This window comes from Poecilia mexicana, unplaced genomic scaffold, assembly GCF_051168715.1.
Source record: "Poecilia mexicana isolate PSO_F unplaced genomic scaffold, ASM5116871v1 scaffold_8, whole genome shotgun sequence".
Classification (NCBI taxonomy): domain Eukaryota; kingdom Metazoa; phylum Chordata; class Actinopteri; order Cyprinodontiformes; family Poeciliidae; genus Poecilia; species Poecilia mexicana.
This window is the reverse complement of record NW_028263377.1, coordinates 19895735-20184092: the sequence shown is the minus strand read 5'-3', so window position 1 is coordinate 20184092 and position 288358 is coordinate 19895735. Positions and strand designations below refer to the sequence as shown.

The following is a 288358-nucleotide window of genomic DNA, read 5'->3' as shown; positions in this document are numbered from 1 at the left end:
GTAATACAAGAGATAAATGGAACTGGGAATGATTAATTCCACTGTTGATGACAATTAAATCAACAGGTTTTTTTTTTTTTGTTAACTGCATTAGAGTTGCATTAGAGTGCATCAGTACGAGTGATGTTGAACCTCTGATTTTGCTGTGAAATATAGCATAACAAATCAACTAAATTTAATTGTGATCATCAGGTTTTAACTTCCAATTGTCTTCTGCTTCTCAGACTGAAATGATCAGAATGTCAATTTATTCAAAACATTCGAGAGAAATGTTTCACTGATTCACTCTGCTTTTTAGATCACGATAATAATTCAGCATAGACATTTGGAGAGACAGGGTTTAACTGAAAAAAGATTAGTCATTGCTGGTAACGTCACTGTGGAGAAAGTATTTGCCCCTTTACAAATCTCTTCTGGTTTTGCTTTCTTTACCTTGCTTCATCTCTTCAAATACAGTTTAATACTAGATGGCAAAGATCAACTGGGGATATACTAAATAGCAGTCATTTAATAATTTCTTAAGGGAAAAAGACATCACTACCTCTTGGCATTTATAAAAATACATCCCTTAAACTAATAGATCATGATTGTGAATAAACTAATTAGCAGTTTTACACATTTAGTTTTTTTTAAAAGCTGAGTTCAGTTTCACTCTCCTCGGGTAAGCCTGATTTCTGCCAGATGGGCATAATCAAAAAATGACTTAAGTAGGACCCGTCTTAACTCAAAGTAGTCAAAGATCTTTAAAATCAAACTGAATTAGCTAAATTGACAAATGATCCAAAAAGTCTCAAAACCCAGAAAATCATCTAAAGCGTTGCAGACCTCAGTTACTTCTATTAAAATGACATATAGACATAGAAAGTTGTGTGCAAATTCCAGTATGCAAGAGACTAAAATAAAATGTATACATGCTAATAACATAATTACAAAGCAATACATTTTAAGCAAAATAAACTTTTCTGAATACTTGTTTTTCTAATATATAAATGCTCACATTAGGTATTGTGCCTGGTGTGTTGTTTTTTTTTTTGGTTAAAATATGTTTGTTCATGCAGTGAATTTACTGAAGAAAGAGTAGCGATACTTAATATCACTCAAGTGAGTATAAAGTATGGTGTAGAAAAATTACTTCTGAGAGATTTTTTTCCCCAAAAAAAGTTATTCAAATTAAGCAGAATAAATGTAACTAGTTACTACTCACCTCAGAAGCAGAGAGAAGTATGCCCCCCCCCTTCATTGGATTTCTTCTTTATTATTATCGAACCTCACATTACTGCAGTCTTTTAACGAAGGTTTGATGTCATTTCCGTGACCTCCTGGATGAGACGTTGATAAACTCTTGGAGTAATTCTTTTAGGTCAACCTCTCGGGTTCGTGACAGTTTGTTCCCTGTGACTCGCTGCGCTGTCACAGCTGGCCGGAGAAACCAAAAGTCTTACAGATGCCATTTAACCCTTTTCAAAACTGATGAATGGCATTTCTTTTTCACTATCATTTCTTGAATTTCTTTCAGTTGTGCATAATATGATTCTTCTTTTTTTTTTATTAGATCCTAGGGTCTGCCTAGTGATATTAAGCCAAAACAGGACATAATTAGAGTCAAGCCTTGTTTTTTTTATTGTTAATCCATGAATACTGTTTTTTTGTTTGCTTTTTACCTATCGCTTTTTTCTCCTAAATAATTTCTTGGACGGCTATGTTTTCTTGAGTAAAATATGTTGATGTAGTGCATCACTTGAGCACAATTTCGGAGCGCTCCACCCACCTCTGGTCAGTTTTATGTAGGCAAAATTTATTTACACTATAAACAGCAGGGGGCAGTAAGGCACCAATAATGGTTCCCATTTACTTCCATATCCACATCAGAGTAAATTAGCACTCCGCAAAAATTTCTTCTTACACACATCACTGTAATTAAAATCTCAAATCTTTTTATCCAATATTTTTTGCCCTCTCTGCCATTGTGTATGAATATACAAAAATCCACCTACGTAGTTGCTTAATATGAGTAACCTTTAAAGTAGTTAAAGAGCACAGCTGAAAAATATCGTGGTGACACTTACTGTCCAAATCCATTTGCATAATGGTAATTAAAAGGCACAGTTTGGAGGCAAGCAGCTCTTTAGCCATGCCCTTTGACCTGGAGCAGCTTGCAAGTGTCACAAAAGTCTAATTACCATCATCTGATGCCACTGATGTGGTTACGTGAGTCATCGTTTTGCAGGTATACTGTAATGAAGTGCAGCGCTGCGATTGTAGAGTGGATTCATTTTCATGCAAATTGTATTCTTCCGTTTTGCCATCACAGCATGCTTTATTATTGTATTCAGATATGCAGTTATGCACTAGAAAACCTGATCAGTTCCAGCGTCCTACTGCATTCATTTACATATTAATGATTGTCTCAAGCAAGCTTTTAAGTAAATGCAAATTTAGTTACTTTGTTGTACAATGCTGAGACATATAGTCAGAAGTCAAAGCATTTGGAATTGTTTTACCCTGCTGATCACATAAATCAGATTTAACGTCCTCTGTGATAAAGCGCACACATTACATGAATTTCAAATTAATAATCAGATGGTTGGATAACACCCACAGACATAAATGTTTTCTGCTTCAGTCTTTGTTTAATCTTTGTGAAATCGGGTTTTTATAATAATAAAATGAAATAGAATTTGACTTTCCATGAATGCAAAAAGAAGTTTCTGTTGAATCTGGAAATATTATGGTATTGGGTAATCAAACTGATAGCAAATGGATCAAACAGAAAGCTATTTTGTTTTAAAGACTCAACAGTATGTGAGAACAGAGCTTTCTTGCAGTTTTCAAATGTGGTTTTTTTCCTATGAAATGTCAGAGTAGAACTCCACAAGAAAGTTCTTGCAGAAGCAAAATTAAACCAAAGTTTTGTCTGCAGTTTTTGCCAAAATAAATTCTCTTTCCCATTGTTCTAAAGGTCACTCCGTGGGTGAAGAAAACATTTAAACTCTTGACAGCTTTTGCGGTGGAAAATTCTCGCCTCTGCTACCTCGATCCTGTCTCCGCAGATTATAGTCGATTTTTAAGTCTAGATGGAGTGTCTGAACACACCTGGTTCCTGTGACACAATACTCTTCATTCAGAGAGCTAAACAACTCCATTGTTGAATGTGAACATGATCTCCGTGGTTGTTGATATCGGGGCAGGGGGTTTTCAAGGCTTTCTGGCTAACAGCTGCAAGCATTTTCTGTGTGGAAAAGTATGCAGCCCTGCTTTCATCTAAAAAAATGCAGTGGAATATAATACTGAGGTGTTGACATTTGTGCCATTTGTAAAGGTCACTGATGAACAAAATGTGGAGATTCAAAGAAATAGTGTGACACACTAATGCACAAGTTCAACATAGAAGAGTTGCAAAATAACATAAAGCACAAACATGTGCTGAGTTTTAATAAACAAATGTGCTGTCCTCTCACACCGAGAAATACAACAAAGAGACGAGATGCACCGAAAAAGTACAAAAACATATTTTGCCAGTGTTGACACCGACATGTAGTTCTGCATGCCAACAAAAGTGTCATTTTATTTTATGTAAGTCTTACCCCATTTCATTTGAGAACGTTCTTTCGCTTAGGTTAGCTTTATTTTTTTCCATTTTTTACAAACAAAATGAATATTATTTTAACAGGACTAAACACATTCTATTGGATAGATCTGAGAGTAAAATACATTGCTATTCAGATCTACCCCATGTATTTAAAAGTCATTTAGGCTCAGGTGCTCAAGGAGAATTGATCAAAATGTGTAGACAAGAGTGAACGCATCAGTTGCTTTTTATATGTAAAGTGCCGTATAAGTCAGATGTCATTTATTGCTTAGAGAGGTTTCAGCATGCAGCCATGTATGTAACTGCTCTCTTAAGTTGTCGTTTACATGCCTAAGACCCCTTCTAAGATATGAATACGAGAACTGTTGTGAATCCTTTTAAGAGCCCACGACTGGACTTCTTTGGGGTCACTCAGAGTTGAGGGAGCCAGTATATTGCTCTGTGCTTCAGCATTAATAAGTGGCTATCCCACTCTAATAGCAGCCCTTGGTTCAGATCAAGCCTTGAGCATTACGGGCATGCAGAAGGCAGGCTAAGAGCCTCAAAGTCATTTTCAATCTTCAGCTTTCACAAGGAAATCATAAGGCTTATTGGCTGGATCTGTGTTGGATTTGTCTTTCATTATGTTGGCATACTCCTTGCAGAGATATGAGTTCACTGGGAGTCATGTGATCCAATCCAACATCTACAGGACAAATTCTGATAAAATGTGAAGGCTGATGTGCAAACTAAACTCCGAATATAAATTATTTTACCCAGTTGCTATGTTGTTTTGGTGGTGAATAAGTTTTTTTTTTTTTTTTTTTGAAAGTTGAGAAAATTAGACATACAAAAACTGGAAATTTGAACAAATTCTACACTAAATGGCAGCCATTTATTAAGTTTGTTGCTTCAATGTAGACACGTCTGCACACCCAGACTTGCTCTTTCTTTTTTTATTTCTTTTTGTTGGATGTGTACATATGCATGCATATGTTTGTGAATGTATATGTGTGTAAGTCTATATATGCATGTGTTTCTTCACTATTAATTTTCTTTCACTATGTCTTACTATTATAGGTGTTCTGCATGTGCTCTTTGTTCCTAAAAACGTGCATCTTAAAGTCAATGGAGTAAGCAATTTGTTTAAGCTCAACAATTTTGCACCCTGGAATATGTTGACACCTTTGTTCCATGTGCAAAAATATCATTAAAAATATGAATCAAAAGGGGAAAAAAAAAAGATTTGTTTTGATCAGAGCAGCTCGTTCTCCACGCTTGCTCTGTTTTACAGGCTAGTAGCAAATTACAGGAAATGTTTTCTTCCTGCCATCTTTCCAGGAAGATCAGATCTGCTAAATGCAATATTAATGGTTGGACTGAGCAGTAGATCTCGAGCTCCTCCAGAGTTAATATGAGCATGTTGGCTGCATCTCTGATTAATACTCTTTTTGGCAGGCCTGTTAGATTGAGTGGAGCTCTTTGCCTCTCAGTTCCTTCCTTTTTCGCGTCGTAGAATGACCAATGAGATAATTAAAGTGTAAGATATTTTGTTACAACCTGACCCTCCTTTGAACTTCTTCGCAACTTTATCTGTGAGATGTCTGGTGTGTTCCCTGGATGTAATGAGGCTGTTTGTTTCCCAGTGTATTCAAACAGGCTTTCGCAGAACAGCGGTAATTATGCTGAAATACACACAGGTGGACTCTATTTATTAATTACGTGACTTCTGAAGGCACTAGATTTTATTTTTGATTATCCGACCAAACACTTTCCGGATGTCAACTCGTTCAGCGCTTTGGAAAATGTGTAATTTTGCAGGAAGTGCAATTATTTATTTATTTTTTTTTTTTTACATGGGAGCTGACAACTATGATCAGCTAAGCTGTAAATTGCTGTCTTTGCTGTTGGAGCAACTGGAGATGCAGGGCCTGGAAGTTGAAGAGGAAAAAGCTCAGAGCTCTAACGTGACTGCAATTTCCTAGTATGACCAGTTGCACTTCACGGCTCAGCAGGAACTCAGCAGGGTGGTTCAAAATAGGCCCATGGCGAGTTGGTCCTTGTGGAAAAGTTTGTAAGAAAGCAGGCGATTACAGCTGTGCGCATTCTTTTTCTATTTATATATAAAAACTATTGATTTAGATCAAAATTCTGTCTCCATGCATTTTAAGAAGCAGTATAGGATTCACTGCTAAGGCTGTATATACACTGTTGTGGCAAATTAATAAACTACAAAGCTCCGTGGAGGATTTTGGTTCGGTCGACCAGCTGGAGAGCAGACTGTGAATGTTGAGTGACTAATTTGCTAATTTATTAAAAATCAGATGCTCAGCTTGTTTACTAGTAGCACCACCAATGATACAAGACCAAAAGCGTACGACAGCTCACTCAACTTTCCCCATTCACCGCTACAAACTACAACTTGGAGCTTTTCGCAGGACAAAGATTCCTCCTAATTTTATATTAATTGAAAGCATCAATTATCTACAGCAAGTATTTCATTGTAAACTAAGGCTTAAAGTACAGTCAGTGTGCAATGCTGGAGCTTTTGTTGCTTAGACTCCCACAACAAAGTGTCATTTACTGTCATGCATGAAAACTTGAGCAGAAAACAACATTAATTACAGCCATAAAGCACTGAGAGCTGTAGACTCGGTAAGTATAGTGAAGCTCAGCGTGACAAGTATACTTGACATTCATTCAGATATCAAAGTGGAACAAACCAGACAGAGAAACACTGCCTGTTATTATTTCCCCCCCCATAATTCTAGCTGCTTTGCCATTGAACACATGAGCAGTGCTCAGTCATAATAAGGTAGGAACACGTGACAGAGTGAGAGCGTTGTACACATCATTATGCATTAAGCACACATGCCTAGGTAGTGGTCCAACAAGTGATGTTTGAATGTCATTTGTTTCAACTGACTGATTAAAAAACTGAAGTCTGACTGAATCAGGAAGTGAGGATGTGAGTAAAACAAGAAAAAACATTTGATTGCTTTATTGTTGGCACATTACAGATGTTGTCTGGAAACCCCCCCACGCCTCCCCACCCCCCCCCAAAAAAAAAAACAAAAAAAAAAAACTAAGTTAGTGCATGTTTTGACAATTACAGTCAGAAAGCAAACCGAAAATCACTTTTCCAAGAGCTCCTTCTTTTTCATCACATGCTCAGATGATTGAGAAATAGTTCAGCATTCACAAGCTATGGCTGGGTTTCTGCTTCAGCTTCCATTAATTACTTCTCGTTCTGCGACTGTGCTGCTGCGTGTAATTATCGCTGCTTCTCATTTTCCAAGAGCCGCATGAATCTTTCAAAGAGCACAAGGACATGGAGACACTGTTCTCTGATCAATAAGAAACAAGTGCAAGTCACATGTAAGAAGCTTCAGTACTGTGAAACATTATTTCCCTCCTAGCAGATGTCACCTGGTTTTCCTTTTTTTTTTTTTTCCCACCATGCTCAGGTTTGGATAAAATAGATTTTAATGTCAGACAAGGGTAGCCTTAATAAATACAAGATGCAGTCTTGAAGTAATGATTTCATTCATTAAGGGACAAGGCTCTACAAACCAATCTAGCCAGGAGTTAAAAAGTAATTGCCCACAGAACCTAATAACTATGTTGCACTTGACAGCAGTGATGGTCTTATAGTGTTTGAAATAACTGGAAATTAGTGTTTTTCATTGTTGTGGAGGATTTGTACTTTGCTCTGCTTTGTAGAATTGCTTAAAATCCACAAAATATAACACATTTTGAAAAAAGGACCGTCTTTTTAAGGATATTTTTTTCATTTTTTTGAGTCATTCTGAGGCAATGTTACGGCTACTCTTCTGGTCATTGTCTGGATTCATTATCCATGTGCGCTTGAGCTTGAGTTAACAAAACACACAGCCAGACATTATTCTTCTGGAGTTGTTGTTCATCATGGCTTCCTGAATGACCTGAAATGTGCCAGTTCTTGAAGCAGCACCAAACTATCACAATAGCACCACAATGTTTGACAGTAGGTGGGTAGATTAGACAAGAATGGGTATCACTTTATTTGAAGGGGGGTGAATAAGACTGACATGACACTTTCATAAGCATGACATGACACATGTCATGAACATGAATAAGCCTGAATATTCATGAATATTTATGACTGTTGTCATAAAGCGTCATTCAGTAAATTATGACACTTTTAATACAAAGTTGACATTATTCAAAATGTCTTTGTTACGACAACTTGACATTAACCAATAAATCATTACTGTTTAAACTTTACCTTTAATAACATAAAGTTACCTAATTTTTAAAGTGCAATCAATAATACTTTTATAACAAATTTGTATCAGTAATGCTTTCTTAGTTAATGTCAAGTTGTCATAACAAAGACATTTTGAATAATGTCAACTTTGTATTAAAAGTGTCATAATTTACCGAATGAAGCTTTATGACAACAGTCATAAATATTCATGAGGCTTATTCATGTTCATGACAGGTGTTATGTCATGTTTATGACAGTGTCATGTCAGTCTTATTCACCCCCCTTCAAATAAAGTGTTACCCAAGAATGTAAGTAAAAGCTTGTCACTATAGCACATCTAAAAGTCACTAAGTACTTCACCGCAAAACCAATGTGGCAGCAACAAAGCTAAAAATATATACAAAAAAATGTCTTTTGGGAAGGTTCACCACTATCCTGTGTTTTTTGTTGTTGTTGTTGTTGATAATGCATCTCACTGCAACTTTGAAATGATTTTCTAACCCTTTCCAGACTGAAAAATGTCAGCAACCTTGTTTTTCAGTTGTTGTTTTCTTTTTTTCCGTCCACTGGACTGAATGTCTCTGTGCAAAAATGATTTATTTTACCAAAAAACATCATTTATGTTAGCAAGTCAGACAAATTCTTCACAAATGAATAGCTCAACCGTCATGTTACAGGGTAATAATATTTGGTTTCCAGCTACTGTCTGTCCTTCACGTTTTAGGTCTCCAGTGAATTCATGGATTAGTTGAACCCAGGGTGTGACATCCTGAGGTAACACTTGACTAAGAGTGTGCAGTGAAATAGAAGATTTCTCTCTGCAGCGGGGAATTGGTTGGGTAGGTGTAAAATGGCAACAAAAAAAAAAACTCAGTGTTTTAAGGTCACTGGAGAAGAGATAAAAGGACAAGTAATGCATGAATAACAGACAAAGCACTTTTTTTAGTGCCAGGCCAATATGCCCCTTCAGCTAAATCCTACATTTTTCTGTTGATTGTTTAAATAAAATATTTCTTCCTAGCCTATACTTAAATACCAGCACCACTAGTTTAAAGTTTTCTATTCTGCAAAATAGCTGCTCTTCTAATGGACTATGCAAGCACACGCTGTGAAACTGAGTCATTTTAGTGTCTTTGAATTTGGTATGTTTGCTGATGTCAAGTTGTTCTGAAAATTTCAGAAAGTGCTCACTCAGCTTCTGGGAATTTTCTTACAATGTCCAAGACTGCAGAAAGGAAAGTACACAGCAAGCAGCAGTTGCGTGGACATTTTTTTTTTTTTGAGGGTTTTGAAAATGTTTTTTTTTTTAAAGCTAATAATAATAATAATAATAATAATAATAATAAAGTATTGAGGCTGCATTTGCTGCCAAGGATGAATCAACAAAGTATTAAGGAACAAAATACTTATTCAAATGGGATTTCTTTGCTTTTCTTAAAAATGTAAATTTGAAAAACACTTCTCATTGTCTTAATGTGTGTAGAACTTGGTGGTAAGAGATTAGATTTAATACAATTTGGAATAAGTCTGTAATAAAAGCATGTAACACGATGAATAATTTTCAGATTCACTGTGTACCGTCTCTGAATGCACAACAGTTTGGACCTAAAGCAGCAGAAGAACAAAACGACTAAATTCTCAATGTAGTTGTAACATTTAGATAAGAAGTCAATTTTATATATAAAAGCATGAAGGCATCCCGACTTCATGCTTCATATTATAAGAACAGCTCAGGTTTGTGGTGGTGTGTGTGTACATTTTATACCACACTTTGGACCCCATTTTACTCGTTAAGCATAATTTTTAAGTATATCTGCTGGTCACGTTCCTACTAAAATTGGCTACTTACTGTCATTGTTTTCCTAATAACCAGTGGAAATACAGAAACAGCTCCTCTAACCTGGCACTGTAATTTATTTGTTTTTTAGACGTTTTGTGTAAAATGGTGTTTCTAAATTAATTTGATGCGTGCTTGTTTTTTACTGATAAATTATGTCAGTCGTCCTGGACTGCTGCTGAATCCTTTGTTCAGTTTGCCATCACTGTGCTGTTGTGTTGTGGCGGCGTGTGTGTGTGCGTGCATGCGTGCATATATGTGTGTGTGTGTGTGTGTGTGTGGGGGTGTGTGTGTGTGTGTGTGTGTGTGTGTGACTTCAACATAATTACACTGATCTGTATCACATAAAAGGGAATTTTAAACACAAACTGAATAGCTGAACAGCTTACAGCAGATGAAAGCTGTTCATATTTACCTCATTTTAAAATATGAGGTCAAATGTCTCTGTTATCACCACGTTAAGCAGTGAACTAAAGTTTCAGTGATGCACAAATATGATTCCAGATGTTTCACTTTCAGACATAAAGAAGCAAACGGCACTCCAGCAAATACACAAACTAAGACAAATTTGCTGTGCTGGATGTTAAGTGGAGACATGTCATCATCTGCATTAGTTTCTATGACAACAAGAGGATAATCAAAAACAGTGTGTAGCCTAGACCTGGACTGACCCACGGCGGAGCAGCGATTCTCTTCTAATTTCCTTCTGCAATCAAATTTCAGTTCCCTGCTGCAACACTTCTGATGAGCCAAGTAACCAGTTGGCTCTGGATTTCTGTTCCCACTTGACACCTTTTATGTCCCCAGTTGAAAAGCTCAGTGCAAAGATGTTTAATCAGCCTCCAGTGTTTGAACTTTGCGGATGGTTTTCTCTGCAGTCTTTTAAAATGCATTTTGCATATTTCTTCAATGTTGACTTTCAGAGCTTTTCCATCAGTTGAGAATAATGGAAAAGCTCTGAAAGGAAGAGTAATCCAACCTTGACTGATGGTAAAGCTACTCTGCATAGCAGGCGAGTAGTTTCAATATTATAATTTAATAGTAAATTATGAAATCTTGTTTCTTTGTACTGAACATGTAGGCAAAATAGGGCAAACATAAAAATATTATTTTAAAAATACTGTAATTTTTTTTTTGAACTCTTGGAACAAAGGTGAAAAATTTTGTTTTTGTTATATCGATTGATTTTTTTTTTTTTTAAGGACAAATGAATAAGGGATATGTTTTATGCGAGCCTTAAAAAACATCCCTAGTTCAGCCTCAAATGTTGTGACTTCATCTAGCTTCCAATATGGGAAGATTCCTTCCTAATACCATTCTGTTTGTGATGAGTGGTGCTTCGGATCTGTATATATGTTGCGAGTGAATAACATTGCCAAGTTGGGTGTGAAAGTTTCACCCGATGTGTGTCGCAGATATTTCAGTAAACCTATCAGTCAAATAAATATTTTTTTTAATTTCCGTCGTCACCGTGTTAAATTTAACTGAGACACCTCAGTCTGTCACAAAACAGTTTTCTTAAGTGAAACTGAGTCACGTTTTCATCAGGAGGCCAAGCCAATCAATCCTTGGAGACAATGCAGACAGAAACCTTTTATTTCACTAGCCCCGCTCACTGTGAGTTCCCGCTAATGTAAACACTCGAGGGATCATGAGCCGAGGTAGGAAGCTAAGTTTAAGCCTTCACCTTTGATGCACCTCTCATTTCCTCTGAGGACATTGCTGTGATTGATCCTGAGACAGGGACCAATAAAGCGAGGTCCAATGAAAGCCTCCCATGTAAACCATGTTCTCACCGTCTAATTGATTTCACAGTAAGATGTCAGTCCTAAATGCTTGTTGTTGCTCTGCAGCAGAACACTAATTAATGAGTGTTTGCTTGAAATGACAGAGATGCCAGTGTGTCATTTTTTTTGGGGGGGGGGGTTTGTTGCCTCTCAAAGATAATGATTCCATCAGTATTTTTATCACACTTTTATAATAGGAGCAATTTGACTGCTTGTCAACACTTGAGCTGTTTTCCCACAGGCTACACATCCAAGGGTTTCAGTTTGCTCTGTTTATCGCCATGTTACAGGAACGCAGAAGAACGTAGGGCGTCATCTAAACAAAGCACTTCTTTAAACCACTTTTTTAAGCCTTCATGATAAAAGCATGGATGGCTTTCTGTTTGTTAATCTTTCTTTAATGTTAAAATAAGTAAGCAAATTAGTTTTGGCATGTAGCTGAGGTTAGAAACCTGCCTTAAATAACTTGGTGTGAGCAAACCGTAGCTGACAGACTGCTACTGAGACCCCCACAGCCTCGCAGCTCTGCAGAGACACTGAGTAACGAGCAGAAATATGTTTGATTCGGTGTCGCAAGCTGCTTTTTAATAATTCAAGCCTCAATGTAGGCAACTATTGAGAAATGTCACACAAATCAATCGTTCGTTGTTGTTTTTTCGTCGTCCTTTCGTGGTAATCCATCTGCTGTTACCATGGAAACATTCACACAAAACAACACCCAAAGGTATTTCTGAATCTTAATTTGTCTTTCGTCAGGGCAGAGCTCCATCATCGTCCTAACAAAACTGTTTGCTTTGGCTCAGGCTATTGTTCTCCCCCCTTCTTTATTGTATTTTGTAAATCGGGGACGGCCCTGCTTCATTAATAGGCAGTGAAACATGTTCTAAGTTGGAATCAGCGTGAGTCAGGGTCGACAACGTGCCAGCATCACTTGTGAATTTATACTCTTGAACATGTGTGCCGTGCAACAGTCAAACACAATTATTTACACACCCAGCTGAACATTTTCAGAATTGTTACATTACAACTGCGATTTGTGACAGGTCAACACAAAACAACCCGTAATTATTATGGTTATATCCTACTTTCAAATAGAAATAATAATGTAAAAAAGTATACGCAAATGTTTTCACCTGCCTTCCCCTAAATAAAAGCTTGTGTGATTAATTAGTCTCACTAAAATCGTGAAACATGTCTTTCTTGAGAAAGAGAATTCATTAAAGAATAAGACACTTATTCTCTTTATATGGAGAGGGTGTGATATTTTTGAAGCATTCACAAAAGAAGTTGTTTTGAAACCTCTGAACAATAGTGGGAATCTAAATTTATCATCGCTGTCTGTCTCACTTCCAATGTCAATTTCAGTTTTAGCTCAGAGTCCCTGTTTCAGTGCTGAGAGCACTTACACATAAACAATCTGTCCTGTTATTCTCCTAAGTAGAAAGAGACAAAGACATGCTGACAGTAGTCACTTCATTCAGTCTCATAATAATAATCTGCTTCCCATAATTTTCTATTTTTGTGTGTAAAACATTTTTCAAACTTGTGTCATTTGTCCTTCTCCTTCTCAATTAATCTTCTTATTATTTTTTTTAAATGCAGACAAATTAGTTTAAAAAAAGGAAACATAATCCAGAGCTTAAAATTGGAAACTGCAATATTTAAAAGCAGAACATATGTGACATATTGACAGTGCTGTGTCCTTTAAAAAAAAAAACAACGTGTTTTGTTTCAAGTCCAACAGGTATTCGGTCTGTGTGGATGTTGTTGTTTTGCCCGCAGGTTATTGATGGATGAATGCTGACAGTGATGCCATCAAACAGTCAGAGCGCGCGCTCTGAACAGGGGTGGGGTGAAATGTGTCAGGCTGGAGGTTCTGAGGCTACAAGTGAATGCTGTTTCATAAAAAAAAAAAATCCAGTGTCCAGAGTCAAGTCGCGCACCTGCCTGAGATCAATCAGCGCCTGTCCCTAATGAATTGACCATAAACATTCTCTGTCCGTACCGGAGCACGCTGAAGACCAGGACAATGCTTGGAGCTTGAGTGACTCGTGTGTGTTCTGCAGACAGCGGAATCAGTGCAGACGTAAATACGAAAGTGAGGTTCTCTTTAAAGGGCAAAGCTTTTACGCTTAGAAATGGACTTTGAGAGTGTGAAAACCTTTATCACAGCCAACAGGAAACAACTACAGCTGGTGCTGCGTGAGCAACTTGAAAGTTTGATGGATAGACTACTGGAGGAGAGAAAGAAGCAGGACGGATTATTACATCTGCATGCAATGACTTCAGATTAGAGCCACAGAGCAACATTCATTTAATCAAGATTTAATTAACAACAATAATTTGCTTATACAAAATATGTTAATTTTATTCCAGCTCCCTTCAGTAATGTATGGAGAGAGAAAAAAGTTATGAATAACTCAACTTATTCTTCTGAATGCATTAAGTGATGGAAAGCAAAAGATTGATAAATGCCAGTTGGTCTTTTATTCTGAAATCTTCAAATCTAATTCAATTTTTTTACTTTCTACAGTGATAAAGTGTACATGAAGCCTTCATAGTTATCAAGAAAAATTAAAAATATTTAATTGATTTTGTGGTGGTAATATTAACTTTTGCAGCAATCTTATTCCATTACAGTTTGCCTAAACATCAGAGAGGATAAAACATCTAACAACCCTCTAGTGAAGATTATAAGCGTGGTTCCAATGCTCTGGAGGACAGAAGGTTTTATCCATCTTCTCTTTTTTTCTACTTTTCCTTCACTTCCTTCTTTTTCTTCTCCTCTGCCTTTGGATTTAATTGGATCCTTTTCTTGCGAAGCCGAGCGAATGGACAAAAAGGCTCTTCTACACAGATATTTCAGTCTGTCCCTGCATATCTTTATGCTGGTCTCTATCTAGCACAAAGAGCTGAAAGAAAATTAATCTTTGATAGCAAGGCAATTGCAGTTATTAATGTGAAAAATGAGTTTGCTTCTTTGAATGATTTACTTTTGTATAAATCACACCACCCTTCAGTGTGAAGACAAGAAAAAAGAGGAGGTGGTGGACCATGAACATCAAGTGAAAAATGGACCTTACTAACCACTGATTTTGTTTCTGCTCTTCAAATTGTGCCTTTTTGTGAGATTTCGTTTTTTTTTTTTTTGTCTGACTGGCGTATTTACTCTAATTTGAAGCTTTCACAAGTCGTCCAAATGTGTGTTTAGCCATTGTTTAAGAACTTCATAAAGCCATGCATTCTGAAGGGGCGCGGAAAGCATCCTCCCTCCCTCAGAATCATGTATTTTCTAGGCACATAATTCAACATTACAGCACAATTAAGTAATCATGTTGCGTTCAGTTGTTATAGAAGTGCTGCATATATCAAAAATAACTTGAAGGATTCAACAAAATCAACAATAGGATATCTTTATCTGCAGAAGAGTACAGTTTTAAGAGGCCTAACCAGAGATTAGAGTTGCAGGAGACAGTTTCCAAGGAAAACTGTGCAAATATTATCTATTACAGATGCGGGATGCTGATAGCCTCTGACCAAGTGATTGAATGCTAAAATTGAATTACAAGGATCTTCAGCAAATTGAAAGTGTTTCACTTCTCCAGATAGTATTCTAATGTTATTTTCTCACTTTAACATAATAGTTTGTTTTCAAGTTGTTGTGTGCATGTTATTTTAAGATATATGTCATTTTGAAACAATTTATCATAATCTCTTCCCCAAGACCTGGCATGGGAGTGTAAATATTAAATTTCTCCTTGAAACTGCATCCCCTGGTCAATTATTGATGTAGAAAAACAATTAAAAGCCCATTGCAAAAGGAAGGACAAAGTATATTGCTCCTGATGTGAACCTTAGTCATTCGTCAATATCTCAGCAGAAAGAAATTCTGTTTTATTACTTGGTCTCTGTTGCATGATCGAAAGCAATTTCCAAAACAGGTGAAGGGGAAAAAAGTCACGCACAGTCAGAGCAGTGGACCCATGCAGAATTAAGATAAAGAAAAAGACCAGACTATGAACAAATGGAAAAAACATATAAGCACCAGACCTATTACATTTCAGAGCTCAACCATATAATTTAAATTTAAATTAAGTAACATCATCACCTGAGGAGAAAGATAACTGGTTCATGGCTGTTGGTGTGTAGTGTTAGATTAATCAGAGATGCCATTAAACGCCAACAATCACCTGCTTGTGTGTGGGGAAAATGTACTTGCAGTATGTTTTTGTGTTTATACATAGTTAATGAACTGACGCCTGCAGGCTGCATCCAGGGATACCTTGGAGGCATTGCCATCGTCTGCTGTAATGGATGATTCCTTAGTTCCTAAACCTTGTGCTGTATTTGGCTATTTAATGCTCTAAGCCGAATGGAGTAAACTACTTGAGTACAAATGGGAATATTACTTATGTTGGAAATAAAAAAATAATAATAATTATGCTGAAACCACACAAATTGATCTGTCCTATCCAAGATCAGAAAATGAGGATAACTGGTTGAAGAGGAAAATGTTGACATTCACCTCATTGGCAACTCACTCCGGTTATTCTGGGGGATTCTGAGGCATTTCTAGGTCAGAAGGGACATTTAGTCCAGCAAAATGAGGCTCTAGATCAGAACTTATGTACGGCTGGAACATACCTGGACCATATTAGTTGAGTTTTTCAGCTGAAAATGGAGACTCTACTGAAATATCTCCCTTGAATTAACAAAACCTCTCTATTTCTAAGTTGCTGTGCCCATCTGGTGTTGACATCCTAGTTGGTCACATTGTAAGTAGGCACTTTAAACCTGACTTAAAAAAAAAAAATTAAAAATGATTTGTTCAGTCTTAAAAAAAACAATGGTAATCCTGACAACAGTGCCTGTATTGCACATCTTAAATTGTCATTGCTTTTACATTTTGAATGGTTATTGTCATAACTACTGCACTTTATTGTCAATTTGTTTGTATTTAATTTATTTTAAATGATTTTGTTATATTTTTTTGTCATTGTATTCTGTTTTACTTGCCACTGTGGCATGCTGCTGCCTTTCTTGGCCAGTTCACTCTTGTGAAAGACATTTTGATCTCAGCGGGTTTTTATCTGGTTAAACGTAGATTTAATAGAAAACAAAAAATGTAACTTAATTTTCAGTTGAAAACGCAACACAACACTTTGATCCTGTGTACGTTTAGATTTTGCTTTGGCAATAAGTGATTTGACTGTGAAAAGCACTGAAACAGCTTGGGGGCAAGTAAAACACAGAGAGTGATTGTTAAACCACTGGGAGATTAACCGTCTGCTTACAGTCTCTGAAACCTCCTGTGGATGCTTTCAGTTATGTTACAGCATCATCTGCTTACATTTGGCACTGGAAATGTTTACAGCTTTCATGTAGGTCATTAATATACAAGCAGAACCTGGCAGTGTACACATTTTACAGTTTTGAAAGGTTGGTCTTCCTATAAATTCTAAGATATTCAAATATGAATTAAACATCAAATGATAGTTACATAAACCACTATTTTTGCTAATGGAAGTTTTGCAATCCGTCGCATTACTAGGTTTTCTCCTTGCCATTCCTGCACTCAAAATTCATTATTAAAATCCTTTTAATTCTTTTTCCTCTTCTACTTTTTATCCTGTTGTAACATTGAGGTGGTAGAGAAATGGAGTAGGTGGAAACATTTGTTCAGTGTATTGAAATATGAGCGGCTGGAGAAAGGGAAAGGTGCAAAGCATCGCAGGCCATCTGGAGGAGGGTCTGAAATCCTGACACAAGTATTCAATACTAACATTTAAATTTACATTTACATTGCATTAAATTACATTTATTTACATTAAATTACTACTATTTAAATATAGCAACTTTTGTGAGGAGAAGGTTCTCAAGCTGACTGCAAGAAGGAGATTATTTTTATGCCGAACCCTCTGACGTTTGGAGAAAGTCTTGTTTGGTCCAAAGGTTCCTGGTTTTACTCATCTTATGCTTTGCTCATTGCAAGGATGAATTCATGAAGCCATGAGAACAAATTGCCATTTGTTAGCATGAAATTGTCATGCGAGACATTACGCAGAGATTGTGCAGAACATAAAAATGGGCGTGGCAGAGTCCATCAATATGGTAGAGGTTGCTAAAGTATTTTAAAAGTTCTCCATGGATAGAACCTCATGCTGAAAACTCTTGGCTGTTGTGGCTGATGTTCCTCTTCAATGTCTGTGAAGAGCAGATCGTTATCCCCATAGAAGGGTCTTGGATGTTTGTTTGGCTGGTCTAGATATGTTTTGGGGATCTTGGGAAGCCTTATTACTGCATCCCTCAAGGCATTTTTTGAGGTCTTTTGGGACTATTTGATACTGGGGTTGTTTTCAATGAGTACTTTGTTCTTATATAAAAAAAAAACAACAACAAAAGAGAAATTGTCTCGAGTAACGTGAGTGATTCTCCAGTCTGTTCAGGTGAACAAAGAATTGAGCAAAACTCTCACTTAAGCATTTGACCAATCATCACTTGGTCACGGGAAACGAGTCACAATCGATAAACTAGATCCAGGATAGAAGCAGCTAAAACAAGCTTCCTCTACAGAATAGCCTGACTTGGCCAACAGAGGGAGAAACTCAGTCATCTAAGGGAAGCTCAGTGTACACTGTTTCTCTGCATCATGGTGAGGCAACATGGTTTGGACATGTGATAGAGACAACCTAGTAGAAGCCTCCTGTCAAAAATATGCAACATATCCCACTTGGAGGAGACCCTGGGGCAAATCCTGAACCCGCCGGAGGGACTATAAATAGCTTCTTCCAAACTTTGAACACCTTGGGATCCCTGGAATGAGCTGGAGAGTAATGCTGGGATGAAGAATGTCTGGGCTTTCCCTTCCAGACCTTACAGCCCAATCTCAGGTAAGCAAAAGATAATTAACGTTTGAATATTAATGTATTTTGCTCATAAGAAAACAAACATCTTGCAGTGAATAACTCCGTCTCCTTCTTACCAGGCTATGACTGTCGATGTAAATGGAGATGCAATAAGGTAACTGTTTGTTTAACAACCCAGGATCTGGGTCCTCACTCTTCAGAGGGTATCCTCAGTTATACTTGGCAACTGTTTATCAGATGACCTCCTGATTTACACAGTGACAGTGAGCCCGGCGGGCGTTAAAACCTCCCTCCATACCTCAGCTCTCTCCCATCCTTCTCTGCAGTGAAGTGTGAACATTAAAGTGAATGTGGAGGAGGAGTTCTTGTGAGGGGGGGGAGGCAGGCAGAGAAAGAGAGTAAGACAGCAGCGACCCAGGCAGACAGCGACGGATGCTGGTAGGGAAGAGACGTCTGTACAAAGGGAATCAGCATGATAACAGCATTGGTCCCCTGGGAGTGTTGTACCTAATCGGAGACGATTGGGAGGCTTTGGATACTGTCCAGCATCATCAGTCCGGTAGGTTTCCTCTGCAGCACCCATGCCTGCTCTGCATCCTGCTGTTGCTGGTTATGCATGTTAAAAATAAACCATTCTGGCAAACATTTAGTATCCCGATCTGTAGCATGTATTTGTTCATCACAAACATAGCTTATCTTGTCATATCTTAACTTTGACTCTCACAGTGTGGGTGTTTGAGTCTTGCTTCTTATTTAGGATGAATTATTTTGAGGCTCATATATTTCCACTGACTCTGTTTTTGGCTGTGGTGCACCCCCGTCAATCTCTTCATCTCTCTTTGGATTTCCTGTTTCCTTTACTCTTTTACTGATTCCTTCTCTTTAACTCCTGCTTACACCTCCAAATACATCACACAGAGCACAACCAAAGCCTATGAATTTTACTGCATGTCTAGTGTTGCATGCACCAGACCATGAAGCATCTGCTCATCTGTCCCCGTTTCCTCTGATCCCAGCGATCCCAAAACACGTCCGGCTCTGATTGAAGTCTTACCACCGGCATATTGCTGTAGACGAACATTTTATATCAGTGCAAATTGCGTAGCCTTAAGGACAAGAAAATGGTTTTAGCGCTGCCTAAATCTGGTACAGAGCTGTGAAGTAAATTCCTCTGCAGCAGCAGGCAGCAGGTGTTATCCCCTCCTTATAAATTTAATCGGGGCATTCCTGCATCTGTTTTTTCAATCTGTAGCTGGAAATAACTTGACATATAACGTTGTACTTTTCCATTACACTTATAACATTTTTTTAAAAAGGCAGATGATAAACATGTCCATCGTTTCCGAAGAGATTGGAAACAAAAAATTAACAATCTCTTTATTTAACAGGCAGCTGCGACTCAAGAATCTTTCACGTTGGTGTTTCCAGCCTGCCCTTGCCAAATCTTTGATAGGGAAGGACATTCTTTTGATTAGGGTGATGAGTAGTCTCTCATTAAAGCATTATCAAACCTAATCAAGCTGCTCATTTGCTGTAGAGAAAATTCCAGCTTCTTCCTCTTCATTGAACCTGCTGGGTCCCTGAATGAGGTCGGTAAGCAGCAGTGACATAGGCGTGGGTCGCTTCCTTTCTCTGATCTCATTAACGATACAAAATTGCAACCGTAACATAAATACCGCAGTGCCAATGAAAGAGAAAGAAAAAGACAGTAGTTAGTGTAGATTGAAACTTTCACATGCTTCAATTTTAGAGCACAATTGCACTCAAATGCTATTACAAAGAGCACAATTCCTAAATGAAGTGCATTGCGTTGAGAGTGACTTCATATTGATCTTCTGAAAATCAATGGCACTTTCAAAGAGCAAGTTGTTCCTATAAGTCTACTCACTAAAAAAAAAAAATTTCTTTGAAAAAGGGAGAGTTGATAAAAACACACTTGAAACAAATACACCCCAGCCTCTTTGTCCTGTCCGTCACATCCTCTGAGAGGCTGCAGCATCAAAGCCCGACGATCACCCCCAGAGCAAAAAATCTGCCACTCAAAGTTGTGATGCGGAACCAGCAATAAAAACAAATGTTGGTGCTGATAAATAGGCGTCTGTGGATTATGGGTTAATTGCAGATATTGCCTCATTTCACAAATGATCTAATTGCACAATTAGAGAAGATGATCATGCGTAATTGGAATTTTGCATATCCTCTTTGTCACCATACACCCATTACGTCCTTTAGCACCTGTAATTATAAACTGGATTTTAACGATTAACTGCCAAAAATGGTCTCGTTATAGTAAGGGAAATAATAAATAACAAACGCTGTTGTTTTTTAGCACCTTTCAGCACACACACACACACACAAAAAAAAAAAAAATCAAACACTCTCTTTGTTGGAATATAAGCGTGTTTAGACATATTTTTCTGTGTGTGTGACTATGATTCACCACCAAGTGGACCACTTTAGTTTCAATTTCGTACCGATGGCTGCTGTGCAATGTGAAATGAGAGTACCTGTGACATGAGAGCAGATTGACGTCATTGGAGACATTGCTTGCACGTCAGAGGGTTCAATATGACATTGTTTCAGGCCAGAATATGACAGAGAGGAGTGGGTCCCTTAGTGCTGATTGTTGGTAGGGATCAATGCTTCTATATAGCCATGGCATGAAGGGAAGCATCCCAATATCCACAGATGAGCTCCTGCTCTTTTTGTTTTCGCTGAGTAAATTTAAGCGGAGCACTCAGATAGCGGTGGGTTAGAGAAGCGATCCATTCAATTACAGTGGAGTGGAGCTGAGCTCGGGCACAGCGAGTCGCTTATTGGTCCAATTACCTCTTAAAGTCAACTGCAGCAGTGCATCAGATAATTATATAGCATCGAAACAGTAAAGATGCACCTGGCAGAAAACAAACCCCCCCAAAATAAACAAAACTATTATTTGATTAAACATAAATTTATCGCTAAATTTATTATTGCTAAATTTGAGCAACATTTGCATTTGCTTTGATCAGTTTTTGTCATTATTTGAAAACCTTTTTCCACTATTTTTCAATTAATTAACTAATCAAGAAGTCAAACCATCATATATATTTAGCAGGTTGCTTTTCAACATCTTTTTCAGCGTTAAATCATTTGCATCCTCCAGATTTTCTTCAACAGTTTCCCTGCATTTACCTCCATCCATCTCGCCATCAACTTACACCAGCATCTCTATGTAGTTTTTCTCCACAAATAACATTTTGCTAGTTACTGTTTGGTTGAACATCACTGTCCTTTATATAGGCTTATTTTTGTTGGTCTGTGCAAATTTGTGAACCGTTTCCAAAACTTTTGGAGAAAAACATTCAGCTGATTCGAGGCTTGTCATTTCCGTTGCAATTAACCCTGCATGAGACGACCTTTGTCGTCACGTCAGCACATTCACCGTGCTCAGAGGATTTGGCTCTTTTTCTAAATGTATTCATAGCCTTCATTTTAAGACGTGCACCATAAGTGTCTTTTCAGGCATGCTTAAATTATTGTTCTTCTTTCATTCTAGATTCACCAAAATGTCTGACTTTGAGGATTTCAGCTGGACAGGAGGACAGGCCAACGTTTCTGAAAGCTACCAGCTGAACCCCACCAGTGTGATCGTCTCTGTGGTTTTCTCCCTCATCTTTCTGCTTGGCACCATCGGCAACAGCCTGGTGCTCGCTGTGCTGCTGCGGAGCGGCCAGCTCGGATACAACACGACCAACCTGTTCATACTCAACCTGAGTGTGGCCGACTTCTTCTTCATAATCTTCTGCGTTCCCTTCCAAGCCACCATCTATTCTCTGGAGGGATGGGTGTTTGGCTCCTTCATGTGCAAAGTGGTCCACTTCTTCATCAACCTCACCATGTACGCCAGCAGCTTCACGCTGGCTGCTGTATCAGTTGACAGGTAAGTCGATTAATGTTTGGGATTAAATAGATTTATTCTGTTCTAACCTAACTCCTAATTAACTCTATTCCAATTTAGCTGTATTCTAATTCTAGCTCAGATTTTCAGTAAGGCGTTTGTTTCAAAGTCATTACAAACATTTCAAAGCAACATGTTCTCTGCAATCCCATCACGTTGAGCTAGTCTTCACTTCTTTTAACTATTTTGATTAGATTTAAAAATGTAATACCAATAAAAATCTTTAATACAGCATTTTGTTGATCGAACATCCTCATTAAGTTTTGTTTACCTTCTTATTTTACCTCTAGAGCAATGAATGTGTGGAGGCATGAGGAAAATCTTTTGTCGATTCTTTGTTCCACTGTTGGTTTTATTTTGGGTCTTAAATTAGAAATACACCCCACTCAAATGACTAATTCAAGCCCATCAAGCCTTAAGAAATTCCTCCCTTCCCTAAAGGCCGTGATTCATTATTGAGAACTAATACATCACACACGCACATGCATAAATTAATAACTATTCTCTCAGAATACTCTAAAGCTGTAGCTGTGCAACTCATGAATGCCTTCTTTCTTTTAACCTTTGAAATGAACAGTCTGTCTTTATTGAAATCTTAATCCTTAAGAACTGAAAGAGAAATAAATCTGCTCAAATATATTTTGCAGATGAATCCCAATATTGGTAATGCTCAGAAATTTATCGGGAATTGCATCGATTCCCAAGAAAAAAAAAAAGGAACGTGTTCAATACAGATTTGTTTTCTACTTACATTTTTTTTACAGATACGTGTATTTATGAGATGAATAAATACACCTTTGTCTTGATTTGATTTCATGCAACAAGTGTCTAAATACTGTGAGCAAGCCAGAAACCTAAATATTAATTGAAGTAAATAAGTTCTAATGCTGTACCACTGATATTTACTAACAATTTAAGGTAAGTTATGGTTAAAACACCATGTTTGATTTCACTTGTATTTTAAAATTTAGCATGACAAGGGCATTTTGAAGAAAATTGGAGCTTCATCATGATGACCTCAAGGTAGCATAGTCGAATTAGATGTACAAGGAGTGGAGTCATCAGCATAAAAACAAATAAGAAAAACAATTGGACCTAGTATAAAATCCTGAGGCACACAGATATGTAGTATCATAGCATCAGATTATAAATTGACTGTCTGCACTGATTTTGAATGACAAAAAATTTAACTCATTAATCATATCAGGTGACTATTTCAAAAACCAATGTTTGTAATCCAACTAATTCAGATGTCATGGTGAACGGAATCAAAGGCTTTTTTAGTCAGACCGACAATATTCCTTGTTATATGGCTTACTTGACATTTTAATTATTAGTTTTTGTGAAGAATCCAATTTCAAAGTTACCACCTTCACAATTCATAACAGAAAAATGATGTACTCTTCAAACAGCCACGATAAAAACAGTAAATATTTTTCCGTCTTCCACATTTTGGGGTTAATTTTTATTTATTTATTTATTTATTTATTTATTTATTTATTTATTTATTTATTTTTTTTTTTTTTTTGCCAGATGTCAAATACTGAATAATTTTCAGGATTTTAACTCCTCATATGCCAAAATTGAATGTGTCAAGGATAAAATATTGATTTTGATCTTAGCGAAGCAATTGATTACTTGACGACAAAAATTATAATGGACTCCTATGGAAACCACAATTTTTAAGCTAAAATATAATCATGCATTATGAGATGTGACATCTATTCGTGTGTAATTTTTCACCTATTTGGTTTTCTCACATTTGAATGTAAATGTTTATAGGTAAAAATATAAATTCAAGGTCTTCATTTTTATTTTACTTTATTTTATTTTATTTGTTTATTGCAACGAATAATTTAACAACATTGGCTAACCTCACAGAATGCATTTTTCCCATGTGAAGAAAGCAGGCTCTAGCCCCAAAAGGCACACATGAACAGAATTAATGAAAGACTCACATGACCTCACAAGACAATTAAGCCGTAATTGAATATCTTATGAGACAATCATGCAGCGTCCCTGGCTAAAAATGATTCCCCCACGCAGAGGAAGCAGTGAGTAATTATTACAGTTGTTGGGTAGCATAATCAGCTCTGTCAGTATGGACAGTCATTGAGGAGTTGCTCACTGCAGCAGAATCTCCACTCATACTGGCCGTGTTTACCCTTAAGAGGATTCACTCACTGTTTCCTCCTCTGAAAAAAAAAAAAAAAAAACTGAAGCTCTGAGTCAGGCTGTTAATAATACATTTCTTCTGTTTTTTTTTTTTTGTTGTTTTTTTTTTTTCCTACACTCTTTGTGGTATAAATACAGACCCACATACACAGAAAAAAAAATCTGAAAAGAAGGCCTTTGAGTGGAGAATCCTCACTGGGAATGAAATCAAAGTTCAAGAAGACAAATGCTTTACAGTATTTCCAGGTGAAGCATGGTGGTTTCCATAGATCATTCATGTTGAAAATGTATTTTGTGTTTTTGTATGTACATTTTAGGGTATGAAACACAAAGTGCACTAAATACTGTAATAAGTGTAATAAATATGTGTAACTTCTTGGTTGAGCCAAGTCAGTCAGTGTAACTGTTGTCTTTGTAGCACATCTGTGGAATTAAAGGATGCCCATTTTTCTTGCTACAACATTGTTTTAAATCCCAAATTTCAAATCAACATGATGAAAATGAACATTTCTTTCAAATTCCGCCTATGAATAAAGCCGGATGGCTGCAAACAGGGACTTTAGTTGTTCGAACCACTGAGGCTTCATTCAAGTAGGTTCAAAGTGTCTTCTTTCTGCCTTTCATGTCAAACATAAGTGCCTTTAGCAACCATTTCAGGGAAATATCAAAGAGCAGAGAAGATGTCCTTTCTGCCTCTGGAGAGGTGACTGAAGTGTTTCATAAATGGAAAAGGCTGACAGATGTATGTGCTGTTTTGCCTAAAATCACTGCAAGAGAAGCTGAAAGAAGCTGAAACATTGGGGACACCTGTCAGAGGACATTCAGCTCACGCAACTTTAAGCTACAAACACAAATATCTAATCAAAAAAAATAGGGCATGATAATGTGCTTCTTTTGTGAGTCATTTGTTTAGTTTTCAAAACTTTGACATTCAGATAAGGGATGCGAATGTCCTATGTCCAGCCAGTTCTCGCCTGCCAAAAGAAGGTGACATTTTAGACAGGCTGGGACCCAAGGCCGTTTAAGAATCATCCACAATCCGAACACGCATGCTTCAGGACTGTCCAAGAAAGCCTGATAAATAACACGCATATTGTAGAGGAAACAAGCAAGCTTCACACAGCAGTTTAAAACAGACCCTCACACAGTGCGCCAGCACTGATAACGGCTAAACCACTGCGAAATCCGTTGTAATGATGATATTATCACCGTGTGGTTTAATGGAAAGCAACAGCTGACTTCATTTTCTTCATTGTATCCAAATAGACATTAAAACATTTCAACAAATTGCACGTTTAGCGAACACCTGTCCTAAACACAGATCATGTTCTCTTGTTACTAGTGCATATTTCCTGTCAGTTTTTAGACAACATCAAATTCCTTAAAACAGAAAAGTGAAAGTGAAAGGCTATCTTATTAAATATTTCCCTGATTTTTAGCAATACGTTTTGTTTTCATACATATTGTATGTAAGTATATAGAACATAACACAATATCATACTTTTTTATTGTTTTTATACTTGTTTTTTATTGTTCATAAATGTTTTTGTCATTATCTTTTTGTCTACCTGTGCTTTTCCAGTCCAGACCCATCTCATCAAATCAAATTTAAGATCAGACTGTACAAAAGTAATAAAAAATCCTCTTTGTGAATGCTGCACCCAGTGTTACAAAGTTCCATTAATGTTTTTAGGTACAATAGAAAAGGCAAACTGTTTTTTTGTTCTGTTCAGCAAAAAGAAAAAAAAACTAGGTGACTCATGCTGAGTGTGTGTACCATTCATGCCTTCAGAAGGGCTTGCAGGGTAAATTTAAGTGGAAAGTTTTCCTGTAAGGACTTAAAATTACTTCGCTATCAGCGCCGGAGTTGAATATCCAAGCACTAAAAGCATTATTTCTAATACTGGAAATAAAAATGAATTTGCTTACCAGTTTATTTACTAATGTTATGTGGGATGAAATCGGACAACTTTCAGCAGTCTGCATTTCTTGCACTGCATATGTCTTAACCGTCAAAGAAAGTAATTCATTTCATTGGAAAATTAATTAATGGAATTAGTTAATTTTAATTCTTTCAGTTTGTGAATTAGACACAAACTGAAAGAATCAAAACAACAAGAAAAAGATCTAAGACTACTTTATGGTCATTAACAGGGAGTTTGACAAATACAAAGACCGTGCAGGGAGCTGCATCACCAATATCAAAAACTGACTCAAAAACCTTTAACCATGAACAATGAACATTGGTGTTGTCTTTGGTTACAACTCACAGGTATAATTATTCTCCCTTCACAAAGTCTTTTATTGTTTATCGAATTGTAATTTTAATTCCTGTATACAGAGCTTTGGAAATGTTTCCTGGACACAAATTTTTATCAAATTTCCTTTTGCTGTTTAGAGTTCTTTTGTGACCTCCTGAAGGTATCACCAATGCTACTTTGGAGTAATTTTAATAAGCCAGCAACTTCTGAGGAGGTTCAGGTTGTACGTGTCTGATATTTTGTGATAATAAATACTGGTAATTATTGGTAACATTTAGAATGACAGATGATTGTATTCACTTTACAATCACACCATGAAACATTAAGAACAGACTGAATTTGTTTGTCTTTATCTTTACAGATATCTGGCCATCCGCTACCCTCTGCGCTCCAGAGAGCTGAGAACCCCTTGTAATGCAATGGTCGCCATGGTGGTTATCTGGGGTCTCTCCTTGGTCTTTGCAGGCCCATATCTTAGCTACTATGACCTGATTGATTTTGCTAACAGCACTGTGTGTATCCCCGGCTGGGAGGAGCAGAACCGCAAGGTCCTAGACACCTGCACCTTCCTGTTTGGCTACGTCATTCCCGTGCTGGTTGTGAGCCTCTCGTACACCCGAACCATCAAGTACCTCTGGACGGCCGTCGACCCACTGGATGGTATGTCCGAATCTAAGAGAGCCAAGCGTAAAGTCACCAAGATGATCATCATTGTAACTGTGCTCTTCTGCATATGCTGGCTGCCGTACCACGTAGTGATACTGTGCTATCTATACGGAGACTTCCCTTTCAATCAGACCACTTATGCCTTCAGGCTACTCTCTCACTGCATGGCCTACGCCAACTCTTGCGTCAACCCCATTGTGTATGCTCTGGTGTCCAAACACTTCCGCAAAGGTTTCAAGAAAGTCTTCAGCTGCATCCTCATTAAGAACGGCAGAAACAAAGTCCATGTAGTCCACGTGGCCAACACGGGGCCTGGGTTCGAGGCGGGCTCCACGGAGGTATCGCACATGAACGAGGAGAACGTTCGACAGAATGAATGTGAAATGATGAACAGGCCCAGGCGAGTGGAGCCGAGGGAACCCACAGTGACGCTAAATTCCCCCTTTCAGCACCCGACTTGATGAACGATCAGATCGGTTTCAGAGCGAGATTGCCTTATGTGTACAACTGTGCAACTATATAGAAAAAGTCTACATTTTTTCATCGACTCCAAATTTTTAATTTGCGGGGTTAATTGGAGGCATATTAACTGGGAGCGAGTTAACTACTGAACACGAAAACGTTCTTCATTAATCCCATCTTTCTAATCCATGACTGCGTTAATCTTGGCATGTGGACATGATTTTAGAAAAGTTTTTTCCTGTCTCATTTATACTGCCAGCTCAACTCAACTCCACTACAACACCAACCAGCAGACATATTTCAGTTCAAGTACTTCCAGTTTTCTCATTCTTATTTTCCACTAGTTTCAGTAGAGCTACAAAGAAAGATTTTGTTTCATGTGCCAAGGTAATCTTTTTTCAAATGATTGGTTGCAATTAATGAAATTGAGGCTGCAAGGTTGTCGTGTCACTTACGAGGAGTTCTCTGTTGTTGTTCCTCCTGGCTGATGTGAACGCCATCACTTGTGACTCATTGATAAATCATCTTCTCAACCACTTTTTAACCACCATTTCCAAGTTTAGGTTTTCATTTGCTGGATTTTTCTCAATGTGATCAGGTTTTCAGGTGTAATCACTGGAGTCTAATCTGACCTTCCTGTCAGGTTTAAATCTGCCCATTGGATATCAAGGTGTAGTTTTTCGTTGAACAGGTTGTTTGTTTTGTAATTTTGCATGCAAATGCTGTTCTCTCGTGTCGAGATAATTGTTCATTTTAGCAAAATGTGTATTTAAGATAACTCTGCAGACAGTTGTGCAAAACAGTTAAGTATTTACAGTGCAGTTTAACACCTGCATATAGAAGTTCCTAAATATGTGTCAGAGCACAATGTTGTGTGCCAGATATAAGAATCGGGTTTGACGCGAGACATTTTGAGCTAAGATATAAAAAATAATAATAATTAATAAGTGCAAAGTTCGGGATTGATGACTTACAGAAATCTTTTAGAACTCTACAGTAATTGCACACATTTTCTTGCTTTTCTTGTATTTTGTATCCAGGGCATGTTTCTCTTTAGTGTAAAATATTATGCAGTTAAAAGAATGTGCTTGTCAATGAGTGCACGTATGTATGCACGTGTATTTTAAAGTGTATTCAATATTGTAAAGCTGTGAAATGATAAACACGCATTTGCAGATTTTTATTTTTATTTTTTTCCACAAAGTGCAGATAATTTTGAGTTCACCTTTGTTTTACTGTAAGGTTGCGTCCTACCTCAGAGCTGTAAAAAAAAAACCATTTTATTTCTGTTATGTTTCCAGACGTTTTAATGGCGAGAAAGAATGTACTGTCGACTGGATAGCTTAAATGACCAAATAAACCAGTTTCTGCTGTGAGGCTGCGTTGCAGAGCATATTTGGTTAAGAAGGAAAATCAGAAATATGAATGATTATTGCAACATTATTGCTATATTACAGCAGCTATCTCCAGTTATCTCAGTCTGATTCAATCAGTCAATCAAATTTATTTGTACAGTACATTTCAGCATCAAGGCAGTTGATTGTGATTCACACAAATATTTTTGATTTGTACAATCAGTGTTCTCTTTTCATATTGCATCCTTTAGTACTGTATTGGCTTATCTTTGCTTCTGTAGCAAAAATACAAATGAAATAGCAAAATAAATGCTTATTTAATAAAGACTGATAATGTTTGAAAGAGATGTTATGAACCTCAGTTAGTTAGTTAGTTAGTTAGTTAGTTAGTTAGTTAGTTAGTTAGTTAGTTAGTTAGTTAGTTAGTTAGTTAGTAGACCTTGAACTTAATTTGTGGTTAGATTTTAATTGCCATTTCTGTTTCAGTGTCATTCAGCAAACATTGAGTTACTGGGGGAAAAAACTGTTTTAAATGTAAATTATATCATTCTAATCTATTCAGTTGACTGAACACAACAAAGCTCAACCGCAGCACAGAACAAAGACGTGCCTTTTTCACTGTGTTTATGCTTAACCGCCATAAATAATATATACAGCATACAAATTATACGCACAAATGAGACAAATGCAGTTTCTGTCACTAAATTGTGTGACTGACCTTTAGTTGTCTTTTAACGACATGGTGGTGTATTGTGTTTAAATTCCTCCAAAGTTCTGTTAGTTTCACTCGCAGGATATTGTACCGATGATAGAAGTCAAACTGTGCAACATTATGGAAAAGGACAGTTTTGAGTGCATAATGATAATGTAGCAGTCATTGTATTTATTGTACTACAAAATCAATTGTTGCTACTGTTGAAAGAAAATGTCTTCCATGTCCGGTCAGGCTGTTGTGTACGTATTCATATGTTGCTTTTTGCGAGCAGAAAGACATGCAGCGAGTAAAACAAGCTCATCATCTCCAAATTAGGCAGTGCTTTTTCTTCCTGCAGCTTGAAAGTGACACACACTCCTGCAGTGAGGACTGGGACTTCATATCCCCCCTGCTGCAGCAGCTCACTTGGCTTCCTCATATCTGCAGAGACAGAAGTTGGCCTGCGTTAATTAGCATTATTGTAGATCCAGGCAAATATGCCAGTTAGATTCAAACTGCTTTAGAGCACGACACAGATGTGTTACAGAACAGTACATATTTAATCCTCACAGTGAAGTGTGCTCTCCAAGGTCTGAGACAAACCGTCTCCAAAGCTGCTTTCAGGTTGCAGGTGGATTCTCTTCTGCGTTTGCTGCTTCCTTCTGTTGTGAGAGCAGCTAACGTTGGGCGAGTTCTGCTGGTGAAGCCGTCTCACTGCCCACACATGAAGGATTCACTTTTGGCGGCTGGATTCGGCTGTGTAACAGGTGCGACTGAGGGGGTGTTTAGTGAAAATTTGTTGCAGGAGAGAGACCAGGGAGAAGTTTTTAGTCGATATTTGTTCCAGCGACAGCAAACCTCAAGACATAAATACTGTATGTTGGCTTTTAGGTCAATTTCCTTGCTCTCCTTATGATGTTGGTTGTTGCTACGCTTTTGGAAAAAGGAGATGACTAACTAGCACGAGAGCCAAAACAGAAGAAGTCCCTAGAGACTGCTGTTTCTATGTGAGGTGGTAGCAGAGCCTGGAGCATTGGGAGGGACGATGAGAAAACAAAGAGAAAATGAATCAATAGCCTCAGGAAAATTGAACATTAGACGCAGATGATGTCCACTGATATGATGGGAGTTTAGGACACAGAGTGGATTTCTGAAGGGATTTTAAAGGTTGTTATGATTAAAGTATAGATATAAAGCTGATAAAACACAAGGAAGACAAAATAAAGTTTGGGGTTTGATAGAAAACCAAAACAAACAGTACTAAAAGACACTCCTTTACTACTGCATTAGGCACTCCTTGTTAGTAGCAGGTCGGACAACCTTTTGTCTTCAGAACTGCCTGAATTCTCTGTGGCATGGACTCAAAATGTTGTCAGCATTCCCCAGATCAGAAAATTTGATTTTGCTTAGTGGGCAATAAATTAAGAACACTTGCCCCACAACGTTACACCACCACCCGATAGAACAAGTTAATAATAAACAACTGCAGATCATTTACATGAGCTGAAAAAATAAAAATGAGATTCTAAACAAGGACTTTATTCCCCAGCCATTTGCAGGCACAGTTCGATGCCCAACATGGATTGTTAAGCTTGCCAAGGTAAAAGAGCAAGTAGTTAAAACAATAACCAAATAAGAACAGCTGTTTGGTAATACTATACTTAAGGTTAATTAATAAACAGTAGAGTGGTTATGCTGCGACTTGTTTTCATGTTAAAGTTGAAAATATTGGGGAAAGGAGCAACCTGTGCCTGTGTTTTATGAAGTATTTAATTAAGTAACTGTCTCTATATGATTATATCACATTTTCCCAATACATTACAGAAAATGTCCATGCAATAATTGTAACTTTAAGGCTGTAAAATAATGAAATAAGTCATTATGTTTTATTAAAGTGAAATATCATATTTACTCAACAAAACAAAAACTAAAAAAAAAAGTAAAAATAAAAAGGAACTACACAATATTACACAGTTATGGTTTTTATTACTCCGTTGTTGCAATCCTCTATGTTATCAGAAAACTCATGCCCTTTTGGAAGGCTGAGGGAAGAAAAATCCAAAGCATGAAAAGACCAATCCATGCGGAGCCAGGGGTTGAGTGGGTGTTATTTATCACTGCTGTTAAAGTCAAATTTGCCAAAAGTGAAGAGATTAGCCCTGCCAGAAGGTTAGAGGTAATTCTAGAAAATCCATACCTACGTCACCGATGTCCTTGGCAGCATCTCCACTGGCTGTTTGGTTGCCCTGGAAACTCTACTGTTATTTATCTTGAAAATTGCTTTGGGGCATAATAATGCTGAATTTTGTCAACAGTTCCTAGCTCATCTTGTCTTCCAGTTTGGAAAAAATAAAGATATTGTGTCAGGCAGCATTACAGTAATTCAGGAAGGAGGAGGCAGAAACGTGTTTGTGTATTTTTGTTCAGTTCCAACCTCTCTCATTGATATGAATCACTCTATGTTTAAATGCAACAGATTTAAAGTGTCTAAGCCTCAATTCAGCAGTAATTATCTGACTTTATTAGACAAACCCCCCCCAAATAAATCAATAATAACCTTCCAGTGCGTTGCAGAGCAGGCATTTCTAAGAAGACAACTTTCACTCTTAGTCTAACTCCAATTAGAATTGCAGCTGTGTCATTTTGTTTTTGCCTCAGTTTGGTTCATTGTTTCCTTATGTTGACTCAAATTACACTGCTCAAAAAAATAAAGGGAACACTCAAATAACACATCCTAGATCTGAATGAATGAAATATTCTCATTGAATACTTTGTTCTGTACAAAGTTGAATGTGCTGACAACAAAATCACACAAAAATCATCAATGGAAACCAAATTTATTAACCAATGGAGGCCTGGATTTGGAGCCACACACAAAATTAAAGTGAAATGTTCCCTTTATTTTTTTTTAGCAGTATATATCAGTAGAGCTCAGAGGAAGAGGCGAGAGAAACAAATAGTGTCAAGAGGCAGGAGGTCATCAGGTTTCTCGGTGATTCAGTCTAGAGTGGCACAAACAAACAACAGGTTGCAGGATGGAGTCATGCTGAGATGTGAAAAGAAACAATAAAAACTGTGCAGCTTGGTGCTGCTTTGTAAAATTGGGATGTGTATGAAGATAGTTTTATTGGAGCTTGCCTTAACAATTGTGTCTGTTTTCTTGTGGTTATCAAGAGTTAAGCAGCTAATATAAGGAAGAGATGTTCTGAGTAAATATTTATTTATTCCTGACACACATTATTTATTCCTGACACAAATGGTGAGTCGTTTCAAAACAATTTTGCATTAGAAATCTGTTCTTTTTTTTTTTATTTCCCAATAGGGAAAACCATTTTCTGCTTACAGTCTGTTAGAACACTGATCCACCTGAATGTCATTTATGCGTAATGGGGCATGTTTCTTCAAACTGTTTCCGTTAATGGTTTGCTGTGTGTTGATTCAGGCAATCACATGTACCGTCACAGATGAAATTAGGGCATTACAGCGCCATCTGCAGTCTGTAGTAAAGCACTGCGGATTTGCTGAGCTTCACAGCACAAACGCTGCTGCGTAAACGCGACAGAATGTGGCAGCAACAGGTCAACAGAAAGAGTCCCTTAGAAAACTACTAAATTTACCTCAATGGTGAAAGCAAATAAAGCTTGACATATTCAAACTGGTACGTGTTACATATGCATAAATATTGTTACAATGTAGTCATTTTATATGAAAAATTATCCCAGTACAGCATAATTGCTTAATATATTTTGCACAATTTATATAATTATGATAGTATGTCTATGACAAACTACTGTTTAATAATTAAAAGGTAATAATTGATAAGTGGTAATAACACTGATTACTATAATCACTCCATTATTGCTTCTGTCTTACCAAGACAGTACTCCAGTATTCCCTTTTCATTATAAAGGCCTATTTTTCAAAATATTTTAACAGAAAATATCAAAATCTTGAAAATGTAAAATTTTGAGACTTTGCTATAGAAAACACCAGAGAACTCAACCTTTTTAAAAACCTTTTCCTATATGTTTTTAGCGGCATTTCATGACTTCCACTAACTGCTGGCTCGTGTCCCATTTAAAGGTGAAGTCTGACAAATCGCACAAAGCTGAAATAGTGGTTTATTGCATGAATTTATTATTCTGGTACCTTAAAATGGTCACCGTGCTAATTAGTGAACAAAACAAAACAAGAAAAAAAAAAAAAACAGGTCCAAGACTGTAAATGTGAAGGCTGAGCTGCTTACTGCCGACAGCTTAAATTCTACATATTTACATTTACATAAGTAGATAGAAAAAAGTGGATGCACATGAAAAAAAAATCTCTACAAAGGAGGAAATTGTGTCACGTTGGGCTGCAGACATCATTAGCATAGCAATAAAGGCACTCTGTAATTCAGTGTATACATTACATTGATTTAATAAGGAGAGGAGCTCGTACAGAACAGAAAAGATTCTTTGTTCCAAAGGGATGAAAAATAACTCGCCAACAAAACAGAGGATGTTGAAGCCACATAAATTAACAAGCTGGTAATTAATAGACACTAATAAACAACAAATATATTAAATTGATTTAAGTTATTAATCTAAAAAGCAGCATCTTTAAAAGCAAAGAAAAAGTGTGACATGCCGTGTTCCAATAAAACACATACAGCACTCTGCATTCATGGTCTACCAGTGTTCTTTCTTTCTATAAGAATCCACATCCTTAAAATGGCTCATTTCTCACTATGGATTCCAGTGCAATGTTGAGAAATTAAAAAAAAAAAAAACAAATGTGGTGGCCTTGAATCCCCATTTTGTCTTTGCAAACTTAGCTGACACCGAGCCATTAGTAGTAGTTTTTTGTGCCATTTCAGTGCAGAAAATATCCTCAGCATTGTCTTTACACGGCCAAGATGGCAGAGGCTACGTAAAATGACAGGAGACGTTTTACTCATCGAGTGGAAGGAAAACGGTAACTCTGCAAGCTTCATCAAGTATTTCTTCAGTCTTTTGCTGATATTCATAAGAAAATCTCAATCGTAAAAACAGGTTCGGTCTTCAGTGTGTTTTCTACTACAAAAAAGCAGCGACTGGGATATAAAGCGCTGCTGTAAAACGACGTTTAAATGGGTCATTCCGAAGGATATCTTTTTTTTTTTTTTTTCTTTGGTGCAAAATGTGTTTATCACATATAGATCATAATGCTCCTGCCAGGCACACAGAGAAGGCTTCCGGTTAGGAATCAGCCTGCATTTTCATTGATTTACAGACTATAGAGTTATTCAAGGTTTAAAGTTGCACTAAAAGAAATACTGCAACAACATATGTATGATGGAGTTCGTTCCTTAAGAAATCTTGGAAAAGAAACATAATGACAATTACTGACTGCAAATCAAATGCCAAAAAAAAAAATAAAAGAAAGAAAAACGACAACAAAAGTTTCAGGGATTTTCTTCTTATTACCTACCAGTAAAACAGCTCCTTTTTTAGTTTTACAGATAGCATTAGCATCAAAACGTTTAAGCATAAAATATCATTCAGTAGTAACTACATATTCAAAGATTCAAACAAAAAAAAATATTTAAAAGATTCACTGCTAGTTAAAAGACTGATGGTAGTTGTTGCTGTCAAGAGTCACTCAACCAATTATAATGTTTGGAGGGTAATTACTCTATCGGTTTGGAGAGCTTTTGTTTCTTACTTAAATAATTTGAAAGCATTTTGTCTCTACTGTGGTTGTGCTTGATATAAAAATGTCTTTGATGATCTGAAGGAAAGTGACCAAAAGGGAAAAATTAGAAGATATATGCAAAGGGGAAAATACGTTTTGTGATAATTTTGCATAGATTCACATTTGGATTCCAATTTTTCTTTTTTTTTTTTTTTTTAGAAATGATTGCATCACATTTCTTTTGTTAGTTTTAGCTGCTATTGGGCAAAACAAAATAAATAAATCTAGTCTTCTAAAAATTGTGTTAGCTACATTGCCAGTCAGCGTACACCAAACCAGGAACATCAGAAATATTTTACACAACTGCGTCAGTTCTTATACTCTTGTAATAAATAGCTTAATTTCATGCGAAATTACTCTCAGTGTTTGTTAAATATATTAAATGACATTAAACCTTCCAAACTGTGCCAAAAGATTCTGAGGAGTTTGTCTGTAAGATTAAGAAAACCTCAACTGAGAAAACGTGTTCACAACATGTGGATAAAGAAGCATCCTGTCAAAATAAAGTTCTGATAACATATAAAAGCACTTAGAAGATCACAAACATTCAAGTCAAAAAAAAAAAAAAAAAAACATCGGCTTTGAAAATGATTTTCTATCACCATTAACCCCGAGAATCATTTTCATAAAACTCAGCCATTTCATTTTAAATAGATGAAATACAATAATAATAGTAATAAAAAAAAAGTTATTACCCCTTTAACACAAACTGTACATATCTGGCATCTGGACATTTAAAAAATTGGAAGTGCTTCTACTTTAGGAAAGGCTTCCTCTGATATATCTTTATCAAAAATATGCAGCTTCAGGAGAGCTTTTGTTCTTCATCTGTCTAGAAAACTTTACAATGCTACATCGAACTCCAAAAAAATGTGAATGAGGTCTTCTCTTCAGCACCTCTTATCCATCCCTGCTGTCTCACTTTCCTCTGATCTCTGTTTCTCACTTCCCTTTTCACCTTCGGCTCCTGCTCTCCACTTCTACTTTGCCTCCTTTCCCCTTCGGCGTTCACATCAGTCAACCTTTTCAACTTTCCCGATGATCTTTTCCTCGAAGATGGGCAAGACGGCGTCGTCCTCGCGTATCTCTTCGAACACCACCCCACAGTCAAACTCATCGCTCACCTTCTTGAAATAATATCTAAAGAAAACGAAACAAAAAAAATAGCATTGATGTATTTTTTAACAAAATGAAATGTTGAGGTTCTTTAATAGTTACAAAGGCTGAACCCAATTCAAAGGAATCATTGGGTAGAATCTCATGCTTAAGACGAGCTAACATAACATAAACAGCCTTGAAAACGACTGAATTTCATTAATTTGTCTCTGATTAAAACATGCTTTATACAAAAAAACTTCTTCTGTTGACAAATTTTTAAAATAATTGGCCATTTGAAATCAATAAAAGATGCTATTTTACTCAGAGATGCATCCGACATTGTTTAAATCCCACCTGTAGTTTCCTTTCTTTGTAAGAAGTTCTTTGAACTGCCCCAATGTGACAACCCTCCCTCTGACAGACGTCCTGTACGGTATCAACTCCTCGCAAAAGTAGTAGGCCACAGTAATATTCTCACATGGTTGCTTTTTAGTGGCTCTATGTCTGAAAATGTAAAACAAAGAAAATACGTCAAAACACACGAAGCTTTCTTTCTCTCCAACACATTTCCAAAGGTGGGAGCTTAAAAGTATACAAGCAAAATATATAGAAAACAACTCTGCAACTTCATACCACACAAATGGCAGTTGAAGAAACCAAAAATTGTCATGACTACATAACACATAGAGGTTTTTTTTCTGAGAACAAGTCTGTGCTCTTTTGAGAGCAAAAGGACAAAACATGGGTTTAAAAGAGGAAAATCTGGAGATAAATTGTTTTTTTGTTTGTTTGTTTTTTTCCCATAAGAGCTACATGTCCTGTGGGCCCAGGATCTGTAGAGCCCAGTCAGGTGGGCCTTTTAGAGTTGAGAAGGAGAAGTTTGTCCATTTTGCTATGCAGGGAGCAGACATTAGCCAGGTGGATTGAAGTTAAAACTTTTTCCGTTCACCTTCTACTCGTTCACCTCATAAGGATAAAGTAAATGGACCTTAGCTGAGATGCTAATGGGAACAATGAAAGACGGATTGGGAAAAAAAAATGCATGAAGACGACTGTGATGCGACGGAGTTCCTCTCTAGTGAAAGTGACACAAGAAAGAAAGCAAAGAGCAGAATAAACACACGCAAAGCAGAGGACAGCACAGTATCCATCCACAGTGCTGCTTGCAATGACACCGATACATAAACACAGAATATGAGACAAAAACCAGATTAATTATAGTACTGCTACAGTGGCAGCTGTCAAAAGGATAAGAAGCTGAAATAACATTTATAACATTTAGTCGTGCTAAATGCAAAGTCTGTTATTGACTTTAGGCAGAAAAATCATGTTTGAAGAGGTTTATTAGTGAATCTGATGATGAACCTAATGAAGCATGAGGCCAACGTGTTGGTGTTTGTACGTCGCACCACAGTGAATCCATCTGTCTTCTGTTCATCCACAGATGGCAACATGCAAGTGGCAAGGCCAGAGATGCCCACTAATCAGTATCACCAACACAAATCAACCTCTATCAGGGATCAGGGCTCTATGCTGACATGATAGACAGGGTGAGATGGTTTATACCTCCCTGAAGAGCACGTCTGTCCTTTCTTTCTAAACATTTGAACAGACAGCCGCTAATCTGAAAACAACGATCAGCTAAATCACACCCTTTATCTTCCTAATATCCTGCTTAAGGTTATGTTGTTAAAACCTGAGAGGGTTTCTGTTCTTGCTGCTCTGACGTGAAGGCTTCAACCCTCTGGATCTGCCAAGTACTCTGCATTTCATCTTAGTCTAACACTTTCCCCACCATCTACTTTGTACCACTCTTAGATGGGCATCAGACAAAAACATGTTTTCCAGAAAACATCACAAACTGATTTGGTATGCATCCGTAATACTCTATCTAGCCTCTTTGATTTTGCTCAAACATGAACAACAAACATTTCCTCTGTAAACCCTTTTTGTAGCCGTTCCTTGAGGCTCAAAGTCTGGTCAAATATGTAAGAAAGTCTCTTCTGCTCTGTTGTTTTCTAACCATAAGTTGTTTGGGTGCCTGAATGTGCGTAATTATCCACTGAACACCTGAAACTGTCAAAGCAAGTGATAAACAGGGTTAAGGTTTGGGGCAGTGTATCGGACGTGAACTACGAGGAACCATCGGACATACTCGGGCTCGGAGAGCTCGCTGTCTGAAACGGCGGGCACCACGTTGAGCAGAGGGACCGGTGCAGGCCTGACTGCTGCGCGACCCCTTTGGATCACCTCCATCACATACCTGGAGGACCGAACAACCCCGATTTAGACACACAGCAGCCAAAACAAGTAAACAAAAGCAAAACTGTCTGGAAAAAGCCAGCAGTAGTGTCTGTTTTCTGTTCTGAGACTATATTGACTAACTGCACTGATAACTGCGGGAATAAGATTTTTTTTTTCTTTCTGGTTACCTCTGCTTAGGCTGCAGAGATCCAGACTTCAGCTTTTCCTCTTCAAGCCGTCGACAAACTTCCTCCAGTTGGATGAGGGGGCTGGGAGCCGGGTTAGGAGGCATGGTAGGGTCCTGGATGAATGGGTGAAACGGCTGCACGCTGCTGCGTCCTTGGCCGCCGAGGCATGGATGCATGGACCCTGTTCTGTCTGAGGAGCCGAGGCGAGATCCCTCGTGGTTCGCAGTCTTCTTGGATCCACTGACACTCCTGAACGTGAAGAATATGAGCGGTTAAAGCACTCATACTGAATTTAAATTGGACATGTTGAGAGGAAAAACAGAGCTTTCTTACTATGAGACATTTGTCACTTTTAAACCAATACAATGTGATTTCTGGCTTAAAGTAAGAAATCACTGACCCATACGGGCTTCTTTTTTGTTGAGCCATTTCTTTCTGTCCCTCCATCAGCCACAACAGGATCTTTTGTTTTTTCTCCACTTCCTCCACAGGCCGTGGCGCATCATAAGCTCTCGCCTCTTCGCCTCTCTTCAACGCCCTTTTACACTGCGAGCCAATTTTGCTGCTGCGTAACAGAAAAATGGAACCGATGAGTAGAAAACAAGGATCCTGTAGGTGTGAGTAAGGAATAAAACGATTGAAGTCGCAATACACCTGTGGCCTATGTGCTCCACGGGGTTAGACGTCATGCCGTCTGCATAGCTTCGAGATTTTGAGCCGTAATAGCTCGTCTCGAGGTTCCAGGCGGGGTTGCCGTGTGTTCGCGTGGCCCCTTCGGGGTCCACCGCAGTCGTGTGACTGTGAGGCACGTATTTGTGGTGGTACGCATGGCTCGTCTCTCCTTTCACACCGTGTCTGGCTGAATGTTTCCCCTGACCTGACTGTGCCACCCCTCCCACCCCCGAGAAACCATCTGGAGAGCGCGACTTGGGGGAGTGGCGCCCGGTTCCCGGAGACTCGCAGACGGGCGTCTTCATGACCCGCTGGACGTGGTCGTCCAGGATACTCTCTGGGTTTTCCTCGTGAGCGTCTTGGACAAAAGGGCTGCTGTATGTGATGTCAGCATAGCGGGGGTTGTAATTCAGTGAATAAGCACTAGGTGGGAATCTTTGACTGGGTAATGATGAGGGCGAGGACTCTTCATCTCCTTCTTCCTCCTTTAATTAAAAAATAATAATATAAAGAAATTGGTCAAAATAAAAAAAACATCTAAAAACAAATATAAATATCACTTTATAAATAGATTTCTGATATTCCACTTACCCCAACTGTACGTGTTGTTCCTATTTCAACCTGTAGGTGGCAGGTTTTGCCCGTACCACTAATAAATTTATTATTTTTCCCTCTGACTGCAGATGTGGGGAGACAAACCATGAGCACCGTCTATCAGTATGCACACAGCACTTCTGTGCTCCCTCTGTGTCATGACAACTGCAGCCGACTCAGCTTCAGCTCTGACTGACTGAGACAAAACTGTGCTCTGACAGAATCTGCTCAGGGGGGATTTACTGGGTGGGGTGCTACAGGCATTTATAATAGGGGCAGAGAAGATGGTGAAAAAGGAAAAGAGGATGTGCATGAATTAAAAAAAAATCTAACTAAATAAAACAGGAGATGGGGAGAAATTCTGAGACGTTTGGAAAAGGGTCCAGTTTTATTCTGAAAGTTAAAAGGACCTCTGATTACTATGTTGAATATTTGGATTTAATAAGGTCATGCATATGGAAATGGATTCCCTACAATAATTTAAATCCCAGGAATGTAGCTAGAACAGAAGGCAAACTCCACGGATGTTTTATTTTTGCTATATGGCCAACTTATAGGAGCTATGTCAGTTTTGGAAATTACTAAGATACAGATACAATAAGAACAACAGTTTAAAAAAAAAAAAGATTACAACAACTGGATTCGTTGCAAATCTGGAAAAGGGTTCGAGTTTATTTTGCTACCATGTGCAGTGAGGAAGATGGTAAGGAAGGTTAAAAAATATCCAAAATTTTCACTGGTTCTACAGTAAAGAGTGGCATTTAGGCTCACCAAGTCTCCATACCAACTATCTAAGCTGTTTACATACCGGCTGATAATTTCTGACACATGCAGGAAAAATATATTTCTGGTTTGGTAGCAATAACATAAACATGTCAAATTCGTCAAATTGCAGTTAGAGAAACTAAGAATGAGTTTCCGCATGCCCGTTGTTTGGTAGGGTGGAGGATCCCTACTATCAGATCCTGTCTTGAAATAAGCAGGACATTTAAGAAAAAAATGGCAGCCTCTATAACTGGGTCATCAAAAAGTCTCTAAGCAGAATAACGAACCTAAATATTATTCATATCCACAAAAATATCACTAAATCGGCTCTATTTCTATATTTATCAGTCATTGAAACTAAACTGGGTAAGCTGGAGAGAAGACCCAAAACTTCAGAATAGCTAGGAGAGATGTTGTAAAGAGCTCCATCAGCTCTCTTCCATTATGCAAGCTGTTGTCAAACGTTGGGATTATTCTATTATTTTAAAAATGCCAGAGATTTCCGGTATTAATCTTCAGCTCATCTGTTTTTCTGCAGAAGCTTAGATGGACATAAAGTATTTAACCAATTGAATGTCACTAATCTATTTCCCTTTTACAGGAACGTACGTAATAAATCTCCATCCAATAAAAATTTGAAGGAGGGATCTAGATACTTTCTTATGTAACAGCGAACTGGTTAAGAGTTATTTTAATTGCCAAAGAACTAGAACCAAAGCTTCTTTTTTTCTGACTCTAGGTAGCCACAATATGAATCATTTCATCTTTAGCTCCTGGTTTCAATAAAACAAACCCACAGCTTTTCCTTTCATAGGCCTCCACATAAATTACCCACCTAGAGAATTAATACTTGGCAGCGCATGTAGAGAGAAATATCAGTTCCGGTATCGGCAACCTTTTCATCGGCATTCCAAGTGGCATCAAACGGGCCTGGCTCACTGTTCCAGGGCTTACAAGTGGCCGGGTGTGCAGGTGCTCCGTCCGATTCATCCAGGGAGCCAGATTGCTGAGAGGCCAAGGACAGAATCCTCCACATGATTCATATCGCTTTTTACTCTTCACTCCAACGAACGGCCTCGTTTATTTCATTAAGGCCAGACGGATTTACGTCTCCTTTGTTTGTGAACATTAGAAGACCGTTGGCTGTATACGCATACACACGCACACACGCACACACACACACACACACACACACACACACACACACACACACACACACACACACACATCTCTGGCTGGCCCAGAAACAGGCTTCACTCGCCTTCTAATCATTTTTCTTTTCTCTATAGTGGGCTTATCAAATTATGTACTTACAATAATAAAGTAAGAAAAGTGCAAAAGTATACTGTTTGATATCGATATTCTCACTATCATGATGCAAATCTTTTGTCACTCTTGACTGCTTGAACACAGAGATTTTCCTGTCTGCTCTCTGTCAACATTCAAAGTAGATTTCATTGTATTATTTGGTTAATACTATATTAGTGAGAATGTTTTTAGGTTTGTATTCAGCTATTTTCATGATTTAAAAAAAAATGGTCAAATATTCAACAAAATGAAGAGAATTTTAATTACTTGATTGTGAATTATAACTGCACAATATATGGAAAATATCCCACTCATAATGGACTGTTTGGATGAAGTATTTGGTAGAATATGATATTTCATGTCCTACGCATTCATTTTTCTGCAGAGCTATAGTATATTTAAGTTGAACGGAGTGTATCGTCCTTCATTTCTTTAATGGCAGAAATGCTAGACATCATAGAGCGGTGGAGACATTGTGCAGCGACAAAGAACGAAAATGAGAATTAGTCATAATGACTAATGTTATTGCAATTTTCAGCGGATTTATCGGAATTAAATATGTTCCTGAAATTGTGCAGCTCTAGAGAGAAAGGTCACTGCAGTGAGCCTGCTTATGCGTTCAGAAACAGAAAGTGAGATGACCATACTAGTCGCACTCTTTTCAGCCGCTCCTCCAGTTTCTCCTCAGCCTCCCTCTCCCGCAGGACGCCCTCCAGCCTCTTGATCAGCTCTGCAGCGAACCTCTCCGGCTCCACGTGTATGTCCTTTGGAATCCGGTTTGTGCGCTGGGGGAAGAAACGTCAGGCCGTGAGCACACACTGCGGAATGTCTTCCCACCACCTTGTGTGTCCGTTAAGAACAGGTTTAGTACGGTCTGACATCCCGTCAGAGGTCAGGCTGAAGAAAAGAAGCAGGAAACAACGAAAGGGGCAGAACTGAAAGTGTCACTTCCAAGGGGGACTGTAAATTTTAATATGAATGAATCTGCAACGAGACTTTACCACCTTGAAATATTACTAAGTCGGATCAGATTTCTCCGCTTTGCTTTTCGGTTCTTGTTGTACAAATGTAATCTTTCTTTTTTTGTTGCAGTTTACATTTCAAAAGTGGCCAAATATTGTCAAAGAAAATTGAATTTCAGATATTAATCAAGTGTTTTGAGAAAAGTATTAGTTTAATACTGTGTGCATTTATTCAATCAGATTAGTGCAGCAGTTTGTCATTTAATTTTTTTGTTTTGTAACAAAGCTGGGAAATGTTTGGAAATGACCTTCCTTGGCCTCATATGTCAAAATAAACCTGACATATTAACTGGTTATGTAGGCTTTATATCTACCGTGATCTCTTAAAATGATTTCTTCTTTTGACAGCTGTTAACATGGGTTTATAGACCATCTTTCATTACAAAAGGACATTGAAAATGAGATATATTTGTTTAAGCAAGGTGATGTGAGCATCATGCGGCCCACTGCATAGTAAATTCACACTTAGGACAGTAGGGTGCCATGTGTGGCTTTTTAATTGGACTCTTTACTCCCAGGCCTAATTAGGGCCAGGGCTTTCCTACCAAGCGACAGCATAAAGCTGCAGAGGGAGGCATCGGGCTGTCACAGGGGAGGTTACATGTCTGCTAGGCTTCGGCGCGCACAGCTTAGGAAGGCATCAAGCTGCATTTAGACAGCCTTCTCTTTCACCATCAGCTATTCTTATACTCCATCACAGGCGCTGTAACACAGCTGAACTAAAATATGCACATTTCCAATGGCAGAGCAGAGGAGAAATAAGCAGAGACAGACAGTTACAAAGAGAGAGGTGTAGAGGCGGAGAGCGAGGTGGAAGGGAAATATCCCATGAATAACTCACTGGAAAATGAGGTAGTGGCACTCGCCCATTTGCTTTGGCACTCTCGTGCATCTCCCGGCGATGCTGTTTGCGGTATCGGTACGGCGGAACACCATTTCTGGAATGAACAACAAAGATATTTTCATAAATCATCCTCATGAATAAACAACAGAGGCAGCTTTGAAGCCGAACGCTTCACACAGCATTTTCCTTCTGAAACAAACACCCAAAAGTGCCTTTGTTATCCTGTGCAGCATGAGCGGGATTATTGCAGCATTATGGCCGTTCGTTCTGCATCACAAGTGGTCAGGCAGATCACAGCAGCATGTTTTACATGTATGAGTTTGCAGCAACCGTCAGCACGGTTTTCACAGCCTCCTGTGCTGAATGCTTAGGACCAATTAGCTGATCGGAGCTTTTAATCCATTTTGCTTCAAACATTTTTTTGGGGGGTGCCAGCTGTGCACACTTTGAAGGCTCCAGCTCAATTCCATGGAGTCACACTGCACCTAAAGGATTTTTTCACATCTTCATTTTAGCAACACTGTGACTCATAATCAGACACTGAAATCAAAGGTTGTTTTTTTTTTTTTTTTAAATTGATGCCAGATAAAGTTAGGGCTGTAGCTTGCAAGTGAAAGTTACGGAAAAGAAACATTTAATTAATACTTTATGTTAGACAAGTCTGTCCAGCCAACTAAACATGTAACTGTACTAATTTCGCTGTACATTCTGAGTTCAGTCCAGGAAACTATTTTATTGTTCAAACTGCTGAGTCAGACAGTGCTTAAGCCTGCCATGATATAGGAACTGGTAGAACTGTGTTTTCTTGTGTGGTGAGAAGATACATACACACTGCTGTCTGTGAGCGAAAGCGTCTCTGCGTCACTGGATATGCTCTGCTGCTCACTGTCATTGGCACTGGTGGCTGGGGCCAGAACATGACCAATGTTGACGTAGTAGGGGTTGATGGATTCTCGACACGCTCCAGGCCTGCAAATTTAAATGAGGAAAAACCAAAAATTCTGAAAAAAAATGACATTACACTAAATAAATCTCAATGATTGTTTTTTTTTAATGTGCTTAGTTAATTTCTTGCCCACGTTTGATAACTTAGTCATCTTAATGCTTTTTTTTTGCAAGCTTGAAAAATTTAAGTCCAGCAAGAATTTATAATGATTTATAAAACATATACATTAAATGGTCTTCTTAACATAATTCTAGTTGCTTTTTTTAACCAGATTTATTTTTCTAACCACAAGAATAGAAGCCACACAGCTAAAAAAAAAAAAAATACAGTCGACAGTAAAAGGTTGTGTGTGAAGAATCTCATCCATATTTCACATTGTGAAACTTTTGCTCAAATGTCTTGTCCGTTGTGGTTTGCAGGTTGCGCATCCCTTTTTCATTGTAACAGTCCCTGCACAGTAATTAATTGAGTTGAGTTTTTTTACTGTACTCTTACATGTTATTTTGTTTCTATTTTAGGCCTTTTGCTAATGAGCTTGAGATCATTATCCTGTCAATGTCCTGGTCTGAGCCAAACTTCAGCCTTCGATTCTCTCTTGGCTGTTATTTTTTTCTATTCAAGAAAGATATGCAGACGGTAAGACCTAACCTTAGCCTCAAGTATTTATTGATAAACTCTTTCACATTTTGTTATCATTATGTAATGTTTCACAAAAGTGAAATAAAATCTAAAATGTGAAGGACAGCTTTTCAAGTTAGTACACATCAACAAAAAGGTAGACACTTTTTTGGCACCGATCACCATCACCAACTCAGCTGAACAGACTTCTTAAAGGGCTGTGCGCACATGAATTATAAATGTTAGGCATCATTATTCCTTATTCAAATAGGAATTCCCCAAAGCATTTACCCCAAACCTTCTCCCTGCTTGGAATGCAGAAGCACCAAGAGTTCAAATGAAACCTCCGTGACAAACAGATTTCCATTAGCGCCAACATTTGACAGAATAATTTACAGAACTGGGCCGGTGAAGGTGCATGACACCTAAATAATGCAGTTGTAATTGCAGTAAATGTTGCGGCCTTTACATGTAGGAAAAATAATAACATTGTGAAAGAAAATTAAGAAAACTCAGCAATGGACTTGCTATGTAAGTATTTAGTAAAATAAAATAAAATAATAATAATAATAATAATAATAATAATAATAATAATTAATAATAATTTCCATACATACAAGTAAAAATCATACCAGGACAGGCTTTGAATATCGTCAGGTATCAAATATGTAGTGATCCCAACAATGAAATCCAGCTGATATGTCTTGGCACAAAATGGCTGAGTGTAATATTATAGGGTTTAATGTGTATGTGAATGCTTCAGGTCAGATGAGTTTTAAGGAGGTAGCTGAGATTCTCACGACATGATAACCTTTCGAAACAAATACTACAGTTTCACGGTGGCAGGCTGGTTACAGGAAAAGTTCTAACAAGCACACACAGCATGAGCTAACTACTGCTATTTCAAAATAAATTTTCTACAACTGCTATAATAAATATACCGCATTACGAGAGCGTTGTCTACAACAGTTTGCTGTTATTTTGATTTCTATATACAGTCTTAAGCAAAAACGTGGAGTAAACTGTTTTGCTATTTGGCCATTTGGTTTCACAAATTGATATGGATACTGTTGGGTTCTCTGCTCAGGTATCCAGCAGCTGCATGCTAACAAAGTACCTTCCCAACTAGTTTTAGAACAGCGCCACATCAATAAGGTCTATTTCAAACCTTTCAGTCTGCTTCACTATCTACTCAGAGAGGCCTGTGTAGCATAAATCCATTATCTGTACCCGCCTGCTAGATTTGTTGTTACTCTCTGTGAACGTCCATGCGCAGTCCACATTTTTGTGACTGCACTGGCTTTGTGCTGGCATTAACGGTAACAATTCAAGCGAGAGTGTGGCACCAAATACACAGAATCAGGAAAAAGACGAATCATATTAGAACTGGACGCAGCAACAACAATGCTTTTTTTTTTTTTAGAAAGACGGTGAGTAGTGACCTAATCCACACCGTTATCCTAGTGAGGATAATTTATCTTTTAGGGACAACAAGGATGCAAAACCTACATCGTTATTCTGTTAGGAGTCACTTTATTCTTTCTGCTCTGTTTTTACTTTGCCCTCCTCCTCTGAGTAGACATAGTATAAATCAAAGCCTCCTCACCTCCTTAGAGGCAGTATTGCAAGTTGTATATCTTTGAGTGAAACCTAGTTATTTAGCTGAGCTAAAAACTCAGAATTAGGGTCTGTACCTGTTCAGAAGGTTCAAGTGGTTTATGTTCAGATACACAGAGAGATATGTAAAGGGTTGGAATGGTGTGATGATTTCTAAAAAGGCTAATGTATTCTTCTTACAAGCTAGAGAAAAGTGTGGCAGTCTGAATTCAGCTGGCTGAACTGTAGGAGAGGTATAGCAGAGTTTCTAAGGTTAAGAAACCCATACCTTAACAATTGTATATCTGTCTCATGCCCACTAGTAAAACTAAATTTTCCCTCCATTTCAGTTAATTACAATGGTTTCACCCTTAAAAAAAAATTAATCTGAGACTCACATGAACGTTCGGACAGTGTAGAAGTTAATAATTTAAGCCATTATCATAACATTCAAAATTGTGCACTTGGAGTTGTTTATCTTTTCAGCAAATGAACTTGATTACAGAGAAAAAACATCTAGCACCATTCAATAAGTGCTGACAGAAAACAAAAAACCTGGAGGAAGTGCATTCCTTATATATAAATCTAACTACAAGGTTTGACCTCATTTTTTAATTTTGTCTGAAATACTTAATACATTTTTTAGAAATATTTGAAAACTGTACAGAAACATGGATGTGGAGCAAAACAACTAGTCAACACAGGATTTGTTGTTATTTTTTTGTCCACAAACGCTGTCAGAGACCATGGTGAGTATAAAGATGATCTTTTTGGTGAAGTAAAACCCTTTTAAAGCATTTTGTAAAATCTGAATATGTTATGGTACAGTTACGTAAGTTCAGATTATTTTCTCCCGTCTAAAGAAAACATCAAACCCTGATATAACATTAATGTTGCCAAGCTAATGAAAAAGCTAAACATAGAGTTTGCATTTAAAATTACTTCGGTAGAATTAATGACTGCCGTCCTTTCAGTAGATAAGAAATTTAATACAAATCAGACAGAAACACATTTTTTTTATTGCTATCCCAATGTCTGAATCACAAAAACAAGCACGTAGGCACATCTTTGAAATATCCCAACCACTAGAATCCGAACAAATTTCAACCGTTTTTATTTAATATAAACTCCTCCCAAACATTAACGCAAACGGCATTCCCTTTCAAGTCATTTCATTTCTTAACACTGATCTGAGAGACTTTTTAATGTCTTCTGTGGCCACTCTCTAAAGGGGATCTGACACAACTGCTGTACAATTTACGTTCACACAAAAAAAACCAACGGGTAGTGCTAAGAGGCTATTTAAAAATGAAGCGTGTCTTTTTGTAATTTGAGCCAAATGCTTGATTGCTGAAATAGTTATGTGACAATCAGCACAAGAACTACTTCACTCACACATTAATTCATGCTGTTTGTTGTTTGCCATTCAGATCTTTACATGCATGACTGAAATCTCTGTGATAGCTTTGCTGATTTCTTCTTCTTTTTTCCTTTTTTTAAGTCACTTTCATTTCTGCATTTCAGACTATTTTAAACACTGATTTCCATAAAAGTGCCCCAGGTTAGGATTTCAAAATTCTTTCTTGCATAAATAAGCATTTAGGGCTGAAACGATTCCTCGAATGATTCGAGTACCTCGATTACTAAAATTCCTCGAGGAAAATTTACCTGCCTCGAAGCTTCGTTAATTTATGTTTTATTAGTTAGCGCACCGTGTTCTGGCCGGGACTTCATTTGCGTTGCGCGGAGCTCTCACTTCCGCCTCTGAGTTGTTGACAAAAGCTAAGTCTCAGCGGCATAAAGTCCAATCTTCAAGATTGGCCCGTGGGGATTTTATTGATTGATGATAATGCCCGACTTTTTATCGTTTTGGGGAACCAATAAGCATCCTTAAAATGACTGGGGGAATGCCTGGAGTACGGCAGCATTTCTCCTCCGGGGCTGCTGGTTGAAAGCGAACGGCGGGAAGAGCGCTGAGGTGAGCGGATAGCCTGAACAGGGCGGGCGGCTGAGTAGCTGATGCTTACCGTGTAAATGTAGCTTTACCGACGAACCGCACAATAAATTTCATGTCCCGGTCTGAAGAAACGGGTGGCGGAGCGCATCGTACATGGCTGGTAGATGAGTTTCTGAGTGTGACCAGTGAAGGTGTCGTAAATATCCCGTATTGCTTCCCCCCGTGTTCGTCCCCCGGTCTAACGGTTCGTCAGTCCGCTGGTCTATTTCCTCCCCTCCACCCCATCTTACGTTCGTTCATTCGCCCTCTCCTCCCACTCCAGGCGGCATTTCCCGTATTTTCAAACCCAAAGCGTGACAGGTTAGGTGGCAAGGTGAGTTTAATTAATCTATTAAACTCACTGAAGATGAATACATAAACTAAAAGCTGGATTGTAGACATTTTTTATAAGCATATTTGTGAGCCTGCCTCTTTGTTATTAAATTCAATAGAATTTCAGATTTTTCTATAACTTTTCTTCTGGTTAACTTAGAAAGTGAGCTATTATTGTTACAGGTTAGTTTTCTAAACTACAAAAAGCAACTGTTAGGGATGCTCAAATATGAAAAATTGGACTGACATTGATATCTGATAGTAACACCGGTATTATGCCAGATTTACCAATATTTCATTTTAGAAATTTTTTTTATCCGATTACTCGATTAATCGTAAGAATAATCGATAGATTACTCGATTACTAAAATATTCGTTTACAACAGCCCTATAAGCATTTGCAATTTGCAGATATCAACACTAAAAAGTATAAGGCCGTAGTGGGGGAATGCGATGACATTCAGCGGGACCACAGTTTAGCTCAAAATTGTGACTGGAACATGCAGCCATGTGGTCCAGGGGATATCTAATTTCCGTTCATTTATTGTATTTCAACAGAGCAAATTGTAATTGGGATTTGTTCTGAGTCTGCTCCTGAGTGCAGCACTGTGCGCCATGTCGCTGTCACAGAGAGAGTTTTATCTGGAAGGTATCGTCTGTCTGTCAGCTGATGTGAGTTCCTGTCTCTCATCACAGCACTGGAGCTGTGGGAACGTCTCTGTAGTGTGCAACTGTGACGCAAGTTAAATTATTTTCTTGCAGAGTCGCATTGTAGAGAAATGGATAATAGCTGCCATCAAATTAGGATCCCCCTTGTAACAGCTGGGCTTTTCTACTTAACCACAGGATGCAATTGTTTTCAATGACTAGGTTTAAATTTTAATTTTTTTCTCTCTCTAGCAAAAAGACTTTCACTTGCAGAGACGTATTTCTGTTTGCAAGAGATTTTAACTGATTTTGGAGAAATGTATTTTTTCATGCAAAACAATTAGCGTCTCATCACGTTACATACAGAAAAGAACTTGGATGCTTGTCTATGTTGGGGCAAGCCTTCAGTGGTCTTCACTGCAATGCCCTCTCATAATATCTCAAAACATACACAGTGCTTTTAGCATTACAGACCATTAGGATGGGCCTCTGTCCAATTTAATTACCAGAAGACACTCATTTACATGAATAAATAAATTATGGAGTATAAATTACCACAACCAGCCAAGACAGGCTTGTGGTGTTGCATTATTCCTGCATGTCCTTCAGGGCATTTAAAGGTATTCTACTTTAAATTATAGACAACAGTGGCATCCCACAACAAAGCAATCAATAAGGGCTCAAAAAGATGCATCCTTCATTGAATCGTCACCTGGGCAATAAACTAAAAGCAAATTATGCAAAACATTTTCGTTATAGGTTAAAAAGCCACAAGGAATAGAAGCATAAGTCATCACAGAGGAAACAGCAAAGTGAACACATGTTCTTCATTCAAGCTGAGAACAGCAATGAACAGAGCAACGTCAACATAAGTGTAAGATTATTAAGAGATTACAAAAAACATTGGAGGAGATTGAGCTATCTAAACAAATCCCACTTTCAGGTGATCCTTTAGTTCCAGGAGCTACAACTATTATTTACAAATCGTGAACTCTCACGACAAATACGGGATTGAGAAACACTTGTGGAGCATTTCAAAGCAAACGCGATTAAGGAAGCAGCAGGAGACCATAAAGCGCCGAGGGAACATATGATCCTCAAGAGTTTATTTGATCTAAGAAATCCCAGCAGAATCGGATGCAGTCAGAAAATAAGTTAAAGATTTTTCCCGACGACTTTGCTTGTATTTAAACCGTGAAATAGACGTGAACAACCGGCATGAAGATCACAACACAGAGCTTAGTGCTCAGTGTGTGCTTTGCTCAAGCTAACGGTGCGAGTTGGTTGGTAGGTGCACTGCATCTTTTAGATGTGTGCCTGCTCCAATACTCCTCAGTCAAAAGGCTGAATGCCTTCCTCAGTTTGCGGTCAAGATATCCATGAGCCTCATTGTCTGACTTTGTGTGAAGAAACAGATATCTAAAAGTTGCAGGACACCAGGCCTTGAGGCCTTGATTTGAATAAAAGTGTCGGCACAGGAAAACCTATTATTATGTAGGTAGAGCAATTTCAAAATATTACAATTATTTCTAATCAAATACTACTCTTGAAGCATCTACTATCCACTTGCTTTGACAATGACTTTGTCTTGAAGTTGTTCTATAGTTGTTGCACTGCTTTTGAACGGAGTCATTCAATAGAAGCTAATAATAAGATTTTATATTGTTTATGTGGGCAGTATTTTGGGTTTACAGTAAAGAAAAAAAAGTCAAAACGCAAAAGATTCAAACTTCGTCTAAAATCTGTGAGAACACTGCAACTGGCTAACCGTTGAAAAAAGAAATATTTCCAATTGATGCCAACGTCACTTTTTAGTGAATCTGTATTCCACTTGATCATCTCCAGCTTAAAATGAAATACTTTGATCAAACCTGGACTTGACAGTTCCCTATTGAATAGATTCTCTTTAATACACAATTAAAGATTCATAAAACATTTTCTCTATTGATGAAAACCTGAAAAGAAGTCTTTTCGCATTAGAACAACTGTAGAAAGCATACAAACCAGAATGCATAGTCTAGACAAGCTGGAATTACATAATATTTAGCTGATTTCATGCAGTTTAAAAGAGAGTCTGTGGTTTGAGGGTTAACAGGAAAAATATTTCCTGTGAACTCAGTGTTGTGTGTTGTCTCATCTCTTGTGCTAAATTTGCTGCTATTCTCACAAATGGTTAAAACGGCGTATATACGTAATAGAGAGAGAAAGAAGAAGAGAGAGAGAGAATGCTCTGCAAGGTTTTTACAGATCTGCAGATTAGGTCTATAAAAAAGACTAGCTTTATAAAAATCAAATTGTCTGAGAAAAATAGACTATTTACTGTAAACTATAAAAAAAAACCTCTTATTTAAAAAAAAAAAATAGCCATGTGCTGAAAGGAAAAATAGACAAATAGGAGTCAAGGATTATCCAAAATACGAATGTAAATAAAATCAGTTTGAACGCCTTCCCATCAATACCTGGCCAGGTCTTGGAAAAAAAAGAAAAAGAAAACATAATTCCCAGAGTCCCCACACGCACAAAGAAAAATAATGATTTCATGTTTCAAACTCTAAACAGCAGCTATAGTAACCTATTCAACTTCCGACATATCCTCCCCTCTTGAGGTGGAGATGCTCCACTTCACACAACATCAACTCTGCTGTCTCTTGCGCTACACTCACATTGTGTTTTCATCTCCAACTTCATGCTGGTTTGGGGTTTCAGCTTTATTTCTAATTCAGCAGTTTGGAGGGGAAACAGTGCACAGTTTGAGCTGAGGCAAAGCTTTTTTTTTTCTTAAGATTGCCTGGGAAGATTTACCTGTACTCCTGGCTGTCCTGGAATTTTGCACTGCTGGCAGCTTGCTGCGGTACCGTCTCCATCAACAGCTTCTGAGTGAGCTGGCTGCTCGGGGTCAAGTCACGCTCGGTCTCCTCTGGCCCCTCATATTCATTTAGAGTTGGTAAATACCCTGACAGTCCCTTTTCATTCCCGGAAACAGAGCTCCGGTCGCTGCACAGCTTGGGGCTCTCTCCTCCTGTCCGTGTGTATTCCAAATATATGTCAGATTTAAGGAACAAAGGGTAAGTGTTTTCCTCCATCCTGCTCTGTATCTCGGTCTGAGCCTGGTCAAACATCGCAGGATCAATGTGAAGCCTCATCAAACAATCTCTGATGAAAGACTTGGTAGCCGGCTTGATTTGTCTGGAGACAATTCCATTGTTGTCCTGGATGTACTTTTTATAGATGGCTTTCGCCAGCTTTACTTTCTTCTCCTCGTTCCCCTCGCTGGCTTCCAGTTTCCGAAAGCCACTGCATGCAAACCAGAAGTCCAGCATGTCCGCGCAGTCCTCTTGCCTGAGAAATTTCCCAAACAGAAGGATGCCATCCTGGTCATCCAGGAGGGAATGAAGGGACTCTGCCCACTTTAAGTAGGGCGGCGTTGGAGAGGCACTGCCCTCTGGCTCGTAGCCCAGATCCAGGTCTGACCGCCTGGGCGTGGCCACAGACGCCTCGCTTTTGGCGCCCTCGTTCTTGGAGGAGAAGGTGAGGTTGCCGTGCTGGCGACCGTCACCGCACACCAGCTCTCCTTCCTCCCCGGGAACTGGAGGTCTGGGAGCATCCTCGGTGAAGCTGCCTCCCAGGTCTGAGATGAAGCCCCTTTGGTCGCTGATGCTCATAGTCCCAGCATCCATGAACCCTGCGGTGCCCACGCCGCACAACCGTTGGATCCAGTATTCTAGTTATGCTTCTCTGAAAAAGCTCCTGCAAGGAGGGAAAATGTATAATGAGAGGCAGCTCACATGACGGCGAAGGCAGATCATTGGTAGCGCACTCCCACAAAGCTTCGTTCTTAGACTAATGCTAAATCAGCAATTCATAAATTGAATTATCAGACATACATGCACTGTATTCTGAACATAGTGTATGAAAATACTTGGAAAGCAATATGACTCTCAATCAGTTTAATAATATGCCGGGCAAATAATTCACACTGTCCCAAGGTAGCATTAATATTTATAACCATTTTCCTTTCTGTCAGCAAAAAAAAAAAAAAAAAAAGTTCTCACCACTTGTTTTGTCTGTCCTGCTCTAACCAAGCTTCAGCCAAAAAGAAATTTGAAGAGAAACTGTCTTCAACTTTAATTTGCTTCCACCTCATTAGCGGAAGCAAATGAGGCCTCTGATTACACAATTTTCCTTCACAGGCCTCAGATAATGTTTGCAAAGTCATGTCCAGATTTTGGCCAGTCACCTTCTAAGTTGAACCTTGTGGCAAATGGAATCTTTGGATCTTGTACAAGTCCATTTCTCCTCAGCAAAGAAAGTGAAAGGAAAACTGTAGAGAAGCTTTCTAAGTGAATTACAAGTTTTATATATTGAAAACTTTACTATGCTTTACTGTGAAGAAGTATTTGGAGCTGTAAAGATTTAACTTTTTTTTTTTTTTTACAAACCTTTCAGATCACAACTTTTCAGACAAAGATAACCTGAGCACCAAACCAGACCACTACAAAACCTTCTTTTCTGAGCCAGAGGTGGAGTTGGTGGTGTTCTTTGGATCACTTTTCTGCTGCATAGCAAAGGGCTATTGAGCCTAAAGTGACAAACTGAAGGTTCGACATCCTTCTCCAAGATTTTCCAATGTATCATAATTCACGTTTCGTTACAGCGAAATAAATCTTAACTCTAAAGCAGAAAATAGCCCAAGATTTTCCCACATCAACCGCAGTCTGGCAGAATGACGTTCTTTTTCTGAAATGCTGTATTGGTTTTACAAAACCTGTAGCAATATACACCTTTCAAAAAGTTTGACTTTTGTCTGATCAGACCACAAAATATTTTCCTGAAAGTCTTGGGGGATATCAATGTCTCTTTTGTGAGGTCTTTAGTTTTGGCCTGGGAACTCTTACTGTTGAATCCCTCTTGGAGTAGTTTTGGTAAGTGAGCCACTCCTGGGAATAAATCTGTTAGTACTATAGGTTTATGGAACGCTGAGTCAAATTTAACTCAGCTTCCCGTAAAAAAGTGATAAATGCTGATTTAGCGGGATGAATGCTTTGTCCCATAGGACCAGGTTGGTTTGGATAGTATTCCCCTTAAGAAATGAAACCATAATTTGAAAACTCCATCTGGTATTTACCCCGATTATGTTTGTCTGATTTAAAATTTGTATCTGGATCTGAAACATTTAGGTATGATTAAGCTACAAAAACACCTAACAGAGGAATAGAAAAAAATAATAAGAAACTCAAGTCTAAACACTTCTGGCTTCTTATGTGGTTCAATAGATAAGATGGATTTTTTTTTTACTCAGCAGCATGAAGATAACTGATTTATATGCACCGGACAAATCACTACTTCCCGCACCTTTCCAAACCGAATTTAAAACACGATTAATACATCATCTGAGTTCTCTAAGGGGTTTATATTTTGAGCTAAATAATTAAACACCCTTAGTGTCTTTTACAGTTTGAAAAAGTGAGGAAGACTTTTGATAGGTTACTGTATTGATCCTCATTCCATGTTCTAATTTTAATTAATCCCTCTGCTATAGGTCTAACGGCAGAATCATCTGCAGAGCGCCGCACTCGAAATTATTTTAGCGAACACATTTTTCAAGGACATATTTTGCTCCTCATGTATTCATAGAGCATTTCTTGGCTGGAGCTTGAGCAGCTTATGACTAAGCTGCCGAGATATGGCTTCTGTATTTAATTTAAGGTTTAATGTAGCCACAGCTGACTGGATAAATTCACATATCCGTGCCAAAGCCAGTATTTATTTATTTTTTTGACAGTTTGCTGGCAGATCCAAATCCTAGTTTGTTTTTTTTTGTTTTTTTAAAAAAAAAAAAAAGAAAGAAAAAAAAACTTGACATTTAACCTTGTCTTCAGCTTACATTTCCTGTGTAAATTACTTTCCTATTTATAGCTCTGGGCACTTGTTGACTCAAATTGGACTGAAAATGATGATTATTTGGATTTTCATAAAAACGGCTGGCACCCACACGCTCTCACTGTGATTATATGAGAAGTATTTCTTTCTTGGTTGCCAGCACCCTTCCCTTTAGGGCACGCCCACTCTCTGTCTAATTCAATACGTACACAAATCATTTATCCTGATTGAACAAAAGACAAAACCGGCTGTTCTGTAATCAAACGCTGCCCGGTGCTGAAGTGTGAGCAGCACGTGCACCGTGCGTGCGGCCAGATGTGCGGAAATAATCAATCCCAATGTGCGGGGGGGAGGGGGGGAGCGGTGACAGCTGGAGGTAAATGGTGACGGATCCCATCACCTCTGATTGCACCCCCTCTACCTGTGAAGCTCAGGCATTAGGGTTTACAGTGGCTGCGATTGCAAATGCATGTGTGCATTTACACTGAATCAAGCCTAGGGCGATCACGGGGGAATTGTCATTTTGCTCTGCAACCGTATCTTGAGGTGAGCCTCTCATCACGTTCACGTCTTGGCCTCTCCTGAATGAGCAGGCACAGCAGCGGAGAGTGGGGGAGGGGAGCCAGAAACAAACTCCATACATACAGAGAGAGAGAGAGAGAGAGAGAGAGAGAGAGAGAGACCCAGGCCTTTCAGCAGCCCACCGACAAGTGCAACAACTTTGTCACACTATTAATATCTGCGCCGTGGCCGCCAAACTCAACGCGCTACACAAGCCGCCTGCAACTGTCCCCCCCTCTCCCCCCCGCACAGCGGGTATCCCACGCCGATTCCCGAACAGGTTTATATCACAAGCTGCAAAGCGATGGGTCTATTTCCACCGAGTACCGCAATTTCCAATTTCTAAGCGGAGGGACAGAGAGAAGAGACAAAAGTGACAGATACTTAACCGGTGGAGATCCTCCGGCCGCTTACGTGCGCATCGGGCAGCTGGAGCGACGCCAGTGTCCGCCCGCGGTGTCATGGTTAGGACGCGCAGGACTTTACCAACAACAAAGAGGACAGTCCGCTCTCCTCTCCGTGGCTGTCTCTCATGTCTGTGCGGAGCTGAGGCTGCACAGCAGAGCATGCACAGCGCCTCGCCTGTTCACTGCACAAACTGCCCCTGAAATGTTCAGCTACATGTGGCACACTTATTTCCCCGCTCTCTCTCTCTCTCTCTCTCTCTCTCTCTCTCTCTCTCTCTGGTTTTTAGTGTTAAAAACAAGCATTTCTAGATAAATAGCGAACACAATGAAAAGTGCAAGAAAAGCTATTTAAAAACTAATTTTCAACTATTATTCAAATAAGATTTACGCCTCAAGATGTTGGGAATCAATTTGCAAGTATTAAAATGCTACTTTTTTTTTGTCTTTTAAACACAAAAGTCACACCACAGAGCTTAGTTTTCGTTCAAACTCAAGTTTTCATAAAATGCAACAAAAATACACAGTCCTTGTCAGAGTTCCCTCATAACTTTCTGACTCTGAAGATTGTAATCTGCAATGGTACCTGCAGGTATGTTGGCAAAAGTCCGAAAAAGGTTGTATGTCAGAACAAATCAGCATTAAAAGAATTTTTAACAATCCCAAGCCCATGTCAGGATCAGGTCAGGATGGCTGAAACATTTTTTTAACCTGAACAGTTTGTGAACCTCAGCTATTAAACCTATAAAAGGTTATAACCACTTAACACAAAAATAGCTCAATAAGAAAAAGAGACATTCAACGTATGACAAATAACATTTTTTGTGATCAGAAGAAATGAATCTCAGGATGAGGGGATCAGCAATCTGTGGGAGGTCTGAGTGATAACTGGCATCACAACTTGTGTATGGACACAGTAATGCAATTTGAATTAGCTGAATAACCTCGTTTGATCTGAACCTGACTTGGATCACGTTGACTTTGTGATTATGTTTTATTGGAATAATGTGGATATGTCTGAGTTAAATTTGGATCTATTTTGATTCTATCACAGCCATCTGCCTTGTCAAGAGATGTTTGCTGTTAAAACTTGTGCTACAAATTAATAAAAAATTGAATATGTTCTTGATATGTCTTTGTGTGAAAATAATAAGAAGTGTCAGTGTTCAGTCTGTTTAACCTAAAATCTTTGTGTAACGTGTTGAAACGTTACATTAATGAGATGTAATGTGAATTCTTGCCTTTTTACCCCTGCAAATGAAGCACTAACATGAAAACATATTTTGTTTTTTTGTTTTTTTTGTTTTTTGTTTTTTTGCCAAACAAGTTGGACAGCAGTTTGTTTTAGAAGCATTCAGTGTGTTCATTCAAGCCACGACCTGCATCAGATAACTTCACCGATTGCGTCTTTCAAAGGTGCCTTGATCCCTTCAATCAGCTTCCTGTGGTGGCAATCTCCTTTCCTGTTATGTGCTGCAATCAAGCTCCCTTTGTCAAACTTTTTTCAACAAGGAAACGTGAATCTAGAGATTAAAAAAAGACTTATCTCATAGATAATTTGCTTTCATTTCAATTTGCAATGTGTGTTGGATCAATAATAGAGAAGGTCGCAGAAAAAAAAAAAAAGGTTTTCTAAATGACCATCTCAAATGCAGACACCCTACACTGTTATTAATGTATTATAAACATTGCGGCAAAGCAGAGCTGTTTCTTTTTTCCATCTCACATTTAAACATTTCCTATACATGTTGTGTTATAGTCTTAAAAACAACACTAAGTAGTGACAAATTTGAATCCACATTATGCCGTTTGAAATAGATATTTGCACACTTGAAAGAGAAAGACTCACATAACACTACAATAACTGGTTTACATGAGAACCGGCTTTAGAGGAAGGCACAATTTGAACGACGGATTAAGCGACAGTTCAGTTCAACAGTACGTTTCAAAAATATTGCCGGGCCTCTTAGATGCACTTGATCCTGTCATTACAGCGATGACTTTATAATACAAAGACCAGAAGAGCAAATGCAGGATTAGAGGGCCGTTTCTGTTCTTTGATATCAGGCAGGCACCAAGCAGTCAAATCGTTTTACTGAATCCAACATGAAAGGCTGATGAAACATCACAAAAACATGAAAACGTCTCAGATCACATTATTCAGTGGAACGACTTAAAAAGAGCAGCGTGAACAGGAGTCCACATTTCACACTCCATCTCATCACATCAACTGCAATGCCTGCTCACACCTGGAAACATGTTACAGTGCGAGCTGTGCACAGGATTTTAAATATTTATACGAGCAATAGGAGTCATGAAAAGTATCCTATTGTTACAGCTTCCTCCAGGCTAAACACACACACACATACACACACACACACGCCACCTTTTCACCTATTGCAACACAACAGCCATCTTGACTTGTACTAAACTGCATCATTTAAGAAAGGAGATAAGGCAAATAATCTCAAGAGTCAATCTGTGCAGCACCGAGTCAACTTCAAAGAACTTTATCTCAAAAGAAACAAAAGATAAATGTTTTACCTGTATGACTCAGTGTGGTTCTTTGTGTGTTTGCAGTTTGATTAAATGTTCCCACAATGACAATAGAGAAAATTCTGGTTTGAATGTAGTTCGGTGATGTTTTACCTTGAGTTTGATTGTCATCCTCATGCATCCTCCAGGTCTGAATCCTATCATTGTCGGTTCCATTGTAAGCTTATTTAGTGCATTATCCTGCAATAATAAGAAAGCCAGTCTAATTTCCCACAAATGGAACGAACTGACTGGAGCAGAATATTGCTGTGTGAGTCTATCTGTGCAGTCCAATTCTTCCTGAAAGATAAAAAAAAACAAAAGCTAAACTCAGTTTACACAAGCCAATGTTAAATGTTTCCACATTATTACCTCTTAATGTTTTACACAATAAAGGTGATAAAGTAGGTTGCTGCCCCCTGCTGATGTAAAGCTTCACTAACAGAGTTTCTTACGCGGATTCAATTCGTCACTGCATTTAGAGTAGATGTAAGTAATTGCAAAAAAAGAAAGTCATTTTCTGAGGATATCTGTGGAACTTCACACTTCTATAATTCCCAAGTTATTTTATGGTTGCCGGTTTTTTGTTTGTTTGTTTGTTTGTTTTTTGGGGGGGGGGTTTCTCATGCAAGGGAAAATGTTCATAGTTTATTACATTTGGTTACATTTTCAATGATAATTATGACATCTAATGAAAGCTACTAAACATATAACATTTGATTGGAGCACACCTGTAAGTACACATATCCATGACTTGTGTAACTTTACTCAATAATGCACACTTCTCATAATTATTTCTAAACATTTCAAACACCAGAAAACCAAGACCTATGGTATGGTGAAGAGCTCCCCTAAGTGTAATTAGCACCGAATTCACAGATTATTCCATCTCTTTTTTTTTCTTTTTCTTTTTTTTTGCTTGTTTGTAAATTGAATTCCTGAAACCACAAATCACTAACTTCCTCCATGCAGCAAATGACTGGGAACATGCAAACGATGCCAAATGGCCCCCGCTGAGATGGAAGGATGTACAGAAGAATGAAAGTGCTTGCAGCTGTCGGAAATGAGGATTAAAAAGTCATCTATTGGGAAGTGTGGAAATTGATTGGGATAAAATTGCACATCTTACAAAAGCAAAAGTTGCAAAAGAAATACATGCAAATGTTAATGGGGAGCCGACACACAGACAAAGTGAAAGCATCACAAAGGTCAAGAGGTCAAGTACAAAAAAAAACAAACATCTGTATAACCTCCTTGGTCACAAGCACTAACTCTGTAGAGCTTGTTAAAAAGTTATTAATTATTGAAAATGGATCACTGATCAGATATCCTCAAATTAAAGACTGGACTTTTCTATAACTTCAGAGTTAGAATATCCTGTTGCAGACAAAGATTACTTAGGAAAAAATGCATCACATGTCAAAAGCGACATTGAATTTCAAGAGAGATATATTAATTTAACATTCCTGCACTTAGTTATTCATGGAAGATTGAGTTCAAACCTTTACCATTACATAAATTACACAGCACTTGTTATCTGTTTTGTTATTATTAATTCAATTAGACACATAATTGCATAAAGCAGCAAAGATGCAATAAAGTCAAAACTTTACTTTACAGTACATCACAACATTGAGCAACAGTATTTTAAATAATTTTAGGACAACATTGAAAACATAGTTTCTATGCTCTGATGAACTGCAAAGAATAATTTTGGATTATGAAAATAAACAAGCAAAAACTAAATGAATAGAAGAAAACAGACACACAAACGAAAATAAAATCTCAAGGAGTTTCCAAGCAGGTTCTAGTTGTTCTGCTCCTTCTTCATGCAGTTTTGGTCATTTTCAGCACAAAAGTAGCAGTCATTTACTACATTTTGTGCCAATCATGCATGAATTTGTACCTGCCCTGGGGATGTCTTGCAGCTGATTTGAAAACCAATTAGAGTAGTTTTTAACCAACTCAATTCTAAAACCCGTGATGATACGCTTAATTATGTGTGTAACTGACAAACCATTATTTTTTGCATTTAAACAAATGATGTCTCAGAGAGTAAATATGGGCAAAAACGTGTGAAAACATAAACATTATACTTTAAATTGTGTGATGCAATCTTTGTTGCACCTTTATTTAAACACTACACATCTTCAAGGTGGGATTCTAGTGCCATATTCAGAATAAACACAGATCTGGGGCTGTTCATGTGTTGCAGGACAAGAATAATCTGCAACCATGAAGCACCAGGGGATATAATCTAGCTTGATACTGATATGGTGTTTTACATGTTTCTAAATCTGCTGAGAGAGTGATTCTGACTATTTTCATGAGGCAAATTTCTGTTACATTGTGAATGCAATCATCAGGCGTATTAAAACCATGACGTCATATGCAGTTGCATTTTTATAGGCAAGGTTTTCCCCAGTTGCTTCAAATTTAGGTACTTCAGATATTTTTGCCTTGATTCTGCTAGTACAGGTGAAAAGTCAACTACTAATCACAGAACAATCCCATTTTACTTTGGGTGTGTTCAACCCATTAGCTAAAGCCACAAATTAGTCTTCAGTCGGTCCTAGGCACACAAATAGAGCTTTTCAAGGACAGGTGAGAGAGCCCAAGTGATTACTAAAACTTACAAAATCAGGAAATTTAGTTAAACTGAAAACCAATTGTTTCAAATATACAATTTGATACCTTATCATCAGAACAAACCCTTTACTGTAACTTCCACTATTACTCAGGAGACTGTGCCCACAATTAATCTAACAGCCACATTCAATTAAAAAGGTGGATTTTGGTTTGGTCTGCTGTTATAATCTTCCTATTTACAAGAGTTGACTACCCAGAACTACAATCAGTGGAAATTTCCTGAAACTAATTTACAGCTTAAATAAATCATGATATTAGATCATTTTATAAAAATGTACCCCAATAATTCTTCAAATACACCTAACTACCGAAAACATGGCTATGAACTGGTTTGCTTATTACTATGAAATGGATGTAGGTTGGGATCTATCGACAACTTGTGGGAACAAAACAGTCCTTCCTAACTCACACAATAGAACACTGTAGTTAGGAACAATTCAGATTGTAGACTACATTAAAAAGTAATCTCTATTGACTGGAAATGAGGCCTTAAAGAATGTGGCCCATAGAAAGGTCATGGCATCGAACATAATTAGTGAAAGTCTCTGTTTCTCTTTCAGACATTTGACTGCAAGAGAAAGGCCTATTGATTCTTAAATTCAAAAACGTTATGTAATTTAAGTCTTCTGTTTATTAACTTAAGCATTTTGAGCATTGGTATTTTTAAAAACTCCTAAAAACTCCTGTTAATTCTTTTGAATGCTTCGTCCATCATTTGTACAAATCACTCGTTTGCTGACTAACAAACAATTTGTCTCCCTGGGTAGTAAAAAAAAAAAGTTTCCTTCCAAAATGTAAAGTGTTCCCACGCTCTCAAATATCTAACTATAGTCAAGGACTACCAGAAGACAACTTCATGTCTCCCAGTTCAGTCCATTCATGGCTCTTTTGTTCCACCTGTCACTGTGGATTTAGATTTCCTTGTAGGCTTTGGGTGAATTGAGCTTATCTCAGCTGAAGACTCATTGATGAACAAAAGCCCATTAAAACTGTTTAAGAAACGCTCTTTTTCTAAGCTTTCACAGCAGAGCTCTCATTTCTTTGAACCAGCTTTCTTCAAGATCATTAAGAGAAATTATGTCTTCTGCAAAGCACTTTTAACTGAAAATGGCAAAAGGTACAACTGCAAACACTAAAAGTAGCTGAACCAGTTACCAAAATGATTGAGAGATTAAGGTTTTATAAAACTATGTCACGCTTTTTGGACCACTTCAGGGTAGTTGGAGATTCTGAAAATGACCCAAATATTAATATCAATAGACTTTCAGAAAATGTATTCTGGAGTCCCGTCGCTGTCCTTTGTCCGGGCTGAATAGATCATGCCTAACAAGTCTCGGAGTGTGTTAGACACAGAGGATTTAGCAATTTGAAGACTTTGAGTTTGCTCATGCTGAATATCATGCTTGTTCTGGTGTACCTGCATTCACAAAAAGGGAAAATGCTTAATTAAAAGGCCTACATTTCTTATGGGTGCTATATGGTGGTTTATGCTAAGACGTACAACAAATGATGAATTGCTTGAAATCTGCCAGGTTTATATGATAAATTCAAATCTTCACATATAATTATTAGTTGTCTGTTTGCAAGATACATATTCACTGGTCAAATCAAATGAAGCAATTTGTTACAAGAGAAAGAATGCAATCTAACAGCAGAGCACTGACATAAAAAAGCGTTACCAGACACAATAGACCGATGCACTAAACAATGGAACGTTACGGTTTTCATCCCTGCAAAAGCAGTCATCATACCTGCTGATGTACCACACTGTGTTCTTCGTGGTTCTGATGAGCTGAACCACAGACAACTCCCACCACTTCTTTACTGATCGGATACAGTCCTTCGTAGTCTGCAGTGAAGACTGACGCCATCTTTAATCACAACAGAGTCCATCTGTCGATGGTTGTTCCCTTTCTATCCTCTCTGTCTCTGTTCCAGTCTCTCTGTTCCAGCCCTCCGTTTGTTGTGGGGGGTTCTAATTTTCCATCCAACATCAAACCAGCATATCGACGGGCTCATGGGCCGCCCAGCAGGGGGGCGGCTTGAACATGCTGGACTGGCTGTTGTCCTTTTCCAAGCAGCAGATTAAGCGACCACATTTATTTTTCACAGTATTTCTTGGGTACCCCCCAAAAAATTGAAAAAAATGAATAAAAATCTGCTTTTTGGCCCTTGACTTCAACAAGTCTGGGTTTAAAGAGACACAAAGGATTTTCCCTGTTTTCCCAGATTGTATATTTTCCTAAGATGTGACAGATTGGATTTTAAACTCTTTTTAATAGAAAACTTTGTCCCTCATAAATCGCAGTCATTTGAACTACTTTTTAAATGTTCAAGTCTGCTGTATAGAAAAATGTCTGCTTAAACAAAACTGAAATCGTGCTCTTTTTAAGAAAAAATAAATAAATTCAAACATAAGTCAGCCCAGTTGAAGCATTTACATATTCTCTTAGTTCTGTTTAGTTCCTCATGCAAACTAAAATGATTATGGTAATTATTTCCATCAACAAAATCCATTAAGTCATCAATAACAGGAGCCAGTTGCCTTGACCTTGCTCTTACGTTGTGTTGTTTTCCCAGTCTTGTTTCTATGGTCCACATTGAATGGGTCCATGTTTGTCACTGTAATCTTTCTCTTGTTCGTAAAGCTGCCCAAGACCATTGCTGAGGGACGGGCATCTTTACTTTAGATTACAGCTCAAGCTGTAGGACCCTTTTGGAGAAAACGAGGACCAGATGCTTGCCAGCACAATGAAGTCGTAGCTATGGCAACTGAATCAACAAGCATGAGGACAACAACGAATTTCAAGGCAAAAAAGAGAGAGTTGTCAGTTAGGCAGAGATGACACAAATTAGGTTAAATCTGAAGAACACAGAAACTGAATACATCGTAAAATTCCAGATTTTAAAAGCTTTATTTATCTACTCAGCGAAGTTGTGAAATTAGCCCCCTTAAATGGATTAACCCAAAAAGCAGGAGCGAGATGGGCATCAAGAAAAAAATTTGGAAAGAGGGGGAGAAATGATATTCTCTTTGTATTGCAGCTTCATCAGCTGCTCACCTTTCAGTTTGATTTCACACTTACACATCGAGTTGTGACCGGGGTCATAGGCAGAAAGCTGCTCCTTACAATGACAAGTTTTCTCTGCAAGCTGCACCACCACGGACCTGTGGTGCCAGGAGATGGCCATGCCTGATAGAACTGTGCTACATTTATGCATATTTTATTTCTAGCTCTCAAATTTTAACAAATATATATATAAAAAATAATAAATTCTGGAATCATTACTTTGATGAAAAAAAAAAACACTCTCTTGATGTTTTGCAAACTCTCACACCAGAATTCTGAGCAAACAAATCAATATACCCACTCAGTCATAAAATGTGTATTATTACTCTTTTATTATGCTGAGGGACACAACTGTTAAATTAGCCTAATCCAATACAATTTTCAGGGTAATGTAGTGGAAACCGTGTTTCTATTATCTCTCCTGTATTCAGAGGACATGATATTTTTTGACATCTAGTCACATAAAAACCAAAATCCTAAATATATGTTATTGGTTATTTTTGTGTGCACAAATTAGTGCATGACTGTGAAGTTGAAGCCAGAGAGAAGCAGAGTTTTGTAATTTTGGAATTATCTTCAGTCTTTCACAAACACAACAGTTACACCTTTTCAAACTCTTAAGTATAAGTAGACAAATTGTATTGTTTGGGTCACACTTTACGAGCTCCCAGTTTAGTCTTTGATAAAACACACAATCTGCTTTTAAAACCAGGCTTAAAACTTTCGTCTTTGATAAAGCTTATCGTTAAAATAGCGATGTTTGCCTTTTGTAATCAAAATCTGAGTGTTTCTATCAAGTAAGAAATACAAACTAATCTACAAAAAAAAAATGCTAGAAAAATACAGGCGTTTCTGTGTAAAAAAAACAAAAAAATCAATGTACTAAAACCAAAACAAATATTCTTACAGATCCTGGAGTACAAATTCCCATGCAGCAAACTCGGGAAGGAGGGTTTAACAACAACAAAATGATAAATAATTAAACACACTGCTACAGAAATACTTCTTATTCTCCGAGGGAGTGAGTTGCTCAATGTTTCTTGCATGAAGAATAATGCCCCAAATGCATGGGATTTCTGACAAGATTCCTTAGGTTACAGAACTCCATTGTCACGAACAAGAGTCACAATATAAAGGACACTGCAAAGGCCTCCAGCAATTTAAAACCAGTTTTTGTCAAGTATAAGGGTATGAAAAGCTGTAGCTTTTCATAATCTGGCCTTGGCATGGTTGTGTTTTACAACAAGACATAACAATTTGGGTAGTAGAACAACGTGTAACTTAAACGTTAACATAATCTCAAAATTATTAAGATGTTTTAAATCACTGTAGAATCAATTGAAATGACCTACAGCTGTTTTTGATTTTGGTGATACCATAACAATTTTCTACAAACAGGTTAAGATAAAAACTCCAATTCTCCATAGACAAAACAGGTCTCATTGATTTTTTTATTTTTTTTTTATTTTTTTCCATATTGCTTCTGGGATATCTGATACCACATACCCACCCACGCATACGCACACAAACTGCACAATAAAACATCCATCTCTGTTATTTTGCAAAAAAAAACAAGAGAATCAAAAAGCTTCCAAAAAAACAAACAAAAAAAACCAAGATGATTCGCCTGTTTTTTAAATATACATACAGATATATGAATGGGCATATTGCCAGAAATTTATCTGATTAATGCACTCTACCTGCAGTTAATGTGAACAGTCATATTTGAGTAGCTTCACTATTGTGCAATACGTTTTTTTCCCTTTCACTGAAGAGAGTTAAAATGAAAATTGACATAGATAAACCCTACTTCATGGTTCCTTCAAAAAATATATAGTTGGACATATTTTAAACTCTAAATACGCTACGTCAAAAATTCCCACAGTAGAAATAAAACTTTCTTTCTGCCTCACTTTCAAAAGAAGATATAAATACTCAACTTATTTGTTACAAGCTTCCGCAAACACCACCAATGAGCTCCAACCAAAATCTTTGACGGATGACGACAGCAGCCTCTTGTGGCCAAATCACAACATTATATTTATATTAACGCCTTTTGTCTGTAGCTCGTTCCCACCATACACATTAATATCACTGCAGTAGGCTAATGCTTTTGGAGTGTTACCGTCAAACAGTCTGCCTTTCGCAGTTTTATCTCTATAGAGTATGAAACCTAAGTTTACGCAACTTGACAATAACAGGAGGACTTTTTCTTCCAAAGCGGCAAAAGCGTGTCCGTACGGCGCAGGCGCGGTGGCCAAGTGGTAAGGCGTCGGTCTCGTAAACCGAAGATCGCGGGTTCGAACCCCGTCCGTGCCTTTTATCAATCTGGTTAAATCCATGTGTCCATAGTATTTGTTTGGTACATTTGGCAATTGTTCAAACTTCAGGAATACTCAGTATTAGTAGTATTACTGATACAATGTAGAAGCAACATTACATGCCAGATTTAGTATCATAAAAATCCTCTCATATCAGACTCAAGATACTAGTGCAGTTTCCTGGGTAACGCACCATGCTGCAGCCTCACTGATTCATATCTGATGCAGTTCTATCATATCCAATTTATTAAGGCAACTATTTTGTTGTGATCACAACAGCTACTTTGACAAGGGTTGCAGCATTTTGCAGAAGACTTATTTATATCCTAAACACATCACAGATAAATTTCTGCATAAACCACATGCATCGACTGTCTGTTTATTAAAATGCTACACACTTTGATTTTTCTCCAGCTATTGATCAGATGTCTTCTGAATGCATTCCTTCCTCACATCCACTATCTACAGTCAAGATGTACATATAGGTAGTATTGTGCAGTAATGGTAGTAGTCAGTATATTTTCTTTTTCCAGACATTTTATTGGCATTTGAGAAACTGCTGCTGGTAGTTCGGCCTGAATGTAAACATGTATGGAGAGCCATTTCAGCCAAAATTAAATGGCTCTCCATATACTTAATCTTAATTGTATATTTAAAATGTTCTTATTTTTGGTTTAGAAATCCCTGCTGATTTTCAAACTCAAACATCTGCTGTCTCTGAGATGCCAGTTAATAAGTCTTATACCTACCACTGAAAAAGCAAATAGAAAGAGTAGTTAAAATGGAACACATCACATGATGAGACACAAACTAGGAAAATGATTGATGTTATAATAGGGGAATTTAATATTTGTAATTAACCAAAGACAAGAAAACAAAAGGAACATCAAATAACTTTATTTTTCCACTTTACAACCCTTGACTTTCTTGTACAGCGAAGGTTCAAAACAACTGAACACGTGTTTGTAGGCTTTGACCCAGACATTCAACTTTCAGCTCTCAGCTGGATACATTACATTAACTGCATCTCTCATTTCGGTTGAAGCTTACGCACAGAGCACTGTTTGAACAAAGAAGCTGTGTTTTCTTCACTTTATAAGAACAGGGCTCTGAGTAACATCTGGGCGGATTTAGATTACATTCCATGTTCATGGAAAGAACATACAGAGGAGTAAAAGGTTCTGACTCAAGAGTGAGAACAGTCTTCTCTTTCAAAACTAAACGACTATAAAAACTATTTCAGACATTAAGTCAAATTCTTTCTCCGGTGTTTTAACCTGCAGTTTGTTTGTGGATTTGGCACCATCTAGTGTTAAAGATGTAGATTTCATGCACAACAAATTAGCTGATACTTTTTTTTGGGATGTTGGAAGGTCTCCAGTCCCCACTGTGGGGAAGGACTGCATGGGAGGAGGTTTTTGTGTTTCTTAAACGAACAAAGTAAACTGTGAAAACCCAACTTTCACCTGCATATGTTATAGCCCTGACAGGAAATTAGGTCACCTGACAGCTATTCGCTAAGTCACTGGAAAGCTATTGCTCAACAAACTGTGACTATGTTGTGATTTTGTTAAACCCTTAAAAGGAGCTGAGCACTAAACAGCGAACACTCCTTTAGGCAGTAACACATAACTGCTGATGATTATCTCTCTGCAGACTTAAAGGAGCTCAGACTGTTAGCTTAGAAAATTTCATCCTGCTTTTTTAGGCTCCATTGAAAGATATCAAGTCCAAAACTCTGACAGAGGGAACATGTCAGGAGTGGACGTCTAGGTTGCAGAGCCAGCTCTTGAACATATAAAAGTAGCTTTGTGGGAAGCGGTGACCTGAACTGTAACACTTGACCTTAAAGCCAACTGCTAAAGTTTAGTCTTTTGAGGAAGGGAAAGGCTTATTTCACCAGTGTTTGGTAGCAACTAGTTACATTTACTCAGTTACATTTACTTGAGTAACTTTTGAGTGCTTTTTATTTTTACTTGAGTAATTTTATTATGAAGTATCGTTACTCTTACTTGAGTAGATTGCTGGGTTATCTAACCACTGGATGAAAAACAAATATGTTTTAACCAGATATTCACCAGACACACACCTGCAGTTTTCATTAAAGTTTCATACGTTTTCTATTGAAAGAAACTGATTTGGAAAAATTTTCTTTTGCCTAATTTTGTTATTTTTTTCATACTTGCATGAATTATTGTCTTTTTCGTCCTTAAAATACCAACATTTCCAATTAGCTTTACATTTTGATTGTGATTTTTAAATGTTAAATGATTGATAATTTAATCAGTTACTCAGTACTTGAGTAGACTTTTTACCAAGTACTCTTTTACTCCTACTTGAGTAGTTTCTTGGACGACTAATTTTTACTTTTACTTGAGTAAAATTATTTTGAAGTAATGTTGAGTAAACTCTTGTACAAGTTTTGGGTACTCTGCCCACCTCTGCATTTCACATGTATAGAATTTTCTGCTTTAGTTAAACTCATCCACATACTTAACAAGTGCCTCCATGTCTCATAAAAATTATGATTCTGAAAATATAAAAATTTAGTCTTTTTTGGATGTATTTATTATAATATTTCACAAATAGGCACTCAACATAAAGATGCTTACACTGGGTCAGTAAATGTTGCATGTTGGGTGATCGTGGCCACATAGAAAATCCGGCCATAGTGCATATTTCTGGATGAAAGGTGCTTTTCTCAAACACTTGGCTGCCTCTCTGTCACACTTGCATAAAAACTTCTCACATTTGTCCTCTAAATCCTCTGAAATGAAAAAGATAAGAGATTTATGTCATTAAAACGATTTACAAACAAATTTGGGTCACAATTTCAGAGTTTTATTTATAAAAAAGGAAATAAAGTTGGAAACGACAAATAATTTTCTTTTCTTTTCCCAATAATGCAGTGCTTTGTTTGGTTTGTCACATAAAAAAAAAAAATCAACGCTTATTGATACTTTCACATGGCACGGGATTTCGATGAGACAAGTCAAAAATTCTGAATACTTAATATTAGCTATGTGCTGCCTGAACAGTTCTTCTGTTACCCTTTCATAAAACCACATACTGGAAATGTTTATGTTTCCTTCAATCCTCTGAAGGTGTGTTTGAACATATATACATACCGCACTCAGCTTCCCTGTCCTCACAAGTCCAATGATAATTGGCTGTTTTGGTGTAGCAGCCAAGACGTTCTGCGTCTCCGTAACAGCAGTCATGCTTGTGGCAACACCTACAGGCGCAACATATTGAATGCATTACTTTCAAGGCTGAGCTCCGTCTGGAGTGGACTGAGCAGCAGTACAGATGGGTGGCAAAGCGACACCACAGCTATTTTAAAAGCAGGCCAGGATCACCACTTTGTTTTTTCACTGCATTTACTTGGCAGTCAGACGGTTTTTAATGGGCGAGATGTCTAGTGGTGAAGATAGAAAACAAAGAGACAGTAATTAGGATTTGGGTGTGGAGTTTTAGACCTATTTTTAGGTCTGTGTTAAAGTCCCCAGGCTTGTGTTGTGAAAAAGGTCATCATTCATTTGTTCCTATCATCTGGCAGTACTTGTGGTTTAGAGGAGAAAGACGGATTCGGAAACTGGTCACACCTATTTTGGAAATCGAAGAGTCGAGCTCCGCCAAGGAGAGGAAATAATGTGTACATACCATGCCTGCGCTGAAGAGTGAAAACACAGTGATGCGTGCTGGATTATAAGCTTCGTAGCCTGTCATGCATGCGCAGACCTGTCTGATTGTTTGAATTTTGGTAAATGCCGTCGTCAGGTGCAGAAGCGTACTATTATGTGAAAAAGATTAGAGATAAGGAGTTGCCTCACCAGTCTGCTCTGTCACGGGGCCACCCTTCACCCCCCAGCCCACAGTAGCATCCATACATCATGTAAGCCAAAGCAGATCTCCCAGTGCTGCATTTGATGGCTCCTGCAAGTTCAAGTAACCCTCTTTTTGTCCGGTGGGAACTGTGTGCAGCCGCAGGAGCCACAGCCACTGCAAAAAGGAATAAACAACTGAAAAGGAGGAACAAACTTCTCTATCCCTGTGAATCAAGCCATGTAGTCCAGTCTGAGAGAAATAGCCTTTTTATGCGTATCTGACGAGTAAAATCTCAACATTTCTGATTCACACGTAGAATCAAAATTGCTTCACATAAAACTCTTTTGCTGACTTTAGATGTAAAATCATTCAATTTCTTTTTTGTTTATTCTTTGCCTGTTAATAAACATTTTAATCACTGCGTGCATCATTCTGTTGCTACTGTAATATCCACAGAGACTCTTCTCATTAGTATCTAGGACACGCAGGACAAACTTCACTCTTATGTCTCATAAACAGGAGGTTAGACCGGGATGGTGTAAAATCTAGAAAGATACCAAAACTCACCAGCTCTTCCTCTCTTCCACAAAATTACTTTCATTGCCAACACTCACTTTACAAAAAACCTCACAAGATCTAATGTAGCTTCATCTGTAGTCCTTAAATCACACTTCCAGCTGTCTTTTGCACAAGATGTGAAACTTCAAATGAAACAGCTTACCAGAGAACAGGAGAAGTATTTGGTAAACCGTCATCACTATGTGCAAGAGGCACCTGAACTCCGCTCAGCCAGGGATCCAGGGCTACCACCGTCTGAGTGCAGAGTGAAGGGGAAGGCTTTTTTTAGAGGCTGCTGGAATAATCTCGTGCGCATCATCATTGGACAGGGCCTAATCCAATGTTTGTGACACTAGGCTCCCCCTGCAGGAGAGGGATTGTTGTATAGTATTTGTATGTCTGCTTTAGGGGGAAAAAAATCAACATTTTAAAGCAAACCCATTGGAAATATTCTGTACTTGTATTTTTATGTTTTGTATACTGAAGTATGTTGTGGTTTGCCTTCTTTGAATTACTATCGAGGAAAATAAATCACACAGTCTACAAAACAGTCAATTAATTGTTAACCAAAAAGGCTTTGTTTTACTTCTGCTAAAACATTCCTTGTACAGAGCTAGCCTGTTAAAGTTTGACACAGGAACGATGTTTATTTTATTTTATTTTTTTTATTTATTTTATTTCGAACATGATAGAATTATAAAATCACACATGAACAAGGAATGCAAAAGACATATTTGTGTACCACAATAATCTTAAGTTGCTCCAAAAGTATGTCAGCAAATATATGGTTTTTACAGATTTTAAAAGTTGAACTGTTCAATATAGTAAAAATATTAGAAGGCAAACAACCTAATTGAATTCAAGTTAAGTCAAAGAGGTAGGTCGAAGAAGATATTACAAAAATAATTGCTTTGCCAAATGTTTGAAATCCTTTTCATAAGATATTTTACAGTGTTATTTCATCTAGAATTTCTAATTGAGACTGCATCAGTTTAATTTAATTTGCATGGTGTTTAATTGCAAAGAAAAAACAGCAAAACCTACAGTCATAAATCTCAAAACAAGAAAAGAAAACACACACAACACGGTCACAACATATTGATAATTATTCTTCATTTGTACACAATTTTTTAATCTGATTAATTTGTTACAAACAGACCGGGGACAGAATACAGGTAGAGGGTGAGAGTAGAACAACTGTGTTCATTTAGGGCAGGGGTGTCAAACTCAATTTCACCGAGGGCCACTTCAGCATATTGGCCCCCCTCAACGGGCTACATTGATGGTACAAATCAGGAGTGCATCCCTGCTAAAACACCCCAGACAAAAGGTTGACTTCCCTCATTCAGTTCAGAAGAGGCTTATAATGAGTCAATGGTCCAGGTGTGTTAGAGAAGGAACGCATCTAAAGCTGCAGATGGCAGCTCTGGAAAACTATACTTGGGCACCCCTAGCATAAATGTATAAAAATACAATGTTAAAAATAAATTAAACACCACCTCATATTGTTAAATAACTGATTTTATGTATTGAAGTTTTAAATATTGCATTTGAGTTTCCATGGCCTATAAAATGGGCTACATGTGGCCCGCGGGCCTTGAGTTTGACACATGTGCATTACGCCATAGAACTGCCAATTGGTAATTGAAGTAAAGCTTCGATTTCAAAGAAGCCTACATTGAAGTCGATTGGCAAATGAACCATCATGAAAGAGGAAGGCTCTTGTCTCACTGCACCCAAAGAGATGCATAACCTACAAAAACCACTTCTGTCTGGTTTTGAACCAGAGACCTATTGCCTATAAAGCAAACATGATAACCACTACACTACAGGAACTGAACTTCTCTGCTTTGTTTCAGTTTGAGGTTCCAAAGTTGATGATGTTAGATGCAACGCACGAAAATTTCAACTGAGGTTTGCACTCAGATGCCTGGATTCAGAGTACAAACCATGACACCACAGAATCATTGATGACCTTTAGTAAACACCTGTGATGAATAGAACAAACTAAATCTGTTTCTGTCTGGTTTCAAACCAGCAACCTTTTGAGTATGAAGCAAATGTGATAACCACTACACTACAGAAACTCATGCTCTCTGCAGTGTTCCTGGTAGATGATCCAAATTTTGTGAGAGACTAACGTCAACGATGGGCATGGAACAATGTCAAATACTTACAGATCCTCTCAGAGAGCACAGTAACTTGGTGAACAAACTGTCAAACTTATACTTGTGCCTAATTTCACATTACAATCCATAAACTAAGCCTGGGATCAAAAAATTGTATTGAAGATGTCATTAGCAGAGACAAATGGTTTTACAGAGACTTGGCTAAATGGCTAAAAAATAAAATCAACACTTACATATAAAAAATGGTTCAAAAATAAAATTAACACTTAAAAATACAAAATCTCTGGAAAATAAAATATTATGTATGTTGTTTTGAAAAACATTAGAATATAAGCACTTTTATCAAATCTTCAGTGGTAAGATCATGTAAGTTCTTCTTAAATCCATGGAAACTCAGCAATTTGTAAGGTAGGTGAGTTAGCTCAGCAGGTTAGAGCACCGTGCTGGTAATCCTGAGGTCATCGGTTCAAACCCCATATGGGGCAATTCATGTGTAAGGTCTTTCACACAATCAACACTTCAAAATAAATAAGGGTTCAAAAATAAAATCAACACTTTACAATAAATAAGGTTTCAAAAATAAAATCAACACCTCAAAATAAATAAGGGTTCAAAAATAAAATCAACACTTTACAATAAATAAGGTTTCAAAAATAAAATCAACACTTTACAATTAAAAATGGTTCAAAAATAAAATCAACACCTCAAAATAAATAAGGGTTCAAAAATAAAATCAACACTTTACAATAAATAAGGTTTCAAAAATAAAATCTATAATTAAAAATGGTTCAAAAATAAAACCAACACTTCAAAATGTATAATGGTAACTGTTTAAAATAAAAAATGCAAACCTTTTGTTGAAATGGCACGTTAAATTCAAGTCTCCATTACAGGCCAGAGAAAACTAAAGAGAATTCAGGGTTGTGTTAATCCATTTGAGGGCTCCTCTAGTGGATTAACAAAACGTTGCATTTATCTTGAGGAAATAAATGACGATGCAAAAGTTAGACTGTAACATGCGCAGTCCACTGCTCAACCACTGCGGAATTAGAAAGAAACCGCTGGAAGTAACTCATCCAGCGGATTTAACAAATGGAGCCTTCTTGGTGCTCGTTACCCAGGAGAGCGGCACTCTGGAGGAGCTGCAGACGTAACATCTGTCCGTTTCGGAGAAGCAAAACCAAGCAAAAAAAAAAAAAAAAATTTAAAAAATTAAAAAATAAATAAATAAATAAATAATAAAAAAATAAAAATCCTGGTAAAAGCTCACACCGGCCCGCGCAGGGTAAAACACTCACAGAGTTCAGTTGATCTGACTGGATCAGACAGATCCAACTGACTGATGAATTAGCGCAGATTTTTCTGCAGATGGGAACCAGGAGGAAGTTGTTCAGACCCCAGCGGGTGAATTGATGCTAATTTAAGTGAAGTCGCTTAATTTAATTTATTAAAAGTTATTGGGGCCTCAGTCAGTGGTTTTTGTCACTACGAGAAAAATGTAGATACATTTATCTGCTTAATCTGTGTGTGATGGGATCTGGATTCTCGGTGAATATTAACTAAACCGCATAAAATGCGGCTAAATAGCCGATGTTAATATGATTGTAATTTCACGGATAAAAATAGTACATGACCGATTTTTTTATGTTGTCGGTCAAGATAACAGATAAGAAAAAAAGTCTAGCGCGACCTGCCACCCTGACACCAACTCACACATCTTCATTCACAGTCTTACTTGTAAATCGATTTTTCTTTTCTTGGACGTTTTGATGTTAGCTTGTTGATGTCTCAGTTTTATTCGCTGGGAAAATCAATAAGCAGCTTGAGGTGACTCTGCTGCTCTCTAGTGGCGAGAAGCCTAATGTTTGGCTGGTAACAATTGGAATGCATTGTGGGAGATGTAGTTTGTAGTCAATTCGTGCTCAAAACCTATTTTAAGTCAATCATCGGCCTATAAAATGCTGGGGCTGGCCACATAAAATGACGTGGCGGGCCACATGTGGCCCGCGGGCCTTGAGTTTGACACATGTGATTTAGGGTCTGGTTTCATCATTGTGTATCATTTTAACTGAGCCACAGCACAGTAAAAATATTGTTGTAATAGCAGGATGATTACACTTATAAAGTAACCCAAACGGCAATAAGTTTGTATGAAAAGGGTGGTTCACTTTTATTATATCAATAATTTTATCAACGTGTCATTGTCTTATTCTGTTAATGTCAACTAGATGGTGTTACAAGAGGTTCCAGTATAACACATGAAACAAATAAAAGCAGAATAACTATGGTAATTCTGATCCAATTACATTTATTTTTCTGGTGTCATCCATATTTTTCTCTTCCAGAAGAACAAGTCATTGTGGGGAGCTCAGTGGTCATTCCCTCGATAAACAAACATCTCACTTACTGAGCAGTGCACTCCAACTGCTAAATTTATTCAGCAGTGAAAGCTAGAGAAGTGTTGTTTTTGTTTGTTCTTTTAGTCATATTTTATGTTCTTTAAAAAGCTTATAAAAAAAACCCTATGACAATTCTGCTTGTGATAAGAGAGTTAAAAAGCATTTTTCTTTTATCTTCATCTCCCCAGAGATGCTTACTGCTACATTAACGGTACACTTCATGTAGGATGAGTGTCTTCTGCTAGTAAGTCAAGAATTGCATTTTTCCTTGTAAATCTGGGGGTTTTCTTTGGAATTCTAATCTACTATTTTGAGGAAGTTATCGAAATACTTTTTTTGTTGTTGCTTTGTTTAAATAATTAAATGTGATCTTTCAGTCTGACTCATATCTGAAGAATTAAAAGTCTGCAGAATTTTATTCAGAGAAGTCATTTGACTCTCAGCTGTATGAGTCACTCAAAGGAAAGTGAACAAATGGACAATTAAAAATGCACTAAGAACAGATCTGAACCTTCCTGAGTTGTTAGTTTAGAGTAAAAAGTGTGAAATACAAAAAATAAAATACAAATAATTGCTGAAAATCTTTTTTTTCTCTCAAAATTGTCTAAGAATTACTGACAAATAATTAATTATATTATTTCAGAGGTAGATCCTAAACAGCCTACATTAACTTGGTAAGTGACATGTAGCATGAAAAAAGGCATAAACTGGAGTGACGGGGGAGGGGGTTAAAATGTATAAAGAATAACAAACTTCTAAAGATTACGTTCATGGTCCAGTGTTGTTTTTCCTGTCTCAAATGGTCATGTCTAATAATCACCAGTGGGGGCAACAACCTGAAAATGTCAATGGTTGCGCTCCTTCACATGATTAAAGAAGAAGAAGAAGCAAAGGGCGGCCTTCAGCGACATCTCCGGCTAAGTTCTTTTAGCTAAAACGAAGATTCCCTTTCCCTCTTGTTATATACAGACTGAAAGGTTGTTTGGAATAAAGACTCATTCATGTAAGTATCTAAAACAGACAGTATTCAGAACTGTCTGTGTTATATTCTCCATCTAAGCTTGGAGCTAGACATCTACAGCTCGCCATTGTTTGCGTTGAGGAACTAGTTTAACTTGGAAATACCAATGCTTTGTTTGGTTCAGACTTCCTCCTTTAAACTTATACAGTAATGTCTTCTTATTGATTAACGACTGTGTGTTTATGGTCTCTTGTAAGAAATTTTTTTTTTACTAAGTTTGAATTATTTTGTGACTGTAATAAACGGTAACATTTGCTAGCAGGAGGCAACGGTGGCTAACGAGAAGTATAGTCGACAGTGTCTAACCGCGGGTAACACACGTGCGCTAAAAGACATGCGTTCATTATCGGACAGCGGGCAACACTCGAGTTTTAGAACTAAAATTTTCTCTATAACCTTCCTGTATTCCGTGTGTAGACCTATTGTTTAACGACATAAACTTTAATCTGCTGAAATATAAGCTAGTTTTGAATTCGATACGTGATGCGGGACTGTACGAATAACACATCATCAACTCCTGAACCTACTGTGTATCCTGCTCCGGTTTGCTAGTAGATATATGAAACAAATCCCATGAAAGGTTGAAACACCGATTGAAATCATAATCGGTGTTAATGATTTACTGCTGGTAGAAATGGCACATTGGTTGTTTTGTTTAGTCTTACAGCTTAATTCCTGTTTTAAACCTCGGTTATACGCTGTGTAGCCATTCCAGAAAAACATATTGACCACCCCTAAAAAATTTATAAATGTACTAATAATGTGTATTTGAGTTTGACTTTATTCCCGTGAAGAGAAAACGGACGCAAACGCAGACTGCGCGGTTAAAACCTATCGAATCGTTGTCCGATAATAGACTGGTGTCTTTCAGATGCTAAAGTTTGAACATTTCCGGCAGGCCGGTGACCTAACTTGTGTCCACACCCTCAACTATGTAATTATAATTTGTATTGCTTATTTGAAAGACCGACCAAACTGTTTGTGCGCTTGTTTAAGCTCTCATGCTTAAAAATAACCCACTTAACTCATATTTCCGGAACTGTGTGTCGTCATTTTCAAACTCGGAAGTGAACCTAGGAAAAGGCATTCCAAGTAAAGCTTAGAGATTTTGACTCTTATTGGTCAGGGCTATAGGAACATGAACTGATGTAGGAAAACATGGGCAGAGAGAAGAATTACAATTTATTTAATGTGTGTATGTTGTTTAAAAAGCTATATCAAATTTTATAATTGCAGGTGCTGTTTGAGGAGAGGACACTAAACACGCAACTATGTCTGGAGCGTGTCGGGACAGAAGTCGTCGCTGGCAGGAAATTCAGAAAGGCCTTCAGTTCATTCAGTGAGTGTATTTTACACATCATCAGTTGTTTAATAGGGTACACAAAAAGAGAACAAAAACATTTTTTTTAATGATATTTAGTTTCCTAAATCAGTGCACCTCATAAGGTCGAGAAAAAGTAAAACCTCAACTTGTTTTAAGGCCTTTTTGGTTTAGCACCTCACATATGCATGTAGAAAGAATAATAACCTTTATTTAAAGGGGATCTGACCTACCACTTTCACTCAGCTTAAACTTTAAATCAAACTGCTTTCATTTCTTTTGGAAAATATAGTTCATAATGTGTTTATTTTTTCTACCTGGAAATTTGCATTTAATTTGCTACTTGCATTTAAATATTCTATCAAGTTTATTAATGGAACCTACTATGTCAGGGTTATACTAGGTTATTGGCCTCTCAAAGTCTGTAAGCACTGAATATTAATAAATATGATGTGGTAAAGAAGATTTGTTGTATACATTGCAACTAATTTGTTAAATGCAAATTCCCAGACAAAAAAAAACTACCAGTGAAGTATTGACACATCAGTGTGTTGATTTGATCTTGGGTGTCTGCTCCTGTGAGATGCCTACTGTTTGTTGTAATAAAATGCTGGGGTTTAGACCTTAGATATGAGTTGTCTATACATCCATCACAAGATAAATTTTTCTATTTTTTAAACCTCTACCTCTGAGAGAGAGAGAAGTGAGCAATGTCACTTCTCTTGCTGAAGAAATAGTGCAAAGATGGAAGTTGGAAACTAGCTTACAAGTAATATAATCTTGGCCAAAGCATTTTGTAAACATTTAATTAAGCTAGCAGAAATCTCAGCTTGTGAAAATTAATATTAATGTGTTGCATCACACCAATGTATTGTTCTCTGTCGGTATGTCAGACAGGCTTTTAAAGAGTAATTAATGGCTGTTTTGGTGGGTCTTTTTTTAAAGCAGAACATATATATTTATTTATTTTTTATGTATGATTGTAAATGAAATCAACTTTGAATAGAATAATAATTGGCTCTACTTGCCAGATTTATACAAACAAAAAGGAATAAGAATTTGGTTCCACTCTTGCTTTCAAAGTGCAGACATTTAAAAAAAATAGACATACATTTTGAAGGAAACAAAAAGGATTTTTTAGTTTTGTTTTATTTATTTATTTATTTTAGAAATGTGTATATACACAATGTTACAAAAACAAAATTAAGACAAGGTTGAATTAGTCCAATATGCATAGTGGTGATTCCCAGCAGAGTTGCTGGGCACTCTTAAGTGTTCATCAAAGAGAGCCTGAGGGAACAAACTGTTTCTGTGGCTGTTTGTTTATTCTGAAAGTGCTCTGTAGTGCCGACCCAAAGGAAAAAGTCTTAACTACTTGTGCCCAGGATGTGTGGGGTCAGCTGACATTTTCCTTACACCTAGATCTGTCTAACTCCTGGATGGAGTGAAGATCAGCCCCGACTATTCGCTCTGCTGACCTGGCTGCTCTTTGCAGCTTGTCCGTCTCCTGTTTTGTTGCTGAGCCAAACCACACAATGATAGACAAACTCAGAACAGGTTGAAAATTGGCTGTGTAGAACATGACCAGCAGCTCCTGTAGCTGCTCACACTTTAGATGTTTTTATTCCGTAAGCTGCAGTGGGATGTTAAGGTAATGTATATTTTGAAGCTTACCTGAAATGAGCATGGAAGGAAGTAAATGTTTCTGTGATTCTAGTCATACAGAATTCTGTTTTCCTTATTTTTGTGAGATCAGCTGCGAGGTGGCAGACATGGCCTTTGTTTTTGAATTTTTTGAAATCTGGGCTTGGCTTCAACATTGTGTAGACTAAAGCTTTGTGCAAACCTTGTTCTGCAGCTGTGCCACACAGAGTAATGTTACATTTCCACTTATCTGTCAGAGACATTTTCTTAAAACAAAAGTGATAACTGAAATTGAATTCAAGTCGTAGCTTTGTCAGGTTAGGAGATTGCAATTTCTTTTTTAACCAGGTGTTGTTGTAAATCTGATCACATTATTTATGGCATTTAGCATTTATGAACAACATAGATTTGTCACTTTGATTTTTAGTTGTTTACCATAGAGTAAAACACTGAAACAGTTTAAAGAAATACAATTTGTTTTAAGTTTAATGACGTAGTTTTGAGCATATAGATTAGTGAAATTTTATGTGGTAATAGACTGTCCAGACTTCTTGTCTTCGGTGAGTTTTCAAAGACAACAAACACACTGCAGATGGCAAAATAACTCGTATCAAAACAGAATTTCCATTGTAATGTTTAATACTACAGGAATTTAGTTTGTGCAATAGATCATGTGATCTTTTCAGGATAGCATGACTGACACATACTGATTCTTCACTATTTTGTGAGGGTTTTACATTTTTTAAGTGAACTGTCTTGAAAAGGGTGTTATAGAGTTCACTGTCTTCTTTTTTATAATGTGTAAGGCAACATCCTGAAGTTAATTATACTGAGACATTTTACATCCTAGGTGTTCAGTGTCATTTAGTGTGGATAAACAATCACTTTGTTCTTTCTTGGAGGCAAATTTGAACAGATTGTTGAAATTAGATTTTTGGGGGTATTCTTTTTTTAACCATATTTTTTCTGTTGATGTTGGCTTTTTTCCAGTCAGTTTGTGCATACATTGCGACCAGTGCAGTTAATGATGAACACAAACACCGGAACACTTTCCTGATAATTCATTTTTATGGATGTCACTGAGTCAATTTATGCTGAGGGTATCTTCAGGAAAACGTTCACCCCGGTGGACAGTAAACTTGTATCTTATCTTCCTGTTACAATTGAGTTTTCTTTTCCATTGTCGCCACATCTTTGCTCAGTATACAACATTTGAGCAAAGTTGAAGGTTTGATGTAATCAACTGTGTGTTGTCACCAGTTCAGGAGTGATTGCTACAAAGATGGTGACACACACTTCTTTCTTTTCTTTCCTTTCATAATTATACATTTCAGCCATTATTTACATCTGGATTGACATCGTCTGGCTCTTTCTGGTGCAGAATTTTGACTCATGTTTTGCGTGAATCGTGTTTGAAATGCGACATGACCATTCAGAATGTGGACCCTTTGGAAACAAACTTACCTGATTTAGTACCAAAAAGAATAGAATAGGGCAGTTCAGATACGTCTCTTTATCTTAACTGCATCATTTTATAACTAGGCATGTAATTGACTTTGAATGTGTCTATATTGACTATTTCAATATATTGGATATGTCTGTAAAGTTCTTGGTCATTGCATGTTGAGAGTTTAGCCTATATAAGCTAATAAACTTAGTCTGCAAAACATGGTCCTCCTTGTATTATGTTTCTGTACTACTTGATTGGGCTTCTTTATGGCTTTCTATTTGTGCTGCTAAACTTTAAAATATTTTTTCTCTTTAGTGGTAGTTGTTTTTGTGTCTGTTTTAATCTAATTGACTTATTGCAGGTGTGAAACTCATTCTGTTCTTTGCTTTGTAGATCAACTCTTCCGTTTCCTGGAACCCAAGAGCAGTATGAGGTAAGCTTTGGAAATTTGAATGTGGGCGCAGCATCTTTTTTCTTTTTTTTTTTTCTTTTTTTCCATGAGCTCATGTTGGGTAAGCTAAATTAAAGGCCAGTGTTTCAAATTGAGTAAAAGGAAAAGTTTTTTTGTCTTGTGCATGCAATAACACGTTGTTTTGTTATTGTCAGTGATTTTGTTTTCTTTTTAATTTCCAGGTGTTCATAAAGGAACTTGTGTGGAACCTCTTTGGAGAAGGAAATGATGTGTTTCAAGAAGGGGAGTGGACAAAATCAATTGAGATGTACACAGAAGCACTAAGTATAGCAGACTATGCGGACTCAGAAGACATCTGTGTTCCAACAAGTGTACTGGAGAAGCTGTATGCAAATCGAGCCGCTGCATATCTCAATATTGTTCCAGTAAGTTGGTGTCAGGTGGTTCTAATGCATCATAAGCTGTCTCACTTGAGATGAGCTGCAGGACTTCCAGTTCCTTCACTTTTTAATGGAAGATATATTGGCAAAGAACAAAAAAAAAAAAGCTTTCCAAGATATCATCAAAAGTGTTTTTCTGCATTGTCATTCAGTTGATAACTGGCTGAAGTTATTCACTGAAAACAGAACATTCTGGATATGACAAGAGAGCTGATCAAGTTTTTTTTATACTGCTTAGCAGACCTAATCACATGGTTATGGGTTAAAATTTGTACACATATTTCATGATTATTAATCGATCACAAAAAAGTCAAAAGTTTTATCACTTTTTAAACAGTAAAGCTATTTTTTGAGGCTTTTAAATGGGATCCATCAAAAAATATTTGAGAGAAAAAAAGAGTGACTTGCTATGTGAAGTATTTTGCTTCTTCTGGATTCAACAACATGTTTTTCATGTCAGGTAAAATATTTTACTGTTGTCAGAACAAGGCACACCCAAACCTAATTCAAACTAAAGGTAATTAGTGTGATCTTTTACACCATTTTTTTGTCATCACTCATAGGGACTGTATGACCAAGCCCTAGAAGACTGTGAAAAGGCTCTCCAGTTGAATGAGGGGAACTACAGAGCACTGTACAGAAAAGCAAAAGCCTTGAAAGAAATGGGGAGACATCAAGAGGCCTATGAGGCTGTTGCCAAATGTTCGCTTACAGTGCCTCAGGTACGGACAAATATTTGCACGGTGCAGATTACTAATGTACATCTGCAAGGAATCTACTTGTTGTTTTGTCTCTGTCTGAGGGGGAAAAAATCACCCTGACCCTTTGAGATGCAGAATACAGCAGTAACATGGGTACATACTGTTAATGCAACACTGACCTGATGAGGCTGGATGCAGTGAAATTGAGATGCACTGAGAAACAAGATGATGTTTGGAATGAGCTGGTTTTCTACTTGATTTGCCCTGATTAGTGATCCACTGATTGAGAACTTCAATCTCTTTCAACCAGTGAACACAGCTGAGTGCCTTCCCGTTGTGTTGACAACATTCTCCGGTGTTGCTGCTAAATGAAGCGGTCTCTAACTTGACTATTTTCAGGATCAGCAAGGTGTTTATAAGTGAAGATGGAGGAAGAACAGAGATGTAGGAAACTATTTGAAAGGAAACCAGACAGTTCTTTAGGTCATTCATGCTGCTAGAGAATCAGGAAAAAACTTGAATGGAGTCTAACAAAGTTGCTCGATCATATTTTTATAGCTTTCAGCCTCTGTCAGTCATTGAGCATGCTGGATTTGAAAAGGTTGGCAGCTTTATGAAAAATTAAGGTCAGGGTCTCCATTTTCTTGGAACTCTAGCAACTTGTCTCTTACAGGCGATGTGACTTTCTCTGCTCCAACTAAAAATACTTAATCACTTCTGGAAGGTAGACTTGAGTAATACTTTAAATGATGTTCTTGTTTTAAAGCTGTTAGAGATTTGTCTCAAATCGGTGTCGGCAGGTCCAAGCTTGACTTGGAACATATTCTATTCATACAAAATAAGGACTTCCTTATTTAAAATACAAAAGTGAAGCATCTGCTGGTTTTTGACATAAATGTATTTCCTGTGTTTAAAGCATAACAGTAATACACAAAGATTGTTTCACAGCTGCTGTTTTGTCTTCTCAGGATCCCAATGTCACACAGCTGACTCAGGACCTTGCCAAAATTTTGGGGTTGAAAATCCGCAAAGCTTATGTAAGAAGTAAGGTATGTATGAAAGTCAGCTTGACCACACATGATGTCATGAAGAGTTAGTATTTTCTGTCTGACTCATGGATTTTCAGGAGTAAGATCATTTAATAGGTATATAAATGTCCTTTCCAAACGGTGATCAAAATATATTAACCTCTTAAAAATTAACTTTTTACAGCCTGCCTTGAATGTTTTGCGTGGATCAAGTTATCAAGATGCATCATGTGACAAAGTATGCAACATCAGCTTCATGAGTTCATTTGAAGAAAACAGTTTCCCAAGCAATACATTAATCTATGAAATTTCTTCATTTTTAGTTTTCTCGTGGCTCAGATTCAGTTGAAGAAATAGAAATAGGTAAGTTTTACTATAAAAATGTTTTGATCTGAATGTGAGAAGGAGCTGAGTCAGATCTAATGCTGTCGTATTTTCTGTGTTAGAAGTGCCTCCATTTGCCCAAGATGGCAGTGTTTTGGCTTCAGGTCCAGCTCCGATCCAACCCCTGGCAGCAGTGCACGCCCCTCTGAATGATTCTGTGGTTGATGAACTTCCTCCTAGCAAAAGTATTTTATCTGTACCCCCATCTGAGCCGCCGGGCTTTGAGTCGGTCTCCCTGCCTGTATCTGCCCCCACATCAGTTCCTCTTTCCATGCACTCATTTGTGAACGGTTGCCGAACCAGCAAGCCTTGTCAGATTCTCGAGCCCGGTCAAGATTTTGACACTGACATAATTGGGGATGACCTGGATGACCTGCTGGACCAAGCTGGCCCTGAACCAGACATGGTTAGTGGGGGAATTTTAATATGAAGGGATATATGGGTCTAGATAGTTTCTTATTTCTTTCAGCTGAACTGTAACTTTTCTGTCATTCATCAGGGTATCCCCACCGTGAAAGGCCCTCTTCCCTTGCCTACCAGTATTTCCTCTGGCAGTTCTTTGTCAAATCCATTCCTGATTCCCTCTGATATAAGCCCTTACCTTCACAATAGTTCACAGCAGTGTACTGTAACTCTGCCTCCTCTCTATAACAAGTCAGGAAGTAGTACTTTGTTTGGTATGGACACTTTTCACTCCTTGCCCTCACCGCTGGACTCATTGGACAGTCTTAGTATATCAGACTATAAAACTGGTATGTTATTTTTTATTTCTTAAAAGGCAAGATGTCAATACAAAATAAATTTAATATCTTTCTTTTTGTTCTCCTCACTCAAATATTTTCAGATTTTGCCCACGGTCCCTTCATTCCAAAGGTAATTTCTCTGTTTAATCAGCAGCTTTTAAGAGTATAATTTTGGAGTAGTTTTTAAATTTCTTTTTAAATACAGCTCAGCAATAAAGATCAGCCCATGGGAATGCCACTAGGTATGCCTGAAGTGAAGGACCTTCCTGCTGCTGTGGATTTAGCAAAAAACCCCTTAGCTGAAACACATGAGTTCAAGCAAGCTTGCTCAATGTGTTACGTCAAAACAGGTGAGGGTTTGTTATGACAGTACAGGTGTCTCCTCCTAGAGTTTCTGTAAGCTGAGAGAGTGCGTTGTTTCGTTTGGTGTTAAGTTGTTTGTTTTTTCATGTGCATGCAGGACCTGGAGTGTTGGATTACACTCTTCACACTGAAGATCATAAATGCAAAAAAGATGTATTACTTGGCAGAATAAAGCACATACCTGACAAAACGTGGAAGCTCATTCGACCCAGACCAACAAAAACCCAATATGTAGGACCTTACTACATTTGCAAAGGTAACTTGCATGTACACTGTTCTTTTTCCCCTCGTGATTTTTCTTTTGATTTTTGAATAGCCTTTGTCAGTAATCTAATAAATGTTTATTCTATTTATTTTATTATAATACATCATTAAAACAAGTAGAGGAGCGACCATGGCACCTTTTTCTTCCTTGTGCACAGTTTGCTCTCTCTTAAGTCAAGCTTAGACTGAGAGGGAATACTAAAATGTGACCTTACCTGTTTCAGAGGTGGCTGTTGGAAAAGAGTGCCTATACCCAGGCCACTGCACATTTGCATACTGCCAGGAAGAGATTGATGTTTGGACTCTAGAGCGGAAAGGTTTTATCTCCAGGGAACTGCTTTTTGATCCTTTTGGGCCAAACTCAAACATCAGGCTAACTGTTCCCAAGATCTTACAGGAGCATCGTGGAATATTCATGTTTCTCTGTGGGGTTAGTGTTTTAATTTTTTTCACTGCGTTGACATTGGAGTAGGTTGATGTGTTTAGACATAAGGGCTGTCCTTTGTTTTTGTTGTTGATGAGGCAAATATTTTTTAAATTATATTGATTAAGGGAAAACTGACATGCTAATGGCCTTGATTAAATTTATTATGTCTTATATGCTTAGATTGTATTTTTCTCTGCTTTATTGGAAATATAAAAGCTGAGTATTTGCATCTGTAGATGTAAGACCAAGGTAAAAACCTGTGAAGCTCTATTAGTGATGCTGCTTTTGTGATGTCATAAATTGAATTGAAGGTGCTTAAAGCATAGGACAATAAGCAGGAAAACAGAAAGTACTTGGTCCTTTCCTTGAAGAAAGTATTCACATTTTATTAATAAGTGGTGTGTTGAATTATTTATACTCTTCACAGTAATGACTGTAAGCCAAATCCACTAGGGAGGTTGTGAACTGTCCACAGTTTTTAGTTGAAGGCCTCCTGAAAATATGCTTTTTAAATGTTGTCACAGTTGCAATGACTTTGGATCAAGAACGACATCAACTAAAATTCTCACCTGCCAAATTTAATTAAGAAAAAAGCGAAAATGCCTGCACTTAACCGGTCATAGAAATTGAGGGTGTCAGAGATCATGTGAGAGGTTGATCCATTAAGTGCTCTGTGGATTAATAAGATAATTTATTTCTAAATGAGTCAACATTTTATGTAAAAATATTCCATGTTAATGGTGGTGTTTTGGCTCCTTTATTTTGATTTAAAGTCCAAAAGAGTTTAACACTCGTCTTCCTTGCTGCCGGACTATTATGATGAAAATATGGCTCATTGATATGTTTAGAAATCGAGCATATAACATCATCTCAGCTGCGTTGGACTGCTGAGGGGCTTTGTTCTTGTGGACTCCATATTTGTACTTCTGCTTTTTGTTTAAACTACAAGTTTGCATCCAGGAGATTCTAACAATTAACAAAAATACCTCACTTATATCAGCAAAAATAGTAAAAGTGTCAGTCTATTTCTGTTATAGCAATAACAATAGATTTATTTCAGTTATTGTGACATATTGTTACTGTTCCAACTCTTAATAGGTGCAATATTTTTTTATATTATAAAATGACTAACAGTTTATAAATCTACAACAGCTTTCGATCTAAAAAAGTTAGTGTTGGCAAAGTAATTAGCCAAATGATCTGCTTTTTTAAACAGTGCTGCATAGCATGCAGTTCATATTTAATGACAGACATGCTAACTCGTAGCAAGCATGTCTTTAAAACAGTTCCAATATAAAAAGTGTAATGGACGGCAGCACTCTGGTAAGTTGTGACTTTTTTCTTTGGCAAAGGAATAATTTTTAAACTGCCAACTTCATGTCCTTTCGTTTCACTGAGGATAAAAGTTCAGGGGAATTCCCACAGTGTCATATGTAGCTGACTGTGTGTGTGGGGGAGGAGAAGCATTCACTCTCATGTAATTAGTTTAGTGGAAGAAAAATCACATGAATGAAACTGCAACATGCTTAAAGATCTATACAGAAATATACAAATATTACAAATAAACCAATGAAAAAAGACTGAGGTAGTACTTGACGTAAGCATTGGCAATACTTAATTGGTAGAAATTCTAAAGAATCTTCTTAACTAACCTGATACTACTTCCTCCTGATTTGTCTGTTTGGCTAAAATGAACCAGATATTGTGTTATGTGGGAAATGATGAAACTTCCTTAATGCATCCTCTTTGTCTTGCAGGTGTGCTTTGACCACAAACCCAGAATAATCAGCAAGACCAACAAAGATGACCCATCTCTTTGCTCTCATCCGGTGACAAAGCATGACTTTGAGACTCATAAGTGAGTCATTCAAAATTAGCAAAATTCTGTCTTAAAACCTCCTTTCAGAGAGATTCAGAGAAATTTCGAAATTGTGAAAAAATGATCCAATTACTAACTCTCTTTTTTTTTCTTCTCTTTTTTTGTCTCCTCTTAGGTGCCTGGTTCACATTTTGAGGGACAATACAGTTCGTTATTCTAAAATCAGACCTTTGAGTCCCCAGAGTCAGCTGGATCTTTGCCGGCATGAAGTGCGCTATGGCTGCGTAAGAGAAGACGACTGTTTCTACGCCCACAGCCTGATCGAACTCAAGGTCTGGATGATGCAACATGAACTTGGTAAGCAACGTGTCTTACTTTAGCATTTCGCAAGAGATGAATGTCAGTCCGAAATACCATCAATAATTTAAGAAGTCCTACAGTTCGATATGAAAATTTTAGAGTATCAATACCAGCTGACTTTGCATGAACTGCAAAGATCTGTAGAGGTCAGGTGGGCGTATTGGGAGTCAGATGAGATCAGAATTAAACCATATGGCTGAAAACGGACAGAACACAACATCTGAAGTGTGAAAAATGGCGTGAGCAGCATCATACAATCGCACTACTTGAACGTCCAACAGAAGACGGTTGATTCCATAGTCGGTAACTTTGCAGTGGTCCCTCATACTAAGCATGCATGTAGTGACGGTAAGGAGAAGAATGGCACTACAACAAGAACAACCGTTCAGCTGAACTTGTTTGTCTTAGCAGCCATCTTCTGTGGAGGAGTCTGTAGGGTTGTTAATGTTCATAATGTGAATTTTTTCAAGTGTATTGATATATTTGTAAGGTGTAATGCTACCAGAAGTCTGAGGCCTTTTGTGAAAATGCTGACAAAGATTTGATTTCTTGGAGGGAAAAAAAAAATGTTTTGTTAAAAAAATGTTTTCACTCACTTTTTTTAACTCTTCTTGCAGGTATCACTCATGAAAGTATTGTTCAAGATGCAAAGAAATTTTGGAATGCAACAGCTTCCTTGCAAGGAGCACAGGTGGAAAACACACTGCAAAACAATGTATCGACTCATTCTGTTTAACACGGATAAAAATAGCTGCAGTTGTCTAACAAAGTATCTCTGTCTTCAATCGTTGTCCCCAGTTTTCAAGTCCTCAGAGAAGATTTGGCCCTCCAAATCTGAAGATGATGTTTGTTTGTGGTCAGTGCTGGAGAAACGGCCAATTGAGTGAAGCTGACAAAAATAAGAAGTATTGCCAAGCAAAGGCGAGACATACGTAAGTATTTCAGTTTCTCTTGGATTGTTTCAAAATGAGCGAATATTAATTGGTCTCTTTCTGATTTTAGGTGGACAAAAGACAAGAGGGTTGTGCTCGTAAGTTCTCATGAAAGAAAAAAGTGGACAACAGTAAGACCACTTCCAACCAAAAAGCCCATCCCATCTCAGTTTGAGGTACACATCCTGCATTGTGCTATTTTGCTGTAGCCTACATGTGAAGAACACTTTCTTTTTGAGTTTCTGCCTACTGGTAACTAAATGTTTCATTTTAGATTTGCATGCATGTGACAGCGGGCAAGAAGTGTCAGTACATTGGCAATTGCACATTTGCTCACAGTGTAGAAGAAAGAGACCTTTGGACCTACATGAAGGAAAACAACAGTAAGTTTCCTGTGGAGGAGCTCGGCTTTCTCACTTTTTGGATTTCATTAGTACAATCGAATCGCCTTGCAATGCAGCGCACTCATTGTACGCCCATCCTCCAGTTCCAGATATGGATCAGCTTTATGAGCAGTGGCTGCAGTCTCAGAAGCCTGGCTGGGGGGAAGAAATGTCCAATAATTCTTTCAGGGAGAACGGCAAACAGATCCACATGCCGACAGACTATGCTGAGGAAGTGGTGAGTTGCAGAGCCAGCTGCCTCTGCACACAATTCATGTTTAAACTGCCAGTTGGCATGTTTGTTCTGGAAACATGAACTGTTCAACAGAGAAATGACAGCTTTCATTCCAGGAAGTAAACTACTAAGAAATAAGCATCCCTCTGATAGACTGTTGCATCTCGATACTGATTTGAAAATATTTTATACCTCAATTTGATTACAAATCTCTACCATTTTGTCAACTTCAGGGGAGTTTTTCATTGATAAGTTTATTTGTACAGCACACTTCAGCAACAAAGCGGGGCATTGTGCTTTATACTATAAAATAATAAAGTAACCAATTGTGAAACAAGCAATTAACATTACATTTTGTCAAATGCCATCAAAACCATTAAGCAAAGGCAACTTTGAACAGGTGAGTTTTTAACCTTAATTTAAGGTTCCTGCAGTTTTTTGGAAGTTTCTTCCAGATTTGTGATGTGTAGAATCTGAATGCTGTTTCTCCATGTTTGGTTCTGGGGATGCAGAGTATACCAGAAACAGAAGACCTGTAAGGTCGATATAACAAAAGATCTTTAATGTATTTGATGCTAAGCTATTCGCTGATTTATAAACTACCAGAAGTATTTCAAATTTCTCTGAACTACAGGGAGGCAGTGTAAGGACTTTAGGCTCTGTTGTCCTAGTTATTGTGAGTTCTAGTTTGGTTATTTGCCTGGTAATTAAAGAAAAAAATTAAAAGCTGATTTCTTTTTTGCAGGCCGGCAATCATTGTTGGTTGTGTGGTAAAAACTGCAACAGCGAGAAGCAGTGGCAGCAGCATATCACTTCAGAGAAACACAAAGAGAGAGTTTTCAACTCGGAGGACGATCAGAACTGCTGGCAGTACAGATTTCCCACAGGCACTTTCAAAGTTTGTGAGAGGTAAGATTATCAGATTAAACAGCTGGTCTATTCCTGGTGCCTTTGTCCTCCTTCTGCAGTTTTTGATGTTTGATGTTGTGTTTCAACAGATTTCTCAAAGGCACATGCACAGAGGATGACTTGTGTAAACTGGCTCATGGAGAGCAGGAGCTGAAAGAATGGATGGAGCGCAGGGAATTCCTTTTGATGAAACTTGCCAAAGCAAGAAAAGACCATCTTATAGCACCAAATGACAATGACTTTGGAAAATACAGTTTTCTCCTTAAAGACATTAAATAATGACATGCTGGAAATATTGACGCTCACTCGCAAACAAGGCAGTATTCAGTCATGAGTCGGGTCTTTTTTTAAAAGGCCTCTGCTGGGAGCAGGAAGTAGCCTGATCCCAGCATGATTTAACAGAAGGCGTTCAGGACCGTCTCTCTGATTGGTGGGTGGTTTTTCTCTGATCCAATCTACAGAGTGTTATCATTAATGGCAAATATTCAGTGTGCGACACCTGAAGCTTTGCTACACATTGTTCAGTAGAAACGCCTGAATATGGTGACAAAAATAGCATGTGTAAACCTTGATCAGAGACATGTTCCAATGCTTAGTTATCTTAAAAAAAATTCTTTTCACAAAACATTTGTATATGTTAATGACCTTTTCTGTTTAAGTATTAAACTACTTAAACTGAGTTGACATTCTTGTGTTTTAATGAGTCAACATAGGTCATTTTCACTTTTCATTTATCTGATAGTGTTACTGGTGTGATGGACACCTTACCAAATAAAGATAAAAAATTTTTTCAAAATCTGAAACTGTGTTTTATTAAGATTTAATATGCCATAGGTGAACAAGTCACTGCAACTCTGGTGCATGTAAAACAGATATTTACAAATTATGATACACAAGGGAAAAAAAACAACAAAAAAAAACGGGTTAAGACATTTCGTATGATGAGATGAACCTCAGTCACAAACATCATCTAGTCATACAAATGCACCTGCTCTATGCAGCTAGCAGTACTCATCAGCCGTCTGATATTCAGGTTAGCACCTGCTGCAGCTCCTCCACCTCCAGCTTCCACATCTGTCTGTGGAGCGCAGCGAACTCCGAGAGGTCTGCCATCTTCACAGCGCGGATTACTGGCTCCGGGGAAACGGCCTGGACGACGCCCATCACCATTACATATTTACCTGCAACAGCAGCGGGTGATCAATGTGGGCAAAGGTGAAAATGTACAGCAGCTGATTAAGCTTTCGGCTGGGACATTTAAGTATTCATTTCACGTCTTTTGGATCTACAGTTTTGCAATTTATGTTCAATGTGGAAAAGTAAATCAACTGGACTATTTGAAAACTGGAGGGGTTTCGAAACAGAAATAGTAATTTTTAGGTGGTGATTTATGTAAGTGGTTAAAAAAAAAAGCTGCACAATATATCAAGATGCAACATTGCAAATACAAGAGAGTGCTTACACAGAAACTGGCCATTTGAGAAAAGTAGCTGCTTTTGAGGGAAAAAAAAATATTTTGGTGGCTGCAATTCAAACTTATTGCATTTTTCTCAGAGTAAAATTAATTAACATTTATTCTAATAGTTTTGACAGAAATTCTGGCAATTCTAGGCTAAAATATGTTTTTCTTTCATACTGAATCTCAATAAATCCACTACATAAAGTGACTGCTGGCTAAATGTCAAAATTTAAAGTCACTGAATTCAACTTTACAAGTTTTAGATAAACTTTTATTTTATTCATCTTGGTTCATGTTTATGAAAATGCAGTGATGAGTTATTATGGTCAAAAGCAGCAGATTTATCCTAAACTTAGATCACTGTCTGGATAAATATCCTGATTTTCAACATTTTTTTTTCTACTAGATGCAAATAAATATTTTAGGTGTTGCATCAATGTGCATACTTGATCAAACAACTTCAGAGGTTACTTTGGATACAAATATTCAAGCACCAAGAAATGATGTGAGGATTCATCAAAGTACAGCCTAGATTTATAACTTTATCTCAGCCTGTGGTTCTGCTCAGGTGTTGAGGAAGCCCAGGTTGCTGTAACAGCGACCTTCAGCTTGTCAGCAGTGGTAAGACATTTTGCACCATGTCAACACTTTTTTTCTTCCACTCAACTTTCCATTAAAAAGCCCCTGCACAATACCACCCTCCAGTCATTTTCTCAAGCTATTTTGTGATTTACCTTTATTGCGAAAGGTGTCAATGACTGCCTAATTATCGTCTCCATGGCTACAAACTCAGTTCAGTGTAAAACTCGTTCAATTGTACTTTTTGTGTGCAATTCAAATTCCCTCAGGAACTGGAGTTTGGTGTTAGAAATAATAACCATATAAATATTTTTAAATTAGATTACTATAATTAGATTTTGAATGACACATGCACCCATATTACCTGGAAGCAAACACGGTTTCCCTTTGGGAATGTTATTGACGCCCTGGACGGCGAAAGTCCCCGTTTCGTCCATCAGCATCACGGTGGTCCCGTCCAACTGGACCTCCAGCACCGTGCCCTGCATCCACACTAGGGACACACGCAGAGTGCGACCCCTGCCCGCTCGGATCACGTATCCCTCCGCGCTGTCGGCTGCACCCCGGATCCCCGCCGCCCTCAGCTGACCTGACAGGACTTTAACCGGCGGGGAACGTTTCCCGTCCTTGCTGCTCTGCTCCAGTTTGGACATTACCGGGCGAATGAAGCCGACTCCAGATGGAGCAGCTCAGACTGGAAAGTTTGTCATTTAATTTCTCACGGCGCGCCAAATGTGTTACCCGGAAGATATAGATTTTCCTCGTGGGAACAGGTTCCGACCAGGATTATTTCAAATTAAAAGCATGTCATCTACGTCTGTGTCCATGCAATCTTGTTTGAAATTTGAAATGCTTTTAAATTACAGCTAAATACAAGTATCAATTTCACATTTTTGAAAGCGAGATTTCATCCTATGATTAGAGATGCACTTTGACAATACAACATAGGACCAAAAAATTTGTTTTATTAATACACAAAAGTTGTCCCCTAATGACTGCTACCTGGCCAACTGACCAGCAAACAGTCACTGACACTTTTTACAAGGAGAGCAAGCTTTTAAAGACTAATCTTCTTTCATGCATAGTAATGGAAAATTGAGTGGAAGGAAAATTTAAAATACATACACATGTAACAACAGCTGTCAAAGGATTGCAAGGCAAAGCTCATTGAAGACTGAGGAGATTCACAAGGCACAAACTGCAGCTGGAGTCAGTGCTTGACATATTACAGACATATACATGACCTAATTTACAGCTATTCTTTTTGTGAACACAAACAATAATCTTAACCCTTCTAACTGTGGTTTTGTAGGTGTAATTTTGTTTCCTCTTTTCTGTACAAAATTTGGTGAAGCGGAAGCGGTTCTCAGAAAACCTAAAACAAAAGCTCTGTAATTCAAGCACAAATTTGACAATTTTCTCCCCGCTTTTTGTTGTAATGTATAAGACTTTAATTTCAAGAAAGCAAATATGCAAAAAGCAAAACTACTAAGCCAAATTGGAAAACTCCATTTCGGATCTATATCAAACCTCAATCAGACCCTTATTTTTGTTTCAAAAAGCAGGCACAATTCAAAAGGAACCAAATGAGTCAAACAACTCAGGGTGCATTTATTTCATTAAATAAATTTTATTTATTTTTAAGAATAACTGAAGAAAAGTGTTAGCAATTTCTGTACATTTTTTTTAATTTTCCCTTGGATTTGCTGAAAACATTGATCAACAGGGCTGAGAAATTGTATGCTGCCGCATAGTGCACCTTTAACCTAAAAACAAGATAGTTAGTCCACAGGCATCCGTCAGTTTCCTTCAAAAAGCTTCCCAACTGTTCCTCAAGCCTCACTTTAGTCTCCAGTTTTTTTTTTTTTTAATATTTTTTATTGGCTCCTCCTCTCCATCCCAGTTCATCATTGTCAAAAAAAGAGGCACATTAGAAATACTGCCATTTTCCAAGGACTGTGTCTTTGATTGCATCGACAAACTGTGCAGGCACCCAGTAGACCCAATACTGAGAGGCTTCCGTTGGACCCAACTGAAAAGCCTGCAGAAGTGGAAGATAAACTGGTGAGGAATTTTGGGATTACAAGGAATATGACAGCTTACCCACATGACTGACATTTTTTTTTTTATGTTATGCCTCTTGTTTGTCTTCAGAGAGAAAACCTCAGTGTTACTGAATATAGTGACAAAGGACTGTATGATGGTTCTTATCATTGTGTCTTCAGATCTGTCACAATCCAGACTTCATCAAGCCCACAACCAGTACAAGGAAAAAACATCTTGTTTGCTTGTCTTTGGGCCTACCATCCCACCACTGAAACAATGTTTGTTAGTATACATTATGTGTTCTATCATAATATGAATCCATTTAACAGACCTGGATCGCAAATGGAAGACCATTTTGTAGAATTATTTTTTATATGATTGCTGGTTTGCTTTAGAATCCGGTCTTCCTGCATAACCCAACTGTGATTGAGCTTAAAGTTATAAACTGAAGGATTATTTCTGGGTTTTCTGGTACAGAGTAGACTTTATTGCTCCATCAATCACAGCATACTGTCCAGGACCAGAAGCAGCAAACCACCACATTTGCATTTTTTTTTTTTCTGAAATGCTGTAACAGAATGCACAACGTACAACATTTAATTCTCTCCCCTCTGAGCTCCTCAAAGCAGAGCTATGATTCTAGAATCGGATTCAATATTTCTGCTATCATGTATCCGGGTTGTGCTATTGATCAAATGCGATCTAAAACCTGAACCAGTTAAGACATTTATTCCGTCTGCTATTAAACTTAAAGTGTTCGGTAAGGTAGAGCTGATGATTAATACGTTTTATAAGTCATACATGCACAGATACCAGATATGTTCCAAGAAAAGTACTTCACGGCATAATGACCCTGGTCTGTGATTCATACAGCAAATCCAGTGGTGGATCATTTCCATATGTGCAAAGCTATGAGACACATATCTTTGACAGAGTTCTTTATAATGCCACACTACTAGTTTTATCTTAAAAGAGCCTTTCCTGAGAATATTCCTCCCAAAAACACTGAAAATTATGACTCAATCTCTGATGCACACAACTCCCTCAAAGCTTCCTTGGAAAAGCTACAACAGCTTTTCACATCCTCAAAATACTTTTTACTTAGAAAATACAGCTGAGCTCCATCCTTTTTCTGTAAGTAAATAAAGCAATCTTACCTTCTGAACTTTTCTGGATAGTATAGCCCAAACACACATCTGCTAGCTCTGAGTATTAGATTTTTCTTTTATTTTACTTTACAGCTAAATGATAAACCTGACATGCAGAGAGCAACAACAATAGTTACCATCATGTGATAGTCGTCATGGCCTTCGATGGGTTCGGACACTACATTTTTAATAGAGCCCATTGGAACTTTCTCTGTTCTCTCTGCAAGTGAGAAAGCATAAGCAGAACTGCATTAACATAGCCAGCATCTCTGCACCGCTGGGACCTCAGTCAGGAATCATAACGTCACCTTTTGTTCCGATCCACAGCTGATCTTGCTCCAGTTTGAATGTGAGTCTTACTTTTCCTCCGGATTTGTTAAACATTCCGGATAAAGGCACCGTTGGTAATCGTTCCTGTTGGTACGACAAAAGAGCTATTAATCCCTTGTAAGTTTACTTAAAAGACCAAACATATGTTGGACAGCTGTAGATAACTTGAATGAGCTCTAATCGTCACCCCTCACCTTTGCTCCTTTGATAGCTGGCATTATATCTTCTGGTTTACCTTTGTCCAGTACTTTCCTGTGTTGCTGAAGACACAATGCGGGTTTTTAAAAGAATCCATACAACTTCAATATTTAACAGTGCTGTTGAAAAATCTTACCTTTTGCCTGCATAAGGGCTCTTTCTTGTTTTCCTCGGCTTTAACTTCCTGCTGAACAACCTCTTTCGGTGTGTTAACAGCTAATACATCATTTATTGTAGATCCGACCACCATTATTTTTGCCCCGTTTGTAACCTTTATGTCACGTAGCGTCTTGTCCTCCGAAAGCAGTCCTTTGTACATCACTTTTTGCATTGCTGGTGGAAGACCTAAAAACAACGCGGGAACTCCTTCAGTTCTTAGCCGACAATATTTGTCAAGAAATGTAACATAAAAGTCATTTAAACAATTTCACACTCCTACCAGTGAGCGCATGGATCCTCTCTTTTAGCTTGGCTCCGGTACTGTCGACAGGAATTTTCAGGTCGTATTTGTTCTTGCTCCAGATAATCTTCAAGTCCACCGTCTCCTGCTTGTCGTCTGCGTCGTCGCCATTGCTAATACTAGAGTCCTGAGTTGTGGCATTTCCTGCATCTGTGAGAGATGTGGGTTCCGCGTCGGCCTTTTCCACATTTTCACCAAATGCCTCGGCTTCTGTTGGCTTTGCCTCAGTCTCAGTGTCCATTACGGCTCCGTCATCTCCTGCAAAAGCATCCGGTTTACATTTATTTACATAAAATGAAACAAGAATTCCTGGAATATATGTCAGTAGAACACTGTCTATTCCAGAGAAAATGTTTATGAATGTTATTTAAGAATAAAGAGTAAAACAAATATTTAGTTACTACAAGTAACTACAGACAAAACACTAAAGTCAGCATAGTGTCATGATCAAATGTGATTGATAAAACTGGGTAAGTTTTAATTTTAGATCAAAGTGTATGATACATTTCTAAATCAACAACAAATAAAATGCAGATGTTTAAGCCCATACCACTTACTGAGCGCTGAAAGGGAAACACCTCACAAGAGCTTTACTACTTTTGAGCATAGTCTACAAGAGCTTCAGCACTTTAAATGGTTGGTTATAAAACCAGATAGAAATTTAGAAACATCTTGTGGCAGACAACTCATTTTCATACATTAAAAAAAATTAGTTAAAACCATCCAAGTACATGGCAATGAGGTAAAACAACCAGGAGTTTTTCACAATACCACACGTTTGGCCAGTAATCATAATCCTAATAAACATATGTAGCATGTTATTCTGAAAGGGGAGCTGTAAGTCTATCAATTAAGAATATTTTAACTGATAATTAGAGCAAACACATTTGTTATCTTGTTTACTGAACTACTGATGTCCCGTGAAACACTGAATTCCAAGAGAAAATGTGATTCTGGGCCTCCTGAGTTTGCTGCTTTTGATCAAACAAAGCACTGAACTTTCTGCAGAAAAAACATCTGACTAGCTGGTTTACTTTTTGTTTTCCTAAAACCAAATTCTACATTTTTTATGCTATGCAAAAATGTTTCAAGATTACCTTGCATCCTTTATAGTAGCAGTGTGCATATATAGTCAGTGGGTCGTCATGATAATCTATTTGAGTACTGCTTGAGATTCCTCTGCTCATCTGAATATATAAGATATGAGGATGTTTTTTTAGATAACACATTGAAGGTTCCTAAGATATAGTTTCGCTTTTTTTCCCTCCTCAGCCGCATTCACTCTCGAGGTCTTTCTAGCTCTTTCTATCGCTCACATTTAATGAAAGTCACCACAGAGTTTTGTACGATGAACGAAATTTTTTTTGAAAACAAAATAAACAAACGGAAATTATGTAATTATGGCAGACAAAGCAACCAAAAAACCAAAAACTGAGGATTTTAGCCAAAGTAGTGACATTACCGTGAGCTATTGCATGAGATTCCAGTACTTTCGTTAACTATCTTTAATTGTCTTATTTATGTAATGATAATTTACGGTCAAGTGCTCACACTTGTTAATGCTTTCGACCTTAATAGCAGCTGTCGTCAAATATAGATAAATGTAACTGATGTTAGCTATCGTTAACGTTTGCTAGCAGTACCGCTGCTGAACATTTAGAGAAAAAACGTAGCAGAGAAACGCACATTTACATCACCGTCTAATAATAACAGCATGTTTCAAAGACTAAATTAGACATACGTGACATTTTATTACTACAACATAAACGTAAACTAAAATGTTTTGTGTATTTTTGCTAAATTTTCTCTATACCCACCATCCTGCGTCGCCATGATGATTGTGTACAATCTGTCGGTTTGTGGCAAAGAGGATACAGGAAGCAGGATGACTCCGATACCACTAAGTCTAAAATAAGTTAATTATGGCACGCCAATAAATTTATATGGATGGCAACAATGTGTTAATATAATTTAATTGTTCAAAATATATATATAAAAATATAGTTACGCAAACTTGACTTAGTTAAACCCTTTGTAGACAATTTATCATAAAACGGATATGATAGAAACGCGCATGCGCATTTGGAGAACATTTTACGTGGAAAATATGTATAACTATACAAATATATGTAACTTTGTTGTCAGTTTAATTGGGAAAATGAGAACCATCAAATAATCTTTGTTAAAAATAGATTTTTAAAGAAATAATTTAAAACTAAATGTAGACATGTACGTAGTAGTCACATCTGGAAAACGTGGATGTGAAGGCGGAAGTAAGTGGCAGTGCACACTCTTGTTATTTTGCGCATCTTTGCACTGTAGCGGCCCAGACAGACATCGAACGATGGAACTTTTAATCTTGTTTTTCGTCTTTGAAAATATCTTGGAATTCAAAATAAAATCAGATGTTTTTGCCAGCCGCTTGAAAATATAAAAATGCCATACAGCTATTTAAAAAAAAAAAAGACAATTATACTGGAATAATACTGGAATAATATCTCAATATCACTTCTTTGCTTTTGGATTCTCAAAACTGAAAGCTAAATAGATTCACAATACACAGAAGAGTATATTGTATAAATCTCAGATTACTTTGTAACACAATAATTGTTTTGTAATTGTTGAAGTTTTTATTCATATCTTTTGCAAATGTCCAGTCATTTTCATGAAGGTACGTTCCCCGTGGCCACCTCCGGACGGCAGCAAACACAAATCAGCCTAAATTACCACAAATTACTCGGACAGAAGAAGAGGCAGAACCCAGAGCAACTGTACCGACCGTCCTCATGACGACGAAAGAAAAAGTCTGAGTGAAAAGGAAAATGAGCGGAAAAAACTGCTTGTAATTAAAGTCACAAGTTGTCATGTGTACTCTGTATAATAGGAAGGAAGTGTTCTCGTGTACAGTGCTTCACTGTTGCTTTCTATTTGCATCTGATCAGTGGTGCTCTGGTTGCTGTTTGCGAATAAAACTGTAACTAAGCAGTTAGTAAACTTTGTAAAAATGGAGACACTCGGGTCCTCCAGGATTTAAGAGTTGTAGGTGGAATTGATCGACAGAGGACGTTAAAAGCACTGATACTTATAATGTATTAGGAGGGGAAAAAAGAAGACAGAATGGCAGACAGAAGGACTTACAACGTTGTGGTTTTGGGTGTAGGATTTCTGTTCATTTTCACCGCCTTCACCACCTGTGGGAACGTTGAAGTAAGTTCAAAAACTATCATCTGTCTACCATGGTGCTTCTAGTTTGCAGTGTGGATTCCTCAAACGCTAGTTTTGCAGATTGAAGATGTATTTTAATCAAAACAATGTCTCAAAAATGAAATCTTGTGTTACAAATCAACACGACCAACCTCGCAGCTATTATTTATGTACTTTTTTTTTTCAAGTTTATTTGATAGGGACAGACACACATTGACATAGACAAACTGAATAAAACAGCAGTCCCATGTTTGCATCATGGTGCAATAGCAACAGCTAATTCGCAGCACTTGTCCCTAGATGGGCTTTTAAAAAGTAACTCTAAAAATTGAAAATGTAAGGTAGCCATGCGTTTTATTAATGAAAGCATAAATAAGAAAATCGGTCTGCTGCTGTTTTTTGTAAAGTGAAGGAAATGGGAGTCAGAGGAGTTAGTCAGGCGCATCTCGTGTTTCTGATTTTCTTCAATGGTCAGTGAAATTATCGAACAGGATGAATGACCTGAGGCTAAATAGGCTCTGAACTCTTTTAACAACCCTAATTCAGTTTTTTCTTGGATTTTTTTTTTTCCTTTCAGCAGACTGTGGTGAAAAGTCTGAACAATTCATCTTTCAGCGGAAGTGGTTACCACAGGTAAAAGAAAGAAAAAATAAGTTTACTTCACCAAATTCAAAACGAATAAAGATGCTAACTGTATTTTCTTTACGTCTAGGGATCATCTACGGAGTTTTCTCCTTCTCCAATCTGCTTGCACCAACTGTTGTTACAGTTATTGGAGCGAAACTGACCATGTTTTTGAGTGGCCTACTTTACAGGTAAACTTGGCTGTGCAGAGAAAGAGAAATAAGGAGGACACAAATGTTTAAAACATGTGGCTCATGGCTGTGCTTTTGTTTAGTGGTTACATTGCAGTGTTCATCATGCCCTCTACTTGGTCATTTTACCTGACCTCAGTTCTCATCGGTGTAGGAGCGGCATGTAAGTTCCCATTTCATAAATTCTCTCCCTGTATTTTGGTTAGTTATAAATTTGTATTGGAAGGTTTGTTATTCCTGCTTCTTTGTGCAATGCACTGGTACACTTGGAGCAAATCAGACCCTCAGCATGATGCGACCACCTCCATGCCTGACATGGCTCAGTGTTCTCGTGTTTGAAAGACTCATCTAAACATAGTTTTTCTTATATTGACCAAACAGCTCAATTTTTGGCAGCAAATTTTAGTTGCGCTTGAAAGTGTCAGTTTAAAAACTTCACTTCGCCATGGACAGAGATGGCGGACTCTTCCAGTTTCTAATAAATGTGCCGCAGTCTTTTTGGCTTCCCGTCTGTTCTTAAGCATCTTAACCAATCTCCTTCCTTCAAGAGTGACAATTTGTTGCAGATGTTTCCGGCTCTGGCCCAGTTGGGTGTACAAAAAGGACAATAATATGAAACACACACAAAAGGGGTTCCGAAATGGACATATTGGTATTGAATATAGAAATAGAAAGGCTATGGCAGAACCTCAAATCTGTTGGAAAATTTGGAGACTGTGCTCAAGCGCAAGGTCCATCTCAAAATTACAGAAAGTATAGAAAAACTCTCAGTAGAAAAGTGGTCAAATATCCAGCCAGAACTGTCAGAAGCCTGTTGATGGCCACAAACAGTCTGTGGTCAAAATGAAACTATCTTCAAAACCTAAAATGAATCATTCCCAATAATGAGTTTATGTAAGCTTTTCACCGACCCTATATTTATAAAAAAATATAAAGACCTGAAGCAGCTGTACGTTTTGTATTTTTCTCTAAGCTTAATTGCTCTGACTGAGAAATCGTAGTGAAACAGCATACAGGGTATTAAGAATAGCTGAAGAAACTTAAAGCTTGTAAATAGTTCAGCATGCTTGCCTTGGGCTACCGCAGCCCATGGAAGCTCTGTTTGTCTGCGGTAAAAAAAATAAAATAAATAATAATAAAAAAAAAAGAATCAAAGTTGTGCTTAATCATGCGTACAGGGATTATTGCGCCTGGAATACGACGATGCTATAAACAGTGTATCCTGAATTAGAACTTAAATGGGTTAGAAACTGTATCTCCAAGTAACACAGAGCGTCTTGAGTTTACTCATAAATGTTGGTCAAAATACAGAGAAGACCGTCTATTTAAAGGAGTAACACACACAAAAAAAAATTAATTTGGAGCAGTTGTTTTTAAGTTTTCTTATTTAATGCTGCCTCAAAACACTGCAGTGAGTTGCATTTTTTTATTATTATTATTTTTTATGTTTTGGTCACTGAATATTTGAATGCATTACTTACTTACACACCAGCGTCATTTATCCCTTCTTGTCATCAAGTGAGTGGTGACTATCTTTTCCCTCCCTCTCTGGGTTGTGCAGTGCTCTGGACGGCGCAGGGAAACTTCCTGGTGGAAAACTCCGAAGCCTCCACCATCAACAGGAACACCGGGTTGTTCTGGGGTCTACTGCAGTGCAGGTAAGCTGCACGTTACACGCCAGGCCCAGTCAAAATGGGAATGCATGCATGCTGCAATTCTGGTCCATACTTTAAGGTTTGCTCAGAACACATATTATTTTGGAACTTGAATTATTGTACATGGAAGAATTAATGTGAGAGCAACTTTTGTTGTATTTGTGAATTTCATAGCAGTTTTTAATTAGTCCACATAGTATAATGTGTTCCTAAAATTGGAGGAACTTTTATTTTTCAATGTTTTCTTAATTCTTAATGCTAAGTCTTTACATTTATCCAGGACTCAGTTGTACTCAAGCTGCCAGAATTCCTGTCCAGAACCCCTTTATGTCTCGGCAGGATATGTTTCTTTGCTCTTCATTTACCATAATCAGATTTTAATAAAACACGTTGCTGCCGTTAGTCTCTTTCTCTGTCTCTCTCTCTCTCTCTCTCTGTTAAAACTAAACACATCAAAGCTCCTTAAAAGCGCAGCGAGCAAGATTTGGCCCTTTTCGTTCCTTGGATTTGGCCCATTTCTCATGCACGCTGGCTTGGACAGCTAATTTGTGTTTGCTCCAATTTGCAAATTGAATTAGTATTATAATTACATTGGCTGTCACCTGTGCCAAAGCTCCCAATAGGGCAATGCTAATCTGACTCTGCAGGGATGATCGCGGCCATAATAAACTTATGATTCAGTCGCTCACAGGCTGCAAACACAAACACAGAATGTCACTGTTAGCAGTCATGAATAACCTCTGCTTCTCCTCACCGGGGTTCTTGGAACGAGACCACATGTTATATGGATATTTAATCAAAGACAGAAATAGATGTAGATATTTAATGGAACTTTTTTTCTTTTTTTTTGGAAACCTCGCTTATTTATGTGAAAACCTCACCACGGGCAGAGACTCATTATTTCTAAAAATAAAATTAATATAGGTAACATTTTCTACCACTCAAAAATATTTTTTTTCAAATGGTTCACTTAACATCTTGCTCATAGTTTTTTTTTTTAAATTACACTAATCCACAAAGTGGAAAAACATCAATTAAAGGTCACAGCTTTTAAGCTCCAAAAAGCAGAAAAGAGGCTTGATGCCTACAGATTATGGGTTATGTTTAAAGGGTAAAATGCTTAAAACTTACACAGACCGGTTATAATTATCATGAAAGTTGATGAGATTTTTTTCCTCATTCTTAAATTGCCTGCATAATTATTAAGACATCCGTGAGAACAAGGAAGTCATATTATTCAGTCACGGCCTGCTGCCTGAAAAGCGCCTTAAAAATGAAAAAAAAAAAGGAAGAAAAATAAGTCACTTTTAAACAAGTAGAGTTCTGGAAAAATTAAGGAATCCCTGTAATTTCCATTTTTACTCACACAACTGGCAATATTTTTTTTTTTTTTTTTTTTTACATTTTGAGAAAATACACACTAAATGGTTAAGATTGCTAGAGAGAAACAACACAGCAGACCAAGAAGCACATCAAAGTATCAACATAAAGCACAAGTGACTTCAAGTTTTGAGTTCAAGTAACAGTTAATCAGTTGAGCAAAACAAGCCCAGACCTGGATGCCGCCGCTTCAACGTTTAAGAGGTGGTACAGAGCTAAAGCTGCGGATGCAGTGTTTCACTTCCTCCTAACAACATATCGTTTTTAAACTAGACAGCTCAGTTCTCATGGTTACAATTCATAAAACATTTCTAAAAGCTCCTTCAGGCATAACCACATGATATTAAATAGAGTTGAGATAGAGAACAACCTTCTTTTCCAGACAAATAGTTTTTTTTTTTTTTTTTTTTTTTACCTCTAGCAGGTCTAAATTGAACACTGTTGTTAGTCGTCTCTTTATGACAAACATGAAAATTAAGTGATAGACAAGAGTTCATTAAATGTTTAGGGTTTTTTTTTTTTTAACTCTAAGGAGATTCTTACCTCTTCTAAGCAAAGTAACAGCGGTTCTTAAATTCCTCTCATTTGTACATCCTGTCTAACTACTGACCGATGATTGAAGTGCAAGATTTTTTTTTTTTTATTCTGAAATATAATTCTGCAAATGTGCGTTGCTGAAATTTAATTAGGCTTTGTGTATTCCACAGTGTTTTCACAAGGGGTCCCCAGACGGAGGTCATGCATAATCTTAATCTCACTGTGGCACACAACAGCTCAAGGCCATAACAGAACTTCAGCATCTCTACGCCACAAAATTAATTCATAAATAAACAAGTACATACGTTTCACAAAGTCTTTCTAATATCCCCATTCCCACAAAAAAATAAATAAAAATAACTAATGTTTTAGCACAGATTTAGCTGGGAAGGAAACAGTGCTGGGTCTGCGGGTATAAAGGATCTGCCGCTGCCCAGGTCTCCCCCTTTCCTCCTTGGCAGAACTCCTGGTGTACATAAAATAAAATAAATATTCTAAACACCAAGTCGCAATCCATCCTAGAATATCTCTAATCTTTATTTCAGCTACAAAATACATGTATTTTCCTCAGACTTGCATGCTTTTCGCTCGCATGAGCATGGAGGAATAGTAGATTAATTTTTTTTTTGTTTTTTTTTTTAAATCAATGAACAGATGAAAATATTGGAAGAGAAAAGAAAACAACTCCACCTAGAACCATGCTCAAAATGACACACGGACAGACTCACTGCTGCTCAGTGGCAGTTTTTGCATGATAGCAGCTGATGTGTTACTTTATGGGACTTTTCGCAGAGACAACATTTGTTCTTTTTATGTAACGACAAGCAGAGGCTACATTTTACATTTCATTGTGGGGATTTCTGTGGGTGCCACGCTCCATAAACTTCACACAGAATGCTGACACTGGGATAACATGGCATATAGTGAATATACAGTGCACTGTATAATATATAAAGAGCAATTGTGGGCAGTGTGTACTTGTACAGCAGGCTTGATTTAAAAGCTCCCTACAGGGAAAGTGGGCGGCATATTTATGGACGGGTGAAAACAAACAGGCCAGCTGTGCTAATGATCAGAAAGACAATAGAAGCTTTTTTTTTTTTTTTTTCCATTCATTAATAGAGTCCCTTTCATTTGCAGCATGCTGTTTGGGAATCTTTACATTTACCTCGACTGGAACGGAAAATCAGAAATATCAGGTGAAGTCAGACTCGGCTAATTACCGTTTCGATTATAAAAGCAAAAGTGTTGCACGATGATGCAAGTAAATTATCATCGCACAGGATTATACGACTGGCTGGTAATTATAAATCTGTCTCAGCTCGACGGTCTTAAAATGTCTGTCGCCTTTTATTAAAGCCGTTTATTTTCATCTCAGACAGCAGCAGGAGGAATATTTTTCTGTTCCTGCTGGTCTCCTCCATCCTTGGCACGCTCAGCTTCCTGGTGTTGAGGACGAGTCATCATGAAGAGGAGCTGCAGTCTGAAGAGGAAGGGCAGTCGCTGCTCTCAGCGCGCGCAATGTAAAGGACCGTACTTTAGATAATTACACCTCTTTCCCCCTGGTCTTACAAAATCAACCAGAACGTACTGAGGTCGAATCAAAGAGGAAACAGTTGTGAATTTACTGGGGGTTTTTTCTCTCTCCTTGATAAAACCTTCCCAAAAATGATTTTTCCTCCAAATTGCCCGTCTTAGATTTTCCGAGTGTTTCTCAAGATGAACGTAATGGTACAGCTTTACGGAAATTTGGAACCAGATTTGTCCTTCAAAAAAAATGACACTGGAATTTTTTTTTTTTTTTTTTTTTTTTTAATTTTGACCGAGTCGAGCCCAGTGACGGCACTCGAGAAGAGTAGGCTGCAATCAGGCAGATCCTTACCGGCTAAGATGGAGAACTGTTGAGTGTGGCAAGAAAGGCCCTCAATGTGTGTGTTATTATTTTTTTTCAGGCGTGTTTTAATTTTCACGAATGTGGACGAGGACCTGAAAAGAAAGACAAGTGAAAGTCAGACGAGAAAAAGCTTTTCCAAATGGTCTCTTAAGAGCTCTCTTAAAGATGTAGTTCACTTCATGTTTCCTCTCTGGAGTAAATCCATGCATTTCTATGTGTGCAATTTATTTCTGTTGATCACTTTGAGCATTGCAGAAGTTTGACATCAATGTCTCTTCTGCTGTTTAGGTACAAGAACAGAGCAAACACCGCTCTGCAGGACACCAAAACGGAGTTCCGTAAGTTTTTATTTAGACTTTATTAAACAGGATCAGAAATGCAGTAAAAGTGACATGAGTTCAAATGAGAAAGTCCCTTACTCACAGTGCTCTCCACAAATATTTGAATCCCAGGTAAAAATGTTTTTTTTTTAAAAATCCAAAAATAAAAACATCTTTTCTTGCAAAGACATAATCTGACACTTAAGAAAACTGCTGCATTTCTCTTACAGCGAACTTAACATTTTTTTTTAAGTGCAGCAAAATAAACCTCCATCCAGTCTTCTCTGCAAAAGCTTAAGTTGTTTTAAACTGTTTATTCATATTTGACTGTGATGTCTCTTCTCTTTCTAAGAGAAATTGTCTTTTTATGAACCTCTGTCAGTATTTATACCCCAGGAAAACAGGAAGTTACGGCCGGGTTACTCACTAGAAAAACAAAAACAAAAAACAGTTTTGAGTTGTATAGTTATTGTTGGAAGTGCAAATGGTTGTGCTAAAGTGATTTCTTTCTTAACTTTACACTTTCTTTCTCGTTGAATATGAACTTAAATCAAAGGTTGGAAAGTATTTTACGGCCTACGCAATCATAAGACTGCTGACTTGACAGTTGTCCACACCATATTCATAAAACGTTTTTGATAGAGAAGTTGACTGTTCACAAAGTTCTGTGTGCCATTATATTAGTGGAAAGTTAAGTGAAAGGAAAATGTGGCAGAAAGTGATCAAAATACACAAAAATAACTGAAACATTTTGCTCTAGTTTTAATAAATCTGTCTAATTTATTAGGCATTATCACTTTATGTGGGTTTTATAATTGAGTTGATAAAATTTACATTTATTAAGATGCACTCAATAAATACACCAGCTGCTGCATTTAAGGTCACAGTGTATCTAATTGTATATAATTAAAGTTAATAAGGATTAAAAAAAAAGAATAATTCTGAGTGTGTTGTTAGCATATAAACCCAAACATTATTTCTTTTCTTATGTATTTCCTTGAGAATCAGAACACTAAGTTCTGTTTGAACAGAACTTTGTGTTCTGTTACAACACTAAGTACTTTATGAAATAAAAAAATAAGAAATCTTACATTTATTTAATTTTGGTGATCACTACAGTCTTTATCTTGAGCTCTGTGTTGCAAATGAGGCCCAAAATGACTGATGGCATCACAATGCTGTTTTTTTTTTTGTTTTTTTCACCCAATAGTTTTTCACAGCTGATATGAAACCATTAGAGATCTAACAGACCCCCCCTCCCCGGCTCCCGCCCATCTCCTCCCCACTCCTCCTCCCCCCACACCCCCCTAAAAAAAATTGACATTTTCCTTTTGTTTCCTGGTGATTTGTATTTGCGTCACATCTGACTGCTTCCATTCTGCAGCTAGCAGGCAGTTTTGTTTTTCTTCCAGTAAAACTTGCTTTCATGTGGATAAAAATCTCCCTGCTACGCGGCAGAGTACACAGACAGTGCCTTAGCGCGAGTTTATCTCAGATTATCTCTCTGTTTGTCAACTGGAAACTCTGCCGCAGTTGCTCCTGCTTTCAGTGCTGCCCCGGGTTGTTTGGATGATCTGATTGCTCTTTGTCTCGTGTGTATCTTGTGCACACGTAGACTTGTGTGCACCTGCCTCGAAAGATATCGGGTTTATCAAAGATGCATGCTGATTCATGTCAGAAAGGGCATCAAGGCATACATAAACAAACCTACTGGGATTTCTGCCCTAAAATCTAGATTTCTCTAGCAGCCTGAATGGAAGCCTCTCCTGGGTGCTTCCCTTTCTGCATTTAAATGTGGCTCTTTGGCTCATTTTTTCTTTTTCTTTTCACTCCCATCCTTTTCCAGCACAGAACTTTAATTCTAAGGAGAAAATTGGGCTTTAATGTCTGCATTTTAATCCACGCTTTGTGAAGCAGTAAACGAGGCATATTTGTAAAAAAAAAAAAAAAAAATGGCTTCATTAGCAATTCAAATGAGTGCATTGGATTCTATTTTTATTTATTTTTTCTACAGAAACCATCCTGCATCTATTGAAGACAAAAACCATAATGCTCCTGAGTCCCTGCATGGTCTACAGCGGTAGGGGAAAATGTCGAAAATCGTCCTGCCTCTTGTGAAATGCTCGAAGTTGGAGCTGAAAACACACCGTCCCGGTCTCTCCAGGGCTCGAGCTGTCTTTCTACAGCGGAGTGTACGGGACGTGCATCGGCGCGACTGCCCACTTTGGAGAAGCGGCCAAAGGCCTGATTGGGATCTCTGGGATCGTGGTGGGCATCGGAGAAATAGTAGATGGGTCAGCGCGCCGCTCAAAGAGATTTAAAAATCCCCACGAGAGGTTCTCGAAGTACTCTCTGTCCCCATCAGGTGGGGGGTTGTTTGGACTGCTGTGCAAGAACAGCCGCTTCAGACGAACCTCGGTGGTGTTCCTGGGGATGGTCGTCCATTTCATCGCTTCCTACCTGATTTTCCTCAACATCCCAGACGACGCGCCCGTTGTCGTCGAATCCACCACGAAGAAAAATCCATTTCTAAGCCCATCGTAGGTGGTTTCTCTCGTTATTTAACAGGAGGGAATTCGAGCTGCTGCACAGGCAGTTGTTATTCATGTCGTGTTATTAATAAGCATTGTGTTTTCTCCTTCAGTGCATCCATTGCCCTGCTGTGCTCCTTCCTGCTTGGACTCGGAGATAGTTGCTTCAACACGCAGCTCTACAGCATACTGGGCTATGTTTACGCCGAACAAAGCACACCTGCCTTCGCCATCTTTAAATTCATCCAGGTAATCCTCGATTGCCAATTCTCAGACGTTGTTAGCAGAGCCGAGCGGAGCTCAGTCAAAATGTTGTCCTGTCAAGTGTGAAATAAATTCAGCTGAAGCCTCATTAATAGGGATGGAAGGTGTCAGAAAGGCAAATCTTCACCTCGCCCCTCTTTTCTTTGCTCTAGGAAATTGTGATATTTTCTAAGCTTGCTTTTCAAATAGTGGAACATGTTTTTTCAAGGTATTATAATGAGCAAGTCTTTTAACTCTATGCTGGCATGCAGTGCTATGAAACAAAAAACAACTATTTGTCTTCATACAAATTTCTTTACTTTTTTTCTCTTTAGCAGTTTGCATTTGATAATTTTATTTCATAATGGAGAAAGCTGTCCAAACATCAAATGTGAAAACCACTGCTGATCAACTAAACCACAAAGTTCTTTACCACTTTTGTCCAATAAACACTCTGCTGTAACAACCAATTGTTTGAATTAGGGAACAATTACACTTTTACAATGAGTATAGATGAAATACTCATTTAAACAACTGCTTTTTGTGTTTACTCAGATTAGCAAAGATTAAAATTTTCTGGATGATTTTAAACATTTAATTATAATTTTTAAAACAACTAGACTGATTTCATCAAGCCAGTTATGCAAACATATGGGCCAATTACAGTCATATTAAAAAAAAAATTGATTATTGAAAAGTTCATTTATTTCAGGCCATTATTCTGTTAATTATGCAGATTTTCAATTAATGAAAACACATTTAAGATTAGAATATTACATCAGGACACACAAAAAAAGTATACAGTATTTTCAATACAGAGGTGGGCTTAGTAAAAAGTATATTTAATACAATCTTAAATGTTATTTTCAAAAGTTACATTTAACCTGACAAATGAGAGGATGCTACTTCATTCAAACTGACTGGTCCTTCTCGTCCAGTGGTTCCCAAACTTTACAACAATTTTGTCAGCCATCTAAAAACGGTATTAAATCTGAAAATAATGTGTCCACTTAAGTTGAAATTCTCAACGGTCATGTAATTTAAAAAGTGATGGACTCTCACCAACCCCGAGTCTAAAATTCAACATGGCTGCCTTTCACATGAAAGTTAGTATAAATAAAAAGTAAAGGAATCAACTGCTAGTTGTGGAGCATGTTAAGTCCAACATGGTTAAGTTGGGTTTGATGTCTTTGTCAGATCCATTTTCTAACTTCAGAGCAATGTAAAAGAATAAATAAATAAATAAATAAACATACATCACACCTAGCAAATTGTTGTCCACTTTGTCACAGTTAATTTGTACATATTTACTTTGTAATTAATGCCAAAAATTTCTTCTGAGTGCCACTAGAGGTAGCTCAAATACCACCCGTGTAACATGTTCCACAGTCGGACAAAACATGGCTACAGATGAGATGTTGCAACGCTTGCAGTTCTTTCTCCTCACGACCAACAATACAATTTATGTTTCCTGTTAAAGTCTGTGAGTGCAGCAGCGGCGTTCTTCTACAGCGGCTACCTTCTGCTGACGTGGCAGCTCCTGCTCCTGGTCATCCTCGGCTTTGCCGGGACCCTGTGCTTCTTCGTAGTCGAGCGGATGCAGGAGTACTCCGTGGATTCACAGGAATTTTGAAAAGCAGGATTCTGTGGTCAGAATCATTTGTGTCCTGGAAAACAGATGTAGTCCTGAAACTCAGTCTTGCATTTTAATTATTTTTTTTTTAAATAATGTATTAATTACCACAGCATATCAGCTCCCGTAATACATTAGAATGTTTTGACTCTTTTGGCTTTGTTTCCACTACATAGTTGAACCTCGTTCAGTGTTATGGATAAACTTTAATATCCACTTGTTTTATATTATGCTCTACATTATTTCTAGCTCAGGTCTGTCTTAATGAAAATGCTAATATTTCATGTATCTACACCTTTTTTATGAATATAAATGATACTAAATAATGCCTGACAATCACTACTTTATGTCATGTTTTGTACATTTTGCTTTACAGTGTAAATGTTTCTTCCTTTTGGTAAACCTTTGAATAATAAAAGTTTAACGCACGTTGGAATCCTGCATCTGTTGCTTGCACAAGAGGCTTGCTGAACAGTTACGCACACAAACTCCTATCTATGCATTTTAGCATGAAACCCGTCATAAATAGGGTTTGAATTAATAATATCAGAATAAATATTTAACATGCGTCAAATACAAATGTTAAAAACAATATAATTTATTAAAATATCTATGCATTTTGAATGTTGAGTATTTATTTTTAACTATATGTAGGTAGAATAAAATTCAAATATAAATATTAAATGTATACCTTTAGTTGGTACAAATTAACCTGAAGTATCTGAATGTATTGTTCCACATCAGAAAAATCATTAATTTTCATGTAATCTTTACCAAAAATCGCTTTTATTTAAATTACATATAAAATGAATGCATAATCAATATTCCAGAGTTATTCAAACACATCACAATATATTCTGGTGGGATGCTTAAGTTTGAATATTCCAATCATTGCAACAAGACAGTATTGCCTATATAAAGTGAGTTATGACAATTTTTTTGTGAATATATTAGTAAAACAAAAAAAAAATCTCGACATCAGACAGGCGATCTTATGTTTAGGGGTTCCATTCACTAGGATGTTAGCGCTCTGTTTTATTTGTTATTAACTGCTTCCTGTGGAAATAAAGGTACACATTTAATAAATAAGATTTATGCTTGAACATATCTATATTTACTGGTATTATTAAAAACATACATTTAAAACATTTGTAAAGACATTAAATAAATAATTTTATATGCTGTGCATTATTTTAAATGAATGCATTAAATTGGGATTTTTATAAAATAAATGTGATGACATTGACCAAAAAAATGTTTAGTACTTTTGTCGTGTTTATGGTTAAGTAATATTGTGCGTTAAAACTCAGATGACTTAATATTCAACAACACTGAAAACTGAGAAGATGTTCATCGAGTTTGACTTTGACAAACTTGCATAACCTTCTTAGCACTCTATAAACACATACCTTGCAATCTTTGGCTACAGCTCCTGTGGATTTTTTATTTTATTTTTTTTTGTGAATTGTGGTCTTTCAAATTAATCTTTAATTGACCACAACACGGACCTCCAGCTTGTAGCCAATCTCCCCCAGTTGAATCGCTTAATTTTAACCCCAATTTGTCAGATTTGTTTAAAAATCAATAACGCTATTAATCAAAAAGGAGCATGCATGGCTCAGTTCCAGTGAAAAGGTCAGGAGCCCACAGGTCTCACATTACTTTATAGGTAATTGAGTATTGATTAAATTATAATGAGAGAAAGCAGGTTAGTGAAAACTTAAGTCAATTGTGTCACTTACTGATATAACGAAGAACGGAAGGGTTAATGAAAGTTTACAGCATTTGGCCCCAGAATTGCATCCCGGCATGATCTGTGTTATTAGTTTAGTGGAGTAACCTTGTAAGGAGTGCGGCTCAGTTTGGATAAGTCTATTACCTCAGTACTGGCATGTTTAATGCACGAGTAGTTCTAAAAGTCTCAAGCACCGAATTCAGTATGTGTTGAGTCGAGTTGGAGACGTCGACCAAATAAAATATGAATCTTGTTTGTGTTTATTGAGCGTTTGTTTTAATTGAGCGTCCCCACAGCAACTTCAGCTCCACCCGACGAACGCCGGCCTTGATTTCCCGAAGCGCCACTTCAGCCTGCCGCACCTTTGGTTGGTAACTTGAACAAATGTGCACACCGGGGCTGATCCGCTTCATTCTGCCACATCCTCGCAGCCCTTAATAGGTGGATCTGATTGAAATGGACTTGCAGCATGCACGACTGGGGCCTTGAAAAGCGCAGCGTGCGCTCTGTGTTGTCAGTTATTGTGTTTTTAGATGCGAGAGAATGAGTTTTCGCTATTAGGGCTTTTATCCAGTGAGGCTGTTTTAATTTCGGAGTCTGTGTATGCCCAAGAGATTGGTTCATTTATTTCAATCATTTTCTTCTGTGACCTGCTTGATTGCCTCAGACTGCCGGTTTGTTCAGAGTTACAACTGTTCTGTACCTGTAGCTCGCTCGGTTATTAAATTTGAGGACTTGTCTCATTTTCCCAGAATTATGGAAATCGCACGTTGTCGGATATTTGGATGAATGAGGTGGAGTAGACAATTAAATAAGCTGATTTCCGAAGAGAATAATATCAAATCAGATGACTAATAACTGTAGGATTTCTGGTTAGTTTGTGCAGCATTTAGCTTTGCACACGGTAAATGTTGTCTCAGTCATCGGCGGCTAAATTGAGACTAATCATTCAGCGGTTTGTCTGATGTAGCGTTATAGGAAATTAGCCTCCGGTTGTGTAAAAACTCTTAACAGCAGCGAAATAGAGAGTAAACGTATTTTATTATGAAACAAAGTCATGACCACCAGAAGCTGACGGAGAAGCTGATTTCTAAAGATCGGACATAGTGCCAGTATTTGACAGGGATGAATAGCACGTCTCCAGGCCGTAAGACACATTCGAGGTACGGTGCCTTCACAAACTCAGGGAAGCGTTCAGCATCTGGACTCTCCACCTCCACCTGCACAGAAGAGTTCAGAAACTGGAAGTACCGAATCTTTTTTTTTATTTTTTTTGCTTCCTTGGCAGGTGCAACACATGTTTTCTCCACAGACTTGTCAATCGCACCTGACTGGTGTTGTGAAGAAGCTGGGATTGGTGAGGATAAAGCTTCTCTGTGTCCTCTGGGGAATACAGCCGTATGTATTTGTTTCCCACTACCTTTAGATATGCAAAAGGAAATCCCAAGAGGTTACTCTCTGATCAGGTGTCAGCTGTTTAGAAAGAGGATGGCTGTAGTCACCTGAGCCAGGAAGTTCTGCTGAGGATCTTGGTGAAGAGGAGACACCGTACCCTTGGGTCCAAACCACGCGTTTACAGTGATGTCATCTTCATCGTCTTCACCAAGACAGCAATAATCCGGGATGCGGATGTCTTCCTTTAGTTCTGGGATCTAGAATTGAAGGAAGACATTATGGGACATCTAAGGCAAAGAAAAAAATGAAACAGAACATACACTGATGACATTATTTTTCAGCAACTGAAACAAAATAATCATTGACGTTATTATAAATTAATTTTCATGGTTTTCAATGAGGCACTGATGAATGCATCAGCTGCTAACAATACAGCATGTGTGTAGCAGTGGTGTGAAAGAGATTTGTTTCGTTTTTTGCATTTTTGCAAGTTTCAGATCGTCAAATTAAAACTATTTTTGTTAATATGGCAAAATCTATCCAGCAAAATCTGGCTCTAAGCGAATAAGGGATTGTCCCTAACACTAATAACTAGTTGTGCCACGCTTGGCGGCAACGGCTGCCATCAAATGGTTGCAACAGCTGGGAATTAGCTTTTTTTTTCTTTTTTTTTTACATTGTTGTGGAAGAATTTTGGCACACTCTTCTTCTGCTGAATTGAACGCCGATTCATTTTTGAGTAGAACTAACCTGCTTAAGGTCACAGCATCTCAATCGGATTTAAGTCGAGACTTTGACTAGGTAGCTCCAAAATTGCAATTTCCTTTTCTGAGTCATTCGGGGTTTAACGTGCTTGTGCGCGTTGCATCGTTGTGCTGCTGTATAACCAAACCACTTGAGCTTAAGGCCACAACCAGATGGTTCAACGATTCCATCAATTACAACAGATCACTCGGGTCCTAAAGGAGAAAAGCGGCCCCAGACCGTCACTTCTTCTGCTTGTTTAATGGAGGTTGGTCTCCAACGTAATGGTGCATTACTGCCACCACCTGCTCAGAGCATAGGTTAGGTAGTAGATTGCAGTCTGAGACATGTTCTCTTAAAGCATGCACATACACATGCACACACACACACACACAAAACAGCATAAGGGTCTCAGACGACTTTTTAAAATGCTGTTGGTATAATTCCAAACGTAACAGGATGCAGATCTTTAAAAAAGTTGCCGTGATTTAGACATCACTTGGTTCCTGGACGAGTTGTTGATTTGCACATGGATTAATTTTAGCAGTCTGATCACGCTTGTGAAGATTCGCCACCATTTCTTGTTTTCGCCATTTGTTAACAACTACCACCAGTGTGGCTTGTTGCAGTACTAAAGCTTTAGAAATGGCTTTGCAAGCATTTCCAAACTGATGCCTTTGTTTCTCATCTATTCTTGGATATCTTGAAGTCAGGGCACGATGTGTTGTAGTCATGTCTGGGTGTGACGAGTGAATGTGAACCTATTATATTCCTAATAGATTTGATTAATTATATATAATTATACCACACCCTGGTTAATTTGGTACATCATTTAACAGGAGTGTTGTATTTAGATACTGTAGTTTACTTTTAAAAAAAGCAACTACTTAAAAATGCATTCTGTATTTTCTTGCACAACATTTCTCCAATATTACAATTGGTTTCACAATCTGAAACATGGAGGTGTGAAAAGAAGAAATCTGTCGGACAGCAAACACTTTTGTCACAGCACTGCATATGGATGGCAGTTGTCATGGCAATATCAATGTGTGCAAAACCACATTTGCGAGGGACTGTTGAAATAATAATGAAATAATCGGTAAGCTATAAGATTGTAGAAGCTGTGCAATAAAACTTTAATAATGCATTCAGAGTCCTGGACGCCCACAGTTGCTATAGACCCAGACACAGTGACCAAAATCAGAAAAATCAAGGAAAGTGGTCAGGATGCTTCAATGATGGGAAAACGAAGTAGTAGTAATAATATCCCAATGTCATGTTTTTCTAACATCATGCAGACCTACTTAGTTTTTGACTTTGGGATAGATTTTTATAGCTCTAAAAATAATAACTCCATGGGCAAAATTTGATGATTCCTAATTATGGACTTTTTTATCATAGTATCACAGAAGAATTTTCATGAAGCTCAATATTAAATAGTGTAAAAAAAAGAAACCATCCCAGAATGTTTAGGGTTTTTTTTTTTTTCCTGCACTTTCAAATATTTTCACAGAAACAACCAATTGTGAAAGATGCGGCGCTTCAGCTTCACTATCAAAAGATGTTCTAAAAATGTCTGAACATTATGAATGATATATGATCCCTTTGTAAAGCTCAATCTACACTGCTACACTGCACTACCTGGTATCAAGTTAGGTAAAAAAATATATATGGTATAGCATCAATAAATCTTTTTATTAATATCTCATTGTGAGAGTGTCTTTGAATTGTTGCTCCTGTGCCGCCAGAAAGTGAAAAACTGAAAAACTTGATTGTTGCTTCCTCGCTTCAAATTTCTTATCTACTTTGATCAAACAAGCAGGTTTGTCATAAATTTTTAAAAACAGGTAGCTGCTCATTCTTCTTTTAAGACGTGCCAAACAAACCAAAAATCAGGTCTTATCTGTATCAGTTCACATGCTGTGAAGAAGAGAACAAACACCTAGACGACAAATCAACCGTTTCAGGGCTCCAATTAGTATTTTCCCGGGGAAACAAACTGACGCCCTGCCAGTGATGGCTGTGGGTTTATTTTGCACAGTACTTGCAGTGTCTTGTAAGAGTATCCGTGACTACTTGAAAACTTCAATGTGTTTTATTGGGAATTTGATGGTAGACCGCCACAAAGTCGATTGCAATTTTGAAGCAGATTTAAAGAGGTGTACTTTTTAGCCCTTTTTTTTAGTACAAATACATGTGAGAAATGCGAGGGAAAAACTGTTCACAGGAAATTAGCAGAGCACTCGTCAAATCTGGTTTTAATGCCATAAAAGAAAGACATTATTGAAATAAACCCACAGGAGCTCTGCTTTAAACTTGCCACGAGATATTTAGGGAATGGCAGATGATGGGAAACAAATGTAGAATTTTGGTTTTTAACTCTGCACAGGAACCCGAAAACACTGTCCTTATGGTGAAACATGGTGATGGTAGCGTCATGCCATGGGGATGTTAGAGGCCCATTTGAGGCTGCTCTCTATCCCATCTGACTGAGCCGATTGGAACTATTTTGCAAACAATTGGAAAAAAAAAAAAGTCAAACGCACATGGCATTTATTCAGATTTCTTTGTAAAAGCCTTTGAGAACCAGACCACCTTTCTTCTTGCGCTTCGTAGCTGTGAGAGCAAACTTCAAGGTGCTCCATTGTAACGTTGCATAGTTCAGAATATCTTTGCAACACACTGCATAAAACAGATAACACCTAGAGGACAAGAAGGCAACTATGACAATTTAGCAACATGGCAGATAAAAAAAAATACAAGTACCTGATCAAAAAGCTGGTGTTGAGCGAGATAACCCACAGCTTTGTGATCACTCTCAGAGTCTTGAACCTGGGAAGCAAAAGACATGGACTAATAACGCTTATTACCCATAATTAAAATGATAATGTGGGCTTAAAACAAACAAACAAAACAACACACTCACTTCATTCAAAATGTATCTGTCGATGAACTCATTGACGGTAAGCAGTGTTTGTGACCAGTTCTCGTCTGTGTATCGGGAGCCCACCTCGACGGGAACCGTCCGGCAGCCGGCCACGGACCTCAGGTACTCGATGCTTCACAGGAGGGAGATAATGATTACTATCCTCAAAAAACACACACGGCCGTTGTGATTTGAGGAGCGCGCAACAACGTGGTAAAACAGGCCTTTTGGATGGGAATCAGACGACCACTTTGATTTTTTTTCCTATTAAAAATGAGCAGCAGAAAAGTGACGACCTGAAATGATTTAGAAGTAAAGAATCACAGATGTTTAGACGAATTAAGCAACCCGTGCTCAGTTTATTGTCAAAATTCTTACTTATTTAAGCTAAAACTCTCATTTTTACATATTCCAGGCTGAGTTTGTGTGATACGTGTTAGTTGTTCTTCTATCTGAGAGTACTCCAGCGTTCCCGTCCTCTCAGCCCATCAAGAGCTCTCAGCTCTTGTGGTAAGTATGTATCAGTCTGATTACTTTGCTGGACTGAATGCAACTGCAGGATAATGTTAATAATAATAAAAGCTTATTTTGACAGCCTAAGTTAAAATCCATCAGACAATAATTTAGGTGTACTTTCAAATGAAATCATCCGAAGATGAAAATGTACAGCGACGTACCATCAAGAGACACAATGTTAAGCTGAAAATGCGTAGATTCTGAGAAAACAAACCTCCAGGGATGTTGGTTGAGGGCTGGCCAGTGGTCAATTATCCCCTCTAAAATCACTGGTTTGAGGGGAAGGAGGTAGTTTGCATTGAAGCTTTCCAGTGAAGGACACTTAATTCTGGGAACTGACAACTCGTCTTTGATTAGACCAACATGTGGGCTTGCGATCTTCCTTTTCTGTTAATAACGGCAGAGGAAGAAAAAAAAAAGTAAAACAAGGTCAGTTTAAACTTCAGAGGATACTTACCGAAAAGGATTGAGTGTTTCAGACATTTCACTAAATAATTTGTTATATTCTCAGCTAGATTCAAGAGATGTGTTTTTAGTCATCTTGTTTTTTTTATTCATTTATTTTACCGTAATGAAAGTACATTTGGTGTCTTTGAATGCTGAAACAGCAAAGAAAAACATGTTTGAAATGGGATAATATACAGCTCTCTCCACATTCACTGGCACCTTGGTTAGACGTCTGTAAAAACAAAGAAAAGGCCGATTTTCTGTTAGGTGAACACGTTCTGTGTTTATTTGTTTTACCCATTTTTCAGTTTTCTGGACGTCCACCAATTACATAGTAATATTTAAAAAATAAAAATAAAAAAAAATAAAAAAAAACGTCCTGGTTATTACAAAGAGTTCCAGGTGCCACGTACTCTAACAGGGTTCCAACCTTTTGCAAGCAAAACGGGCCCACACCACCACAGACTGCCCCTATTAGTGAAGAGCGAATAATAAAATTATACAACATTCAGCGTTTGGAGTTGTTGCTGCAAAAGCGCTTCGTTTTAATCTCATCTGACAGAAAGCGCTCAGCTAACTCTGCTTTTATGTTTGCGATGCCAGTCCACACCAGGCTTTTTACTGGCATGGATGGCAAACGACCAGTTGGCATCAAGCTGGCATATTATGGTTGTTATGGAGACCAAAACTCAACTCTTTGCTTCAGTTCTCTAACTGTGAGTTTTAGAGATATTTTTTTTTTACTTTTATATCTCATTTAGCATCGTCCTTCCTCTGTATGCCTGACAGATAATCACTGGTCGTCATCCAGCTACGCTTCTCACAGTTCCAGTTATTTTACCCATTTAAGTTAAAATTTAAAATGATATAAGCAAGTGAAGATGAGAAAATTAACTTATTTTCTTTTCATGATCAACTATAGAATATACTATAAATAGAGTTTAATTGTTAATTAAAAGTTTCTGATGAATTTAAATATAAAGACATGCTTCAGTTGAATTTATTTTATAGGAATTATTAAGGTGGCAATGATTGTGGTGCAGTAAAATAATTATTTCTTCATGTGAGATTTTTTTTTTTCTTCCATTAAATCATTGGACCTGAATTAAAAATATTGATCTGAATGCATTTTTACTACAAAAGTATGTGATTGCAATAAAAATGTGACTTTACCTTCAGGCTTTTTCTCTACCAGGGTGATGATAAGTGTGGAGGCGGTTGTAACTGGACAAAGCTGAGTCCAGTTTTTTTTTTTTTCTTATATTTTAATACCTCTTAATACAAAAAGTTGATGACGGTTGTTTCAGCCTTAATATGTGGGCTGTTTGAGATGCCGAGGTGTACTTTAAAATATGTAATCAAGAGAAGAACTCAGACACCTCAGAGTCAAAACACAGTTGTCTGACCTTTCAGTATTAAAATGGAAGAAAAAAGGGAAGTGTGTGGAAAAGAAGACAACAAACCTTTGCCTCGATGTTTTCATGAGCATCTTCTTCTTTAGCCAATGTCCTTATTTCCCTTTGCAGAATTCGAACGATGACCTGAAGTATATTTTCCATGATGGCCGCGCCCATCAGCAAACCCATGTCACATGTCCTGATGGCCTGCAGGATCTCCTCCTCTGATGGACTTCGTCGACAGATCGCGGCCGCTTTGAACAGGCAGCCATACGAGTAAACCCGCCTCCACTCTTTGTCCACATGGCGCCATGTTCCCGTGTTAAGTCTCTCCCATGAATAGTCCAAAATGATCTGAGCAGTGAGAATTCGGCTGCTGGCGCTCGTCGCGTCGCCGTACAGCTGCTGGCGGGCCCGTTTCAGCATCTCCACCACGCTTAACGCCACTTTGTCGCTAAACTGCAGCGGAAACTGTTCTTCGGTAGGAGGCAGGATGGCTGAGATTTTTGACCACAAAGACGCCATGGACGAGACGAATGTTCTACGCTCTGGAAAGATGGAGGAAAACAGTAAAAGTGAAGCAATGACCCAAAAGAAATTCTAATCTAAACTAAAAGTTGCATCCACACACTGCACAGTCCATCTTGGAACACGCTGATGCATTTTTTTATTTTTTTTTTCCCTCAGACAAAAGCTGGAACATTATGTGTGTTTGGCAGGTTGTGGGCCCATCAGTGTAGCAATCTGCAAAAACCTGCCGCCACACACATACATCCTCACTGCTGCAGGGAAACAGACGTCGTACACATAATTTCCTAACTGGCAAACACAAAACACAGGTGAGGACAGCCCGAGCCAGGACCGCACGCGTGACACATGAACAATGACGACAGTTTTGCAGCGCGGAAATGCCAACGCTGCCTCTGTGCTGCTCCATCCATACTCGGACGCTCTCTGCTTCCTGGAGAAGCTGCCAACACATAAGCACCTCATTTATTTATTGATTTTTTTACGTGGAAACAGAACCGTGTGAACCCAGAAGCGGGCTAAACTCATCAAAATGAATAATTGTGTTTATTAAATCACATGTCTAAGGGATGATGTTGGCTTCCAGCAGCTCTCGGATCTTTACACAGTCACATGAACAGAGACACTAGAGCCAAATAATAATAAAACACAAAAATCAAGAAGCAAAAACTAAAAGGCTATTTATAATGTTTACAGTCTCCTCTGGAGATAAAATTGTTGCGGTTTCAGGTCACAGAATATTGAGCATGTGGACACCACACATGTTAACAAGTCACAAACCTAAGCTGTCTATTTAATGATATCAGTGGCAAGGAGAAGGGACTAATTGTGACCCTAAAACTTCTGGCCAGCATGAGAAAGTAACCTTGGAGAACTACTACCAACAGTTCATCATCTTTAGTCACTTTCAACTTATCAAGTCTGTTAGGTGCTAAAAGGCAACCTTTGGTGAAAACTTTTGTATTCTAAATGCTATTAACTTTCTTAATTCATCAAAAGGACTAAACCACAGTAATAAAATTAACTCCAGTTTTATTGTGTCTGCTTTTATTTAACTTAATTTCTATAATTTTTTTGCCAGCTTGTTTTTATTACATCTTTATTGTGTGTTTGTTTCTTTGAATCTTTTTAATCATTCTTTTTTTTTTTAAAAGAACCACCATTTCATTTCTGTTATTGAGTTTTAAAGCAAAAAAAAAAAAAAAAACATTTACATGAAGAGCACTGACACATTTTCTTTTATGTGATGTTGATGTTTGTGGAAAATGACTTAAAAAAACAGTTTCCAATGCCATAATGGAAAAAAATATATATATTACTGATGCTTGTGTCATTCTGTTGTGGAAATTCAATGCCTGATTTATTCCATGAAAAAAATAAAATAAAATAAGCTGCAAAAACTGAATTTCTTATGTCTATATGTCTAAAAATTTGTTTGTTCTGCACATTTTAAGTTAAATTATTAAGTGTCATTATCAAATTTCCACAGAGCCACTTGAGGTGCTGGAACTGCAGGTTGCAGGGTCCAGTCCAAGGGACCACCGTTTCCGGCTGTAAGCAGCACAGCAACACAACGCAGCCCTCCCTCTACCTGCTGCTATGCACTGCCAATCAGCTGGATGAAAGTAGGATTCAACACCTTTCCCTTGCTTAAAGGAAAGGCAAACGAGGCTGTGGGAAACAGTTCATGTTCCCAGGGAAAATCTGCAGATTTTCCCTGGGAATTAAGGGAGTCAATAATTGTTATACAGCTGTTTTGAAACTGCATTCTTATAACTGCAATAATTAGTATATTAGATTATTTTGCATCAACACTAAATAATCTAATACATTTTGATTTTAAAATTGTGAATAAGTACATGTTGTGATACTTTAGTCGTGGTATGTCTACTTTGTCTATCAAACACTGGGAAACGTATTTATTTTGTCTGTGCCAGTGATTTAAATAAAATAAAACATTAAGTTCATATTTTTTCAGTCTGTGTACATACACTATGTTTTGAGTTTGTGTTTAGATTTAAGACATCATATCTTGATGCATTATGACGATGTGGATTATTTTCATTTAAAACTAATCCTCTTCATTTACTGTCAAGTTCACAACTACTAATGTTACAAAAACACTAAAAATTTTCAGAAATAACCTCTAGGAATTCTGATAAATCTCTAAAACTTATGTCCTGAATAACTTTTTACAACTACAAAAGGGGGCAGGATTGTAAGTTTCACTGAAAGCAATGAAGGAGCAACAAAAACGTTTTTATTTTACCTTATTAAAGCACCATAAGCTTTCGTGATATAAGAAAACCTATTTAAAATCAACTAACCTTTGAAAAAGAGTTGACATTTAGCTTGAGTTAATATAAGGAGCGGTAAAAATGATAAAAGCTCGCGTAAGAATACGTCTTAAAGCAAACTTCTGCTTAATATTAAAAAAATAGTAATATTTCATTCGAATATAACTAACTAAGATCAATATTTACCTCTTATTGCCTCGTATACAGTGTAAATTCCATCATAACCTGGTCTGCGAAGCACAGCTCGGCTGCGGGTGACAGCAAAAACATTCCGACAGGGAACTTGAACACCAGGAAATATTGGTTCCGCGCTGCTGTTAAAGTTGGAAATGTCCACATTAGAAGTTATGAAGTCGGAAATTTTGTTATTAACATTACTGAGAGTGCTTAAAGTGATATTAAATGCCCTTCTTTAGGTTTAGAAAAAAGCTAATATTAATTAACTATCTGGTTTCGAGATCTACATGCTTAAATATGAAAGTAACAGATATAGAAGTGTGTTAAGCCAGACTGGCCCTGAGTAAAATTTCATTTTGCAATGTGATGAGAAGACTGCAGGAAACCTTCCTTCCATCAGGAAAAACCACAAACTGAATTCACACTCACACTTGTTTGGCATGTGTGGGCAGTTTCCTACTATCTATACACTCACCCACATCACACTCCCACACAGTTGCATTTGTCCACAACGTCTTAGCCTTCATGTAGCAGCACGGGAAATCTGTTCATCCCTCTCTACCGAGGTCTGTCTTTTCACTTTTGTCCACCAAGTGTAGCCGAGCTCAGTCAGCTGAAACTAGTCGCAGCTCTGGTGGTGACAGCACATCCTCATTAACATACATGTTGACACCGTTGCATCTGTCTCAACAGGTGGACAAGCCTGTCTCATAGCATAGCTGTATTGCACTGAGATAACTCCCGTCATGATAAATGATGGCAAAACTGTTAGACAAACATTTGCTTTCCTCTTCCTTCCAAACGAGACTCCAGCTGCTCATGATGTATTGTGCTAATATAGATATTCCTTGAAAGATTGCAGTTTTGTGTCTGCTCACGTGAAGCTGAAACAATAATCAGATTTGTCCTTTTGATATCTCACAGGTATTTTCTTTTTAATCTTTTGTATTCCTCCACCCTTTTTTCTTCCACCCACAGAGATGTGGCATGAACAAACAGGATAGGAAATCTTCATTGGGGGGAACTCTAGAATCTATAAACCCAGAGCACTATTATCAAATGTCAAACACTCTGTGAAATTTAAATAATCTCGGTGGAAATCGCTGAGCTACTCTTGTATGTAAGGCAGAGAGAAACAAGAGAGAATCGCACAGCCTTTCCAGGAATCTCTGGGGATTTTAAGACGCTTCAAGCATTTCTATTCACTTTCACTGTGTAAACAGTCAGAATCCTAGTGACTCAATGTACTGTTCGTTTGCTTTTATGGAGGTTAGACATCACTGTGATGAGCACAATGGCGGCTTGTTCACTGAGTTTTATTACAGTTTTGCTAATATCTTAGGCAACAAAATATCAAAAACAGCAACAGTTGCTATTCTACATGCAATAAAAAGGAATACAAAAATTTATTTAAGCTTTAAGAATCTAAATTAAAGTTATGCTGGTGCAGGTTCTCAGCCAGCCAAACTATGACAATCCTCAGTGCTTAAGCAGAGGGCAGCCAACTTGTTTCTTTAAGATATTTTGCTTCCCATACTTCCCCAGTTCTCATAATTGAATAGGAATTGTTAGAACTAGGATTACATTTAGGTTTTATCCTGGATTAAAATGGGATCCAAGAATTGTCATGCCTGTAGTGCAACTAAGAAAGGCTACTACAAAATGTGTTTGCCCTTGTATTATACACTGAAACACCAGGTCTGCGCTGGTCAAACATGCTCTCTTTATTACACTGTATGGGTGAAAACCTCACACCGTAATGCGAAAGCTGTGTATGTCCATATCTGCTTGTGTGAGCTGCTGAAGGGGGTCCCAGTAGGAGAAATGATGCATTATTCACACATGTTATACTGTGTGGTTGTAAGACAGTGTGGGGCCGAACTGAAGGTCACAAGTCTGACAACTCTGTCCCTCGCTGTGCTGTCAGGACCGACGTCATGCACAGAGGTCAGTAACCTTTCTCCCGGTTTATCTGGAGGCAGGTGAGGAATCATTGTTCCTCCCAAAACCCTAGTGGGAGGAAGACTGGTGTCTTTCAGAGGATATATTAGGATTTAATTTTGAATTATTGTGAGCAATTGCGTCTTTTAAGGTCATGAGAATTTTATAAAGTCGTTAAGAAAAAAAAAAAAAAAAAAAAAAAAGGCATTGAGGCAGACAACACACAGAAAAATAGCAGGATCCAAAGTCCAGAAACAAGATATCCAAAGCCCAAAGTAGACTTAAAGATAATTTAGTTTTGGCAAAAATGCATTTAGATGTTCCTTAACAGTGCTTTGAATTCCACCCATCATCCTCCACTTACCTGAGCACAGGCTTGCGTCCAAGAAAACCAACAAGGTTCATTCTGTGGAATCCAGGGGAGTTTCTTGACCAGAGGGTTAATATAGTCCCTACAAATGAGCTCTGGGTCTTTTTCCAATAGGCTGTGAATGAAAAACCTCCAACTGCAGGCACCCAGGAGGCATTCCTCATAAGACTCCCAAACCACTTCAATGGACTGCCTTCAGTGTGGATGAGCAGTGGCTCTTTTTAGACCTTTCATGCATAAATCATAATGCATTCACACAGGATTTCATTATTTCCAGGCATGAAAAATACACTTTGAAAATCTTGTTTTTAAACATGTACTTTTTATAGAGCTTTTCCACATGTCTGTCCAGATGAAAAAAATATGGTTTAATAAGACGGGCATATGTATGCTGACTTGACTTAGTAATACTATTCACAGTGAAATTTATAAAAAGGCATTAAAATGTTGATGTTACGCCAGCATGGCACCATATTTTTTTCAATTTTCTAAAGTTGTTCATTATGCTAAAAAAATAAATCCTCCTGGTTCCTCATCAGCCAGTGCTCTCCAAACTCTTTGTTTTTAGACTCATTAGACCCTCCGTGATGAATTGTGTTTTCTAGCACAGCTCTGGACAGAGGAAATGACAGTACAACCATAACTTATTCATACCCTCTCAATTTTTCACATATTGTTTTTACAGGTCTATTCTAAAACCAACTTGAGCATAGTGATCCAGAATATTGAAACACTGGAGGGAGAACATGTACAACTAAGGAACACAAATATATAGACAAATACCTTACACTAAGGTAATTTTTGATGTTTGCATCTTGTTGGGCTTTTCGTTGCTTGGTCTCTGGGTATTTTTGAGTTTTCAGTGTCTAACATCCTGTTTTCCTTTATCCTTTAGCTTTACCCTTCACTAAATCTTAAGCTACCTCAGCATCTATAGTAATTTCAGCATTTTCAACTACTTCCATCACCACTACGTCTTGTTTATCCTAACCTTTTTTTTTTCTGGGTATTTATAGCAGAGGTGTCCAAAGATAGTCCTTGAGGGCTGGTATTCTGCATGTGTTATGTCCCCCTGGTGGTATTTGCGACCTCCTCAGCATGTCAATGTTCTGCAAAGGTGTGCTAATGAGCTATTAGTTTAGAGAACTGAACATTCAGGATACCTTGCCCCTTGAGGACTGACTCTGGACACTCTTGCATCATGGGTAATGTCAAAATCCTCCTCCTCAGTTTGACTTAGATATTATCTCAGCATTTCCAAGAATAAATGGTAGAAGTACTGGTCAAAATGTACTTCTACCATTTTGACCAGTAATGCATGTTTAACTTTAACAAAAAAGATAATTCATTGCAGAACTGACTTTCCTCTTGTCTACTTTGCAGCCAACTACGAGCACGCACAAAATGTAATGGCCTGAAGTTACCAGCAGGAGCATATCATTTGGAAAACACAAAGGGGAACTTTACAATTCCCATAACAGGCCTTCTTTTCCTCTCTTGCAGAAAATTATTTCAGAAATTTCCTTTTCTTTCTTTCCCCATTTAAAAAAATGCCTGTTATTTATCTGAGGCTCAGTGGTAGAGAGGGTGTGACATACAATGAGGCCACAGTCCTTGATGCAGATGTCCCTGGGTTCAATTCCCAGCCTTGGGCGTTTACTGGATGTCTTCTTCAACTGTTAATGTAAAAGCCTGTGGTGTCACAAAGCCTTAGAAAAAAACGGTGTGTGAATCAGTGAATGAAGGTTGTGGTATAAAAGCAGCTTGTGTGGTCTGCATAGCTTGTAAAGTTCTCTAAAATTGCAGAACATTTTGCATTTAAATTTCTTTGAAGTGTGAGTTGTTGCCCGTTTTGTCTGTTGGTCTTGAAAAGGACATTTGACCTGTTCTGTACCTTGGCTCTCTCTCCCGATGACTGTTGGGATAGGCTTCAGCTGGAATAAAAATTAAAAACTTTTCTCACTTTTTCAATTTCAACAATCAGTTTTGTTGAGAGGTAAACAAACAGCTTTGAGACACAAGTCGAAGCATAACATTCAAAGCACTGTGCATGAGTCAAGCAGTTGATTAAGACTCAATACATTACTCAAAGTGCTATATATTTTTATTAAATTGTAAAATTATTAACGCAGTAATTCTCTGTAAAACAGTTTAACTTAATTTTACCTTGAAGTAAACCGCTTTCGTTTTATGTTTCTGCAAAAAAAAAAAAAAGGGTTCCGTTTTGCAGAAACACTCTGGGATCTCAGCGGTCTGACTTTGTGCAAGCGAGCAATTCATTTGGTGTTTGTCATAATTCCTTTAGAACCCGAGTTCGTCTCGGCAGTGCTGTAACTAAAATCCTCAGCAGCAGAAGCTCGGGGTTTGCCAGCAGTTAAACAGGGCAGCAGGCGCTGCACGCACTACGACTTTCAGCCGCCTCCTCCCGGGGGCCCGCGAGGGTACAACCACCGGGACACCGCGGGAGGGATGTAATCACTACCATTACGCTCCAGGTGCTGCTGAAATAAAAGATGGAAACAAGCCTCTGGTGGCGTTGCCATGGCTCAGAATCCAATTAAACACTGTTTAGCTTGACACAAACTGCCAGTCGTAGCCTGTTGACTCATGAAATTAATGTATTGTCATGGTGAAATGAAACTGTTGCCACAGAGAGTTCCACGTGACCTGAACCAGTAAGCACTCGAACCACTGGTGCTCTATGCTTGGATCATATAGATTTCATTGTGCGTTGTTCAGATTGAACAGTGTCGCATCTAAAATGGCTATTTTTATTGCAACGTTTAAGAGGTCACCGGTTTGTTTAGAGCTGCACATTAACAACCACGGTGTCACTCCGTCCAAATTCAGAGTCACATTTATCCCCGTGGCAATTTATGCATGCATAAAAGCAAGCAGCAGTTAAGGTTTTCCACATTCCTTGGGAACAAGGTAATGGGTATTTGGAAATGCCCCGGGAGAGGTAACAAATGAGAGGTGTAAAGTTAAATGTCCTGTGAAATCATCAGGAGATCTGAAACAAGCTGCTTTTACAGCCTGTGGGAGGTTTCCGCAGACAATTATCTCGAGCGCGCCGAGCCCCTCAGCTGAGTGTGACTACAGGTCAGCGTCGCAGGTCTGCTCACTTACACATGTGTCTGGTAAGGCAGGTCCAGGGAGGATGGAGACGTCCCCCGGGTCGCCCGCAGACACGCAGGCTCCCCGGCTTCCTCAGAGTGGTGTCGGCGAAACACTCCTCCTGTCCGGCCAGGTGCTCAGCTCCCGTGGCTTAATGTGGGACTTTAGAGTGCAAGCAGAGCGTCAAAACCACTTTGGATCAAATTAATGCAACCAGGTGTGGACCTGCAGTCGGGGCTCAGGTGACACCTGCTGCTTCCCTTTAATTAGAGCTCAAACAGCTGTTTCAGAATCAGAGGCTTCATGGGAGCACTTGATACTCGTCACATCTGATTATTGCTCTGACCTTTGGGTAATACTGATACATGAATCAATAGCCAACAGCGGGGGAAATAAATGGCTTCTCCTCATGTGGGAAGTAAAACAGTGCTAATGTTGACGAGCGTGTTTGCCGGCTTGAATCGTCCCGCGCTTCCATGTCTCCCTCGGTGTGTTTATGAGGGGAGTGTGGCACTTCTGGTGAAAACGATTTTCTTACAAATATGACTCACTTGCTAAGTAAGGTGAGGATAAAAGTGGAGGCAGTCTTCACCTCGTTATTCTAGCACTGTGAAGAATCTTCAGTGGGCTGCGAGCTCTGAGGGTAGTTTAGGTAGCTTTGATCTTTCTTGGATGCAGTAATAAGCATGGCGCAGATGAAGAGAGAGAGAGTATCATCCTGAAATATGATTTCCCTTTGGTTCTTTAACCGGGCTAAAAAGAGGTGGGTGGTCAGCTCCGAGGGCTCTGCGGGAAGCATGTAGCTCCTGACAAGGTGCACGTGTGAGCTCACACACGCAAGCATGGGAGCTGTACAAAGTGATGTTACTCCAAATGTCCTTCAACCCTGCGGTCTATTCAAACTGTGCCTGCAAGCCTGTAAATCTGAGGGCCATAAGGTGGAGGATCTGTTTAAGAAAATAAAGAGAGTATATAACCTTCCACATAAAGACTGTACAGGCTTTACATCCCTTTTCTTTAACATTTTAGTGATGCTGCTTTGGTAATAAACACCAGCACCTAACTCTCAGTCTCATTTCTTGATTTCTTTTTCCTCTCAATGTTGGTCCAGCATCTACCCACGGGTCAGCGTCATAAAAGAAAAGGTTCTTCTCCAGCAGAGAGCAGTGTTGAGGCAGCAAAAGTTCTCGCCCATCACTTCCCTTGCAATTTAGTATGCAAAAAGGAAACAGAGATAGTTGTCATGCTTTTCTTTGTTGAAAGACTCCAAAGGCTTTTCATGAGGTCAGATTTATAAATGACATCCTCGACATTACAGAGCAGGGCTGTGAAGGGGAGATTAAGACTTCAAAACCAAGTCAAGACGCAGGAATTAATTTCAGCTATGAGCGTAAAAAGCTCTAAAAGTTGTTTTTTTTCTCCTTGCTTTTTATAATAATAATAAAAAAAAATTAAATGTTATGAGTAAAATCCAGGAGTTAAAACAAAAGCCTTTTAACAGAAAACTCAAAACCAAACACTGAATATAATTGAAAACTTCATTGCATTGCATTGCAATTTTTTGTGACTGACCAATACAAAGTAGTACTTGAGTGTGAATCAGTTTTTCAACCAATAAACATCTGAAAAGTGTGTATTCAGCCCCTTTTATTTAGTTCCTAAGTACTTGTATTCCTAAGTATTCACCAGAATCTGCCTGTCTGTGCTGCTGTTATATGAAGGCCTCAGAAGGGAGTTAGAAAAATTAGCAAACAAACTAGACCATGGAATACAACAGACAGGTCAGGGATAAAGTTGAGGAGAATCATAAAGAAGGGTTGTCAATATGCCAAGTTCTGAACATCACAAAGAGCACTCTTTAGTCCATCGTTAAATTCAAAGTATGGCCCATGGTAACTCTGAAGGAGCTGCAGAGACACAGTTCTCAGCCAATCTGTCGACAGAACATCTATTAGTTGTACACTCCACCAATTTGGCTTCTGTAAAAGAACAGCAAGATTGTTGAACTGTTGAAAAAAAAGTCAGAAAACCCTCCACTGAAATCCATGTTGGGCGTACAGCAAATATGTCAAAGAAGGAGCTCCTGTTTGATCGAGATCGCGTTAATATTTGAGTTAGGCTTTGGGAGCCTTTCACTGCAAGCGAAACACAGTAGAAGACCAACACGCAGAACACGTCAACCCCACCATGAAAAATGGTGGTGGCAGTATCTTGATGTGGTTATGCTGTGGTTCAGCAGGATAGGAAAGCTTGTCAGATTTTATAGGAGGATGATGAAGCTGGACCCGAAACACACTAGAGGTACAATTGAATATCAGAAGGTCCTAGAGCCTAAAGAATCAGAAAAAGCTTGAGATATTTAGAAACGAGGAATAGACGTTTATTACAGTTTTGATATGTTTAAAGCAGGTAAAGATATTTATAAACCTGCAGCTGCAACTGCAAGAAACATAGTTCAAAAATAATAAATCTGGCAGCTGAATGCATCCACAGATATGGAAGCGTAAATGCTCATGCAACACATTCCAAATTGTTATTGCCTCACAATTTTGATACATTCATATGAATTTTCCTCCACTGTTGTACTCTTCTTTATGTCAGACTTTTTTTTTTTTGAAATGCCAGTGAAATATACTGCAGTTTGTGGATTTTATATGACAAACGCTGAAAAAATTCTGGTAATCTGAATACTGTTGCTAAAATCACTGTATTTGTCATGAACACCTTTGTAATAGGCGTGTGATCAATATCAATAAAGTACATCTGATAGAATGTTGATAATTTAAATTAAATTTAATCCATAATTGCACTGCATTCTGGGGGATGTAAGGAGAGGAAAAGCTTTAGTCGCTCAACCTCTCACGGGTTAAGCAAGGTCAAATGAAAGTGGGTGGCATCAACAAACTTACTCACTCTTTGGTTACCTAGCAACAATCTGATGAGTAACATGTGCAGTAGAAGTTTTGTTACCCCCAACAGACTCGGGGAAATTTCAGTCCTCGGAGGTCCTGGCACACTGGAAGCAGACTCAATGTCTGTCAGAAACGTTCCCCCAGAGGTACAATTTTACGGCCGTGCACTCGGTGATGCACGCAGGAAACTGTTGGACAGGAAACAGCAATTGCTTCAAACTGTTCTGTTAGCGACAGAATGTGGAAAGTCAGAGCAACCAGTCGCCAGGACATGTAGCGTGACTGCCTCTCTCACTGCAGCACTGACAGCTGAGCGATGGCTGCCCGGTGTAGAAGAAACGGCGCTAGGTGAACAACTAGCTCATCATCAAACTTGCTTGTGTCCATTTGGATAATGGCAATGGGAAATTAAGGAATTTGTTACGAGAAATGTGGGCAAATCTGTATGGTCAACTATGAAACCTAAACCATCCAAGGACTGTGCGCGGAGTCTGCAAGGTTCACAGCATGCAGACACGCCTCAGTATGTTCGAGCAGATTAATGTTTTGCCACCATGCCTCATAACTGCTTAGAAATACAAAACAACAGGAGTGATAGAGGGAAAAAAAATGAGTGCAACAGCTCATGAGGAAATTGCGGATGAAAAAAGATAAGTCACGTCATCAGTCTGGCAGTATTTAGGATATTTAAAACAAAAAACAAATACGTAATCATCAATTTCAACTGATACAATACGCTTCTATTGCCATAAGCCTTTCAGCTACATCGCCCACCTCTTATAAATACTTTTCAAGGCTTTTTGGAGAAGGAATGCAGCTATAGAAAACATCCTTTGCTCTTTTCTGAAGTTAACAGAAATACAATACCGAAACCACATACCAGAGCGCTCGCATGCCTTCTGGTTGTTTGTGAACAAATAAACGCTGTGGGTGTGTGACCTTGGCACACATTACCAACTTCAAACTGGGTCAGCAGTCACCTCTACCTGTGAAGAGGAGTCTGTTCTTCATTTGGGCACACGTCGAATGCATCCACAGATATGGAAGCGTAAATGCTCATACTTGTTTGCAGCCGAGGGAAGAAGATGGTTCATTTCCGTGGCACCTGTGACCCGCCGCTGTGTTTTTTGTTAAAAAACAACTGCCTCTGTAAATAAGTAGGAGGAGAGGAGCACGCCTTGTGGCAGATTCAGTGGCAGAGTTTTTTTGTTGTTGTTTTGTTTTGTTTTTGTCTCTGGTGGTGGTGTGAGGGAAGCTGCCAAAATGCCAGCACATGGTATTGATTTAGAAAACACGGGGTGCTGATTGATGATTATCTTTCTGGCTCTCTTGCTCAATCAAGCTTAGGTTCTGTGGGGTTTGTGTTATTGTTTTAAATAGTCATCTTCATGTAGCATCCTCCTCACAAAGCACAAATGCCCATTGTACCTCGGTGTAGCACAGACAAAGAAGAGCAAAACGGTTCAGTTCTGCAGGCACCTGCCTCTCTGATGAACAAATACGTAGACGGACACATCGCTGAACATGCCCTGGGGCTTTTATCACATCCAGCTGTCAAATGGGTGCTGATCCATCATCCAAGTTCTGTGTTCACATTTTGACGCTTTGACCTCTCTGAATAAATCTTTGATTTATCTGCTGAAGTCAGATGTCCAGAGCTTTGGTGCTGATTTTCAATTTTGTTTCCCCATCTGAAGTGCACCGTTTCTGTTTTCCTCTCAGAGTGTGCAGATGCCACCCTCATGTTTATTGTCTCACTGAGAAATGATGCAGCGTCCACAGACACAATGTGCCCAACATTTTCTGCTTCCTCCCCCCTCACGCCCCCCCCACCAGCCTCAATGAACCAACATATTTCCTATTACAAAATTGTCCTCTCCTTTTTTTTTTTAACTCCTCATCAAAAATAAATTATGATCTATTCCCAATTTCCTGCTACCTAAAAGACAACAATACTGCGTTGCCCGTAACCTTGGAAACTGCAGCTACATTTGAAATGACTACAGCACAATCCTTTTAACTGTTGACAACTTTCATGTTTTATGTTTGGTGAGAGGAAATGTGGTAAATGAACTTTGCACAGACTGGGGAAAAATGCATAGTGAATATTTAATAAATTGCTGAAAAGAGGCTCCTGCGTGGTCGCATTCTGACAATTTCTCAGTGAAAGGAAATCAATGAAATGTCTAAAACAACAGCAAGGACACATTATTGAATTGGCTAAAGGACTGCTGTCCTCTGTAAGCTTCTTATTTTGTGTTTGGTTCGGTTATTCTTAAACTTCTTACATTAATTCCAAGTGCTTTTAGACAGATTTTCCCAGCTTCCCTTGTGCAGACCAAAATGTTTGTCCCCATTTATCTGATTTTATTTCTCAGAACGTTTAGAAAGTTAACTAATTCAATGTCATCTTGACTTTATAAAAATTGCTTCTGTGCTAGCTTATTGGTAATCATTTCTTCATTAAAAGAGTTTTGTTTTATTAACACAACTGCAGCTAAGAAAAGACGGTTTAGTTGCTGTACACAGATCAATAGTGCACTCTGTGCACTAATCCATAAAAGAAGTTAAAATATGAGTGGGAAGATCCTTTGATTCTCTGTCTGGCCGCAGAAAACATATCCCGTTTCCATATTTTCTGCCGTTGAAAGACAGAGATGAATCATTTGCTTGTAGGATGTGAGAGATTTGGCAGCTCTCTGACTGCGGGCAAACTTGGCAAGCTTTATGTTTTAGATTGGATAGACTGGAAGCTCCAACTTCAGCCTCTCCCTTGATATGCCCCCTCTAATCTTGATGGTAATGCTAAGTAAAACATGGTGGATACTGGGAGTCAGGATGGTGATTTTTCAGCAGAGAGTGGCCTGTGAGAAGTTATGGTAATCATTTGAGCTCATCACTTCGACTCATCTTTTGGAACAGAAAGGAAACACGTAAACAACAAAATCTTTTCGCATGATAAACAAAAAAGTGATAAACCTCGGTAAGAAAAATAGACAAGCTTATTTTTCATATAGTTAAAGGCACTGAAGGGACAATAAACATTATTACACTTACACTACATGAAGGTTAATCTCACTGAACGATTCACACCGACACATTTAATATATAAAAATATAAACAAAAGCATGTATGTATCTATTGTCAGTTAATAAAATACATAGCATGAGCAACAGACTTTTAATTGCAAATCAAATGGATACATTATAATTATATGAGAATAATAAATTAAATTTAGATTAAGATTTTATCAAGTGCAAAGTTGCTTATGGGAAAGTTGGTTTAAGTATAACTTGACAAAATTGAATATTCATGAATTGTCCTAAGACACTCTCCTAAATAAAGCTTTGCAGTCCCTTCATATCTCATTTGTACTCTAGAATTTAAAATCAATTTTTTTTTAAAGTAAATCTTCAAAAAAACAACAAAAAACACTCCTTTGGAGGACTCGAATAAATCACCAGGGCTGGTTCGGTTCAGACATCTGAACAGGATGCCTCCTGGGTGCCTACCTTTAGAGATTTCCAGTCACATGGAGAAGAACTTGGGGCAAATTCAAAACTTTCTATAGGGACTGTACTGTATTTTCTTTTTGACATGGATTTTGCCTTCAAGTTCCCTCTCTATATGAGATACATAATTTTACATTGAAAAGGCATTTCTTTGCTTCCATCCTAGCGCTGTTTCATCTCTTACTTGATCTCAGATAACAGGACAGACAAATTCTGCAGACAAAAAAACAAGAAGCAAAAACACCGAAAAATTATTCTTCTGATATGCATTAACTTTCATCTGCAACAAATATACATTTTATTATTATAATGTACAATGGGTGTACAAAGAGAGGAACCACACAGCTGCTGTAACTGTGTTTAGCACCTTGAACATCACCTATTCAGCACATTTATCCCTCGGCTTGGCTGTTCTTGCTGTGTGCAATGACAGAGTTCATGGAGTCGTCGTTTTCTATTTCACCCAAGGTTTTGTTCCTTTTATTAAACATCTCTACACATATCCACTTCCTGTCAAACTATGAATGTCCAAATATTGACATATTTGGTAAGGTTGCAATACACTATTACCAAAATAGTAATTCATTTCTGTTTTCAAAAAAGTAGGTAAGGTCATGTTGAAACAGTTTTGATTTACATTTTTGTGTTGATGGTAATAATAATAATAATATAATAAGAAACAATCATAATAGACTTTATAAATCTCAGGAAACTTAATCAAGTGTAGTAAACATTCATTCATATTCTATAAATCACCATATATGTCACAATGAAGTTTGTCAAAACAAGGGTACCTTTTGAAAATAACAGCATTTACGTGTGTATTAAACACGCTTTTCATGAAGCTCACATTTCTACGTTACATTTTTTAAAAATGTTTTGTAATTGGTCTGATGCAGTTTTATAATCTAAAATGTGTCCGTAGCTGTCGGTGGAAAATCATAACTGACAAACATCTAAAAATATCAGTTTGTGCGTGAACCGAGTTACCGAAATGAACAATGCTTTCAGTAACATCCAAGATTATTAAAAGTGACCGTAAGTACAGCAGATTAATCTGCATTAAGCTATGGTTTCTCACTTTTAATATGATCACATTCTGTTTGTTTAGGTTTAGGCACGAAAGGAAATTCTTGCGATGTTGCTCACATTGTAGGAAGCTTCGCTTTCTAGGTTGCCAGGTAGATCAGTCCACCAGAGATTTCACATCTAGGCTGCCTATTCTCATGACTGCTGGAGGTCACCTATTTTTACAGTGTTCCTACAGGTCGTATTATCAGCTTCAACAGGCAGCTTATGGCGCTGTGTTCTAAAGGGGAGATTTGTCAAGGTCTGTTTGAGATGTTACAAATAAAACTCTATATTTAGTCTGTGTGCTGCTGCCTTAAATGCTAATTGTTGAACTTGAACACATAATTATTTGATAATATAAAATAATTAAATGGGAAAAGAGGGGAAAAAAAGCAAAGCAATGTTTTCTACTCAGTGCGTGAAAGAACTAATTACCTCAACGGGATCATAGGATGACACGCAGGCTGATAAAATAAAATTCCTTATTGAGTGAACATCTAATGCATTTTAAAAGCTCACTAAACATCATGTCTTACTTTTTAAGGTCATAATGGTAATCAAACTGGAAATAAGCCAGATAAGAATCCCTATGGAGGGTCATAAAGTTTTAGTGAAGAAGATGAAATACCTGAACATGGCGGTAACTCGTAATCTAGAAGTTGCAAAATGGCTCTTGAAAGTTTACAAAGTAATATCTTAAACTGTGAAGGGCATGTTCACTGGAGGGCCACATCAATCATTCAGTATTTACCATCTCACATAAATGGATCAAGTATTATCATGTAAACAAACTGAACATCAGGAGTTGATTTACAGCGCAAACTGTACATTCATCGAATTTCTTCTGGCAAGTAATTTTTTTTAAAAATCTCTCATCTTGAACTCTTTAAACACTTGGATTATTAGAACATCTGGAGGCAGTTCATATAAACATTTTCACCCACTCCTATATTGAATGCATTTTCAGTGTCACTCAATAGAAATATTTCTGCAACAGGAAGTTGCATGAATAATAATTTCTTAGGAAATAAGGCAATTATTAACAACGGTGAATAATATCTTTGCCGTTAAAAGAGTTATGTAAAATCAACTTTAAAAAAAAAATTATTTTACATTGTTTTTGATATATACTGCACTTTTATGACAACTGACGATAACTGATGAGGCATTTGTGCCTTACAAATGCCTCTTTGAACTTCTCTTTGAAGTTGTATCAACATCCTGTCAAACATTTTCCAGTTATGTATTATGAAACTTCAAGAAGTTTACATAAAGTCTTTGCGAGCAAAAATCTGTTAAAAATGTTGAGCTTTGACAATTGCTTTCAAAAAAACGCTCTTTCCAGGGGGCGGGGAGAATTATACAACACAACAAACAAACTAAAAAAGAGAGTAGAAGTTTGAATTTTTTGCTGATTTCCTCCAATCCACAAACATATTAAAATATTAACACACAATCCATCGATGTTTGGTTAAAGTACAAGTGCAAGTTACTTAATCCAAACCCATTTTGTATCCATTGTTAACAAGCTTCTGGCAGAGGTTTGACTGAACAACTCTTCTCTGCAGAATCGGTGGAGTTCACTTAAACTGGTTGGTTTCCTGACATGGACCTGACCTTTTAGCGCACACACAGTACCACAAATATTCAACACAATTAAGATCAGGACTTTGGAGAGGCAAGTTCAGCCTGGTTTGCTGTTTGTTCAGTCACAACGTAAAATTGTGCTTTGACCTTCAGAATCAAATTTTTATGTGTCAGACAAAAGGCAAATAGCTAAGATGTTTAGAAACCACACTGGTCAGAGTATATAATGAAACTGAAGCTGCTGGAACACCAGTGTCTCTGCAGGAAAATGAGTTTTACATACCCATTAATTAAGAAGGTACAGACCAAAAAACAAGCCCCTGCAGCAGCCCACAAGGAAAAGCCACATGCCATCTGGAGATAATGTTCATAGTCAATCAAGCAAAACAAAAATTCAGTAGTTTGGTCATATTTTTTTTTTCAGTTCAGAGTAAGGTTTGTAGACAGTTAAGCATGGTGGTAGTATTGCATAGGATCTATCTTTTTTTTTTTTTTTTAAATGTTCTAGCAGCTTGGGCAAAGTGCCTGGAATCACAAAGAAGTAGAACTACATATTCATTCTTCATAAGTGAAACTTTGAATGTCAGTTTTATGAATAAAAATGCCTTGTTGATGTCTGAGAAGAATGGATAGCCTGATTTGAGTCGGTAGACAGGCAGCAGTAGCTGCAATAACCACTCATTACAACCCAGGCATGCACTGCACCGTTTCTGAATGCACAACTTGTCGAACCCTGAAGCAAACGGGTTACTGCAGGAGAGGACCACACCGAATGCCACTCCTGTCAGCTAAGAACAGAAAACAGAGGCTACAGATCACACAGGCTTAACGAAATTAGACATCAACAGATGGGAAAACGTTGTCTGGTCCAATAAGTCTTAATTTCTGCTGCAGCCATCACATGGTAGCGTCAGAATCAGAACTTGGCTTAAAAACATTAAAGTATTATTTCCATCCTCATGAATCAATGATCCTTTGTTCCTCCAACCAACTGCAACCCCTCCCCCCACTTTCTTTTCAAACCTGGGGCCTCTTAGTTGCAACTAACCATTATTTGAATGCCACATTCTACCTGAGAAATGTTGCTGATCGTATCCATACGTGCACCCATGACGTCACAAAGCTCACATCATCTAAAACTGGTTTCTTAAACACGACTTTCCCTGTATGCAACTGGCCTCCACAGTCACCAGACCTCAATCCGACAGAGCTAATTTGAGATGTGGTGGAGCGGGAGATTCATATCATGATGATGCCATGACAATATGGACCAAAATGTCTTCTGGCGCCTTGTTAATTTAACAACACACAGAAATAAGGCTGTTCTGTAGACAAAAGTTTTGTCCAGCCCAGTACAAGAAAGATGTATAAAATAAAGTATCTGGTGAGTGTAATTGAGTTTGTATGCATAATTTATGCTAATGTCTGAACTAGAAAATTAAACTCTTGTGCATCCAGTTTGTGACATCTTTAACTTTTTAGCATGTGTATGTTAATAATTCCACCATGGAAAACAAGCATTAAAATATATTATAAGACTCAAATTATTGACACTTATTCTAAAGATGAGTTGTTACAAAGTGTCCTGCTCACCCTCATGTTTGTACAAAATCCACAAGCTTATGAAAGGGGAAAAAAAACAAAAAAAAACTGCAGGCAGTATTTAAAGCACAACTGGTTCACAGTCTCCACTAGAGGTTATTCTGCTTCTCCTTTAATTCATAAGCTTTGTATCGTCGCCCCACAATTCATTTTTTCCCCAGAATACAGTACACATGGGCATTATTACCTCTCTACCAGTGTGATGGAGATATTCCTTTTGCGACTTAAGACCCCTTCATGCTTTCATTACAACACAACCATACATCTTCCCTGTGTCTTGGTGGTGCGAAGGGAGTGCAGCAGCCATCTGGGGAGGCATGCAGACATACAACACTGTATCATTTATGGCAGCCTATCAGCGCCAGCCTCACCTTTTTAATTCAGATTTAGGGGGAGAAACGAGGTGGTGGTGCTCATCATGCGGTCGTCCTCATGCTGGGCCTGCCGAACAAAAGAGACCGCGGAGAGTCTACTCCAAGAGACACATGAATCTTCGTTGACAAGTCTCCTCCCTCAACGGTGTTTCAACCTTTGCAAAGGCCTTGATCAATTTCTCAAAGCAGCCCTCAATTAAAGAGGTGATTCCCGTTGATGCTGCCGCCTAGCACCTTCTGCATTGCTATACGCCGCAAATTCAAGCGAAATCTAAGAGCCGACGTGGGTATATACGCCACGGTGTGCAGGGGGATTCGTCCACAACCACTCTGAGGCTGAGAAGCTGAAAATAAGGGGGCAGAAAAGCCTCTCACTCAGACTGACGTGCTCAGGGATGCTGTTAAAGAATTGATTTTGTTATAAATTTAGAAAGAGGGTGCCTATCACCTGCCCTGGCAGCCAAAAACAGCCAGTTTGAACAGAAGCTGAAACGAAAGCAGGGCTAAAAGGAGATGTCTGCGGGTTCAGACAGAATACAGATTGGCAGTGGGACATGTGGGCCTCAGAGCTCCAGAGCAGCATGCCACTGCCTAAAGTCCACTCAAACAGACCGTCGCATGTATCATGGGGACTCTAGTGCGTGAGGCTTGCTGTAATTGGAGCAATCTGTTCTATTGGCCTGGAGTTGCTGAGGCTGTTACATGTTTGAAGTCATAACCTGGCAAGATGTCCTCTATTTCCCACCACTGGTGAGCTGGTGTGGTGCTTGTTTGAGAAGCTCCAGCCTCTCCATGTTCTCCGCTGCACCTAACCGCCCTTTGCTCTCCCGGATCGTCAGATGGCTGCGTCATGTTTGAATGTGCGGCCCCTTCCAATTCCCCTTCCTGTCTGTGAATTAGAAAGATAATGTTAAGAAAGCACAGTGGAAACAACAGAGCCCACCAGATTTCACTGTGAGTATTTCTTTTTATTGTTTGAGCAAAGATCTTACGACTATCTGCCATGAATAAATTACCACTAAAAAGCACAATTTGGAGGAATGCACTTAAAGGCAGCATCATTAAATTTGATTAGAGGATTAAAAAGGGCTTTGTGTTTAGACTGCAAACGCTTGGTCTTAGGTAGTTGTGCCATATTACTGGCTTGTTTAACAAGGACAGTGTATGTTAATGAGGGCCAGTAAAAATAAAAGGTTTTAACTCTAAAACTGCTCATTTGCATTCGTAGTCTTGAGGCAGGTATCAAAGTAGTACAAAAGAAAGGCAAATGTAAATATTCAAAATAATAAATGAATTCATATGCGGTTTTCCTCTTTACTGGGCATTCTGCGTTGTTCAGAAATGATATATGTAAGCATCTGTAATCATGGTTTCTTCCATGATTACTTCATGTTTGGCTCCATCCTCTCATCCATACTGATCAGCTTTTTATCTTGTTGATAAAAAAAAAATCCCAAGAGCATGAAACTACTGCTATGATTTTCACTAAAGATATGGTGTGTTTAGAGAGTTTATTTTCTGCCACACGTACTGTTTTGCATATACATAAAAAATTTAGTTGACCAGAAAACTTTCTTCCACATCTGCTGTTAAACCTCTTTTGTGTCAGGAAATGTGTGGTTGGTGGTGGTGAGGAGATGACGCAGAGAACCCAGGTTATGGTGAAGATGAATTTAATGATGAAGATAACTCATAGAGTCCAAGTCAGGCAGCACAGCAGGAACAACTAGCACGCAGCTAACAACCGGTAGCAACTGACAGCATCAAACAAGAGCGTCGCAAACCAGGACTTAAACAGTTCTACTGGAAAACAGACTAAACGGGAGCCAGCACAAACCAGGACTTGCCAGTTCCACTGGAGAGTGCCGACTACATTAGACATAGACAACGACAAGGACCCGACGAGGAACACAGACAACAGGTGGGTTTAAATACACACGGGGTAATTATGGAAACGAGACACACCTGGGGATCAATCAACGGGGAGGACAGGACAGAGACTCACAGGGAAACAGGAAAACATAGAAAAACTCAAAATAAACACAGAAAACCACGGATCATGACATTTTGGTTTGTGGCTGCAAAGGAGAGAACCAGACTGCAGAGAAAAATTAACTTGGTTTTGTTCTTATGTAGAGGGAAACGAGTCAAAGGGCTGAAGAATAATGCTAACCACAATCTTCAGATTTTATTTGAAACAAACAACAACGACAACAAAAAACCTGCGTGTCCTTTCAATTTTCCAATGTATGCAATACTTTTTATAGCACAAAAAATATGTTTTTGGGATCCTAAAGCATTTCTGTTTTTAGGCTGTTTCTGATCTGAATCCACTCTTGACAGAAATACCCAAAATAGCTGAAAAAATACATTTAACATCCACCACCAGGTGTAAAATCAAGACAAGTGATGGGTTTTAAACATTCTTTACGAAACCATTCATGCCGTTTTTGTGGGAGTGGCAGCATTTAAGAGTCCTTCAGACTGTCAGGAAAAACTGCATTTCTACCACTTTGTCTCCGTCTGCCACCAAGAATCCCTGACAAAATGACAAATCAAACAAAACAATTTAACCTGAATAACCATGATCATAATTATATAGCTTAGAACAGGCTGGGATTCTGCAGTGATGCATCCATGGTGGCTCCAGGTCAATTCACTCCTTTGCAAATTTGTACTCCTATTTCATATCCACTAGTTGTCCCAAAACTGTTCTGCCTGCAGACGTTTTATCTGAGAGCAAAATTACTTATTGTTTAAAAAAAACACACACACACACAAAAAAAAACAATCCAGTCTGTTCTCTTTGAAATAAGTGTTAAAATATTCATGAAAAAAACAAACATTATTTTTGGAGTATTTACTTTCCCCCTTTTACTCGACTTACGGATAGATACTGTGCATACAGGAAAGTTAAATCTCTCCTAACCCAAGCTTCAGAACAGTATGGCAATAATCCCCCACACATTGTCAAAGAGCATGTTTCCAAAAATGTAGGTATAAATATAAAAAAAGCTGAGGTTTTGGATGTAACGGCATTGTAATGTGCAACAGGAAAAAACTGCAAATTGCAACTGGCTAAATCCCCCCATCCATACAGCATTTAACTGTGGCTGTGGATCATTTTCAAGCCACGCCATTACTGAGTATATCTGACGACTGCCAGTATTTATTCCTAAATGGAAAACACACTGGCAGTTCTAAGTGGTCATAGATGCTTTTTTTTTTTTTTTTTTTTTTTGAGTTTCCCCACTTGTGCAGAACCGGCAATCACTTCCACCTAATCTGCTGGTGTTACGGATCGTATGTCTGTGAGGTACAGGATGATGACAGAGGCCCATAGTTTAAAGAATCAAAATCTAAACTGGAATATTGCAGACTAACTTATGACAGTGGAGCAAAAAAAAAAAAAAATTCATTTTAATTAAAAAAAAAAATGCTTATATCTCTGAATGAGATCATTTTAAGCTCTTTCTGTGAACATAAAAAAAAAAGAATCTGTTTCTTCTTTTCCAACCACAAATCAAGTGAAAGCTGAAATCCAAAATACAGCTCCACCTGTAGAAGGACGAGTTATTTTATTTCACATGAAAATGAGCTTCGCTCGCTGTTGTCTGTTTTGAACCAGAAAAACATCCCCATATTTTCTGTAAAATCAACCTGGCTGCGGTTACCATGTCTACAAATCTGCCTCCCATTCACTGGCCATGAAAGAGCTCCTATAATTTGCCTCTTGATGACACGATGAAAGCTCCTAAGTGAATCAAATAACAAATTTCCATTTCCAGTTTCATTTTAAGGGTGTTAGTTGTTTGACTTCACTCCACTCAGCACAGCAGCGACAATGTGAGGGAGGATATGTAGGGAAAGAATGTCCAGCAGGTCTCAAGTGATCTACATAGAAGTGCTAACCCATGTAATAGAACAACCGTGTTCTTTCTCATCTGGACAGCATGACACATGACGCAAATCCGCGCATACATATTAGAGTTGATACACTCCCATCAAAGCTGCTGGGCCAGATGCATTACATTTCCTGGCTCATTGAAATTGCTTTTTCTCTCCTCCATTCTTTTTCGAATTAGACATGCTTTGTTGGAAAAGTGTCTTTCCTTGGATGAGGGCTGTAGCTCTTTTCTATAAATGACTGCTAAAACAATTCTGCCTATATTGTGATACATATGCCTTTGTATTAAGCGCTTGTGTGTCTTTGAAAAGACCTGAAAGTCATTTGAGCTAATGGCCAGTTCTGGCAACCCAGTCTGACATTGTGAATAAAAAAGGAGGACTAATCCCATCCCAAAACATTTGTCTTCTGCGTCTCACCAAAGCCCCTCTCAGTTGAGACGTTTCGTTTGGCAGCTGAACAATGCAGTTTAACTATTAATTGGAAAATAAATGCATTGCTTTTAAACCTCCACATTGTTCAGTTTGTGCCAATGCTCCCACCTTCTTCAGCTGTTTTATGTCTTGAGTAAATGACCTCCATGTGAGTCTACCTCAGTCTCTTTGAATGCATATCACCTTGTGGCCTGAGCTGTGGCTGATAGACAGCATGATTGCAGGCTGCTGAGGGTTCCGACAGATGAGATAAAAGTCACCCTGGAAATATGCTTTCACCTTTTATTAAATGCATATATATTCCATATAGTTTAATCTATTTAATTTTAGATATAACCTGTACATGAGCAATGCTTTATCTAAACGTTTCCTGATGCTCTAAGCACACAGTAATCATTTGAAGCTTAGTTTTGACAAAAGGCTGATTATAGGGCTACATAGACTTTAAACAAGAAGTTATTTTTGTTTTGCATGAAACAATTTTCTCACTGAGCTTGATTTCTCCGTTTGAACAAAGACCTTAATTTTATGCGCCGTTTAGAATTGCAGTCTGTCTATGGTTGTAGTTTGGAAATAGCAGCGGAGGATGTGAAAGAAGTCACTCAGTTCATGTTGGACACACGTCCAAATATTGAATTTGAAGGTGTGACATCCATCTTTTTCCAGTTGGCACTTTTCTCATCACAGTCGGTGTAACGTCGTTTACAGAGCATGTAATTTTTGGTAAGCTTCATTGTGTCAAACTGGTACATTCCTCACATCCAAATGTTAGTTATTTGGTAAAATGTGTAACGTCTCCAGGAAGCAATTGTTTCTCAAAAGTCGATGGTCCAAGCCCTTTGTATGAAGCGAAGATATCGAGTTGATCTGCCCATTAGCTCTTTACATGGTTGGACATTTTTTGACACCCTCTACAAAACAGGCTCCCAAACGTATCAACTTTTATGTCTATGCATTTGGTAAAAACTTCTATCCAAAGACCATTACAAATGAGAACTTTAATGATGAAGGTAAGCCAACAAAAAGCAACTTAGGATGACAGGGGTGTGGAAATAAGAGTACAGGCATGGAAAGAAGTGCAGAAAGAGTGAAGCGGATGGGGTAGAGGAGTACAGAACAAGCTCTGAAAAGCTGGGCCTTCAAGAGTTTCTTGAAAAAAAAAAAAACAGACGTCCCTGTTTTGTTAGCGCTCAGTAGGTCATTTCTATATCCTGAAATGTCACATAAACTCTGGATCTTTTTGAGCTGGATGTAGGTACTACTCTCTGATGGCCAGAGAGAGCAAATCATGACATTAGATTTTGCAAGATCATTCACATAGATGGGAGCCATTCCATTAAGCTCTTTGTTTTTCCAATTTGCTCTGTGAAACTATAACCTACAAGACAGTATCTACAACATAATGCGGCTCACACTGATGTAAGGTCAGACTGCATGTGTTAACAAGGACAAGTATACCACAAGCCCATATCGCCCCCAACAATCATTGAAAATCACAAATGGAAGATTTTAGTTCAGGCATTTACACACAGATGAACTTAATTAGCGAATGTCTTACAGCGAATGTTTTTAACGGTTACTCATACACTGCGAATATGAAAAGGTCATGAGTAAAATAAATATTGACCAGTGTTTGCGAGCAGATCATGAACAGTTGTCTCTGGTGGTAAAAGTTCATGTTTTCTGGGGTTGCGTCTCTATGGCAACTTTCTCCTTTGCTCTCAACATAATTACTTCGCTCAATGGAGGGCTCTGTCACAATAAATTGTAACTGTGGGTCATAACAAGCTGTCTGCAGACCAATGGGCTTTTGGTTTTAGTATTACATTCTACTCTCTTCATGATGATGTGGATGATTCAACGCGGGGACATCAATCTGTCGATGCTTAGTAAACAGATGCTCGTCTAAATTCTGTCAAGAGTAGGAAAAACTTTTCGGGTTCACTGCAGTATCGATGTGTTTACTGGCAGCACACATGTACAAACACACCATTCTGAACTCAATTGTATCAGATAATTTCAGAGTTTCTAGGCAGGCTGTAGGAACATTGAAAACAACATTATGTAAAATGATCGGGAATCGAGTAATTTTGGTCTGTTATGACCGTCAGGCACTTTGAATCACATCATGAAGCAACAGAGCTAACAATTTCAAACTCTGAAACATTTTGTGGGTTTCAGAAAGCACAGAAAGCTCCCCATATGAATGTTCATGACAGATTTAGAAGGACGATGAATCAGCCAGTCTTACAGTCGAGCAGTTGTTTTTTGAATTGTATTTTTGAAGAAAATAGGTGGCAGTTTTGCTAAATGTATTCTTTTTTTTGGTGACCGCGCTCTCACAAATATGTTCTTTTGAGGCTCATCTCCTAAAATTACCTCTAGTTGTGCGGCTTGTTGCTGAAACTGTAATCAGCTAAATGTTTCTTGTGGCTTCAGTAAGTGAGTATTCACTCAAAATGGAGAAAAAAAAAAAGATTATTTTTCATTGCCAGCGTATGAGGAATCAAGAGGAATCTGTCATCTAATTTAAAAGCAACAAGTAAATATATATGTTTTTGCTTATTTTGCAACAGCTTTTGAAAAATATAGCGGAGAACAGGTAAGGTATGATTTTGGGTTGAAGAAGTAGCAAGTTGCTTTGTTCCATTTTTGTGATTGGAGTTCATCAATCCGTGACATCTTGGTCTTTCAGCACGCCACAGTTTTCTCAACTTACAAGAGAAAAGTCCCAGTCAAATACACAATTAAATTACCAGACAAGTAGCAATTAAATTACATTTCTTGGCTTCCATTTTTTTACCCATAAAAATGGCAAAAGCAAAGAAGCTAAATACACTAATAAGTAATCAGAGGCCCTTTCATCAGGCCATCCATCTTTGAAAGATGGAGCCTGCATCTGTAATTATAATGCCCCTTTTATAAGGGTTAACTTAGATATTCCTACATTTTTTATTCTGTGTTTGCTCTACAGGAGACCTTTTTGTTTGCATGTAAGAATGATGGTTTGTACGTGGCAAAACATATTCATGGACAACATGAAAAGTAACTCAATAGCAGTTTGAAATAACTAAATGTATCAGGCTTTGCTTTCGGTTGAAATTACATTTCTTCATAGTCTGTTTACTTGTAGATGTACTGGAGTAATAGAAAACCAGCAGACACAACAGTTATGCATGCTGGTGCTGATTTCTGTTTAATTAAAATGGGAAGTTCAAAAATAATTAGATTGGGGCGCTCAGTCTGTTATTTAATCTGTGACAAAAAAAAAAATGGCACTCAAACTGGAGACCATGATTTAAGGTCAAAAAACAGCAAATGCTGCAAATACCAGTAAAAATTTTATTTCTTTCTGAAAATCAGATGCGTTCATCTTTCAGGTGGTTTAAATTGGAAAAAAGTCAAAAAGATGAGGTAGAAAAAAACAAACAAACAAACTATATATTAAAGGATAACCACAATGGCAAAGACTCTGCCAAACATCAGTCTCTGGGTAATCAAAGAACCTCTGCTTGTTATGCGTTAGTGCTGTAAGAATTTGAAAATGCCTTTGCCCAGCATTTAATTAACCACGGTGCAAATGTCCATTTTTCCTTTCAGTTTCAATACACCAAGTACAAAAATCACAATGTTTTTTTAAATCTAATGCATGATTTAATGTAGTATTGTTATTACACATTAGCTTTTCTATTACACCCTATTTCAACTGGTTGTAGCTCTAATCCCTCTCTGGACCCATCTATGAGCATTCCCCACAGCAGTTCCTAATTGACCCGTGGTCAGTTCAAAATATCCAGAGGCTAGCATCTCCAATTCAGCTATAGCTGCCAAAAACACCCAACATGGACCACAAAACGCCTAAGGAAATCTGGAAATAAAGGACAACAACAGTCTATTTCTATTCTTTGCTTTACACTACTTTTCAGATAAGCCTCCTCAACAAAGAATGGGAATAAAGAGTTTATCCAAACGGTTCTATAGATTTGTTAAATCTTATTGGAGTCCATGAAGAAAAAAGCATCTATTCCTCACCTAATTTTTTCTTTCCCCACAACAATTCACATGTTAAACTTGAGATGACTTTTTAAATCCATTTTAATTATAGAAACAGTATCCTGAAAGTGTTGTTTTATGAAAAAGGAAAAAAAAAAAAAAAGTTCAGTGTCGAGATGTTTTTCAGCCCTAACTCCAAGTCTCCTTTAAACCTTTGTTCTTCTCCTCCTTTCTCCCCCATCTGTCAGAGGACGGGGAATTGTTTCACTGAAGCTGTCTCCCGAGGTTTCTTCTCCTTTCTTGTAACAGTTTCTTTTTACCGGCCCTTTCCTCATCTTCTGAGAGAGATCGAGCTGGGTCAGGAACTAGTGCTGTTGTGAGCCCGCGATGCCCACAGAGATATCTTATGTGATATCGGGCTGCACAAATAAACTTGACTTGACATCACAAGGCTTTTTCCTCTGGGTGCAGCAGTTTTCTGTTGCAGTCCAAAAACACACAGGTCAGGTTGACTTTTCTTGGATGTGTGAATGCGGCTGTGAAATTGTGTTAGTCTGTGATAGACTGCTGACCTGTTCGGGGCGTTTCCTTGTGTTCTGATCTAGCCTAACAGAGAACTACAGGTACAGACAATGAACAGACGAATCGGGGCCACGACACCAAGCGATAATGTCCCTCCTCTGTTGAAGAGATAGAAATCAGTCATGTTGTTCGGAACAGATGGTCAGGCATATTAAACAGAGAATCTGTGAGCTGGAAAGCAAACAGATTAATTTGGTTTAAAATGACTGAGCAAATTCAACTCATGAAGTCACTGGGTTGGTTCAGCACACAGACCACAACAGTCGTTATGGTTTGAACAAAGACAATTCATCGCTGTTTATTTCACCACACGTCAGTCAGACCTTTAGTCAGGTATAGAGACAGGAACAGCTCAAAAACCCCACTACGCTGAAATCCAACTTTATTGTAATTGTACAGTTTCAAGACTTAATGTCATAGAAACAAAGGATGATTAAATTTGAGCGTAAATGTTTTGCTAATCTTCAGGATCACTGCTCAAAACCACAAAGCAAAATTTTTGAGTGTTACGTCAAATGGTTAGAGAAATGTTAAGTTATGACCTCCACAATCAAAGGGACTCGACGGCTGTCCTCCAGACAGTTATTGAGGCCCTTCACAGGGAGAGTGGGAAAAAATAAATAAATAAATAAATAAATAAATAAATAAATAAAATTATGCTAATGAAGCTGCTTGTTCAAACTATGGTTTCCAAACATACAAGTGGAATGTTTACTGGAAGGAAAAACTGTTGCTGAAAATAGTGCACAAGTAACAAGAATAACTGCTGCCTTTTAAGGAAGGTGAAGAAAAGATCATTCCAGAATTTGGGTGGTGTTCGCAAGGTGTGGACTGAGGGTTGAGTCAGTGCACTGAAATCCACCTTTATTTCTGAAAGTGGCTGTTATCTGAAAAGTAATCACAAATGTGTGTCTTTATCTTAGTAATCAGACAGGTGAATGATTCAGGGAGAACTGTATTCATCCGGGATGGTATTTACTCTTAAAATGAACCACTCTTCTGCGTAATTGTGATTTTTATTACCCAGAATGCCCCGAAGTTGGTCCTACTGCCTTACCACTTATCTAAATGTCCTTGAAAAAGATGCTAAACTCATGTTAACATTAAAGTGTTTTTCTGTATTTGGAAAGAAAGAAGTTGTCAGATTGATTGAGAAACTCATGATGAAAGCTCTTTTCAGAATCAACATGAGGTAAAAAAAAAAAGTCTCTAAGTATTTTCTATGTAAATGTCCATTAAGTGGCTGAATATTTTTTCCAAAGCTGTCTCCTAACAGATTTTTCAGTCAATTAAAAATTCAGAGATAAGCTGTGATTTCATATAAACTGTGAAGTTTAATATTGCATTGCTGACATAAATATAAACATTTAAACTCAGATGAGAGCTAAATCCCTGCATAAACAGCTCAATATTAAGACTTCCTTCACACAAATGGACACCACACTCACTGATTGCGTGTAATGCTACACCCTTATAATTTCATTACTGATTCTGGTTGTTTAAAGCTCTGCTCAACACACATTGATCGGGTACAATCAGTAAATGTGCCCCCAAAAAAAAAAAAAAAGAAAAAGAAAAGAGAGAGAAAATTGTTTAATTCAATGGACCACGGGGCAGTGCTCATTTTAAATAAGCGTGCTTGGCAAGTGTTGTGTCTAAACTGTTGAATTATTTGCAGACACAGTTGGTGGGGAAGCCTTCTCCATCTTCCCTTTTGAAAGCCTGTCTGGGACGCTGCTGCTTTAGAACCAAAACAAAACGCCAACCTGTTGCCAACTGAAACTGGCAAATCCATAATAAACATGCAACCGCAACATTTGTCAGTTTAACTGCAGCATTTTTAAGGCATTTAGAAAGAGTGTATTTCTTTTATTTTAATTCATTAGACAGAGGGCAGCTTGTACTTTGCATGTTTAATAGCTTTTATATTTAGATGTTTGAGCTAAGAAACTGAAGGAAAAAAATCCACAGGAACTTAGCAGTTGTGATATTTTTTACATTGGGACAAAAGACAGATATTTTAGATATTTTTAATTATTAATAATTTCCCCGCCGTGGTTGACCGATTCCACTTACTTCTGTTTGGCTGATTTTCAGTTTTGCGTTTTCTCACAAAAAAGGATTTTTGGACTTTGGCAGCAGAAACATAATACTTCCCCAGATGGTATTTTTGCTGAACCGTTTGACTGAGATGTTCTTTTTGAGCCAGTGTCACTTTCAGACATTTCCTCTAAAGACTCGGTCTGCTCTCATTGGTCAGCAGGTCAAACATAAAAAGAGCTCAGGCTCACTGTTTGTTCTTCCATTTTGCTCACTTCATCCTCCCGGCTCCTCTTTTCAAATCCTCGTCCTCGGTAACAAAGATGTGAGCAGATGAAGTGGGAACAGTCACAACGAGCGATGATGTGAGAAACCAGGCATTTATCACATTTTGAAGTCATCATTTTAACGACAGTCAGTTAATTGGATGTGTGACACAGCTGCATCAGCTTGCCGCTATGCAGCAGCATCCACCTGGATTTTGTCATTTCAGTTCTTAATGGGAAAAGTATTTGTTTCAAGTTCAATTTGCCATGTGCAAGTAAAGTGCTGCTTCCCCTTCAAACATTAAACCTAAAAACTTTGTTTTTAATCGTTTTCAAATGATACACTGATGTATTTTCACTTATAGTTCCCACTGTCCATCTTCATTTTTTCATATTCCTCTGTAATCCTTCAGAGAATCTTATCCGCTTTTGGACTTTTAGCTTTGTAACTTCTGCAGACTTTAAAGATGACTTTCTAACAGCTCGTCTCATCTCAGAATCCTTAACATGTGAAACCTGCTGCAGCCCTTCTCATTTAATTAAGAGAAAACAAATAGACAAAAATGCCAATTGATTCATTTTACTGGTTATGCTCTGGTACAGGCCACTGTAAATCACAATAATTACATTTTTTTTTTATTATCTTAAATTAAAAACGTGACAGATTAAATAAAGTGAACTAATTAGCATGTAAAATGTAGTTTAAAACTGATGTCAGGTATCAACACAGGAAATGGGGCTTGTAGGAAATATTGTACATTTAAGGACACTGAAAATGGATTTATATCTTCAAATATTATCCTTTGCATAAATGTATCTCGTGAAAGGATGAGTCATTATGCGGGCAGAGGAGGAGTGCCCCGAGCACAGGATCAGTTAGGATCAGCGGCACCTCTTTCTGATTCTGGAGGTGTAAAGCTGCTCTAATAGCTGCCTTAACTACACCTGAATGCTAAACAGGCTCTTTTATTCACCGAAATCACAGTTCAGTGACACTCAGCAGCTCATATGTGCTGCCAGTAATAAACTGAACATAACTGATTTTTTAAGAAATCCATTTAACAGGCAAGACAAGATCCAAGGTGGTAGTGGATAGCATGACCACCAAGTCCCTGCAGGAAATGAGGGAAAACTCTCTAGCTTTTTCTGCTTCATAGAAATCCAAATATGGAGTATTGATAGATTTAAATTTTGCAGTTAGGTTTTCACATTTAACTAAAAAGCAGAGAAAGTAAAAAAAAAAAAAAAAGATTTTTTTTTTTTTTTTTTACATTTTAACATTTTCGCATAAAGTTAATTTAGCAAATATGTTTATATTTGTTTTCCCTAAACTTTCACTAATTTCCACAAATTTTCCAGTGTAGTATAAAAAAAAAATCTTTGTTTCCATACAGATTTTTTTTTCACTTGCTCGAAAAGTATGTTTTAAAGGATCATTAAGTCAGTAGAAAATGCTATCCAAAATGATACAAAATAAAGAACACGAGAAGTAAAGTAACTGACATCTATCATTCTGCAAAATGTAAAAAAAAAAAAGAAATAAAAAAAAATCTCAGCTATGAAGACTCCAGCAAGAGACCTCAGCCGCAGAAAAGTGACTCCAAGAGCAGATCAACAATTCATTAAGAAGGTTACAAAAGCATCTAGAACAACACCTAAACACCTGCAGGCCTCATTTCCCTTAGTAAAGGTCAGCAAGAATGAGAATAGGCAAAAATAGCATTTATGCACAAGACTGAGGTCAAAACTTGCTGAGCAACAAGAACACAAGCGACTAAAAATGAATAAACTCCTCAGGATTTTTGGGACAATATTCTACCAACTGAGGAAACACACGATTTGTTTTTTGCAAGTTGTGTCTTGGTGTACTGTCAAACTAACAGCATGTCAGAACAAAAGCATCATACCAACAGTTCAAAATGGTTATTTGCTGCTTCAGGGTCTGCACAACTTGACATAATTGATGATGCCATCTGCTGTCTGTCTCAAAATCCTGATTGAGAATGTCCCACCATCGGTTGGGTTATCCAGTTCTACAATAATCCAAAGCACACCATTAAGTCATCCAAATGTCATGAAAGAAGCAACAGGACATCCTGCAGGAGATCTTATATGCCTGCTTAAGACATCTTTTTGTTAAAAGTGATTTTTTTTTTTTTTTTTTGCCTGAAGAATAAACTAGAATAAACTAGACCATTATTTTAGGAAGACAACAAACCGATACAACTTCCAATCCTTCTTCTGCTACAACAGTTATTGTTTAACTTGTGCTACTACAACCTCATCTAATACAACATTTTCTTTATGCCCTCACGCTGGTCTATATTAGTTAATCTATGCATAAATGCTGTAGTGTTTGCGTGCTGTTATTTTGTGTCTGTCCATTTTCCACCACGATCCTGCATGGCATAATTAAAGTCATTCAGTGTGCTGTCACTGGCTTTAAAATACTGTTAATGAAACTGTGAAATAGTAAACACAATCTGCATGGCGGCGGCAGAAACAGCAGCATGACCGTGCATTTAAATGAGCCACTGAGGCTGACACTTGGAAATTTCAAGAAGTTAGGCTCCCATATGTACTTTCAGCTCTGAAAACAAGGCCGTTAGGAGGAGTATTATTTACAGGTCGCGAAGCTTGAACAGCAAGCGTGAATGATAACAAACAACGCCATCTGGGAAACTTCAAAGTTTCACATTAGCTAGTAATGAACGTTAGCATCATGAGGAGGGTCACTGAGCAAATCTATCTCACACTGTGTTTTCCATCCTTTGATGCGCCCTTTGAAAAAGTACCAAATGCTGCAATAAACCAGTGAGTGAACATCAGCTTTACAGCATGTGGATGAGACTGTATTATAAATGTGGTTATGGCAGCGCTGATCTTAAACTCTTTTGACAAGAAATGCATAAAAAAAAAAAAAAAAACGAGTTCTGCTCGCGGCACGGGGATTTCTGACTGGACCAAAACATTATTTGACAATGTGCATCTAGGATTTTTGCTTCAGAACGTTCACAACTTTGATGTAGAGTTATTAACATTTTAGAGAGGGCATTCGGAAATAAACTTAAGAATACCGTAATAAATAAATATATCTGTAGGTCAAATTCAGATCTGACTTGCATAATTATCCCCGACTTAAATTAAGCTCGGTCAAAAGAATGTAATTGAATTGATTGGGGTAAACTCATATCAATTTTGGGCCTTTAAAGTTTTCATGATTGAATGATCGAACTACAAATGACTTCCAGCCAAATGAATACGGAAGGAATCGTTTTAAATCAGGACTCGCATTGTTATTCTCTAAACTATGTAGTTTATTTTATGATAATTTAATATTAATAAATAAATAACTATGTAAAGGCACTGTAGAAAACCTCAAGTCTTAATGACAATTAAATTATTCATTTTGAAAAGATTAGGTCACCAGGTCTGCTAAGCAAAACCTACATCCGTATAAACCCATAACAATTTTAAAATAACTCTGAAGAAAATCCACAAGGCGACACAAAATGTACCTGAATAATAGGATTAGGCAAACACAGCGAATAAGTACCAACTATTAATGTAAGACAGATACAGAGAGATTTTGTTTTCTCGTCATAAGTTATGTTCCCACACTGTCTTTGATAATGTGTTGATTCATCTAAATGTTGTGACAGGCAGGGAGAAATGCTGCTCATAAAACTACAGCTAGACATAATTTATCCCACTGTATCTCCGAACGGTTTTCTTTGAACTTGCTTGCTGTCTTGACTCTTAACAGAAGCCTCTTGTGCCGTAGCAGATGTGTGAAAATCGTCACCATGCTGCACAAGGCGAGCAGGAACAAGAGCAAACTGCTATCTTTCTAATATGTCGCATTTGTTTATTCTTTTTTTTCTCCTCGTCTCGAGTGCTCTGCAACAACTCTAACAAATGTTTTATTTATGAGTGTATGATTTTTTTTCCCTCTCTCTCTCTCTTTTTTGCTTTCTCAATGAAGAAAGATGACTTTTTATATTCAAAAGTCATTCTCAGTGATTCTCCCTCCTAGCTAGAACTGGCGAAATGCAGCAGATACAAGTTTTCTAACACAATTTGCATCAATGTAATTATATAGCAACAGCAACATTTATCAACTTCCAAGAAAAGTTTTAATTTTTAACAGGTTTGGTCTTAGAATCTGATTTTGTGTCGGGTGAACCCTTGTTGACTTCATTTGGTCACATGTTTTGGAATTTTATTCCAATGAAAATCCAAAGAGAACCCGTTTGCAGTTTTCAGGGAAGAGCTTCCAGATTTCTATTTAGAATATCATGATATTTTTTAAAAGCCCATGATGCTGTGCTCTTGGGCAAGATTCCCAGGACTTTGGGATGAGAAACAGGTCTGCAACATCACAGCTCTTCCACCACACTTAACAGTTTGCATGAGGTATTTTCCACGGACTCGTTCCAATTCAGTTCAACAAAACCAAAGAACACGATTTTAATTAAAATCTGGCATGCTTTTAGCAAACTCAACACCTTCACACGTATTGTTTAGATTGACATATGACACATCTTCCTATAGTTCACACAGTTAGCTACAGATTTTTTTTCTGACTTCTTTTAGCGTCCTACTCACTGTGTGGTTGCAAGATAAACCTGAACCCTCATTCAGTCCTGTTTAAAAAAACTGTGCCTCTGTGTCACATTATATTTATACCCCAGGGAAACAGGAGGTATTTGATACTAATTGAAAAGTTCCTGGATGCTGATTAATTCTGAAAAGTAAATGACTGCATAATCGGTTATATTTTATAGGAATTGTTACAGATTCCTGTTATGGTAGGGGTGCCAAGCATCACATCCTTTAGTTTGTTGTGAAAATTATAATTATTACACATTTTATGGCAATAGGGTATAGCACGAAGTTGCTTTCTAAGGTAAGCAGCAGGATGTGCCACAATATAAGCAATAACAAAGGATAAAGAGTGATAACACAGGCCTCAATGTGTCAAATTCATATTTCAGTCACTCAGTTAGCAGTGTTGTCTTCAACTTTTCCAACTTCCTCCGCTGAGCGATTATTATTGCCCTGCGTGGCTCAAAGCAGAGAGTTTAAGACATCTCACGCTCTAAGCGCTGGGAGGAGAGAGCCATCACTGATGTGACAGCCAGGTGCTGAAGGCGATACTTCAACAAGCATGCCGTGGCTCCACTTTCATCAAAGCAGGGAAGAAGTCACAGCCGAGAGGCTCAAATGAGCAGCCACAAACAGCCGTGTTAATGTGCGCGAGTATTTTTCAGCTCAAGTTCACAACGCTGCGAGTGCGCCTAATCCAAACAATATGCCACCTTCTAAAATGTCAGCGCAGGCACTTAAAGTGGAGCTGCCTTTGTTCCGGCCAATGGAAACCCAATGATGAGAAGATGACAAAGGATCAGAGCTCGGTGGCTTTCAGGGACGTACGCAGTGTGTGTTTATCAGAAGAAAAAAAAAACACGGAGATGTATTTCACGCCGGTATTGCGGTTTCCTGGCAGGCCTAGATTAACTGAGCAGGCAGGCAGGAATCCTACCAGCGAGAAGGAGGTGCAGGGCACTGACTCCCTAATCTGTTTCAGGATCATTTGCGCACATCTCCCGGGGCTTTACTTATGAGCAAAAATTCAGCAACACAGACTGCTGCAGTGGCGGTAGATTTGGGGGAGTATTTTTTTATTTTTTATTGTTTCTACATCTGCTCTGGAGACATTCCAATAAATTACCAGTCCGGAATGAAAACTTGCTAGAAGTAATACAGAAATGCCTTCTTGATCTTCCTGAGTGTACTTATGTTTGGCGGAATCACATCTCTTCAAATGTAACTGGGGGCTCAGAGCTATGCAGAGTGTACATCTGTGTTGTTATTATTATTTTTTTTTTTACAGACAAGGAAGCACCTAAAGTTTCCCAGATCAAAGCTGGCAGCTAAACAACTTAACTCATTTGTGCATCTCAGTGCTGCATTTTGCTCACGTGAGCAAGATAAAGTTACTTCCAGATGATATATTATTTACGAAACCAGTGTAGGTGCTGAGAAAAACTTTTTTGCTCGACACGACCTTGGTCAGAATCTTTTCCAGGAATTTCTTACTGGGGGATGAACACACATCTGTGAGGACTTCACACAGAAAGCTGTACTCTGCCAGTGTACACAAGCAGATCTTTGGCCTGGTTCCTTACTTTGACTGTGAAATGTAAAGATTTGACTTTGACAGCCCAGGAAGCTGGAGGGGATTTTCAGGCATACCAGAATAAACAGAGTTATTTTACTCTGCAGCTAGAATTACTTCAACACACTAAAATCTATTAATATTAGTATTATATATTGATAGAATAGCAATTAATTAGCAAGAATGGGGTGGGGTGGGAGGGGGGGACATGTTTATATGAAATGAAAGCACAAAGTTTGTCAGAATTAACATGTTAACCCACCAACGTCACTGCAGACTGTTGTGACTTTTTTCCACTTATATGTTGTTCAGTATATTTTGCATGATAAGTGACTGATTTACAATTATATGTTAAGCATAATTTACATGATGATTATTATTAATTGAATTGAACATGATTGTATACAATCACAAAGGTGAAGTGAAATATATTTAAGTGCGAGACATGATTTATTTGAATAGAGGAAGTCTTTTATTTTGAAGAATGCTTGAGGATCTGGTTCCGTTTTGTCACCATCTTGCTTTTGTTGACTTTTGATTGCTAGGTTACGAACAGCTGTTGCCGTTATCAGCCGTCACCGTTTTTCTCTTCAATAAAAACTGAACAGAAAGGTTCAGTAAAAGACATACGAGCCTCCGTATTGTTTGAAGAAGCTTTCACTCCGTAACACAGGCATCTTTTTTATTTTAAAGGATCCCCACGAAGACAGAAGATCATGGCTTTAAATTTTACCCATCCCGTGGACTTCTGTTTACTATCCAAACAACAGCCAGTTCGGATTTAGTGTCCTGTCTCTGTTTTTCCACTAATTTAGGCAAGTCACTCTCATTGTGGAAAGGAAACGCTTGACCGAGGCAGAGGCTGAGGTGAATGACAAAAAGAATTTAAGCAGAGCTGGAAACAAAACATCCCCTGCACAAATCTGTTAGGAGGCTCGCTGCTGATGCCTCCCACATAAGACAGGTAGTTTGTGGTCGGCTGCTCAAATTCTGGAGTCTGGAAAAATAAAAATCCAACCCAGAAACCACTAATATTAGCTAAATAATGAAACATGTTGCCGTGCTTTAAAATTAAACATGCTCTTTTAAAACTGAAATCCGATCGTGATTATAGTGCCCTTCACATTTATTAGTACTGCTGGTAAAGATTTGTAAAAAAGCCTCCTTGAAAAATTCGCTGTGGTTCTTCAATAGTGCGTTCTGAATATTTTATTTATATTTCCTATGATCCCCCTCACCGAGTGTGGTTGCAAGATAAACTTTGCTCCTTGTTCAGCATTGTTTGTTAGAGTTGCAGTTGCTCATAAGGTTTGTATACACTAAATAATAATAATAAAAAAAACTTCATAAGATAATGATCGATCATATTTATTTTATTGTAAATGTTGGGGATGCAAAGGTGTGTGCCGCTGATGATTTCAAAAACACAATTATTTCCAAACATTCCAATTTTTAACCACTCAATAAATATGCTCAAAATACAAATAGTTTTGCTAATGCAAATAAAAATTTTTTTAATGTATTTTTACTATGTATGTCTATAAATAATGCATGTTTCAAATAATTATTTGCCTCTCTAACAGATGCCATCCTTATTTAATGGGGGAAAACAATCCTTATTCTTTCATTTATCTTGTAACCCATTAACATTGACTTTTGAACTGATTGAAAACACATTCATTGGATATAATTTCATGATTTTAGTGAAAGACTGAAACGCAACCGGACAGATGTAGTTCATCATACCAAATTTACAGCAGAATAAATTTTTGTTGCTCCATTGCTTTCCCAGTGAATTGTCGTTAAGTATAAACTGATAATTTTTAAAGAAGCAAAAACCAGACTTAATATATTTTCTGATAAAAAAAAACAAACTATAAACCTTTATCAAATCCAACATGCATAAATGTGACAAAATAAATCCACTGAGCAGCAGAAATCCAAGGTTTTGAAAATTTCTCTCAAAACTGTCCGTCGCAAAAAATGACTTTACTGGGACAGCTGCAGTCCCAGTTCTAGTTTGGGCCACTCAGCTGGATTAAGTTCCTTATTCAAGGGCAATTCAGAGGTGGGATGGTTAATGACTGAGAATTTTCATTAGCTTCCCAGATGCCTGCTGCTTTGACCTTTGGGCTGCAGCAAGTCTCTCTGCTCATTAGGTTGCATTTTACAAGCTCATGCTGAGCTAAGTAGACAAACAACACATAGTTTGTAAGGTATGCAAATACTTGACAATAAACCGCAGCTGTAATAGGCATCTCATGCAGTGTTATAGGACGTGGAACAAAACAGAAAACATGGCTGATATGACATAGACAGACTGAAAAAGGATTTTCATCCTTGCTACGGCCTTCAGTGTCCACAGCTTCAGCTGCAACTTGCTTTCATTTATTTATACACCGAGACACACTGACAGGCAAACCGAGAGTCATCCAAAAACACGGTAAAGGCCACTGAATTAATAAACAGTATAAGCTTTTATCAGAACTGTGAGAAGAGAAGGCTATGTTTATTTTTGTTGCCTTCTAAGCTAGCTTTCTGCAGCTCTTGCAGAACAAGTCAGGCCTTTGCAATTCCACGGCAGCACCAGTGCAGTTTACTGTTCACATGCTCCTGCACTATGCTTGTTTGTTTTTGTGAGAAGTGTGCTTTTTGCCACCGTCACTGTCAGAAATACTTTGTGTTTTTTGTAGTTGCGGAACGGTACGTTATACGGAAACCTTTCGAGCTATAAAGACAGTGATAAAAAATTCATTTTGGTCCGTCTTGCTCCCAGTTCACTCGTAATGTTTAGGCGGAGTTTTGAGCTCAAGTCAACACATGAAAATCGTGAGAATGACAAAGTTAGCTTTTAGCGTACGGAGAACTGGAGGTATAACGCTTCTAATGTTCGGGGAAGAGATGCGTTTGGATCCAGCACAGGAAGCAGTGTGCAACCACCAGAGTGCTCTTTTAGGGGGAAAAAAGTTACTGCTTTAATTGCAATAAAAGCAATTTATTGCAATTAAATAATTTGTCTACACCACTACTTGTCCTTTTTTTAGTTTAAAATGTGAAGAATCTTGTTGGATAATAGTCCATTTGATTTGGTAATTTCCTTCACAGCATTCCTCGTGGAAAAGAGGCTCCATTGTTCTTTAAAATTAACTTTTTTTCCACAGAAACAGAAGTTAGCACAAAGAGAGAACTTTTCTTTATATAGGTTTAAATTCGTATTTGTCATTCTCTCTTCCTCTAGCATTTTACAAAACCATTAATTTTTTTTTACCAAACTGTTCACCCAACACAGCTGAATCAAATAAATGGATAGCTACCAAGCATCTGTGGAGCTGAAAGACATGAGGATGAGCCGTTTCATTTAGGCGTGTTGGAGCAGAGATGCAACTAAAGGTTGCAGGATGGTAGACTGGACTTGGGCACCTTTATTTTCTTTCACATAGGATCTTCCACAAAGGTTCACTATAAGCAGAATTTTTAAAAAATGTTCATCATGTGTTAATCTCACAAAAAGAATTATGCTGATAAGAAAAACTTTAGGATGCCCCAGAAGTGAGACCTGGATCCAAGGCCTGAAAAGAAAAAGCTGCATTTTATTTACCTAAGGAGACATTACCTGGATATCAGCGTAATGTTCCACCCAATCTAAGTCCAGCACACACTGTGCTTGAACAGGTCACATTGTGTAAGCCTGATATGACAGTAACTCCCGTCACGCTGCACCATAAAAGATGTCAGACTGCACAACTTGTTGGCCCAAAATCACATCAGACAGAAACGACTGACAGATCAGTCAGTCAAATGCACAGCAAGTTCTGGACGTTAATGCACTCATTATTACGGTTATATGGGGACAAGATAGAAAGAAAAATGAGAGAAAGGAGACTGCAGTAGAAGATGGCACAGTGTGTTTCAAGCCTGCAACAGTGTATGGTTTGCTTGGTTTTTATTAATAAAACTCTTTACATGTTGTACATGTGACAGCCCTATTTAATTTTAAACTCAGGACTGGTGAGGAACCTCTGAAATCAGACTTTCAGAGGTTCCTCACCAGTTGATGTCTCAGATTTGCATTACTTAAAACTTGGACTTAGAAACTGGAACACTTATTAATTATAGTCCTTTAGCTAATGTATGACACTACGATCTTAGCCTCTCAATCTGTACATTTCAGCTACTGTAAAGCTTGAAAGAGGAAGGATGAAACATTTGCCAACAGTGTTTTCTTGCATTTAGAGTTTCCTGCCTTCGTTTGAGTTTGCACATTCTCCTTTGGTTTCCAAAATGCAGCTTAGATGTTGTGTTAATTGGTCTCTATAAGTTGCCTTTAGGTCTGTGTGTATGTGTATAGCTATTTGACTTGTGTGCCTTCATATTAGAAAGAAAGCAACATGCTGAACAACTTTTATTCGTATTTAGCCTTTTTTAATAACTGAGCCTGAATTCCACATTCTTGCAATCAAAATCCTTTTGAGACATTGGCCGGCCTAAGTGGTTTGCTGGGTTTTCATGTTGCTAAGGACAGTTTCTCTTCCTTTCCGTCTCACTACCCTCGTTGGGTCGGCTCATGGGTATCTCCACGTGTCAGACGAGCAAACGCCTGGGCTACAATGATGGAGAGCTGAATGAAATCATTCCACTGTTAGGAGAGAATAATGCAAACTTAATTACCGTGAGCTAATAACTTCGGGCAATCGAGCCAAACTCAGCTCAGTGTCTCCTTCAAAATGTGACGGCGGCTGAAACCTTTTCCTCTTTCATTTCTGGTGACGCTCAGCAAGAAGTCCCGGTTCTCCGGCTCGAGCCAGCTTCAGGAAGGTTGATAAGGCGGGCTTTGATGGAGCCGACGTGAAGGTTTTATTTTGTGGTTTGCTTCATGAGTGTGAATAATTACACAGAAATTTGAGCAGGCCAAAGATAAGAAGTGTGTGTGGTTAATCCGATCGTCTCCAGAACGCTGCGGAAATTATGGTTCTTAGACAGTAAAACAAATGTGACGTGCAAAGAGCGTTTAAAGGGAAACAGTTGGCAAAAATCCCTCTCCACCTTTTGTTTCTGACCTTGGATAATAATAAAGGATGTACATGTGCTCTGACCAGTCATTTACATCAAACAATATTGATTTGAGCTGAGGAAAGACGAGTGTGGATGCTATCAAAAGGCCAAAATACTTACAAAATTTTGCTACTGATTACGAGGCTCAAATCTCAAAGGCTGCAAATCAGACTCTTTGTTTTTGCCATTCAAAGGGACTCATGGAAGAGGACTAAAGTCATTTCTAGGGCCCTGTAGAAAAAACTCTTAAGCAAGGTTGTAAGAATTAATAAATGCTTTGCCAAGACAGAGCAGAACAATTGGCAAAAATGTACTATTTTACGAAAAACAACAGTCCTTATTACTACGTCAACTGAGTGGAAGAATGGGGTGAATCACAGATTAATCTTGTCATCGCCTTTGAGCTGGGCATCACAGTTGCATTTATTGTGAAAGGTTAATTCATATTATAGAAAATACCTTCACAAAAAATGTGGATTATGGTGTATAATGTCAACATCAACTGAAACCATTGGAAAATGATAGAAATACAGATATACGTCTATTAAGAAGATCCATCAGGGCAGCAAAACTGGCATTAAAATTACATGCGTTTGCTTTACACAAGCGTATCACTGCGCACTGTACAAGAAAAAGAGAAAGAATGTGACTGAACTACGCACACAGATGTCCAAAGATAATACACTTTTTTTTTTCTTTCCAAAGAAGTGCCACAGAGTCTGGTGGAGGAAAAACGTAAGTCTGCTCCTGCTGCTGCAGTGATAGGAGAGCTGAGCCGATTCCTCCCCAGAATCAAGCTGGAGGGATTTTATCCATTCAACTTATCTCGGTAAATAGGAATTTGGATTGTTTTGATGTCATTTATTGAAGAAAACGGAGGCAATTTATTTAGTGAAAAAGTTTTAAAACATAAAACAATGAGAAAGAAAAAGAAATAAAGAGAACGTGTGCAGTTTCAAACACCTTGAACGTTTTTTTGTTATCTTCCTCTGAGGAGTTGGACTTTCTTGCTGTGTTTTTAACTGAACACTTTGCCAAGTTTTTCACCCACTTCTTAAATAAAGTGGCTGAGCACACACAAAAAATGTAAAAGAAATGCTAGAGAATGAAAAAAAAAATAGATGGATCAATGGATACCTTCTGACCTTGGCTAAGCCCTGACTGTTTCAAATTTTTAACAACTCTTGTTATTCTAAGTTTAAAATCACTTAAACTTAGACACCCTGGTTTTTAATATACAGTTTCTTTCATGTGAGACCTGGTCTCCTGCAGGTGTTAGACGTATCCCTGCCCCAGTACTACATAATTAATGTCTGCAATACCATTAAGTGCTGATGATGAAGCGTTTATTTGATTCAGGTGAGCTGAACAAGGGGAATGTTTAAAACATGCAGGACCTCAGTTCGAGTACAAGCACCCCTCAATGGGATATCTGAGCTATTGAAATATTGAGTAAAGCTTTCTCTTGACACCTATGGTCCGGGTTTTTGACGTCTGATCTTCATTTATTTTAAGGAAAAAAAATAATAAATCACAAACATTCCACGTACTTCAAGGCCTCATAAGCCACTGTAATCTTGTCACTCACTGAAGGCAGCAGGAACATCTGATGAAAAAAAAGAACGGTTTGCAACTGTGACTCGACTGCCATTGATAAAGAGCCTCTCAATGGATTTTTTTTTTGTTTGTTTGTGAACACCACAACTCTTCTCATTACAGATGATTGAGAAGAAAAGCAGTGGGCTCCTGTGTTTTCCAGTAATGGTTAAGAAAGAGGCAGATTGATCAGACTTTAATGGGCAATACTGATTTCTGGATTGTGTTATCAAGTAACTAATAAAAGGAACAAAAGAGTTGCAGGTTCCTTGATGGATAGAGTAGTTTTACAGTGAACCGACAATTAAAAAAATAACTAAATTTTCCAAATTCATGGGCTAAAGAATTTGTGCCTAACCTTTAGCTGATGTTTGATAAAAAGCTCAAATTATCTTGGTTAAGGGGTGACCTGCCTATCATTTTCTTGCTGACTTATTGATGCATCTCTAATTAAGCGGAAAAAAAGAAAGAAAAAAAAAACACCTCTCGAAATAATGTAAATTATTTGCCTGTAAGGGGTCTCTGATATATCATATCACATTTATGATATGTGAGATTTTCTTGACTTATCAGATAATTAAGCATATCAACTCCAGAAACATATTTTTTATGATGTTCATAGTTTTATTATTCCACCTTTTTAGTTTATTTGTCAAAGTCTCTTGCCCTCACAGCTTTGATCCATTAGGTTTCCTGTTCCCCATAATAACCGCCTCAGCACATACAAACACTCCTTGGTATTTCACTCTGTGATAATTCCTCCCTGTTGTCACACTCGTGTTATTCAAATGGTTCCCTTCTGTGTTAATGCCTGCATTTTGTATTGCAGATCTTCAGCTTATTATCAAAAATTCTACCTTTTGAATCAATCTACAAACCTCCCTGTGAAAGTGCCAATCTTCTATTTACGTTTTGGCCTTTTTACAGCGAAACACAACCCCTTTAGCTATTCCTTACGGACATTATCCCCCTTTTCACATTGACTCATATTAGATTAATTATTTTTTAAATAATTTAACTACACCACCATATTTAGAACTTAACACCAGTTAAGATCTGCTTTCTTTTGACAGACTGTGCGCTTTAAATGTTTTACCTCTTGAATGACTCAAAATCAAGGCATCTGAAGGAGACAAGTCATAAAACCTTCTACACCGAACACCAACCATGCACTTTTTAACAAGTGCTACTCAACATATGTGCATCATGTATTGGTGTGCTTAATTTGTGATGTAAAGAAGCATCCTGCTGATGTTTTACTGATACTTTATTACAAACACTAATGAAAAACACTATGCAATATTAAGACCTAAGACCTATATTAAGAATTAATGGTTTTATTAATCTTGAAAAGTGGGAAACGCAAGAAAAGAAGTTTTCAAACCCTACATGATCCCAACTTTTTATTTATTTATTTTTTAAATTATGAATGACTTTTCTGGTCTGGTTATATAGCAAATGATCAAAAATGTAATGTAGGTTCAAATTTAATATCTTAATGATAATGACTGAAATTCCTTGTCATGCAATTTGGTTATTTTATGGTACAAAATGATATAATTAAAAAGGTACTAAAGGGGGACCTATGATGCAAAATTCACTTTTTGCATGTTTTTGTACTTTACTGTTGCAAAAATCAGTCCAAGTGCCTAAATAAACCCACCAACCAGACGTTTTCTGGCAATAAAGTTCATGTTTTTTTGGTGTGTGCAAAACAAGCCATTTTAAAAAACCATTTTAAAAATAAGTTACAGTTACCTAGCAACCCCAGCTGAGTCCGGCCCCTCACCTGGCAACCCAAGCGGAGCTAAAAAGCATGTTTGGTCAACTGTATACTGACTGTTTGAAAAAGTCAAGTGTTTTATCATTGAATTACCACTCAGAAATCGCTTGCTGAAGCTCATTAGCTCATTGCCAAAGTTTCTGATGAGACATCGCATTGTCCTAAAATACCCCTTATATCCAAAAGTATCTTCATGCAGTCTTTGTGACCTTCTGAAAGGCTGTAAATATTTAAGCCACCCTAAATATCTCTCGGGGAAACTTTCCTTTTGTGATGTATTCATCCCACTTTTCTTTTGATAATAATCACACACAAAACATCTCACTAATACCACTACTATCATAAGGATTTCAGACATATTAATAAATAATAGCTTTAAAGTGTGACCACATCAAACAGGAGAGAATTAATCATGCAAATAAGGTACAAAAGACTGAAATACACATCCTACATAGTAAGGCAGTTGTTATTCTAAAAGATGACTAATGTTATTTATCAATATCTAACAATTTCTAGATGGCTCTTTTACATGATAAACTGGTAAATAAAAATAGACTACTTCGTTTTGGAAATGTGGATTTAGCTATTTTTTTAAGGGTTGATTATTCACCATTTGTGGTTTCTTGACAGAATGAACAAATTATAACAAAAAGGGGATTCTTTGTGGAAAATTTTAAAAGGTATAAAGTCACATCAGGGTTGTTTAGACAGACAATATATCATTTTTACAAAGTGTAAATTATCTGACAAACCTGAGACAGATGCAGATTCACAAATGCATCGTCTATTGGATAATAGATCGTATGTTCCCTGCAGGGATATCTGTAGATTCAAATTACTTGTTCAATAAGGTCCTGTCAGCATGTTTCCAAAATTAATTGTTGCCGTATGAAATATGCAAACTGATCTAAACCCAGTACAGTACTTGATCTTTCAAAGTCTCCTTCACAACTGTGTCATTTTTTTTTTGTTTGTTTTAGAAATACCTATAGACCTAATATACTTGCCACCCACATGTACATATAAGAATGCCAAAACATAAATTACATCAGGGCAGGCGTATAACTTTCACACCACCACACCAGCAACAATTAGAATACACTGGTTTTTGCAGGCTGCTGCTCACAGTAACTGCAGGCACAAAGTAAATCTGCATCCTAATTCATGATCTCCAGCGTGATTAATGACATGCTGTAAATTCAATTCTTAGTCATTTAGGGCTGCTGGTAACTATCCTCTCACATCATTTTACACTTGCCGCAGAAGGAGTAAATGAATCAATAAGGAAATAAATCTTAAATTAACAGAATCTTATTAACAAGATTCTGTTAATTTACAATTAAGCGAATCTCATTATCAGTTTCCCCATTTACTTCACTCTACGTCCAGGGCAGAAAACGATCTCACCTCTTTGATGGCAAGCCCTTTACACTCAATGTTATTGCACTCCGGAGGACTTGCAGCACAGGAAAGAAAATATATAGCGCAGCCATTAATTTGCCATCTCCAGAAAAGGGCGTCAGTGATCTGTGAAATCACTTTGTTCGTTTGAGACGGTTGCGCTTCCTGTTCATTTATGTCTGATAATTAGTCGGATTGTGTGAATCTCAGAGACTTTGTCTCATTTTTGGCTTCTGCCGTAAGTCAGGCTGCTACATTCCCATGACCTGTGCTGTCTGTCTTACTCTGCTCCTGAGCTTAAACAGCCTTAGGACTAAAGTAACCGAGGGAACGTGCGCGAGAATGAGAGCCGGGGCGCTCCCTCATTTTGAATCAGACACAGTTTTTATTTGCTGCGATCCATGAAATAAACTGTCAATGAGGTAGAAGATGTGAAGCTCTCCCATCGATTTTATCTGTTATTGTCAGAGTTCAGTTTGGCTCATGCGGTTTAACTGCACCACAGGAAGTCTGTGGCTCAGCTCTGTCGTCTATTGTTTCTCAATTTCTTTTCTGTGTGGGAAGCTGCAGGTTCCTCCACAGTGACTCCTGTCTTACTGCAGGATTCCAGTTTGGCAGCTGCAAAAATTTTGACTGAACCGTCAGATCTGCGCAACTGTTACCTGGGCTGAAATTTGAATTTATGACAACATTATGTAATAGAACAGCAGAAATATTATGCAATATGCAGCTAAATCTGAAGGCTTAACAACCTCTTCACTATTTATTTGTTTCAGTCTCATCTCTATGGTAAACGGAACCAGACTGAATTGCAATTACTTTCTTGGATGAATATTTTCTACAAGATCTTGCATGAAGACTGTTAGGAGATGATAATAAATAAATTAATTAATTTAATTTTTAGGCTTTTTTTTTTACTCACTATTAAAAATGAAGAATTTTTTTTCTTTAAGAAATATGGATCTCAAACCTTAAATCGACCGAAACTGTATTTAGAGAATAAAAAAGGGTGACTGGTTTAAGTGAATCACTAACCTCAATAGTCTTCCACAATAAACACACATCCATGAGCCCCCACCCCTAACTGATTTCATAGATTATTTTTCTGTCTTGAACATGTAGTTGAGATTGTGGATCTAAAGATTTTTGGCTCAGCAGAATTTACCTGAGTAATAAAGCCAATATACGTGTTGGGAATTTTGCCCGTATCTGGCTGAGCTTTGCGTTGGGGATCTGATGCAGGCTGTCCAAATGCGTTCTCTATTTTAAATAATCATCAACATGTTATTTGGATCAGCCTGTGATGATAAACATATTTCTCACACAGACACTGGATGATCATCTGGTGTCTCCACGGGGCGGTTAATAATATAAGCAATATGGCTCGCTTTCCAGGGTGCCATATCGTCCAGGAGTAGCACAAAACTGAAAAACAGAAAGAAGCTATTTCCAGCTCTCAGCTGTGTCGAACTGTATTGGTATCTGAGTGGTAGATCTCAGTTCAACACAAAATTAAAGCCCTATTTCATTATTCTTAAGTTATCTGTCGATGTACTCCTCTTGTTAATATTATAAAGCAGACTGGAAAGACCAAACCTTTCAAATTCTACACTCAGATTCTTTGAACTGTAAATTTAGTTTTATGACATATTATTCTATTCGTGAAAAAAACACACAAATATGCTTATTTTGTGCTTTTTTTTTTGTCCTTAGGTCCATCTTCATTTCCAGACAAACTGATGTAAAACTACAATTTCATGACAGAACCTTTCACCTGCTCTCAAGGTGTGAATGACATGTGGACTGCTGACTGAGAGGATGATCGAAAAAGACCACAGCTCAGAGTCTAAGATCTGCTTTGTAACCAGGGCCAAAGGTCAACAGACCTGTGACAGCCATGTCAAGGACTAAAGCCCCCGTATATGGGTTGTGAGCTTTACCCTTATGCCATTGCTGTGCCCCTTTTTTTTTAACTTTTAATTAAGAGGAAGATTTTTTTTTTCCTTTTTCACTACCATCATAGCAGAAGTTAATCCAAATTTTAAATAGAGGAAAGAAACTTATTTAATATTTACACATTTTAATTGATTAAATTCGATTAGGCATGATGATTGGAAAATTCAAATCAGACTTTAACCAGAGCAAATGGCTAAGTATTGTATTTGTCAATGGATACTTCATCTTGTAGACATGGAAAAATTACGTTAGTCTCTCCATTCTCATTAGAAATGCATTCCTAATAACCTTGTGTGTATTTATGACTATGTCTCATCTTTTCTGCATCATGACCTCCCTAACATAGAAGATTATTTGCCATTTAATTATGGTAATTGGTATTGATAAAGTTGCTCGACCATATTAGACTCATATTTCTCTCTGCACAAGCATTCAGGGGATTTATGTTGAAAAGAAAATGCCTGAATATAAAGGGTTACACAAATTTCATTTGTTAAAAAATCTAAATTTTAGTATTGACAAGTCTAAATTCTAAATTTTAGAGAACATGAAAATGTAAATTGTGTGCTTTTTGAATAAAATACAAAGTTTATAAGTGCATCGAAATTAGGTGGTGAAAATATTAGATGCGTTAGCAAATCGTTTACCATTACTCATTCTAACATAACTTTAAAATAAATATGAATGGACCACCATTGGTCTTGGACTATGATGCAACATGGCAGGTTCCTGGCTGATGGCCTACGGCTCTCAGAGATATTATGTGTCAGCTTTAGGCTGTGAGTTGTGAGTGGGGCATTGCTGTGGGGCACGCTCCTTTGACCTTCCTGGGCCGTCTCATCAAGCAGGATGCCATGGTGCCCTTTTTCTTTCTATCCCTTTGAGTGCTGGGAATGCTGATGCCTACCCAGAGGGTTGCAGTGTCTGGAGGTTTCCTCCCTCTCGGTGCTTCTGAGCATCCACAGGTTCTGGGGTTTTACTGGGTTTCTGGCTTGGCCCTCACTGGGACTAGCAGGATAGGGGAATTTGGTTTCCCATGTCTCTCTCTGTACCACAATGGTTTTGGGGTTGCAAATCTTCTGCTTTGCTAAAAATCTTAATATGTAGAAGAGTCAAACCTGAACTGGATATTTTTCTACACAGACTATTTATTCTATAAAACAGATTGTGAAATCTGTCTATATTTGTATTGTCAAAAGAGACACATTCTACTTTTCCGCTTGTATTGCCATACCACTGCCTTTTCAATGCAAAAATACATACATCTTTAGTAGGGCTATGTAATTGTATAAATTTTACGATATTTATCAATTTGTTTTTCCTCAGAAAGTATCGATTTTTCATCCGCGAGTATCGATACATTAAATCCTACTTTGAGTTTTAAGTCAAATCCACATGAATTAAATGACAGCTATCACACGGTATTTTTTACCCAGCTGCACATGTACATTAAAAAAGACATATAATGAAGCAACCAGTCACAATTCAATAAATAATGAAATGAAACTACACTGTGCATTTAAATTGAATATATTGTATGAAACACCATAAATACTTTCACAACTTCAGTTATCTTTACATGTACTAATTTATGTGAAGAATAAAGTGGATATTAGCATGTAGTGGAAATCTTACACACTACCACACGTTTTTTATTTTTTCCTGTATTTCAGCCAGAAAGACAACATTTCCAGGAGATAAAAAATTATTCTCCCTGTTCCACCCTTTTGTACTGTTGCAGTGAGAAGCTAAAAGAAACCCAATTAACCCAAGTTAGAGACAGTGCAACTCTTTCCCCCAAACCCTTCAGCAACACTCAGGAGATCACTCTACTATTAAAGGGAGTACACTCAGATATACCACACTTTTCTAATTGAAACCTCTGGGACTGCCTTTTGAGCTTCAGCAAAAGCATATAAATGTTGGAGAAGAGACAAAGGGCTCAAAGGATCAGGAGCCTCAGTGGTGAAAAACAATATGAGAGGAAAAAATGTGTCAGACATATCCACTACCACACTGACTAACAATGTGAGCCGTGTGCTTCTAGAACTTAGTGACCACAATCAGGTTTATATTCTAGCTTGATCAACACTTAGAGTCCCTTAAAAACAATGAGCAAATCTGAGGGTTTTTTTTAGTTTTTTTATAGCAAATGAATCTATTTAGTCTAGTCCCGATCTCACTTAAGCTTGTCTCAGGTTAATACCGTCCACATAGATTCAAGAGATAAAGTGAAAATTTGGCAAATTAAGTAAAACCTGTGCTATTGATTTATTCCACTGAAGGTAAATGAATAAGAATTAATTAAATAGGATTAAGAGACAAGTGAGAACTTGGGAGGAACATGGGTAAGGGTGCCAGCAATGACCCAGATTGCAAATAAGGGCTCCTGGTATGATGCCACGCTCACTTTGCCACCACTGAGTAATACTCAGCAAACACTAGCAGCTGTTTCGGAAAGAACCAACAAATAATTTTGAAAACAAAAACAAACAAAAAACAAAAAACCAGAGTGACAAAGTCTAGAAAATGTTCCATCCTTTGAGAAAAACCCAGACAACTCCGTCTTTCGGTAGGATTAGCTCAGAAAACCTCTAAAGGGGAGGCACCAAAGAGATGCTCAGATCAGACACCCAAGACCCCAAAAGTCAAATTCTTTTCAGTTCTCTTAGGCCGCCTCAACATGAGAAAGATGTTTTATAAAAGTTCTGCCCTGTATTCACACAGAAACACAATTTCAGAGAACCCAACGTGTATTTTTTATTTTTTTTTTTTGGAAAGAAGTTTCAGAGGGAATGGTTCACCCTCTCTAGTCATGTGGACAGCAAAAACGCCTCCTTAGTGAAAACACTGACTTATTAGCCCAACCGCTAAGTTGATGTACAACTCCAACCTGTCATACACATCATACATGACAACAACAATGGTGAAGTACGTCATTAGTTTCATAATAAAACATGACATGGAAAGGAAGCTCGACTTTGTTCATCAAGTCCAGAGAAGCCCAAAGTGCTTCACACTTCACACCCAGTCATTCACATGCTGATGGTCGAAAGCTACTGGGTAGTAGCAACAGCTGCCGAAAGAGGCAAGGCTGCCATGCACCAACTCCACCTCAGCAAGCAAGGTGGGTGAAGTGACACAATGACGGAAACGGATAGAGCAGGGATTCAAATCAGCAACCCATCAATTACAGGACGAACTCCTACCATCTCAACCATTACCCAGATGGATGCAATATCGGACACAGAGATCTCCCAGCTTGATGGCTGTTTTGATCATAAATACAAGCTCCTCATTAGAGATCTGGAAGGAAGGCAATAGAAAGATTAAGTGTTTTGAATTATGAGACATCTTCATTGATTGGCAATCAATCAACTTCTAAATGAGAATTCAGTTTAACTGTCTCTCACACTTTCACTCCAAGATTCTCTGATTTTGCTGTACCAAATTATGAACCATTATGCCTTTAAAAATAAATGGCCACTATTCTCTGAATGTCTCTATTCTCTTATACCTGCTTAAACATTAAGAGAAAATTAGAACACTAATTAGGTGCATGGGCATGTGGAGACTACAGTACTCATTACTGTGAACTACAAACAAGTCAATGTTCTTAACATGTGATGTGAACTCTTCAAATTTGAGGGTCAGTGATTAAATTCTGGGGGAATTTTTAATTGCAAACTTCCAGACTGACATAAAGAAAGATCTCACTTGTATTTTTTTGCTCATGGCTCAAGAACAATCAGGGGGGGAGGGGGGGACTTTAAGCTCGAAGCGTTTAATGAATGGGTCCACTGGATGGTTATTCTCTGTGAGTTTTTATAGTCTTTAATTTTACACACAAACCATGAATCTAATAGCCTTTCTGTTTTTCTTGAGAAAGCAACAGCCTTTGATTGGCCTTTGTTAGCGCTTCAATTCAGCACGATCAATGTGCACCACAGCCGCAACCTTTGTACTTCTTTTGTGGAAACAAGCACAAAAGAAAAATCACAGAAACTCTTAATAAAGCTGTCAGAGTTCAGATTTGTTAAAGCGATGCTTTGAAACTGAGATCCTCTTAAAGTAGCTCAGCCTCAGCTAATGAAATTAATGCTGTCACATTTTTATGTTTCATTGTGTTTAAAAAAAAAAGAAACACAGAAAAGCTGAATTTGTTCATATAGAAGGTGGATATAAGGGACTGAAATGAACTTCTACCATAGGGGGACCTAGTGATACAGAGGTGGTTGAGGTAAAGCCTCTGCTCTTCTTCAAAATCTGAGGTGATTTGAGTATCTCGTCAGGCTGACAATTGAACCACCCTATGAAGGTTTTCCAAGCATGTCCTACTGGGAGGAGACCTCAAGGCAGACCCAGAACTTGACTGAGGGAAGAAATGTGTCTGGTAGCCTGGAAACGTCTCTTAGTTCCCATAAAATATTATGGACCATGTTAGGATGCCTGAGTTTCTTTCCATAACCTGCTACCACCTCAGTCTGATCTTACACAAGTTGAAGACAATCCTGCATGAACTTAATATAAAGTTGAAACAACTGATCTGACATATTAAACAGGAGATCTTACTGAGAAAACATATTGAAAACAACCAAGGTATTTGTGTCATAATAGGTGATATTGTCTCTCCTCCTCTCTTTCTTAATCCAACCTGTTTAGTATTATCCTAATAGTCTGAAAACTTGCCAAAAAATTAAGTGTGAAATGTCCATTGTCTTCATCTCTATCAGAGTTCCTAGTGTCAACACACACCAAATTAAAAACGATGAGAATACAGCAACACACAGGCAGTGCGAAGAAAAGAAGCACGCCAGCCTGGTGCCACATTTTATTAGAAATTAGGCAGCCCAGGACAGAACTGAGATGTACTGCCTCAGACATCATGCTGCTTCCAGTTTGTCACCCGAAATGCAGGCTCTGCCCCCGTGTGTTTGTTGCCGCCCCAAAGATTTGTTCTTTATTTGCACAATCCAGCTTCTAACGAGTGAAAGCATGAGTTTAAATGATCGATATTTATTTGTGCTCATTTGTGTGATTTAAAGGTCATACCAGAGGGGTAATTAGGCTGAGTCAGCTCACACTCATGCCAATAGTAAGAAGACTTATTGATTTACAGTAGAATGCCATCTTTAAAAAGAGTGAAAGCAGCACGGGATGGAGAGGAGGGATCCGGCACGGCCTCCTTCCTCATTCTGTGATGACATAGCTGCATGCTCTTTAGGTTTACACAAAAAAAAACAGAAAACAAATGGCATATTAGTGAAAAAATATTAAAGGTAACGAGGTCACTTTAGAAAATTCCAGAGACTGTGTGTGCACAGCTTCAAGAGACTACAATATGTTCAGGTGACTCTACATACTTGGAAATTATTTTTATCGTTTGTTTTTTTTCCCATTTTCAAGCTGTACTAATTGTTTCACTGTTGGCTCTGCCTTCTTTAAACGCCGCATCTATATTTGCTATATTTTGTCAGTGTGGGGCTCATCCAAGGAACACCTATTCCCACTCACCGACTCTTGAGTGGAGAGAGCTGTGAAGAGCAGCTACGATGGGGAATGAGTAAAAATATCTATATAATTGTGTGCGTGTGGATGTATTTGCCAAGTTTTTGTTGTTTGTGTTTCCAAGAGGAGCGTCTTTCTAACAATGTGGGTGTGGGAATTTAACACATGCTGTCGATTGCATTCAGTCAACACTTAGGAAATGCGTAATCCTGGAGCCCCGGTGAGAGATATAATTGTTAGAATTTCTCCAAGAAAAAGAAAGTGACGTCAAATTGTACATGCCTACTGAATTTTGCTTCTGAAGGTGGAGTAAGAGTGTGAGTCTTTTCTTTTCTCTTGGACGACAGGAGTTCTTATGTTAGTCACAGTAAAGTTTCAATTTATATGATCATCTGTGCCATTATAGGACTTCCTGTCAGAGGCAACAGCAGTGCTTTTAGTTGTTTGTGGGGGAAAATGGCATTAATAGCCGAAGACAGAACCACCTTTTAAAAAGGAGTTGTGGTGCACTAAGCTGTGCTGAGAAGTAAAATGTCCAATATCCCAAAGGGGATCGCTGCTTTCAGCCCTTAGTGCATAATTATATGCATCCAGTGATTTATGGGCACAGAGCCTCCCTGGGTTTCAGATACATGTATCAGTTGGCCTCTTGGAAAATCACGTATCTATTTCCAAGCACAGAAATTGAATCACCTGCCTGGGGCTGGTGCCGGTGGACCCCCAGCTGTAGAGTTTTCAAATATATATAAAGACAGTGAAATTGACTCTTGCTGAGAACCTCCCACCTTCACAGGAGGAATCAATGCTGCTCTGCAACTTGTGTCAACTGCTGCAGCCTAATTAGCTGCTCATTTTTTTTCCCTCCCCACACTAGTGACTTTTAAGGCACATCTTAGCCAGGCTCAAATTATTAGTGTTATTTTTTCTTTATTTTTCCTTTTTAAAATTCGGAGAATACAAATATTTAAATAGGAACTAAGATGAGTCATGTCTTCCTCAGCTGCTTGCCTTCACAAAAAGCTTTGAAAGCAGTGAAGAAGTTTATCTCTCTAGGACCAGCGCAACACATTAAGTGTAGGATCTGGTAACGTTTTACAGTGCGACTCGGTGACAGCTGCCACTTAGCAGTAATTCAAGTTTGACAGAGATGACAGACTGATTCATAGATCGAGCCATCCATGAATCTTTTTTCAAGTAAAAGAATAAATAAAACAACCTCCACCCCCCAAAAACAAAACAAGACACAGACAGATTGAAATCAGTCAGGAACTCGCTTGTGTACACAGTGTTACTTTGTCCATCACCTTGTCATGAGAAAGTCTCAACTGTGTAAACCTTTGCTTCCATGGATTAAACTATGCTTCCTAGACCTCACAGACTTCTAGGCTGTCTTGGTAATTATCAGAGTTTTCATCAAGAACGCCCTGTTTTGTATTGATCCCAGTTCCTGCAATGTGTTGTAATCAAGCTATTTTATTATTTTCATGAATCAGGAAGTAACTTGTGCAGTCTTTCTCTTGTGTCTGTGTATACCCATGTGAGTTAGAAAAAAAGAAGAAAACTGTATATTCCATTATAATTATCTGGCCTTCAACCCACGGCGAAAAGCAAAGGGGGCTTACAAATATATTGTAAACACAAAATTGCTTTTAATGTGTGCAGTCATACCTTTTCTAACTTTTGTGGAAAATCCACGGGGTAATTTTAACAGGTGTAATGGTTTAATTAAAATAACCACTAATTGCAATAATTTTCTCACAGCTGTTCAATTGTTTACATTTCTTGATGTTTTATTCACTTTCAAACAGACTTGGAATAACTTGTGCATTCAAACACACCAACAGGATACACGTTTTCCACCACTGTGGCTGCACGATTTTGGAAAAAGTTTTATTTTTACAGGTGCTTCAGAGGATGAGCATCTCATCCATCTTCTAACTTCAAGATCTTTTACACCAGAGCACATCTCCACTTCTTCAGGTCAGTTTTCTATATATATATATATATTTTTTTTTTTTTTTCTTACTTTACAAGATGTCTCCTGTTTGGTAGCATTGTCTGTTGATATAGATTAGTTATCCTGCACATTACTACAAATCCAAACTTCATTTTGAGGGCATTCAGTCAAAACTACAGAAAGTTTTGTCATTGTACTGCTGTATAGGCAAAAAATAATTCTTCTCCTGCAGTGCAATTTGTAACATTTTTTTTTCCATATGCCCTAAAAACAGGAATTCGACGAATAGAAAAATACAAACGAAGGAAGGATTATAAATAACACCTCAAAAGACTTTTCTTATGGGTATTTGTGTTTTGCTGCACTGAATTCTTGAAAGACTACAAAAAGAATTCGTAATGGCACAGAAAATCTTGCATTGTCTCATCATTATTTTGACACAGCAGTGCTGGTACTGCCAGCTGCCCACTGTGAGAGAGGAGCGCTTTGCCAACACACAGTGATGAATGACGAGCTTACAATGGAAGCTTGATTTGTGTCCCCTGAAGAATGCAGCACGCTGGGACACCATCCTGCAATAACACTGGTACAACGCCATCGGTGTGTACGTAAACGTGTCTATCGTGTCCGCTCTTCTGTCCAGCAAACTGTTAAATACTTGATCCTCCAAAAATAGATGGAACAGTGGAAAAAAAATAGTCGATGTGGAGTCAGTATTCCAACTCCACATGATCACATGAGGATTTGTTTTTCCATTCAAGGATGCGGATCGTGTCAGTGGGGAGCCGTCAGGGCCTTCGCGGTATTCCGAGAAGGCCCTAAGTGGTCCCAAAAATAAAATTCACATCAGGAATAAATGAATAGATGAAAACGAAAGAATGAATACATAATACTTTTATATCACTTAATATTTAAAACAAAAAACTTGTATAATGACAATGTAAAAGCAACTTCAAAGTTTTCTGTAAGACTGTCTTTGACCATGATTATGTTTGAGGTCAAATTTAAGCCAGTAATAAATTCATGTGTGGGATCATCAGGCAGATTTTCTCGACTTAGAGGTATCCTGCTTTCTCATCTGAATACTTAAAGCAATAAGCTGAAAGGCAGCCTAAATTCTGATTGATGTTTGGATTCATGGACAGTGAGTGGGCATTTTTTTCCACCGGCCCACTGTATTCTCGCCAGCCTATGGTTAACAAAAGGAGATGGAGCTGTAGCTGGTCATAAAAGTTTAATAATGTCAGTATAATGTTACACACTCCTAAAGAAAAAAAAAAAAAACTTACACAATATATGCTGTTTTTGAGTTCTTAGCTATTTCCTAGTCATTTCGAGGATGTAAGCTGGAAAGGATAAGCTTGGCTTACAGTTCAGCACTGGAGTTTCAGCTACAGGAAGAAATCTGTGGACCAAGAAAGCCTCATGGAACTTATAAAAAGGTTTTAAAACTCTGAAGTGCTTAAATAAAACTGCATAAAATGCAGACATATGACGTCATCTTGATACAACGGTGATCCATCACTGTCTTCCTCCAAGATATTGATGGATTATTAACAGATTCGTCCAAATTAACTTTGTTCGGTTTCAGGTGTGCGTAAAGCGATTTTATTTTCATTCTCGTTCAACTGAATTTGTAATCCCAAGGCACATCTTCGGATGGGTTTAGTTCTTGATCGTTTTTTATCTTGGTCTGCTCTGCAGTGATAACAGTGTGCCTCTGAGACATTTTTCAAAATTAGGGGAACTCCAGGTGGTCTGTTTGGGTGTAATTGTCTTGTGATTATTTGTACAGAAAAGTCAGTTTCCTCCTAAGAGTTTGGAACTCTAAAGTATTTTATTCTAAACTATTACAATGGGGGGAAACTCATTAGATGAAGATTGTGTCACAGTGTGATTAATTATGCCAGACTGCAGGACTTCTGTTTGTGTCAAATTGATGTATATTCTGTTTTTTATTCTAATGAACAGAAAAACGGCAAGCACCAGTCTTGCATCAACAACTGTAATCACGCCTCATTTAAAGGTTGGCATCAGTTTTTTTGTACAGTGTATTTGATTCCCCAAAAGTCTGTCCAGTCTTGGAAAGATAGATTACATTTGTAAACCAAAAACAGTGGAGGAATTCAAATTTATGAAATAATCCCAGTTTCCAAAATATATAGACAGATGATAATATATTTCTGTATTACTGTTGCAATTACTGAAAAATCAGCAACAACTGATGTGAACATTTGTACTTGCACCAACAGCTGAGGTATATTTAAGATTCCTTCACAGCACCATGTTCAGTCTCTGGCTAATTTGCATTTCTAGGTTTTAGAACAGATAGAACAAAAGACATACACCATAATTGAAATATGAATCCATTAAAGATTAAGCACATTTTTAAAATAATATTTAATAAACCCAGAAGCAGCTAAAATATACAATTACTCATATGCTCATTACTCATTAAATTCTTTAAAATGCAGAGCATTAAATGAAGTCTAGCATTAACTAAAATCAATTTATTCATGTTAACAGCACTGCTTTCTACTGAGGATCTTTTTTTTTTTTTTTTTTTTGGCTTCATGGTGCAAAATACAAAACTCCTCTAAGGTTTCCAAACTATTTGAAAGCAAGCTTTCTTCCTTAATGGCCCTGAATGAAAATGCCAGTTCCTCCTTGTAGAGTTTTTCCTTGTAACTCTACGGTCTCCCTGAGCGGTCGACCTGGAGGATCATGTTGTCTTTTTGCAACACCGCTTTACAATTGTTTTTAGAGGGGTCAGTGCCATGTTGTGTAGTATTTTGAAAATAAGTCTTATACAAGAATTACAAAAGTTTATTATCAAAAGCAGAGTGTTTCCGGACAAGTACATTTAAAGACTCATTTTTGAGGGATCTGACTGGTTTTGTAGTTGTGTGACTTGCTTAAAAATATGTGATATTTTTTAGGCTATATCATGTTAACGTTAGGCTATTATATTAGTGATAATGGATATGATAATAAATAAATATAAAATTTCCTCTACTCTATTATGGTTTATGACAAAAAAAGGGAACACCCATTGGTTTAATACCCTTGTAAAATGCTGCATTAGAACGGATTTATCTAAGAGCAGTAGCACTGGAAGACACTGATTGGTCTGTTTCACATTCATTCTACCATCTTATGTTTCACACAAAAAAGTGAAAAACCTAAGTCAATACTTTTTGTTGATAGTAATAAAAATTTGCAACCCCTCCATAAGTCTTACCCTGCTAGCAAAGGTGGCTTTGTCATCTCATAGTATCATTTTCTATAGTAGGCAGGGGAGATTTTACCCCCCCAAACCAGCGTTTTACAATTGCGGTGAAAACTGTATTTGTATTAACATTGCATTACCTACATAAATATATTTTTCACATATTTGTTCATTATGTATAAAATTATACATTAACATGGAAAGAAAACATTAAATGTTTTTGCTTCACACTAGAAGTACTTAAATTCTTTAAAAAAAAAAAAGACGACATTTTGAGGCGATAATCAACTTAACTCCTTATGATTTGAGACGTAAACTTGATTACAGTCTATTTTAGCATCCCAAGTAATCACCTTGGAAAAATAAGCAGTTCATTATGCATTACTGAAAGAACTGCAATATAACCTCTTAAATATTTCAGTATAATGCTGCCTCTGGCCAATTCATGTGGACATTGACCGCAGAGCGGCCATGATCATAGTGACAACACTGATGATGCAGAAAAAAAACAAGCAAACATTTAGTTAACGTTAGGCTATATTGCACATTGCACTTGATTAGTGTCTTTCTTTCCATGAATAATTTACTTCTTTTATATACTTTTTTAATTGCTACACAGTATATTGAAGTATAGTTAGTTAAATCTGCTGATACAGGTGATATGCAACACCACATTGACTTTACACCATCATTAGTGATGTGCTGTGCTCATTAAGAATTTAAGTCAGCAGGCAGAGACTGCCAGTAAGCCAAGTTATTGATGAGGCATTGCCAGAAGGATCCCTCAGGACAAACAGGTAGAGCTCATCCCGGTTTTATTAGGAGAACAAGGCAGTATGCAAATACAAGGGAAGGAAGAGAAAACTAACAAGTGGACAGAAAAATTTTTCATGCGTTTAACATTGCTCAGTCAATTTGTTAATCAAACCAAAAACACAGAAGCTTTTAAATGTTTTTTTTTTGTAAAGCACTTACACTAAAAGACAGAATACTTCACATACTATTTTTGGCTTAATTACTTCTGTGACATAAAACATGGACCAAGCAGATAACAAGCAGCAGATCTGGAAGTCCAACATTATATTTATGCAACCCAGATTGCAAAAAAGATTCAGATGAAACTGGAGGAAACTCACAGGAAATGCAAGCAGAAATGTTGTTTGTGCTGGTTAATATTTAATAAGTGGATGAAGGTGAGCACTCTGAAACACGAAACCAACAGAATTTCTCTATCCATTGTGAGGAATACACAATATGAGGAAAACAAACTGCTCCAGAGACTGTTCTAATATATGCTTTAGTATAAGATTTGAGATATTAAAAATATTCACATTTTTTCATCATTAAAATAAATGTCTTTCAGAGATATGAAACATATAAAGAAAAGAACATTCCCTGGTCATCTTAGGCTAAAGAAGCCAATGTTAGAATATATATATATGCAATGTCTTTATCTTAACATACAACTTAAACTTCACAGTTTAATTTGCCTTATATAATTTGTCTTAAATACAAATTTTCACCATAAAGAAAAAAAAACAACAACATTGTTCTAAAGCAGCACAGTGTAATAATCAGACCATCACATGTTCAGACATGTATATAGATAATTACCCAACAGACATCTTTAAAATTATTGCTTTTCAATAAGTTAAATGTAGATTGTCTCAGTTCACTTCAAGAAAACGAATAATTTTTTAGTATGTGGAAAAAAAATACTGAGTAAGAAATGTAACTAAACAGGGAAACTGAAACATGCGATAGCCTGAGGTTACTGGTTGATCATCTAAAAACCCAGTGTGTCGCCATTGCAAGTGCTGCCAATATTTCTTGGCTTTGACCTTGAACCGAATGAGTGCTTTTTCCTGTGGTGCTGGTGTCAAGACAAGGTCAGTGATGTTGGCCAGGGCTAAACACAAGAGGGATTTAGAGGTCGGAAAAAGCATTTCTTTTTTTCAAATTTTTTTTGTTGTGAACCTTGAGGCACCATTTCTACTCAGGCTGGTCAGGCTCTGCAGCATAAGAGAATTAATGCGAGCAAGATTTTTCTATCGTACTGCTGGAAATTGGATTTTTTTTTTTTCTTTGACTTACTCTCAGGAATGTTTTTCAGCTAATCATGAAAATACACTGTACTTTGCAGATCGTACATTATTTGCTAGAAAAGATGTAAATTACCATAATCTTCTTCATGAATGGTTTCAACATTCAGACTTTTCTTTTATATGTGTACATTTAATATGAACAGGAGTGACATCTTACAGTTTTACTGTTTTAGCACAGAAAAAGTGAGCCTGTGCAAAAGGGTCTCTCAGTCATTGTCTTTAATAACCTCTGGTAATCCAATCTAAACGCCACCACAAACAACATATTCTTTAAAAATGCCTTTGTGAACACCGCCCAACAAACGGTCTCTGTGTGGACTGGAGATTAAAACAAAGGGGTAAAAAAAAAAGGAAAAATCTCCATTTTGCAAAAGATCCAGCTTAATGTGGAAAAGGCCATCTGCTACCTCAACCAGTTTTAAAGCTTGCCATCATATGTTCAGTAGCATTAGATTAGATCGAAATAGAAGGGCAATTAAATTTTGTAGATGCTCCAGACTTCTGCTTTTAACTAGAAAGCTAGGGCCGATATTTATGCAATGTATCTTGTAATGTTTCCCACTATTTTAATTATAATTAAAAAAAAAAATACATCCAGAGTTAATTGATGACACATGACACTCCTCCACATGACACATTTGTACCACAACAGAAAAATAAATGATGTTAGTTTAGAATTTAAAAGTTCACACTTCCAGGAAAGCAATGGTTTCTCACCAGCTGAGAGCCCAGACTCCCTGTGACAGGGCCGTGGAGAGACCTCTGGAGGGCAGGGGCTTAAAGTTAAAAAGGGGCACATTGAACAAGATTTTAAAACACCGTACAACAAAATAGGAATCACCCATATTAATCAAGCATTTAATATTATAGCAAATGTAGTGCATGTTTTCCCCTGTCGGTATGATGTTGCAGCTGGAGGAGCGCTATCCTCCAGCTGCTGGAGGAGTGTGTTGATATAACGAGGGATGCGATGGGGATGTCATGTAAGCCTGTTTGTTTCCAAAACCATAAAAAAAATAAATAAAAAGAACTTGTAGAAGTGCACACCGGGTCATAATTATCATTAATAATAGATGACATATTAAAATGACCAGCATAGCGAAAAATGGTGACAAATCACAATAATGATGAGGATGTAAATAAGGTGTGATCAAACGTGTTGATGCTGTGTGGCAATTAAGATTCATTTCAGTTTCATTACCATGACACTTTTCCTTATGCAGTCTAGATCCAATGATCAGACTGCATAAAGTCTGATCATTGGATCAGACTTTATGCAATGAAGTCTGATCCAATGACTTCATTGCATAAATGAAGTCATTGAATAGATTACTAACATCTGATAGTAATCTATCAGATGATAGATTACTATCAGATGATAGATAGTAATCTATCATCTGATTACTGGGGGACTTATTTGGTGTTTGCCATTAAACAGAAAAAGAAGAGGAGGAGGAACCAATCATAGTCCCTAGATGACAGCGTCACACTTAGCAATTAGGGTGAACCACATCTCCTCTACAAAGAAAGTTTGCCATTTTGGTCCTGAATGAGCTCCTCCTAGAACATTTTCAAAATAAGCCACTTTATAGTTAATGTCGAGATCAAAAGTTGTTCAAAACTTTCTGCATGAGTCACCAAGCCTCAAAAACTAGTCATTTGCTATGAGACACGCAATGGTGTAACCTTGTGAATGTCACCATTCAAGACATTTGCATTGTCATTGGCTGACATCCTAAGCTGGACTCAAGTAAGTCTAATCTTTTACTTTGGAAGGTTCATATTTGACTCTCTTGACCTAATCAAATCAACATGATTTCTATGTCATACTGATGACATCTAATTAGCACCGCTCACTGGGAACAAAGTTACAGGTTTCTGTGGCACATGACACTCTACAGCACTGTAGAACTTTCAAACTTTAAACTTTTTAACAAAAATAATTTAAGCAAAATTTTCTAAATACTAAAAGGAGTCTTCATTAAACCTTCATCAGCAAACAGAAGGTGGCTAGAACTTCCTCCAAAATTTTGAATGTTTCTCACCAGAGCTGAGCTGAGCCTGCCTGAACGTAATGATTGTACTGCCTAGTGGTGACAGGCAGAATTGATCTGAATTGGATTGAATGTCTGAGGTGTGAGGGTTTTCCTGGCTGCTTGCAGCTTTAATTAAAGTTACGGCTGGATTGTATTTTGTGATAAACACCTATAAATTTGGTCTATAAGGATTACATTTGAAGTTAAAATGAGTGTGTCAAACAGGCACTTATGGAAAGCTGTGTACTTTTCCAAACTGGTATGGATACGAACATAAAAACAAACTAAATAAGTTTCTTATAGCCTTTCTATTTCTTATGAGTGGTTTGAAAATAATTCCTTCAACTGTATTATAGAGAAAAGTTGAGGGAAAAGGACTCATCTTCAGATATAATTCTGTCCACCTATAAACAAAATTTAAAACAAAACTAACCTTTTGAAGGTTCCTAAAGGAGCTTTATTTATTCATAAAAGTGTTACATTGAGCAAAAAAGAATTGCATGGTATTGCCATGACTGTGATGAAAAATAAGTTACTTTTCCAGCATTTTTTCCTCATTGTTTATATATATTTTTTTCTTATATAATTTTGGAATAACTAATGATAAATACAAATAAGGAATCTGATTAAATAGTGTATAACACAAATTCTGAAATGAATTTGTATTGTGTAGATTTGATCTGATAAGATGCATATTCAGCACTTTTAGATACATTTGTTTTAAGGACAGTCATTTGTACAGAGATATATTTTGATATATTTCACCCTCCTCTGCCACCGAGCATTGTATTGACAAGAAGAGAAATGAGGGTGTGACTGTGGACGAGGAGCATCATTTAACAGAGCCTCAGGCACAGTTTTTCTCTCGTCTTCCAGTAAGATGCCTCTCTGCAACTCTGACTGCTTGCTGTTTCATTATGATGAGGCTATGGGCTAAACGTAGCCAAGCATATCAAATATCCTGGAAGAACACACTAAATAAATCATTTTATTCATTCCATTAGGGGAGAATGTGCTTCTCTTGTAAACCATCTAGGGTCCATACTGGCAAATAAAAAGCTTCTGCACCTCTGCCGTCTTCGTTTGGCGTGCCAGGATCAAAACCCGAGTGCGCAGACTTCCGTTCTTGAACATTTCAACCGTTTCATTTTTGGTTTTCAGGCCTTTTTCTGGCATCTGAAGCCTCTGGCACATACTGGATGTTTGGAGCATCTTCTATTGCTTCTCTTGTGGCGGAGTCAGCATTTCAGGCAAAATGCTGTAAATAATGTCTGTTCAACTCGCAACAGCTATAAATCTTTGTTAAAATGAAAGCCAAATGAGTTTTTATTTTCTGTCGCCATATAAAAAAAAATAAATAAAAATCCTAAGAATTGCATAATGTCTATCAGATTTTTTTTTAGTACACGTTTTGTCACTCTCCCTCTACAGGACTAGCTGTAAAGTGACAGATATTGTGGCTTATTGTGTCCGACTTTAAGCAGATTTTATATTGCTCGTTTTGAAAATTTGACTTGTTTGAAGTGCAAGAAACAGTAGACATTGAGCGTTATTCTAAAAGAAAGTTGTGCATAGTAGTAAGTAGCAGCTGAATATTTAGTCCATTCACATATGGATAATTTTTTTTTTTTTAGTTTTGTTTAGCTGAAAAGAAAAATGCAATTGATCAGCCGCTGCATTTGTTTTTGATGTCAAAAATGAAAGCGGAAAATTAAAGGCTGGTTCAAGTCAGAGTTGCTTTGAGGTTCCCTCTTCTCTCATCCAGAATACATAAGGCTACAACACAGAGCCCAGTTGCATTTAATTTAAGCACATAGGATTGCCGTGTCCTGGTTGATTGAGAATCTACACCACTATATTGCTCAGATGTTATTTTCAATAAAAATAAATAAATAAACTAACTCACACAAGCCACTGTTGCCAGAGAGATAAACTGAAACCAATTTGAGAAAGATCATGCACTGAGTTGACTGTGTGTACATGTAGGTGCTTGCAGTTTGGTCCTGCGTGGCGGTGGAGGGGTCATGGCCAAGCAGAGGTTAAGCTTCAGGTCATCCATGAAGAGGTTTTTGGCAGCAGATGCTACAAGTAGCATACTAGGTCTGACAGCAGATGGCTCACACTGTTTTCTGAGTTTCTCTCAGACTGTAAGAAAATACGTGCCACGTACAGTGCTGACACTGTTAGCCAGTGTTCAAAGTTCACAAGTTCCTGTTACAATGGATTGGATTTGTGTAAGCACGTTACTTTTTGGCACAAAGTTCACATTTTATTTTGCTGTTAATGTAATAGTGATCAGGAGCAGCAACATCTGATTTCAAATGGCTGATATCCGTCTTCTGTACCATGTTTTTCAAATGTTAGGTGCTATATGACATTATGTAGACTTTATGAATGTTTGCAAGAGAAGGAGACAATTCGGTGAGATACAAACTCATCAAAACAGTGGTTGAAATAGTTTTTTTTTTTTCCCCTCACCCCCTTTAAGTAGTTTTGCAATTATAATAAGACCTTTCACATTGTTTAGTTATGTTGTTGTGATAATCGTTTTCTATGAATGGATGGTTTAGGGACACAGAGGGTCACAAAGACAATGTAAAGTGATGTAATGCATCTCACCTTTTTCCCATTTGAATTTTAATTAGATTCGTAACGGCACTATTTTTGCTGTAATTATGAACAGGCATAATTACACAGTCCATCACATTATCCACTATCCATTCTGAATAATAAAATTTAAAAAAAAGTTGAAGGGCATCAACTCATGCAGACATCTGTAGTTTCTTTGATGTTAAAATGAGTCTCAGGTCCACTGATCACAGAACAATATCAAAGTCAATTGTGACCGGACTGGATAAAACATTTATTAGTGTTTTACCCAGTCTTGTCAGTTATTAGCTGTTTTAGTTTTATAAGAGAAGATACTTAAATAACTCTGGTTTGGTTTATTGCTGCAGTGCTTCCCCAGTGCACACTGATGATGGGTAGAACATGCTAACAACATTTTTTTTTACTTCGTTTGAAAACAGGTGTTTACTTATACAAACTAATGAGACAATCTTTCATCAATTTTATATGTTACTGTAAGGAGGAGAGTGGACCAGCTTCACAAATGCAAACTCTACTAAAACAAAAGGAAGAGGAATGAGCTTAAGTTCCAACACTTATTTCTATCAATGTTGAATCTTTGTTCTCAACTTTTCTTTCTTGGTTTGGACAAACCAAAGGCTGCATAAGAACTCTTGATGTTTACCAATTTATATTCTCTTCCACCTGGAAGGACCCAGAAATATATCAGATATCAGAATACTGTAGTAGTTTCAAGAATGAGACAAAAAAGAAACCTTTCTGAAGCAGCTGTGTGCTGCAACACATGTATGGAAGCTGTAAAACTCCAGGATATACTGAAGAAAAAGTACATTTCCACATTCATTTGCTTAATTTGTGATTTTTTTTATCACCTCCTTTACTCAAATTTCAGTAATAAAAGATTAGGACCTTAATGTGTAAACTGAGATGATTTTAAAAAGCTAGATTTAACGTGGCTGAAATGTAAAATTGACATTAGCAGAAAAACAGTCAAAGCACTCACCCTGTGGTAGGTAGCATGCTGGAAGGGGGGGAAGAGACGTCTCTCTTTCTCTTTAATTTGATTTCTGGTGATCATACTAGCGAATTAACATCTAATTAATTATGATACATAGTCCAGGATCTTCTTTTTAAATATTTAAAAAGAAGAAGATAAATGCTTTCTCTTTTTTGTATTACATTTATTTAAAAAATTAATGTGTTCCTAAACTGTGGATGCATTTTTTTTTTATTTCACTTTTTTGCAGAAAGACCAGAAACAACAGCTAGAGCCGTTATCTGCGATATGTAGATATACTCTTATCGAAAAACACTTCCTCTCTGGTGTATTTTCATATTGTTTAGCCTGGGAAGGCTTTTCTTTCATGCAGGTGTTGAATAGGACGGGGCATGCGCAGGTATTTGTCTACTGTCTGGCAGGGCCGAGGGATTAGAGAGGCAAGCGCTGTGTTGCCATGGTTTCCAATTCAGCTCTGCCTGCCTCCGACACCAAGGATAGTTGTTCTTTGTTGGCCTTCAGTATCACACCAATCGTCAGTGAAAGAGCTCAAGATAAACAAAAAGAGCCTAACACAAACGAAAAATGGGCTGAGAGTCATTATATACACAATATATCTGTCACTTACGGCTGTTTGTACACTCATCCCTTTATAGAAAAAAAAGTGAAACATTTTTATTATTCAGAGTTATTCTTCATAACTGCATATTTTTGATATGTACAAAACACCTCAACCTTTCTTTTCTTCCCTTAGAACATCTAAAACACTCAATACTTGCTGGAAGGACTTGTGAATAGACGCTGGCTCTTGCGTCTTATGTAAGCTCAGCATAGTGGGCCTTCACAGAAATATGATGTCAAATGAAAACATGATTTCAAAACCCTGCAGTGCAATTGCAACTTAGTTCCATTTACAGTTTCAGATGGTGCTGACATTTGACATAACTCAGAAGTGAAATGCTTATTACACTTTTTCAAGTTCACTTTGACGTTAAACGAAATGTTATATCAAATTGGGTGATAAAAGCCTCCCCGGTTCTTAAGTACATGGCCATTTAGAATCTATGCACTCAAAAGTAGGTAAGTAGATTTGGAATCAATAAAACAGCAAAGCGAAAAACGCCTTAAAGCATCCATCCATCCAACGATCCAGCCAACCAACCAACTACCCCTGCATTTATGCAATACCGTTACAACTCTTGAGCATCTTCAGTAGCAACATAATAGATTTAAAATGTGAGAGTTGGAACATCAGTGGAGACAGTGTTGTCATCCAAGAAAAGAAAAATGGTAAGATTTCAAGTCTTAGACTGACTTTTTAGACAGACTTTTATCAGAGCAGCTATGGTATATCTCTGCTAGCCTTACATTGCCTATAGAAAAATAAGTTGCAAGTGAAAGGAAACAGCATGGGAAAACAAATCTTCTATGTAAAATGAAAAAAATAAAATAAAAGGATTGGTCTTGAAAAGAAAAGTCTTCTGTCAAGCTTCACATTTTTGGAACTCTGCCTTTTTCCTCCTACTCTGCACTTTTTTAACACTTCCTAAAACTAGACAGGTCTTCATGTATTTCTTTTTATGCTCATATGCACAAAAAGTGAGAAAATATAAGTTCCAAGCCTCCAGAAATCAATATATTAGTTCTCTGAGTGTTTGGCAATCTGCTGTTTTGCACTTTCCGACTATGGGGAGCTTCTACTGAATACAGGGATCATTGCAGTTGCATATAACTTTTAAGACAAAAATTATTGGTGATTTGCATCAGCAAACAAAATAGCATATGTGATATGGTCAAAAAAAGAAGAGTAATGTAATGGACTCCTTTTGAAAACAGTGGCAACTACCTTCCTTCTGATCTAGTTTATCTGTAATTTGGGAGGTTCGTGTCTCTTCGGCAAAAACGCAACACTCTTATCCAGAGAGCGAGAACTGTATGGACCCAAAAAATGGCTATAGGAAAATATGGTGTTCATTTGAAAGCAGATTTCATCTCTGGAGAGATATTGAAGCCTTTGTCACCATGTTATCTATTCATAATGGTGCATTGTAAAACTCCGAGCTGAAAGCCTTTGATTCAGAGAATAACTACTGTCGATAGCATTCAGAAATGAAAACCCACCTGAGCACTCTGGTATTGCTGTCCTTGTTAGTTCACAAAGTGTTCCTCTTGTATCCTGATGTTCTAGTCAGAAAAAAGCCTCAGGCCTGCGCTGCCTCTCCCCAAGAGACTTACTATGTTATCGGCATCACATTTAAGATAAATTACTCCTTGCACTCAGAGAAAGAAAATGTGTTAATTTTGTTAGATTTACCAATCAGAAAACCTTAAGTTAGTTGTTGCTAATCGGATGCAATCCAAAATTAATGGTTTGAGTTTGTTCTTTAATTTATCTGTCTTTTTAACCAACGAGGCTGAGTTATTGTGTTAGACTGGCATGTTACGATTCTCCAGCCTTGGTCAACATGTTTGCTGTGAGCTCTGCAGAGCAAACCTGCAGGAGACAGCACCGACTGAGGTGAAACTAATACTGAGCTGCTGTCAAATTTAAAATCTGCTGTGTGGCAGTAATATAGATTCCTGACAGTTGAACGAAAAAGGCAACAAGACAACTGACAAGATAATTGCATGGGATGTAGGAGAGGCCTATCTTGGGTGGAACATATAGGATGGTGTGAAAACTGCATCTGACTGAATAGAGTTTAATGTTAATTTCGCTTCTAAAGTGTTTTCTTTACACTTAAGCTCTTTAGTCTTTGAACTTATGAATTCTAACTGAACTTTAAGTCTCTGAATACTAATAAAACAAGTATGGATAAAAATAAAATATGAATTGCTAAGGCACTAGCTTCAAGTACAATTCATTAAATAGATGGTTACCTATTCAATGAGGAAGAAGAAGGCTTATCAAATGTTAACTGGAGATCTAGCAAACAAGCACTCTTTTGGGAGCTCTGTGTCCCTGTAATGCATGTAAACAGGTTTAGCTGTGCTTTTCTTGCCATGTTTTCCTCACAACGGTTTGACAGCACTCAAATGTTTTGCGGGTCTCCTTTAGCTATCTGTTAGCCATTTGCATTTCATTGAATAAATTTCATTTGATTTTTGTTGTTAAATAATGGGTGAAAAAAAGTATTTATTGGCCTACCACCAATCAAACGAATCCTATAAATGACTAGCTTTTGCATGTTTCCACTGATATTTTTGCAATTTATCTTTGGTTATGAGCTCCAGGTTTGAGGTTGGAAGGTCTGGTTGCTATCACTTTATTCTTTTGCTCCCTCCAGAGATTATTAGATTCAAGTCAGGACTCCAAAAAGGTTAATATTTCTTCCAGTAAAACCACCAAGCCATTCAATTTTAAGGCTGTTAGACTGTCAGCCACTTCTCAAATTTTATTCTAAAGACATTGTATAGCAAAATCCTCTAACAGAGCTTTCTATAAGTCTCCAGCTGTAACTTGAATTTAGCCTTGTACCTGTCAACAGCAAAGCAGCACAGTACCAGTGAGGTAGTTGTCAAGTGCTCTTAACATCTCTCACAATATGAGACTCCCCCCATACTGAGCAGTTTTTGAATGCAACCCTTCACTGAAAACTGAATGAGTAAATTATTCAGAAGATGGAACTGTAGCTTTAAATGCAGTGACATACAAATTTTCCACATTATATATATATTTTTTTGCCTTTTTCTTGCTTAGCCATTAAGCAACATTAAGCTATATCAAATAATATTCAGAAACCAATAAGTGTCATTAGTCCAGCAAAATTGAAAGAAAAAATGTTCCCTAATTTTCAGGACCCTAGGATAAATATATAATATAGCGTCGTCAACAACATCTCATGACCTTAAGTTTGGGTATGAATATGGACCAAAATGTAAGTCAACAACTTTTTTTGACTCAACATTTTTTTCCACCAACCAAGCAGGACAGAGGGGCATCTGCAGTACAAAAGAAGAGGCTCCAATCTTTCCATCCATTTTTCTCAGCTTCCATACTATTACTCATAAACAAGACACTTGAACCCATCATCATCAAGCATAGGCTGACCCCTAACTTAATGTTTAAATGTAAAAGACAATACATCTTTTGCCATCCTTAAATAACTCTCCCAAAAATATTCAGTAGAAAAAAAAAAGCTAAATTATTTTCTAAAACCGACAACAGTTTCTATATTATGGGAAATTGGTTTCTGAGCCAGCCTGGGCCTCACTCCGTCATCAGTGGACTATTGCAGTGGATGAAAAAAAAGGATCATCTTGTGTGTGGATCAAATAAATGATATAATAAACCAAGGATACATTTTAATTATGCTTTCAGCAAAAGAGAGAGGGAGATGTTGACCGTCAACAAATAAGTATGATATACGAAATGAAAAACCTCAACATGAAATTTCATGTTCTCTATAATAAAGCAATAAACAAGAAGGTGTTATTGTCAAAACCTATTGCTGCCTCGCATTGTGCATGCAATGCCTCACACCTCTTTCTTTCTCTCTTTCTTCCTACAATAATAAGTAGTAGGAGTAAGAACATACAACTTCGTAAGAGTCTTGATGAGCTTTTTGTTCAAATATCGTTATATTAATGTCCACATTTACATGTTTACATAAAACCATGATCCAGGAACAAATGGTTTCTTAGAAAACCAGTAATTCCCAATGACATTTCTCTAAGCTGAATTTAAAAAAATGAGTAGAGTTTTAACTCCGGGTATCTTAAAAAAAGAACATTTTAAAAGTCTATGCTTGAGCCAGGCTGCTTTGATTAGACCCAAGACAGGACAAGCTTAGCTCCGGCCCCCTGTACAAAAGGACGGGTGGCTCATCTAAGCCCATTGCATTCCATGACTAGTCGAAAATTAATTAACATTTAACATTTAAACATTTTATTAATCTTCTCCATTCCTCTTCTTTTCCATTCTCCCCCCTCATTTCTGCTCTATACTTTGGTTTTCAAATGTATGTATGATACATCATTTTAAAAAATCCATATATTTTTTTTGCTTCTAGTTAACATGCACAAAAACTGAAGTCTCCTAAAATGTGACGATAAAATAAATTGATAAAGTATCACATAAACATGAGGCAAAATATATTCATGAAATATTTACTAAATGTAAATATATATTGATATACATATTTATTCAAATGTAGTTAATTTGGTTTGCATGTTCTCCCTGTGCATGCATGGGTTTTCTCCGGGAACTCCGGTTTCCTCCCACAGTCCAAAAACATGACTGTCAGGTTAATTGGCCTCTCCAAATTGCCCCTGGGTGTGAGTGTGTGTATGCATGGTTGTTTGTCCTCTGTGTTGCCCTGCGACAGACTGGCGACCTGTCCAGGGTGTACCCCGCCTCTCGCCCGGAACGTTAGCTGGAGATAGGCACCAGCAACCCTCCCGACCCCACTAAGGGACAACGGTGTAAAGAAAATGGATGGATGGATGGATGGATGGATGTAGTTAATTTGTTGAATGCACCTCAAGTTTCATAACAAAATTCACATTTATAATTATCCATTTTTAGACTTTTTAAATTATTGAATAGTGGCACTTGTAGCTTTCCATACCTGCTATGGCACAAAAATTGTTGTGATTCTTAGTGTGCGACATGTTTAGATTTGCACTTCAAATGCCCTGGGCCCAACCTCCCTTTATCAGTTGAGGTTCTACAGCGGTATTTTCATTTAATCCATGACCACTCGCCTCTAGCCACAGATCCTGTTCACAGCTGCAGCAGGGAGGACGTGCCTGATAGTAATCAATCTAACGCAAGTTACTAAACAGCACATCGCATTATCATTTATCAGTCTCCAAACATTACTTATCTGACCTGTAATAGTAATTACTTACACCAGTAGAGATACACAACACATCTTTGACATAAACTGCTTAGTTTATTAGTGCCTTTCGATCAGAGAACACAGGCATGAGCGAGGTCCAGCTGTAGTTATAGCTAAATGGTAAAGTGTTAAATGGCCTGTACTTATATAGCACTTTATCAAGTCCAGAAAGCACTTCACACTACATTCAGTCATTCACACACACATTCACAAGCTGGTGATGGCAAGCTGCTGGATGGTAGCTGCAGATACCCTGGGGCAGTTTGATAGAGGCGACTGCCCCAGGTACCTGCAGGCTGACGCGTCTTCCTTAGGTGACAGTTGCAGTACTATTTCTTTAAGTCTCAGTGAGGGAGGCTGTCCGACCCAGAGCAGAGGGACAGAATGAAGCTCCATATTTTCCTCCGTCTGCAGCAGCACTTTAAACTTTACTGGGGCAGGTTAGTTACTGTATGTTGGATGGGTGTGTTGGGGTTATTCGTCACAACTGTAAGGTTGATTTGAGAAAAAAATAAATAAATAAATAAATAATAATATATATATATATTTACTGTAAATTAAATATCAGGCTAATGTGTTTCTCTACCAGCAGGCCTGTTTTGACAAAAAAATATATTTTTGACGATACCAAAGTATACTGACTGTATTGGACTATATTTACTAATTAGTTAACTTCTGAAGACATTCAAATGCACTGGAGTTTATTTATATAGATCAAATTATACAGGGCACAAAATACATGTCACACTACAGATTTTCATTAATACGATTTTAAAAACTATTTTTCCTGTTCTTTCCAAAACTGTGCTGTAAAAATATTTACTAAAGTTTGGGGAAAAAAAGTCAGAAAAAAGAAAAAGTTTGTAGAAAATCTACTACTTCATGTAGTAGCTCAGTAGTGGCAAAGCTGCTCATGTGAGCTGGTAGACAAAACAACAGGGATAATTTCAAGCTTGTACACAAGCACAGATGGTCAGTAAACCAAAATTAATAACTTTACACATTCTATAAAAATAACTATAGAAAATAGGAGTAGTACAGTGGTATTCTAACAATTCATAATTCACGCAACTCTGTAAATTTATTCAACATGACTAGAGTAGAATCTCAATTGCATGACAAAGCTGGACACAGAATAAATATTTATTTAGCTATTGTGCAGCAGTGAAACAGTTTATAAGATGAAAACAAAATGTAAAATTAAAAAAAAAAAAATTAAGAGTTATGGATTCATATTTAATAATGTGCAGTAAATCAGGGCATCTCACATCACCTCATTTTCTCTAGCACCAACTTGTATTTACAGCTTGTGCACTGGGCAATATTACAGATACAACCTTGAATCACAGAGATTATGAATAAATAATAAAAGGAAAATCTTTATAGATATGGTCTCTAGGAAACCGGTTTTAGATGATAAATTCACCTCTACTGCATGCAGGCTGGACACTAACAAAGATTTGATACAAATTCCTTTGTGACTTAATGTTTCTATATATACAGCAAGTAGAACGTTTTAAATTTTTATCAGTTAATTAACCTTAAGAGGCCCTAACAGCAACAACAAAAACCTTTGTTAATATTTGCTTTTGTTTGCATCTCTAGTCTTGATCCATATCATAAACACACGGGTATCAAAAACACCGCATAAAGAAAACTTGCAAGCCTGGATTATTGCAGTTTTCCCAATCAGCCAGCGTGCAAATATCTTGCAGGCGTACCAGACGGGAGCTTCTGTTAAAGTTCACATTAAACCTCAGACAGAGGAAGAACAAAATTGATTTGACTTTCACTGTGATTGCTGATTTGGGTGCCTGACCAGTTGCTTGAAGCACATCAACTGGAGTTCTCACTACCAGCGTCTCTGCAGTTTCGAGCAAATGGTACACAAATAACGTCCAGTGAGTGACAGCTCTGCAGATTGAAACACTTTACTGATGTAAAGTCAGAGGAGAACGGCCGTGCCGTTTAAAACTGACAGAGACCGCTGTGGGTAAGATAACTACACATAGAACCTTTGCCAAAGAGGAATTTTTTTTTTAATATACCACATGAACAACCTTAATGAGCTACATACCCAACTTCTCGGCATTTGAAGGGGTTTTATGGATATTTCTAACTGCTGACCGTTCGAAGACCAAGCATAAACTTGTAATAAAGTGTTTTATTGAAGCCTGTATTTTGCGTAGGCTCCAATAAAAACCAAATAAATGTATTTTCATTATGTCTTATGACAATGGGTGGTAATCATAATCCTCGTAACAGGAAAACATTTTTTTTTTTTTTTTTGTGGAAAATGTGGGAGACACTTGATTTTATAATTAAGTTCAAAGAAGCAGATTTGATGCTAGCAACAACAAATTAATGAAAACTAATTTTGATGGCCCATTTTACTTGTTTGCTAAATGAGGACATTAAGTGATTCAGTTTTACGAGAGAAATCATCCTCTTTATACTGAATAAAATAACTGCTCAACACCCCATAGTTGCCATTGTCTAATCTTAATTGTGGTGACATGGACTGTGTATGTTTTTATTTTTTTTTTTTTATTATTGTGCATCAATCATTAACAGAAAACTGATTTTTTTTTCTAAGTTTTTGTTTCAAAAACAAGGTAAAAAAAAAATAGTCATAGAAACTGAAACCCATATATGTTTCTTTGATGTCATCACTAATCAACCCTGCTTTTCCTAAGACAGAGCTTTGATATCTGGGCGGCTGCTGCTATAAATGCACTGGAGCCCACACTATTTTTCTTCTCCCCACGGATGATGATGACTTCTTCTATAATGTTGTCATACTCAAGGTTCACCCTTCTCTCTAACTCTTTATCAAAACATTTTCAAATAAAAATAAAAAAAAGAGATTCCCCAAGCACGTGATTTTCTGTTTTTGTTCTATCATTTCTATTTGTAAACTTGCAGTATTTCAAAATGCTTCATGTTAGATTGACTTATAATTTATAGTATTTACATTTTAGATTAAATTAACCGCAGTCAAACACCAACACATGGAGCTTAATAAAGCTCAACTAAATTAGATATCTTTTTGCTCATGTTGCAGACTCAGTGTGGGTATAAAAGGTGTTACATTTTTTTTTTAATTTACAATGACATCACAAGGGAGTTATGTTGTTTGCCAGAACTTTATGGTGTCTGTAATATAAACGTCAACATAAATTTATCCACATGTGAGGCAATGATAAGGAACCCTCATGTATAAATGAATGTGCAGATTGGATAATGTAGAGAACTACATAATTAATGCACTGCTAAATCCCACCAAAAGCTGCATGCATACTTTAGAGACAGTCTCGAGTGGAGACTGCACATTTAATGAGGCTGAAATCCTATAAATGCAATGCTTATGTTGTGGCCCTGAGTCCGTAAGCAATTTCTTTTCAACTTAAATCAACTAACTAATTTATAAGTGCAGACCATTAAAAAAAAAAAAAAGTGTCAACATTTGAGAATATTTTGATCGTGTTTTCCACTCATCCGTCTCACATGTGTAGAAGATATGCTCCCCTTTTAATCAATCCAGCTGTCTGCAGGCGCCATTTGCAGCACGCATTTTAACCATGCTTTACACTATAACCTGTAGAGCTTTTTTTTTAATGCCTCCCGGTTCTTTTTTTCCGCATTTTAAAGCAGGCCTGCGGTGATTGAGTGCTGTGGTCAGACTGCTTCCAAAACACAGGAGACGTGCAACCTAATATCGTTCCTGAACACTTCCCATGCGAAAGCACAATATATGAAGATGCAGAGTCAGAATGGCCTGCTCAAAGTTCATGCATGTTGTTCACGTTGTGTGTGACCACCAACTGCATGCACAATTGCATACATAGTACATTTATCAGTTTAAATAGGTGTGTAGGAAAAGGCATTTCTTATGCCAACCTACATCTTTGACTGCCTGTCACACACACACACACATATATATATATATATATACATACACACACACACAACCATTCTAAGCACAAGAGATAATGTTAAAGATGTAGTAAATCTGTCAGTGTGATGGGCTTAGTGCATTTGCAAGTGCCATTGACATTTTACATCGCACTCATCTTATGCATGCAATGAACCGTGGAAGCATCAAATGAGGAGTGTTAAACGATGCACATCACTTACAGCCTGCAGTTATTAACTGATTGTAAATAGTGGCTCTGTAAGAATTGAGCTATAAGTAAACAAAGGGGAATTCTCAGGATGAGTTTTGCATGAAGCATACAGATTCTGTCTGCAAGAGGACCGAAATGCATCCGCTCGGGGAACAGGACCGCAAATATGACTGATAGCACAAAAGGTTGATACATTTTTCATCGTGCTCCTCATTGCTTACTTCCTATTGTTAGCAGATGGCTGCTTTTGGTGGAGATATCAATTTTCCTTGTCATTAAATTTAGCTTATCTTGAGAAGTGAAGGGTGAGGTAAATTTTTTTTTGTCTCTAACCTTGACAGACAAATTGAATAAGGAAACTTTAATATCTGCCACATAAAATAATGCTGCCTGGTGATGGACAGGCACCAGGGTTTACTCATCACTCAGCCAGTGACTGCTGCGGAAATGTACCATCCCACTGCATGACACTGCAATCATGGGGTATGGTCTAGAACATTGTATAGTTAACTGATGGGTGGATAAAATAATCTAACAGTAGACAACAAAATGTCTTAAAATTATTAAATGGACTGAAGTATAAAATACTGTACATTACAAACACTGTCAAAACAGTTATGCCCATTTGTGGGCAAAGCTGTTGAAATATCACACAAGTCATACACACAAGTTCACATTTTCATTTTTCTCATTACCTCTGAAGGAGTCATACAAATAAACAGTTGCGTTAATTGGACGGTCATGAAACACATTTTCTGACAATGACATGTACAGAAGGAATGATGTAATCATATTCTAACGTAGCAGGATATTTAACATTCATTGACCTACACACATTAAACATATATTACTTAGGCAAGCAAAGTTACAGAATCGCTCAGAGCAGAAAGAGCATTTACCATTATTCTGCTTCAGCACACTCTGGCTGGCTCAGGCTGGGGCCAGTGGGGCAGGAAGCTCTGTACACACTGAAGTCTGATGGCTGTCGGCATAACACAGCGCTTGAAGTCCTCTGTGCTTCAGCTGGGAAGAAGTGGCTTTGTAACAGGTCGACGTACACCACAGGGGGCGGCAGGTTTGTTGTTTGGTGTGAAGCAAACGATTCTGGATTCAGCACTGATGACACATACTTCCCTCTTGGCTTGCCTTTAAATAACACACAAAAAAACCCCTGGCATATCTGACATCAGCATATTGGTCAAAAGTGGGCCTTTCGCCAGGAGCCACCTGCAGAAGTGACACACGATTTAGATGAGATTCAGCAACAAACAGGGATGATTCAAACGAAAATTTCCAGGAAACTGGGTTTTTGGTCAGCCTCCCTCATATTAAAGAGTCTGAGCTTCAGGGTTAGCAATGTTATTCTTTCATTTCTGTGACAGCAAATGTAGGATGGATTATTAATTAAGCATTCATCATAGTGACAATGATTTAAAGTCTGTAGTATTACACTGTTCCATTACAGTCTGTCTTGGAAAGTACAGCCAGGAAGCACACTGGTTCAAATGCTTTGTCATTGTAGTAAACACTAGGCACTCGTATTTGAGTCCGTACCGTGTACACGGGCTTTCAAAATTGGATGCAAGACTCACTATGATTATGAAAAATCTCTTCTCACTAGCAGAGACTGAATTGAAGCTATTCATATTCACATCCATAATGACAAAAAACAAAAACAAAAAACAACCAAACATCAACAGCAGCAAAAATGACAGTGGCATCTTCATGTAGATGGTGTTTTTTGGTAATGGTCAATGTTGTTTGTTTGTACTTCATGTAATAGATATTAGATGTGTAATGACGAAATATTGTTATACTTTATATTTCTGTAATTTTATGTTTTTGCTTTTTTTTAAAAAATCTTATATTTCATGTTTTGTCTTTGTTAAGCACTCAGATCTTTTTTGGGAAAGTTGCTAAAAATAAATTGAATTTGCTGAAAATAAATGTAATATTATTTGAACAAGAGGTTATTGCAACTTTTGCATTTCTGTCACTTTGCTTGCCTGGGCAGATTTACTAATTTACAAGTTAACTTGAACAGCACATCTGTGGCATTAAGGGACAAAGTCATTTTTTTAATGATCTGCAATGGCCTCATTCTTTTACATCACTAAAAGCAGATATTTTAACAGGCGTACACTATTGAGCATCATGATATATGCTGTGCCATATATGCCACAAAATATTCTCTCTGAAAACAGTCTGTAAAAAATATGTTGTGTTTGATTTATGTTAATTTAAATTACCCACTTTTTGCTAGAGGATAATTGTGATGGTGAATCTTGCAGCCTTTTCAGAAAGCACCGTCCTCTCTACAGAAAGTTCAACATTTCTGGCAATGAAAATAAAGTTCACTCCACCAAACAATGTTTGTAGAGTCGAAAGCTTTGACGGTGCTTAAGATAGAGCAGCTGAGCAAATTATCACAGCTTATCTGACAACAGAGGCCAAAAGCTCTGATGGAAAAGTAACCCATTATGTGTCTGTGGCAAAGTCTTTGCCAGCAGCAATTACATTTAAAATAAAAGAAGTCTAGCAAACACATGGAGGATGCAAAGGGAAAATATGGCTGTTAGAATTGCTTGCAAAGGTGTTGGAGCACCTGTTCAGAATAAACCTCAATAAGAAATTTCTTTAACATTCTAAGCCTAAAGAGATTTGCTTGATTTATATAGACTATTTTTTTATGCGAATATTTTACTTAACTATGCTCATGGCAATGGAGTGTGTACCCTGATTTTATATAACAACCACATTATACACTCTCCAGCCAAGAGAAATGTTGCCACCTGAATTTAAAGCTGCAGTATGTAACTTTGATAAAAAAAAGTATTTTTTTTTTACATATTAACTATGACTGTCACTGTCGTGACAGTTTGAGACAGATACTCTGTGAAAACATCAGAATCCTCCACCCCTTCCCAGTGCTACTATTGCCACCTACAGAAATGCACCAGGAAGGTATACCACTGTCAATCACTCGTGTACGAACCACTCAATGTACTAATGGTGGAGAAACAACTTGCAGTTTCAGAAAAACAGTTTGTCCACCGTCATTAATGGCCATGCTAACTAGCTTGAGCATTCCTGACAGACTCTGCGATCGAGAAGAAGCTGTAGCGCAGCAGAGGGTAAAGAGGGAGGCGAGAGGGTTGTGAGCAGCGTACATACAAGCATGATTGACAGCACAAAACCTTCCTCCTGGCTCTGATCGATTGTTTCAAATTAGCACTAGCACTGGGAAAAGACGAGCTCGATTTTTTTCACAGATTATCTGTCTCATTCAATACGGTCATGACAGACAGTTTTAACAAATATGTAAAAATAAAAATAAAATTTCATAAAAAAGACATACTGCAGCTTTAACTGAGCAAATGGATATGAATCTCCTATTGGATAGTTACTGCATAGACAACTGTCTTCCAGCTGGCAATAAGTTATTCAACTGATGCAATGAGTAGCTTCTCATTTCTTCAAAAGCCATGTGGAAAGACGCATCCCTATGTCCGTGGAAAATATGTTAGAAGTTTCTGCAATATACTTATTTGTTTTCTCTATTTGATGCCAATGATTTGACCCATCGTAAACAGACTAACATAATATATGTTTTGAGAACCATCTATTAGAAATTGGAAGGACAGTTGGTAACCTTCTTCTTTGAGGAAGAAATGAGGTTGGAAAAAAACCCAGAAAGACAGTGATCATCAAGTGTTTGGTGACATCAAATCGGAGAAAAACAGTAGCAGAACTCAGAGGAAAATGCGTTATTTTCAAAATATGTTAGTGCTGTTGGGTGTTAATTAGAAAAATTTAAAGCTCTGTAAGTAGTGAACATATCCAATGTTTATCCTTCTCAATCTGGTTGTTGCTGAATAAATTGGAACCCCAGCACTCTAGAGAATGGTAAATTTCCCTTTAGGTCTTTGGTACCTGCCCTAAATGAGAGGACATTTTTTAGATGAAATGATGACTTTAGAGAAATAAGAAAATTGCATATCTATTCCCATTGCACAACTGACAAAAATTGAAAATTTATTCACAAGTGAATAAATTATCATGATTCAAAAGCTAAGTTCTCATGTTAGAGCGTAAAAGATGAATTAATTAGTCTCACAGCTTGAGGAAATAAACTACTTTGTAAATCTGATGGTATCTTTGCAGTCATTTTTTTTCCTGCTTGCAAGATATCAACACTGTGAAGTTAGGTCATTAGATGGGTATTATCTTTCACTGATGTCTATGCATACAGTGCCTTGAAAAAAGTATTCATGCTATTTCAACTGTTCCACATTTTGTTAGTTTACAACCACAGCCTTCAATGTTTTAAAATGAGGATTCTTGTTTGATATGCAGTAGTGCAGAACAGTGAAATGAAAGCAGAGGGAATTTTAAAATAATTTAAAATTTAAATTGAAACCCCACAAAAAATTGAAAAGAATATGATCATTTGAATGTTGGCACTCTGCAAATAAGATCAGGGAGAAAATAGCCATCAAAGTTTCAAAAGAATGTTCCCCAACCCTGATCAGCTACATGGTGGTGTTAAAGGCTGTTCATTTACATAACTTTGTAATAATCCCTACTCCCCTCACTGACTGTCAACAGGTATTACTGGGAAGATGGGATGACAAAATTGAGCATTTGTCTGGCTTATCGAGTTAGAAATTTATATTTTTGTAAGTTTTCATATTTTTTTTCATTTTCCATAAAGCTGTGAGATTCTGTCTTAGCGGTTTACCATTTTAAGTTAGTTTATCTACTAAATGAAAGCCTATTTTATGGTTTTAATTGGGACACCAAGGAGACACTGGTTTTGACAGTTGTCCATTTAAAAGCAAGTTATTTAGAGTAATTTATCATCAGTATTCTAATGTAATTTGTGAGTCCTTGCAGTTCTGAAGAGATCATTTTTTTCAAGACAAACATTCATGGTGCTTTCTCAGCTTTTGTTTGCAGTCGTCTTTTGTTTTTAGTGTCACCTTTGAAATGAAAGCTTTGTTTTTTTTTCATACACATTGTTGGTGTGCAGAGTCTTTCCAGTCTCTGCTGAGCACTTACATTTTGGGCATGACAGAGACTTTGCATCTCTAAATGTTCATGCTCAAGCACGGTGAACCTGTTAACTGTGTCTAGGGTTACATGTTGGCCAATAGCTGCTTCGTGCATACAAGTACAAACAAGCCTGTAAACATACATAGTGATGATCTGACATAAGGTTTTGAGCAAGAAACCAACTGCATGTGAAACAGTGGAAAGAATGAAGCAAGATTTATGCCTTGACTTCGGTTAAACCTGAACTAATTTTTGTTGTTAATGATGTTCTCACAAATTTATTAACCAAATTTCAAGAATAAATCAGCTACATACCAAATGTGTGCATCAAAGTGTACAGCACGGGATGCAGGTTATCAAACATCCACAAGTACTAGATGTATGATTTAGACCATCTGACGGAGGATTGTTAGATGCAACTACTAAATAAATAATTTTAATTTTTTACATAAATATGCAAGACCTTCAGTAATGAAAGAATTAAAGTGTGAAAAAGATAAATAATTTAGCATCCGTAGCATCCGTAGCATCCAGCACGCTTTCCCTCATTTCATCAAAGGTGCTTTCAATTTCACTGAGAGCAATGGGTAGCACATTTGCATGTATGAAAAGAGGACCATGCCCTTTCACCTCTTAGAAAGCGCACAACACATAATGCTTTTCAATGAAATGCAGCCATTCGATCATAGCTCTTGATAAAAAAAAAAAAACCTGCTTGTTTATAATGTAATTTTCATGGCAAAGTTTTTGTTCCTTTTATTTCATGTTGTCTTTGTTGCTGAATCTAGCTCTCACATCTTTATAGATGTAATTATGCTTAGATATTGATCGTTTTAAAATATGACTAATACGGGGGGGGGTAAGCCTATATTAATGCTTTTAAAGAGCAGAGAGAGCTGCAATTGAGCAAAACAAGTGTGAATGGAACTAAAGTCCTTAATTGAGATAGAAATTGATGTTGAATGTAGTATTTATGAGCCAAAAAAAAAAAAAAAAAAAATCAATCAATCAATCCATGCAAGGATACCTTTGGAAAGATTACATTTATGGCTGTACATGTAGGATAATTGAGTTATTTAGAAAATCACATTTTGGAACAAATAAACGAATGTTTGCATAGTCTGAGCACAATGCATATCAAAATATTAACATGCAGGGAGCGTGATTTGACAAAGTTTCCATGAATTGGTGCAGCTGCACATCACGTGAGTTGCCCCTTAATTGTCTTATTACCCACAGTCTTCCACTCAGATCTGCTCCTTGCGCACCCTTCCTAGGTGCAGGAGACACGTCTTCAACTACTGCTGCAGACACTCAGTGGAGGAGATTTGCATCTGCTTTCATGTGAAACTTCCCCAGTTCTTTAATAGTAGTTTCTCTCCTAAAATAGAAAATTACTCTACATATTGAACTGTCAGAGACTTTTCTAACTTTAGTCTCCTTGGCAAAGCCCTGGACCTCATTAATTTTGCATATTCAGTTTTTTTTTTTTTTTTTTTTTTGTGAATGCAGTGATGTGAAATATGTAGACAAAAAGATAGGTTCATAGAAATCAAATGCACTTGCAGAATATGTTCAGCTTTGCTGTTAAAGTGTGCTGGTTTATGGCTAGTGATAATTTTTTGATGGTTGTGTTAACAATTCAGAAGCTACTCTGGCACTGAATAACATTAGTACAAAGCATAAAAGAGAAATGAGATTCTTTGAGTCTGAACTCAGGTGTATTTCTGAGCTAGAGGGGTTGTTAGGATCTTACAACACTGGGATTTTACCCCAGCTGAGATATATTTAGATCTTCTTGTGAGAATTGTGAAATTTGCTGAGAACAATGCAATTATTGACATGGCTGAAAAAATATTAGAGTTGTGGTTTTTGGTACATTTTGCTATTTATTAAAATTGAAACAACATAACACTAAAAGCTGTTAAACAAGGAAGTTGCAGATAATATTGACAGGTGAGCCTTTAATAGCCAATTTTGTCATAGGTTATGAATGGTACTTATATATCCAAGATCACAGCTGTCCACAAATCAAGTGGGAGATTAGCAATAACTACTGACTTTAAGTTAGTTTAAAGTCAAACACCAAAACATTTTGATCAAACCCCTTTGATTATGTTACCTTAAGTTTGAAGCATTGGAATTATTTAATTTGCAAATTTGGTGCATACTCTTTCTGACATGCAAAAATGCCTTAAAAGTCCCCTTCAGCCATTTAATGAGTTAATCTGTAATTTTGGTTCGACTGGCACAGAGTACTTTTTTCTTTAAATTATTCTTCCTGTGCTAAATTACCAGATTAGATGGTTGGAGAGAAACCCAGCAGAGTGTTGATAATCAGGAATACATCCTCAAGCTGTCTTGCTCCTCCTACGGTTATAAATTTAAAACAGAGAGAAAAAGGAATAAAACAGGAGAAAAGAGGCAATAGGGGCGTATCAGGCCAATTCAGCCCGGTGTGAGCCATCTAGTCCTCTACTCCATCATGTACCTCAGTTATTTAGGTTCTGTGCCTTAAATAAGGCCCTCATGTAGCGCAAAACTACAAAAAGTCCCAACTTTTACATTCAGCATACAGTATAAAACTAAGATCATTATGAAGCAAGTTGTTGCTGTTATTTTGTGCATCTTCAAAACTTCAGTTTCTGTGAGTTATATTCATCCTAAGGCCAGAATATTTTGGATTGGGGTGCTAAATGTTTTCCAGGTAGGTCGAGATCTCCAAACAGAAGAATCTAAAAACTAAAGGTCTACGTTCAACCTCTAACATCATTTTAATTTGCATGTTTGAAGAAATACATTGGTTTTGGCGTGGTTTCCATACTTCACACAAAACACACAACTCACGAACTGTGCCTAACACGTATACGATATATATGTGCTGTAGCCTGACGATTGCTTTCCTGCACAATTCTGCTCGATAAAAGTCTCATTTCAGACAATCGGGGCTTACTCCTATTTACTTTGATTTCTCCAGTAGAATTTGTACCAGGCTAATCAGTGAACACAAGAAGTTTTGAACAATAATGTATATTTTCTGTGCTGTTTTAGAGTTGTAGTCTGCTTGCACACGTCACGGCCAAACATTGGCGATTGGGTAACAAAACTTCAACGCAAACCAGGAAGTAGAGGTATGGGTTCCCCCCACCCCTCTTTTAAGCTATTTTAGATATATACAGAACTTTTATGACAACTGAAGGTAACAGTTACTTGATTTTGCAATGAAATGGCACCATGTGGCTGGATAATACATAATATGAGAAGGAGCAGAAAAGAGGACGCGCAACCTTGAGATGTACAAAGAAAATAAAGAGGACGTTCTCAGATTGGGAAGATGGTTGACAGCTTTTCAAAGTTAAAAAAAAAAAGAATTTTTGGTACAAAAGAAAACCACATACTCTTGGACACAAGTTGAACATAGAAGAAGCTCTCAAAAAGTTATCAAATTAGTTTTAAATCAAAGTTAGCAAGTAAACATTTAGTACAGCTACAACATCAACTCTACTTCTTTTATTTCTACTTCTTGCAAAAAAGTAGGCCCTTTCATATAAGTGCACTTAAAGCAGTACATCTTTTATTTTTTACATATTTATTTATGCAGTTTTGTATTTAGTTTCTCTTTTTTGCTGTTGCTGCAGATGTTTTGCACTGTTGCATTAGGCACTGTTGACATTCAGATCTTCTGGTTGTGAACGAGGGTGGGGGGGCTCACGCCCTTGTCGCCCATATCAAAAGCTGCTACTGTCTGGATCTACAAAACTTAAAAACGTAATGTATACAACACCTACCTATCTTACAACTTCCTGGCTGATATTTGAATGCAATTAGTTACAAGCTATGATCTGGGTTATTATTTTTTACATAGTTCAAGCTAGACCAATGCAGGAGAGTCCTTGATCTAATCCCTGATCCTTGTTGGTCATTGAAATATGATGGACAGCATATTCAGCTTATTAAACTTATTCAACTGGATTTCATCTGCTTAGAGGTGGTAGGTCAATCAGAAAACGATTCAAGATGTTGATGGAAGAAGGCAAAAAATCAGAATGGACCTTTGTCGAATGCCACATTTTAGAGAGGCAGAATCAAATGACAACAGGTCTATCCTAATGAATAAAATATCAGACAAATAAGATGAAAACTAGTCCTATATAAAGTACATGAAATGAATTCTTAGGAAAAATAACAATTTGGCATCATAATTTAATTTAATTTCATTCAAACATGAGTGTGTTTTTAGTTTGGAGTCACAGCTTTAACAAGTGGGCAGCTCACCAGAGATAATAGCTATAGAAGCTTAAATGTAAAATCTGAAAGGTTTCATGTACAAACAGGTATTTCATCTTAACAGAAGGACTGAAACAGATCACAATACTACTGATATTTATGGTTTTGAACAATAAATCAACCACAGAGGACTATGAAAGATCTTGACGAAATATAAAAAATGTACCTTGTGAACTTATATGCACTGAATATATTAACAATGATGGCTTACCCTGAAAGCTCAAGGAGAGCAGGATACATGGGGAATATTCAGTCTGAAGGCTAGAAAAGAGCATTGTCAACCCTGTTAACAGCCGACCCCTAAAAGCAATGTCTAGTTACATGTTAAGACTTAACTGGTGGAAGCACTTCCTCGGTGCACTCCATCTACCCCAAGGAGATTGAGTGTGAAGATAATGCACCAAGAAGGATGTCATAGTCGCAGCTTAAGCCTCCACTCCCATACCAATGTAGTCGTACTCTGGAGGCATCAACAAGGTGTAGGAACAAGAAAGTGATAAATCTAATACACACTGACTGAAAGCTCACAGAGTCTGAAAATGTTAGGTGAAATTTCTTTTTCTTCTTTTTGTGCACGAGTTCAACAAGAGATGCATACTCAGACTCCAGGTGAAAGTGGGAGAAAATAAAATATTTCTACATTTTGTTCTGCTCACGTCGGATACAACTCAAGAAATCAGTGGTCAATGTCTCGCCGTCAATGATTGTTCATGTCATTAAAGTTCCACCGAAGACTTTAGGCCAGACTGTGTTGACAGCCTTATACTGATGACCTTGCGTGACTGAAGCAAACAAAATGTCATTATGTATGGGATGTAATATTTCTTTGACAAGGTTATTTTATGGGGTCACACAGGAAATGAAGATGTCAACATGCTGTTATCAAGTGATAATGTAAACAGATTTTTTTCATGCTTGTCAGATGTCATAAGACTGCAAGACAGCAGACCTGCAAGACCCTTTTGGATCATATAGACACTAAAGTTTTACGCAATAGAACTCTTATTCACAGGTCTCCCATTGTTTAATTGTGAAAAGATGCAGAGTCATAAATTACAAGCACAACTCTCCATTATTGTTCAGCTTTGAGGCAGCCTCAGAGTTCTCGCATGGTAATTGTGTCCTCACACTAGCAATCAAGAAAATGTAAGTTGACTTTAATGAATTCCTTGCTCTTTATGGGCAGCGGGGCACCCACAAAAGCAATGCGTTCCCTGCAAATTATCAAGATTCCCATGCATTTTCACATCACGGTGGCATCAACAGTCTTCTCCTGATTAACAAAGGCCTCTGCTTCTGACTAAGACTTCCATAATTGGAGCTCAAGATAATTATTAGTTGCATGTGTTTTTTGGTTATGCACTCAGAACACTTTAGAAGACTAATCAGAACAGCATGATACATTATGGTGGTAACAGAATACTTTGAGATACCAGAAGTAAAGCCATGTTTTTGAAACAGTGTTTAAAGCAGCTAAGATAACCGACAACAAAAAGGTTTACATCTTGAAACTGATAATTGTTGAGAGCTATGTTTTTGTTTTGTGCTTAACAGCAGCAGCATTTATCAAAAGACTGGGATTAGAGTTTGTTCACTCAAGAGTTGCATCTTCTCACGTATCAGGCAATTTAACTTTGTTCCTTGAGTCTTACTATTAAAGCATCCAGTTGGAATAATGTGCAAAATATTGCGTTTTTGTCAGTGATGACATATGATGCCAACAAACAAGTTCTGTTGCTTTTGTTCAACAGCAATAGTTTATTCTCAAATGGACACTTGATCCACAGTTTATGCAACAAAGGACCTTTGATTACAAACTGACTTTAGTAAGCATATAAATCAGTGAGGTGCAGTCAGGGGATGCAGGTCAGGCAGGGCCTCCCCTGTCATCATGGACAAATAATACATAATTCATTTATAAAGATATTTTCACCCTGTGGTTTGTACTATAAAATACCTATTTTTCATTTAATTTAACCAAATCTGATTATTTTTTTTTCTTCAAAAATCACTGAATTTTCGCATTTTCCCATTCAAATGCTCAGAAGCGAAGCCGGTGAGGCAGCAGTGAGCTGAGCCTCACCTGGGATTGCGCAACCTCTCGCTAACTGCACCGGTTGCCACTCTATGAGAGCATGCTCCTCCTGTCTGTACGTCGCCAATAAAATGGTTAAAAACATTTAATGTATGAACTGATTTTCCATAATTTAGCTTATGTATTTAATGTACTGCGTTTTTATTGTCACTAACTGTACTAGCCATATAGTAGCTGCGCTGATACAGAGAGCAAGAAAGACATGGTTTTGAGTTGTACTTTAACGGTTTCTCCCTTTGCTGTTAAGCACAGCACGAAATTAATAATATCTACATGTCTAAGTTTGATTGAGATAACGGAATTATTCTGCGGCGGCAGCGCAGCTAAGCATCACATGTTAAAGAATAGTCTTTTTGCCCTCCAGCATTGTACGCATGCGCAAAATTTCCTTAAGTAAACAATAACATGCAGGGGGTCTAGATTTGCAAATCCGATTATAATTAAGTCGGTGCCTCACCTGCTATGAACCTCACCCTTCATGTCACTGATATAAATATAGCATTTGAAATTCAATTTGAGTATCAGAATGATTGATGAAAGGAGTGACTTTGATCCTTGTATAGTTGTTGGTGCCAGAAGGACTGATTTGAGTATTTCAAAAACTGTTGATTTTCTTAGTCATATACTGGTTTAAATATAAGAAAATATCCAGAGAGAAGTCTATGGATAAGAAAATACCTCATTGAGGTTATAGGAGAAAGAGACAGTAGTTGAGATAATTGAAAACCCATACTGGCTTATCTAAGCTATCACTGCATCAATTTCTGAATTAACAATATGTCAAACCTTGAAGTAGAAGGGCTGTAGTACAAATGAACACACAGTGTCCTGTCAGTTAAGGAAACTGAGGCTCCATTTAGAACAAGCTTTCCAAAAACTTGTAAAGACATTGTCTGGTCCTATAAGATTTCATGTCAGTTTTATTAGCCAGATGGTAGGAGAAGCCTTTGGTGTAAGCAGATCATGGGTCCAGCATAGTTGGTAGAAGAGGTTTCACAGTTTGTGGCAGGGCTGCTGTAAACAAATATTTTAGTAATTGAGTATTCTATTGATTATTCTACGATTAATCGAGTAATCGGATAAAAAAATTTGAAAGAATAAAATATTGGTAAATCTATCATAGCAGCAGTGTTACTATTGGATATCAACATCAGTCCAATTTTTAATATTTGAGCATCCCTAACAATTACTTTTGTTGAGACCCGGATGATATGAAATTTATTTTCCGGTTCATCTGTAAAGCTACCCTTACATTAGCATCAACTACAGAACAGCTGCCCGCAGTGTTCAGTCTATCCGCTTACCTATATTAACAAATTTAAATTACTACCTTTTACTACCCTGTGGAAACTGTAAATAGAAATTACATTTAAAGCACTAAGCAGTGTCGTCAAAGTTTCCAAATTTTAGTAATAGAACAAAGTTTAATTTCCTGTGCAATTGTAAAAAGTACAGTTTGTATCACACTAGTTGATGTCATACAAGTCATCGATATCCATGGTTTGGTCTGAAAGAGCAAGTTTTGATTTTAACTAAATCATGCTCCAGATGATTTGCTTCTCATTGTCCTGTTGAAGGCATGCTGATTGGTAAAATTAAAGGGTGAGGTTTGATTGTATTGCAAACCACCTCATTCAACCAGTGACAGGGAAAATAACCAGGAATCATATCCTGAAAAGTCACAAATCACAGCCGATACCCCGTTGTATCATCAAAACAAGGCGCTTACACACAAATATGACTGGCAATATTCTCAGGCAGACAATGAGCACACCTAACTCAACATGAGCAATGATGAGAAACGGTCAGTAAGGAGTTGATTGCAGAAAATGATGCATTTAGTAAATCTTAGAATTTTACTGTTAAATGCTTGGGCTGTTATGTTCTGCAGGCGGTTTCTTCCTTCCACATTAAGCTAGCACTATTTGATTCTATTTTAGCACTGTGTTCTTTGGTGGGAGTCTGACTGCATCTCACATAATGACTTGACAGTTTTTGCATCTTGCAACAGCTCTCCAAATAAGTCATATTGTGAGAATTTTTATTATCCATAGCACTTTTCTTTTCATTTCTGCTGAATCGTTTTAGGGCCACAGGAGAGTTGGAGCTGGTGCTGAAGCAACTTATGTCTTGAAGGTCACTGAAACATGCAAAGGATGTCCGGGTGTGTGTGTCCGTGGGTGCCGACGAGGTTTATTTGACCTCTCTTTAGACAACACTCTAACTTCATAGGACAACCATGAGGTTTACACCTGTATAACTGGGTTTATTCAGCAACTGAATAAATTATAAATAAATTAACATGAAAATTATTTACATTTTGTCTGTAGTATTTACAAAGATGTTTGAACATGGAAAATGGGGAAAAGAAAAACGAGAAAAAATGCATCCAAAACAACTGGTTAGTTCAAAAGTATACTGATTTAATTGTGAAGAATTTTTCATGCAAGTCGTCACATAACAGCATCGGATCTGATACATAGATCCCAAAAGAAAATTACAATTTTTTTTTTTTTAAATCACAGGACGCAAAAGCTCATAGACATTTAAGATGAAACAACTTTTACTGGTGTGTTATATTTATCTTTTAATACATACATTCAGAACAGTTCTGTGAAAAGGACGAAAATTGAAAGAATTGCACAGCATTTCACCACACGAATTCAGCTGATGCTTTCTCCTCAACCCCATGTAACACAATAAAAAATGTACTTGCAGAATTTTTTTTTTTTTTTATCTGATGCTCGCAGGACAAAAACTCCAGTTTTTTGTTGTCTGTTATTTGAATTCAGAAGGACTTGTTGTGGTTCTGAAGAGTTGGATGTAATGACACACTTTTGATGCGTACCTCTGCTAGATGGTTGGAGTTAAGATTCCAATTGCTATGCACAACTGGATTTTCAAAGTCGGGACTTTCTCTTGAATGAATGCTTGGAATCTGCACTCTGGGGGTTAACAAGGAGGTCCCGCACTGTTTAACAATTCAGTCCATGCTCGCCCCACGTGACGACGCATGCAATAGGGCCTGCACTTGTTTATATCTCTGGATAAAGCATCCCACTGGCCGCAAATTAAGCATTCAGGCTCAGCATCCTTGTTGTGCTCCAGTATGACGTGTTTGGAGTACTAAAGCTCATCCTGCGCCATAGGTACACCATGATTGTGTTTTTGAGCTTCATGCACGACTTCTAAAGCTGTTAGATCCTTTGACTCGTCATGAATACACATAATTTGCACTTGATTTAATAACAAATCCCTTCTTTTCTTCAAATGAGGGGTTTATTGATTGGAACTGATTGCAAAGAAGTCTCACCTACGATTTAGAAAATGGTGAGAAAAATGCAGTTTCTCCGTGATTGTGACTGGAAGAAAGGTCAAATTAATCAGAACAATTTTCAACATTTCTTTTGGAAACTGTATTACTTTAAATAAGGATGCTTTCACACCAGGTCGGCCTGGCTAAATCTGTTTGATTGGGTGAGGATGCCGAAATATTCACTACTTCACCAATTTAATTTGGTTCACCTTCACTCTGCACAACTGAAATTGAATCAAGCTTCCTGGACAATATCATGCAGATCCAACCACTACTAGTTTGCTGTGTTATCACAGGAAGCTGCCAAGTATGATCAGCCTACGGGCATGGCAAGCCACTTTGATGTTGTACCAACAATTGCATATTCATATTTAAATCACAGATAACTTAAATTAGATATTCTCCTAGTAAGAACTTAGCTTCTCACTAGATAGAAAGTATGCCTTTGTGGGTAGACACAGCCGCAAACCCAATACAAATAAATAAAAAAACAAAGTCATTTGTCTGAGGAAGAATAATGTTTGAGATAGCTGACATTTTCATTGTGGATGGTAAAATGCCATTCTGCATATATGAAATATTGATTTTCACTATGTCGAAGTGATAGTGATTCATGAATATCTTGTTGATTTTATCCTCATTGGCTAGTAAGGTACTGAACTGTCAGCAGGGCTCTCTTTCTCTATTTCTCTATCTTTCTCATATAAAAAAAACTTTCAAGATGTTCATCTCACATATTCTTGACGTAGAAAGCATGCCTGGCGTAATTTGTCGACATCTCTGTTTGGTGTCAAGCTCTGGGCTGCAGAAATCATTAGAAAACTTTGGAGGTGTGCAGCTGTAAGACAGATTTTGTGTGCTGACTTTTTCATCTTCATCACAGAGTCCGTCCGTCTGTACCTCCAAACACTTGGAGCATTCGAGCATCTTGAAGGTGGAATTGGACCAATATCCTAAGGAAGAAGGGCAACAACTGTGGGGGACCTACGGTGAGGGGTTTTAATCTGCAGTCCTATAAACTCCATCTGGGTAAGTGCTGGAGCTCTCTCCACATCAAACGTGAATAGATTACATGACGCCTCTAAATTATTTTATTGGGCTTCAAAGTCAGCTAAATCCTTTGTGAACTCATTGTGTAGCTTGATCAGTCTATCGGAGAAATGTGAACTTGGGAACACAGCAGGCCCGACTCCCAAGAGCAGCTTGTGCACTTCTTTCTCTAGCTGCAAGTAGCTGTGAATTATGGGATATGCACTGTGATTGGTGTGAGAGCTGTGTAGATTACTTACATCCATAACAGACATATTAAAGTCTCTTACAGGCTGGACACAGTTGTTGGTGTTAAAGTGGCCAAAAGTATAACCAAGTTCCTATAATGTAAAATTATTACAAAAAATTAACAATTTCCTGCATTTGCTGACAAGAGCCACATACGTACTTACTAAACTTCTTTGCATGTTCTAAACTAATCCAACACTAGCCAGTTAAAATAGCTGCAGCCATGATACATTCATAGAATAGCACAAACATTCATTCTGAGTCCTGGATCTGAGGCACAAATATCAGAAGAAAAATGCAATTCAGTGAGGTCATGAGATAATCACCAATCACTTGGTGAGCCTCATTAAATATATAAATATATATATCCTTCTCTCCCCCCCCATTCTCAAAAAATAAGCAACTGTGCTTGAGCTCAGTTGGTTGTATTCATCAGATCAATATAGCCAGCAGCCATGTTCTCTTTCACATACTGAACGTTAAAATATTAGTGTGTATCAGATGAATTAATGGATCTTATCATCAAACAGAGAAAAACCAGATCATACACTTTAGAGAAAATTCCTCCGACAACACATTACATGCATAATTAAGCATAAGATCTCAGTTAAGAGCCGAGAGGTGAATCTCTGAGGATGATCCAAAAAAAGACTCATGTCATATTCTATACAGGGTTTTAGCACTTAGCGCTCCGCTTTATAGTTGTTGTCCTAGGATATTAATGACAAAGAGGAAAACCAAGGCGTGACGTTTCTATTTTTTATCATATTCCCTTTCTTTAATTAAACACATTTTATGCACATCACTGAAGAAAGGTCTATAAAAATGGCACGTAAACGTGGAGATTATACTGCACCCTCATTGTGTCTTTGGCTAAAAATTGTCCCCGACTTTGAACTTAATGCTGGCTTTTTTTGTGAAATACCAAAGCATTGATTAATGCATCTGTACGGATCTGAATTTTCTCTGAGTTTTGTTGCATCCCTTTGAATCATCCAAAGCCAGGCTCTTGAAATAACCATTATATGGACCTCTGCTCTCCTATGGGCAGGCAATGAAAGTGGCTGCATACAAATTAAGTATCAGCGAAGCAAAGGGGGAACACAGTGATTGAAACCACACTTGCATAATCATGCTTTTGGGTAGAAAAATACCAAGTCATTAATTAAAATGAAAATGTTTAATAAAGCACTGCGCAGGTGTATCAGTTACAGATGAGAGATGGGTGATAGGTAATGAACATTTAAATTAAAACTGTGGAGTTAGGACTTTGATCTAATTTATGAAGGAAGGATTAAATCCTGCTGCATTGTTTCAATTATGGAAGGAGCAACAGAGTCAAAGATGCCAGCAGAATCGAGAAAAAGTAATAGCTGAAGTTCCAAATGCTCTGAAGCAAAGCGTAGAACAAGGACCTGGTTTCTACCAGGCATCCAAAAATGGTTACACTGTAGTCAAATAAAGGATATATATTGTCGGTAACACCACTCAAGTTGCTTGTGGTCTTTAAACAATGCTCTGCTGATACAGGGGTCAAAGTATGCCAAGAGAATTTCCCCCCACACCACAACATGTCCACTAGCAGCCAAAACTGCTGATGTAAGGGTGGATATATCAATGCTTTCATGTTGTCCAAACCACATTCTGGTCCTACATATTAATGTATCACTTTAAACTGAGCCTCACTAGACAAGGTAATGTTTCCCAATCCGCTGTTGCCCAATTTTATAGAGCCCGTGGGAACTATAGTTTTCTGTTCCTCACTGGTATGGCAACCTGTGTGGTCATCTGCGTTAGGGTACGTCATGCTTCATATTCCAAGGTGGTATGCCACAAACCCTGTCTGTAGCAAGTTTTTGTTTGACCGCCAACATAAGCTAAACTGACAGTCTCTCGAACAATTCTTCATAAACTTGACTATCTTAGTGGTTTAGCAATTTCTGATGCTTCGTTTGAATTTAGATAAGTGGTCTTTACTTCATTTCATTTCATAAATGCATGGAGTTTCTGCTATCTGATTGGGTGATTTGCCATTTGTGCTTACAAGCAATTGGACACATATTTTTAATAAATTGGCCAGTTGGTGCATACTGAATTGATAAACAATTTTCTTTTGCTGAGACAGCTCTGTGCATAGTATACATACGAGGAATCTTTGTGGGTCATGAATGGACAAATTTCTCAAAGGTTTTAGCAGAGTGGAACTTGGCTGACAGGAGCTACAATTACTCATATCGACCTATTTAGTATCTAGATTGGCCATTTTGTTATTTATAACTGTTGGAACATCTTCAGTGTCTCAGAGACTGATGCATGTTCTACATCTACATCAAATAACTTCAGAATGATATCAAAACAATATTGTCAGAGCTGATGGGAAAACAAATTAAACTAATATAGGGGCATACTGAAAAAACTACAAAGACTTGAAACTAGGACTGAGGTTCATCTTACAACAACCCTAACAACAAAGGAAGGACTTAAAATAGAATCATATTATTGGCCATCAAATGGGCAGACCTAAATCCACATGAGAATTCATGACAGTTCTGGAAAATCTGTGTCGACTGACGTTTACCATCCATTCTGACTGAATTTGAGTTACATTGCCTTGTAGTATGCCTAAATGACTGAACACAAATACATCCCGCTCTTTTCAATCATTTGTTTGCAGTTTTTTTAATTCTTTTTCTTTCACCTCACAGTTATCCATGACTATCTGTAGTGAACTCACGTCATTCATCCATTGTATGTGCAGGGTGGGTGAAGGTATCGGTGCCTATATCAAGGCATCATTAGGCAATAATGACCTTGGCCATTTCCCAAGTCCATCAAATGGACCTATCACACCATATCCATAAATAAATACATTCAAGATTGTGGTTGTAGTGTGACAATATTAGAAAAAGTTCAAAGGGAGTGAATACTTTGGTAAAGAACTTAAGCTCTTTAAAGAGTTATTGAGCAAAAGAGGATAATCTCATTCAACATTGCAATTGTATTTTGTACAAAAGGCAATGCTACCAATGAGGGAGACTGAAAGAAAATCCAAATGTTTATCTCTGAATGTTAATATCAATTATTTTAAAATGAACTGAAATGATTTTCCACACAACAGTGGATCCGAAAGCTATATTTTATTATTTTTCCCCTCAAAAATGAGGAACTGCAGATAGTGTATAAAAACTTTGTCTGTATGAAGGAGTAGATTTGTTTTACAGGCTTACATAGATGTCAAATTAACAGCCCAACACTCTCAATCCAGTCTGAATACATTTCACTCTTCTTTCTACATTTAATTGGGGTAATAAATATTACTGCGTTGAAAGTTATACACAGTGATGGCAGTGTTTTGTTTACATTCATTAAACAATATCTTATCATGTGAAGCATGCTGATGAAGTTCAATAATTATGCTAACAGGGTTTGTTGTTGTGTTTAAATTAATTATGTCTGGAAATAAATTCATTGTCATTGCATTGGTATGCGTTTAATAGCCAAATAAATCTTACCTTTTTGGTGTCCCACTGTGTCACATTGGGAAGCAGAATAATTGTCAAAGCCAAAATTAATGAAAATATTCAGCATTAAGAATGTCACATTAATTTTACAAAGCATTATGCAAGCCCACAGGGTGTAGCATAAACCTGTGGAAAAAGAATGACTAAGTTATTTTGGGGCAGGGGAAAAACAACTTCTCTTGATTTGTGAAACAATTGTTGTGAAATAAATTAGGGTGAAGAGCTTGCTAATTTCCAAATAAAACAGAACAGAGGTGCTGCTCCTCCTGTTTTGCGGTGGTTCGAACATTTGATAAGTACATCGTCAGAACGGGATGTTTTGCACACAGTAGACCTACAAGGCAGTAAGGCATCCCTAGAGAAATGTTACCTTTTGGGACATTATGAATGCTTTGGAGTCTTCCCAAAAGAGTTGGGGATAATTGAGTTCTCAGTATGTTTACCGCTGTCTCCACGACTGGGTTCATCAAAGTACCAAAACCTGCATGAATGAATTATTAGTAAAAGGTTTAACTGAAAAGAAAGTGTGTATTTGACTAGTAAGAGTTTGAAACTGTTGATTTAATGTCTATAAAAATGTTTTTTTTATGATTAAACTATAATCCAAAAACTTAAAAAAAAAAGGAATACTCCAAGCAACAAATGTAGCACCCAGTACAAGTAGCTAGATATTAACCCCCTGTTGTTGTGAAGGTCCTCTGGGCGGGGCCCTGGGAATGTTAGTACTATCACTACTAAGCAATTACTGGTTAACAGGAGAACAGTTTTAATCTTTTGTATTTTATTTGTGATTTTTTTAATTATGACAGTGCCTCTAAGAAATAAAAATAGTGAAAAGAATAATGAATTTCAGCTTTTGATTTTTTTAATTATGGCAGTGCCTCTAAGACACATATGTCAGAGTCAAGGCCCGCGGGCCACATCCGGCCCGCGAGAAGGTTTTTTACGGCCCCTGGGATGATCTTGATTTATTATTAGAACCGGCCCGCAGACCGCAGCAAGCCGGCACCCCGTCTGAAAAAAAATATCTTCCTTATTTGAACTGTAAGTAGTTCTTTAAATGTTCTGTGAGATGATGTACTTACCCATGTATCCATAACAACCGGAACTTTCAATATCCACCAAGTTATTGCCGAAATATACCGTCTATTAAACGAGTGCCCCCCGGATTAATTACACTCTCTGCAGCTGCAGCTGCGAAGTTACCGTATTAACCCGATACTTGCTGGAAAGTGCAACGTCTCCAGAAACCGTTGGAATTTTTCCACTTAGCGCTACGTGTGGCGGAATTACGGTACTGCAAATTTAGATGTGTCGCCGGCGACACATCTAAATGCCTTGACTCTGACATATGTGGATTAATAGAGTTTTGCACTTTATTTTATTGTATTTCAATCCAATTATATTTTAAAAATATTACAGTTGTGTCTGTTGAAAATTAAAGATTACTGACAGAGCCATAAGAAAATATTGCTTTATTTATCTGATCATATTGGAATATATTTGTTAGGTTTTCAGTAGGTTCAATTAGGTTCACTAGACTATATGCGTCATTTAAAAAAATTTCAATGAACATTCGATCAGTCCGGCCCTCGGCTTGTAGCTAAATTTTTTATTTGGCCCTCCATCCATTTGACTTTGACACCCCTGCTCTAAGACATAAAAATAGTGAAAAGAATAATGAATTTCAGCTTTTAACCTTATGTACACTAAATTAAGACAACTAAAATGTTTAACGTCAAAAAAGAAAATTGTAGATAAAATATATTAGGACGTACAATAAAAATTAGATACGATTTACAATGTGTTTCAACACAGGGGAAGATGAAGGTATTAGTAATACAAACTAAGAAATAAAAAAAATGAAAAACAGAATATCACATTTCGACAAGATAATTCCCCTTCAAATTCAGTTCAGAACTTGACCATTAAAATAATAGTATTTTACTGAATTAAAGAAAAACCAGTTGCAGGCCTGACATGCACCTTGTGTTTGTGGTCAGGTCACTTGAAACCAAGCAGAAAATAAATGCACATGTTTTAGTTTACTCACAAATCCTTTGGAGTTTGCTTAGATGCGAGGGATGGATGAGGCCTTATCCGTGACCACGCAGGTCCCACTCCACAGCCGAGTTGGAATTCACTTCACATCACAGGCCACATGAAGTTCACTGGGAAAATTCGTCCATTCAACCCACAGCAGAAGTGTCCAGAGAATTACTTTCGATCTGTGCGATAAAGGTCTTCGTGTAACTTCATAAGTCTGGCTAAGATTAGTAAACACTATGTACAGTCTACAATAGCTCGCGTAAAAAATTGCTAATGCTAACTCGCGATTAGCGTTATGCACTTCTAGCATTTCATTTAAGCACATAAATCATTTACATCAAGTACTCACACATCCGAAGGCTAGACACTCCAAAACAAGACTGTAGACTCTGCATCCACAGGTATTTTATGACCATTTCCCGCTTTGTTAGCATGGCAGTCGAATCTAGCAGGCTCAGATGACCTTTCACTTGCCCCACTTAGGTCCCGCCCTCAAACATATGATTGGATATTCGGTTTACATCAACCAACGAAATAGAAGAAAATGCCAGATTGACAGCATAACATGTTAGGTTGTAAACAGAACACATTTTTTTCGATTTACGTTTCAAACTAACTTGCGGCAAATAAAGTGGCTTAAATCATTTTTAAAACTATGAAAAATTAGTAAGTATTAAGTTAACTAGATTTTATGGTGCATTTAACACAAGTTGCAGCATTTTAATTCACTTTTAGTATATTTATCATCAATTACTACTTTTAATAGTAGTGGATTTATATTTTAGCCTCATTTATCTGAAATTAATATTTTAGACAGGTCTACAAAGACAAAAGATCTGATGACATAAACATTTCAGTTCAATTGAAACAAAATTGAACCTTTGTTGATCCCAAAGGTGAATTGTTAAATGAATAAAAGAAAGAAATTTAGCTATTTAGTCACAATAGTACATGCAATGTTTGGTAAGCACCAAACACTTCACGTCATCAGAAACATACTATCTCCACTTTGAGCCATGGTGGTGACAGCATTATGCTCTAAGGATGCTTTTCAGCAGCAGGCGATGAAAGAATTGCAAAAAGTCTTCTCAATAAAAAAACATATTGATAAATCCTCACTGATAATTTGATCCAGTTTTTCATAAGACTAAAATATGGGAGATTTATTTTCTACACAGAAACTACACAGAAATGGTTAAAAGAAAGCGAAACAGATGTTCTAGAGTGCTCAAATCAAAGGCCCGATTCTCAATGGTATGGAGAATTTGAGTCTGGACTTAAAAAGAATTGTTCATACTTGCTCCCCAAGCAACCTGACAGAGGTACACCTGTTTTGTAGGGAGGAAAAGAAATAATTGAGACATACTCACACAAACTCAGTGCTGTGATTGAAGCAGAAAGAGCATCCAGGTGCACTAAAGGAGGTGGATATTTAGGTAGTAATTTAGTGTGCCTTTTACACTAAATTAAAAGATACACTTTTAATTTAGTGTACCTCTGAGCAACACCCTCAGTCAATCGGAGGGTGTTGCTTTGGTTGTGACATTGAATAATGCATTTTTCACCAAATACATTATTCTAAGTTCCATAAAGTAAGGCATTTAGAAGAAAGTGCATGAGGTGCCTGCTCAACTGCTGGATATAAGTGATGTCTAGCCAGATCAAATTGGAGAAGCTTAATTTAGACATGTAGACATAGCAGAGACAACTTATTAAAGTTCAACCCAAGCATCAAACTGGGAGAGAAGGGAAATGGCATCAGTAGCCCTCAAAGCAAAGCTATTTGACTGTCAGTAGACAGCAGGGGGACCTTGCCCTTACATCCCCATTCTCCACATGTCTTGTCTGCTTCATTCTACAATTGTGCTTTCATATAGGCAACAGTATTTAAGTCTCAAATGTCATCATCATGACAGGGTGTGTTGCAAAATTTGGCGTGTTTCATTTTTTCTTGTGAGATTCTGCAGAGGGGTAAGTGTCTCAGCTGGCCACCGTTTGTTATCTCTGGCGCGCTGCCAGCATGATACAGTGCTCTGCACTTGGCTGATTTCATCACATTACCGGCCGACACACTTTTAGTACGAAAGGGTAAATTAGCGGATACAGCCAGCCACTAAGTGTCTTCTTACACCAGGCTTCACTTGCAGTGGACAGGGTGCTGCACAGATTGACTTCTGGAAAAATTCTACTACCTTCTTGGATTAGTTTACAACCCTCAGTAAACCCACGCACTGAACCAGCTGATGTTTGGTTGTGACACTGAGGTCCTGAGTATACTGTCATCACTGGTTTGCCTTAGTTGTTGTGGAAAGCAAATAACTGTCATTGTCACAGGATTCTTAAAATGATTACAATGGCTAATTTGACTATTATATTCTATAAATAAATGAAGTTGTAAGAACCAATTTGAAAACATAGGAAATTGCAATGCAGGAACACAACTGCACTCTATGCACCATGAGTTCTTGGCTTTACAAATATTTCTAAATCTGTGTTTGGTACTACAGTAGTTTGCAATTTTAACAAGAAATATGTCACCTTTATCTGGTATGTGCATCACAGAAACATCATGTTATAACTGTCATGAAATGATAACACAGAAATGTGAGCGATATTTATTAAATGCAATGACAATGTAATTCTGAGTAGTGTATAATCATTTTTTTTAAATTAAGACTGAGCTGACAAGGAGCAAATAATATGAATCTGCTCAATGCACCATTTTAACAACCTCCAGGGGCAGCATTGAGTACAGCATGCAGTGACAGTTACTATGCATGACCACATAAATACATCCATGGCTTAAAATGTATATCATAAAAATTCTTTCCCTGTGGTTTAAAAATGTAACACTGATGATCCATGTTTCAGCCATGCAGATTTTGTATCTAAAACATAATTAATGTAAATTAATTACAAAATGTATAATATGCTGCATAGGATTTGAAACGCTTTGTCCACCGCAATTGTTTACATTTAATAAGATGATACAATAGTTTTTGCTTTGTTCATGTTGAACCACAAACGGAACTAGCAGGCAGGTGTTCATCAGAACAGACCTAAAGTCTCAAATGACTCGGTGCCACAATTGTCCCTGAATACAGGGCAAAGGGTGTCTTAACACAGTGAGATTTACCCATGGAGGTCTGTGGCTCAGGTGGCGAACGTGTTTACAGATAGCTGTTAGCATCCTTAACCCATCAAAGCCTTTTTATTTCACCTATGTTCCCGTAGGTGTGAGTGTTCAAGGGTTAAATGTTGGTGAACGAACCAGCAGTATTATTAAATGTTGTGTAACTAGTAAGCAACAAAAGCTGCATTCATGCAGTCACTTTAGTCAGCTAGAAATGCCTGTATTTTTTAAGTTACCAAACAAGCATAGAAGCAATTATTTAAAACCAAAGTAGGGGTTGAGTAGGTGTTTCATAACAGACATGTTTAAAATATTGAAGAAAGTCCAGACCGTACAAGTACAAACGATAACAAAAACCAGAAGAAGGAAAACCTTGGGAGAAAGACAAAGCATGAGAGCACACCTTAAGATCCGATGATGAGTGAAAGAAACATACCTGTTTAAAAATGCAGAGGAATGTTGCAATCAATTGACCTGGGAATCAGGTAAGTTCAATAAACGGCATTGCAGATGAGTGGGGATATAAACTATAGAGCTGAGGGGAAGTAAATCATGAACACTGAATGAATACAAAGGGGAACTAAATAAAGCACAAAAGAATCCACTTAATGAAAAAGTTTAAGATTTCCTCCAAAATACTAACTAAAACAAAAACAACAGAACAGAAGTAAGGTTCATGGCTAAAGCACAAGAGTTAACAAAATACAGACCATTATGTTACTGTATGCCAATACCAGAACGCAATCATAGTATTAGGATTATGATAAAAAAAAATTATTTAATCTCCCTTTGTGATCAATAAAGTATTTTTGAATTTGAATTGTGTCAGTGAAACTAATCTGTTCGGATTAAAAATGAAAGTGTTTCCAAAGAAATTGTGGAATTAAAATTTGGAAAAACTATCATGCCTAGCTACTCCCAATCCAATCCCAGGCCTTTATGAAAGCTTGTTTTTCCAGAACCTCTACACATGCAATCCTCAGCCTCTCATTTTCCTCTTTTTAATAATATCTTTTGGAGTTCATTGTGCCCCAGAAGTCTAATTATTGGATCCTGCCGACAGGAGCCCACCACTCCGACTGCAGCCCGAGCTTCCACACAAACAACACCCCACCCACCAAACCCAGCCCATCCAGTCCACTTTATTTGCATCTGCGTATGTGGCAAAATGTAATATTGTGATGAATACGGGTGTGTATAAGGTGCATTGAAATTGGGGTTGTGGCTGAGGTGTGTGCAGGTAAGGAATAAGGGAGATTCTGACAGAATTGTCTGTAGTGCATTAAAATTCCAGTTCAGGATGGGATCAAAGTAGCAGGGGGCTAGGCACTGCATGGTGCAACGCCCGTCATTCCCACGATTGCAGACTCTACTGAAGTGTGATGTTACATAAGTTAGGGAGGAGGGTGTGACCACCAAGGCAGTGGTATGAGGCACTGCATGGTGCAACGCCCACCATCCCACAACTGCAGACCCTACAGAAGTGTAGTACGAGTCCCCTCTCAATGTATAGCCTTTTAAATCACTACAAATTCTCAAAATTATGTATTTATTTATTGCCCATTCCTCTTTTATTCAATTACATTGTTGGCCTTGTTATCTGTGTAAGACTCAAAATTTTGTTTAGTACTTACCATTCCACTCAGGACTTGTACATCTTAGGCTTGATACTTCAATGAAAAGACTTGTAACTTACAAAACATTGATATGGTCCCATATGTTGGACCTTTTGTCTATCCTTAAGGTGCAGGTTTGGGGTAACTACACTGGTAACTATGGTGTAATTTTATGCACACAATTCTGAATTGCCATAATTTGCTCTGACATTATAGTTGAGTACAATTGTCACTTCAGCTAAACTGCTTTATTATTATTACTGTAGCAGTTTTTACAGTCTGCATCATGTTGATATCACTAAGTTTACAATGCTCCATTAGTAAGCAGTTATAAGGACCCATTTGTTAAAGATTAATTGCTGACTTAATATTTTTAAAATACAAAAGTCATTTTTTCTGCTCTCTGCTGACTCACTAAAAGGTTGAGAAGCACATCAATTGCATTGCAAATTTTTTTATATTGCACTGAGAGTCACTGAATAATTTCTTGAGATCCAGGTCTCCCTGACACAAATCATCGTTCTATAATTCCTAATTAATTTCTATCCTATCACAGAATTCTGGATTGAGATTCTTGAATCTGAATGTTACTCTGGAGTACATTATTTTTAAAAGGTGAAACGAACATGTCGAAATGGCGTTTGCTTCTCTTGTATATTTGATCTATTGGTTTGATGGCATTGTATCGAAATATTGTATTGGCCAAAAAGCAGAGGTACCTAACTGCTGGATTCTTTGATCCTATGACTAATGTGCTTAAATTTGTGTTTTTGAATTACAGTCATGAAAGTGCACCCTAATTCAAAAAACCCCCCCTGACATCTAACATTGATTTGTTTAGTCTTTGATTTGAACAATGTGTGAGTTATCACAGGCAGATTCGAAGGCTTTCCATCACCAAGCATGGCAAATAGCATCTAGTATCTGCCAGGGCAATGCAGTGCAGAAACAAGACAGTATCTTCAGATTGCATATGCAGTGCTGTGACAAAAAAAAAAAAAAAACATTATGTCTGTCTTCTCATTATAAGAGTTTTTCTTGGACAGAACATTTTTGATGGCCTGCAGCTCCGCCACCATATTTCATTGATACATCCCAAAGTGAAAAATTAAATTGAACACACTCGCCCGCTCCACTGATCAAAGCAACAAATCAGATTTACACTGTTCTGATCAAGTCTCCCCTGCTACCCAGAACAACCTGACACCTAATGAGACCGGGGATTTAAAAGATGCCTCTTCCGTAGTCAGACACAATGTGTAAAAAACAAGAAAAGGAAACGTAACCGGTGAATATAAGTATTTTTTTCCTCATTTGAGCTTAACAACACTTTCACTAATGCTCAGAAAGAAAAATAAAAAAACTTATTTTGCTTTCGACTTATATAAGCTTTTGGCCCCATTGGTGGCTGAGTTTGACAACTTGGATTTCAGAGAAAAAAAACTATATAAATGCCCATTTAGGTTTGTGGGTAAAATCTGAAAATGTCTTTTGACATGTTTTCAGAATCAACTTTAATTTCAAAACATATTTAGATTTAACATATTTAGATTTTTACAATTCTGTTTTAAAAATCAACAGAATTTTGCAAAGTAAAAGGGAATTTACATTTTTGCAATAAAAAATACAAACTATTTATCTTAATCTCATACGAGGGGACTTTGGAGGACCCAGATAAAGCGAGGTGCATAGAGATTCCAAATTTTGAAAATACTAAATGTGGCAGTATGCCTGTGGCCTTTGAACGCACCACACAAGTGCCTAAATCTAATTGGTTGTGGCGCTGGCTGCCTGTATATAAAGGGCCCTCCCTCACCTGGTTGACATGACGTTGTTTTCCTTCCGGTTCAGACCTCGGTGTTTGTTGGTGCTGCACGCTAGGTAAGGCAGGCTTCACCTCTCTCAAGCAAACTTATTACTTGTGATTTATTTACATTTTTTGTATAACAGCTGCAAATTAATGCATGCGCGCAAATGATGCGCTTAACGACGCTCTGATCGCCGCCGCCTGTACAAGTTCTACGTTTCCTCCTTCCTTTTAGAGGCACTACATAAAGAACTCAGCGGTAGGTGAAGTGCTGGAGTTTGGATGCTTTTAGATTCCATTTCTAACATTTATTTTTGATAGCCGCTGCTGTTTGTCCTTGGCTGGCTGTTTGTCCTTGGCTGGCTGTTTGTCCTTGGCCGGCTGTTTGCCCGCTGTTCTGGTTGTCCCCGACCGACGGTCCGCCTGTCAACTGGATAACCTGTCGACTGCCTACCTGTCGTCCTGTTTGCTGGCTTCATGCCCGCCGTCCTGGTCGGCGTAAAGCTGGCTCCTACCACTCGTCCAGTGTGGCTAATTTGGGCTGATTGGTGATCAGCTCGGACTATCTTTCTACTGCCGCTCTGAGTGGCGTCTGCTACAGCGGATCGGTTTCTCCCCGGACAGACTCTTAATTTGGACTATTGCTGCTTGATTGTGGGCTGAACTGTATAATTGTATTGTTTGTAATTTGAATGTCTCTCTTCTTTGTTTTTTTGACAGGAACGGCCAGCTCGTGGTGTTGGTGGTGGACTTTCCGGGTGGTGGTACTCCTTTTGGTTTGGTGCATGATTTTCTTTTGTTTTGCCTTGTTTCGTTTGCTGTGTTTCTTTTCTTTTAGGACACTACCCCAAATTGCACTCCCGTCCCTGAGTTGCGCTAACACTGACTTTTAATGTGTGAGTGGTTTTAGACTAGTATTTTGATTAAACAAACAATTATAGAATAAATAAAAATTGTTACATTGTGAGATTGTCTCAAGCCTCATCTGTAGCGGGTCTGTGCCTTGAAGGTAACTTTTAGTGGAGTTGTTGCAACTAATTATTAAAATAGTATTTTTAAACTTAAGTTCCCAATTCTTATCACACTGCTCCCGCCACATAAATATACACAATAAAAAACAATATGGTAACTGAAACTCAAAACCCTCTGACATAAACGGCAAAAAAAAATGTTGCAAAACATACAAAACAATGACGCGCAGACAATTAAAACACGGTATGCTGAATGTAACTAAATTCAAGAGTCTAAATTGTAAAGTGTCATATGCTTCTGTTTCTGCCCTGCTATAAAATGTTAAGGCTCTTTGATCCTCTCTCCAGGGCCTGGTTGTCCTGAGGACAAGGTTATGATTTAGAAAGGAATGCATGTTTGCCATCTGTGCTCTAAACCTCCACAACAGCTACTCCCTTGACAGTGTTGAGCATCAATATTTTGCAGCCCATCACTTTAGTTACTTTGCAGTTTCTCATATTCACTGTGTGTTTTGACTTCGTGCAGGACTTAACATGTTTGCCTTTAATTTGGTTTTATTTAGTTTAGTGAACACTATGCTGCAGATATGAGCTATAGATGGGCTTGAATTTCACAGAGTAAATACAATGCAATGTACACAAAGTATCTTAGTTCTTAAGGGAGCTTCTATTGTGACAAAATGTTAGGAATAGTGAGGAGCACCGTTAATGATCTTAAGGGTGACTTAAACCTCCTGTAGCTCGATGCTTGGGGAGAGCGAGACAGATGTCAGTGATGTGATGAGGGTGTCCTGTTAGCTTGCCAGTTCCCAAAGCCACAAAGTAAAAAAAAAGTTTTTATAATTATTTTAAAAAACACTTCTGAAAGAGCATGTGTGGGACGGTTAAGAAGGGAAAGACGGCGTTAAAAAAACAATAGTAAGAAAAGATGTTCTCTGTAATATGGTTATAGAGCTCTTTAGCATACTTCCCCATTTTACATTTGCTCTTTCACCAGATAAAAACAAATTCCTACAAGCAGGCAATCACAGTGAACTGCTGAAATATGATGATCCACATTTATAATTATTATGAAATGCATGACGTAGTAAAATGACCAGCATAGCGAGAAGCCGTGACAAATTATAATAATGATGAGGATGTAAACAAGGCGCAATCAAACACGTTGATGCTGTGTGGCAATTAATTTCATTTCACATAGTTTCTTCATCATTCAGCAACCTCACTTGCTGAAAAGAGTAACTCTCATACTCATTATTGTACGAACCAGCCATACATTTTTTGTATCCCATCCTCATCCTATGGACTTCGAGCCGCTGCCCTGTACTTTTACTGTTACTCTCTCTTACTGTGAAGTGAATGTGCTAACAATGACGACATTAAAGTTCTGGTGGAAATTCACTGCACATATTATTGTTGTTAAAAATAGCTACCGAGCAACAGCAGTGTCATGAAACTAATTTTTTATTTTATCATTAACAATTGGAGTTTGAAACATAATTATCATTTATCTCCTTTACCAAAATGAAATGACAAAAAAATTGACATATTTTGACATATTTTAGTGATATATTCAGATTTTAGTGCTCTGAAAAAACTGTAGGGTACTTCTTTTATTGGAAGCAAAACAGTGTGCGCTTATGCTCCCTTTGGTATCCGAGCTGAAAGTGCTCATAGCTCTTAGTTTGATGTTCACTATTTACCAAGAGGATAAATGCAGAGGTCAAATTTGTGTGTGTGTGTGTGTGTGTGTGTGTGTGTGTGTGCAAAGGAAGCCTGGTTTAATAAGAAATTCCCCTCAGAAAAGTTTGTTCTCATTTTAAACCAAATTTCATGACAACGGTTTAGAGCCTCTAATGGATTCTGTTGCACTTCATTTAGCATACTGTATAGAGCCTATTATGATTTCCTATTTACAGTTATGACCTCTGTAACTAAGACAGTGACAAGGTGAGCACCAAGGTGACAATGCTTCAAAATGTATTCAGATTTCAGAGTGCAACATATATGGCCTGTGCTATATAAGTTTTTCAGCCTCAAAATAACTGTTCCTGTTTTTTTTTTGACAGATAACACGGTTTTGAGAAAATTTCAATTCAACCGGCCACTTTTGACTAGATTATTTCTTTTTTACTTTTGCTTTTCAGATAAGTACATTAACCACCCCCCACCCCCTTCCCACCATTTTCATCTGACACATTGAAATGCAATCACATCCAACAGCTTGGGTTTCATCTTTAGATTAGGATTCACATCAGTTTTACTTGATTCCCTTGCCTTGTCACAAACAAATCCTGACAAGCAGTGCATCTTAATTGTAGTCATGGACTCAAAGTAGATTTGGTGTTCCAGCCCCTACAGCAGCGCTTTCCAACACTGATCCTCGAGGCACACTGCCCGGCATGTTTTAGAGGTTTCTCTGCTTTAACGCACCTGATTCAGATGATTCAGAAAAAGCCTATTAATCAGCCACCAATTTAAATCAGCTGAGCTGGACTAGTAAAACATGTAAATCATGGAAGTTCATGTGCATTGAGGATCAGGATTGAAAAACACAAACTACAGAGCAGAATTTAAGCTATCTAGCAACACAAAATATGAACTATGTTTTTTTTTATTATTTAAAGGGAATCTATTATGAAAAGTTCTTTCTGGACAGTTTTGTACTTCCAATTGGCTCTGTACTGCTCTTAGATTAAAATGTAGGGAAAAAATGGTAAATAGATGCAGAAGGAACTCATGAGCTGAAAAGTATAGTACTTAAAACTTCATTCAAGCATTTTAAAGCAATTCAGATTGTTATAACCATTAATGATCACTTTACAGACTATTCCTAAACCAATACCCACTCTTTCGCATAGTAATATAATAACGTAAAGATTTAATTTTATATTTATCAATTATTTAAAAATACCTGTAAAAAAATAATATAAATAATTATCAATATAAAGCAATGCATAAAGATTGAAAGACAATTAAATCATTTAACTACAGACAGGTTAATCTAAAATTTGCACCACATTTTAGAGAGTTAGTCAGAAGGGGAAATTTTATCTTTAGAGTTAGATAATAGTTTGAAAATATTCAACACAGAAAAAAAAATAAAACATGATGTCAGAGTACTGCAACAGAAAAGGAACAAGTGAGACAAGCCACCACTAATGGAAACACACACTTCAATGGTTTCCTTTACAAGTTTTAAAAACATTTGGAAACATTCTGTGCATGCGTGTGTACCTGAAGAAAAATCATGTCTGCGGAGGGAAACATGCAAAGTCTATCACAGAAAAACCCTGGCAAAAATTGAATTTAGAGAGCTTCTTGGTGTGTAACAATGCAAACCAATGCACCAGCGCAACCAGTGCAGAGAACACAAAAAAAACATTAAACATTTCCAGCATCGGAAAAGATGAAAACAAGGTTACAATCAGCTAAACAGGAGCACTTATGGAGCGTGGAAGGTTAGACTGTCGAACAAAAAAGATTGGAGATTGAAGTTGAGTTTACTGGAATTTTGGGGAGCAATTTTATCATTGCATAATTCCAACACAGCAGTGGACCACAGGTGAAAGGTAAATATTTCATTGAACAACAAGGTAAGTCAACTATGAGTGATAAAAATGTGTTTTTAAAAAATGTTCATGAATTGAGTCGCTTCTGCAAGAGCTTGGCAACAATGTTCAATCAAATTGTTTTGGGATCATTTTTTGATTGCATCAAATAAATATGATGACAATGACCCACAGAACTTACAACAAATATATGTTTTAATTTTTACTCTGAAAGCTTATAGTTTCCAGTTACCATCTTAGTTCTTGCAATGCTACAATGGCAATATCAGTGAAGCTGAGCCCAATAATTTGCCACATTCAGGAGCACCAGCTTGTTTACCGAGTCCGTTTTCGAGTTTTGGATTGGCAAAGCGTTCAGCACTGAGCCACCTGTACTAACAGAACTGAAACACGACTACAAACTGCAATCCCTTCTAATCTCACACAAAGCTAAATAAAGAAAACAATTTTAGAAAATATACTGTAGTATAAGAGAACAAAACCAACATTTATAATGTTTTATTCAGAATTTGTGAGCCTTGCTCTTATGAAACTCTGCTGCTAAAAATTACTACTACAGCTTCACACCCACATTTGCAAGCTACAGTAAACAAACAGGTAACATTTTGTTGATGGGTTATCCTCCTTTCCTTTGAGCGGAGTGGGTTTAGATGTGTGTGTGTGCGCGGGGGCATGTGCGTGTGTGTCTGCATGAGAGTGAGCGAGTGTTTTGTTACTGCTCAACTGAAAGAGCTGTTTGTGCTGATAAATTACAGTTAACTGCTGCTACATTAACTGTTAATTTACATGCAAGTGATAAATGTTTGTGTGTAATTTACAATTACCGTTGTAAATCCAACATGAATTTTACGACCATTCCTGACTTTGTTGTGTGCATCTGTGCCGACAGATTCCAGGGAGAGCCTGTCTTATCTTATTTTCTTGCTTTGAGTCGATGCTCATCCCATTCGTGGTGTGTCTAGTTAGCATAAAATTTTCAGAATTGTCTTTTTTTTCAGTCGTGCAGAAATGAAATAATTTTCATCTAATCTCCATCTTCAAGGGGGTTTTGGGACATTTTGTAAAACTGAATTTTTTGAACCTTAGGTCATGTTATAGTGATATGACCTCATCAAAAACAAACCTGGAATGTTGCAAAGACAAGGAGCTTTTTGAAGAGACAGGGGCCAATTTCAAGGTGTCAAATTCCCAAGTCAACTTTCTTATAAGTTGTGCTTGACATGTACATCATTTTTATAACAAATTGAAAGTAGCACAGTTACTATGTGCCTGGAAAGTCCATAAAACCGCCCTTTAAAACAATCTATGTTAATAGTTTGTTTGTTGTGAACTTGTGGTCCAACAACAGTCTCCTCAGGAAAATGTTTGCTCTGCAAAGGCCAGGTAATTAAGTCAGAAAATGCAAATTTATAAACAAAAAGCATCCAACTGCATGCCAAATATTGAGGGTCCCTTAATAAAGAAATACATTCTGTAGGGCTCATTCAGTCAGCACAACCCCCCTAAAACTGTATAAAGGAAACCCAATATGATTGAAGAGACTATGGTTTATATACAAATTTTCCCATTCCTTTGTGAAGGAAAGGAATGGGAATAGAATAAGTGGGATTTTGCATAACCTGCACAGAATGGCTGCTTATGTCTTCTCTTGTATGCCTCCCTTGGATCTCGGCAGTGGCAGCTGCAAAAATGAGTCAATTCATTTCGTGTGGGTCAATATCCAGACAATTTTGGCTAGTGATGTATTCTCGCTGGTGTTGCCGAGCATTCCTCAATTGTCATTGCCCTCCCAGCTCAATAACTTTGAACGATTGTCCTGGACAAGGTCAGTCCTCAGTCACTGTGTCCCAGTGGTTTCCGGGTGATCATAGGGAAGCCACAGGCAGCTGGAAAACACTAAAGGAAGATGTGTTTTATGTGTCACAGCAAGGCAGCTTGATTTGAACAAACAGTCCTCGGGAAGATGTAGACAAAGACCTCCTTTTAACTTTATTTAATGAGATACCCACAAGTAAAAATGATAGTAGTATGAAACTCTGATAATATTGTTGAGATACACTTCCTTTCTCCTCACCCTATAAACCAAGCTTTGTTTGTTTGACCTGACAGGAAATTGTTTGCAGAGCTCCTAAAATGGCACGAGATTCTGCTCAGACAAACACAGGGCTCAGTTATTTATTTGTTGTTCATGCTTCAGTCTGTTATTGTAAACACTCGGCTCTGGAAATAAAAAAAAAAGGGGATACAATCAAATCGTAAGAAAAAAAAAAGTGATTCATTAGCAAACACCAACTTAAACCTGACTATTCACTGCTGTTAAGTCTCACAGTGCAGCAAGGCTAAAGAGTAACAGAAACCTTAAACGTTTTACCCCGAGCTGTTGTCTGCAACCTATCTGCATGTATTCTGCCATGTCAAGATAATGTTTCCTGACAGAAAACAAAATTTGGAGATGTGAGAATTTATTCCTTAATGGGATTCAATGTAGAAACTAAATTGTCAGTGTTGCATCGAGTCATCAGCTTCCCATCAAATCTGACAATTTTAATCGTTTTCTACATAATATTACCTGCTATGTGATCATTCACTCCATCCAACCATCCAGCCATCTATTATAGACCCAATTTATTCTACTGAGGGAAACGTTCACTCATTGATTTATCATGTAACAATATAGAAATGTCTGCAACAGCAGCAACATTGCAAAAACAGACAAAACAAGTAGGAAAAATTGAGGATCTGTTCAACTGAAACTGCTTTTAATGCAGTAATCTTAATAGATGAAAAGCAAGTTATCATTAAAAATTACTTATTATAAACAATTCCTCAGCAAATCCTCTTTAGCTAAACATATAGGCGTCATTAAATCTTATGTTGAAGCCTCAGACGTCTTGTGAGTAACTCCTAATCTCATATACATGCATCTCAATATAATGCTTGTATTATTGGCTACGGCCAATGAGATTAATTTTTGAAAGAAACACATGGCTACTTTACATTACCATCACAATACAGCATTTTCTATAATCCAGATTCATGCCAGTAATGGGCTATTGGGAAATAAACCCTCACCAAGACCTGTAATATGTTTTTTTTAATTATTATTATTGTTATTATTATTACCTTTTGCTTATCGGGGTTGGATCATAGAGGGCAGCAGCCTAAGTGGGGAGGCCCAGATTCCTCTCCCCGGAGCAACTTAGGCCAGCTCCTCTGGGGTTATCCCACGGTCTTTCCAGGCCAGCCACAAAGCTAAGTCCCTCCATCGGGTATTTACGCATGGTTTGATTCCACTGCGATTCTGGGTTCACAGACAACTCCATGACAAAGGCTTAAAAGGCAGAAGCTCATAACCGTACCAAAAAAAAGAGAGACAGAAGCTGAAAACTTTTCAAAATATATATTTTTAGCCAGATAAGCCAGACAAAAGTTCTCTTTTGTCTGCACACCTTCTCAGTGTTACCAGTTGGCAGCCAATGCTTGCGGGTGCAGTTAAAATCATCAGGCTTCGCTACCTCCCTCAGGTAGCTCATTAGATAAAACTTTGAGTTCTGTTTTCTTCTCCATAATGGAATATTTGATAGCTAAGCATACCTATGAAATATATCAATGTTAATCTTCTTACCTTGCAAAAAGTTTAAATCCACAAATTCCAAGGGCTCCCAGGACTTGCGATTCCAGTCTCCTTTACTCATCAAAAGCTATACAATAAAATGACAAGTTTTGGTTTGTATAATTTCTTGTTTGTGCAGCTGACCAGATGGCACCTTATGATAATTTTTTTTTTTTTTTACAGAGAAATGACCTAAATAAGACCAATATTTTGGCCCAGTCAGATGCTTTTTGAAGAGGATCTCACTGTACTTATGTGCATAGAGTAACTTTAAACCCAGAGGAAACTGTAATTACAAACTTAAAGAGCGTTTTTAACACTTGATAGTCCAGTAGAATCGGTTGGATTTCAAGACAAAAATTGTAACATTTGTTAAAATCTTACCTCATGCGGTTCGCTGTGTCAAACGAACCAAACACTTTGAGCAGCATGTTTACCCTCTCATCTGTGGTGGCGCTGCACCGAGAACCACAGAAGAAAACATGAAGACTTCTGACTTCCTCCCCCACAAAATGTAGACAGAAATGGAGTAGCATCAAAGTTTAGCAGTTGTTGAATTTCTCTGTTGGTTTTGACTAAAGACCACTAGTCATCTCTCAAGCTACCCGCTAGAGACTGAGAGTTTGTGTTGCTTGTATTTACCCAGAATTCCCTCTGCTATTATCCACTTTCTGCTTTTGAACCAAACTCCAGTTCACCTGGGATTCAACTATGTAATTGTCCTGCACCATAGGTCCCTTCGACCCAACTGAGACCTAGGTTTCTAGCTAGACCAAAGTTCGCTTTTTTGGGCCGCATCAGAGTTCAGTTACGCATTCACGCCTCCCCAAACAAATCCTACTTTTCAGGCAAACAAACGAGAGTTCAACTAAAGCAGATTAACGGGGTTGACATGAATGCACCCTGAATGAGATTCACCCAGGCAGACTTCTGTGTTTATTCTTCCTTAGATTGAGAAGCGAATATTGGATGGAAAAAGCAACATCAGAATTTGTGATCTCAAGACACAACCTATGATTAATTTACACCATTTGCACTCTAGAATTGAATCCAAATTGTGTCCTAACTTAGAGGAAGATCGTAGTCCACTAATACAGCATGCCCCAAAGCAAAGCCCCAGTTAATCATCCATGCAGCTGCAGCATGTCTGTTTCATTCCGACTTAAGGCAAGTCTGTAACAAATCTTAAAATTTGACTTTGCCAATAACGTTTGCTGTCTATCACTCTGCAGAAGACGACGAGTGAAAGCCCAGATTTTATTTATTTCTTTTAATTAAAACTTCCCCTAGGGTTAACTATTTTATGCATGTACTGTAGCAGTGTATCACACTGTGATAATAAAGATGAATGACTGGGTGTGGATGGATGGTTTGCATTGCAAGTGACATACCAATTACTCTTATTTTAAAATGTATTTTAAAATATGAAGGAGATGACTGAAGGAAGCAAAATACTGGGAATAATCAGGGACCAACATTTAGAGGCCTCCCACCACAAACGTCAACTATGCTCCAAGGTCTACACCGGAGTTGGTTTCTTGTGTAGAAGACCACTCTAAAAATGTGACGCTGAACTTCTACTGCAGTGGAAATAAGGGAGGTAGAAGAATGGCCCAGAACACTAACCTTGTTGCTTGGGATAGGGCACTGCAATGGAAAGACACCTCATGATTGACCACTGACACAATATGCAGTGATATGAGAGCTTGTGCTGGCTCAGAATTCACATTTTGTTGGAGAGCCGGATGATTTTCTGCATTTAACAGCAGAATCTTAGACAGCATGCAGCTGCATTTATAATTAAGAAATAAGGTAAAGGGTCGGGAGAAAGGCAAATCCCCAGTTAATGATTTGATTCCACATTAAGAGGATTGGGAAAGCCAGATTTAACTGGCGTTTTCTACAACATCTCTCCCTTCTGCAACATGGTTCTTTTTTTTCTGGGCTACTATGGTAACAGATTTCAGGATGATTTATGGTGAAAAATCAGCATGTTAGAAATATCCAAGAACCTTGAGTTCTGATGTGCCAAATTGCTCTTTGTAATTTATATGATAAATTTAATATTTAACCACATCTATGAGGGCTGCTTATTTTCTGGAATCTCCAGTGATTAGGATCAAATTGGCAGAGTCAACAAATGCAACCAACTAAGCATTAAATGTCATGTTTTAAATTCCCCTATATATAAACTCGCTATCAAATTTAATTTTCTGAAAAAACACGCTGCTTCTAACTCACAAACATTTATTCTAAAGCTTGATAATCTGCTTTCTCAGATTCGCTCCCCTCTCCCCCACCCCCCATTAATTCAAATAATGTGCATGTTAAAAGATCATTGAAGCAAAGTAGAACAGACATACAAGGGTAGAGCATGGAAGAATGGCAAGAATATGAGCAATTATGAATCCATTATCGGTGGGATTCTTTGAAAACTCCAACAGCAAAACACAAAACAGTCCTGTCAGTCTGCTCTGATATGAACAAACATCAATTACCTACAGTATTTTTGGAGATTAAGTAAATGCTAACCATGATCTGCTCGGACTGAAAAGAACATTTTTCATTGACAGGAATTGAATCAATGCGAGTTTCAAACATGAATAGCACACTACGCCTCCAGTACAAAGCAAAACACTCAAGTTCTCAGCAGTAGCTTTATGCGGCTGGTCTGCAGCAGTAACTGTACTAGTGGGTAATGATGATGCCTTTTACTCTATTAGAGAAATCCATGGTTGCATGCGGAGATTTTCTTCTTCGAGATCTATATGTTTTCTACAAATTATACTGCAAGATGTTCTCAGCTGGCATCAAAATGCCCATAACACCCCATCACACAGCGGATGAATGCCCGCTTTCAAAAATAGATAGATGTGGGGAATTTCTAAAGCTTATAGGGCGATAATTGAATCTCCAACACCATTAACATTGAGAGTTCAAATATTCACATCCAGAGTACATAAAGACACATCATATTTTTCTGATCACTGTCTGACATTTTAAAAGAAAACTTTTTTTGTTTTTTTTGCTTTGCCAAATTCCAGGGTAAGCCATTCTTCCATGTATTGTCTATTATCGCTAATCCTGGCAGCGTGAACTGATGTTTATATTCTCCAGTCGTTGGGAAGAAGGTGGAATCCATTCTTGGTGAGATCTTTTGGAAAGAGACACATAGAGTTACCACATTTTTGGAGGGATTGTTGGAGATCCTGTGAAAAACCATACCAGCAAAAATGTGAAAAAGGCTTTCTGATTTCACAAGTTTACTTAAATTTCCCTCGTATAAGGTTGTAAGTTATTTACAACACAGTTCAACACTAATATTTTGGGTATCGTTCAGCAAGACTCTGAATAATTCTTACTTTTGAGTAAGTTTTGGAATATTCACCAAAACAGCAATAGAAAATCTGAATCACAAAATACTAAAAAAGTCTGTCTTAACAGACCACTCCCCAAATCCATTTATTAAAATGCAAGCTTGTAAAATTTTTTAGTAAAGAACCCTGTAGAGAGGCAGCAAATTCCAGCACACTACAAATTGTGTGTATTTTTTTGTCCTCCCTCCCGCATTGACAGTGAAATGCAGGTGAATTCATTATCCTGTAATTACCCTGCTGTTCGTCTTCTGCTATGTTATTCATTACATGCTTTCTCCACACACGGTTGTGACAGGAAAGGTAAATGAACAAGCACCATAGATAGGATCAACTACACAAACTCTATGCTCTCATCATTAATACTGTGCCATTGCCAGAGTATAACCTTCTCACAAGGCCACTGCTCAGTGACCGCTCTAAAGTCGACGTTAAACCTTGGCAGCTTAATGCTAAAAGCAAATGGAAGCTTGTCCAAAGTAAAACCTTATTTCTAAAATCTATTGTTCACACTATGCTGAAGAGATTAGATTCCAGTCCGTCAGCATGGGCACAGGTGGCACTTCATTCTTGGAAGATTTTCATTTTGGTACAGGAAAGCAGCAACAGCTGGAACGTGTTATGTTTCCGTAAATGGCGCTTCGTGGCTTGATGGTGAACGAGACACTTGTCGACTGATAATGTTTCAGCAGGGGCTTGAAAGTGGGCCAACTCAGAGGGATTTGGTTGGATGTCGGCAATTGACAGCACAGTGAATCACTCTGTAAGGGATCAGAGCACCAGAGGAGAAGCTCACCTGAAGGCAAGCAAAGCTGGGACTTCAACACCAGCTGATCCACTGGAGAGTCCTGCAGGGAGCATCAGATGCAGCACTTCAGCAACCTTCTGTCTCTACATGGAGACAAAAGTATCTGCTGGAAAAACGGAAGGAACATTTTAATGAGACATACTGCTCTATGCAAGTTAGTCCTTTTCTGGGACCTGTTTTAAATGACAGCTAAATTAAAATGAAAGGTTCCTGTCACACACACATGCACACGCGCAGACACCTACGCCGAATTTCTACATTTATAAATAATAAACCGCATATTGGAAAAAACAAATTCTCCATGATAAATTAGGTTGTTATATATCAATGTCCACATATTTGTTCTTTTGCTTCACCTGGGAAATAGTAAGCTGGTAAACTGCTTCAGATATGAGGGCCTCTAAATGAGAAGGAAGCTTGTCCAAAAAAGGTTTTGTACCTTACAGGTTTGCAGTCTCCTTTAACTGCACCTCTAGTTACAAACCCAGTACTGCTGGCTATTAGAATCACTCTACTCACTAGTTCTGGGAGAAGACCAGTGATGCATCTAAAAATCAATGTAAAAAAAGAAAAATGTATAAAATTGACAAAGCCAAAGAAATTATGTATTAAACACGGCTCATCAGATGACATACTCAAATCTATCGAATATGACTATAATTTCACCGTAATCAGTGTTTCATCACAGTGACAGTGGTTAGCACTGATGCCTTGCAGCAAGGCAGTTCCGGATTTGAATTCCAGCCTGGGGTCTTTCTGCACATAGTTTGGATGTTCTCGCTCTGCTTTTGGGGGGTGACTCTGGGTGCTCCAGTTCTCTCTCACAGTTCAAAAACATGATTGCTTAGTTAGCCTCATGTCCCTTAATTGGCCTAAGATCTGAACGGCATCAGTACTGCAATGACAGAACAGAATTAGTAAGTTCAGAATCAGGCTGATGGCTCACCCACAGAAACAACTTGGACTTCGGTTCATCCAGCGCTCACAGTCCTTTGTCTCAACTCAGCTGTTGGTGAAATCTCAGCACAACACCAGATATTTCACCTGAAAAGGTCACTCAGTCTGGAACAACCTTTTTTTTCCTAGCTTGGTTCATTGTATATGTTGGTGATTTCCCACTTTGTATCACTCTGAACCCGAAATTGACACAAAGGGGAAAAAAATCTGTCGAACATAGCCACTGTGTGACATTGAGCATGAAGGAGCTGTGGAGGAAAAAGGAAACAAATCCTTCAGGCACTTTACACAAAAATAGGTCAAAAGTAATCAATTGTTTTCTCTGGGGACAATAAAAAAGTGAGTCTACACTCCAGTGTACAATACCAAGAAAACATTTATCACAGACAATCTTGCAAAAGATCAGACTTGGTTCTGAGCCAACTTCCTAGCTTCTTGCTGGTTCATGTATCCTCCTTTTCGTGTACCAGAAATCAGCTGGCAGGTAAAGATATCCGATCACGACTATCGTGATCAGATAGTCGTGAGGACGACTACATTTGCCTGATCAACAGATCAGAACCGTGCGGCCGCATCAGACTAAGCAGTCAAAAAGTAAATTGGTGTCGTCTGTTTTCCTACTAAGCAAGCTATCGTTGTAGACAAAACACTATCTCATGTCTGACAACGTTTCACATTTAAATTTTCCAACATACAGTTATTCTGCTGAATGAAAAATCATGCTCACTTTTAGAAAATAAAAATAAAAAAATAATATAAAACAAATGTTAAAATTTACCTTTAAAGATTCTGTCCATAAGATGTATTTTGTCATATCAACCGAAATTGAGCCAAGGCTTTTCGGGCATAATAAATGAGTTTAAAACTGATTTAGGACAGCAACAATATTCTTAAGAAGTTGTTTGTTGGAAGGTACTTAGAGGAACACAGTACTTGTGAGTCAAAGGTGAGATCAAGTGTTTATATTTACTACAAAAATGTTTTTTTTTTTTTTTTTTAACAAAATATAATATGCAAAACGTATAAACACAGTCCCTCAATGCAGGGTGTTCAGGCAAGGAATTTTGTTGAAAGTGTATTAGTCATGCATTGCAACATTTGCTCTGACACTGCATATGGAGAAATGTTTTGCATATACCCAGTAGACGGTAAACAATAAAAAAAAAACTATAAATTCTGTATTTCCACTTTTTTATTGCTTTTGGTGTTTATACAAAAATATGTTGAGCTGGTAAAATCACTCTTATTTCCTAACCTTGCACCTGCAGAAAGACATTTTTGTTCCTATAGCTTTCCCCTGCAGAAAGAGCCACTATACATCAAAATGCAACTTTGTCCACTGCAGCTATTGTCTTTGCTTCTCATCCATCATTTTTTCTTTCTTTCCACACATTTTTCCTTTTGTCTCTTGTGATCATCTATTTTTTATTTATTTATTTATTTTTTGGTTGGTTGGTTGAGCTAACTTCAACCACTCCCTAATAGACCTGCCTGTTAAGACTGCAGCAGATGGCATGTTCAACGTTCAACCTAAGAAATTTGGAAATGTAATGTTTTTCCCTTCTCATATAATATTATCACATTTCTATTTAAATGTCTGTATATACATATAAAATATATTTTCCATCCTATTTAGACTTTTAAAATTAACAGAATCATTTACTTGGTCTGAAACAGAAAGATGGTCTAAAACCCTGAACAGAATATTTAGTAGTTGATCTATTCAACGGAAAATTGAGCACCGCACATCTATCTTTTCAATGCATTTTTATAAGGTACTGCTGAGAATTTAATATCTTAGTTGGCTGTGACAGAGATCTTTTGCAAAGCATAATGGAAAATTGAAAAAAATAAATCATATAACATCCAATTAAATGGTTTTCCTAGTTTGTCTTCTCTCTGCATGTCTCATGATAACATTCAAAATTGATTCTGCTGCAGGCGATTCAGAGCTGGCCAAAGTAGTGCTCACCTGTACATTTTTTTCCCTTGAATCAGAATTCCCACTTGGGGTCTGGTTCTGGCCCTGATCTTGTGCCTGGGTCTAGCAGAGTTTCTGCAACACAGCAACATTTATATTTCAGCGGCTGAATATGAATTATGCACAATAAGCAGTGAGAAGGAATTTAATGATGCCTCGCTGGTACAGTCTGCCTCGACAAACGAAGAGTGATTCCCCCTGTCTTAGCTGCGGGGATGGAGGTGCTGATTTGAACAAATCTTTGACCTCATCCTTCTTGTTGCTTTGGGTTCGCAGTCAATGCATAGGTTCGGAGAGTGGGATGGGAATGAGGGTACCTCACCCTGTCAGAATATTGATCCGTCTCTGACATCTAATGTAATGATTCTTTGTCAGTAAAGAAATGACTGGTCACGCTGAATTTGGGTCGCATCACCAGCGACTTTTAATTAAGACTTCTTTGCCATCTCCTTCTGACCTTGTCATCTGTGGCTCACTGCAGCTACTGAGAAAGTTTTTTGTTTTTTCTTCCTCAAAAACAGGCAACAGTACTTCCACAGAAACTAAACAATGTTTTATACTGGCACAGGGTAACCTCAATTTGTTATAGCTATATATAAAAATTGAGAGTTCTGACTTGAAACAAAAAAAAATATATATATTTTGTAATAAGAATCTTAATATTCTGGTTTGCATGGAATGTGTTCCTTTCAAGTTTATTTCTAAGCTTTGTAAACAACAGAGGGACTGTCTGGGCATGCTGCACAAACATTTGCTTTTGGCTCCAGAACAAAATTACTTTAAAGCATCAGTGTGTGTGTTTATTAGAGCCACAAAGTAGAGTGAAGGTTTTTGAAATGTAAAAATAAGACCACAGAAAATATTAAGATGTGTTGTGTTCCTCCTTCTTTAGTGTTCTGTGTATATCCTGCACTATTCAACTTAAACAACAAACCGTTTGTGGAAGAAAAATGCAGATGATAAGAAGTTGCAATGGTTGTGTTCATTTTCTCACTCCAAGTAATTCTTTGTCAAATCACCTTTTGATTCAGTTTCAGCTTTCAGTGTTCTTTATAAAAGTCTGCCACATCTCTACACTACAAAAAACTCTGCAAATATCCCAGATTTATGAGGCACATCTTGTTTACACAATCGTTATTGGGCCCTCCATATCTTCTTTCAGATTCGGTCCAGGACACTAGATATATCTTAAAAAAAAAAAAAATCCAGAATTTTTTTTTTTCTGGTACATTGAACACCTGCCTATTTGCAGTTCAGTCTTTGTAGATTAACCTATTCGTGGATTTTTTTTTTTTTTTTTTTTTTTTTTTTGTAGAGTATGCTTGAAATATTCCAAAGCAAATGCAGCTTGGGAAGCTGGAATACCTACAAGCAATATGTCATTTTTTAATAGTGCAAAACATCCACTTAAATGAATACATTCTTAATAGTGCTCTGTCATCCTTGTAATTCTTTTTTCCTTTAAACATAGTGAAGTTCAATCATTTCTGCTGAGATGGGGAAGTCTCTGGATTTTTTTTTCTTTTTAATCAGGAAGTGGTGCGAGGAGTTAATACATGCAGAGATGTTGGCATGAGATCCTCTCTACAGTGTTTGAGCAGTTGCTCTTGCTTAGTATGAACTGTGATGACAAAAATATACAGGACCATACTGTGCTTGTGTGCAGAATTCATGGGGTTTGACTCTAAGCCAAATCAAACACTTTACAATTAGAAGCTCCAGCCTGGGAGCTGGTGTTAAAATAGAAAGGTAAAGTGCTGCGTGTTGTTTTAGGAGGTGTGCTTTCCTATCCACTGGAACCTTCTGGTTGCTACAAAATCAGTCTCAAATTGCAGAAAGATGTATTTTAGATATCAAATTTGTAACCTTTTCCCTAAACCGTGGGGAACCGCCAATGTCAAGTTGTTTTGTTTTTTTCCAAAAATGGGTCAGGAAACAAACCGCATTTAAAGGTGGGTTGGTGAGGAGTTTTAAGGAGCTGTAATGGCTTTCAAAATGTTTTAGCGTCTGCATGGCCTCGGGCTTCCACTTGACTCAAGTCACAACACAGTAAATGCCTTTGGACACTCAGTCATAGTGGCGAGATGCATTCACTTTTCTGCAGACTGACTTTCTGCAAATAAATGTTCTCTTTATTAAGGAAGGTTTTTTTTTTTTTTTAAATCCTTACAAAATAATTTGAGATCAAATAGTGACATATTTTTAGCCTTGAAGCCATCGGAAATATTTTTGCTTAACCAGAGCATTTAATTTAGCACAGGCGTTATAACATATTTCAACAACAACTTATTGCTTTGTTTCATGTTTGTCGGTTTTGTCTATGGGTAGCTTCTGCTAAATTAGTCCCGTATGTGAGCCTTGTCCTTTTAATCTGCATTAAAGTCATCCAGATCTTACTGTCTGTGATTTCTGCTGCTGACTGTTTTCAATTACCGTATTTTCCGCACTATAAGACGCACCTAAAAACCTTCAATTTCCTCAAAAGCCGACAGTGCGCCTTATAATCCGGTGCGCCTTATATATTGACCAATATTGAGCCACAACAGGTCCAGCAACGGACCTTACCACAGGGGCCGCGTTTCATTGGCTAATGCCCATTTTAGGTCACAGTGCAGCTACCACGTGCGTGACTGTCTCACAAACACAAGCTACAGTAGTAAACATATGCTAATGTACATTCAAAACCATGAATGCCGACTTACCCAGCCTTGCAAGAACAATAGGCATCAGTGATCTTGTCCACAGCTATATTTATGCTGAGGGTGTGAGGATCTGCTGTTTTCCTCATCTATCGGTAGCTTTCAGCTGTGACGCGCACAATGTTGGAGGCATCCAGTGGCTCAAACACCTTGATGTCGTCCAAAAAAGATGACATGAACTTGTTGGTTCCCCTGTCCATTGTCGTGGCTGATATGTTGTGAAAATCCGGCAGAAATGCTACGCTAATTAACTCAGATCGAAATGAAAGACGTCATGTTTACACAGACATGCAGTAGGCTGCTTACGTAGTTGGTCCACTACGGTAAGCAGCCGCCAACTTCTTTTTCCCCCGTAGAAGAAGAAGTGCGCGGTGCATGCTGGGATAGTTGTCAGAACACTGGTTTGTTAATAAAGTTTGATAATACATTTAAAGCCAGGGGGGGAGGGGCAGGGGAAGAGAGACAGAGACTGCAGCGGCAGCGTGTCGGTTGGTCTGTGTTACCCAGAAAGCAGTTGGGCATAATATCGCAACACCAACACCGTGAGTGAAACGACTGGGCCAGCCTACTATATAAAGTACTCGGGGACCATTTCTTTATTAATGTGGATGTGTAATAATAGAGTATGAAGCGTCTATTCTATGCGCCTTATAATGCGGTGCGCCTAATGTATGAAAAAAGTCCTAAAATAGGCCATTCATTGAAGGTGCGCCTTATAATCCGGTGCGCCTTATAGTGCGGAAAATACGGTAAATGATAAGATTTTTTTTTGTATATATTCAAATTAGTGTTTGCCCTACCAGTTTTCAGAAAAGGGGGGAATGCTTTAATTTACATCTTCCTTTCGAAAATATTTCTCTTTAAACTTTTGTCAGTGCCTTTACCTATGCGAAGGTTTGTGCTGATTTGCTCCTCTCAGGTAGAAGACTAATCAATAGTTTGCAGGATCTTTCTGCATCTCTGGGAATCCACTTCTTTTTCCTTGATTATAAACAGTCTTTGCATGCATGCTCTCTCGTGTGAAATCCACAAATTGGCTCTTCCTGAAAACAGGAAACACTTGTTTGTTGAATATATTAAACATTCATATTGCTTGACCCCATGGACTGCAGGCCAAGAATACCTGCTCGCTGCTGTACGATTCCAAGGATGCTCATTATAATAAATCTCCTGAAACCGTATTCCCAACTGATTCAAGAAACATACACATAATGCAATCTTCTTGGGGCGGGGGGGCATATTTTATGTTTTCTGGCTCTAACCATGTTTTTCTTCACTTCAGCACTGGTCTGCTGTATTTTGCTCTGGAGTTGGATTGCTCGAGGCTAAAACCTGACATGACTTTGACTCCTGCATCATTTATGCATTGTCAGCATTGGCATGCAGTGCTTGCAACAGACTGGGTAGCAGTGAACAAACCTATTGACATGATGCTTTACACACTAAAAGATTAAACACAATCAATTGTTTGATTTGTGTTGTTTTGGGGAAAACAAAATGAAAGTTTTGTCCAAAAAATTGGACTACATTACAAGATTTCAGCCTCCTCCTTGCAATTAAATGTATTAGGAACTTGTGCAAAGACCATTAAAGGCCTGTACAACTTGGATTTTCAAGGCAAAGGACCAGAACACATACACAGTAAAAAATGCTGGGTTATTTTCATAACCCAATTTCTGGGTTGAAGCTGTTGGGTCATAGGTTGGGTTAGTTTGACCAAATATTGGGTCAAAATTCATAACTCATGAGTTGGGTCAGAAATTTATCGGAAGTCTACATCTTGCACACTTCTGTTGGGCCAGGAGTTGGGTGGGTAGATTTACCCAAACGGTTGGGTTAAAGATGAAACTTGGAAGAAGCCACGCCCCTCTTCACAAGCCTCCATTTTCAACATGACTGTGAACATTGCATATCGGACTTCTCCTCTACTTTGAAATAAGACATGGTAAGTAAAAAGAAGATAAAGTTTCAACGTTTATAGAATTTTATACATAAATTGAATTTATTTCAAACATGTTTGATATTTATTTTTATGGTTATTTAAAATGTTTATTACGGTAGGTTCCTCTGACAAAGAGCTTCGGTGTTGCTACAACACGGATGTTGGGGAAAAATAGATGAAGGGGAAGGGCACAATTTGTCAAGTAAATTAAATTCAGTTTTTAATATAACCTCAATCATATTTGTTCGTAACTTAACATAGTCAATTTTTTAAAAATCGATTTAGTTTTAAAAGAAAAGGTAGTTGACGGTTTGTCCCCTGATTTTTGCAATATGCGCGCGCATCGTCAGCGGGCTGAGGCTACGTGTTCGAACACCAGCAGTCATGGCGGAGGAGAGCGAGCAGAGCTTTAATAATGTGGGTATATTATGCTTTTTGAAAATAAAATAACTTTTGCAAAGTTATTAGGCGATAAATTAGTTGTGTAAACCTGAATTATGCGCTCGGTTTATTAACATATAGCTTAATTACAAACATGCTCGGACGTGTTCAGACTTATCGCTCCCCTCCAGCCGCCGGCTCGTCTCGCCCTCTCTGTCAGTTGACCGGGCGGAGCGGCTCGTTAAGCCGAGAGAGAACGACCGTCTCCCGGCACATTGCTTTCAAACTCCCGCTGGTTTTAGGCAACGAATTAAAAGCAAAACTAAGACAATATCTAATGTTAATGTTTGCTCATTTTATTATTATTGTTACTACCGTGTTTCCCCGAAAGTAAGACAGTGTCTTACTTTCTTTTTATCCCCAAAAGCCCCACTATGTCTTACTTTCGGGGCATGTCTTATATTGGAAAAAAATTGTCGAATTTTTTGTTTTAACCATAAAACGCGGAAGTGGGCAGGAGGCGGCGCTCATTAAGATCAGAGGGAGGTGGCAGACGCGGTGACGTATGGAGAGGGGGACGGTGCGGACGTGGGCAGGAGGCGGCGCGCAGCTAGATGAGAGGTGTTTCCCCGAAAAGTAAGACATATGTCTTACTTTCGGGGTACGGCTTATATTAGCCGAACCCCCTGAAACCCCCGATACGTCTTACAATACGTAAGACAATACGTAATACTATCGGGGAAACACGGTATTAATTACAAATACATTTATTTAAAGTTGGTGCTGAAAGTTATTCAGCACTAAGTTTGTGTTAAGTTTTACTTCTAAATTAAATTATATGTCATTTTATTTTATTAAGTGCTATATTTATTTTTAGGAACATAAAATTACTCTGAGCATTTGAAATTGCTGGCTAATTACAAGTTATTTGCAGTGGAGACAGCTATAAGATTTAATTCAGTCATTCTTAAAGTTTGATTTGTGATTTTGTCTTTTCTGATAGATTTTGTAATTTTACATCCAGGATCTTCAGGAGAATTAAGCGAAACCCAAACTCATTGTTCTCAACGAAGACCTTCTGCATGACCAGGAACATGAGTCTGCTCCCTCAAGGTATTGTAGCTCAGAAGAAATGTTCTCTAAAATGCTGTCATGCTTTTTAGTTACTGTAACATTTTAACACTAACTTATGTTTGATACAGAAGATGATGTAGTCCTGCAGCTGCTGCCAGTACCCTTTCCTGCTCCACCTTACTAATTTGGGAGAAGTTTCAGATCCATCAACCTGGAAATTCAGATGTTTTCATTGATATCCAGCCTGTAAGTCAACCTTCATCTCTGAATAATGCTCAGATTGTTTAAGTGCATCACATTCAATAGTGAGGTTTTGTGTTAAACTAGAATCAGTCAGAAATTAGTTTTTGAGAATGTAGCCCTTTACCTTTAAATTCACTAAAGGCCTGTTTTTGTGCTTCTCTCTCTTGTTCTCAACGAAGATCTTTTGTATGGCCAAGAAGAGAAAGGAGCGGCCGTCTTCTCAACAACATGAATTTTCTCCCTTAAGGTATTGAAGCTCAAGAGATGTTTATAAACTGTTAACATTTAACATTTTAACACAAGCTTATGTTTGCCATGCAGACAAGATGATGTAGCCCTGCAGCTGCTGCCAGTGCTCCTCCCTACTTACACATTTGGGAGAAGAGTTTCAGATCCATCAACCTGGAAGTTCAGATGTTTTCATTGATATCCAGCCTGTAAGTCAACATTCATCTCTGAATCATGCTCAAATTGTTTGCTGTTTATATAAGTTCATCACTAATGGCCTGTTTTTTTCTGTCTTCTCTCTCCATCAGGTTGGGACAAACCTGGTGGTGCATCTACAAAATGTGACAACCTGCATGTCCTCATGCAGGGAGACAGGCAAAATGCTAAGTCGTTAAAAATGCTCCTTGTTTAATGGCTGAAAGGTTTACTTGTAGTTTGCTTTAAAACAGACTTTTTTTCATTAAATGTTTTCTAATATGGAGTAACAGATACTTCTGGAGTTGTAGCCAAATGAATTGAAGTGATTTAACTACTTATGTTTTGTAACTTTTGTAAATGAAATTGCTGGCTCTATATATGTATCATGTGGAAATAAAAGAAGCTTTAAATTCATATGTCTTTTAATCCTGTTTTTATATAGTGAAATTTAAAATAATTTTTTTTAACCCAACTATAGTGGTATAATAACCCTTGTGTTGGGTTATGAATTTCAACCCAATTTTGGGTCAGTTTAACCAATTTAAACAAGTCAATTTAACCCAATGTTTGGTTAGTTGCCATGACCCAATGTGCTGGGTCAAACCCTCAACCCAACCCAGTTGGGTTAAAACAACCCAGCGTTGGGTCGGTCCATATTTGACCCAGCGCTGGGTTACGTATTGGGTTATTTTTAACCCAGCAGTTTTTACTGTGTAGAGTGCATTAAACAACATCAGTAAAACGTTAAATTATAGAAGATGTAACAAGCCCTGAGGTGGAGGAATAAATTGAATCTTAGATCAAGACTGTAACCATCTGCTCTGAGAAGTGCTGCATGTCTGACTCTGCTCCACTCAGTACCTCAAATCACGATTCTGGTCTTATTTGCATTCAAAACTGGGATGCTTTCCTCCACCGTAAGATTTATGGCTGCCACTTACGGGGTCAAGTGTACTCCTTCAAACTTTATCTCCTGACTGAGACAGGTACCGCTGGTGCAGAGGTGTGTCATTGTGAGGCAATTAGCAGGGAAACCACGATGATGGAGAATGCAAACTGCTGCCATGGCCAAAAGTAACAACAGGCAATCTAACATATTGGAATGAAAGAGCAGTCTTCTCCCCCATACAGCTTAGACCAAGGTTTTATTTAAGATGAGCGAGGTAAACCATATTGACACGTCTTTCATTTATATTTCATAGGCCAGCCCACGGTGACTGTCTTACTTTTCTGCGCTGTTTTCCAATCCAATGACTGCGGCTCCACGTGCCACATGCTGTTTGAGGTTATATTTTTCCTTTACTTCTCAGAAAAACATTTGAAAAACAAAAACTTAACAAAAACAAACAAACCTAAGGGAGGATTTAGAAGTTGATGACTACTTTTAGTAGAGTCAGGCAGTTGATTTACATTTAATTCATGCCATCAAAATGCTTTTTGTCTCCTAACATCATACAGTAAATGTAAACATTGTGAGTTTGTTAAACTGCACTTGGACTTTGACTTGAACGGTGCACTTTGGTCAAATAAGACTAGGATTGTTTTTTTGTTTTTTTTAAAATAAACAATCCAAGTTGGTCATCTTGCATCAAAAACAAGACGAATTTACATAAAATAATCTCATGTCCACTGCATGGTGGAGTGTCACTGAGGGCTTGCTTCTCTTCCAATGGAGTGCACATTCTAGGATTTATGAAATAGAAACTTCACCTCTGTTAAAAAGCTGAAAATATGTTATGATTGGCTTTTTCAATGGGATAATGTTTCACAACAAATGGCTGACTCAGGAATGGTTCACCAGACACAACCATATTCAATGGCTCTCAGTGTCCAGACTGTAGAAAAACAGTTGTACTCTGAAGAAAGGAGCACAGATGACCCACGACTCTAGACAAAATAGAGAGACTGTGCAAAAGTAACTGCCCAAAGATCTGTCTGCTGCAAACTTGAGAAATGTGATAAAAGAAGAGTAAGTTGTGTGAGTGCTATCATTTCTTAAAATGGGATTTTTCTCACCTCTGAACGAAGGGATTCAAATCAAAGGCTACATTTGAAAGAATTTCTTTGTGAGATTATACGATTGCAAGAACAGACAGTTTTGTGCCTGTTCTGCATGCTACTCATTTTTACCAACGTTGCCAAATAGTGTGGCTGCCACTGAGTCATAATTCAAAATTAGACAAAAAGTACACAGATTATTTTATGTCATTTGCACCAATTTAATGTTCATGCCAATGTGCTACATGGATGCAGGTCAATCAAAAATCTAAAGCCTCCTTAAATAAAAATAAATTTGAAGCATTACAAAGTTGATAGCTGATTAATCAGCCAATCAGCGGAGCAGAACTCATCTTGAGTCAGATGTAGAATACCACATTATCACCATCAGCCTTATTAATCAAAAGTGTCAAGTCAAATCTAAGTTGATGCTCAGATTTTAGGTGAATGCTTTGCTGCTTTACAGTTTGTGGCCCAGGCGTCAGTGCTAGGCTGTTTACGGCCCAAGGTCTGGTTAACCAAACATTGATTAGAAGCATGTTTTCTCCCGTGTACAAAGAAGGAAGTCAGGTAAATGCGTAAAATAGTTGCCTTCAAAATGAGCCTCTGCATATACTTAATTAGCGACTTGCTTTGTTTTCCTCATAACAAGTGCAGCTGCTGTTTTAAGCATTTATGCATGACTGCAAAGCATCCAAGTGTGGCAAAGGTAATGTTTACAACCAAACTCACTGGTAGAACTTTTGATTTCAGAGATTTTGTTCTACACTGACATGTTATAAAGGAATAAGGTATAACTGATGAAAATGAATATAATACTTACATGTTTTTACAGAAATCAATCAATCAATCAAATTTTATTTGTATAGCACATGTCAGCAGCAAGGCATTACAAATAAATATGTGGATGTGTTTGTAGCTGTCTCAAAAAGGTAGTAATTAACTACAACACGTTGTGACGCAACATAGACCATGCAAACATCGGTAAAGAGACAACCACTTTGAACCATAGCAACCTGCATAAACGTACCATCTAAGAGACGTATGAATATAATCTGCATATTAAAAAAACAAGGTAAGGAATGAGGATTTCACAAAATAACAGAAACCCAAGACTAAAATGTTAAATTACACTCCTCATGAAATGAAGCAGAGCAGAGAAACAGATTTTTTTTTCCAAGAAGAATCACTAATACTTGTTCTAATGATAGCAACACAGTACAGTTGTACAGTCCTATTTCATCAAGGTTGAGGCATTTAATCACCGGTGTAGTTGCTGTTTTCGAGAAAACATAAATGCTTCCCTTTTCTCTCAAGAGTTTAGATAGAAAAGTTAATTTCATAATTTTCTTGTAGCTGACTTTTTTTTTTTTTTTTTTTTTACTTGCAGGGCATTCTCCATAATTTTGTTTTCTGCTGTTTTCATTGAAGGAAAACAAAATCAGTGTTTGAAAGCAAAGTTATCGTGGTTAGGCTTTTACTGGCTTTTTATAAAGAGCCCCACGTTTTTGAAAAATTAGGTTGCGTGATTAGGCTAAGTGGAATATGTTGACCAGGTGGTGCCAGATAAATCCCCAACTACAGAGCTATGAATATTCAGAGCATAATAATTGTCCTGAAAACACACGCATGGCTGAACAAAGCAGCACAAATGATTCCCCTCATCACTTCTGGGCCAGAACTTGGCCGTGTGAAATGAGTGATGAGCAACTCGGGTGGTTGAAGCGTACTGCGATCAATAAATCAATCATCTGAGTGTTAGAAGTCAGCTGGACATCAAGAAGGACCTCTACTGTCGGGATTCTAATAACTGTTTTGTTTATGCAGCTCCAATCACAGCGCACCACACCTCTCCCACAGAGAATTAATGATTACTGGCTAAAGGTTAATATCCACTCAGCTGAAAATGAATCAACAGTGAATTAATGAGATCATTACCTGCATGGATTGATAACAAAATTAGTTGTGTTTCAAAGCAGGACTGTCTGGGATGTGAATGTATTGATTAGAAAAATAATGCATCTGTTGGTAGAGCCCTTGACCAGACGTTCTGCACCGAGCAAGCCATGGTAATGGAGGTCAAAGCCAATGAAAGATCTGAATGGACTGGAGTGAAGCATCTTTTGTTGTTGTTGTTGTACAAGAAAGTTGGGTTTACATGAAACAGATCTCAAAACACGGTGTTTTTATTCTAATTGGATTTCAAAGTTAAATTCACCATTCAACAATATGGTCCAGGTGTACCTGTTGTTCTCTTAGAGTAAAGGATCTAAGATCATTACTACCAAGCAATCCGGGTCAACTTTCTTGCAAATTATTACTATGAATTATGAGCACATATAATTTCTGGGGTGGATTTTTAGTGTTTGTAATAGAAGAATTATACTAATTGCTTCTCATAGCTTTAGTTTTTTTTTTCCAAAAGCTGCTATGTATTCATTTAAATAATGAACAGTTCCAATGAGATGCATTGGCTGTTATTAATGGGAGAACAGACAAAGACATATCTCAGGAAGAAGTAATAGTCGTTCAGTTTCAGTTTTAAATCCAACACTATAAATTTATTTATGTGCATATTTTTCAGCTTTGTGTTGGAAAAACTGCATTAAATTATCTTATATATTTCCTAGTTTGAAATTTACATTTAGTTTACGTCTATACCATGTTTGCACTTTTCAGCTTATGTATGTAACACCATGTTTCGTATTTAAGTTTCTTTTACAACACAAAAACGCTGATCAAGGTGAAATTAGTTTGTTTGTGAATAAATAATGCAAATGATAACTGATCTACCAATTCTCATTTGCTTATGAGAAATAATTTAAATTAAATTTAAATGAGAAATAATTTTTCTGGGTGCTTTGAGTTGTCCATTGTTTATTTCATGTTTTTGACCCCCATTTTTAAGCCTTTTGCATTTTATCCATAGTTGCTTGTATAATCATTCAGTCTACAAATAAGCAAAACTTTGTAATTTAATTCTTGTTACGGTGTAACAAGAATTAAATTACAAAGTTTTGTATAAGACATTATATATAATTATTATATATAAGACATTATATATAATGTGTTGTTAGGGTAATTGACAATATTTAAATAAGATTCTGGTGTTATTTTACCTTTTTTTTTTTTTTTTTTTTTACCAAGTTTTGTAAGTTGTGAATTTATATAATGGACAGAAATGTTTGGAGATACTTCAGTTTTGAGCAAGAACGGTGGAACAGGGGAACCGGCCGCAATTATTCCAAGTGGCACTTCTCTGCGCTTAGATAGAAGTGCTTGTTTTTACCATTATCCTGCCATGCTTACATGCACACTGTTACCAGAAAAATACTGTTTCCTAACTATCCAGAATGTACCTCCACTGCTTCTGTAATTGGTCTCTCAGCTGTTGGAACTCCATTTTCCCTCAGGAAATGGTTATTTGATGCTGATTTTGTCTTCTAGCTGACTAGCAGTCAACATTGTTTTCAAGACATCAGCTGCAAGCATAATAGTTTGCAAGGCACATTTCATAAAAAAGTGCTTTTAGTAGAATATTTTCTAATTAAAATATACTGAAAATCATGTCTCACTGCAGATATTTCTTTTACTCTCACTTATTTAACATAACATATATATGACATATGTAACATTTGTTCTAAATTACATAAACATTAAGGCAGATAGTAATCCTCCCAACCAGAGTGTAGCAACATTTCTTTCATAAGGTAAAATGACATTTAGTTTGGATAGGAATTTTGCTAATTTTAGAAAAATCTTAATCCATCAGTTTGCTTTAAAAAGACTTCAAAATAATGAAATCAACAGGTATAAATGCGCTTTTTTATGTTTAAGAAATAATTAAGAAGCAATATACTAAAAGCTAGTTCAAGGACATATTACATTTTATGAAAACCTAGTTTCATACATACGTGCTCATACTTGTTTTTCTCTTTATACATCTCAATCTGATTAACAGAGGAGGATGTTACAGAAATAATTTCACACCAGTGAAATGTTAGGAGTCTAGCTTTTCGCTTGTTTTGGCCCAGAGCTTGCAAACTTCTCCCGGAGGGCTGGTGTCCTCAAAGTTTTTGATCCTCCCTCTGATCCTCCTTGATGGTTAATGTGCCACGACTTGTGCCAAGCAGATACAGACCAGGTGTGGCTTGTTAACTGTCAGTTAGGATCAAACACCTGCAGGACACTAGCTCCCGATGGACAGGAACTGAGTGCCTGTAGCTGTGAAAATGTTTCTCCTCATTGTGATAGTGTAATATCAGATTTATTCTTGCTCTTTACATGCCTTTGTTCAGTCAAGTAGTGTAAAAGGAATAAATATACAACTTTTAACATAATTTTTAACTAAAACCAATAGAAAAATTAACACTTTTTTAAATAGTTTTTAACACAGCCCAAGTTTAAGTTACCTATTAACAACACCCACTCCCCATAAGTACTAATTAGTTTCTGTAAAGGCAAGGTGAGAAAAATCTCATCAGTGTGAGTGTTCAGGACAGTACAAGCATAGCATGCTTATAGAGTAAAGCATATTTGTAAGATTTATTTAAAAATAATCAATAGTTTTTTTGTTTTTTTTTTATCTGATATGACATCTCCTTGGCTTATTCGCTAGCACGGGGGTGCCCAGAGTTGGTCCTCGAGGGCCGGCATCCTGCATGTTTTAGTTCTCTCCCTGGTTTAACGTCATTCAGTGTTCGTTCTTCTTCTTTGTTAGCTGTCATTGCATTGCCTCCTTCAGCACTTGGGACTCCAGGCAGCTGTGTGTGGCCTGTGGCAAGAACTGGACAAATGTGAAAACCTTTAGATCATTATTTTTTACATAAGTAGAGATATACATTGACTGGTTGTTGCTATGAGCATGTTCAAAGACCTTCTGAGCACTCTGAAAAAAGTAAAAGAAGATGCATTTATTAGATCATAAGTACTTCATAGATTATGACGTGTTTATTCACATTAACACACAACACTACAAATAATAATTAAGCAACAAGGTCAAATTATTTTGTGTGCATTAGTGGGTTAACAAGGGAACTGTAGCTGGCATTATAAGAATTAATAAAGTAAAACTATTGGGGCAGCACAGGATCAATGGCATTTAGTTGCAACCAGATTAATCTGCATTGCATATTTTAGAAAGCCAATGCCATTTTCTGTCAGTCATTAAACACAAATTAATTATATACGCCCAATTTATTGGTCTGTGTTATCAACATGTTTGTCTTTTGCTGATTACCGTTTAATTGGTTATTAGATGATAACTGTGAGCACTGATACGGACTGCGTCATGCATTTATTTTTTTTGCTCTTTAAGCCATCTTTGCTTAAATGGGGTCTTTAAATTTCTTCCAGTGCATCCACTGAACCTGAATTTGAACACAAATCACATAAATTCAAACCAACAAGTGATTAAGTTATTGGCAGCACAGCTTTACAATGCAAAATACTAGCTGTAGCGTACTGAATTTTTTTTTTTTTGTATTTTAATTTGTTGGTGAGTCCACCTGTATTCTTGCAAAATGGGTGTGGAAAGTAAGTTTTTTGATAATTCTAAAACACCAAATCATTGATATCAATACATAAGGGAAATAGTCCCAAAATCTCGGTTTTCCTTCTTTAGAAGTACAATCCATCGGTGTCTGGATGTTTGGTTTTTTGTCCCACATTGTATTTAAGTTCCAGTCATTCCTTTGTCTTGTATGGGTTTCTTGTGTGTTTTTATGTCTGTAATTCGGTGAACACTGTCAAATCAGGTTTAGTCTTTAAGTTTAAATAAATCTTAAATATGCCTTATCGTCGCTCTTCCGTGTCTCCCCCTTCACCAAAGGTGACAGTAAAACTATTGTAAATAATACTTTGTGTAAAAAAAGTCACAACTAGAGAATCCAGTCAGGCAGCTGGGATGGAAAAATTGCCCATCACAGAGGAGAGGAAAGAACCGAGTCAAGATTTATGAGAGGATGCTTTTCCTCTCCTGAGGTGGTTAAAGGGGAAGTTCCTGACTCCGGAAGAACCATTAGATGAGAATGATTACTTCTGGTAAAGACTCTGATCTGTGGAAATGGCAGGAACTCTTGATCTGAGGCCACTGGAACCATGTGCAATAGAAAATGATTTCAGCCCCTTGATTTTTGGCTTTGTGATGACTAATACAGTTGCTTCAGTTCTTGTGTCAACATCAGCTTCAGCTCTGAAATGCATGGAAAATTATTTCTACTTCACAAACCAGGGCAGCGCTTGAATAAATTTCGGATGGAAATGAAGAGTTATGCTGAAGGGAAAGAGAGATAGATGTTTGAGTTTTGAGTTGGAGTGTGTTCACTTACAGCAGGTGTCGTCTTCATCAATCCCCTCACATTCAGGTGATGGTAAAAACACAGAAAAATAAGGAGAAGAAAAAAGATCTGTCCCTTCGCTTGGACAGTGGGAATTTTTAAATCCACGACATTACCAACATTTAAATTAAATCATTTTGTTTTCATTTCCTATGGAACTTGTGTGATGAGTTGACAGTCACTTGTCCTCATCCAGCAGAGCGACCAGCATACTTCGCTCAGCGCCGTAGCTCTGCCCATATGCATATTGCACTGGACGTAAGGCACCATATTGTCGGGGGTCACCACATGAATCATGCTCCATCACTATAATTTATCATTATGACAAATTATTTAGCTGAAAATATGTTGGGTTGCAATGTTGTCCCTGCAAGAGTGCTTGAACATTGTTATGGAGAAGCCTTATATACACAAGTGCTCTCTCTCTCTCTCTCTCTCTCTCTGTCCTTTTCACACACAAACACACACACGCATACCCACGTTTAGATTCAGATGACTTTCACTCTATGTTGGGGCATGGTTGCCACTAATTACATCTTATATTAGCTTGTACCATGTACTTTTCAGTGATTTTGCTATGTTGTTTGTTGTTGTCTCTTTTTCGTTGTCTGTTTCTGCAGGTTTCGGGGCAGACTTCTCAGGTGTTCATTTGTGCTCTTTTTATTCTTCTTTCTCACCTCTACTTCTCCTTTTGTCCCTTTAAAACTTTTTCGTTACCTTTCTCTCTTTCTTTTCTCCGTTCTTTCCTGTCTCCGCGTCTACTACATTTGAAATAAACCTAAAGCAATTTATAATAAAGTTCCATTTAGGCAGTATACATCAAGTGGAGCATCATAACAAAAGCCATAATGCTCCGCTTGTGAAAGTAAATCTGTTGTGTCTCCCCTTGACACTCAGAAAGAAATTCAGCGTGCTACGCTGCCGGACAGGACATTTAAAAAAGAGAGAAAAAAAAAGACAAAGAAAACCGCAAATCATGAGAGAGCACATGAAGGGCAGCTTAGCATGTCTTTTATGTATTCTAATAGTTGCAGGATGTACCCCAGTGCCCTGACTGATTCTAAAACAAGCCGAGGGTATATAAACCCAAAAGGTGTACATGCATATATGTTTTTCTTAATGAGAGGTTGGATTCCACATTTCACTTTGGAGAGAAATTCCCTCAAGCGTGTAATCCTGAAAAATGCAAATGACAGCAAAAGTGCATATTCATGGAACGAAAATGGAGTCCTCATCTGTCCTAATAACACAGTGGGGGGCCTTTTGTGGATTTCTTTGAGTATATTTACACTGAGTAGGAGGGACTTTCAGGGTTAGACGGTGGTTTGTACATGTTCTAAACCACAAAGAGACCATGTTATTGAATAAATTATGACATTTCTTTTTTTTCTTTCTTCTAAATGTATGATTAATATGTCATCCTTGCAACTCGGTTGTCTTCACAGCAGAGCCCCTTTGTGAAACTGCTTTCCTGCATGCAACACCAACTACGAAGAGCACGTGTGAGCAGAGAGACGGGGGGGGGGAAGAGAAATGGGAATGAGGTAAAAGTGCTGAGAGATTGTCAGGAAAACACCTAGGGATGGCTGCACAGAAAAGCCTCAAAGTGGAAGTTGTAACTCTGCAATGGCGCGACTCCGAGGTGAGTGTGCTGGCTTGGTGCTGTAAAGGGCAGCGCAGAGCTTACTGTGATTGAATCAATTGCTCTGTGTAAGTAGCTGCTGGTGTCGGCCTCCCCGGGGTGACAGAGAGGTCTGCAGAGAGTGAACCAATCCAGCCATCCATGGCAAGAGAACAAGAAGAATTAAGAGAGCAATGCATCATAGCTGTAGCAACCAGTGATGTGAAGCAGACTGTATTTATTGACTCATTGACTGTATTGATTGTCTCAATTGATGAAAAGTTCAGAGACAAAGCACAGACACACAGTGGGTTATGCAAAACAAAAAATAATAAGATGATGGGTTATGGTGCTTCAGTGCTTGGGCAAATGGCTAATTTCACAGCAAAACCCTGTTGATCATGCCTTTGCTAATAAACTTCATGTTACACCACATTTACCGGGCAGAAATGGTCTCGTTCAAGTTAAGCACATACAGTAATGGCTTGGTAATTTACCTGGGCCTGTATGTGGCTTTACCTTGACAGCAAATTCTGTCTGACATTGACTTTGTTCCAGCGGCAGCAGTTTATTTAACACACCATTAATCTCTAATGACAGAGGACCGTGCTGCAGCAGATGTTTGGTAACAAACTCCTGCTCGGTCCTGTGGTGTTGTTCTTCCCCCTTGTTGACATGTATTATGTGACAAAAGAAGGGTCATGAGGAAAACAGAAGGATAGCAGTTAGCTGGCTGTGTTCTGGCAGACACGCAAGAAAAGTATGGACTCATTTCTAAAATTAAACCAGGGCAACAGAAACTTTCCCATTAAAGTGTACGGTCATCAGTATGCTAATGTTTAATACTGCTCCGAAAAAAAATCCAATACTTGAAAGATGGCCAGTGTGATCTAGCTAGTCACTTGAATTTTTGTGCAGTTATTAATTGCCGAGCAACCAGACCAGTGGCAGAACAGAGTAAGTGAACACTTTGGTAAACTTAAAAGGATTGTCTCCACTCACAATATGGACAACATGAAGGATGAGCTCATGTCAAAGTATAATAGTACTTTATATGTTCTCCTTTCTGTCTTCCAAAGCAGCAAGGCCATGTTAAAAGAAATAACACAGGGCACTTCATGGCCTTGATAGTTGAAATAGAATATCTTTTTTTGTGCTGGATGCTGGTGAGTGGGTGTGAGGGCAACAAATAGCAGGAAAGTAAAGGGAGAAGAAACGGGCAGAGTTTACCCTTAGGGCTTATGAGGTAAGGACACTTAACTCATCACATGCATCGCCATAGTCAATGTGATTTTTTTTATCAATTCTATGCTTTAAAAACAAAAGGAATAAATCATCTCATTTACACAAATATAAATATATTTTATGTTTAGTATACACAATAATGATTTGCCATCTTCAAGAAAAAGCATGTCAGTAAACTCTTGCTAATGGATACACAAACTGCAAGGAGAGCCATGATTGATTGGGGCACTCAAGTACTCTCTTAAGATGAAGTGGGACAACGGTTGTTTGAGTGAGAAGGCTGGTGGTGTGGCTCAGCGGTGCCATGCTAGTCCTGAGAGCTACGGGAAACGCTGTCCTCCTCTAGCTCCCATTCAAAGTTCTGGCCAGTCATTTGGTAGAACATCATGTTAAAGGGTTTGTAGAACTTGTGCAGCCGCCGAATCACATCCGGGTCTATTTTGGGGTGAGTTCTTCCTTTGGACTTTCCAAGGCACCTGGGGGTGCTGCTGTCCTCTGGCTTCTTTAGACATGGGAATCCCTTAGTTTTATTGAAGTAGAAGTGTTTATCTGTGACAATCCGCTTCAAGCCCAAGAAGTCCTGCACTTTAGCCATTTCTCCGGCCGGGTCCACGATCAGCCGCTCCCCACTTACAAAGTGCATCTGGGAAAGAGGGAAATACTGCATCCAGCTCTCCAGGTGAAGTGCATATATTCCAATACGCAAAGCACTCCAGGAGGCATCTATAAGCCCCAGCGTCCTGTTCTTAAAAGCCAGAACCTCAAAGGTGGGGATCTCGGGTTTCTTAGATAAGGTCTGTGTATAGTCTGAAATGGCTCTAGTGACAGGATTACGCACAACAATAATAAGCTTGATGTCCTTGGCCATGGAGTGGATGCGCTTGGGGGCATGGTTAGTCACAAAATAGCTGGGTGTCTTCTCCATGGTGATCTGCCCCTCCAGCGTAGAAGGCATCAGGTCTCTGGGAACAGAGGGAACACACAAAAAAAGAGCTGCTTAGGATAGCATTATCCCCAACACCTCTCACAGTGTAAATACAACACCCAAGGACATGGTGAAAGCAAATTTTGTACATTTATTAGCAGAGTATTATTTGAAACTACAAGGGGAAAATAACTGGTATTATCACTGGACATTATGTTGTAAGGAGAAACATACAGCTAATTACATCCATGGAGTAATATGCCAGAGATAAAAGAAGGAAGATGAAACGGCAGGCAAGCAAGTATGCTCATTGCTTAATTGACTCCATCTGTGTTACTCCAGGAGCTGTTTTGGAACTTTAATAATGAGTTCACTGCATATCATTAATACTGGGGTGCCTGGGGTATTGTTTTGTCATACATTTATTATGCATGCCAGGCTCAAACTCCGTGCAGGCAGTTTTATTTCTTATCCACATGTACTTCCATTGCAATAGGTAAAAGCAGCTCTTTCTTCCCCCCCTGTACTACATATAAGGTTACATGGAAGGCAGCTATAATTAATTATCAAATTAAAGGAAATGATTCCTAGTTTGCTGGCAATGGCCTGAAGTTGAGATATTTATCTGGGGGGTAATGGGAAGCTATTTGCAATTGCCCTAAATGTTCTGCTCAGCTCACCAGGCCTGTAAAATAATACGTACAGCATGACAGCGCAAGGGCAAATCTTCCTTCTGTGGTTTACATTTTTATGTCAATAATAAAGCATAGCGATTGCCATGGGCGAAACCTTATCAAATGTTTACACTCGTGTTCGTTTCAATCCGTGCGGTTTTCTTTGTTTGTAGGCTATGTGATTTAGTGCTAAATTGGTACACTAAATCCTGTGTGAGACATGCAGATTATTTAACAACTAACACATATGAACACAGCTCCTGCGTCATTTTTTTTTTTTTTTTTTTTGATGTGATGTAAAATGAAGCAGGAGCAAGGACTGTGCTTTTGAAAATGTGTGCACAACCAGCCAGCCATCCTGAAAGTCTGCAATAACTTCTCCATCATTCTAGTATTAAAGCTTTTTTTTTTTTTACCCCCCTCTTGCCGGAGTATGTTTTTTTCCATTACACTGCCCTGCACCACAAACCCACAGTTGTTACCATATAGTCACATCAATCATTTGCATCTTGGACATATTCTAAATTAACTGTTCTCCAAGAAAGAATCCAATTTAGTCTGCTAAACATAAGAGCTGTTATGCACATATCGACCCCCCTCACACACATTCATCCATGGACACTGGGCTGAAAGTCTCACAAGTGGCCTGGTAATTGCATCTCAGTAGCAGTATTGCCTTCCTGATGGGTAATTTCCCTCTGGATTATGTTTGTCTCTTGACAGTATAGAACTGTGGTTACTTCTGGGCCTGTAATGGGATATCAAACATATCTACAGATAGCTTGGTGACTAGAAAGAGTATTAGTTTTCATTATATTTCCTCACTCGCCATCCCCTGCCCCCCTACAGTAATGAATGGCTAAAGATTTTTGTAACCTTTCAAGGACTTTGGCGCTGTCTTCTATTTAACTCCAAAGTACAGTGAGAGGTCTGAGGGTGCAACATCAACATGGAGTGGAAAAATAAATAAAACTCTAATATATCACCTCAAATCACCTTGAAGCAACCAATATGGACATGAGGTGTAATATCTCACTGGCAATCTTTGGAGCATGTCCAATTGACAGGACAGATGTGCACTGTTCAAGGTTATTTTTTTTAAAGCATGCACACAACAAGGCCCTTTTCCTAATCATGCTCAGTGCTTATCGTCAAACATTTAATTATGCAACAATGGAAACGGCACAGGCAAAGTACTTTGTCATTGTGCTTTTGATTGGGAATCAGTCATGGATCATGTACGTCTAAAATGTCAGTGGGATGGCGAGGCGGGATGGAAATCAAAACGCTGATAAACAAGCTAATTTCTTCATGCATGGCAAATGTCTCCTCTGGCCTTGCAGTCTAGTGGAACTGAAGTAAACACGAGCAAACAGTTAACTCTCACTTTTTTCCTCTCTCTGCATCAGCTGCTATGCTCAAGCACAGGTCATTCAGGTGGGTAGTTAGATAAAATCCATAGCGCTAAAGAGGCCTTCGTGGCCATCTGCTGTTTACTGTTTCACATTGGGAATATAACACACGACATTTATTTTCTTGCATTTTTAACACATGTCCATATATTTATTTACATAGCAAGCAGAAGTGTGAAGATGCAGCCCCATGCTCTTTAATGAGTAATATTTAATGCTCCGTGCTTTAGAAGCATGAGTCATTCATCAAGAGTTGCTGGCAAAAAACTTTATTACATTTAGGGAAATAATAACCTAAGCAATACATTAAAATTAAGACTACATTACTCTTTTAAACTACATGTCCCCTGTTGGATTAGAGTTGCGTACAACAACTTGGCTGGGAAAATCCACTTCACACCTACTCTTTGCACAATTCAAATCTGGAGGATGCCCAGTCATCTCCAAAGGCTGATTCATCATTCAGAATATGCATTAACTGCAATTATATTACATTTTTATGTTTGTTAAGAGAGATTTTTGGTAGATAATCAAGGTTCCTCCATGTCCAAACACCCACACCAAAAAGGGTTGTGGAGGACGCCCAAGTCCTTATTTACAGACATGCAGAAATTTGTTGGTACCATTCCACAGAAAACAACAACAAAAAACAAGTACTTCCTCTGAAACAACTTAAAACCGACAAATGTTTAATAGCATCCAATATTATTTATGCCATGGTGATCACAAATCACATTTAGTTGTTTTTTTTATTACTGATTTGGTTGCATATTATTTGCATTAAAAACTACTGGTGTCACAGTTTCCAGTTTATGTATTTGTATTTATGGGTAAAAAAATGTGGATACTGAGGAAGAAGCAGGTGTGTCACCTCGTAATATTTTACAGTGTCACTATGGGATAAACAAACTTTACCTTAATATTAATGTTTTGCTCTTTTTAATATTGAAGGAGTGCAAATAAAATTAACAAAATGGTTTAAAATGACATAGTGACAGGAAGTGATATACCTTGACCTTGCTGCGAAGCTTAGAAGGTCTTAGACAAATTGCTTAACTCACTTTTTAACCATCCACATTATGCATCTCATCAACCTTGCTCCATGAACAACATAGCTTTTAATAATAATACCAGCTGTGGCAACAGGAACATGAATCTGCTTCAGATTCCTGAAGTCTTTACCTTGTATTTGGACATTTAGAAGCATATTTCTTATGCCCTCGCAGAGCTCTCACCTAGACTTTCTCTAGCCCGTCTTTTATGATCTCTATTGATGCCAGTAGCTCATATTTACTTGTAAGTAAATGATAAAGCAAAACAGGGAAATGAAAAGCCCCCTCTAATTTGTATTGATCAAATTTTAGCCGTTTAATATCAGTGGGTTAACGTTCCTCTGTGTAATGTAAACTAGAATCCACTTTTCTACAGGACAACACTCATAACAAGCCTGAGAGTTCTTGAAGTGCATAACTTGGAGAAAGTTTCACTGAAATACAAGCATCTCGTTTTAGTAAAGCAAATATGTGTTGACTCAGTAAAAGAGAAGATTTTATTTGTAAAGATAGAATTATATTTAAGTCTGTAGTGTAGAATAAGATTAATCTGATGAAATGAAAGAGAGGAGCTTCAGTCATTTTATATACAAAATATGTTTCTCTCTAAGCTATGCTGTCAGTAAATATGTTTCACTTTTTCTTTGACTGCAGGCAAACAATTTAGATATAAGGAGTATGTGAACATTTATTGTATTATCCAATGTAGTGCTGACAGTATCAATCAGGGGTTTGAACATCCATTTATAAACAGAAGTCAATGTGGACATTTGAAGGGAAAGATGCGGTGGGCAGCTTGCAATGAATAACGCAAATAATTTCCCAGGAGTGACATGTCTGTGATTAGAGCAGCATACGTAAATGAAACAAAAATCATTTCAGGGCAAAAAGGAGAAACCCTCTCCCCCAAAACCAAGTCAAATGAATCGTTTGTTGCTTAGCTCTCGACGATGGACGCGTGCATGTTTAGCAAAATGCCCCACAGGCAAGAGCGGAGGGTCCAGGTGGGTCTGTTGTGGATATAGGAGGAATTGTACTGCAAAGGTGCAACTTTGAGGAGGAAAACAGAAACACAGCCATCAGAGCTATCAGAGTGGGCTAAAGTAACAGCCGAGGATTTGGTTTGTTTTTAATATCCGAAACCTGAATCTGATCTCAGCACTTGAGCATTGTGCTAGTATTTCTTTGAGAGTCAAGAGTTAAAGCTACTCACTAGATAAAGTTCTGCAATATTCTGAAAGGAGGAGAGCTAATGAAGATTATTCATTTGGTCAATCGATGAGTAAAAATACTCTTGAGACTCCAGGAATGGAACTTGGACCAGAGGGATGTTTATGTAACTCTCGCATTACCAAGATTAAAAGGATACTGTCTCGCCAATATTCACATGAAGTTTTTTTTTTTTTTTTTTTTTTATCCTTATTTTCCATTCCAATCTTTACACACTGTGAATTTATTTCTTGGCTTTTTTTTTCTTAGTAGTTTAATCCTACGGCCTTTCAAACTAAATATGTGTAAAAATAGATGTGAACACAGTTTCTTCTTTCTTTATTTGAAGACATGAAAAGAGGCAATATGATAGAGCACATTAAATATTTTATCAGCGTGCTACAGCGTTTGAGCAGCAGTGAGAAAGAGGCAGAAAAAAATCAGGCCAAGACTGCTCGTCATCCTTCAAGTACAAGCACTTTGTCTTATATATATATATATATATATATATATATATATATATATATATATATATATATATATATATATATCAAAAAGCAGAGTATCACTCTTGTGGATCATTTAGGCAATGATTCAACAGCAGCAAACCAGTTTCTCAAATCACATTTTTAGGACAGACTGACCTTGCTCGTTTGAACATATGATGACAAAATTATTGGTATATGATCCTAGTAACAATGCAGATTTCACTTGAAGCAAAGAATTGCTATATCATAGGTTTTCTGTTCCATTTAATTTCCTTGACCTACTTGTTTGCAATTAAACATGATTGCATTTGCTGTGTTTTAGACCTTCATGCAGTTTCTCTCCAGTCTTGCATAAGATTCTCTGAACAGTGCAGCAAATTATTTTCACATTTACGCAGATTACTGTTCTCAATGGTGTCTGGCATGGCTGTGTTATAACAGCAGCAATATTCCTTTTAGCACTGCCGTTGCTCTGAAGTTGTCGTTATTAACGCTTTGAAGGATGCAGAAGACATGCAGTTACGGTCTGCACTGTGATACAGCTGTAAAAATTACGGTTCAGTTTGAAACCACATTTTTTCTTCACAATGAAGTCACTGCTTGTTTGTCTTTCATATGAAATCCTTAATAAATGCATTGAGATTCTGGGTATTTGACTTAATGACAAAAAAAGTTAAGGCATTTGAATATTTTTACTAACATGTATTGCATTTCTTTTTTATATAAAAAAGAGTGTCAATCATACTGGCACGTTGTTATTTTCAATGCATTTATTTTAACAATGTTATGCATGTTGCACTGCAGAAAAGAATAAAAGAGTTTAACAAATGAAAAAATCAAAAACCTTCCTCTCTCTAAATAGGCTCATAATCATGTGCTTCTGCAGAAACTGTGGACTTGAATATTTGAGGACAACAGTGACAGCTGGTCCTGATCAAAACCTTATTCCCTACTCTCTTCCTGAGTTCCCCCCAAAGACCTTCCCACTTCCAACAGTGGATAAGCCAGGTACTTCTATGCTCGCATCACCAGACTGCAGTGCTGAGATCTGAAGCTCGGCTCAGATGGCCATTGGAAGTAGAAGACTGATATAAATTAAGACAATTGGGGAAATAAAGAGAATGTTTAGGAGCATGCCATTCACTTTCACCGTTCTGTTCTTAATAGTACGAGCCAGGAATTATTGTATTATGCAATCAAATCCAGACAGAAAATGTGAGCAATCTTATCTTGCATTCCAGACCGGGAGATTTCTTCCTTTTTTTAAAACCCCTGTTTCTAATCTTGTCATCACTGCCTACAGAAGAGCTCTGATTTCTCCTCATAAACCTAGAAATAAACATAAAGCGCAGATCCTTATATAATAGTTCATCTGTGCAGTAGAAGAACTTCAATGTGTCATTCTTCTTGAAGATTATCTTCTTTTTTGTTCTTTACTTGTTTGCCTCTTACTTTATCCCATGATGGGCTGATGGGAGCACTTCAGGATAAAACTCCCCCTGTTTGATCTGCATTGACCTCAATACTTACCCACTGATAGTCACAGCAAAAAAACGAAGGCTTTCACCGACATCCAAGTTCCCTTGCCAGGGGATCACAAAACAACCACATTTGCTAATTTTGTGGTCAGAACAAAAACAGACACCTTCCAAGGACACATTTTAAAGGCTCCTATGTAGAACAATTAACAGCCAAGTCTGTACAAAATACAGATTTCAGTTCTTTTGTTCCTTACACTGATTACATTATTCCCAGAGCTACTTTATAGCATATGAAGGACAAACATTTTGTTGTTGTTCTTGCTTTTTTGCCTCCTCCAATGATATTCACTTACAGCCTGAAAACCTTATCAAAATGCATGTTAGTGGAAAGAAAAGCACAAAAAAAAGCCACTCTAATTGAAAGTCACACCTGAGTACATCAGAGTCAAAGGCTGAAATTTACATCCTGGAAATGTAGCAGATCCTGTTCAGTTGAGCAGAACCAATTAATATGACAGTTTGGACATGATAGATTTGCTAGCCTGAGAAAACTGGCTGAATCCAATCATTTAAGTTGGCCGCTGACAGAACTCTGCACCTGTTTAACTGCAGCATGTGGCGTGCTGGTTCAAATGAACAGTTGCACAAATAATAACTTATTTATTTTATTTTATTTTTTTATGTGCTGCTCATGTTCGTTGACACTCTTGCCAATTACCTGTTATAACGGCGTGAGGCATAAATCTTTAAAATAAGAAGGTATCTGGTATTTCTAAGGACACGATGCACTGTTACAGCATCCCACATTGCAATAAGATGCAAGATCAAAAATTGTATATAAGAAGACCAACAAAACCGTTGCACATTGCCGAATTAATTAAAATGAAATAACCCCAGCAGGTGATTAATTTTAAGTTTCACATGCATGTAGATAAATGTGATTTTTTTCTACAGTATGTGACTCTACCGATGTGCTTCTCGTATTAGGTGCATTAAATGTTGGTAAAACTCTTTAAACAATGAAATAGTCACTATCTTCCTATCCTTTTTGTGTTTCATTATGAAGCTGTAGGTCAGTGTGACACACAAAAGGAGAACGCTGCAGGACAACAAGTAAAAATGACTAGAAGACAGATGGAATGATTTTAGTTATCTTTGCCTTCACAAGAAGTATACAGCAGCTCACAAAAATACTAAAATCTCTATCACCATTACAGATATTTCCTCCACTGAGATCTCACATGGTTCTCTTTGAACTTCTAACTATTATACTAAAGCCCTTCGTACTATATATAAATATAATGTAAGTATTTTTCTATACCTGGCATTAGTAGTGTGATATAAAAGAATCAATAATGAAACTATAAGCAGTTTTATTACGGGAAGTGCTACAAATGTCTTAAGAAGTCTCTGTGCACAGAGGTTTATGCATGAACTATTTCACTTGTGTTGCAGCTTTTAGTTCTCTGAAATAAAACGTAAAAAAAAAAAAAAAGAAAAAAGAGGCTATGTGAGATGTTTTCTCTGTGATTTTTAGCTGTTAACTGGTCAGCAACTAAATGTGACAAACAGAAATGATTTTCTCTCCTGAGGAGGGGAGCCAGTCACTCTATCTGGCAGATTGCTGGTGTGTGGTGTTAGATTTTGATCATATTTATGAGACTGCTCTGATAGTCCTTTGTAAACAACATATTTCATTTTAAATATGGTGGGACTCGAATGATAAGTGTCAGTGTATCATGTTTATGCTGCCTTATATTTTTTGCCATTGATGTGCTCACTTTGCTTTACCGTTTTTGATCCTTTGAATGCGATTTAGGGTTATCAAGTGTAAGGAACTTATGTCCTAGAGCACACGTGTTTTGCATTCAACAAATATGAAGACAAGTAAATAAGAAAAAGAATAATAAAGGGTAATAAATACCTTGCTCCATTTTTTCTTTTTGCAACACGTGCAGCAGAAAGCTCAGTGTGTGCCAATGCACCGTCAGGTCAACTCTTTTGCACAAACCCACGACGCTTTTCCAGAGGATTTAGTTCATCGAATTATTCACCTTAAATTATTGATATCCACTGTGCTGCCAGAAGTGGAACATAGTGAGGTAGGACTAAAAGATAGCAGAAATGACACTGGGAGGAAAGTCTTTGTCAGTGTGTAATTTGGTATCCTTATCAACTTTATTAAATTTAGATCTCTGTTCCTAAACACTTTAAGTCATTGACCACTAATGGATTTGCACTCTCTTTCTTGATTGTTGGCCCACACTGATAAGCTTTTCACATTAGCGACAGCATCAGCCTTTCAAGCTCTTAAGATCGACAGAACCAACATCAGGGAAACGACTTCCTTCCCAAACAGTTTTTATGGCAATAGAAACGTTGGTTAGGGCTTCATAAAGACATATTTCAGAACTTTGACAAAAAAGTTCATTTCAAACTCTTGTCAGTTTTCTTCCATGAGAAGCTTGATGCGTTATTAAGTCCAGATGGTATGTGTAGTTAGCTACATTCAAAAGAGTGTCACAGTGGCATGAAGTCACCATTTGTTGTTACAAAATCAGCAAGAAGTGGGCCCAGATTACTCAGATTAAACAATAATGCTGGATAATCCCGGTTTTCTGATCCTAAAGAATTACACAAAGCGTTCAACAGCGCAATATTTATCTATCTGCAGCCTGCTTTCACAAAGCTCTTGGCTGCCCCGCAGCAGCTGGTTCGAAAGGGGTTGCTGCCTGTTTGTGCTACCGGTGTATTCAATTAGCACCCAAAGCACCATGCGTCTCTCTAGCACATGGACCCATAAAGTAAAAGTGTGCTGTGTGAAAGAGACACCCTAATTACAAAAAAGCAGATTTATTTTTTTCTGTCAAGAAACCTAATCAAAGTTTTTAGTCAAAGTGATTAAGAAAAGTGTTTTAGGGTGAGAGTTGAGCTCATAAAAACAAACAAACAAAAAAACAACAAAAACAAAAACGACTAAACCACACAATCATTTGCATAAATTTCAGACCATCACATGCAAGAATAAACTATTGATTTTTCAAGTAATCTTCCTTTCAATTTATTTCCATTATTGACAGCACCATTTATGAACCTTTAAAACCTCTAAACCTCTGCTGGCCTGTTGCACCGCAGTATTGATTGTAGTGAGGATCCTCACATTGTGCTGAGAGGAGAACCATGTTCAATTATATTCAACAACAAAAAAAAAACAAAACACCCTTGAAACTTTAAGCGAAGGTAATTTCATTAAGTCCTTTCAAACATCACACATGCATGCACACATAAATTGTTAAAAACTGAATTACTCCTGAAAGCTATGACAAATATTTTGTTTTTGAATTTAATCCAGTAAAGAATGTGACCGAAATGTTTAAAAAAAAAAAAAAAAAAAATTTTTACGGTGCTTTGATTCTGCATGATCAAACTGTAAACGTGGTTCAAAGATAATATTTACATATTTGTAATAAAAAAAGAAAAAAAAAAAGAACAAGAAGCGGCGGTGGAATCATAGCAAACAACACGTTCAGTTACAATTAGCTTTTATGTCAAACTGCGTGTGACAATATGCTGTATGATTTTTATGCCCCTGTAAACTAAGTGATTTTGTTGAGATGGGGATGTTTGGGCTGTAACATCTGGATGTGAGGAAATATGCTGCTAAGAATGTTATAATCACGCAGACAAGGACTAAGCTGCACCATTAGGAGCTAAGCTGACCTATCAGTCGGGCTTTTGCTAATCCAAATTGTGCTTTAGCTGGCAGAGATTGCTCAGTTCAGACAGACTGTTGGGAGGGGTGGAAAAAAAAAAAAAGGGAAACAGTTCACCTGCCATGTGAGCCGCTATCACGGATGAGATATTTATCTTTCAGCATTATGCAAGCACATGAGCAGGGGGTATTTTTCTCCCCACTTAGGAAAGCTCATTTTCGTGATGGATATTACACTTATTCTCCGTGTAAATACTGGCTATGACCAGTTCAAAATGCCTAAAGCTTGCTTTCGCTTTATGCAGATTAAACAGCCGTACCTGTTGTAGCATCCTGCTCCAATCAGTTGAGTGACAGTTTTATTTACAGCAGTGACATTGAGGACATCTTCTGTCAGATTCTGAGCATTTTAATCTGTTTCTGCAATTTTAATGGATTTGAAAGCCCAGTTTGGCTTGAGAACATTTTTTTTTGTGACTTTTGAAAAAAGGCCAGCCTATAGGACATCTACTTTATCACACAATCCTATGTATGACTACACCTAATATTAGCAGCTCACAGTTTGTCCCATACATGAAACGTGTTACCCGAGCTGACATGGCACTGGGGAAATTAATTTGCCACAGTCATATAATGGTTGGTTATTCAATCACTGTTATATTTAATCTAACACTATAATCTCTGCGGGCCGTTCCTCCTCACGGAGCGTCGTAGCTGCAAAGACTGAGGAGATAAAAGAATGGATTAGACAGGGAGTCCACTACGAACAGGACCTACCTCTGCAGCACGAGTGGGCTGCTGTCAGAGAGAAAAATATGAAAACAGCTCCTAAACAACCGCTCCACTAAATGCCTCTCTTTATAGCAAGAATTACTTCATATCATGGCTTCTGAGCTTTCTGGTGTCTGTCATGTATATTTAATAATTTTCAAGATCAAAGCAAGGCAAGCCCCTTCCCACTCTTCTCCCTCAAAAACTCAAAAACTGTTTTACCAGCCGAACAACATTCAGAGCTCTCACTGCACAGAACCCCTCTGCTAGACCTCTGACCTATTTACTATGGTGGTTCTGCTTTATTTCAGATGCTTGCAGCTGCAGCCCCCCACCCCACCCCAAAAAAGATATTCTTTATCACTGAAGAAATGGACAGAAAACTCCTCAGCTGTGAAATGGCTGTTATAAGTCATTGAACATCTCACTTGTTTTTAATACTCAAGATGGTGGGTGATATGAGGATGTAATCCTTGAACGGTTCTCGGCATAGCCCTCAGCCCTTTGAGCAGCTTGTTTGAGCACTTTCGGTAAAGCCCGGTACACACCCTTAATCTCCCCAGCAGAGGTAGTTTGACACAGCAAGTGAATCTGCTATAAACACGCGACAAATGCAGGATAATGTTTTGGAGATATACAGATTAGCTGCTGTAATCCAGACTGCCAAAGGGAGAGCTTAAAGAGAAAAGTGTCAACTGTTTATATATAGAATAATATAAAACCGTAATCTTTAAAAGCTATTTTCTATCATCACATGTTTAGGTTCGTTCTAACGGAAGAATCAGGTTCACGTGTTCAAATTTAAGGGAGGCAGGCAACACAGGCTTCTTTTTGAAGATTTTTCAACTTTGTTTAAGCTAGTTTTTGAATACAACTTGATTAGTTTTTATTCTGGAAATCACACAAAAAATAAAACATCTGACTTTTAACCAGATGCAAAAGCCCTTTTATTTTTTTTATTTACTTTCTTTTTGCGGCACTCCCACCCAAGTTATTCATTTGGGATTTGCTGAACCTCTAATTTAATTGGACAAGTTCACGTGAAAGAAAATGAGAGTGAAAAACACATATCACTTCTAATAGATGTATTATTAATGCCAAAACAAAACACTGTTTGCAACTACTCCTACTTGTGAAAGAATCCTGTTCCGTCTTGAAATGTTGTTATATTCCACATTGACAAATTAGAGGGGGTGTGTGCGAAGATTGGAGGCTAGTGGGTGATAGATTTTAAAATTGACTCTTTGATTAAATCCCAGCACAGAAGTTTTACTTTATTGTTCCCACAAACTGCTTTGAGCGTCACAAGACCTCATTTCACTGATTCATAAAAGCAAAGGCGGGCACTAAAAAGAAAAAAAAAGTCTGATTTTTAGCACACTTGGCCCACTTAACATGATTTATTTGCATTGTTTGAGATGGAGGGTATTTTGACTCATGTATTAAACAATATTCATGCTGTCAAAGGCTGTGGGTTCCAAAAGGTTTGTGCGTGAGCAGCCATGCAGTATGTGTAAATGGGACCGGCTCTAACACCGTGGGACCAGTTTGCTGTTTGATAACACAACTGATGTTCTGAATATGACAAAATAATTATTTCTGGCATAGAAAACAAAGTTTAGAACCTTAGTTCTGCTTTAGCCGCAAAAACAAAGACTGTAGATATAACTGAGAGTTGTGTTCTGAAGACTTGAGATTCTCATGAAAAAAAAAAAATATATATATATATCTCATTGGGAATGTTTGTGGCAAGCGACCAGGTGAGTGCACATCATCTGAGTAAATGTTAAAAGTATCTGATTTCCCCCTGTGTGTGACAATAATGGAGAAAAATGATGCTGTTGTATTTCTTGACATATTCTGTCAATAAAAGTGTTTAAAAGCTTGTCTGCTTTTTAAAAAATGGAATCATGGTGCAGGGATTCTAAATAAGTAAAGCCACGGACTGCAGTTTTGAGATTTTCCTGTTAATGGGTGCATGTTATTCACAGACCTTGGGCCTTTAGTTGTTCATATTAATATGCTTACTTGTAGCTTCATAATAATAGCTTCATGAGTATGATTTGGATGATTAAGAAAAAAAAAGCTAAATAAAAAACACATTTTATCTCTGGCATCTTATTCGGTCACAGTTAAAATAGGGTTTGTCACGGTTCACAGGAGTTTGTGTTTTGATTTTCATTTGCTGTTCCTTTCTAATTACTTCCAGGTTTATTATTGTTAGAAAATGTCTTGCCATTTTCATACGTTAATACCATTAAAGTGTCACAATATTTGTCTATTAAGTTGCGTTCAGTTAGTTGTACATATGTTTGCCCTATGTACTGTTTGCTTCACTATATATGGAATCAGATATTCCTATTTTCTTAAAAAAAAACAGAAAAGAAAAGAAAAAAAACAATGTGCACATTTACCGTTTGTTCATTCAGAGTTGCAGTTAAAATTTTGCAGATATGAACCATAATTGGGTTATTAATTGTGGCCATATTTGGATCCTATCTCTGCCAAAGACAGCTTGCTGACTGGATAATGCACCAAGAGTCGTACTGTGCTCCACAGTACCTGAATGCATGCGCATATTAGCTGATAAGTGCATATTTGCAAATTGATGTTGTGTGTCAAAGTGAAGGAAGTGTTGCCATCGAACCACTTCTGTCAACATTATCTGTCTTTATATGCAAATCGACAGTACTTGGTTGAATCCTGATTACTTAGAAAGCAAAACAGGTGCAGTTTTATTGAACAGTTGACTGCGTGCTAATTTTCCCCGAGAAGCAAACAAACTGCTGATGTGAAAATTCTTTATCAATAGCTACTTCTTAAAACAGGTGAACATCTAACATGGTGCATAAACGAGTTAAAGCAATTTACCCACATAGGCTGAGAAGCATGTTTTAATTACTTTGAAACCTGCTTCACTATTTCCAGCCTTCTGCATTTCACATCAGTATTCAATTAAGTCTTGTGATCAGATGATTTGGCAGAGCAAACTGCACTGCAGCTATTTTGAGCTTCTTCTTCTCTTGCGCAGGGACTCTTCTATTGAAAATACCCTTAACCAAAGATATATTCTTCAACCGGTCCCAGCGCGTGAAGATAAAAGCAAACAAAAAACGTTTCAGACATCCCATTTACATAAAAATATGGCATGTCAAGCGGTGGGATCGCTTTAATTCAACACCATTTTCTGAAACTGAAATAAAAAACCTTGTACACTTGTACTGTTGATATTCAGCTTTCCTTCAGTTCACTGATTTTTGTGCCTCTATACATCATTAAACCCTCCGAGCTGTTTACCGATTTATCATCCGCATAAAACAGTCCCGGTATAAACACCAATCTGACCAATCCTTGAACTCTTCATGTTGCGCTCCAGTGAATATGGACTCTCCCTTTTCATAAAATAAAAAGCTCAGCTCATTTGAAGAATCTAATTTCACAATCATTCCTAGCTCATGAATTGAATAGGACACTGGGGTGTGTAATGTTACACAATAAATTAATTTCCTAACGACTCTTGTACATACAAGCAATATATTCTCATGAAAGCAGTCATAAAACAGAGAGCCCCACGTTTTATTTGAGAGCTCACAGAAACAGGGAACAAAAGCCCTTTGTAGCAGACATGCCTTGTAATACTCAGTTATCACTCATAACATGATATACTATATCTCTAAATTCTTCAATAACTATCTACTTAAGCGATAAGTGTCAGAGGAAATAGAGAAACCGCTTCATTAGAGGAAATCTCGAGAGATTCTGTCACTCGAAAGCTAAAAATGTGTTAAAGGAAACTGTCATCTCTGTTTATTTACATCTGTTTGAAGCAATATTTGGGATAAACTGGGAATAGACAATGCAGACTTAGAGAAAATTGCAACTCTGGTCCCCGCTGTACACTTTCACCGCTTATTTCTGGATTGCTTCAGTACTGCATTAGGTCTTCCTTCCCTAAAATCTGTTTCTGTCAGCGCTTGCCTGCACAAAACAATATTTTTAGACTGCTTTCCTCTGATATGAAACAAATGCAGAAATTGGTTCTGTGACTAATGGTATTAGTTCGAGGTTGCTCATAAAAGTTTTGACCCAAATGCTGATTAAAAACAGTCAGTGGAATACGTATATACAAAATTTTCAGGAAATAACATATTTTTTATTTCTCCAAATGCCATTAAAAATATTTAAATTCCAAGAAAATGGTGGCACAGGGGCAAAAGTGGAAGCAGAAAGCAAAGAGATTACAATTTCTTAGCAATTCAGCAAAAAGTGAACTGACCAGAAAGACAGAAAGATGGAAAATAAACATAGAAAAGTTGAGCTCAACCTCTAAAGCACAATTGGAGGCCCTCTGAAAATATATATATTTAGCAATCAAGTGTATGTTTTGTAGCTACTGTCAGTTTTTAATTTTCAAATATCTTTTGCACGTTTAAGAGATCCAAGCGATTTGCCACAGTTTGTGCTGCATCTTAGTACATTTGCATGGGTTTTCATTAAGTTGAGTCATCTTTTTGGACAGATGCTGGTGTTATCAGCAACACATACATACCACTTGGATTATTACGTCCAGTTTTCAAAGTGGCGGCCATTCGAACTGCTTGGAAGTTATAGAACCTATGAAACTAAGAATGCTTTCAGCTCAGATAATCTCAGATAAAGTGAAATGGGTGCAGGATTATGTACGTTTTTAGAGGACAGTTTCTGTTTCTGGGTGGTTAAAGACCTGTCTGGATGAATTTTCTCCATTAATCCTCTCGATATGAACATGGTGTTAAAAACCTCAGCAATTTAGACGATACATTTTAATATTCCTCAGCTGCCCTGGAATGCACCGTGTTTCTCCCAGTTTTAACAAGCTGAGGAAGAGCAGCGACTGATTTTCAGGGGCATAAGGTTTCTAAGCCAGAAGAATTTCAGGATTTATTATGAGAAACAATATTATTGCAGACTCCACCTGATGATTGCCTCATTATAAATCGTCTCCGCATTGACTTTTACCTCACTGAGACAGAAGGCTATTAGAGAATGCTTTATTCTCTCTCTGCATGTTCATTATTTGTCAGCTCTCAAATAAAAACCCTGAACTGACCGGCCCCGGGCCTGTTAGGGAAAATTCAGATAAGCCTCTTTATGCATATATTTGTTGTTGTTTTCACTTATTGTAAATGTCCAAAAAATTATGATGCACAATAATGATAATGACTTTTTGCAAACAATTGTTGTTCTTTTGCACGCCTCATTTCTTAAACAGATCTGCAGTGTGCAGTAAGGAAAGGGAAACGAGGGTTTTGTTTCAACTGCTTGAGACATTTCTGGGACAGAATGATGAAGTCTGTGAGAGATTTATATAATTAAAAAAGATGAAGCACAAAGCCATTTGAGCAGCTCTTTATTCATGACAATTTAATGTGCAGTTTGTGACAGGCACCAATCTCATGACCACAGTCCTGGACGTTTGCATTGAAACTTGTAATTATTCATGTTGTTTAAGTGCTTAAAGGGAAAGTAAAGTTTAATTTGACTGGCACTACAAAGATTTTCCTGAAGGCTAATAGGTGCGTTTTCTTCTCAGCAAAGCTTTGCGAGGTTTCTGTGAAGCTTAAGGTTAGGGTTAGTGCTGAAGTGTCGGCAGGTGGGAAACAAATGTTTTATCTCTGAAAGTGCCAGGAGAAGCTGGTAATTTGTGTCTCTTAAAGGTTAATTTTGTTCCCGAAGATCAGTTTTTTCATGTGCCTGACATGCAGCTAATCAAATCAGACATTTATTAAGGTGATTTGATTACTGTATTGCAACATAGCATACCCATAATATTCCCCTGCTATGCCCTGAACAGCTGTTGGTGAAGTACAATATGGATGTTCTTACGTTATTATTATTATAGTTTACAAAATGTTTTGCACCAATCTGCCCCATTGTGCTGAGTCATGACTGAACGAACACCTTGACATGAAGGTGAAGCTTTCAGAGGAATCAGATGGATCACATCGCTCAGCAAATAAACACCACTGACCAGGCATTCCTGCATCATGATTTTCCTTACCATTAACTGGGGGATTATGGGTGCTCACTCATGCCAAATACGTCTTATACCAAATAAAAAGCAATGCGTTCAGCTCAGGCAGTTCTACACTGACTATAGTGCATTAAAGTTTAGGTGAATTATAGTGTCCCTCAAAAGATTAACTCCCTTTGTAAAAAAAAACAAACAAAAAAAAAGATGTTGAAATCAAATCAAAATCATCCATAGCAAAGTAATAGTTTGAAGCTGCACATACAAGTGCAGCTTTTTTTAAAATGACTTTTTGGTCTTAATATGATCTGTACATGATATATGTCACAAAAACCAATTATTTGCATCGGGTATTGCTAAGGTGGAACAAAACATATATTACATTTACTAAGATGATACAGAATCACCGGATTCTGACCTAATAATGCTGCTGCTGCTGCCTGTTCCTGTGAATATGGTACAGAGGTTCATTTTGTTGTTAAACCATATCAAGATGTTTACACCTATTCAGAAACAGAAGCAAACTGAATGGCTTATGTGGATCAAGAATTCTCACGCTATTCTGCGCTTCACGGTTTCACACATGTTCTAAAGATTGATTGTGACAATCTGAGGTTTATACTTTAAAAAAATTCCACTGTAAATCCATGCATTTATGCATATTAGCTGCATATTGCTTGAACTTTCTCCAAAGTGATCAGTTACCAGTATTGCTGGGTAATATTAGCTAATGTTGTCATTCCTTTAATGTGGCAGTTTCTACAACTGCTAGGGCGACCCGTTGCCAAAAACATTTTTCCTTTATTGATACACCATATTAAGATTTAATAGTATAGCCTGTATGTCAGTAATATTGCTTTAGATGCTTATACAAAAACACATATATTTTCATAAGCTTCTTATTGGTCAGTTTGACGCTTTAAGGTTTGTTTCACGACAATTTACTTTACTTAGAAGAAAAGCTAAAGGCAGTACAATTCCTCCATTTTAAAGCGCACAAAAATGTTTTATTTAGACCATAATACATTTTGTCTAAATGCATTCCCTGTTGCTTTAAAGACATCACATTTCCTTGCAGGCATAGCGTTTTGATGATATGACACTCTCTTGCAGTGTTTTCAAGTGCGTGTTTATTGGCCCCAGACAATCCTCCACCTCTGCTGCAAGCTGATGTGACAGAGAGTCCCGTCTGGCTGTCATTTGCCCTGACCGTGACAGAGGAGCACATGGCTGTGAGCCGCGTACACATCCCCATGCGCTGAATCTGCGTAAAACATTGACATTTTATCTCAGCTGGAATGAGAAGTGTGCAAACCCCGAAAGCCAACACCGCCGTCTGCAACAGAAGTAGTTTTGAAGTGGCTCTGAATACCTGTCAAGACGTATCATTGTTGTTCCTTATGGCCATTTTAACTGAAGCGGCAGCGACACACACACACACACACGCGCACACACACGCACACACACACGCACACACAAATCACAATGGAAGCTAATACAGCTGAGCTAAACTCCTTGCCCCAAAGCTGACAGTCTCGTCTGCCGGTACGCGTGTGTACATTTTAATAAAGACACAGTAATATCTACATAATACCAGGCCTGAAATTACTTCCCAGGTCTATATTTTCTAATTAACCAATAAGTCATTGACTTAATTGCTTTTGCCGGAACGTTTTCTTCATTTTATCTAGACCTCCCTTCACTGTACTGTAAATATGTTTTAAGTTTAGTGCTTCCTTTGACAACAGACCAGGTTAGTTGTCTCTGTTTTACGATGGTTATACGAGAAAATTCTTTTCAAAATTACTTACAGCTGCAATATGTAACATTAACAAAAAAAGTGTCAGAAGGCTAGAGGTGGTGTATGAGCAGCACATGCATGAGGATGATGGACCACGGTAAGATGGCTGCCGGAGCACAGGGAGGAGGCAACACAGATTTATTTCTTCACAAAATATCTGTCTCACACTCCATTGTTAGAGTTTTAGCAAAACCCTTTTGTTTTTTTTGGTAAAAGTTACATACTTCAGCTTTGACCAGTGACAAGATGCAAATTCTTGATTTTTCTAAATTGTGTTTAAGAAACATCACATTTACTTGATTATTGTTTAAGATGTTATATCATTTCTAAAATTATTTCAAAATTTTAAATTTGGGGCAAGAGAAAAGCCATAACTCATCTTCTTTGTTAAGTTTTGCATGGATTTCAAATATCTTTATTTACTGTTCTTATTTATTTTGTTTTGCTTTGATTAATGAACTGTTATACTTTTTTCACTGAATGTGGATTTTAATTAATCATTTTTGTTCTGCTTTCTTATGCATTATTTATGAACATTAGATTTATTATGAACATTAGATTTAATTACATTTTCATGATTTTTTAAAAATGTTTCACAGATATATTGTTTATTAGTGTCCTGTTATCGTTATGAACTGAAGTCAATTTTTTTCAGCTGAATACTTTTTTTTCCTTCAGTTTCCTTTTTTCATAGACTCTTGTTTTGTGCTATGTAAAGCACTTTGTGTTGACCTTGTTGTATATAAAAAGTGCTCTGTAAATAAAGACTAGCAACCGTCTTTTTTAACCTTGTAACACACATACCACTTTTGCACCAAGTTGTTTGCAATAGTGGAAACAGGTTAATATAGCCACAGACCCAAGAAAAATTCACTTTCTTTCTATATCTTTATTTTGATGCACTTGTCTTGTAAAAGAAAGGAAAATTCTTCCCAGATGAGCGTGGGATTTTTGTTGCATGTTTTTGAATGTTTTGCTCAATAAGTAGCTTAAGGAGACCTTATCGATTGTCTAAAATAAATGCTGTTTTCAAATTCTTTAATTTCATTGCACTCAACATTATGATGACAATTATTGATATTTTTGTCCTCTTATCCCAAAGCTCAGCTACATATTCTGAGAAAAACATTGACCCCCCATACAATTATTGAGGGAAAATTCTTACCGTGGTGATGATTAAATTTAGTATTGAGTGCTAAAGTTACATGCTTTCACCTTTATAATTTTTCTGACCTTTTAAAGGTCATTAAAACTATTCACTTGTAGCTAGCACACACAGTAGTGTGTAGTTGTAGACCCTAGTTTATGACATCAACAAACTTTCTCACATAAGTTAAGCCATGAATAATAAGCTAAGTAATGTGATTATGGTCTTCATGTGACATTCAAGTTGTGTTTGTTAATGTAGAAAAAAATATATGCTTGTAAAAAAAAGAAAAAAAAAGATTTTTGTGTGTAGAGCATATTTTCAACAAGCAATATGCGAGGCTGTAAAATGAGACAGTTTTTTTGATGGATTGTGCTTTTATACTCCGACATACCTACACTTTTTCAACTTCCTTCACAAAGTGCATCAGTGTACTGTTCTTCCCCATCAGATCAGGGTTGCATTCACATTGACAACTTTTCAACAAACGTAGCCAACTGGAGACACATTCTTCACCGTCGGATCTGCTGACTGCAACCTTCATCCTTTGTCATCCAAGTGTAAGATATGCACCTTTCTCTTGTTAACCGTGTTATAAAGGTAAGGAATGCCGTGCCAAAACTAGTTTTTCACATTACTTGACTTCGATGGCAAGTTATTTCAGCGGGTTGACTGCATGTCACGGAGATTCTTTGTCATTTAGAACAGCAGCCGACTGAGACTGATCAACTCACTCAGGATTTCTTCAGGGAATAGCGTTCTGAAATACCATCCGTGTTCTGCTTACCATAAACAAAACGGGAATATTTTTAGATTTGTCAAGACGTGGCACAGATATGAAAATATAAATATTTGTGATTTTTTTTTTTGCTTGTTTTTCTTTCATATGAGCGACTTGAAAATTGTGTCAGTCTGTCTTTACCTGACTGACTCCTGGGTTATTCTGCCTTTTTTCTTCTGTGCACCTGCATGAACTGCTATTGTACCTTAATACTGGAATAAATTTTGAATAAATCTTGTCTAAATGGCTGTCATTCCCCCAGAGTAGAGCTCTTTCAAAGGTTGCACAAAAGAAGATGGCGAGGCTACTACCCTCATAGGGAGAAGTGTTTTGATAGGCTGGCCTTGTGATATGTCGTGAAGGAAAACAGGAACCAAATGTCAGTCATTGTAGTTAAATGCTATCAAACGCACAGCATGGATCAAGGCCTAAAACCTCACTGCATCCAATTAAAGATAACTATGCCACAGACTGATTTAAGAGATGTTAGGTTATCAGGTCACTTCTATTTTCAAGCAATTAGTCCGCGGCGCTGTCAAAGTGCTGGCAAAGGCTGAGTTTCTCACGTAACATTAGGAGTTTAAGACTGAGTGCATTACATCAGTTGGCTCGATTCAAAACGTTTGACCTTTACAGCCTCAAATACTATCGTGTTTTCTGCTCAGTGCTTTTTACAGTTAAGGGGTTGTACATATCACAGTGAGAGCTGATCCGTCACGACCCCACTGGGCGGAGAGGGGGACTTCTCTTTAATAAGGAGTTTAAAGTTGGTCTTTTTTGATAGATGTAAAACAGAAAATACATACTGAGATATGAGTTCCTATATAATTGTAATGAATAATTTTTTTTAGATAATCATCATAATGATGATTATGATTAATAATATTAGTAATGCTAGCGGGGTTGGGTTTTGTTTATATTTTCAGTTACAGAAAAAAGTGTCACCCTTTTATTTTTTCCCCCCTATTTTTCTTGTTTATTTGCATGGGGACAATTATTTAGTTTAAGTTAGCTCATTTGGAGTTCTTGGCCCCAGATGGCCTTAGCATAAAACAGTTTAAAACACAGCAAAACAATGGTTACAATACCATAAAAAAACATAAATCCTAAAATTAGCTTAAAACAGACCACAACGAAACAAGAACCATCATGAAACCATTGTGGGCAGGTTGTTAACCATGACTACAAGATTGATCTTCTTTAAGAAACTGGTTCAGTCTTAATATGAAAATGATCTGGAATCAGTTTCAAGTCCTCATGTAAAGAATTTCACATATTCCATGTATTAACAGCTCACATAGTTAAAATTGTTTGTTTTAATACAGCTTCTATTTGTATGTCTTATTATGCTTGTTAATGACGGTCAGAGGCGCAAAAAGTGGGTATGCAGCGTATGCAGCGCATAGGGGCGCAGCACCAGAGGGGGCGCCAAAACCCCGTCTGGAGGGGGCAATGCACCGGTTATGTTTTCCCATACTTTTCAGCGCGCTACACGCTCCTTCAGCTGTTGCACATAACGAGGTAAATGTAGTGATATTTACACTTCACACAGTGTCGCCTCGGAGGGGTGGGGGCATCGCTACTTCACCCTGATTTATGTTTTCGCATCCACCTGAATAATGTGCAGTTGCGCCACTGATGACGGTCACAATGTTTGTATCCTACTTCCCCGGATTTCTAAGTTCAAAAAAAGGGAAAGAAGAGGGGAAAATAACTAAATGGATAATAATTAGCTGTTGGAAAACCAAATCTGACCAGACAACAACTCGGGGCAAGCAACAGTTTTTAAAAAGATTGAACAGATTGGCTAATAAGCAGCAAACTAATGGCTGGAGGACTGATCCTGATAAAACTAATGAACCCTGACTGTTGGAACAGGAAGTGATGATCATTTAAATATTAATGTGCAGACTCAGATGGCTGTTTTGCTTAAAGATACACAGATATAAATTATTATTTACTTTCCATTTTGCCACATAGAATTATCCAATGCTTTTAAATCTTCCTGTGAAACCATCTTTAACCTCACATTACTGTTAAAGTATCATTAGAAACACAACTGATAAGAAAAAAAAAGACTTTGTCTTCTTTATGTTACTTTGTGCATTATCTCCCTGTGGCTCCGGAGTGGATTTGTCGTAAAGTTTGATGTTCCCTGCACAAAATCAGATTTTATGTACTGTAGCTACAACTAAACAAAGAATGCAACAATTCTTCTTCTGCTTTTGGCTTGCAGCTCACCAGTACCTGAATTATTGATGTTTTCATGTCAGATCTGTGAGGCAGCCATCCAACTTTGTCTGGGGTTTACCAGGTTAATCAGTCTGCAACACTAAAGAACAGATTTTCACGCATTGTCACATAAAAATTACATTTGAACTGGGTGGATTCGGTTCTACCCGTGTAACTCACAAGACAGGATGGCACTCAAGAGAGAAGAACAACAGACTCGGATACAAACAATATCATTAAATATGGATGCTTGTCTTCTTTTTGAAAACATCGTATTTGACCAAGTAAAGGATTGTTCACACAGCAATTGAGGCATAAAAACGAAGGCTATTCAAGCAAAACAATGCAGCCCTTTGAGATTATATGATCGCAGCAAAGCAAACAAAAAAAATATTTATATGTTGCGTTTTACTAGTACAACAGAAATGTAAGCACAAACACTATTATGATTGTCTTTTATACAGATTTTACATTTTAAACTTCTCTGGTTTCCCTTTTATGATACTCAATATTCATTGTCTACACATGTTGAAAAACTTCTGTAACCGTTTCGCCTTTCTGACTGGAAAAAAAAAAACCCAACTTATTTTTCCTCTCTGTTCCTTTCAAGTTAAAGGATGAGCAGGCAGTTATTGGGAGAGGAACAAATGGGATGTTATTAAACGGATTAAAATATGTGTCACCTTTAAACTTCGCTAATAACAGCGGGTAATAGCTGTAGGAGAGAAGACCTTTGCCAACACTGACTGAGCCATTTAGGATGGTTTGCCCTTCTCTGGGACAAAACTATGTGGTTTTCAAAAAACATTCTGCAGAAATACATAGGCGACATTTATCTATGTATGTGAACTAATTTGCTGACAGTTTGATGAATTTTATTTCAGTGTGCAGTGAAGTAATTATTTTATGCCAATAATCCTGTAGAAATGGAAACTCAGTTTGTGGGATCGACATGTCAGTGATTTGTTCTCAAGCAGCAGAAGGAAATTCAGAGTAAGGTAACACTTTCACACCTAGCAGGGAATCACAATGAAATGTATTGCAGTTTACTAAAAAATATTGTAGTAAACCTCATTATGTCCGCTAACTTCTACTGAACATGTGTCTTTTACATCCAACAGGACCTCCGTCTATGAGTGTTAATGGATGTAATGCTGAATGGCTGACTCTTTGAGTAATTTGATTTCACAGTTGTGATGTGTAAATAGACACCTGCTCAGCATAAAAGAAGGTGACTTCCATGTTGTCAAATAAAACTAAACGGCCTAAGGAATTTTTTCTCGTGTTACATTAGAATAAATGATTTTCATTTTTTTTCCATAATTTTGTCTGACATCTGTTTATTTCCATTGACAGAATGACACCTGTTCTGTTTTTTTTATGTTAGCCAGCTCAGACATTTCCTTACTTTTTTAAATAATAATCCTCATGTTAAAACACTTAAGTCTTCATAGAAAGATGAAGAAACTGAAGGAAAAGTGGAAAATGTGCTTGCCAATGACACCTACAGCAGCGACAGTAAGACGTGCCCAAATAAAAAAAGCAGAAAAACATCTACTGGCAAGTGTGGGTGTATTTAAAGAAAGAAGCATGGCGACATATACATATTATACATATTTTAAAAAGAGCAGTTTATGTTTACATGATTTATTTGAAAAGGCTTGTGGACCTCATATCCACTAAGACCTGGAAGAGAGATAAGCTTGCCACTTCAGTGTGTTGTTACCATGGGAACAATAAGTAAGGATTATACTGACGCCATGTTTTCATTGGAGGAAAAAGTCCTGAAGAGAAAGAATGAAAAAAAAAAACACACTGCTTTATATGCTTTGTATAAGTTTGACAAATTAATCTCATAGGTTCAAAACTTAGCCAGTGGCACTCAATAAAAAAAAGGCTCTGCTAACATCAAGAAGCACTGACTATAGATTGGTTTTAATCTTAGTAAAATTTTAAACTGTGCGTGTTTCAGATTCAGTATGTCTCAGTTGTAATGGCATAATTATCAAATTGCAGTAGCTTTTTGTAAAAGTGATGGTACACCCCAGTGGCGCAACTGCACATTATTCAGGTGGATGCGAAAACATAAATCGGCGCCCTCCCCTTCCCCCCCGAAGGAAGGAACATCAGCGTAGAAAACATACGCTCGCTCCACCCCCCCGAGGCGAGGATATGTTAAGTGTGAAACTCGCGCTAGATTTACCTCATTAGGTTAGGTGAAGGAGCGTAAGGCGCGCTGAAGTGTATGGGAAAACATAATCGGAGGGGGCGCCAAAACCAGAGGAGACGCCAAAACCCCTCCAGACGGGGTTTTGGCGCCCCCTCTGGTGCTGCGCCCCTATGCGTTGCATGCGCTGCATAGCCACTTTTTGCGCCACTGGTACACCCTGTAGTTTTTTATTTTTATTTTTTACATTTACATCATGAAACAAACATAAAGTTCAGCAAACATTATAAGGGGTTTTTGGCAACTGAATACCACAATACAGAGCATAACTGTGAAGTGACAGAGGACAAATAATGCATCATTTCCATTGTTTTTAAGCAACGAGAAATCTGAAAAGTGTGGCAGTTCCTGAGTCAACACATTGTAGACCCACATATTTCTCCTATTGCTGCTGCTGCAAGTCTTTTGTCTCTATCAGTTTTGCACATTTACATCTTTCTTATTACATATGAACATTAATTTAGAAATCTTGCCACAGATTCTTATGTGGATTTAGACTTGGTAATTCCAACACTTGAATATGCTTTGATCTATGTCAGACCTTTGTATCGCTGGCTGTATGTTTAGGCTTGTTGCCCTGGTGATGGGTAAACCTCTGCCAGCCCTGCATCTTTTTAAGCCTCTAACAGGTTCTGTATGAGCATCGCCCTATATTTAGCCAAATTCTTAAACTCTGATCCGTCACAACCGTGTTTCAAGGTGAGGACAGTTTTAAGGTTTGCATGTAGGGTAAGAAGCTATGTTGTTTGCTCTCATCTGAGCATCTTCCACATGTTGGCTGTGTCCTCAACATGGCATGCAGCGACTGAATAGAGAATCTATAATGGCTTTCTCTTAACAGTCCAAGGATCTTGCCACTCTTCAATAAAAGTAAAAGATTTGTAGACTGAACAACTAGTAGTTGTTCTGGTGTCAGATGTCTGTTGTTTAGATGTTCAAAGCATTGAATAAGTTTTTAATAAATTTACTTTACAATAAACATATTCACATCCTAGCCTGGCGTGTTTTTGAGGATCATGATGCTTTTCCCACCAACATTATATAAAATACCATTAATGATGTAACAGAGCAGTGGTATTTAAACTGAGATTAAGACATACATAGATGAACTCTGATTTCTTGAAGCACACTACACTTTTCTGATTTTTGCATGTAAAGACAAAATTGAAAACCACATTTTTTTTTGTCTTCACAATTTTGCAAAACTTTGTGGTGCTCTGTCAAAGAAAAAAGTCCCAGTGAAAAACATGAATAGGACCTGCAGGTGGGTATTGTGTATGTTTCAGGCACATTTCATTGCACAATCAATTTCAGTTGTTATAATAAAAAATAAAAAATAAAATAAAAATAAAAATCTGACTTTGCAATTTAATGCCTTTAAACCATTTCTAGGATCGCTAGACTGAGAAGTAGTAGAGGTAGTAGTAGTTTTGCTTTAAGTCCTGACTGTAAAACTAATTAATAAAAATTATGCTATGAGTAACTTTTGACTTTTCAATTTATAAAGTCGTTGCTGTGTGACAAATCTTCACTCAACAGAACATGTTGACAATTTTCTCAAAAACTCAAGCACAGACACTTTGAATTTACTGAATCCCCAAACTAATGCTGGAACATTCATAACCTGAGGCCTGTTAGTTGTGCCAGTCCCTGCACAGCTCTTAATTGCCAACTGATGCCTAGATGTGAAAACCATAAATTTTTCAGTAACTACTAATGAGCAGGAGCTTAGTGATTGCAATTAAAAGGTGTTATTAAATTCTTCTCGGAACCTTTATTACAGCTTCTATGAAAGATAATGGTTCTGTTGTACCTACTGCTACCTGGCAAACTGATTTCTTTCCAACAGCTGAAAGATAAATATATCTGCAGTAATTACAATTTATTCAGCTGGATGAAATTTCTTTTTACTGTTAATCTTAAATTCTTTGTTCCAAGAAAATTGTCAGGGGAGTTGGTGCTAAATTTCCATTTCTTTTCTCATTCACAGTAGGAGTTGGTTAACTAACTTTCTTTCTTCCGTCTGATATACTGTGGTGTTGTAAATTGCATCGCATGGAAGTGCATCAACAGATTCAAAACAGGCTTAAAAAAAAAGATCAGCCATGACAACAGCAGAATCTGGAAATTGTACAGCGGCGCTAAGCCACATACTCTTTTTGTAATCCTTTAAAACCCGACAAATTCAGGGAATTTGGGAAACTAATGTCACGCTTGACCTCTCTCACATGGCTGTGCTGCTTTAGTTTAACAGGATATAGAGATGGGCCGTTGACGTCTAAATCAGTGGTTTGGCACAAGTTGCAATGTGCAGCTTCATCAAGTTAAGCTGGTAACTGGTTGCTGGTGGGGATCACTCAGTCATTTGGTCGGCTGAATCAATGTGCTGGGCGACTCATAATCATTCCAGTGAAGCAGGCAATAATCGTTTTCAAAAATGATGGTAAAAAAAACAAACTAATTGAGAGTGCTAAGTGATCTCATACCAAATGAGGTAGGATTAAATGCCTCCTTAGAAAAATAAAACTGTGTTAGCCTTTGGAACACAGAATGTCATTACATTTTTTTGTGTAACCGAAGAGATGAAGGCTCATGGTTGCATGCCAAACACAGAAAAACCATCAGCAGAATCCCATGATTTCTAATTATACTGGAGAAATTCTAAATTTGCCTGTCTTCCATTCTCATTAAACCATGATGTGTTGTCTATTATGTTTCAAACCAGTGACAAATGCAGCCAGACCGAGAAAATCAAGATG

General features: G+C 37.6%; 9 protein-coding genes, 1 long non-coding RNA gene and 1 other non-coding gene across 18 annotated transcripts; 5 read left to right on the top strand and 6 right to left on the bottom strand.

The window, feature by feature from the left end:
* The first annotated feature begins 19660 nt into the window (after nucleotides 1-19660).
* On the top strand, nucleotides 19661-29490 carry galr2b (galanin receptor 2b). The gene is made up of 2 exons (XM_015012889.2): nucleotides 19661-22226; nucleotides 27042-29490. The coding sequence occupies exons 1-2, from the start codon at nucleotides 21811-21813 to the stop codon at nucleotides 27805-27807; spliced, it is 1182 nt and encodes a 393-aa protein (XP_014868375.2). The 5' UTR covers nucleotides 19661-21810; the 3' UTR covers nucleotides 27808-29490.
* Nucleotides 29491-33971: 4481 nt separating this feature from the next.
* Nucleotides 33972-57485, bottom strand: axin1 (axin 1). 2 transcript variants are annotated; one of them, XM_015012887.2, is made up of 11 exons: nucleotides 57275-57485; nucleotides 53247-54191; nucleotides 45136-45276; nucleotides 44305-44401; nucleotides 43089-43226; nucleotides 39757-40259; nucleotides 39503-39667; nucleotides 39103-39351; nucleotides 38826-38933; nucleotides 37025-37174; nucleotides 33972-36712 (listed from the first exon to the last, which is right to left on the bottom strand). In XM_015012887.2, exons 2-11 carry the CDS (start codon nucleotides 54119-54121, stop codon nucleotides 36586-36588), a joined length of 2553 nt encoding a protein of 850 aa, XP_014868373.2. In that variant the 5' UTR covers nucleotides 54122-54191; nucleotides 57275-57485; the 3' UTR covers nucleotides 33972-36585. The 2 variants fall into 2 exon arrangements, with proteins under 2 accessions (XP_014868373.2, XP_087863783.1); XM_088007657.1 differs by lacking the exon at nucleotides 38826-38933.
* Nucleotides 57486-67791: 10306 nt separating this feature from the next.
* On the top strand, nucleotides 67792-67863 carry trnat-cgu (transfer RNA threonine (anticodon CGU)). Its single transcript has one exon. It is a non-coding gene; the product is annotated as a tRNA-Thr (tRNA).
* Nucleotides 67864-68746: 883 nt separating this feature from the next.
* Nucleotides 68747-72519, bottom strand: pla2g10 (phospholipase A2 group X). The gene is made up of 4 exons (XM_015012878.2): nucleotides 72415-72519; nucleotides 71699-71867; nucleotides 70994-71100; nucleotides 68747-70632 (listed from the first exon to the last, which is right to left on the bottom strand). Exons 1-4 carry the CDS (start codon nucleotides 72446-72448, stop codon nucleotides 70484-70486), a joined length of 459 nt encoding a protein of 152 aa, XP_014868364.2. The 5' UTR covers nucleotides 72449-72519; the 3' UTR covers nucleotides 68747-70483.
* Nucleotides 72520-77634: 5115 nt separating this feature from the next.
* On the top strand, nucleotides 77635-92418 carry zc3h7a (zinc finger CCCH-type containing 7A). Its single transcript, XM_015012879.2, has 23 exons — nucleotides 77635-77782; nucleotides 79037-79139; nucleotides 82609-82648; nucleotides 82849-83052; nucleotides 83631-83789; nucleotides 84737-84817; nucleotides 84981-85034; nucleotides 85120-85159; nucleotides 85243-85586; nucleotides 85680-85932; nucleotides 86025-86053; nucleotides 86129-86273; nucleotides 86384-86542; nucleotides 86775-86980; nucleotides 88735-88835; nucleotides 88972-89153; nucleotides 89774-89847; nucleotides 89955-90088; nucleotides 90159-90264; nucleotides 90363-90471; nucleotides 90576-90709; nucleotides 91452-91615; nucleotides 91705-92418. The coding sequence occupies exons 2-23, from the start codon at nucleotides 79072-79074 to the stop codon at nucleotides 91892-91894; spliced, it is 2976 nt and encodes a 991-aa protein (XP_014868365.1). The 5' UTR covers nucleotides 77635-77782; nucleotides 79037-79071; the 3' UTR covers nucleotides 91895-92418.
* rmi2 (RecQ mediated genome instability 2) lies at nucleotides 92401-95112 on the bottom strand. Its single transcript, XM_015012885.2, has 2 exons — nucleotides 94018-95112; nucleotides 92401-92796 (listed from the first exon to the last, which is right to left on the bottom strand). Exons 1-2 carry the CDS (start codon nucleotides 94304-94306, stop codon nucleotides 92645-92647), a joined length of 441 nt encoding a protein of 146 aa, XP_014868371.1. The 5' UTR covers nucleotides 94307-95112; the 3' UTR covers nucleotides 92401-92644.
* A 151-nt stretch (nucleotides 95113-95263) lies between these two features.
* On the bottom strand, nucleotides 95264-99772 carry ubfd1 (ubiquitin family domain containing 1). Its single transcript, XM_015012883.2, has 7 exons — nucleotides 99653-99772; nucleotides 97815-98093; nucleotides 97512-97720; nucleotides 97372-97437; nucleotides 97156-97261; nucleotides 96985-97067; nucleotides 95264-95694 (listed from the first exon to the last, which is right to left on the bottom strand). Exons 1-7 carry the CDS (start codon nucleotides 99666-99668, stop codon nucleotides 95584-95586), a joined length of 870 nt encoding a protein of 289 aa, XP_014868369.1. The 5' UTR covers nucleotides 99669-99772; the 3' UTR covers nucleotides 95264-95583.
* Nucleotides 99773-100552: 780 nt separating this feature from the next.
* Nucleotides 100553-112483, top strand: LOC106933565 (UNC93-like protein MFSD11). 2 transcript variants are annotated; one of them, XM_015012882.2, is made up of 13 exons: nucleotides 100554-101042; nucleotides 101617-101672; nucleotides 101747-101854; nucleotides 101938-102017; nucleotides 103416-103512; nucleotides 106567-106625; nucleotides 106805-106949; nucleotides 107609-107658; nucleotides 109655-109720; nucleotides 109805-109930; nucleotides 110006-110180; nucleotides 110285-110420; nucleotides 111895-112483. In XM_015012882.2, the coding sequence occupies exons 1-13, from the start codon at nucleotides 100953-100955 to the stop codon at nucleotides 112045-112047; spliced, it is 1341 nt and encodes a 446-aa protein (XP_014868368.1). In that variant the 5' UTR covers nucleotides 100554-100952; the 3' UTR covers nucleotides 112048-112483. The 2 variants fall into 2 exon arrangements, with proteins under 2 accessions (XP_087863777.1, XP_014868368.1); XM_088007651.1 differs by having other exon boundaries at nucleotides 100553-101042; nucleotides 109805-110180.
* Nucleotides 112484-114804: 2321 nt separating this feature from the next.
* On the bottom strand, nucleotides 114805-220362 carry kdm8 (lysine (K)-specific demethylase 8). Of its 5 annotated transcripts, none has more exons than XM_088007653.1 (10): nucleotides 220228-220362; nucleotides 219883-220057; nucleotides 199177-199504; nucleotides 121274-121755; nucleotides 119578-119750; nucleotides 118848-118980; nucleotides 118688-118753; nucleotides 115285-115434; nucleotides 115110-115202; nucleotides 114805-115002 (listed from the first exon to the last, which is right to left on the bottom strand). In XM_088007653.1, the coding sequence occupies exons 4-10, from the start codon at nucleotides 121730-121732 to the stop codon at nucleotides 114838-114840; spliced, it is 1239 nt and encodes a 412-aa protein (XP_087863779.1). In that variant the 5' UTR covers nucleotides 121733-121755; nucleotides 199177-199504; nucleotides 219883-220057; nucleotides 220228-220362; the 3' UTR covers nucleotides 114805-114837. The 5 variants fall into 5 exon arrangements, with proteins under 5 accessions (XP_087863779.1, XP_087863780.1, XP_087863778.1 ...); XM_088007654.1 differs by having other exon boundaries at nucleotides 199177-199423; XM_088007652.1 differs by lacking the exon at nucleotides 199177-199504.
* A 25686-nt stretch (nucleotides 220363-246048) lies between these two features.
* On the top strand, nucleotides 246049-248889 carry LOC148158054 (uncharacterized). Of its 2 annotated transcripts, none has more exons than XR_015763897.1 (6): nucleotides 246049-246354; nucleotides 247757-247845; nucleotides 247935-248052; nucleotides 248229-248296; nucleotides 248371-248486; nucleotides 248586-248889. It is a non-coding gene; the product is annotated as an uncharacterized LOC148158054 (long non-coding RNA). The 2 variants fall into 2 exon arrangements; XR_015763896.1 differs by having other exon boundaries at nucleotides 247736-247845.
* An 11095-nt stretch (nucleotides 248890-259984) lies between these two features.
* Nucleotides 259985-261310, bottom strand: LOC148158053 (heparan sulfate glucosamine 3-O-sulfotransferase 4-like). The gene is made up of 2 exons (XM_088007892.1): nucleotides 261306-261310; nucleotides 259985-260639 (listed from the first exon to the last, which is right to left on the bottom strand). The coding sequence occupies exons 1-2, from the start codon at nucleotides 261308-261310 to the stop codon at nucleotides 259985-259987; spliced, it is 660 nt and encodes a 219-aa protein (XP_087864018.1).
* Nucleotides 261311-288358: the final 27048 nt, after the last annotated feature.

Excerpts from the sequence above, each read along its gene's own strand:
- galr2b (XM_015012889.2), top strand. The coding sequence starts at position 21,811 with ATGCTTAAATTATTGTTCTTCTTTCATTCTAGATTCACCAAAATGTCT. Across the intron at positions 22,227-27,041 it reads GCTGCTGTATCAGTTGACAG|ATATCTGGCCATCCGCTACC; the intron begins GTAAGTCGATTA and ends TTATCTTTACAG.
- axin1 (XM_015012887.2), bottom strand. The coding sequence starts at position 54,121 with ATGGATGCTGGGACTATGAGCATCAGCGACCAAAGGGGCTTCATCTCA. Across the intron at positions 39,668-39,756 it reads GTGGAGCACATAGGCCACAG|CAGCAAAATTGGCTCGCAGT; the intron begins GTGTATTGCGAC and ends TCTGTTACGCAG. Across the intron at positions 36,713-37,024 it reads ACAAAGAAAGGAAACTACAG|ATATTATTTCAAGAAGGTGA; the intron begins GTGGGATTTAAA and ends CGTTTTCTTTAG.
- pla2g10 (XM_015012878.2), bottom strand. The coding sequence starts at position 72,448 with ATGACGGTTTACCAAATACTTCTCCTGTTCTCTG. Across the intron at positions 71,101-71,698 it reads CCCCGTGACAGAGCAGACTG|GTGTTGCCACAAGCATGACT; the intron begins GTGAGGCAACTC and ends TTGCGCCTGTAG. Across the intron at positions 70,633-70,993 it reads GGACAGGGAAGCTGAGTGCG|AGGATTTAGAGGACAAATGT; the intron begins GTATGTATATAT and ends TTTTCATTTCAG.
- zc3h7a (XM_015012879.2), top strand. The coding sequence starts at position 79,072 with ATGTCTGGAGCGTGTCGGGACAGAAGTCGTCGCTGGCAGGAAATTCAG. Across the intron at positions 90,265-90,362 it reads CCATCCCATCTCAGTTTGAG|ATTTGCATGCATGTGACAGC; the intron begins GTACACATCCTG and ends GTTTCATTTTAG. Across the intron at positions 91,616-91,704 it reads ACTTTCAAAGTTTGTGAGAG|ATTTCTCAAAGGCACATGCA; the intron begins GTAAGATTATCA and ends GTGTTTCAACAG.
- rmi2 (XM_015012885.2), bottom strand. The coding sequence starts at position 94,306 with ATGTCCAAACTGGAGCAGAGCAGCAAGGACGGGAAACGTTCCCCGCCG. Across the intron at positions 92,797-94,017 it reads GAAACCGTGTTTGCTTCCAG|GTAAATATGTAATGGTGATG; the intron begins GTAATATGGGTG and ends CTGCTGTTGCAG.
- ubfd1 (XM_015012883.2), bottom strand. Across the intron at positions 97,438-97,511 it reads AGCCCTTATGCAGGCAAAAG|CAACACAGGAAAGTACTGGA; the intron begins GTAAGATTTTTC and ends TTGTGTCTTCAG. Across the intron at positions 97,068-97,155 it reads GCTGTGGATCGGAACAAAAG|AGAGAACAGAGAAAGTTCCA; the intron begins GTGACGTTATGA and ends TCTCACTTGCAG.
- LOC106933565 (XM_088007651.1), top strand. The coding sequence starts at position 100,953 with ATGGCAGACAGAAGGACTTACAACGTTGTGGTTTTGGGTGTAGGATTT. Across the intron at positions 106,626-106,804 it reads CGGAAAATCAGAAATATCAG|ACAGCAGCAGGAGGAATATT; the intron begins GTGAAGTCAGAC and ends TTTTCATCTCAG. Across the intron at positions 109,721-109,804 it reads TCCCTGCATGGTCTACAGCG|GGCTCGAGCTGTCTTTCTAC; the intron begins GTAGGGGAAAAT and ends CGGTCTCTCCAG.
- kdm8 (XM_088007653.1), bottom strand. The coding sequence starts at position 121,732 with ATGGCGTCTTTGTGGTCAAAAATCTCAGCCATCCTGCCTCCTACCGAA. Across the intron at positions 118,754-118,847 it reads ACAGATACATTTTGAATGAA|GTTCAAGACTCTGAGAGTGA; the intron begins GTGAGTGTGTTG and ends TTTGCTTCCCAG. Across the intron at positions 115,203-115,284 it reads AGCAGAACTTCCTGGCTCAG|GTAGTGGGAAACAAATACAT; the intron begins GTGACTACAGCC and ends GCATATCTAAAG.